General features: G+C 39.9%; 1 long non-coding RNA gene across 3 annotated transcripts; it reads right to left on the reverse strand.

Annotated features, from left to right (window-relative positions):
* Positions 1-19,964: 19,964 nt before the first annotated feature.
* On the reverse strand, positions 19,965-242,262 carry LOC136884230 (uncharacterized). Of its 3 annotated transcripts, XR_010861317.2 has the most exons (9): positions 242,192-242,262; positions 170,896-170,990; positions 170,610-170,693; positions 166,507-166,649; positions 92,009-92,249; positions 68,158-68,391; positions 59,262-59,552; positions 36,761-36,955; positions 19,965-20,672 (listed from the first exon to the last, which is right to left on the reverse strand). It is a non-coding gene; the product is annotated as an uncharacterized lncRNA (long non-coding RNA). The 3 variants fall into 3 exon arrangements; XR_010861316.2 differs by lacking the exon at positions 242,192-242,262 and having other exon boundaries at positions 170,896-171,182; XR_010861318.2 differs by lacking the exons at positions 59,262-59,552; positions 242,192-242,262 and having other exon boundaries at positions 170,896-171,182.
* Between the last annotated feature and the right edge of the window lie 1,864 nt (positions 242,263-244,126).

The following is a 244,126-nucleotide window of genomic DNA, read 5'->3' on the forward strand; positions in this document are numbered from 1 at the left end:
TGAAAAAGAATAATTTTAACATAGAGACTGAGTGATTTTAAATCTGGTTATTCTGACTAAGTCTGATTAGTTAAGAGTGATTAGATTAGCTAGGTGTATACCGTAAAATATGTTTATTTTTTCTAAAATTTGATTTTCTGATTAAACAGCTGATTTCTGTGAGAATATCTTGTTTTTTTATTTGTAACTTTCAATCCCGAGATTGACTAAGTGTAATCCCGAAATCCCGGGATTAGAAATAACGGCCGGGATCGAATTCCCTAACCATAGCCCACCGTCCATCTCACAACACTATCGAGGTCACCCTGCAGCCGTTCACAATCTTGTGACTAATTTATTACTATGTACAGAATAACATCATCTGCCTTATCTCTGATTCCACTTCTTTACACATATAAGAAAACAAAGGTCCAATAATACTGCCTTGAGGAATTCCCCCTCTTAATTATTACAGGAGCTTCGCCTACTCTAATTCTCCGAGTTATGTTTTCTAGAAATATAGCCACCCATTCAGTCACTCTTTTTTCTAGTCCAATTGCACTCATTTTTGCCAGTAGTCTTCCATGATCAACCCTAACAAATGCCTTAGACAGGTCAATCGCAACACAGTCCATTGGGCCTTCTGAATCCAGGATATCTGCTATATCTTGCTGAAATCCTACAACCTGAGCGTCAGTCGAAAAACATTTCCTAAACCCAAAATGCCTTCTGTCAAACCAGTTATTAATTTTGCAAACATGTCTAATATAATCAGAAAGAATGCTTTCCCAAAGCATTCTTACATACAATGCATGTCAAACTGACTGGCCTGTAATTTTCAGCTTTATGTCAATCACCCTTTTCTTTATACACAGGGGCTACTATAGCAACTCTCCATTCATTTGGTATAGCTCCTTCAACCAAACAATCAAATAAGTATTTCAGATATGGTACTATATCCCAACCCATTGCCTTTAGTATATCCCCAGAAATCTTATCAATTCCAGCTGCTTTTCTAGTTTTCAACTTTTGTATCTTACTGTAAATGTCATTGTTATCATAGGTAAATTTTAATACTTCTTTGGCCTTTGTCTCCTCCTCTATCTCGACATTTTCCTTGTAACCAACAATCTTTACATACTGCTGACTAAATACTTCTGCCTTTTGAAGATCCTCACAAACACACTCCCCTTGTTCATTAATGATTCCTGGAATGTCCTTCTTGGAACCTGTTTCTTCCTTAAAGTACCTATACATACTCTTCCACTTTTCACTAAAATTTGTACGACCACCAATTATGCTTGCCATCATGTTATCCTTAGCTGACTTCTTTGCTAGATTCAATTTCCTAGTAAGTTCCTTCAATTTCTCCTTACTTCCATAACAATTTCTAACTATTTATTTCCAGTCTGCACCACCTCCTTAGTCTCTTTACTTCTCTGTTATAATATAGTGGATCCTTACCACTGCTTACCACCTTTAAGGGAACAAACCTATTTTCACATTCCTCAAGAATTGCTTTAAACCTATCCCAGAGTCTGTTTACATTTTTATTTACCATTTTCCAGCGATCATAGTTACTTTTTAAAAACTCCCTCATGCCTGTTTTATCAGTGATATGGGTCTGCCTAATAGTCCTAATTTTAATACCTTTCTTTCACCTTCATTTTTGACTACGAATTCAAATATAGGCCTTCATGTGTTATTTCGATCAGTTAATTCAAAATACGGTTAATATGCAATTCTAAGTTCTTATCAGACTCATAAACGATGTAATTAAAAATCAGTATTGTAATCTGGTTGCTGCAGAGCAGTTAACAAATAAAGTCATTGTAGACAATTAACGACAATGAGCGTAAAACATATCTCCTGTCGCATACGTGCCCGAATAGTACGTTGACCTTACTTTAGTATATAGCTGCTTCTTTGTTACTTTTTTTATCGCATCGTCAAAGAGCTCCATTATTGTCGTGAGGTACACGTACAGTACAGTTGCAGAGTTATTTTTGTTCAAGTTTCATAGAGCCTAAGTTTGTTTATAATGGGGGAAAAGAAGACTTATTCTGCAAAGATGATAGCGGAGAAATTGCGGAACATCAAGGAAGTCTACAAGTAAAAAAAAAAAATCTGAACTGAAATAGCTAAAACATACGGAATACCGCTATCAACACTTTCAATGTTCTGAAATAATCGAGATTGAAGGTAAGAAGATTGAACAACGGAGGCGAATTCAAGGAGCAAGGCACACAAAATTAGAAAATGAGTTAATAGAGTGGTTTCATAACGCCCGTTTAAATAATATTCCAGTGGATGGGCCACTGATAAAAGAAAAGGCCAACGAACTGGCATTGAACTTCCAGTGTTCGAATGGCTGGCTGCAATGATTCAAAGAACGGCATAACATCACTTGACAGTGAGTCGCAAAAGTAGAAGTGTTGACACAGAAAGTATGAATGAATGGCAGGAACGAGTGGCACCGATTTTAGCAAAATATGCACCCAAGGACATGTTCAGTATGGATGAGACAGCTCTGTTTTTTAATGCCCAACCAAAGAGAACTCTTGCTGTGGAAGGACAGGCTTGTCACGACAGAAAAGCTTTTAAGGACAGAGTGACAGTAATGCTGTTGTGTAACGCAGATGGCAGTCAGAAATTACGCCCTTTTGTTATAAGCAAGTTCGCAAAGCCCCGCTGTTTTAAGGGTGTGAAGAAATTTGCGTGTGATTATAGATGTTCTAAAAATACTTAGATAACAGGAAATTTGTTCCGTGAATGGCTGCTGTGTTTGGAAAAGAAAGCTGGCGTGTAAAGACTGCAATATTCTTCTTATTCTGGATTGATGCGCTGCCCACAACCATGATGGACTGGAACTTCAAAATATCCAGATCTCCTGTACTTGCCAGCAAACACTACCTGCCAAATGCAACCACTGGATCAAGGGATTATTTAATGCGTGAAACGTGCATATCGGAAGCGGCTCGTTCATGAGAGAGGTATCAAGAAATGTGCCCTACTCCGATATCAGGAAGTGGAATGTCATGGATGCTATATGGACTATAGCTGTGGCTTGGGACACTGTTACACCATTTGTTATAAAGAACTGCTTACAGAAGTGCGAGTTCTTTGCAAACGATACAGAAGAAACCATCGTGGCCAATGCGGATAACTGGGACTGGACTGATTTACAACAGCCTTTGGAGTTGGAAGAAACTTTCAAAGACTTTGTGAATCATGTACCAGTAACAAACATTCTCCGACATGTGTGAGCTAACGGAAGTGGAATCGCAAGCAGACGAAACATCGGAAATGGTTAAAGATGCAATGACAGCCGTATTGATTCTGGACAGTGTTATCGCTACCAGCAATGCCCCAGAAAATGTTGTGAATGCAATGGATGCAATAAAAGATCTTATTTCGACAAGTTACAGAAATGGCCTTAAGCAGAGTACCATTGACTCTTATTTCAGAAAAGAATGACATTTTCAGTGTTTGCCCAATAAGGTAAAATGTTTACATGTGTTTTTGTTGGAACTTAATTTCTAAGTTGGCTACTGTATTAGAATACTTTTATACCAGGCCACACTGTCACAGAGGTGACAACCTTTGAAACAGATCATCAGTAATCACCCTCCGCTCCCGAGAAAAATTTAAAGTCCAAAGGACGCTCGTTCCTTCACGATAATGACACCCCTTTTGCTCTTCCCTCGTGCAATATGATATAATTTTGAATAGATTGCTAAACATCATTTGCACACAACCTGTTAGTTCTGTGATAAAACATTTGTTGTAGTTTGTTTCTCACGCAGAAGCTGATTTTCAGTGTAGTTTTTCTTGAAGCATCCTTCCCACTGTGATGGCATCTTCGTCTTCTGAATCATAAGCGATTCCAGTGCAAATATGTAGGCATAACTTCTTATTACTTCTCTGCCATGATTGAACTCTTATGACAATATCTGGTAAATATATATCAATTAAATTACTTAACACTATTACTTTCTTTACAAAACTTCTGCAGTTTAACGATAACAACTTGTTGTCTTCCTATACTCTCATTCATAACCACTCCCAAGTCTAGCCTGTTTCTCTGAAAGTAAGGAACATAACCAGGAATAGTAGTGAATAGTAGAAATCCAACCTCATAATATATGTTGTGAACTAACCAACCCACCCCTAGAAATATATTTTCTTTTGTGTAAGTACGGTAGCATCCTGCTTCACAAATTTACAGAGCTCGTACACTTTAAGCATGCCTTGGACCTATGGGAGTAACGCAGTCTCACTTCCATTTGACAGGTGACCGACTCCTTGCAAACAACTTTGCTAACGAAATGGAATTCGATGGGAAGCTATCAATATAAATGGAGCTTATGGTGGGAAGAAAGTTGAACTGGCTGAGTCACTAAAGAGGATGCATTTGGATGTGTTAGATGATAATGATGTTCAGATAAGGGGAGAATAGAGATAGATTATGAAGTGTCCTTTACAGATGTTAAGAAAAGAGCAGTGTGGTGTAGGACTGTTAATCAGAAACACACTGTCATTTCTGTCAGGCATGTAAATAAGCCAATGATGTAGGTAAATATGGTAATTGGAGGAATTAGGACGAGAAGTGTCTCAGTGTATTCAACATGCGAGTGTGCAGATGAGGAGGAAATTGACTAGCTTTATGAAGCACTGAGCAACATCAGAATCAGGATCAACAGCAAGCTTAGGACAGTGTTAATGGGCGATTTCAATGTGACATCTGGAATATTGTATTATTATTCTTTAGAAGGTACATTACGTCGCACTGATACAGGTAGGTCTTATAGCAACAATAGGATAGGAAAAGGCTCAGTGCAGTTGGAAATAGAACTGAAGGATATGAGAAGGTGATCGGTGTATGTGTGGAAGGTAACAGGAATGGAAAGAGTTAGCTGGACTTCTGTGCTACTTTAGGATTAACAGTTACAAATACATTCTTCACGTACAAGGCTATTCACTGCTACACAGAGATGGGAAAGGGCACCACATCCATAATAGACTGTATCATTACATACTTTGAATTCAGGAAATCTGTTAGGAATGTGCAGGTATTCAGGGGATCTTTTGATGATACAGACCACTATGGCATTTGTAGTGAACTAAATATCCCTAGACCTAGGAGAGAGAAAGTCAAATTCGTCTGCAGACAAATTAGGGTAGAAAATCTCTCCAAGATGAGGAACGTCGACAGAAGTACATGGATATGATTATTGAAAAGTTCTGAACAATAAACAGTAACCAGTTTCAGGATATAAAAGAATGGGTGGCATATAGGAATGCTGTAGTAAAAACAGTAAGAGATTGCCGAAGAACAACTCTGTGTATAGAAGGGAAAAAAAACTGATGAGTTGGCCGTGCAGTTAGGGACGCGCAACTGTGAGCTTTCATCCGGGAGATAGTGGGTCGAACTCCACTGTCGGCAGCCCTGAAGATTGTTTTCCGAGGTTTCCCATTTTCACACCAAGCAAATGCATGGGTTGTACCTTAATTACGGCCATGGTCGCTTCCTTCCCACTCCTAGCCCTTTCCTATCCCACTGTCGCCATAAGACGCATCTGTGTCACTGCGACATAAAAAAATAGGAAAAAGCCAATATCTTGGTGGACTGATGAAGTGAGAGCAGCTTGTAAACTTAAAAAGGAGGTGTATCAGATATGGCTCGTAAAAAAAGAAGAAAAAAAGGAGGACTGAAGCAGGTAGGGAACTGTACATAGATGAAAGAAACTGAGCAAAACAAATAACTGTTGAATCCAACAAGTCGTGGGAAGATTTCGATAATAACCTGGAACGGCTATGTCAAGCAGCAGGGAAACCTGTCTGGACAGTGTAAAGATACTCAGAAAATGAGGGTAAAAATGAATTGAATAGTGTCTCAGGTAAATCAGGTGAACTCATAACAGATCTCACGGAATGGAAGGAATATTTTGAGTATCTCCTCAATGTAAAAAAGAAAACCTCCTGGTGACGTCGCAAACAGAGCTCATGGGAAGGAGGGCAATGATTTTGGTGAAAGTACACTTGTGGAAATAGAAAGGAAGGTAAACTCCATTGTCAAATCAGCAGGAATTCGACCCGTAATGGTAAAATTTGCGAACACAGGGATAATAATAATGTTAATGTTTTCACACCCTCAATAACTACTTCATAGCATTTCTGGAGCTGCTTAGGTGGCGGAATTGTGTCCTGCAAGGGGTTATTTTTGTGCCAGTACATCTACAGACACAAGGCTGATATATTAGAGCACCTTCAAGTACCACTAGACTGTGCTAGGATCGAACCTGCCAAGTTCGGGTCAGAAGGCCAGCACCTCAACCGTCTGAGGCACTCAGTCCAGCAAAAGGCAGGGATGAAATGGCTTCTAAGAGTAATAAGATTAGCATGGAATGTTAATAACGTACCAGCTGATCGTACAAAAGCCGTAACTGCACTATCCATAAGCAAGGGACCGGGAAGGATTGCAACTACTATCAAGGTATTTCATTAATCAGTATACCAGGCAAGACGTTCACTGGCATTTTGGAAGGGAGGGTACGATCAGTGGTTGAAACTTAGTTGGATTATATCCAGGGTGGTTTCAGACCATAAAGGGGTTGTCAGGATCAGATTTTCAGTATGTGCCATTTAACTGGAAGATGAAACGAGAGGAATATACAGTTATGTTCTGTAGATCTGGAAATTACATGACGAGAGTACTGAGGGAAAAGATGTTTGCCATACAAGGGGACTATGATTTCTTTTAATATGCTCTGAACCCCAAAGGAATTTATGTTGACACTTGGGCCCCAGTGAGAATTGATGGTAGAATGAGTTATTTGGTTCAAGGTACTTACAGGGATTAGACAAGGCTGTAATCTTTCACCTTTGTTGTTCATAGTTTGTATGGATCATCTCCTGAAAGGTATAAAGTGGCAGTGGGGGTGGAGTGATTCGGTTAGGTGAAAATGTAACAAGCAGTTTAGCCTACTCTAACGACTTTGTCTCAATGGCAGATTGTGTTGAAAGCCTACTGTCTAATATCTTGGAGCTTGAAAATGAGTATGATATAAAAATTAGCCTGTTACTAAAGTGATGTCCATAGGTAAAAAAACCTAGGAGAATTGAAAGTCAGGCTGGGAATACACAGCTGGAACAGGTACGTAGGCGGTTTGAAAAATTCTCGGAATGTACCAGAATTAAGTATCTTACCTCGGTGGAACTGCTTTTATTTTTCAACATAGTCTCCCTGTAGACTAATGCATTTGGTCCAGCGATGTCCCAATGCCTTGATCCCATCTCGAAAATGAGATTCCTCCAGGCCTGCAAAATACTTCTCCAATTCGGCTGTCAGTTCTTCCCTTGTAGAAAATCTCAGTCCACCGAGGAAAATTTTCAGCTTGGGGAATAGATGAAAGTCTGATGGTGCCAAATCAAGCGAATAAGGTGGAATGTGGCAACAGTTCATGAAGTTTTGCCATGGCAATAACACTTGTGTGTGGCGGAGCGTTGTCCTGATGAAAGATGACCTTTCTCCTTGCCAAACCAGGTCTTGTTTTGCGTATCTTTTCATGTAGTTGGTCTAGGAGGTTTGCATAGTATTGCCCCGTAATTGTTTGGCTAGTAGGAAGATAATTATCAGCAGAATACCTTTTGCATCCAAGAAAACTGAGGCCATGACCTCTCCGGCCGAACGCACTGCCTTTGCTTTCTTTGCTGGTGGTGAATCAGCATGTTTCCACTGCTTTGTCTCTGGGGTATAGTAGTGGACCCAAGTTTCATCTGTAGTCACAAACCAGGGCAAAAAATCTTGTTGGTTGCACTGAAAACGGGCCAGACTTTGTTCGGACATTTCCAATCTGGTGCGTTTATTGTCCAATGTCAAGACATTTTTTCATATCCAATTTTTCGGTTAAAATATAATATACCCGTTCAGAAGACATCCCTACAGCTTCAGCAATCTCCCGCACTTTCAGTCGACGATCCTCCATGACCATTTATGCACTTTTGCAATAAATTCTGGGGCATAACACTTTTTGGCCGTCCACGACGCGGATCATCATCCAAGCTCTCCCGACCAAATTTAAACACTCTGATCCTCTTGGCAATAGTTGAAAATGAAGGAGCAGAGTCCTCCAGTGTGTTCTGAAAGTCGGCATGAATTTCCTTTACTTTCATACCTTTCTTTACAAAGTATTTAATCACTGCTCGAATCTCAGTTTTTTCCATTGTCACAAATGACTGCGGGAACAACAACAGTCGTCAGTACCACACTCCTGCAGCTAGAGCGCTGACGCACCACGTGTTCACTCACAAAGGATGTGTGATTATTGTGCGGGAACCTCGTTGCTCTAGCACCGACATCTAGCGGTGATTCCGAGAACTTTTCAAACCATCCTCGTAGACAGTTTCAAGTGTTTAGGACGGTAGTATAGTAAGTGAGATGAAACGAAGGTGCTGTGAGCAGTGAGCTGGCAGTTGTGATCAACAGTATTCTATAAGAAACAAGTCAGCTCCTGGATAAAACTATCTTTCCAGACCAGCTTTAATTTATGGGAGTGAAAGCTGGGTGGATTAAGGATATTTATACATATGTTAGAAGTAAGACGCAAAAAAGTAGCAAGAATGATTGTGGAATGAACCTGCAGAGAAAAATGGCACGAGACTACTCTGAATGAGGAGATAGACTATGTTGGGAATGAACTCTATTGATGAAGCTGTGCGCATAAAATGACTTCCGTGATGGGGTCATGTGAGGTGAATGGGGAGTGATAGTTTATCCAAGATATTAATGGACTCTCATTGAGGTTAAGAGAAGTAGAGGAAGACCTGGACAATGATGGTTACTCAGTTTGTAATGATCTGAAGATAACAGGTGCAGATTGAATGCTAAAAGGCACAACATATGTATGCACGAAATGTGGAAAATGTCACATGACTTCTGATGTTTTCCTAACACCCACTGTAGCCGAGATTTATTAAATATGGCAGATATAATTTCAAACTGCCTCACAATAAGGATACCTGAACAAAATCTAAACCTAAACAAACAAACCAATGGTAATAAATTAAGTTTAACCCCGTAAGGTGTAACAAACCTATACATTCCAGCAAACCTCCAATCAGGACGATGTACTAGAAGTGTATTCTGAAATGATATAGGTTAGATAGATAATGCGATTGTACCGGGCGGTACACCTCCACGCCGCTAATTTAAAATTTGCGCCGTTTGAAACTCCTCTGCTGGAGGAAGTCTGAACTTTATCGACGGTATTAATTTGCAAGTTTCTCAGAAGATGTCACTACTTGGAAATTTTGGAGTTTTTGAACTGTGTCACTTTTGATGTATTTTTGTTTTACCGGTAGTAAGAAGTGTGAACTTTCTCTTCTAGAGGACACTACTGAAAAACTACAATGGTGCACCCTAGTGCGATGTGAAAGAACTGTTTTTTGGAGAAATTTTTATTTCAAAAGTTTGTTTCTTGTTAAATTTCTTTCTGTTATTGTTTAAGTTGGCTGTATACCCCTCTCTGCCCCCTTGTTTTGTATTTAGCCAATCCCGAATTTCTTTAATTAATTTCTGACCAATATGATGTATCTTCCCCCAACTTGAATATGCTGCTTATCCCGAACCAATAAAGTGATTGTGGGCGGGTGTTTTCTTCCCTGAAACGCCTCGAACTTTCCGCGAGAGTATATAAACTGCTGATTTTAGGGTCTCGGTGCCACTTCTGTTCCATCTTTTAGTGTGTAAAGTACATAGCAGGGGGCGGGAAGCGCCTCTTTCTTCGGCAGCGGTCAACAACAAGGTAATGGCCGATTAATAACTTCTTTCTTTGCTAGCTCAGCAGTTTAACTCTCGGGGCGGGTCCGAAGTTTTTCCATAATGTAACCTTCCTTAAAATGTAAAGACACTTAGTATCTATTCTATCTTTTAAACTGCATATCGGGATAGAGAGTGCTTAACCCTCTCGAGCTCCCACTCATATTGATTTGAGGTGAACTTATTTCTCACAACCGATTCTTCCTTAATGTAATGTAAATTGTTCTTTCTAAAGTCACCTCTGTAGTATGGGATTAGCCCTTGCATCAGTGGCCTAGAGCCAAATTAGGTTTTGAAACAAATACATTAGGAGTGCAGATCGCCTCCTCTCAAATTGTTATTTTAGAGGTCATGTAATTAACCTTTTTCACTTAATAGACCTCAGTAGGTTGGGTATGTTACCCCTGTGTTTACGTCCTTAGAGGACAGCTTGAAGGTGGAGTTTGGTGTGGCCTTTGAGAGGCTTAAAGTTTGAGAGCGAGTAGCTCTTTCTTGAAAATTGAGTGTTGTATGCCTCGAGGAGGCTTTTCTGTGTAATTTGGAGCAAGTGCTCCTGAGCATGAATGGGGTTTTCTGCCCCTCTGTTAAACTTATTTTGGAGTAAGGTTGGGCTGACTGCCCAAGAAGTGTGAATTCGGGGCTCGAAGCCCAAATACTGTAAATATTGTAACTATACTTTTGTTGCCTTGCTACTCTGTACCTGCCATGCTTGTTATTTCTTAATTTTGAAAAGAAAATTTAACCTTGTTAAGTTTTACGTTAACTTTAAGTTCGTAGCTTGAGACCTGTTCACACCCGCACCTTCTTTCACCTCTACCTACCGCAAAAACACGGTAACAAGTGGTAGCAGAGCGTGGTTGAATGGGTCTCAATTTAGCCCCTTTTGACGGCTAAACATTGCTTTGATTCAAATTCTAACAATTTTCTCAGTTGCTGGAATTTTTGATCTTTCCTGTTTCAAAATTGTTCTGTCATCATGCCCGGCCCTCGCGATGTTCTCCATCTTAACTATTTGCGCAAGGAGGAGTTGATCTATGAGTTAACTATCAGAAATGTGCAATCTGGAGGCACGGTTGCGATAGACACCAACAAGCTTAGAGAGTCCCTTGATTTGCCCATTTCCATCCCCACCTTGGGAGAGAAAGAAATTGACGACTCTCTTTCCACGATCACCGAGAATACTACTGGGATAGCATCTGTAGTTAGTTTTTTTGACGAAAATGATCCTTCTCCTAATCAAATTAAGCGTGTGCAAGCCAGGCTATATCATTTTTCAAATAGAGTTAACGATCTGTTGTCTCTGAAGTTGAATGACGTTCAGAGGAAGGAAGCTAGTATGTTGCTTGAAAATATTTCTGAATTATCCAGTAAGGTTACCCAATTGTTAACTGGGGAAGTTCCTCCCAAAATCGATCAACCCACCCCGATGAATGCAGGTAGCGAGGAAGAGCCTCCTAAGGGAGAAGTCAATAGGATAACCGTTGCTGCTCAAACTATCTCTGCCCCATTGGACAACGAGTCAGAACACCATAACTCATTGAATAATGTACGTTCTGAATTAACTTCTTTGCCACTTAAACCTTTACCGACTATGTCACCTGGGTTCAGCAGCTTGCCTCATCCATTGGCAATGTTGCTTAGAGGTATCTCTAAGTTTTCCGTTAATACCACCAGTGACGTAATTTCATTTTTAAGATTTTTAGTTGAATTTCAGGATCATGCCCTTGTGTTTTCTCTTTCTCCATGTCAAATTTTGCAAATCATCTATCCCTATGCAATTGGTATTCTCTCAGACAAAATAGTAAGAGCCATTGCCGAGCAATCATCTATTGAGGATTTCCACGCCCACTTGCTAGCTAACTTCATCCCGGCTAGGGCCAGGTCCTCCCTTATTCAGAAGTACTATTATCGTGTACAGCGTTTGGATGAAAACTTGGCAGACTTCATCCAAGATATTAAATTCTATACTAGGGTGTTTGCTCTTCATTTTCCTGAAGATCAGATTGTACAGGCTATTGTAGAAGGAATTTCACCATTCTATAGGTCATATTTGTGTTTCGGGGCGTGCCCGCAAACATTCTCTGAACTTGAAGCATTGGCCGTCTCAGCGGAAGGAGTTAGATACACCGATTCTTTGCGTGTCGCGAAAGAACCCCCCCTCCTTCGTTTAGTAATCCTCGGCCTCCACGTCGCCGACCAGTCACACCTCGTAAATGTTATGCTTGCGGGTCGCCTGACCATCTTCGCAATAAGTGTCCACTGATCAAGTCTAGTAGGGCAAATAATGGAGCTGGTTCATCACAAGGCTGCTTTAAATGTGGGGCATTCTCACATATCGCCAAGAATTGCCCAAACTCAAATAGCACCCCCTCCTGCTCAACTTCTGGTGCAAATTCCACCAATGCCAATAATAAAATGTGACTAGGGGCTTCGGCTGAGTCGACTTATCCCCCTTCCCGAGGCTCAGCCCCTGGTAAACTGGTCGAAAATTCAGAGAACGTTCAATCTGCAAATCCATCTTTCGAATGCCCCAAAGAGTGTCTTAGGATTGCGGCGGATACCCCCGCACCTGTTCCTTTTCTTAAGATTGAGTTGAATAACGAGCCTATAACCGCTCTATTAGATTCAGGCAGTGTTTGTTCAATTATTTCGGACCAATGGCATTCAAAATTGAAGCCTGTTTGTAAACTACCTGACTATGGCTCATCTACTGTTCCATATGTTTCGGCTAATTCATCTCCATTAGAAATTCTAGGTTCTGTACAGGTCAAAATTCGTATTTTTAAATTTACATGGAAAACCAAACTGTTTGTGGCTAAGCACGTGTCTTGCCCCATCATACTGGGAGCGGACTTCATTTCTCACACTGGTCTTGTGCTCGATCTTCAGAGTAAGTCGTGCACATTTAAATTTGCTTCCGATTGTAAAATCCCATTGTTAAAATGTAATTCTGTATCATGTTCATCTATTTCGCCTACCTAGGATGAGATGTTGTTAGACCTTAGACATCTACCTGAGGAGCAGGCTGATAGTATTCGTAAATTATGTCAGTCATTTCCAGAGGTGTTCTCTGATACTCTTGGTGTTACTGACCTTATTGAATACAAAATTGAGGTCACGGATTCGATTCCTGTCCGTTTTCCACCTTATAGGCTATCTCCACCTAAAATGAAGGCTCTGAAAGAAATCATCGATCAGATGTTGAAGGATGGTATTATTAGGCCCTCTAAGTCGGCGTATTCGTCACCTATTTTTCTAGTCCCGAAACCCCAAGGGGGCTTCAGGCCTGTCATTGATTATAGGGCTCCCAACCTTCATTCTTGTTTTTCATGGTTCCGTAAGGCCAAGTTCTTCACCATCTTGGATTTGAATCAAGCCTACAATCAAATTCCCCTTGCGGAAGAGTCTAAACATCTTACTGCGTTTGCCACGGACTGGAATTTATACGAATACAACCGCGTGCCTTTCGGGCTCCCCACGGGAGCAGCTGTACTCACTAGGCTGCTAGATAGAGTCTTCTCCGACATCAAATTTGAGTACTTGTATCACTACTTGGATGATGTCGTCGTATTTTCGGAGACCTTTGAAGAACATCTAGATCATCTGCGAGAAGTCCTCAATCGCCTTCGTAAGCCTGGGTTAACTGTTAAGTTGTCCAAGGTTGCCTCTGCTAAGCCCTCTATGTCATTCCTAGGGCATATTGTGTCACCTGATGGTGTTGCAGTCGATCATTCGAGAACACAGGCCATCCGCGATTTTAAACCCCTAAGAATATCAAAGGTATCGCCAGGTTCATTGGTATGGTGAATTTCTTCAGGAAGTTTATTCCTAACTTCGCTAATAGAGCGGCGCCCTTGAACCTTCTTCGTAGGAAAGGCATCAAATTCGAGTGGGGACCTTCTCAACAAGCCGCTTTTGAAGATCTTAAATTAGCTCTCTGTAATACCCCTGTACTTGCTATGCCTGATTTCTCAAAGAAATTCATCGTCCAAACCGACGCGTCGTCGTCAGCAGTAGCTGCAGTCCTTCTTCAAGAGACTGAACTAGGGAGGCGACCCATCGCCTATGCATCTAGGACTTTGTCGGCTCAAGAAGCCAAGTATTCCATCTATGAGCTCGAAGGTTTGGCAGTCTTATTTGCCTTAGAAAAGTTCCGTCTCTATCTGGAACATGTCAAATTCGACTTGGAGACAGATAATCAAGCCTTAAGCTGGGTCTTAGGTAGGCCGCGTCGTACTGGTCGTATAGCCCGTTGGGCCATCCGTATTTCTGCCTTCCAATTCGATGCCTGGCATATCAGAGGTACCGAAAATGTTCTTGCTGATGGACTCAGCCGTATGTTTTCGAACGACGTCGAGACCCACGAACCGGTCGACAGTTCATCACCTCCCGAGTCCATACTATCTGGTGTTAATGCCATCTTAACAGATGCTCCCATGCTCTTTAGGGATATCGAGAAATACCAACGTGAAGATCCGACGCTGGCTCCGATAATGGAAACCCTTTCTTCTGGGGAACATGTTATCCCTTATGTTCTGAGGAATGGTGTTCTATGTTGCCCTTCGAGGCATGATAAGATGATGAAGGTTGTCGTTCCAGCTGTTCTTGTGCCTATGATCTTCAAGTACTATCATGAGACCCCATTAGGGGGGCATCTTGGAATCTTTAAAACTCGTGAAAAGATTCGTGAAAGGTTCATCTGGAAGGGTATGGACGGTGAAATCCGTGAATTTGTAAAAGCTTGTAAATCTTGTTTGCTCAGTAAACCCACCATGTCCACCAAGGTAGGCCTTTTGTCTTCGCATCAAGCGTCGCGCCCCATGGAACGCCTGTATATTGATTATGTAGGACCCTTCCCCCAGTCAAAGGGAAATGCCAACAAGTTCATCTTTGTATGCGTAGATGGTTTTACTAGATTTTCCTGGTTATTTCCGACTAAGCTGGCTACCGCTCAGTCCACCATTACTTGCTTAAATTCTATTTTTGCTTCTTTTGGTCCGTGCCAATTCATTGTGTCTGATAATGCTAAGGCGTTTACATCAAATCTTTTTCGTAAATTCTGTTTTGACTTGTCCATCTCTCATGTGACGACTTCGGCTTATTACCCTCAACCATCTCTGGCTGAACGGGTTAATCGTAATCTCAGGTCCGCGCTTATTGCCTATCATCATGAAGATCATTCTAGGTGGGACACGTCCCTGCATTGGTTAGCTTTTGCTTTGAATTCGGCGGTTCATGAATCTCACAAGTTTACTCCAGCCTCTTTGATGTTCAAGTTTGTTCCCAACACGCCGCTCTCTAACCTCTGGTCTCTGAGCGACATTCTACCTGAGACAATAGATCCGGACAACATTAAAGATCTTTGGAAGAAGGCCAAAGCCAATCTTAAAGTGTCTCATGAAAAGGTTAGGGAAAGGTATGATCGTGGACGGAGACCCACCCATTTGAAGGTAGGTGACCAGGTAATGGTCAAGAATTTTGTTCCCGCGGGCAAGCTTGCCCCCAGATTTCATGGGCCGTGTGTCATTCTCGATTTCCTTACGCCGGTTACGTTGTTATTAAGCAATCCAGCCACCGAGAGGATATTTAGGGTTCACCTGTCGCAGGTGAAACCTGTATAATTTCTATGCTAACTTGCCTCATATTATCTTGAAAGGAATATGAAGGTTATATTTTTTTTTTGAGTTTTCATTTTTGAGGCATTCTGCCCCTTCCATAATATCTTGTTTCATATGTAAGCATTTTTGTCAAACCTTCCCCGAACCGTTAAACTGCCATTCTGTCCTTACCACGGCCATTACCACGCTCCCGTCTCCTGCTCCACTACACACAGTGGCTCGCATCTGAAATGAATTGCTGCACGCCGCTGGCCCCTTAACCTCTCCACAATGAATGTACCCTGAAATCATTCTGGTCCAACAAAAATTCTGCCACCTAACTTTAATGTTTCAGTGCCCCCGCAGCCGCGCGGCACTGCGCCGCGTCTGGGATAGAGGAAGGGCCCCCTCGACCCCAGCGAGGACGACATGTGCACGGCGAGCCGGAGCTCTCCTCCCGGCCTAGGCTGATGTGCGGCGCACGACCTGCTACTGGCCCACAGCCTGTATATGTTCATCGCGGGCGCGGCGTGCTTCAACACCTCTGCTCCCCTCATAGTGCGGGCGAGCGGTATCTCAGGGTACTTGAGGGGCCCGGGCGGCCTCCTCTGAACGCAAGCAGTGGCGGCTGGTCTGGCCGTTAAAATCATCAACGTTTGAAGTACATATCCAGCTATATGGACATTCCAGTTCAACTTTACTACCTTTTCTTGAGTATTCCACTGCAATATTTGGTGGACTTAGAAAATTTTCCTCAACTTTAAAAACTAAAGTTTTCCTTCTGAATTCAACTTCTACAAACATAAAGACTTTATTTCACCAGTTATTACAAAAATTTTGAAACTGAATCAAACCAAATTAAGAAAATTTTATAAATACTTCTGCAATTAATCTCTATATCAACATCAAAACTTGGACCTGGTTTTCAAACAGATTTCATGTGTCACCCCTGGAGGAACTTATGGGGGGGAGGTCTGTACCGGGCGGTACACCTCCACGCCGCTAATTTAAAATTTGCGCCGTTTGAAACTCCTCTGCTGGAGGAAGTCTGAACTTTATCGACGGTATTAATTTGCAAGTTTCTCAGAAGATGTCACTACTTGGAAATTTTGGAGTTTTTGAACTGTGTCACTTTTGATGTATTTTTGTTTTACCGGTAGTAAGAAGTGTGAACTTTCTCTTCTAGAGGACACTACTGAAAAACTACAATGGTGCACCCTAGTGCGATGTGAAAGAACTGTTTTTTGGAGAAATTTTTATTTCAAAAGTTTGTTTCTTGTTAAATTTCTTTCTGTTATTGTTTAAGTTGGCTGTACACCCCTCTCTTCCCCCTTGTTTTGTATTTAGCCAATCCCGAATTTCTTTAATTAATTTCTGACCAATATGATGTATCTTCCCCCAACTTGAATATGCTGCTTATCCCGAACCAATAAAGTGATTGTGGGCGGGTGTTTTCTTCCCTGAAACGCCTCGAACTTTCCGCGAGAGTATATAAACTGCTGATTTTAGGGTCTCGGTGCCACTTCTGTTCCATCTTTTAGTGTGTAAAGTACATAGCAGGGGGCGGGAAGCGCCTCTTTCTTCGGCAGCGGTCAACAACAAGGTAATGGCCGATTAATAACTTCTTTCTTTGCGAGCTCAGCAGTTTAACTCTCGGGGCGGGTCCGAAGTTTTTCCATAATGTAACCTTCCTTAAAATGTAAAGACACTTAGTATCTATTCTATCTTTTAAACTGCATATCGGGATAGAGAGTGCTTAACCCTCTCGAGCTCCCACTCATATTGATTTGAGGTGAACTTATTTCTCACAACTGATTCTTCCTTAATGTAATGTAAATTGTTCTTTCTAAAGTCACCTCTGTAGTATGGGATTAGCCCTTGCATCAGTGGCCTAGAGCCAAATTAGGTTTTGAAACAAATACATTAGGAGTGCAGATCGCCTCCTCTCAAATTGTTATTTTAGAGGTCATGTAATTAACCTTTTTCACTTAATAGACCTCAGTAGGTTGGGTATTTTACCCCTGTGTTTACGTCCTTAGAGGACAGCTTGAAGGTGGAGTTTGGTGTGGCCTTTGAGAGGCTTAAAGTTTGAGAGCGAGTAGCTCTTTCTTGAAAATTGAGTGTTGTATGCCTCGGGGAGGCTTTTCTGTGTAATTTGGAGCAAGTGCTCCTGAGCATGAATGGGGTTTTCTGCCCCTTTGTTAAACTTATTTTGGAGTAAGGTTGGGCTGATTGCCCAAGAAGTGTGAATTCGGGGCTCGAAGCCCAAATACTGTAAATATTGTAACTATACTTTTGTTGCCTTGCTACTCTGTACCTGCCATGCTTGTTATTTCTTAATTTTGAAAAGAAAATATAACCTTGTTAAGTTTTACGTTTACTTTAAGTTCGTAGCTTGAGACCTGTTCACACCCGCACCTTCTTTCACCTCTACCTACCGCAAAAACACGGTAACAGCGATTATGGTGCTTCTCTGGTACTAGCAACGAAGGCAAAACAAAGCTTCAGAGTTGAACCCGAGGTTATACAGTCAACTTCCATTTCAATTAAAGCCTGCGACTACGGCCACATGCTGTGTGGAGAGTTCAGGCTTTAACTTCTCCCTGTACATGATATTTATTGCTTGAACTTCACTTAAGAAGCCAATCCATGAAGGTAGCACTCTATACGAAGCTTGGTAATGAGGTGTATCTTGGCCATTTCACACAGTACGAGACACTTGTGGTTTTTGGAGATGCGAAGATGCTGGGCTCATTTCCTGATGATGATGATGCTCGTTTGCTTGTTATTTAAAGAGGCCTAACATCTAGGTCACTGCCCCTCTAATGGTACGAAAACAGATGAAATGGTATGGCAATTTCAAAGTCCAAAATTCATCCACTGACCAGAATTCAAAACGTGATGAAGAATGAATGGATGAATATGAATTTAAAATAATCAGCAGACCCAACTCACAATACTGAAAGTTAAAAATAATTCCAATATAGATCCACTTAATAGTATTCAAGAAGATGACGAAAATTAATTATGAACTTAATCAGTGGATCCGACCTACCTTCCCAGTAACTACCTTAAGCTAGTATTACTGACCGCGTGACTGCCTACAACGCACAAACTTGAATCGATTATGCTTGTTGTCTAAAGCGGTCCAAAATCCAGGACTATGACCCCTCATAATGGTACTTATCGCTAGCAAAGTAGAACCATGGTATTTCACATGTTGCGGTACTAATCAAAAGTAGTGTAGACTCACGGTGTTCCACACATTATGGTACTCTTCACAAGCAATGTACATCGCACAGGTAACTCAGAATTCTGTGTTTCTCACATAATGGCACCACTCATAGGCAACGCAAACCCATGGTGTTCCTCGTATAGTGGGTACTAATCGCAGGCAACGCAGACCCACGGTGTCGCTCATATAGTGGTACCAATCACAGGCAACGCCCAGACCTGTGGTTGTGATGATTGTTTTAAGATGTACAACTAAGCAACCATCCTCTATATAAGAATAATCACAGAAAAAATGGAAGGTATCCGAAACTTCGAAAAATGAAGGTATCAGACAAAGGAAGACAAAGGCCACTAAGAGCATGAACATGAAAGACTCCCTAGGCCTCGAGTGCTCTAAAACCATCAGGTCGGAAAGGAATAAGATTTGACCAAGGGAGGTTGGATGGGATAGATGAAAGTGAGGAGCCTGGGACAAGCAAGTGGAAGCAATGCCAGGACTCAGCTAAGGGCACCATGGTCACCAGCCCACGCCCCAAACTTCAGAGCCTCTGGGGCCCCCTTTACGCCTCTTACGATAGCAAGGGTGATATTCTACAACCCCCACCCACAGGAGGACCAGACCAGTGGTGTTTCTCACATAATGGTACTAATCACAGGCAACCTAAGCCCGTGGTATTCCGCATGTAGTGGTACTTCTCACAGGTATTGCAAAACCACAGTGAACCACTCTCTGCTTCTACTAATCACAAACCTATTGTGTACCTAACATAGTGGTACTACTCGCATGTAAAAGCTACCCATGGTGTTCCCCGCGTGATGGTACTGATCATAAGCAGTTTCATGGTTCTAATTTGATCATCTCTTGGTTGCCCCTTTAGTCACCTCTTACAACACACAGGGAATACCGTGGGTGTATTCTTTGTCTGTGTCCCCCACCCACAAGGGGGTGCTGCAATTTTTTCCCACTGGAGTTCTTTTAAGTGCTGATAAATCTAACGGCGCAAATATATGAGCACCTTCAAATAGCAGCAGACACAGCTGGAAACAAAACACCAACATGGATTCAGAAAGCCTGCGCTCTTCTATCCTTGCTATACAGACTGATAAAATAATCTACAATGTGAGGTTCTGGCTTCACAACTTACAAAATAATGACAAGTATGTCTCGTGAGTGCAAGTTAGGTGAAGCAAAAGGCCACATTTGACTCCAATGTAGACTGAAGAACATATAACTTGATAAACAACTCTGAACATATTGTGATGCATACACTTGTTGATTATAATTGATGAAGTTTCAGTTCATTAGGCAAAAGTGTACTATTTATTGCATTTGATATGATTATTACACAAGTATTTCCATTACACAGGTGCCCAAAATCATTCCATTTAGTTTTAATTTGTGGAATATATGTCACGATCACAGAAGCCATGATGAAATAATAGCGTCTTACTGGATGCTTTATTATGAGTGGACGAAGAATTTTACTTCCAAGAGAACCTTTAAGGAGATATGTCAAAGCACTTGAAGGCGACCCCTTGAATATAAATGTCCCATGGCCATTCTGCCAGATCATCAGGCACTCTAGAGAAAATTGGCTTTGAGAGATTCCAGCAGTCCCTTCCATCTGTAATTTTTTAATATTAACTGGTACTTATTCTTCACCGTACCGGCTCTGTGCTGTTCTTTCAACTGTGTTTGCCTCTTACCCATAAGTCCCAGGTCAGAGATTTGTACCCGGACTAAGGGCTGGTTCGAGGTCCACGCAGCCTATGTGATACAATTTAGGAGCTATCTGACAGTGAGATGGTGACCCAGTCTAGAAAGCCAAGAATAACTGCCGAGAGGATTCGTTGTGCTGACCACATCACACCTCCTAGTACTGTAGACCTTAGAGCTGAGCAGCAATCGCTTGGTAAAGCATGACCCTTTGGAGCTGTAGGGGTTTGGTTTTTCCAAGTTTTCATACCGAACAGGACATATGTTGCAGGATCACAGGAGAATGGATTGGTGGATTTTCATGAAGGGAGAGTAGGAATGCTGCCTGAAACATAAAACAATGTATCTCTTTAATGTTATTTTTAAAGGAAAATTCCTCATGACAACATCTATTTAAAATATCACTTTTGTCCAGTATCATTTACTGGTCAAGTGGAAGTGCAAATAAATAACCCTAATGAAGTCATCCTGGCTACAATTACATCTGTCTGCAGCAATAGGGCAAAGAGGATGATAGTGTGAAGGGCCAGGAAGCAAGTAAGTTGCGACACCTGCATGTTTACCCTCGTCTCCGAATCTCAGGAGCAACTTGAGGGGGTGACAAAGACACATGCTGAGCAATCGTCCTGTCGTTTGTTAATCATTAGTTTATACTAACTGTTGTACAAAGTGCCAAGTGAGCGCATGGCTCAGTGGGTAGCACCAGATACTAGAAATTGGTTTCAGTTTCCGTTCTTTTTCCTTCCTATGTATATTTTAAGTTCATGGACACAAAATGAAAAACTCTGAGCATGTTTGGCATTTTTCCATATCAACACAAAAATTAAATTCTAATACGATAATAATTACAATACTAATTAATGCCGCAAAGTCCGCTTCCATAGTGTAACAGTTATCACTATTAGCTGCCGTCCTCAGGGGCCCGGGGTTCAATTCCAAAGATTTAAGAATGGCTGGTGGTTAGAATGGTACACGCAGCTCACCTCCATTGGGTGTGTGCTTTAAAAGGGCTGCACCAACTTGGGACAATGACATAAGTTTACTTTCTTTAATGCAGTGAAATTATCACAGCTGCAAAACTGCATAAAGACAGGGAATTTTTTTACAAACGTTAATAACGTTAGTTTGCCAATAGATAATGCAGCGCGTGTGACCTCTACATGCGTCATTTCAACCTCTGATAGGGTGGGGCCTGCGTGCGACAGCACCGGGCCAGAGCCTCGTGGGAGATGGCCAGTGCTCATTGGTCAGACCCAGCTCCAAAGTGCCGCTACATTGCTGAGGCTTCGAGGGGTGCAGAAACGACTTGGCCACAGGCTAAGAACTTCCCATATCTGGAGATTTCTGTATGGTTCAAGCGACAGACGTATCTCGATCATTGCCCCAGGTGTATGTAAGGCAGGAGCAACCTCTCGAGTTCAGTTCAGTGTGGCTCAACCAATGAACGAAGGAGAGCGGAGAGTCGTACAGTCAAGGAAATTCAGTAAGTCAGTTCTGTTCAGTATTTACTTTTTAAAGCATCATGTTCAAATGCGTTTTAATTTGTTTTCGAAGTAAATGTCTTTCAACAAGATAAATATTTCGCTGAGTAGAACTCAAATACAGTATTTGTACATTAAATTATCTTAGACTGTTTCAGTCCGATCAAAGTATGTAAATTTTTCTGATAGCAATACATTTTCTGCTGTTTCCACAAAATGGCATTAATGAAAATACATGGAAGACACTATTTTAGAAAAAGATACCAGATATTTTAATAAACATTTATGAAAACATTCACATTCTATTAGAAATAATCCAAGTAGTAACTTAAAAATAATTCCTCAACACACCAATATTCTTTTCAATGAACTAATTAACATATTTACAAACAAAAATTAATTACCAGTGATTATATTACTTCGTAGAATGCAATCCCTCCTACTTCACCCCTTCCCCTTAATCCAGGAACACATTTACTTAGCAGTCCTACAGTTCCATTAACCTTCAACAAGGCCTCCTTTCCAAGGGATATCAAATTAACAGTTCTTTGGAATTATCAAATCAATCATATAATTATTACCATTATTCAAAGAATGTTACCAAACAGTTTTCTCAGAACTTGTGTATATGAAACAATTTATCGGCTCATAACAGTTTGGCCTCGTTCAGGTAGAAATGATTACATAAAACACAAATGACTGAAATGTCCTACTACTCACTGCCAAAAAAAAACACTATGTATTTCACACAAAATTTAATGTTAGCCCATTTGGAGCCTGATCAAAATATTATGACTAGGGTTTGGATATTTAGGAAAAGTCATTGTTTTCCTTGTCTCCGCTTTCTTGCCTGATTGAATTTTGGTGCAAATCAGGCGATTATCGTCACAATTAAGCGATTTTTATTTGTCATATAAATGCTCATTTTGGCCTTTTCTGTCATAAGGTCATATTTTGAGGTATTTTCGCATAAATATCATATTTCGGCAGTTTGACGACAGCTGCTGCTGTGCAAAGTCATCTTCAACTTACCGAATGCAAATTAGTATTCACAAAACTGCTTCTCGGTATCACGTGCAGTTAATACAAGTGGAATACTCTGTCTCATCTATGAAGATTGTGCAGGAGTCAAACTTTGGAATTATACAGAGTGCAATTGCTCGTTTAGAAGTTGCCAGCTTACAAACTCATGCAGGTATTAAAATTGTGAGAAGTGTTGACTTTCAGTACAACAATCACATGGAATAGTTGGAGACAGTTTAAAACTGAAACTTCAAAACGTACTTAATCGAAATGAGGTTATCGCAATGTGTGCAAGATAAATGATGTTCTTAGGAGATAGCAGTGATTTTACATTATTTAAATATGAACTATAATGTCTTGTAAAAAGGAAACCTCCTTTCTACGTCACAAGAATGTGTTAAGCGATAATCGGAGGTAATATTACAGATTCCCTATGGGAACCAACATCTGTATTAATCGGAGGTCCTTTGCGCCTAATGCTGTGAAGATGAATCTTGTCATACACTTCAATTCCACCCGCAGGGAAGAATGAAAACGTATGAAAGTTTTCAGTATGTGCAGAGCTACCCTTCTACAAGGTATTAAAAGACATCTACTTAATTTGTTTCGTGGTGCTCAATTTAAACTTTAAGGCATTTAAGCAACATTAATGAAATCTGGGCTTGAAAGTTTCAAAATATTTTTTTCAGATTGATTTCAAGTTTTCTCATATTTCAAACCAACAGTCCAGGGTGCAAACATGTTTTGACTTTTAAAATGTTGTGCAATTTGATAATCTTACGAACTTAGTTCTTTATAGGTATGTATTCAAAAATGTTTGGAAAGTGAATCGAGGACTATAGCCTGTGAATAACTGCTAAATATACACAATCGAAACTGGTTAAGACGTCTCCCACAAGTGTGTTTCCTTGGTTATTATACCATTATTACAAACTCGCAGGACGTGTCCTATTAAATACATGCTAAAGAAACCTGGATACCACATTTACAACACTCTTTAGTACGATAAATATTCCGTCATTAGACTGAGTAAATGACGGAATATTTATTGTATTGAATTAGGAGGACGCTCTTTAGTACGTTTGTAACTCCCACCATAAGCAATTTAAATTACCGTTCCCGGCCGCGTTGCGCGCATGACAAGCCAGCAACAACAAAGTAACGTGAAATGGAAGATGAAATGAATATAATGTAATAAAATCGTATTACTTACTCCTTATTATTATTGGCCCCGACGTGCAGAGAAGGACTCGCTTCTACTGAGGTAAGTGTGCACCTACTTCAAAACAAGTACTGGTAGTTACTATGCTGAGCGGGTAGTGTGGAGGGGAAGTAGGAGAGTGTGTCCCAAGGTGAACAACCTGAGTGTCGCTGAGCGTGTGACGTTTCTGAGTCTGTGATAGAAGGTAGGTAAAATAAAATTTTGTTCGTTATTAAGAGAATGTTTTGAATTTCGAGGTCCTGTATAACTGTCAGCTGTTCTATTCTCAACCAAAAATAGTAATTGTATTATGTCTTCAAGGTTCGTAGTTTGTAGAAAGACTGATGACTCCAGAAATGCACCCTTACCAAAATGATATTTTAGTGTGTGCTTCTGCACTTTACCCATAAGCATATTAAGATCAAGCAGCACATGAATGTTGTTCACTATCACAGTCTCCCGGTTCCTAGCATGCGCCTCGTCTTCCACACACTCACTTGTAAGCATTGCTCAGTACGTTTGAAACGTCCGTGCAAAAATAAAAACTACTTACATGTTTGGGGTAAACCTTTTATTTTTCGACATAGTCTCCTTATAGGCTTATACACTTTATCCAATGATGTTCTAGTTTGTTGATCCCTTCCAAATAATAGGATTTGTCCAAGTCTGTGTTGCAATCACCTCCTCCTTTGAATAAAATCTTTGTCCCGCCAGCCATTTCTTCAAATTGGGAAACAAATAGTAGTCCGAGGGAGCCAAGTCTGGAGAATAGGGGGGATGTAAACTAGTTGGAACCCTATTTCCATTAATTTTGCGACCACAACTGCTGAGGTGTGTGCTGGTGCGTTCTCGTGATGGAAAAGGACTTTCTTGTCGGCCAATCGCGGGCGTTTTTCTTGCATCTCGGTTTTCAAACGGTCCAACAACGATGAATAATATGCACCTGTAATAGTTTTATCCTTTTCCAGATAGTAGACGAGTATTATCCCTTGCGAATCCTAAAAGAAAGTCGCCATAACCTTTCCGGCCGAAGAAACGGTCTTCGCATTTTTTTGGTGCAGATTCCCCCTTGGTAACCCATTCTTTAGATTGTTGTTTGGTCTCAGGAGTATAGTAATGAATCCATGTTTCATCCACAGCAACTAAACAACACTTAAAGTCCTACGGAATCTTCTGGAACAGCTGCAAACCATCCCTGCAACACTTCACATGATTCTGTTTTTGGTCAAGCGTGAGCTATCGCGGCACCAATCTTACGGATAGCTTTCTCATGTCCAAATGTTTATGCAAAATATTATGTACCCGTTCAGTTGTGATGCCCACAGCACTAGCAATCTATCACCATATCATGGATTTGATCAATGATTTCTGGATTCATAACCTCCACAGGCCGTCCAGAAGGTTCAGCGTCACTTGCGCCCATATGGCCAGTCCGAAAATTTTGATACCTTGTAAGTCGCATCACATAACACCCTCAGAATGTTACTATCAGGAGATATAACTACACATTCCACGTCTTCAAGGGGCAAATATTCTTTTTGGACACAATTTACGCCACTTTGCACACCATCAGAATCATTAGCAAAACTGCTTACACTACTTTCTTCCTCTCCTAACAGCACTTTCAACTTCAGAACCTGAAGGACCATGTGAGAGCCATGATATTTTTAATGGTATAGACCCATCGGTACTTCACCTAACAATATTCACCTCCTGTGTCAACTATGGGTTTTTTTTTTTTACTACCCTATAGTCCCATTTCTTGGCATGCCGTTGGGAATGAGGTAAGATAAATTTATATTTATACTAGCTGATGTACCTGTGCTTCACTATGGAATTCTACATTGTACACAGAATTCTAGGTTAGGTAGTGCACACATTGTGAGCAAGATTGTATTAAATTGCATAGCTCTGAACGTTACCCTAGAAACGCGACAAGGAAGTCACCAAACGTCCTTTCTCATATGAAGACTGGGTTAGGGAATTTTCACTGTAATGGCAGGCCCCCTTGCCTACCATCAGTCACAATCAGGTTGGGGAGTTTTCTTTACAATGGTGGACACTCGCTCTCCACCTGCCCTTTTTACATCCTCAGAAAGACGTTATAGTTTTCCCAACTGAAATGAACATACATCATTACAATGACGACGGTACAAATGGCGCAATTAAAAGCAATGCTTTCATTTAATATACTTTATCAAATGAAAAACCACGTATTTTCTCACTTTTAACGAACAGTACTACGCTGCCGATCTAACAGTCCAAAGATCCAGAGCTGAAAAGACCAAGCCGCAGACAGCCGTGATCCGTGAACACACTTCATCTTATTTCAGCCAGGTGGAGGTTTTGAATAGTGGAGACCCCCAGGCCAAAAACTATGCCCTTTTACTAATATGTTTCCTAAGAGTACCCGATGAGTAGAAAAATTTCAGTTCATTACATAGGCGGCGGAAAAATCCATCTGACTTGGAGGCAAATTTTTCCTCCAATCCAGAGGAGAAACCCCTCTTCACTGCTAATTTGGAATTAAATGAATGCAGAATTTAAGAAAAACTTCTTCCTCTTCACTTTTTTTTTTTTTTTTTTGCTATGGGCTTTACGTCGCACCGACACAGGTAGGTCTTATGGCGACGATGGGATAGGAAAGGCCAAGGAGTTGGAAGGAAGCGGCCGTGGCCTTAATTAAGGTACAGCCAGCATTTGCCTGGTGTGAAAATGGGAAACCACGGAAAACCATTTTCAGGGCTGCCAATAGTGGGATTCGAACCTACTATCTCCCGGATGCAAGCTCACGGCCGCGCGCCTCTACACGCATGGCCAACTCGCCCGGTTCACTTTTATTAAGAAACAGCTCTTTTCAGGATTGAATTTTGAGTTATTTAGTGAATTGTGGTGCTAGAATTTGGAATATGCCTAAAATGTAATTCTAGACCAGGCCATGCTACTACTACTACTAGTAAGTGAGCCTCTGCCTTAAGCCTGTACACTACTCATTCAGAGTGTCAGAGTAGGGATCGAATAGCTGGAAGACTGATGAACCAGTCTGGGTTACGTACCAGCAGTATCAGAAAATGTATGAACCAGAGGAATGGCATGCAAAAGAAAAAGGTTTTCTAACTCCCCAGCTATTTCCCGCCAATATTCAGTCAGGCTGTTATACTCAGTACGGACCAGTAATCCCATCTATCTCAGTTGAGTGGCAGCATAAGAGACAAAGAACATCACTACAAACAATGGTCAAGGTAATGTTATTGTTGATCAATGTCATGCGCTTCGAATATAGTAGGCCTTCACATTTAGTTTTCTTCTAACTCTGAAATACCACTCTTATCATAGTCAGTGCGGTAAAACTGAATAAAACGTGAATGATCAGAAATTGTATTCTCTAGAAGTTTTCTTATGTAGTACTTTTCGATAGGACCAATAACATAGGTATTTAAAAAGTAAATTTTAAGTACCTCCCCCTGAACTACAATATCATCCAGGGTGAATAAAATTGTTTATAACAGACTGTAGTTTCTTATTCCCCGACTCTATATACAGACTTCAATTAAATTCTGTTAACCCATTTTCTCATGACTCGGCGTTGATATGGACTTGGCAATAAAAATTCAACATCATGAATATCTGTGTTATCAAAGCAGTTACGGTAAAATTGTATGACATAAATGATCAGATATTTAATTCTATATAACTTTCGTTATATAGTATTTATCGATAGGATGACTAATAATATAAATATTTGAGAAATCAATTTTAGGCCTTCCCCTAAACAACCATTTCACTCAGCATGAGTAAAATGATTTATAGCCTAGATTGTAGTGGCTCATCCCCGACTTCACATAGAGATTTTCATTAAACTCTCTTCAGCCGTTTTATCGTGATGCGTACACATACATACATCATTATAGACTGTTATGCCTTTTAGCGTTCAGTCTGGAAGCCTCTGAATTTACTAAACGTCGCCACAATCCTCGATTTGAAACCAGTGTTGTGGCCTCATTTGGTTCTATACCTCTTATCTTTAAATCGTTAGAAACTGAATCTAACCATCGTCGTCTTGGTCTACCTCTACTTCTTTTACCCTCCATAGCAGAGTCCATTATTCTCCTAGGTACCCTATCCTCCTCCATTCCCCTCATATGACCCCACCACCAAAGCCGGTTTATGCGTACAGCTTCATCCATCGATTTTGTTCCTAAATTAGCCTTTATCTCCTCATTCCGAGTACCCTCCTGTCATTGTTCCCACCTGTTTGTACCAGCAATCATTCTTGCTACTTTCATGTCTGTTACTTCTGACTTAGGGGTATCTTATTCATGAGTCCACCCAGCTTTCACTCCCGTAAAGCAAAGTTGGTCTGAAAACAGCCCGATGTAAAGAGAGTTTCGTCTGGGAGCCGACTTCCTTCTTACAAAATACTGTTGATCGCAACTGCGAGCTCACTGCATTAGCTTTATGACACCTTGATTCAATCTCTCTCACTACATTACCATCCTGGGAGAACACACAACCTAAATACTTGATATTATCGAGCTGTTCTAGCTTTGTATCACCAATCTGACATTCAATTCAGTTGAATTTCTAATTTTCATACCATACTCATTACACCTATTTTCAAGTTCCAAGATATTAGACTGCAGGCTTTCGGCACAATCTGCCATTAAGACCAAGTCGTCAGCATAGGGCAGACTGCTTACTACATTTTCACATAACTGAATCCCTCCCTGCCATTTTATACCTTTCAGCAAATGATCCACGTAAACTACGAACAGCAAAGGTGAAAGATTACAGCCTTGTCTAACCCCTGTAAGTACCCTGAACCAAGAACTCATTCTACCATCAATTCTAACTGAAGCCCAATTGTCAACATAAATGCCTTTGATTGATTTTAATAATCTACCTTTAATTCCATAGTCCCCCAATATAGCGAACATCTTTTCCCTCGGTACCCTGTCATATGCTTTCTCTATATTTATGAAACAAACACAACTGCCTATTCCTCTCGTAGCATTTTTAAATTACCTGCCGCATACTGAAAATCTGATCCTGACAGCCTCTCTGTGGTCTGGAAACACACTGGATTTCATCGAACTTCCACCCAACGACTGATCGCACCCCACCTTCCAAGATGCCAGTGAATACTTTGCCTGGTACACTAATCAATGAGATACCTCGATAGTTGTTGCAATCCTTGCTGATCGCTTGCTTATAGATAGGTGCAATTACTGCTTTTGTCCAATCTGAAGGTACCTTACCAACACTCCATGCTAATCTTACTACTCTACGAAGCCACTTTATCCCTGCCTTCCCACTATACTTCACCATTTCAGGTCTAATTTATATCTATTCCTACTGCTTTATGACAATGGACTTTATTTACCATCCTTTCCACTTCCTCAAGCGTAATTTCACTAACATCATTTTCCTCCTCCCCACGAGTTTGGCTGTTCACAACACCAGCAGGATGATTTCCTTTTACATTGAGAAGATGTTCAAAATATTCCCTCCACCTCTTCAGTAATTCCCTGGGATCTATAATGAGCTCACCTGAATTACTCAAAACACTGTTCATTTCCTTTTTCCCCTCCCTTCCTAAGATTCTTTATTACAGTAAAGAAAGGTTTCCCTGCTGCTTGACCTAGCCTTTCCATGTTATTACCAAAATCTTCCCACAACTTCTTTTTTGATTTAACAACTATTTAATTCTCTCTGTTTCTATCATTTACATTTGGAGCCATTTCCGATAGGCCTTCTTTTTACGTTTACAAGCTGCTCTCACTTCATTCCACCAAGATGTTTGCCTTTTCCCATCTTTACACACAGTTGTTCCTAGGCATTCCCTGGCTGTTTCTACTACAGCATCCCTGTAGGCTACCCATTCCCTTCTATATCCTGAACCTGCTTACTGTCTACTTCTCACTAATCACACCCATATACTTGTGTCTCATTTCCTCGTCCTGGAGATTTTCTAGCCTTATTCGTTTGCAGACAGATTTCACTTTCTCTAGGCCTAGAGATACTTAGGAATGTACGAGTTTTCTGGGGATTTTTCGATGATACAGACCACTATCTGATCTGTAGTGATCTAACAGATTTCCTGAATTCAAAGACGGTTAAGATATAGTCTATTATGGATCTGGTACCCCTAGCCTCCCATGTTTAGCAGTGAATAGCCTTATGCTTGAAGAATGTATTCGTAACTGCTAAACCGATACTAGCACAGACGTCCAGCAAACGCTTCCCATTTCCATTAGCTTCCATATCTTCCCCACATTTACCAATCACTCTTTCGTATCCATCAGTTCTAGTGCCAACTCTCTCATTGAAATCGCCCATTAGCACTATTCTATCCTTGCTGTTGACCCTGACCATGGTGTCACTCAATGCTTCATAAAACTTGATAACTTCATGCTCGTCTGCACCCTCACATGGTGAATACATGGAGGCAATTCTAGTCCTGATTCCTCCAACTGACAAATCCACCCACATCATTCGCTCATTTACGTGCCTAACAGAAACTATGTTGCGTGCAAAGGTATTCCTGAAAAAGAGCCATACCCCAGACACTGCCCTTCCCTTTCTAACATCCGTCAAGTACAGTTTATAATCTCCTATCTCTTCCTTGTTATCTCCCCTAGCACATCCACATGCATCCCCTTTGCTGACTCAGCCAGTTCTACTTTCTTTCTTCCATAAGACCCATTAATATTGATAGCTCCCCATGAAATTCCATTTCGTTCGCCAAGTTGTTTCCAAAGAGTCCGTCGCCAGTCAAATGGGAGTGGGGCTCTGTTACTCCCATAGGTCCGAGGCTAGCTTAAAATGTTCTGAGCTCAGTCAATTCATGAAGCAGGATGCTACCCTATTTGCACATAGTCCAAGTGAGGATCTCTCCTCTAACCGGTTATGGACCACCGGTGAATTGTATAGTCCTAGCCGCTTGAGCACAACGAGGGCCACGACTCAGAATATGTCCAAGATGCCCACTCCCATTCCATAGGAACTGGTATCCTGACTTTCAGGACCACTTAATAGGCCACTCCGCCGTTGCCCATGGTTCACGAACTAGAACGTGACTACAGTAACCCACACCATGAACCATGATGCGTATACATACATACATACATACATACATACATAAATAAATAATGGAAAAGTAAAAAGTGTATTTCCTTGCTACTATGGACATGACTGATACAGAAATACCATTCTTCTCAAAATTCTGAGCAATGTACAGACAAAAATCTTATTTTTTATATAGAGAGAGATTTTCTGCCTTTTCTGGCAGGACCTAGTGTTTACAGTGCACTATGTCTTCTGGAATAGGCTAGAGCAATTTTGTTACGTTCATAAATCTGTCTCAGTCTTATCCTTTGCTTTGACAATATGAAAGTGACTGAGGTATGAGCGATGCTAGCAATGCCATTCCTTTTGCAGCCAGTCCCTGCTATGAATGGTGTGAAAATGTTACTCATGGGGTCAGTTGGTGTATGCATTTCAGTGGGCTTGGCAGACTGATATGTAATAGCAACTCTGGCTCGGTGAGGAAAGCAACGGGTAACTACCTCACTCGTTTCCCTAGTATGCCTCTTCAGTGATACCTAGGCCATCCATGACAGCTGATGGCAGAGCTGTTGAGGATCATACCAGCGGCATCGCTGACGGACTGAACATACAGAGAGATTTTACAGCCACTAACAGCACTACATCCGCTAATGTCAGTTGAGGAGCTAATGAGGATGAAAAGAATGTTTGTGAATGAAATTGGAAACGAAGGGGGAAGGAAATTGGCTGTGGCCTATGAACTGGAACTATATGAACTATAAGAGTTTAAATACGAAATACGGCAGTTAAGATCAAGACGCCTAGGAGTCAATAGTTTCTATTTTTTCTCAACAGAGAGCATAAGGCAAATTATGCCTCACTTCAATGACACGAAGTGACAAACTTATGAAACATGGATTGTCGGGAAGATGAAGGCTTCTGGAATTCAATGGTATCCACCTCCTGTTGATGGAGGTGGTAGAATAACACCCACGATAATTCCTACCTGTCAAAGGTGACTAAAAGGAGCCCCAGGGTTTCTGAACTTGCGAGTGTGGGTTGGTAACCAAAGGGTCCTTAGCTGAGTCTTGGCATTGCTTCCATTTACTCGTTACAGGTTCCTCAATTTCATCTATCCTATCCAACCTCCCTTGGTCAGCTCTTGTGCTTCTCTGACCCCAACAGTATTAGATCATTCAAGGCCTAGGGACTCTTTCATTTTCACGCCCTTCGTGGTCCTTGTCTTTGTTTGGCCGATACCTTCATTTTTTGTAGTGTCAGATCCCTTCCATTTTTTCTCTCTGATTAGTGTTATATAGAGGATGGTTGCACAGTTGCACTTCCTCTTAAAACAATAATCACCACCACCATCACTCAATGGTATCTAGAATTTCCATCAATGCTTCACAGATGCCATTTTTGCGACACAAGCAGACAGCAGCACAAACCAGAGTGGCCATTAATTTTCCGTTAAGACACGCGTGTACAACAGATACAGTGAATATTTTTCATAACCTGCCCCCCAGGAACCTAAGACAGTGGAAGTTTCCATGCTCTGCTATTCTCTCCTTGCCTCTGGACGAGACCACTTGCAAATTTTCAGTCTATAGTGAACACATTGTTGGAGCTAGAATGTCTACCACTGGACCACTGGGCGAGTTGGCCGTGCGGTCAGGGGCACGCGGCTGTGAGCTTACATCCGGGAGATAGTGGGTTTGAATCCTGAACCTGTTACACATCTGTATTGGTGCGACGTAAAGCATCTAGCAAAAATAAAGTCTACCGTATATTGCAGATAGATGCAACCATTCGAGTAAGTTTTTCAAACTTCTCATTAGATTTCTATGTAGCTTAAATACAATCCATATTCATCAAAAGTTGTGTGTAATGTTTGGTTTATCATGATTCTTATAAAACAGCTTTAAAAATATGTATCATATGTATGAGATACGCACGACCATTGGTATGACTAACTAGAAGGAAATTACACACTGTTGTCACTGCAGTGTTGGGTATTTGGAACAATGGTCATTTGTTGGTTCTTATTAGTAATTTCTTTATATAATGTGATTGCAACACACATAACTCATAATGAAACTGTCTGCTAACCTGCTAAACCTAATGCAACAGAGGATTTTCTTTCAGAGTTTACTCCGTTAGCCTTCGAGGATCCCCCGCCTTTCCAGAAGGCAGTGGTTTCCTTCTGTACTATCCCCAGATGCACAGGTTGCCTCCTCCGCCAGTTCAGCCACACTGAAAATTTTCATTTTAAGCCTTTACTGCTGTTAAGGTCTTCACATGTATCCCTGTGCATGGGGCCCATGTTATACCCCACGGGACTGGGTCCCCACCAGAATTTTGCCGCTACCGTAGCTTCGACTACAGTACTGTTGCCCACCCCTATGGCGTGGATCCACCTGACAAGATTTATCGATGTAGATACAGATCATCTCCAACATATCATGGACTGGGTTAAGGCAGCTCCATTGTTTAAAAAAAGTAGAAAGAAGTGCACCAATCCTAGGGACATCACCCTTTTGTGATACTACCTTAAGATAATTGAGAAGATTATAGAACAGAGGCTGAAAGAAATAATGGAAGACCAATTTAAAAAGGAAAAACATGGAATTAGAAGAAATAGAGGAACTACAGACCTAATTTTTTCACTCGGGCAGTCAAGGGAAATTTTTTGGGAAAAAGGGAAGGTCCTGATAATAGTGTTTTAGGATTTGGAAAAAGCATATGACAGAGTGGAGAGGGGAAAAAATATGGGAATGTTTAGAAAAACATAATATCCCAGAAAAACTAATTAAAAAAGTTCAGATGTTGTATGATGGTTGTACAAGTAGGAGATGGAAGAACTCAGTGGTTTAAAACAAGAAGAGGTGTACAAGAAGGGAGTTCTCTTTCCCCATTGCTCTTTATTTCAATCGTGGATACTATCATAAAGGAACTCAAAGGAATAGATAATGATGTTGCCATTTGGGGAAAAGCTGAAAGAGATGTTCAGAGGTGACTGGATCTTTGGAACACCAAGTGTAAAGAATGTAAGTTAACTGTGAGCTAGAGCAAAACAGTGGTTATGAAAGTTAGCAGGATAAATATATCTTGTATCCTCACCCTCGAGGGAAAGAACATTGAATGTATAAATACCTTTAAATATCTGGGGAGTACTTTATCAAATAACGGAAGTGTCAAGAATGAAGTCTTGAACAGGGTGCAAGAAGATCAAACTTCTTCAATCAAGTGCGCAATGTGGTATGGCACAAGGGAGTTCCTGAGAGGTCTAAACAGACCCTGTTTAAGACTTATCTCCTGCCCATCATGACATAGTCTGGAGTGTTAAAAGAGAAGCAAGTCAACTGCAAGCTTGTGAAATGAAGTTCCTTAGATCAGCCGTACAGAAAACAAGGACAGAAATAGGAATGATCAGATACGAAGAGACCTGTAGGTCAACCTGACCATGGAAGAAAGGCTGTGTTTAGCAAGGCTGAAGTGGCTAGGATACGTTAGGCAGGCGCAGGCGACTCAAACTCCAAGGAAGTATTCTGAAAAGATTGTTCCAGGATGAAGACCAATTGAAGCCATAGGAAAAGGTGGTTAGATCAGAAACATGGGATGCCCTAGAGAGAAAAGAAGCATACCATGACTGTAATAAACAGAGGCACATCCTTCTTAGACATCCTACCCTGCTCCCTGGAATGAATGAATGATGAATGAATGTAATTGTATTGGTAACTATTATGATTTTTAGAGATTTGTCAGTTTTTGCTCTGTTATCTGCTCCTTGTTATAATAACAGTTTTCCCCTTGAAAACATTAATATGTAGCACTTTTAAAACAATAAATGCCTTGTTGTAGTGTGACATCTTAGACCTCCCATTTTTATGGCCAACAGCGAGATAAATCTAGGTGAGCAACTCTTTTTCAAGGAACCACTTGAGACCTTTCAAATATGGATATTGTAGTGTGTGGTGAGAGGGAGAACTGCAATAGTGGAAATATAATTTTAAAGTTTTTATTTAAAGTGTCTGAAAGATTACATTTTTGGTTGGAACTCTGGACTCTACTGGAATTTATTTTATTTAACTGCAAGAAATATTAAATTGGATGTGTGTGTAATAATTTTTCTTTTAGGCAATAGGGAAGATATATGGAACTGTAAATGACCATTGCAAGATGCAAGGAGTATTTTGATTCAAAAATTATGTAACTAGTAAAATTGTATTTAAGAAAACCTCAAGATTGGATTGCTAACATTGCAAGAGTGATTAAGTGATCTGTATATCATGATGTAATATGGTGAAAATTATTTTTTATGTAACGATGTTTTCGTTGTGAAACATCCTATACTGCATGTGCGGTCATGGGTGTCGCAATAGGAAATCTCGAAAAGTTGCTAACTATCTTAATATGACCTATTGGAGAAAATTTAGGGAATCTAGTGGAAATTGTTTCCCATTGGTCGGTTGTGAATCGGGCCATTTCCGGACTTTCTGCCGGCTTCGGAAATAGCATGCGTGTGCTTGGTGTCATTTACATCCGACCACCCTATCGAGCGCAAGCTTGAGGGCTTCCCTCGGAAACTCCTGCCTTTCCGCGGTAAGTGTCATTTCAATGTTAATCTCAATGTTTTCTGGTTTTGTTTAATGTAATTTTTTACTTTGGTATTTCCTTGCTTAATGTCTTTTTTTTTTTTTAGTTTTAAATTTAACGTGTCCGAGTTAGCCCTTTTTTTTAATTCAACAATTTGTGCATTTGTGTTTTTGGATTCGTTATTTTATCAGTTTGTCAAAAGCGTTAAGTATCAACTGCTTTGTGATTTAACTTTTGTAATGTTTCGTTTGTTATTTTTAATATAGCTGAGCTAGAGGGTGTTTCTTGTAAGTCTTTTCTTAACGTTATACATTCCCATAGACCTCGCAGGGCTTCCTTGCACCTTCCACTCTCCTGTCTTAGTTGTCATTTTTAGGCCTGTAAGGGTTCCCTTGTATTTGATTTAATATTGCGTATCAAAAGATACTCGTCACGTTTCCATGTTCTGATGTGAATACACCGCCACTGCGTCATGTTAATATTTCCTTATTCATATTGTTAAGTGCCTATATTATTATTACAACTATTTCTTTATTCTCATTCATTTATGTCAATATTTTTATTATTATTATTATTATTATTATTATGTGTAGGCGTAATTGTCCCGATTACGGTTACAGATATATCACAGAATGTTCAAGATCCCATGGGTAGATAATAATGTAACCAGTAAGAAGGTAAACAATCATGCCAGTCAACTTCACATGATTTAACCTTCACAAAATGCAGAAAAGCAGCCTATTTTGGTCACTATTAAAAAATAAATAGTATGGCCTGATAACAGATCATAAAAGGCCAGGCGGACGTGGGCGAAGATTAAGTTGGGCAGCAGTGGTTCGACATCAACTATATGACAACTGACATGGAAAGAACAAAATAAGAAAAATTATTCCATGTTAGTTGTCAGACTTCTGTGAGGAAAACATAAATTTCATGTGTTGTTACTCATAACCCTTAATTCTGTGAGGAAACAACACCAGAAGAAAAGAAGATGACAAAGAAGTTAAAAGCAAAGAAAGATCAACTTCTTTCATAAGTATTTGAAGATGTTGCTCTCATCCTTACCTTATCAATGACACTCATATCTGTGGAAAATCAGCTGATGGTTCATCCGATCGGTGTTCATTCGATGAAACGCACTGGACATCGCAGGATATGTCTTGCTCTTGCCCCACCGTACTGTCCTACGCCATTTTAGGACAACGAGAAGAGGATGGAAATCTCTGGCAGAATGGTGTAGATAGTGAAGTACTCTACCATCTGTAAAATACAGAAGAAGAACTAATGAACATACTTTTATCTCTTAATCATTTGTTTTAGACGGTCTGTTGAACTGGATAATTGTCACGACTGTACAATATTTCCCATTGTGATGTTTTAAGAACTATATTTGTAGTTGTCAGCTGAGGATGACCCTTGAAGGGTCGAAACCGGTAGTGTGAATGATAGTATGTAAATAAATGCATTGATAAGGTGGAGGCTTCAGTATCAATTTCATGTTGTAGCTACAATCAATACGGAAATGAAACTCTTAGATTATGATCATGATCCTTATGTTATCATTTTATTTATAATTTGTTCACGGGGCAAGCAATGCAGTTCCTTCAACATCATGTTTTGCTCATACTTTGTGAGCACCCTCAGCCAAAATAACCTAATTCAAGGTAGGTCAGTACATGTCCTAATTTCAATATCTAATCCTAAATATAAATATTGCTATGTATTGAAAAGATGGTTCTTATTAATGTATCAACTTATTCTGAATTCCAATACGGCTCTTCAATGAGATTCATAACTTGAAAAATATGAAGGTGACCGAGGTATGAGCGATGCTAATAATACCGTTCCTTATGCAGCCAGTCCCTGTTATGAATGATGTGAAAATATCACTCATAGGGTCGGTTGGTGCATACATTTCAGTGGGCTTGGCAGACTGATATGCAATAGCAACTTCTAAGTGAGGAAAGCAACGGGGAACTACCTCACTCCTCATTTCTCTAGTATGCCTCTTCAGTGACACCTGGGCTATCTATGACAGCTGTTGACGGAACTGTGGAGGATCAAACCAGCCTTCGGGCTGAATACCCAAAATACATACATACTGCACCCGCTCACCTCCCGAGTCCCAGACTAGCCTTAATCTCAGGGGTGATCAGTTATAAAAAGATGTTAAAAATTTTAATCAATAACAAATATATATAGGCGCACCAAATGAACACAGGGATGAACGGGGCATGCAAATTAAGGTAAAGGGGGACGGCTCATTCATAAATACAAATTATAAACTCCACAATAGGACTGGGAAGTGACAACTTAAATTCCATGGGCATACTGGACTAACTACAATAAAAAGATATGAAAACTGTTTCCTGTTGAAATTGCAATAAGGAGCAATTTATTTACATAAATCGCATACAACAATTGATTACAATTATTACACTTAGAAATTTCCATCCTCAAAAAGAATACATAGGTACATTTGAATTCACGTCACTACTCTGGTAGTGTGAAATATTTCGTGAATTCGCCCCATGGGTTACTGGGGATCGAATCCACATCCGTATGAATGGACATTTCACCGCTGGAGATCTTCTTCCGGAGACGAGGGCATAAGAGTAACTATTTACTGTCATCTCCACGTTCCGTTGGACATGAGTCACTTCCGGTACGTACATTCTAGTCGGCCGGATCGCCACCGTGGAAATGTTATCGTATCTAAAACGGGAATTTATTTTATGGACAAACTCTAGCCTATATTTTCAGATTCACAAACATGCCAGGTGTAGCTCGTTAACTCAAAGCTTATCTCAATATTTACTTTTGTCAATACGACAAGACGTACGGAAAGGTTCATTACTATGCTCATACAAAGAAGACGTGCCATCCGTGGGTTATTCCGCACCTACCGCCAACAATCTCCCACGTGGAAAACCAACATCTGGTTCCGACCAATTCGACACATGACGACTGTCCCTATCATATCTTCCTATGATTATTAAATAATTATCATTATAATTCTTTATCCGATCATTATATTCTGTGATTACCATCAATTATTATCATTAATTTCAATTATCATCCTATATTTGATTATATGCTATCCTTTGCCGACGTTTCAAACGAAGGGTCGTTTTTCCTCGTAATTAATCCGCACAAATTAATGATCAGTTTCATAATAAATTATTATTATTATCATATTCGTAACACTGAATCATCGTCCATTAAATATCTTAATTTCCTTTCATCATAATTATTATTCTCAAATACTATTGCTAGTTCTCCGTCTGCTTCTTCAAGTTATTTATTATTATTATTATTATCATTATTATTATTATGGTAACTTAATTTCACGTGTTACACTACTGTTGGCGATATTTATGGTTAATGCATAAACTCTTACAATTTCGGTCTACTTTGGCACTAAGCAATTGATTTAAGACAAGATTCACTTGGATTATTATTATTATTATTATTATTATTATTATTATTGTACCGGGAGGTACACCTCCACTCCGCTAATTTAAAATGTGCGCCAGTTGAAACTCCTCTGCTGGAGGAAGTCTGAACTTTATCTACGCTATTAATTCTTTACCTTCTCAGAAGATGTCACCACGTGGAAAATTTTGAGTTTTTGAACTGTGTCATTTTTGATGTGTTTTTGTTTCGCTTGAAGTAAGACGTGTGAACTTTCTCTTCTAGAGGACACTACTGAAGATCAACAATAGTGCACCCTAGTGCGGAGTCAAAGAACTATTTTGTTGGAGAAATTTTTATTTCAAATGTTTGTTTCTTGCTAAATTTCTTTCTGTTATTGTTTAAGTTGGCTGTATACCCCTCTTTTCCCCCTTGTTTTAGATTTATCCAATCCCGAATTTCTTTTAGTAATTTCCGACCAATCCGATGCATCTTCCCCCATCTTGGATATGTTTCTGTACCCTAGCCAATAAAGTAATTGTGGGCGGGTGTTTTCATTCCCCTAACGCCTAGAAACTTCCGCGAGAGGATTTAAACTGCTGATTTTAGGGTCTCCGGGCCACTTCTGTTCCATCTTTCAGTGTATAAAGTACATAGCAGGAGGCGGGAAGCGCCTCTTTCCTCGGCAGCGGTCATCAATAAGGTAATGGCCGATTAATAAATTCTTTCTTTGCTAGCTCAGCAGTTTAACTCTCGGGGCGGGTGCGAAGCGTTCCACCATGTAACCTTTTCCTAAAATGTAACAATCTTTCTTCTATTCTCTTTTAAGCTACCTTCTGGGATAGAGAGTGCTAACCCTCTCGAGCTCCCACTCTTATTGTTTTGAGGTGAACTTATTTTCTCAACCTATTCTTCGTTAATGTAAAACAAATTGCTCTTTTCTAAAGTCACCTCGGTAGTATGGGATTAGCCCTTGCATTAGTGGCCTAGAGCCAGATTAGGTTTTTTTTAAAAACAAGTGTATTAGGAGTGCAGATTGCCTCCTCTCAAATTGTTATTTTAGAGGTCATGTAATTGCCCCTTTTCATTTAATAGACCTCAGTAGGTTGGGTATTGTACCCCTGTGTCTATGTCCAGTGAGGACAACTTGAAGGTGGAGTTTGGTGTGGCCTGGGAGAGGCTTAAATTTTGAGAGCGAGTGGCTCTTTTGAAAATTAAGTGTTGTATGCCTCGTGGAGGCTTTTCTGTGTAATTTGGAGCAAGGGCTCCTAGGTATGAATGGGGTTTTCTGCCCCTCTGTTAAAACTCGTGTTTGGGGTAAAACTGAGCTGATTGCCCAAGCTGTGTAAAATCAGGGCGCGAAGCCCAATTCTTGTAAATATTGTAACTACCCTTTTTGACTTGCTACTTTGTACCTGCCATGCTTGTTATTTCTTGTTTTTGAAAAGAAAATATAACCTTGTTAAATTTTAAATTAATTTTGCTTTCGTAGCTGGAGACCTATTCACACCCGCACCTTCTTTCACCTCTACCTACCACGGAAAAACTCCGTAACATATTATTATTATTATTTTTAAAATGGAAAGTTTATATTTTTATTTCCACTCTCTAGAATTTAGTCACTTATGAAGTATGTTGAGTCCCAATATGAACCACCAAGATCCGATTTACATCGATCGGGACACCACGGTATTCGAAACCGCAACCTTCATTTCCGTACTGCCGTTTATTTTATGGGGACACCATGTCCTCCCAAGACACATCTCAAATCCCATGGCACATCGCAGCTGGGTAACTACATCCAATGCCTGCGATTGCTAACTTATTCCTTCCTTTTCATTTGAAGTCCCTTTTATTCCACTGGAACTCTTCAAACATGTTATTTAATAATTAATCCTTGGTGCGTGGATTCTGCCAATCATAACACCGGAATCGACCTTACATTGTCTTAGGCATCGAGATTTATCTATTTCATCATAAAAAACAGTACAGCTCAATTCTAACCTCATGCCGGATTTTCGTCCCGCACAGCTTCCGATCTTAAAAATGGGCTCAAACCACTCTGGGCTTTCAACATAACGTGACCATCCTATACACGCTAAACAAATTTTTATGGTTATGATGAAGTCCAAAAATGTGAAATCAACAATATACGTAAAAATCAAATTTACTGCCCGAATTAAAGTCTTTTACGCCACATGTTATCTACATTGATTATTATTTTCACCCGCAAACTTTCACAGCATTATTATTATATTTTAACTTGCGAACTTTCACAGCATTATTATTATTATTTCCTTCACTTTAACTTGCACACTCACAAAGCATATTATTATTATTATTATTATTATTATTATTATTATTATTATATTTCATGACCTTCCGTACGCAACACACATTTTACAAACCCTGGCACTTTCATAATCTGTATAATACATCCAAGTTCATCCAAATAATTTTAATACAAGAGTATAGATTTTTATCTAACAAATCCACCAAAAACACGACAGATTTAATAGAATAACTATAGAATTTTAACATCCAACCAAATCATTCTCTCCACTTTTAACATCGTCATTCAAACCTCAAAATTATTCCCCATCATTGAAAATAACTTAAATAAATAGTCACCTAAGAAACTAGAAGTTCAGGACTTCATTTCTATTTTAAAATTGGTTGTTAATTTTTTCACCTTTGACAACACTATACATCAACAAGATGGCTCAGCAATGGGCTCACTGGCCTCAGGCATCTTGGCAGAGAACTATCTACACCTCTTAGAATACAGAAAAATTGATCATTTGGCCTGAAAGAGGATATTGGTAAAATATGTTGATACGCTCGTTATTATGAACGAAGAAATTAACACCGCAGCTTCTACACGTCTACTTCTCAACAACATTGACTCTCATTAAATTTACTCTCAAATCCAAAACTAACAAAAGCTATACATTTTTTAGATTTAACTATCAACAGACATCCTCCGCTATATAATACAAAAAATTTTCTTTAGAAAACCAAGACAAACAGCAACTATCCGACAAGATTCTACGTACCCACAAGCACATAAACGTGCATCATACAATAGCTTAATTTTTCGTGCCATTAATATACCAATGTCTAAGAATGATTTTAAAAAATTAATTGAATACTACCCGTGCTATTGCTAAATCTAACGGCTATAACAATTTCTTCATAGATCGAATAATTAATAGCCAGCCCCGTGGTGTAGGGGTAGCGTGCCTGCCTCTTACCTGGAGACCCCGGGTTCAATTCCCGGCCAGGTCAAGGATTGTAACCTGGACCTGAGGGCTGGTTCGAGGTGGAATAACGCGAAACAAATAATGACAACAGTAGCAATGAAAGTGATACCAAAAGGCGTTGGTAATAAAAAGAAATGGTTTCATGAGGCGTGTCAAGATGCAGTTAATGAAGTGGCAATATGGCATAGTAAGTGGTTGCAGTCTAGTAAGAATGTAGATGTTGAGGAACTATACAGAGAAAAACAGAAAGAACAGGTTGGGGGTTGCACATAGGGTTAACGGCTCTATTGCATATAAAAAAAAAGAAAGGTCGTTACAAATATCTCACATTTGCCTCGCATGAATAAGAATGGATATCATAATATGACGACCCTGCAATGGAAATCGGCTTTATAAATAGGAACTTGGAATGTAAGAACCCTGTATAAACCTCGATCTTTCAAAATCCTAAGTCAACAGCTGGAGAAGTACAGAGTGGGAATTGCTGCAATTCAAGAGACTAGATTATTAGGTAATGGTATACAGGACATAGAGAAGTATGAGAGTGGTAACGAAACTGGACCCCACGAATTTGGTACTGCATTTTGTGTCCAAAATTCACTAGTATCGTCAGTACTCTCCTTTGAACATGTGAATGAAAGACTATGCTATTTGAGGGTACATTCTAAATGGTTTAACATATCACTGGTGAACTGCCATGCCCCCACAAACGACAAGGATGATCATGTTTAAGGACTCCTTTTATGAGGAGTTGTTAGAACTGTGGAATAAATTACCCAAACATGTCAAAATGATTTCAGGTAATTTCAATGCAAAAGTGGGAAAGGAAGAAATTTTTGTGCCAACAATAGGAAGAGAAAGTCATCATTGCTTTAGTCATGCAAATGCCATTAGACTATTCAATTTTGCTACATCCACAAACAGGAATGTGCGGAGTACCACTTTCCCACATAAATACAGTACATAAGGAAACATGGAATTCGTGTGACAGTAAGTCTGCCAATCAGATCATGTACTAACTGATAACAGGCATAGAAGCTCTATAACTGATATCAGAGCTTACAGAGGAGCTGAGATAGGATCTGATCTGAATATGATAACTGCTTGTGTTGAAATTAAACTGAAAACCTCTTGTAAGTAACAGAGGAAAGATGCAAAGTTGACACAAACTGAAGCAGGAAGATGAAAGATTGTACTTCAATGTGGAAATTGCAAACAGATTCGATATTCTGGGAGAAGATCCTACAGAAGGCTTTGATGAAACAAATGACAAAGTTTATGAATGAATGTGGAATAACGTGAAACAAATCACAAAAGGTGTTGGTAATAAAAAGAAAGGGTTCGATAAGGCATGTCAAGATGCAGTTAATGAAGTGGCAATATGGCATAATAAGTGGTTGAAGTCTAATAAGAAAGTAGATGAACTATACAGAGAAAAACAGAAAAAATGTAGTAAATTAATTTGTAGAAAGAAAATGGTCTACCTGAGACAACAAATAGAAAAGTAATAATAATAATAACTTAAATGTTTCCACCTTTTCAATACAATATATTCACAAATTTACAAAATTATACGGTACTAGTTTCGACCCATCTTTGCTTCAATACGGCTGATGATGACCCCTAGATGGGTCGAAACTAGTACCGTATAATTTTGTAAATTTGTGAATATATTGTATTGAAAAGGTGGAAACATTTAAGTTATTATTATTATTACTTATATATTGTTCAATACGGACCAAAAACATGAAATTCATAACCATCAACAAATAGAAATCCATACAAGATGACTACAGAAACAAGAACATCTGCAAGATGTATGAAACTGTCAACACAATTAAAAGAGGATTTCAACCAAGATCGAGTATTATGAGTGGTAAGTCTGGAAATTTAACTGCTGATCAGGACAAAGTATTAAATTATTGTAAGCAATACTTCGATTCCCTGCTTGAATTGTGATGATCCAGAAACTTGTATTGGTGAACCATCTAGTTCCCCGTCAGAAGAACAAATACCAGAGCCATCATATCAAGACGTATTACAAAATGAAGCTTCAGGTAATGACAACATTCCTGCTGAGCTTATTGAATATGGTGGAGAAAGATTACATAAATACATATATAAATTCATTCTAAGGACATAGCATGATTAGAGTTCGTGGTTTATAGCATTTAAAAATCAGTGATTTAGCGTTTTGATTTTCAAATTTAGCGTTTTGTAGCATCTAAACTTCTCAAATTTAGCATGTTGTAGCAAATTGGTTAAAAATAGGCATAATTTGCTAAATTGCACACACAACAGTTGGGAGTAAAATCATACTGTTTAATCACACATTGCTCGTCATGCAGTTTTGAATTCCCTATGGAAAATAAAACAAACATCAACATAAGACTGCAAGAAGTATTAACGAACACACAGGAATATGTTTATTTTCAAATTTACAAACACAATTTCAAAGTGAAAAATACTATTCTGAACGTATTTATTTATCACAGTACAACACACCTAAAAGGAAGAGGAATTTCAATGATGATTTAAGTACAACATGCCAATTATTTAAAAGGTGTCCTCCTTCATTTGAGACCGCCTATCAGTTATAATTATGTTGTACTTTCATAAAAAAAATACTCTACATCGACACTGTCCGTAGAGGCCCAAATGCACAGAAGTGCTGCCAAGGCAAAGGAAAGCCTGCAAAACATTTTTTTCTGCTTCAAGTTTTTGATTGCAGAGTCGGCACATCAATATAGGCCATCTGTATCCTTACATAAAAATGTACCGATTTGTGACTTTCGGCATGCTGTTTGATCGTCACTTCGCTTCTACCCATGGCTAAAAGACAATAAAATAAATCGCTACCGTACTTTTAAACAGAACCACTACTCAACACCAATGTCAAGAATAACCGACTAAGATCAAGGGTCAACACACAAAGAGAATGAACGTGGTGCTTGAAAGTGTATTTGCTGTTTAATTGATTGTTCCTTGCAGTGCTCTTTAGCCAGTGAAAGAAATTCCACACATTGAATGATTTAACCCTTTGGCCTGCCATTACTTGTGAAAGGAAATATTCCCTTACATACTATTTATTTTTCGTCACTTTAACATAAATTTGATTAATCACATAGGCTACGTAAGAATACACAAAGCAAAGTGAGCTTTTAGCTCGTCTATAGTAACAGGAAACCAATGTTTTTGTTCGTAAGTATTACTGGTTTCAAGGGAAGCAGATAAATTAGCAAGAAATGTAGAGGCATAGGTATTGGTTTCCTTAGTAACGTGATCCCAGAACTGTGGGGTTAGAAATTCATTCCCTAAGTCCATTTCTTTCGGATTATTACCCAACCCCCTCCTCACTATAGAGTGAATTTCAAAAACTGGTTTACACGTTACAGAAGAGGCTTATTGTCAACAAGATCATAATTCCAAGTATCATTTTACTAGACTTCTCAACGGGCGAGTTGGCCGTGCGGTTACGAGCGCGCAGCTGTGAGCTCGCATCCAGGAGATAATGGGTTCGAACCCCACTGCCGGCAGCCCTGAAGATGATTTTCCGTGGTTTCCCATTTTCACACCAGGCAAGTGCTGGGACTATATCGTAATTAAGGCCACGGCCGTTTCCTTACCATTCCTAGGCCTCTCCTGTCCCATCGTCGCCGTAAGACCTATCTGTGTCGGTGTGACGTAAAACTAGACTTCTCACTCGCTCTTGTTGCATTCCGGTTTTGTCACGTAGTTTCAATTGGCACTATCATCTTGGAACTGAAATCGGAATCACTTTTATCACTGTAATTTGAAGAATTATTTTCACTCTCCAGAGAATCTTTTCCACTTTCAACATCACTATTTTCAAGCCAGTTACGAATAAACTCATCCATGCCGCGCTTGGATGCCGCCATGATTGTTTACAACGAGCTGCAAAATGAGGTGCTTTTTATTTTCCGTATCTCAGCTCAGAGTTACTATTTACACAGAGAAAATAGCTTCAGGTGTCATCTGACATCAATCGGTTAGGCTGCAAAACAAAGAGAATAAATCTCTCCGACCAGCTAACTGCGATAATGAACTTACAGAAGTCCCGTGCACCAAGACGGAAGTGTCCGTCAAAGCATGTTATCGCTTTACTATCGCAATGGGCGCCGTAATAATTATTTCTCCTGAAATAAATAACATTTATATCTTATTTTTAAGAAAAATGCATAGTTTTTAAAAATATATGTTTATTTCGTATAAAACTGAGAGTTTCGCATCTATTTCGCATAAATTGTATAATTTCGCATTTTGAACCAATTTCGCATTTTATCGCGAATTCGAAATCGCTAAAAACCACCCGTACGGGTCATATAAGATGAAGGCACATACACTGACAAAGTTTCGGCATATTTCGCATTTATCGCAAATGCTAAAAATCACAAACTCTAAGCATGATGTTATTCCAAAAGAATAGCAGGAATCACATATTGTTCCAATTATAAAGGAGGGGATAAGGAAGAACTTCAAAATTATTGTGGTATATCTTTTGTAAACATGGCCTATAGAATTCTGTCTTGTTCTTTCACAGCGTTCAAAACCATTTGCTCAAAGATCCACTACAGACAATATATTTGCAATTAAGACTCTTAATGACAAGGTGTGGGAACACAAGGGGTCTGTTCATTATCTCTCTATAGATTTCTTCAAGGCATATGACTCAATCCATAGATAAGGGCTGTGGAACATCACGATGGAATTTGACTTTCCCATAAAATTAACATGTGCAAACTGTGTATGGATGGTGTAGGATTACTGAAGAGGGCTCTGCCATGTAAGTATACATATTTCTTGATGTGTCAACTCTACTATATAACTAATGCTTCATTGTTTTCTATACTCATTTTGTAAGTATAATATTCTTCTTTGGAATCTCACAATCAGATATAAAATAAAGTTACTAACGTTGTGAAGTACGGTATTTGATAATAAATACCGAGTAGGTTTTAGACTTAATAGATGGTAATGTTAGGTGTGTGTTGCTCAAGGACAGAAAATCAAGTTCCTTCCAGAATAAATCTGGTCTGAGACAAGGGGATGCACTATCTCCTCTTCCATTGAAGCGTTATTTTATTAAATACGCTTGTTATGTCATATACTTTGAACAATCTACTGTCTACGCGACATATTTATATGGTGTCTCTCATCGGAACTAGTAATTTTGTTCAATTATTCAATTCCTCTACGGACATCATGTTCACGGCCTAGTTACTGTACGGAGCTGTGATTACACCACGATCGTATGAAACAGTAATTCAACACCATTTGGAGTATGGGATGACTAAAACCTTGCACCTGGTAGATTTGGGTTAATTAATGCATGACCGCTCTGAACTGTTTGAATATTGGTCATCTATTCAATCTAAACGTAGCAATTGTGACTTTTCGTCACGTAGTTTTCTGTTTGGATAGTGCTTCTACGAGGTATCATTACATGGTTGGACAGATACATGGACTTCTATGCCACCTATGAGTGTGCCTAGCAACTTCTCTGTGTTTCGGCGGTCTCCACCAGAGCGTGTAGCAGGGTTGAGACTGTGTTGCGCCAAGTGGCGGAGTGTGGAGTGTATCTTTTGGCTGTTGGAGTTGCTCGTGACTGGAAGCTAATCGCCATGGTTAACGGCTACGCTGCTACTCAAATTATTATTATTATTATTATGACTGAACTGATTGGAATCTGTTAATAAAGGAGGGTATACCTCGCCTAGCGAGGAAGACTAATATTGTGTACAGTATTTTAAGAATATTTGTGTTTATTATGTAAGTTTTTTTTCTTATTTTTATTTGTGGGTGCAGTAGCAATTAGGTATAACACGAGTAGGTTACCTGAGCATAATTGATCACCACGAAGGTACGCCTTTAGGTTTTATTACTGTGTATATAACTTTCTGGGTGTGATTTACTGTATTCTATAAGTGTTTTTATTGTAAGTGAAATTAGGCCACTGTTGGGTGATGGCATTCATACTTGAAGTGTGTGAAGTGTAAAGGCGTAGTGCATTATTTGCTCTAGGTAACCGTCAAAATTCGTCCTTGCTTTTTTCAAATTTTGTGTTTCACTTTGGTTTATTCCTATTTCTGGTGGATCTGGTGTGTTTCCCTGAGTTTTTGGTACGTGTACCGTTTCTATTTGTATATCTCATATTCATATTGCAGTGTTCATTGTGGTGCACATTTTCATCTTTTCTCTCATGTTGCGATTCTCTTATTATTGTTTTGTGCTTTGTTTCGTGTGTTACGGCCTCCTGTTATTCGTGTTACGACCTAATTACTACGTTTGCACTGAACACCACCCCTTTCTTAAAACTATATTATTATTATTTGAATATTTCGTAGATTTATTTTTTGTTTAATATGTATAGTTAGGGAATAGGATTGTATATTTCTTGCATTTCTGCGGGTGGTTTTATTTGATTATTGTTTTATGAAGTGGGGATACCCACATTTATTTGAAAGATGTAATTCCTTAACAATGTAAGGTTTGGGGTTTTAATAGAGGGTTTTGGGCATCCCTAGTGTGGAGCGATCGTAGCTTTGGCCTTACCTACTCTTCTGATTATTATTGCTTATCTTATCGCCGTGTGACAGTTACGCAACTGACATTGTGCATTATTGTCTCGTGGGGTTTTGTGTATGCTGGTGTGTGCTGCTGTGAATATAATGACATTGTTTGTAGTATTGAGGCGAGATCGTGTGCTTTCGTTCTCGTGGTTGCGTGTCCTGCCTCATTACATTATTCGTTACAGGTCGTGTTTTTGATTTAATTCTTTATTTGTGTTGATATTATTGTAATTTCTTTGTGGCATGTGTTTTCATATTGGTCGGTTATTGTGTGGAGTTCCATTTATTTGATGCTTTGTTTGATCTATGTTACGTGGGTTTTACTGGAAATGATCCTTCCACTAGGGTATATCGGAAGCCCTCTATTAAATAATTTGATGTTAATTTTATTAAAATTTTAAGTTTGTTTACGAACACTTCGTAGTAACTTGTTAAGTTTAAACTGTCTGGTGCACCAGGATTTTCCTTTTAAAATGAAGAAACGATTTTATTTTAAAGAATATGAATTTTATTTATATCTAGATTATTTATTTTACCCAATTTTCATGGGTGCCATTTTGATTTTCATTCCTTATTATTCGTTTTATTTATTGGGGTCTAAAGAGTTCTCGTTTAATAATATGTAAAAATGAATTTTCTTTCAAGTATATATTTATTTTAAAATTTTAAAGTTGGTGTTATTTGAGTGTTGTTCATTGCAATTCCTAGTGATCCCCTCTACCTTACTTTATGGGTTAGGTCCTGCACTCTTCAATGTTTCCTTGCTTGCTCATTTTTCTTTTGAGGTGTTATTTATTGTTTTGCTCCTTTGTTTAAATTTTGTCTTGGTGCGCACTTCCCTATGACGTTCTCTTCGGAACGTTATAGACCCATCATTATTAGGGGGTGTTGCACCATTCAATATTGCACAGGAGAAGGTTATCAGGAAAATAGCTCTTGTACCTGCTGGCATCGAGCCTCCGTGGCTCAAACGGCAGCGTGTCGGCCTCTCACCGCTGGATACCGTGGTTCAAATCCCGGTCACTCCATGTGAGATTTGTGCTGGACAAACCGGAGGATGGACAGGATTTTCTACGGGTACTCTGGTTTTCCCTGGCATCTTTCATTCCAGCACCACACTCCATTCTTATCTCATAGCATCTATCAGTTATTCATAAATCACTTTGGGAGTGGCGACTCCATTGTACTAATAGCCTATATACGATCCATTCATTACATCCCTGACCCAGTCAATGACTAGAAAAAAAGTTGGAGGTTATTTTTCACCTGCTGGCATCATATTTGGGGAAAAACAAAATCCTTGCATATGTGGATGATATTGTTCTTATTGGCTGCAATGAATTAGAAATTAGGCAGTTATTTGTGGAAGTAGAAGAAATGGCAGCAAAAATTGGCTTACGGGTAAACAATAAAAAGAAATTACATCGTTGTGCAGAGACCGAATCATGAGGAGGTTGGCAGATTGTCTTGGAAAATTGGGAAATATATATTTAAAGGAGAAGAGGAGTTTAAATTCCTTGGTGTATTAATCGATGAGCAAAACCGAAGGCAACTGGAACACCAAGCTTGAATTAAGAATGAAACTGAGGCATTTTAAACTATGAACCTTATACAGTAAAACCTCAAGTATTTGGGACTCAAAAATTGGACTTTGAATCAAGGGTAACTGCGTGCAGTAATCACATAATTCAAAGTTTAAACCTTTAAAATGCCATGCAAAAAAAACAAAAAAATTTCAAAATGCATCCAAGAAAGTGCATTTAGAGTATTCAAATGATGCACTTGGATAACTCACTGACAAACATAACCTCCCGCAATGAAAGAAAGAAAGAAAAGAAAAAAAGCACGATTCAAAGACAAGGAGAAGTCTATGCTGACTCCCATGTGCAAGTGCGTTATTCATTGGATTACTGTACTGTATCCCTGTACTTGCATAGAAAGTACCCGATGCCCTTAAAACATCGTGGCTAATCAAACTTTCCTTTGACAGGGGGGAGAAAGTCTCTCACTTCCTTCTGCATGAGAACACAATACAGTCACATTATCCTTGTAAGATTTCCCGCCATGGCACTTCTCTCGTACTTCAGAAATGTAAACACTTGCCGTGTCACTAAGTATTCTATGACCCATAAATGCATGCAATCACCTTGATTCACAGTTTAACCTTTCGAAAGACATGGAAAAAACTATCGAAATGTATCCAACACGGGGTGTTTACAATATTCAAATAATGCACTCCCAAAAATCACTGAAAAACATAACCTCACGCAAGGAAAGAAAAAAAATCACACGATTCAAAGACGAGGATAAACTATGCTGGTTTCCCTGTGCAAATGCATTATATTTTTCATTACTCTACCGTTTGCATTTTTAGATACACTATACTTGCATGGGAAGTGCCCGACACCCTTAAAACATTGCGGCTTATCGAACTTTCCTATGGCGAGGGGAGGAATTCTCTCGCTTCCGTATGCATTGCAACACAGTACAACGACCCGCCCCCTCAACCCTGTACGATTTCCCGGCTGGCACTTTCTCCTTTAAAACCATAAAACCGTTTGGTCTCGGCATAAAAAGAAAGCAATGCAGTTTCATCAGCAATGACAATATTGTTCGGTGCCTACGTATTGATTATGTGAGCCACGCTTTTCGTCAACTGTCGGCATCGCCAGTGTTCGCGGATTCTGTTTCTCCACACATTGCCTGTTGAGTAATATTACGGCGTTCCTTAAAACGTTGTATACAAAAGAATTCCGATTTCACTCGTACTTTGTAATTATGAAGCACACTGTATACACACAAAAGTGTGTGAAAGTGCAGAAAGCTACCCCTGCACAGTCCGGAAGACACGAACTATCATGACGCGGATAAATTTTGAGTTTAAATTACTCTGTAACATACTATTGTTCTAAAATGTAAATGCAGTTTCGAATTGAAAGTCTGAATTTCGGTAATGGGGCCGACATTGTACTTCGAATTACGAACTAAACAATTTAAACAACATACAAAACCCTACCTCATGTTTCCGGGAACGAGAGCTTCTTCGAATTAGGCAAGATTTTGAATTAATCGATTTCGAATTATCGAGGTTCTACTTTATTGCTTTTATTTGCTGCAGTACAGTTTGCTGTAAACATTTATAGCCTAAATATATGATTTAAGAGCAAGTGCTATCTCCAAAATCGTGAAAGATAAATACAGGTCATAAGATCAAAATTCAGATTTAAAATACGAGTAGTAGAGACAATTTAGCGTCAAAAACTTCATTTTTATGGTCTGTATTGAAGCGAGATTCACGAAGTAAAGAAAAAAGATATTAGGATCCATCTATTCAATACTAAATTATGGGAGATTATTAAGTCCAGCAATTTATTTTATTCTCGTGGTACCGGTTTCAGCAAAGTGATTGCGAACATCAGGCTAGGGAATTTCTACAGAGACATTTGAAATTATATCAACATGTGACTTATAGTCAATATATATTAATAACTTAAAATGGATATCCATTTAAAAAGCTTGGAAATGTTATTTACAAGTGTTACATGATAATTATTGAGCATTTACATTTTCAGGTTTACACCTTAAAAATCGTATCATTAAAAAGAAATTGACAGACTAAAATTTGAGTGATTGATTTAAAATATACACTTGTGATCAAAAATAACTTATTGTCAGTTTTTTTTTTTCAATCACTAGTAGTATGTACAAGTGATATTGTATGTGTTCATTAAACAGATTGATTCAATTGTATGTTTGTAGGTTTTGTAGCCATATTTAGTATTAATAGGCTAATATGAAAGCAACCAAGGTTCTAGATAGAAGGTAGTTTCTGAAGGAAATATATGCTGCATAATTGTATACAGCACTCTACTTGAACTTGACAAACTTAAATCCAGAATGAATGATATAAGAATATTTTACGTCCTTTATAAAGTATGACTGATTTTGTCTATCAATCACTAATAATAAGGTGTATACAAATGACAGGGAATTCCTTATATTATAAAATTATTGAGTTCATTAAAACACGTTTGGTTCTATTATATGTCCGTAATAGTCCAGTCAAGACGTACATCGGTGCTTGCAAAAGGTCTGGTCGTTCTGAATTTTTTATATGTTGTTTGGACCTAAACCAATATTAAAAAAACAGATTTGCAATTTTGAAAGTGTTGTGCGAGTGGCAGTGTACCCAAAAAAAAAAAAACATGAAATTTTCGGACTAAGGTTTTGCTCAATATCGCAGTGAAGAAAGGATTTGACCGGTCTCGTCACTCTATATACTTTTAAAGTAGACTAAATTTGCCACAATTTGAGACCAGGGGTAGCTCTATACAGCCACTGATTCCCATTATACAGTTCTTCGAAAATAGGCAATTTTTTTGAAAAAGTGAAATTGTTTCAGAATGATCACTCATTTTGTGAAATATCTTCTAAAATATGCACCCAACATCAAAAATTATATGAAATGAAGTTGTAAAAAATGTAATTGTCATTTGAGACCAGACTTGTACCCATAGACCCAACGGTTCTCTCAAAAATGGCAGATAACCAAAAACAGTCATAAGTGGGTTTTGGGGGGGAAAGGCTTTTATCGTTTTATTTATCAATCAGTTAAATTTTTTACTGTTAAAAAATTGTTTGATGAAAAAAGAAAAAGGTAATATACCTATCGGGAATTACGTCATCGTCAAACATTGTTTTACATACCTTCATAATAAAATGCTTGTACAAACATCATGGTACCTACTATAAGGACAAATTACACTTACACAAAAAAGAAAAATAATATAAATCGAGGTATTGTTTTGGTTGCCAAAATCATGCCTTGTTTTTCTTAAATGGCCCGGGCTTGCGCTCGCACCAAGATGGTGTCTCGATGGCTGTTATGGACGCTGGGTGACGTGCCCAGTCTGTAGTCGGGTCATCATCCGAGCATTTCAGCTCCACATCTGGGACGTTAATGCACAATTTGCCACTGCATGACTGGCAGAGGACTGAGCATTGTAGCCCAACTTTTCTGCATGAGCAGCTCCCAGAGCACTCTTTCTTGCATTTACATGAAAATTTTTGCAGAAGGGCAGAAGGGCGGGATCCATGGTGGTGGGGATGGGGAAGAGCCCCTGGGAAGACAGTTTCCACTCCCAATCAGTACGATTCAATTTGACTCCCCGCCACTTCTGCACTTTGAGGTAACACCTTGTTGCTGCACGGTGGTCTGCGGCATCTTCCGTCCGTGGCAAACGGGCGAGGTTTATGCTCGTTGAAGTGACAAACGTCTTATACCGCAGGAAATCCAAAGTATCCCTTGTGATGTCATCCCCATACACAGCCACAAAGCACTTGATGCCTGCTTCTCTTATGGCTTGTGGGGTGGAGTCTGGCCGAAGGAAGACCTCCATTTGCTCAGCAAGTGTTTCACTCTTGCTCAGGAGTGTTGTGATTTTGGTCTTTCCTTGGCCAAGCGGTGCTGAGGGGGTATCGCACCCGGTAAACGCGTGGGTGAATAGTACCCTCCCTGGTGATCGCTGGGAGTCCTGGTGGTTGTAGGAGGTCATAGTGACAGCAACCAGCTTTGCCCTTCGTGCTCTTCTGAAGGTAGGCATTTTTCTCTTCAGCGCCTAAACCATTGAGAAGAATGAGCAGGTCGACGTCCCCTCCAACTATGACGACCCGATCGGCTACTGCTCTTTTTGAAAGCGCAGTCGTGACGATCTCTCGATCCGCATCTTCTTCGGCAACAGCCACTTCTACTCCCCCCTTCTGAAAGGCGTCACAAAGAAGAGTTATTAGGCGTCTCTTGATGTTATTGAGCAATTTGAATTACTGTGGATTCATCGAACGTCATTTCATAGCTGGAATGAGCTGTGTAGCGCTGGAGTCATTCCGCTGTTTTGGTGTTTTTTTGGTAGCATCTTCGGGGTAGCCGTCAGAAACGATGGAAACGTTCTTCCCAAAGTGGTTACGGACGTAGGTGGTATTACGCGCCAAAAGTGCTCGAACTGTGCTCTTCCGCTGCCACAAAACCTTGTGCAAGAGGTACCCACCATCTAAAACGACGTGAGTGCTGGCAGCTATCGGCGTGTGTCTGGAAAGAGGAATGAAGGCAGAGTACAGAGTGGATTTCGTGTCCTTGAGCATTGAACAGAGATATCGGGAACGGGGCCAACTCATACTTGAAGTCATCCTTTAAATCCTCAGGACCTGTCTGTAAACTACTACTGATAGAAAGCAAACTTGACAGTTTTGGGAAATGGAGGGTGGAGAGCAAACCAGTTTTTGAGCTTTTCCACATCTGTTATCTCAGAAGGTTCTAGATGGTCTCATGTCTACATGCTGCTCCCCAGTAGGATATGAGATGCTGCAAAAACTTTCAAGCTCTTCACATATGTTCACCATAAACACCATTCCTGTTGTCCACCTTGCCAGCACACTGTCTTCCTGGATCGCATCAGCTTCTGTTCAATTGTTAGGTCTGACCACAACCCAGACCAAAACTTGTCAGACCAGCGAATGGCGAATGATCCTTTCGTGAACATTATCGTATTCACTTTTATCCATCCATTCTTGTAGAGCCATCATATCCTGAAGGTAAAGGAGCACGCTCTTAGCGTACAAAAAATGTCCAGCTGTGTGGACAAAAGGGAGCATCTTGTGGACAGTGTACAAATGAAGGCTCCAATAAAAAATAAATAAAATCATAAAAAGACGTGAGAACAGTTTATTTGCATTTCCCCCCCAAAACCCACTCATGATTTTTTGGTTATTTGCCGTTTTTGAGAGAACCGCTGGGCCTACAGTTACCACTCTGGTCTCAAATGAAAGCCAATTAAATTTACTACAGCTTCATTTCGTATAATATTTGACATGGGATGTGTATTTTAGAAGATATTTCACAAAATACGTGACCATTCCCAATAAAACACTTTTTGGAAAAAAATGCCTATTTTCGAAGAACTGTATCTTGGAAACCAAAGTCTGTATAGAGCTCACCCTGGTCTCAAATTGTAGCACATTTAGTATACTTTAAATGTATGTAGAGTAACTATACCAGTCAGACCCTTCCTTCACTGAGATATTGAGCAAAACCCGAAAAAAGTTAGAAAATTTCATGGTTTTTTGGATACACCGCCGCTCGCACAGCACTTTCGAAACTGCAAATCTGATTTTTTAAATATTGGTTCAGGTCCTAAAAACATATACAAAATTCAGAATGACCGGACCTTTTGCAAGCACGACCCCCTTTCCATGTTTAACTTGACTGGACTATAAGTATTGTAGCCATATTTTAGTGTTAATACACTGATAAGAAAGCAACCGAGGTTTTTGATAGACATATAAGCTGCGTAATTGTATAAAGCACTGGGCTTGAACTACATGCTAAGATGTACGGTCGTAACAGAGGAATAGATCTCCTAGAACAGATTTGTTATTACCGGTGTTTATCTGGAATGTTCTTCCTCCGAGACAGAACCTCGGGTGACAAGTTGGTGCTAGTAATGTTGAAGAGACAACACAGAGAACTTTAATTTGCGGGATAAGGGTTAAATATCGGAACCGTACCAATTGCTGTCATGGTACTTTGCTCGTGACAGTACAAGAAGAAACTGCATTTTTTTCTACCTGCAAAACGGTTGAGGCTAGCTGTTGTTACAAAAATACCTAACTCGCAAAGCCTCGCCCCAAGGCCGCATTCCTAGCCAGTCAGTTACACTCAGCCATCCTTCTCTCTCAGTCAATATGCTTATCGCTACATGTCCAGCAGAGATGATCACATTAACAGGGAGCGTTTCCCAGTCCAGGCAGTCAAGTGATCACGGTATTACCCAGGTATCGTCCATCTGTTTTATTGTCGATAAGTACCAGTATTAAATCTTCAAGTTTCGTTCTTGTTTCTCAGCTAAGTTTTCTTGTGTAGGGCGATCTTGAAGTTATGGAGATACATAGGTTATACGGCTGGGTTTAAACTCAAAGTGATAAAATATGCTGAAGAACATGGTAACAGAGCTTCCAGTCCAGAAATTAATGTGACCGAGTTCAATGTACACTACTGGCATAAACACAAAGCTGCGCTAGAAACCACCAACCAAACACGTAAGGCATTCAGAGGGCCAAAAACTGGTTCCTGAGCTGAAAGACGAGTTGCTTCATTACGCTACAGAGTTTCGAAATGATGGCTTTAGTATCTTGCACAAGATGCTACATTTCAAAGCACACAGACTAGCGATTAAAGGAGGAATCAGCTGTTGGAATCTGAAAGTGAGCCGGGATTTTATCCATAGATTCATGACACAAAAGGGATTGTGTCTGCGAACATGAACATCTCTCTGCCAAAGAATGCCAAGCGATTCAGCGACAAAATCATACATTATCATCGCCATGTGATAGTAATGCCGAAGAAAAACAATTACCTCTTATCTCAGATTGGCATTGCAGATCAAACCCCGATAAACTTCGACATGCCATGCAACACCACTGGTTCATGCGCTCATGAACGTATGATTTATTGCCATTTCTCACTATTTTCGGTACTTTTCTACTTGTTTGAATTTAAGTATGATGTTGCGCTTACCTTTAATTATGTAACGTTTAGTTATTTTTCGTTGATTTATAACATGTTCCCCTTGGCGTGCACTCATGTTACAGGTCATAAGAACACTGCTTATTTCTTCCTTTCGCTTCGCTAACCTACATCATTTTTACGTCGCCTGTTGATTGGTCACATTACCTTCACACGACTGCTTGCGTCACCGGTAACTTGTCTCCTTCTGGTACCGAGAATGTGTTCTTCCGCGTCTTTCTATTTTTTCATTGGTTATTTCTGCTTTTTCCCTTGCCTTTATTATATTATTAATTGTATGGAAATTATGAATATTCTTTCTGGACTTATCTTTTTTCATTATTTTTGTATTTTATGATAAGGTTCCTCATGTACTTTTTAGTAATTACTATTGTTAGTCTTGCAGCACTACTTTTTGTTGAATCTGGAATATTCTGCAGTGCTTCTTAAGGACTGCTACTCAACATGCTCCACTCCACTCTGCTCTGCACTCCGCACTGGACTCCGTTCGAAGGCTCGACTTAAGGACTCAGCGTGAGGACTTGGCTCCTCACTTTGCTTCGGGCAGCCCGCTAGAACTGTCAATTCGCAGCAACGTCCATGGGGACTACACACCCAGCCTGCAAGCCTCGCCGCGTGTTTGGAAGCGGCATTTCTCATGACATGTAATCACTTCGCCCTGCTTGGGGCCGTTGACACGGGCTTGCCCTCCTGTATAAACAAAACTATGTCAAGCCGAGTACCTCCTACTTCGCACCAGCTGGCCTGTTCAGCAATTCTATTTTATTAAAATTCATTAATGCGAGCCTGGAGTTAGCATTCTGCTTTATTTTTATGGACACTTTTAATCTACGTTTGTCAGCATGTCTGATCTAGAAGATTACACTTTCTACTGAGCTGGTTTGCCTAAAAGGATTTGTATTTTACACTGCAGTGTTGGACTATTAATCTGACAGCTCAATGTTTTCATTATTGTTAATGTTATCTCCCCGGTGGAGAATTTAATGTTGCAAGTCTGCCTCAAGTTCGTTATTAAATTTCGTGTCCTTTTCAATCTATTGTTAAAGCAACCCATGTTTTTTCTATTTAGCTTCGTCATTTGATGTTTTTGAATATTCATTTACTACTATGTAAAGTTTCAATACTGGTTTGGCTTGCGCCAGCCTTTCACATTTAATGCAATATTCAGATAATTCTGAATTTTCTCAGTTTCGATTTATAATCACTATAATGTGCACGGCCGGTGGTCAGTTCGGCTCAAGGCTAGGTTACGTCACTTGAATTTCGTATTTAATCATGGATCAAATTAATCAAATAATTTATTGTTTTTTTTTCTGAAAGATTATAATAAATGTTGTTGTTGACTGCTGATCCTTTATCTTTCATTCCCGTAAAACTGGGAATTACTCCTTGTTCTTTCCTGGTTTTACCAACCACCATCACCAATAAGGGAGAACCCTAGCGTGCTTGTATGTACAACTGGGTGTGAAAGACAGCGTTGCACTCTCATGCTACCAATAACCACAAATTTTACCTTTTTTTTCTTTTTTTTTTTTCTTTTTTTTTTTTGGGAACACGATCTTTCCCACACAAATCCCCACATATATCATGCAACAAAAAATTTTGCACTTATTTTCTGTCAAAAAAGTGAATTATATATGCAAGCAAATTTGGTAATCAGAAAAATACATTCTCTGACTTATAAAATCTTTCCTTCCCCCTAAATTCAGAGCTAAATTTACCTGCTGAGAGAGTTAGGTAGCAGCTGTTCATGTGACACACTAGGCGTAGAGAATTGCCTCATGACGGGGTGAGGAGTACTCTCGTGGTCGAACTGCCCTGAAGAGACGATATCCTCAGTATCCCTTTGTGGCTCGGTAGATCTGTAGTCGCTGAGGCTTGACCGTGTCTCTCTGCACAGCCCAAAACTCGTCCTCGCACTCATCGATGGTTAGAGGTAGGTCGTGTGAGAGGTGTCGAGAACCGGAGAATATTCTTTGCCACTTCCTGAGTGGAATGAATTCAGGTGGCCCCTACAACACATAGGTATATACGAGCATATACTGTAAACAAGTAAATTTAATATCAAGGAGAGGAGACAGCATGGTTCAGGTAATAGAGTGGTCTTGGGCATGGAAGTACTCTATTTTAGTATAGAGATAGGCAGAGTACAATTGCTGCATTACCAGTTGACTGTTTCGTACCTCAGTGCTGAGTTTTTTCATTCCTATGTAAAAAACTTAGTTGAAGCCTCAATTTGTAACTTATCAGTGGGGAGATTCGCTTAAAATGTTTAAAAACGTTTCTTCTTTGTAAATCTAAAAGCAAATTAAAAATCCTACACTTGTTTGAGTCATCAGTCCACAGACTGGTTTGATGGAGCCCTCCATGCCACCCTATCCCGTGCTAACCATTTCATTTCTACATAACTGCTGCATCCTACATCCATTCTAATCTGCTTGTCATATTCATACCTTGGTCTACCCCTACCGTTCTTACCTTCTACACTTCCCTCAAAAACCAACTGCACAAGTCCTGGGTGTCTTACGATGTGTCCTATCATTCTATCTCTTCTCGTCAAATTTAGCCACAAAAATTTCCTCTCAAAAATCTGATTCAGTATCTCTTCATTCACGATTCGATCAATCCATCTCACCTTCAGCATTCTTCTGTAACACTACTTTTCAAAAGCCTCTATTCTCATTCTTTCTGACAGAGTTATCGCCCATGTTTCACTTCCATACAATGCCACACTCTAAACAAAAGTCTTCAGAAACATTGTTCTAATTCCTATATCAATGTTTGAAGTGAGCAAATTTCTTAAGAAAGCTCTTCCTTGCTTGTGCCAGTCTGCATTTTATGTCGTCCTTACTTCTGCCATCATTAGTTATTTTACTACCCAAGTAACAATATTCATCTACTTCCTTTACGACTTCATTTCTTAAATATTTCCTGCATCACCTGAATTCGTACGACTGCACTCCATTACTTTTGTTTTGGACTTATTTATTTTTATCTTGTACGCCTCATCCAAGACTCCATCCATACCTTTCAGCAACTTTTCCAGATCTTCTGCTGTCCCAGATGAAACAACAGTATCATTTGCAAATCTCAGGGTTTTGATTTGCTCTCCTTGGATGTTGATTCCCTTTGCAAATTCTTCTTTGATTTCCTTTACTGAATGTTCTATATAAACACAGAAAAGGAGGGGGGGAAAACTGCAGCCTTGCCTCACCCCTTTCTGGTTCGCTGCTTTCTCATAGCCCTCCATTCTTATCACTGCAGACTGACTTTTATACAGATTGCAGATAATTCTTCTTTCTCAGCACCTGATCCCAATCACCTTCAGAATCTCAAATAGCTTTGTCCAATCAACATTATAAAATGCTCTTTCTAGATCTACAAATGCCATGTATGTGGCCTTGCCCTTCTTAATTCGATCCTCTTAAGATCAGACGTAAAGTCAGGATTCCTTCATGTCTTCCTACATTTCTTGTAAAGCTAAACTGATCTTCCCCAAACTCAGTTTCAACGTCTCTTTCCATTCTTCTGTAAATAATACGTGTTAGAATTTTGCAGGCATGTGATACTAAACTAATAGTGCGATAGTTTTCGCACTTGCCAGCACCGGCATTCTTGGGAATAGGTATAACAACATTCTGCCGAAAATCGGACGGGCACTTCTCCTGTCGCATACATCTTGCACACTAAATGGAATAACCTCAACATGCTGATTTCTCCTTAAGCAGTCAGTAATTCAGAAGGAATGTAATCAATTCCTGGTGCTTTGCCCCAATTTAGGTCTCTCAAAGCTCTGTCGAATTCTGACCTCAAAATTGGGTCACCCATTTCACAGCATCAACAGTCTCTTCATGTTCGAGAACCATATCATCTATCTTGATACAACTGTCGGATATGTTTCCGCCATATTTCTTCCTTGTCTTCTTTCCCTAGAAGTGGTTTTCCACCCGAGCTCTTAATATTCTTACACCTAGTTTTCCTTTCTACAAAGGCTTGCTTGATTTTTCTGTATGCAGCATCTACCTTTCCTAGGACCATGCTAATTTCAACATCCTTGCACTTCTTCAGCCATTCTTCCTTAGCTGCCCTGCACATCCTATCCACTTCATTTTTTAATCACCTGTATTCTTTTATGCCCCCTTCATTTTTGATACTTGTATTTTCATCCTTCAATCAGGTTATCAATTGATTCTTTGTTGATATTTCCTTTCTTCCTAACATCTCTTCAGCAGCCCTACCGACCTCATTCTTCACGACTGTCCACTCTTCTACTGTGTTTCCTTTAGCCTTTCCATTTAGTGCTTGTGCAACATGTTCCTTGAAACAATCCTTCACACTTTTTTTTCAACTTGTCTAGATCCCATTTCACTGGGTTCCTTCCCTTCTTGAATTTCTTCAACTTTAGATGGCATTCCATGACCAAGAAGTTGCGATCAGAGTCCACGTCTGCTCCTGGGAAAGTTTTGCAATCCAACAAGTGGTTTCTGAATCTCTGCCTAATCATAATGAAGTCTATTTGATACCTTCCAGTGTCTCCAGGTCTCATCCATCTGTACAGCCGTCGTTTGTGGTGTTTGAACCAAGCATTATTTGCGATTGGTGCAGAATTCAACCAGCAGACTTCCTCTTTCGTTCCTTTGCCCTAATCCGAATTCTCCTATCTTCTTTTCCTTGGCCTACCACTGCATTCCAGTTTCCAATCACAATTAGATTCTCATCACCTTTTACATATTGTATTAAATATTCTATCTCTTCATATATTCTTTCAATTTCTTCATCATCCGCTGAACTAATCTATATATATAAAATAACTTATACTGACTGACTGATTCATCATCGCCGAGCCAAAACTACTGGACATAAAGAAATGAAATTTTGGGGATATATTCATATTAAGATGTAGGTGCTCGCTAAGAGAGGATTTTTGGATATTCCATCGCTAAGGAGGTGAAAAAGGGGGTTGAAATTTTAAAATGTGTGTATCTATATCTCAAAACTTTCAAAGTTTACAGATGTAAAAATTGGTATTTAGAATCTTCTTTAAAAATAAGGAAACATGTATTTTTTTGTTTTCAGAAAATCCCAATAGGAGGGGTGAGAAAGGGTGAAAATGGGGGAAAATGGGTTGAATGCCTTTAATCAGATACCGGTACTTATATCTCAGAAACTGAAGACATTACAGATCTGAAAATTGGTACTTTTGATCTCTTTTGAAAATAACACGTATTTTTTTGTTTTTGGAAAATCCAATTAATGGGAGGGTGAAAAGGGGGGTGAATTTTTAAAATGAGTGAATCTATATCTCCAAACTTAAAAAGTTTGCAGATGTAAAAATTAGTATTTAGAATCTTCATTAAAAATAAAGAAACATGTATTTTTTTGTTTTCGGAAAATCTCAATAGGAGGAGTGAAAAGGGGTGAAAAAGGGGTTGAATGCCTTTAATGAGGCTACTTATATCTCAGAAACTGAAGATATTACAGACCTGAAAATTGGTGTTTGGGATCTCCTTTAAAAATAAAGAAACACATATTTTTTTATTATTTGGAAAATCCAAATATTGGGGGGTGAAAAGAGGGGTGAATATTTAAAATGAGTGTGTCTACATCTTAAAACTTTAAAATTTACAGATGTAGAAATTGGTAGTTAGAATCTCCTAAAAATAAATGAACACGTATTTTTTTGTTTCCTGTAAATCCTAATAGGAAGGGTGTAAAAGGGTGAAAAATGGGTTGAATGCCTTTAATGAGGATACACATATCTCAGAAACGAAAGATATTACAGAACTGAAAATTTGTATATGGGATCTCCTTTAAAAATAAAGAAACACGTATTTTTTAGTTTTTGGAAAATCCAATTAATGGTGATTAAACAGGAGTGACAAATTGGGGTGAATTTTTTGAAAGACTATATCTACAGAATATCTTGGAAATGTAAAATGTTACAGACGTAAAAAGTGGGTGTTTGGAGTCTCCTGTAAATGTAAAGAAACATAGGTGATTTGTTTTTGGAAACTCCACTTAAGGGGAACTCAAAAGGGGTGAAATTTTAAAATGAGTATTTTTATAGTATATCTTAAAAACTTAACATGTTACAGAAGTGAAAAATGGTATTTTTTATCTATATTAAACATAAAGAAACGTGCACTTTTAGTTTTCGCAAATACCACTTGGGTGGTGGTGGCGGTGGGGGGGGGGGGGTAAAAGTGACTGAAAATGGTGTTGAATTCTTTTAATTAGGCTACTGATATCTCAAAAATGAAGATGTTACAGATGTGAAATTTGATATTTGCAATCTGCTTTAAAAGTAAAGAAACACGTATTCTCGGAAAATCCAATGAAGGGGGTGAAAGAATTGAAAAATTAATTGACTTAATTGTATGAGAATACATACATCTAATAAAAACTAAAGTTGTTACAGACATGAAAATTCGTCTTTGGATCTCCTTTAAAAAAAAAAGAAAAACACGTTTTGGTGGGGAAACCATCTTGGAGGGCGGGAGTGTAAAGGAGTTGAGTTCCTTTCATGAGGACACACAAATCAAAAACTGAAGAAGTTAGAGTCGTGATAATTGGTATTTAGAAAATTCTTTACTATTAAAGAAACAAGTATTTTTCGCGGGAAAATTCACTTGGGGGGGGGGGGAGTAATGTGAAATGAAGTGAAAAAATTAAATTATTTTTATGGGGATACTTATATCTCAAAACTGAAGGTAATAGACCTGAACATTGGTGTTTGGAATCTCCCTTAAACATAAAGAAACAAGCATTCTTTTAATTTCGTTTGATTGGGGGGGGGGGGGTGGCGGTAAATAAACTTAACGGCGGTGGGGTGTAGAAGGAGGTGAGACCAATTGATTTTACTGTTATTAATGTACTTATAAGGATCCTCCGTTGCTCAGGCAGCAGCGCACCGGCCTCTCACAGCTGGGTTCCGTGGATCAAATCCCGGTCACTCCATGTGACATTCGTGCTGGACAAAACGGAGGCGGGACAGGTTTTTCTCCGGATACTCCGGTTTTCCCTGTCATCAGCCATTCCAGCAAGACATAATAGTAATAATAATAATAATCCGGATCGTCGTTAAATGTGCGGACCGCGCTGGAAACGGCTCCTGGACAAGTAATGACAAAGAATGCAGTCCGGCCGCGGGTTCAGTGCCGCCAAGGCACCCAATATGACACGATGCCAGATCTCCTGAAGGATTTTATCCATATTAAAAACGATTATAGGAAAGGATGGCAAAGATTTACGAACCCAACTGACCGGGAGGAATACCTGAGCCTAGCCCGGGATGTACAAAATCGATTGCTGGAAAGGAACATTGAAAAATGTGAGGAAACGTGCCTTAAAATAGAAAACCAGTCAGATCGGGAATTTTGGTGGATTCTCGCAGAAAACAGTATAATACCGTAGCGAAGCACGGGTATCTTGCTAGAAGACATATAACCCTGCACTATTGTAGTGGGCATTGGTTTGGTGTCTATCTTTACAACAATAATTGTATCACTATGCTGTTCATAGCAGCTTACCTGCTGCCCTATTATTAAACCAACTCCCGCATTACCCCTGTCTGATTCTGTGTTGATAATTCTGTAGTCTCCTGACCAAAAATCCTGCTCCCTGCTAGCGTACTTCACTTATACCAACTACATCTAACTTCAGTCTATCCATCTTCCCTTGTAGATTCTCTAACCTACCACAATTATTCAAACTTCTATCATTCCATGCTCTGACTCGCAAAATGTTAGTAACTATCTACGTGATGATCGCCCCCTCTCGTGTAGTCCCCACCTGGAGATCAAAACGGGGGACTATTTTACCTCCGGAATATTTTACCTGGGAGTAAACCATCAGTAAATCCTTCATACAGAGAGAGCTGCATGTCCTTGCATGATAGTTACGGCTGTAGTTTCCAGTTGCTTTCAGCCATATCAACATAGCTGAGCCGTGTTGAGTATTATTACAAGGCCTTATCAGTCAATCACGTAGACTGCCGCCCTTGTAACTTATGAAAGGCTGCTACCCCCCTTTCAATGAACCATTTGTTAGTCTGGTCTCTCAACAGATAACCATCCGATATGGTTGCACCTGCGGCTCAGCTATCCGCTTCATTGGGACGTGTAAGCCTCCCCACCCCGCTAAGGTCACATGGTTTGCATTGAGGATCCTACACTTATGTTCAATATTATTTGAGAGAAAACAAAATTACACTGTGTCCATACGTACATCACCGTTATACAAAGTAAAGAACCCAAAATAAAATGATTTCCTAAAATCTGTAAGCAACTAATACATGCAACTCGTTACAAGGACGCAAGTTTATATTTTAACAAATTCAACATAAAATGTAAACTTGTGATAATCATGGTCATGACAACTACTAAATGTTTATGATAATTATATTTCTGTATTAGTCTTCCCTAAATTGTAAATATTTCTCAGGTAGTAGAAGTTTCACAGTAGGAGTAGTCTGTTCAACATTTGATACCTTCAGAAGGTTTTCTTTGTGTGAAACACTTCAAAGGATGGCACAATGTATAGCCCTTTGTCACATAATCAGCACCAACACCGGCTTTCACAGACTGCTACGTGGAGCGAGCTCTTATATAGCAATCATCTTACCTGGTTTGCGATATTTTCAGCACTCCTTGTATCGCTTTACAATTCATGAAAATCATCATCTTCACCATCACTTTCTGCTGTGGTTAATAAGTGAAAGATTCTTTGATCCGAAATAACATTGCGGCGAGAGCAACTACCTTGTTGTTCCGCCATGCTTGTTTGCATCACAGATGCACTCCACAGACATTTACAAAAAGCTCTCTAAGTTACTCTCCGAAGCTATAAGCCATGATCAATTAGTTCTACAACATAATGCCCAACAGATGGCAGAACATGCCAGAGATCGAATCAGCAATCGAGAGTGAACCGGGAAACTTTAAAAAATAAATTCTTGTGCACCGTCTATAGACGGGCATAGCATTGGTGGACCAGCCGCGTCAGCCCGTCCAGAGACGGGCGTAGCACTCATCGGGTTAACTGTTTTGCTGGAAGGATTGGGGAAGATAAAATGCTTTGCCTTAGAACTCCATACAGTGGAGACTACTACTTCCCATTCACACAGAATTTTTGTACTTCTTCAACTCTACCTCCCAATATAATCAGATCATCTGCAAACATCACTGCTGTAAAAGCATGCTGTATAATTTCATCTCTCCTCATTCCTGACCCCATATAAGGACACAGGACGAAGAAGTACACGTACATAGATACACACACGTTTCCATGCTGACTTATGCAACAGAGATTGGATAATGGAGGAAATAAATAAAAGTACGATACAGGCCTGCAAGATGAAGAACCTTAGGTGTAGGACTGGAATGGCAACATTTGACGAGGAACCCATAACAGCTGAATAGAAAGATCAAGATTAGTGATATGGTCACAAGTGGAGAATTAAAGAGGAAAGACGGCTGAGGGGGATGTTTGATATGAGAATGAAAGGACGGAGACCTAAGGTAAAGCCAAGAGACAGATGGCTGCAAGGCGTTAAGGACTTAAACAGAAAAAGTTGAAAGAGAACTGAATGTGGTATAATCCCAGTGGGGCACACACTGTATTTCTAACTTATACTAACATATTAAGTGATGTGTTCATTATGCCTGCCAGAGACCAACCTGCCTGCCCCTAGAAGTAACCTGAAGTAACAGTCCAGGCACCATTATCCATTGTTTCTGCGAAGGATCACGGGCATTGGCCGAGATATCGAAGATTAAGACATCATTCCCACCAATGAAGAGATAAAGATTTCGTTACTAACCACTGCAGAAGAAAAAAGGATAAAGAGGCCCACAAAGTTTGAAAGTGTCATGGCATTGGACGATAACCGTACACTATCTCAATTCCTCCCCCCGGGGCTTACGGCAAGGAAAAAAATGGTCATTTAGTAGCTGTAACATATTTTGCTGGCCAATCTGTCATGAGAACAGTGGCCCCTTCCGGGCCACATTCCTTTTGAGAAGCTTTTTGCTATCGCCGCGGCGCATACTGTGCGCATGGTAAGGAAAAAAACAAAAATGCAAAGACAGCCATATAAAACGAACAGTTGGCAGCAGTGAAATTCTACTTCCTTCAGTGCTACTAGTGGAAACCTAAGTATTAAACAAAGGACAGTCACTTCGCATGCGCCACAGTAGTGCCTCATGTTACTAACATTGCGGGACAAACTCTATAGTTATGCCCTGATCGTGGACAAACAGAAAAGGTGGTGGAGAGGCTTATGTTCCTAATAGACCCGGTCAATATTGGAAACTGGTCAAGTTGATAAAATTTAATACGGGTCGTTCATAAAGTTCTGCAATTGATACTGTGCAGCTGAAAAAACAAACTGCAATATATTAATGAACTTAGGTTTTCGTAGCTCATTATGGATAGTATGGTCGTGACTTCCACATTCCTTCAAAGAATCTCTTTGCTCACTGTGAGAGGCATGCCCTGATGAAGGCCAATGTAATTTGGCAGAAAGCTCGGCTTTGTTAAATACATATACTGTAAGTGGTTTTAATCCAGATAGCATATTTAATTCTTTATTTCAAAACTGCAATGTATGTTACTTACCACTTGCCAAGACTCATGAGTCAGACTGCGCTGTTTCATCTGCACACCAAATCACTACACGAGTCACACTAGTCTCCACCGTTCTCTAGCTGTGTGCCCTCTTGCTCCCTGCTTCTCCTCCAGCTGTTCACGGGTCATGTTGTTCTGCCAAGTCTGCAATAGTTCACGATCGATAGCTTCTATCTGAACCAGGGTTCCTTGAGTTTGCACTTGGCCACCTTCCATTGCAACGATCTGTATTGTAAAAATGAAGGTGCAGAAATAATTGATCTGCACCAAAATGGAGTATATCATCAAGTTATAAATAGACAGATAGAACCAAGAAAATGACCTCTTAAGAGGATAAACACTCTGATAGGCTAGAGTGAGACAAGATAGAAATAGGAAGAAAATGTGAAAGGAAAAGGACAGTCTACACATCTTCATACACTGTCAGTCTTTAACTGTATTGAAAGAAAAGGGGGTTCTTTAATCAATAAGATGTTTCTGCAGGGTACAAGAAACGAGAACGTTAAGCAAGAAAATGTACTATTGAGTACAGGCGTGAAAAAGATAAAAGAACAATGATGAAAACACTTCCCTAACAACAGTGCCTTCAAAGGTGGGTAAAACAAGACAAGTGAAAAAATGGATGAAATGGTGTACAGCTTTTAGTGCCAGGGGTGTCCGAGGACAAGTTTGGCTCACCAGATGCAGGTCTTTTCATTTGACGGCCGTAGGCGACCTGCGCGTCGTGATGAGGATGAAAAGATGAAGGCAACACATACACCCAGCCCCAGTGTCGGCGAAATTAACGAATTATGGTTAAATTTCCCGACTTTGCCGGGAATCGAACCCAGCACCCCTGTGACCAAAGGCCAGCACACTAACCATTTAATCATTGAGCCGGACAAGACAAGAAATATAAATTTATTATTGCAGATCACACTCTTTCTAAAACAAATGTTAGCTCACTGGGTTATGAAACATGGTTTTCTGGTCACACTCTTCCACCCTGCAAGAAAATGACTGACCACCATCTTGAATCAAAACTGCCGGAATGCGACAACTCCTTGATCGACTCAAATCAAAACTCGAAGGTGAGAGTTTCAACATACAAGCCACCGCTGAAAGATGTGGACACATATTTCCTGGATTGTAATTTAGTCTTCATTAGTAAGCAATTTCACAACTATCAGTATCCATAACTGAGCTACCAAAAAATCTGCTAGTCAACTTCATACAATAGTTTTCCTAATCTGTAGGTAGGCAACAAATATTCACTACCCTTCACTATATCACTCAACACAGAAATTTCTAACTTTTGAAGGGATGCAAAATAAAAGCACAAACAGGCTTCCTCAGCTATTCAGCAATTTCACAGAAAACCAGCGCACCAAATTGAACATGCTGCAGCTAATAGCTTGCTTTCCAATGGTGCAATTTAGCGTGTAAAGTTCAGGAATTCAAGGACTTCTCATTTTCACACAACTTTTCCTGACCTGCCTCCTGTGGCGAGGGCTCTTATCTGTGTTGAAAATCACGTTCCTTTCACAAGGGATGAAAAAAGAACATTTTCAGAGATAGGAAAAAAGTAATCGTACTAAAGGGTAGGGGCGAAAATTTGTGATGCAATAATCTTTATACAGATTTAACACGACGTGAATGGAGACTTCAAATTTACAATGCGCTAAGTGAGAAAACGTCTTAATGATGAATGCACTAATGAGGTTTCACAGTGTATAACTTACCCTGCACTGGTTTTGTTCCTTTCCTTTATGTATAATGAGCCACAGGATTACTTTCCTATCTTGTTTGTCCTGTGTTCGTAGTCTTTTACCACCTGTATTCATCATTATCATTTTCTCTCTTTCCTTTTTCTATGTTTATCCAACTTTATCAAACATTTCCCATATAAAAACTCATCAGTGAAGATGATCCCTCAGTGAGTGCTAGCAGAAGTGAGATCAATGTGAGCAATTGTCATTTCTTAACCCTTCTGAGCGCGAACGTTTCGAAATCCAGCCTTCACTGGACGTACATTTAAAGGCTAGCATACCTGTGCACCAAACTGTTTTATGATACTGTATCTCTGTTAATTTCAAACCAATTCTGATTATATTGGAAATAGCTTTTTGGTCCACCATATAGTGTATAGTGTGTTTAGTCTTGTAGCGAGGTAATTTGGATATGGATTCAAATTTGTCTACAGATATGAATCAAATAAGGGGCGTGACAATGGTACAATTTTTCGAGAAATAAAACCTAAAATTTAGTTCCTATACCTTCCCCATCAACATGTAGAGGGCTAAGATGACATCTAATTTTCATTGAATGGAATCAATTTCCTTACCCTAGATCAGAATGGATTTTACCCTAGATCGGAAGGGAAATAACATTCCTTGGGACTAGAGCTAAATCTTCAGGTGAAAAGATTTAAGAAATGAGTATTTTAAAAGTAATTATCCATGTTATCCCAGTAAAAAATTTCCTGCAGAACTACCGCATCTAGCACGAAACAACACTGTTATGTATCAATCCGGCAATATCAACATTAGTCATTAGAATTGTTAACTACTATTCTCAAACACTAAAACACTCATTTAATATGCCTAGTACAGCATCGCTAGAAAAATTATCCTTCATTATCGACACCATTTGCGGGAAGAGTACATGAACAAATAGTCAAATTTTACACATCGATAACAAGGTGAAAATAGTTCAAATGAATCGATAGCTTTATTCTCTTGTTTCATATATCTATCTAGATGGCTGTGAAAATACCTCGGACATAGTTCAAAGGAAAATCACAAGATGGAATGACAATGCATGTCAGAGATATCACTCCACAGCAGCAGACAGCTACTGCACAACGTGTGCTACACGTCAATCCACGCTGTGGTGTTAAAAAAAAAATTCTTTAAAAGAGACTCAGTACTTTGAATTTTTTGGTACATTAAAAGAAACTGTCCAGGAAAGGCTAAATTATGGATTATAGAAGAGTTCCTATGTACCCGATGAGCATGAGACAATGAGTCACCAGAATAACCATTTGCTTGCAACGAAGCAGTAAACGTTTGACACCATGTTCAAACACTTGCAGGCCAACGTGATAGTCTAGAGCAGAGAGGGGATCATCCTGAAATGTACGACATAGTTCAATAGAAGCTTTTTTCTATGCTGTACTTTATTTTGTTCAGTGATTAATTTCACTTCTTAAAACAAACTTACATACCTCACAAACTGTATGTATACCAGAATAATCACAGTATTTTTTTATATTCAAAATTTCATGGTGAAAATTTGGGACGCACTGACCACTTAGGTTAGACTCTGTATATTTAATTAGTAAATCTGCCCTCAATAACTGAAATATCAAAATAACAACAGCTGCATTCAGAAACTTTTTTTATTTGTAGAACTTATCTTCATAACTTTACACAGCGATGGGAAAAGTACAGAATAAAAGTAATTGGGCAGAATTACAGTTAAATATTTCTCATGTAACTCAAATACAATTACTAGTAATGGTATTCCTTGACCTAGAGAAGACATATGATAGTGTTAATAGAGAAAAGCTGTGAGAAATGCTGGAAAGAGAAGGATTTGGAAGACAATCAAGGAAACTAGCGAAAGCCATGTATAACAATTGTTTCAGTTCTGTCCAGACTCCTTTGGGGAGAACAGATTGGTTTAGAAACCAAACTGGACTAAAACAGGGAAGTGCACTGTCTCCACTTACGTTTATAACGGTTATGGATGAAGTTCTAAAGGAAACAGACAAGATATGGAGAGGATATGAAAATGTTGTTTGCAGATTAAAGTGATCTGCGCAGTCAAGAACACACGAGTGCAAATCTAACTAGAGGCTTTAAATGACAATATTGAGAAATATTGTATGAAAATGAGTATGGAGAAGAGCAAAACAGTGGCAATGACAGGAGAAAGAGAAGGAAAAGGTATTGTTGGTATTAGGGGATTAAACCTTGAGGTGGTTGAATGCTTCAAATATTTGGAAAGTGAAATAATGCAAGACGAACGGTACAAGTGGGAAATACGTTCTAACAGAATGTAATGAAACCTGGTGTGAGACAGAAGTTCCTATAAAATGTAAAGAGAATGTAGATGATGTACTCTACCCCTATATTAACGTATGGACTTGGAATTGACAGCAAGAGTAAAATTCAGGCCACTGAGATGAAGTTACTGAGGAGTATGGTAGGGAAGACAAGGAGAGACAGAGTAAGAAATGTTGACGTCAGAAAAGTGATAAGGGTAAAAAAAAAATTTTAAAAAAAAAAAAACTGAGTGATAGGATGCAGAAGAATGAAGTGAGATGGTCTGGACATGTTATGAGGATGGAGGAGGGAAGGGTACCACAACAAATGTTGGAGGCTAAGATAGAAGGAAAGAGGGCAAGAGGGAGCCATAGAACAATACGGATGGACTGTCAAGAACAGTATAACAAAAAGAATACTGGACTGGAATACAATTACTGAAGGAGTGGTGGGAGGAGAGGCAATCTGGCAGGAGCTGGACAAAGGGAAATAAAAATGATGATGAAAATTACCAATTGTCTGCCTCTGTGGTGTAGTGGTTAGTGTGATTAGCTGCCATGCCCAGAGGCCTGGGTTCTATTCCCGCCCTGCCACGAAATTTAAGTATTACGAGGACTGGAATGCTGTCCACTGAGCCTCGGAAGGTCAAACGAGTAGAGGGGGTTCGATTCCCACTTCAGCCATCTTCAAAGGGGTTTTCCACTTTTTCTCCGGGAAAATGCCGGGATGGTACCTAACGTAAGGCCACGGCCACTGCCTTGCCCAATCTCTTGCAATCCTCCCAGCCCCCACAAGGTCCATGTTCAGAGGTGCGGCCGCCTGGGCAAGGTACTTCTCAGTTGTACCCCAGACACTCGAGGACACTGCCTTAGAAGCATAACAGGTGGGATCCCTCGCTGAATCCAAGAGGGTAAATGCATTTAATAATAAAACAACAAGCAATCAGTAGAATTACAGTTAATTCACAGAATGCGAGCCAATCACTGACTTTCTTTTTTCTTCACATGGGGCTGCATTGATCACTTTTTTTTCTAAATCAAAGAGGCCATAAATGGCCATCATCCCTAAGTGAGACTAAACTTTGCTTGGGAACTATCATTTTGAAAGTTTATTTAGCCACATTCTTTTTTTAAAATTATTTTCATATTTAGTCAAATAAGGCAAAGGAAATTCAACCCCTTTGCCATCACTTGTTCATTCCAGTTGCATTCTTGACAAGGTAGTACACAATTAAGTTTCAACCAGTAACCACAACAATCTGCAAACAAATGAACAAGTCCGCGTCGTATACTCTTGGTGCAACACCTTGCGAGTGATATGGATATACATCCCCTTAGGCTGGGCTGAGTAGCTCAGATGGTTGAGGGAATGGTCTTCTGACCCCAACGTAATAGGTTTGATCCTGGCCCAGTCCGGTGGTATTTGAAGGTGCTCAAATACGTCAACCTCATGTGGGTAGATTTACTGGCATGTGAAAGAACTCCTGCAGGACAAAATTCCAGCACCTCGATGTCTCCGAAAACCGAACAATGAAGTTAGTGGGACGTCAAGCAAATAATATTATTACACTCCTTTAGGGAACCTAAATTATTTGTCCTGAATGAGTAAATTTATAATACTAATATAATGGGTCCGTTAATGGACTGTATAAATTTTCAGGCTAACTCATTCCTGTTGCCAGCATTTCACCCCAGTGTGCTAATTTGGGCTACCTACGAAGACGCATGGCTAGTGCATACCGTGGAGACCACTGTCCAATAATGGACCCAATATTATAAACATACTCCTTCAGCACAAATAATTTAGGATCCCTATACTCTGCATGGCTTTACTTCTAAATTGGTGTTTTGACTGATTTTGGCTCTGCCTGGTGGTTATGCGCTGAAACAGACATCCAGCCAATCCCAAGCTGCCATTCATATCGACATATCTCGAAGCCTAACTGCCGATTCTAAATTTACATTCACCACGTGGTTAACGTAACTCGCTCAACATGTATGTTATTCGGTACAGTTTGCGATCTTATGCATTTTTCTTCAGTAATGTGTGTTTTTCATGCGAGTCTATCTTTCTAGTATAGTACAGTATAGTGTAATTAGCATAGCATAATTTAGTACAATAGAGGTTTAACAGTTCAGTGTATAAGAATATAGCTGTAGTTTTATTTATGCCCGTGTGTTGGTTAGTGTACTTTGTGCATATTTAGCATGTCTCAGTGAATTTTGGAAAATACAAGTGGCAAGAAAGTGACTCAGATCAGTGGAGTGTTCCCTTTGTAGGCCATAACCTTCCTGTGCTAGCCATTAGCGGTGAGTGATGTGTTATTTCCTCATTCTCTCTTATTAATATATTCTCTTTTTAATGTCGGATGTTTCTAGAAAGTGTTGTTTTGTGAATTTGTTTTCAATCCAGACTCATTAGCTTTTTTGAGTACGGTATTACATTTTGCGAGGGCAGTTTACCACGGTCGTATTGCATCAGCTGTTCTCGCTGCGGTAGCGCGCTGGCAACAGAGGCAAGGCGCTGCTCATTTTTGTTTTGCGAAATGTCAACTTAGAAGTAAAGCCGTGCGGAGCACAAGGGGTGTGGCACGGGACTGCTAGCGGCTAATCCTCTCTAATATTAGGCCTAGCAAGTCAGTTGGAGAGTAACTGCAATTGCTTTCAACACTTATACGAGCCTCGGATGGAAACAAAGAACTCTGAGTAGACAAGAGCACGCCAGGTATGATGGCTGATGATAGGCCAGGCCTTGCGATTGTGCAACAACGCCAGAGAAAACATACTCGAACAGGAACAATAAATGTACTCAGTTTGACTGGAAAATGTGAAGAGTTAGTTAACATTATGGAGAGAAGGAACATATCAATCCTACGACTGAGTAAAACTAAATGGAAAGGTAAAGGGAAGAAAGAGTTAGATGGCATTGCAGAGATCCAGTACATCAATGAGGATTATAAACGCACAGCTCACCCTGGGAAAGAGAAGTCGACACGGGTTGCAGTCAAGATGAAAAAACAAGTTTCTCAAAGACCTAGAAGAGACCATCAGTGAAGAAAGGGCAATCATCATCAGGGACCTCAACGCACAGCTCAGGAGAGGCAGGAATGGCTATGAGGTGATGGGACCATATGACCATTGGAAAAGGAATTCAGAAGGGGAACATCTCCTAGAGTCCTGTATAAGAAACTGTTTGGTAGAAAAAAACAGTTTGTTCAACAAAAGGGTCAGTCACAAAATTACCTGTTACAGCTGGGATGGAAAGAGTAAGACGGTCATTGACTATGTCATTACAAATAAAGAAAGAAGTAGACTTGTGAGCGACGTCAAGGTGATTTGATTTTTCTTGCTTTTTTTTTTCTTCACATTTTTCAAACAATTTGTTTTACACTGCACAGACACAGATAAGTCTTATGGTGAAGATGGGATAGGAAAGGCCTAAGAGTGGGAAGGAAGCGGCCATGGCCTTATGGTACAACCCCAGCATTTGCGGGGTGTGAAAATAGGAAACCATGGAAAACAGTCTTCAGGGCTGCCGACAGTATGGCTCGAACCCACTATCTCCGGAATGCAAGCTCATAGCTGCGCGCCCCTAACCGCACAGCCAACTCGCCCGATACATCAAGGTGATTCCAAGTGAGAATCTCAATAGCAACTATCAACTATTAGTAGCAGATCTGAAAGACATTAATGCCCCAAAAATAACAACCTGGAAAAACCTAAGATTAAGATGTGGGAACTACAACAGATTGGAAGGAGGACCGACTATCAGGACCGTATAAGAGGACAACTGCCTACAGAAGAAGTGGAGAGTGGTGAGTTGAGTGGACAAGATTTTAAAAAAACACCTTGATAAAAGAAGCAATAGAGGTTTGCAGTAAGACAAATATGAGAGTAAGGGAAAAAGAGACACCCTGGTGGAACGAACTAGTAAGATCCTCAAGAAAGGAAAGGAACATAGCACAAAAAGAACGAGGTACAATGGCACCTCGATTCTCCATTTTTGGAGGGACCATGGAAAAACCGTACAACACAGGAAAATGGAAAATCTGGGAACGAATGAACCATCAACAATTTGGCTAAACAACACAAAAATGAAATTATAAGATTATAAGTATACATAACACCCCTGAACCAAACCAGACAACAGCCCCAAAGGACCTTCCGCCTACCAAGCGACCGCTGCTCAGTCCAAATGCCTGCAGATTGCGACGTGCGGCATGGTCAGTGTGACGAATCCAAACTCCATCTTCTCCGCTGTAGATTCCGTTGAGTTCTTTGCTCGTAACTCTGAGCTGGGAGACTTACCAGATGACACGCACCAAGTCTGTATGCTCTGGGACTCAAATACGCAGGGGCGCCACCCGCTCGGCAGGGCTGCCTCTGATGAGGGTCCCTACCTGCTACCTCCTCAGTTCATTAACACAGAAAATTATCTTCACCTAATTAAAGTAAAGTACTTGTTTCCAGCCCAAGTCAAGGCTTGGAAGTGGAGGCCTTGCCCACACATGCTAGAAAGGCATCCATGGTTCCTCCACATGGGCGAGGTGAAGTGGGGCTGCTGGTAACTGAGGTGAAGGCTCACTACGGGGTGCTGGAACCAACACATCACTTTGTTCTACGTAGCCTGGATGAGCCGTGGGTTGGGAAAAGGGCGATCCAAACCTAGGGGGAAAGTCATGGCTGTGAACTCAGTCATGATGATGCCAAGTGGAGACCACATGAGTAGGCCTACTGAAGGGAAAACAAACCTGGCTAGGTTTGGGCCAGGGGCAGACCGCTGGATGGACGTGGCCTCTGTTACGGAGAGCCTGAGTTGCGGTAGGACAATGTCTGGCTGCATGCCTCACCATGGATGGTGAAAACGCTCAGCACCCTAAAAGGGGAAAAAACCCTATGATCGATTGAAATATGGATGCCTATAAAGAACCAATTTCAAAAATTTCGATATTAGGGGAAGGCAAGGAAGCTCCAGTAGAGCAGATCCGGGAGCAAGCCCAAGATTAAAAAAATGGAGACAGAAGTCCCAACTGGACAGGTTGTCACCAACTCAAAACAAGAAATGGCAACAGAAGCTCCAGTAGAGCAGACTGGTGTCAGAATCAATCAGCACGATAATAAACTCCTAACACAAGAGTGGAGAGTACTGAATGCCACTTCAATCGATAAGACAGGAAGGACAGTCATTTTAGCCCTTGGTGAAAGAGACTTTGAAGAGCTAAAAAAGCTGTAAGGTTAAGCTCGGACTTGGGCAGATCAAGTTTCAAATCATCAGGAGAAAAACGAAACCCAATGTTGATAAAGATGGAGCTGAAGGTCCTTCAGGACAATCTCCATTATAAAAAAGCAGATGTGGCCAATTTCGCCAGGAAGTTCAAGTCCGAGGCTGTTGACGTGGCCCTTATTCAAGAGTCATGGGTAGTCAAGGGCAGAGTAGCAGGACTGGCGGAATCTGGAGGTAAGCTGATGTACGATACATCGGAAATACCCAGAACATGTCTTCTTATGAACAGGAAATTAAAATGTCTTATGTTGCAGGAACACTAATCTCGGCCATGGTTAAGTCCGTGAACAAACTTGGAAATTGGGAGGGACCCAGAGAAATAACCATAGGCTCTGCATATCTCCCATATGACTCAACTAATCTGCCCCCATCAGAAGAAGTTGAGAACCTAATTTGCAACGCAAAGAGGAAAGGCGAACACCTAGTCCTTGGAGCAGACGCAAATTCACACCACACGGCATGGGGCAGGACGAACTGCAATACAAGAGGTGAGTCTTTATTAGAGTTTATTATTGGATGAGTTGACGATACTGAACTTAGGAAACAAGCCTATATTTATAAATAAAAATCTTAGGGAGGTAATGGACATTACACTAAGCACTACGCGTATTGCAAACTTTGTTAAAGACTGGAAAGTGCTGGCAGACCACCAGCACATCCAATTTGCAATAGATGCGAGACTATGTGGGACTGAGATGTACAGAGACCTAAAAAGAACTAACTGGGATAGATACAGAAGTTCTACGGAAGGCTGTACAAAAAATTCCAACTAACGGGGTTAGGATGTTTTATAGAATATCATCTAGAAATAGTATGTGGGACATATATCATAGGAAACTCACCGAGTATAACCTAGATATACGGAAAGAAAAAAGAAAAGCTTGGAGACTGTTCTGTGAGAAAGTGGAATCACACACTGAAACAGCAAGTCTCCAGAAGGTTCTGAAAGCAACCCATATAAATCAAGTGGGGGCACTGGAAAAACCAGATGGGTCATTTACTCAGGCAGAGAGGGACACACTGCAGATACTAATGGCGTGTCATTTTCCTGAGGCTGAGGAGATGACAGAGCTTCGGTCTCTGTTCCAACCGCTTCTTCTAAGAGCAGACTGGAACTGTGCCAACATAATAATAAAACATAACCATATAAAATGGGCAATCGAGAAGTTTCATCCTATAAAGGATCCAGGGCCAGATAAGATGCTTCCAATACTCCTGAAGTAAGTACGGGAGATACTCGTCAATGCCCTGACGGACCTTTTCAGAACTAGTCTAGTCTTAGGGTACGATGTTACCAGCTGACTACAGGCAACCGTTTCGTAGGCTCCCAAAATCTCTCGCGCCGCTTACAGGGACTCATTTTGCAAGTAAATGTACGGCTAAGGAGAATGGACGTACACATTGTTACGAAAAGTGGTGGTGCAGGGACAGCATGTTCTACTGCAGCGAGTGTCCAGGACAGCCAGGCTTGTGCCTTGAAAAATGTTTCGTGGAATTCCACAAGACAGAAATAACTGACCGCAAACAATGTCATGTCTCCCTGTGTTTGTTGTAGCACACTGTATTGTACAGCTTATGGAGTAATGTAAGTATACAATGTTCACACAGCAATAGTAAGATTCTACTGCACAGTATTTTTGTGTGAAATGTTCAAAAACTTATTTTTTTGTTGTAAAGAAGTTCTGCAATCGAACAAAACATTTTCCTCGTTCCACTTCATTACTAGTCATGACGCACATGCTGAGTCAAACGGCACCGAAGGCGAAAAGATCGCCGGTAGTGCCGCTGACGCAGCGTGGCTCGTATGCACATAAATAATATTGAAATAATTAAAATAATAATCTAAAATGCACAAGGGTACAGAAATGAACTCCTTTAAACAAAAAAAGTAATACGGTACCTCGGTAATGGTTGCCGATATCCGAGCGGCCGCGAACGTGATAACAGATAAATTTTTGTAATGATAAATGTTAGTAAAGAGCCGAATAACACTGAATATCCAATAAAAATTCATGAAAATACACCTTTCTTTGCATTATATTACCGTCGAATTGTAATATATATGAAAGAAAAAAAAAGACAAAAACGAAACAAGCGGGACTCGATCCAGTGAACCAGCGACTACGGAGCTTGAACGCTAACCACTTGACCACCGCCGATTCGTGCTCACGATCGCAACGCAACGGTACATATTCGACGCGAAAACTTCTCTGCGATTTTCTCGAGAACGGTTATTTTCTTACTAGGTGCTTTATGTCGCACAAATACAGATAGGTCTTATGGCGACGAAGCGACAGGAAAGGGCTAGGAGTGGAAAGGAAGCAGCCTTGGCCTTAAGGTACAGTCCCAGCATTTGCCTTGTGTGAAAATGGGAAACCACGAAAAATAAAAAAACATCCTCAGGGCTGCCGACAGTGGGGTTCTCCCGAATACTGGCCGCACTTAAGCGACTGCAACTATCGTACTCGGTTTCTCGAGAACGCCTTAGTAGTGCAACTTACTATTTTCACATTGTCTTGTCCTAAATATGTACAATGTTTGAAGATGCTCCGTGATCCGAACGTCGTGGCCTCCCCGTGTAAGATTATTGCACCTGTATTCAGTCTGTGCTGCTTAATTTGCGTCTATATTTCCTCCGCTTGTAGTGTTTTGTGGATAATGCAAAGTATATTAGTTTCATATTAAATCCAATTTTAGACGGTATTCTTAATTGGTTACCCCCCCCCATGGTCGGTTTTCGCCTCGGACTCAGCGGGGGATCCCACCTCTACCGCCTCAAGGGCAGTGTCCTGGTCGGGGGATACATCTGGGGAGGATGACCAGTGCCTCGCCCAGGCGCCCTCGCCTGCTATGTTGAACAGGAGCCTTGCAGGGGGATTTGCCTGGAGGAGAAGAAAATCTGCTTCCAGGATGGCTGAGGTGGGAATCGAACCCACTTCTACTCAGATGACCTCCCGAGACTGAGTGGACCCCGTTCCAGCCCTCGTACCACTCTTTCAAATTTCGTGGCAGAGCCGGGAATCGAACCCGGACCTCCGGAGTTGGGAGCTAATCACACTAACCACTACACCACAGTGGCATGTTTTAGAATATTTAAGGAACTGAATACTTGTTTACAGATATTTGTACCACACATGTCACGAAAACTGTCTGATGCATGGCAGTTCTTTGGAATTACTGATGATAAAAAATCAGCAAAATGCAAATTTTGCTGCCGCATTTACGCGACGGGTGGTGGCATATGAAATGTGTGGGATCATATGAAGAGACACCACAAGGATGAAATGAGTAGGTCGGAGAAAACATCAGTTATGTTGTGAGAAAAGGGCAATGAATTTACGTTGTAATACCAATTACCGAGTTTAAACGTGCCGCTACAGTACATTCACTCTGTACAACCGGCCGATGACGTCACAACTGCTCCGCTCCGTCCGCAACACTAGGACTGGAGTGGAGAAGGAATTGAATGACGGTGTTAAACAAAGGGAGCGGGGTGCGAGTGGCAGACGAATCGAGTGAGTTGTGAATGATATGAAGTGTTTGAACTACCAGTTCATAAAAATTGAGTGGTTAGTTCACACTTCATAGGAGTGAACGACTCATTCACGAGTTACCGGTCACTCTTTGTTCGCGGACGGCCAGTATTCAATAAATTGTTAATAATACAGAGGGAAAATGTTACCTGACGTGCAATAAATTAACAAACAATGATTGCACATGTCGTGTCTTCGGGATACCAATTATTTAAAGTACTTAATGTAGGTTTAAAAATAAAATGACTTACCTAATATTATACAAGTACAACCTTGGGAAGTGGAATTGGAGGTAAGGCTTTTTGCGGATGACGTTATTCTCTATAGAGTGATAAATAAGTTACAAGATTGTGAGCAACTGCAACGTGACCTCTAAAATGTGAGATGGACAGCAGGCAATCAATGGTATGTTGATAAACGGGTTTAAAAGTCAGGTTGTGAGTTTCACAAATAGGAAAAGTCCTCTCAGTTTTAATTACAGCGTTGATGGGGTGAAAATTCCTTTTGGCGATCATTGTAAATACCTAGGTGTTAATATAAGAAAAGACCTTCATTGGGGTAATCACATAAATATGATTGTAAATAAAGGGTACAGATCTCTGCACATTGGTTATGAGGGTGTTTAGGGGATGTAGTAAGGATGTAAAGGAGAGGGCATGTAAGTCTCTGGTAAGACCCCAACTAGAGTATGGTTCCAGTGTATGGGACCCTCACCAGGATTACCTGATTCAAGAACTGGAAAAAATCCAAAGAAAAGCAGCTCGATTTGTTCTGGGTAATTGCAACATTTTTGTAACTCTACTCTTTTGTCGTTTATAAAAGTAGGAAAGATCACAATATTAAGATAAAGTTAGAATTCAAGAGGACTAATTGGGGCAAATATTTGTTTAAAGGAAGGGGAGTTAGGCATTGGAGTAACTTACCAAATGAGATGTTCAAGAAATTTCCAATGTCTTTGCAATTATTTAAGAAAAGGCTTGGGAAACAAGATAGGGAATCTGCCACCTGGACGACTGCACTAAATGCAGATTAGTAGTGATTGATTAGTTACGCAGTTATACACCTACATTACAAGGTGTGCACCACAAAAAACCGGTGAACGGTTAAAGATGTAGGTACGCAAATTTTTTTTCACTTTCAGTAATGATACCAAGGGGCTAATAATCTGACTTACAGTACTGTTTTATGGCGTTAATATTTTCTGAGATCATGGTACTAACTTCGCTTTTTTAAACGCAACCTAACACACTATTTTGTACACAGCCCTAAATCAGCACCGTGATTATTTTGAAAATGACAGATCGATAGCTGCAGTCGCTTAAATGAGGCCAGTATCCAGTATTCGTGAGATGATAGGTTCGAACCCCACTGTCGGCAGCCCTGAAAATGGTTTTCCGTGGTTTCCCATTTTCACATCAGGCAAATGCTGGGGCTGTACCTTAATTAAGGCCACGGCCGCTTACTTCCCACTCCTAGCCCTTCCCTGTCCCATCGTCGCCATAAGACCTATCTGTGTCGGTACGACGTAAAGCAACTAGCAAAAAAAAAATTGAAAATGGGACAAGTACTTCGAAACGTGCGTCATTTGCTAGCTGAGAACTGCCCTGTTCGATTCGCGCTCCATATGAATCATTAGCTGTTGACATACGGTACGGAGTTGCTAGATAGGCATTCTCTCTACTGTGCTCAGAAGTACACTATGATCAAATTCATGATTTGACACCTTTAATATCGCCGTAGGTAACAGGTAAATGAAAAACGGATACAGACCTTGAACTACAGCAGATAACATAGCCCTGTGAACGTGATCCAAGTACACAACTTAAACGATATTTTGTCACATATCAGCTACTTCCGTGCCAGCGTAACTGATATATCGGTGACAAAGTAGCTTTGCTAACGTCCAACGCGAATGTCAAGAAATGTCAAAAGGCAAAGCCTGATTGATCATCTAGAGCAGGGCCATCCAAACAGCGCTCCCCGAGCGCTAGCGCTCTGGCCGCGCTCCAAGCCAGTGCTCCGAGCTCTTTGGGGAAGGTAGTGCTGGGAGAAGCTTGGCTGGCTGAGCGAGCTGTCTGCCCGCCGCGCCGAAGAGAGCAGTCGATCTATCAGTCTTAGTCTAGTCTACAATGACTCTATACATATAGTGTAGTGTCACTGTAGTCTAGTCCAATGCGCTTTGTTAACAGCGTGTAACTAATTAACTAAATCAGTTTCGCAGTTGTCATGGCTGAACATCATACAAAAAAAAAAAAAAGTGGTGAAACATCAGCTTTCAAAACAGAATGTGAAATTTCATTTTTCTGTACAGCTTATAAAGGGCATGCCAAATTTTTACTCTGCCACCGAGATTTAATGTGTTTTAAAAAAGCACAATTTGGAACGGCACTACAGTGCCAACCACAGGGATGATTACGGTGATTTGACAGACGCCAGTCGCCAATCGAAGTTGGAAGAATTGAAAGAAAATTTCAAGCAGCACTGTTCTGTAAATATTATTGTTTTAATTTTTAAATGCTTGTTTACAAACGGGAATGAAGAAATGATTGAATTATCTGAAAAATACTAAAATCGTGACTTGCCGTATTTTTGTCTGACAGATGATTGAGGAGAGTGAGGTTGGTGGACCCATTTTACGAACAAGCTAAATGTTCACTGCGAGTTGCCAAAGCTGGGAAACCCTTCACGGAAGGGAATGTAATCAAGGAGTGCCTAATGGATGCGGCGGCATGTATTTGTCCTATGGAGATAGTTGAGAAATTTGATAAAAATCTCTCTTTCTCCACAAACTTTGGCTCACAGAATAGACGACATGTCCGTTGATATGGAACAGCAATTAATGGAGAAGGCAGCAAATTTTGTATCATTTTCCATCGCCCTCGACGAATCAACCAACATTGCGGACAAAGCTCAGCTCGTTATTTTAATTGGAGGGGTGGATGACGATCTTGGGGTTACCGAGGATTTCCTAGACTTGGTGGCTCTCAAAGACACCATTATCGGTTTCGATATTTTCCAAGCAGTGGAGGGTGTTTTTGAGTCAATGGGATTACAATGGGAGCGGTTGACGAGTGTAACGACGGATGGAGCTCCTGCTTTATGTGGTCTACGCACGGGGTTCCTCAGCTATGTAAAATTCAACATGGCTGAGAGCGGTAGTACCCTAATGGCGGCGATCCAGTGCTTTATACACCAGGAAGCAATCTGTGCAAAAGTCGCCAAGCTTAAAAACATAATGGGAACAGTTGTGCGAATGGTAAATTTTATTCGCTTCCATGAACTCACGCACCGTCAATTCAAAGAGTACAGTACTTGGCGAATTGGCCGTGCGGTTAGGGGCACGCAGCTGTGAGCTCGCAGTCGCGAGACAATGGGTTCGAACCCCACTGTCGGCAGCCCTGAAGATGGTTTTTTGTGGTTTCCCCTTTTCACACCGAGCAAATGCTGGGTTGTACCTTAATTATACCTTAATTAAGGCCACGGCCGCTTCCATCCCATTCCTGGGCCTTTCTTGTCCCATCGTCGCCATAAGACCTATCTCTGTCGGTGCGACGTAAAGCAAGTAACAAAAGAAAACAAATCAGAGTTCTTGGATGACATCGAAGCGGAGTATCCGGATATCCCGTACCATGCAGAAGTAAGATGGCTGAGCCACGCGAAGTACATCGAGCTTTTTGCTTGCGGAATGCAATAGATACCTTTTATGACATGAAAGGGTGGCCCGAAGTTCTTTTGCGTGATCCTAAGTGGGTAGCGGACTTGGCCCCTTTAAGTGACTTTACTGCTCATCTGAATACTTTGAACACTTCGCTTCAGAGCAACAAGCACATTATCGTCGCCATAAGACCTATCTGTGTCGGTGCGACGTAAAGCCCCTAGCAAAAAAAAAAAAAAACAAGCACATTATCTCCGATTTGGTGGGGAAAAAATCAAGCGTTCAAAAGAAAATTGATTTTGTGCGTGCAAGGAACACAGGACATTTTTCATTGCTTGAAACAGTGAAATACGGTGTCGACTTTGATGAGTATTTGCAGGTAATTCGCCAATTACAAAAAGAGTTTGAAAAGATATTTTCAGAATACAGAACTCCAAGCGGTGTTAGATGTATTTGTTCGACCATTTTCTCTTAGTGCAGACAGTGCTCCACAGCTATTTCAATTAGAGTTGCTTAAACTGCAGTGCAATGTTCGTATTAAAGACCGCTTTCTAATGTCACGAAGTTTAGAAGAATTTTGCAGCGGCTTTCCGCAAGAAGAATACCCCTTTTTGTATAAACATGCATGTAAAGTTCTGTCAATGTTCGGCTCAACGTACATTTTTGAGTGTTCCTTTCGGTTCTTAAGTTTACCAAAAGTAAACATCGTGCAACGATAAGCGTTACGTTAAAGTCTCACATCAGTGTTCTGACGTTTATGTAAAAATGATTGTGGTGTCCAGTGGACACAATTGACTTCTATGATACCGTTGACGTATCAGATTGCTTCAGAATTTTCCTGAATAAATAGGAATCTTTTAAACAGACCTTTCATTCCAGTAGATAGATTAGAATTACTGAACCCTACCTTTTCCTCAGCAAGTGACGAAGAACCCGATACGACCCAAGAGACAGATCTCATGAACTTTGCTGTTAGGTAAGAAAGGTAGGTATCCCTCAATATGGACCAAAGGGTTCAGTTATATATATAAACACATGCAACCTACTTTTTAGTTTTCACTATTATGTGTGCTTACTTGGCAGTAAATATAAGTGAATCCCTCCCGGTTGATGTATGTGACAGCCCTCTGACGATCGGGACAAGTAATTCTGACATGTATGTAGTCATAGTGACCTATAATTCCATGGAAATTATGCCATGTATAATGCAATGTATCGGTTGCCAACAATTCTATTCAAGTTTACAGTTACCGGACTGTCCCTTTGTCAGTCACAAGAAACAAGCTTCTTGAAAAGCGAAATCTTATTTTAAGCTCTACCTCCTCGTACATTTCAAATGAATTGCTGGGATTTTGCAGCAGCTGACCCACAGAGAAGCTGTCGGACTAACCTTTCTTCCCGGAATCGTCTCAACATCGGTTTTAGACAGTGTCTAAGTGATAAATAACATTTCTGCAATGCGGCAGCCATACTTAGGCATTGTTTAACCGTAGACATCGTCTAAACATCGTTTCTGTAATCGGCCCATTCTATTTACCACCCTAATATAGTACCTCACCTTGGGATGTATTCTGTAGGTCTAGGCAGACCGTCAAACTCACGCGACGTTCAAAGTGTGACGTGCGCGCCACGGCGTGTCTTTCTCGTCAGCCGTGGTTTATGGCCGTGGAATGGAATTAATGAAACCCCCTTCTAGCGGCGAGGATGGGAATTGTGCCAGCTGCTGAGGTGTGTTGCACTCCTGAGGCAATGATTAATGAAATGAAATGATATTGGAGTGTGTTGCTGGAGTGAAAGATGACAGGGAAAACAGGAGTACCCGGAGAAATACCTGTCCTGCCTCCGCTCTGTCCAGCACCAATCTCACACAGTGTGACCGGGAGTTAAACCAGGGAAGCCAGAGGTGAGAGGCGGCACGCTGCCACCTGAGCCACGGAGGTTCCCAAGAAAAATATATATACAGTGGCTCAAAAAAGTATTGGTCTGCCCACAGCCGTGGTATGAACGGAACTCTATGGTACAAATAATGGTGCATATAATGGAATTATACATATGCAGATATGTAAGACAGTCAAATACATCAGTAGGTTGAATATAGAGTCAAGGATATTCACGCTGTTTGCAAAAGGATCAGTAATACAACGGCGTGCGTCATTACACGCCAAACAAGTATTGGTCTAGTACACAATATCATCGTGATATTGTGCTGTCTGCTGCAACTGGCTCATTGTGTCTGACACGATGGAAGGTAATATTCAGCACTGTTTCTGTGTTCAGCTTGCAATGGGAAGGAAAATGAAAGAAACAGCCTTGGAAGAAAAGAGGATTGTAGTGCGACTATTTCAGGAAGGTAAATCTTTCAAGGTTATAAGTGAAATTATTGGAAGAACTGTTACAACTGTTAAAAATATTGTGTACAGGTACAAACAAAGACAATAGAAAATAGACAAAGAAGTGGCCGTCCCCCAAAGTTATCAGTAGAAGACAAACGGCAACTTGTGCGTAAAGTGGCCCAAAATCCTCAGCTAAGTGCTCCGAAGATAGCAGCTGCGTTACAACAAGATGTAGGAGTGCAAGTGTCATCTGGAACCATCCGAAATGTGCTACACGAAAGAGGATATGCCGGCAGAAGTGCCCTTAGAAAGCCGTACACCAGTAAGGCTAACAGAAAGAAGAGACTTGCGTACGCTAAAGAGCACAGAAATGACAGCTATGAGGATTGGAAGACAGTCGTTTTTACTGACGAGAGTAAATTTACCCTCTTCAGGTCAGACAGACGAGTGACTGTGTGGAGGAAGACGAATTCTGAACTTGAAGAGAAGAACCTGACAGCTACTGTGAAACATAATGAAGTCTATTTGATACCTTCCAGTGTCTCCAGGTCTCGTCCATCTGTACAGCCGTCGTTTGTGGTGTTTGAACCAAGTATTATCACAACTAATTTGTGATTAGTGCAGAATTCAACCAGCCGACTTCCTCTTTCGTTCCTTTGCCTCAATCCGAATTCTCTCCTACTGCATTACCTTCTTTTCCTTGGCCTACCACTGCATTCCAGTCTCCAATCACAATTAGATTTTCGTTACCTTTTACATATTGTATTAAATCTTCTATCTCTTCATATATTCTTTCAATTTCTTCATCATCCGCTCTCCTAATAGGCACATAAACCTGCACTATTGTAGTGGGCATTGGTTTGGTGTCTATCTTTACAACAATAATCCTTTCACTATGCTGGTCATAGTAGCTTACCTGCTGTCCTATTATTAAACCAACTCCTGCATGTCCCCTGTTTGATTCTGTGGTGATAATTCTGTAGTCTCCTGACTAAAAATCCTGCTCTTCCTGCTAGCGTACTTCACTTATACCAACTACATCCAACTTTAATCTAACCATCTTTCCTTGTAAATTCTCTAACCTACCACAATTATTCGAACTTCTATCATTCCATGCTCTGACTCAAAAAATGTTAGTAACTATCTACATGGTGTCGCCCCCTTTCATGTAGTTTCCACCCGGAGATCAAAACAGGGGACTATTTTACCTCCGGAATATTTTACCTGGGAGTAGGCCATCATCAGTAAATCCTTCATACAGAGAGAGCTGCATGTCCTTGAGTGATAGTTATGGCTGTAGTTTCCAGATGCTTTCAGCTGTATCAAAATAGCTAAGCCGTGTTGGGTATTATTACAAGGCCTTATCAATCATATAGACTGCCGCCCTTGTAACTTGTGAAAGGCTGCTAACCCCCTTTCGATGAAACGTTCGTTAGTCTGGTCTCTCAACAGATAACCATCCGATATGGTTGCACCTGTGGCTCAGCTAGCTGCTTCATTGGGACGCACAAGCCTCCCCACCCCGCTAAGGTCACATGGTTCGCATTGAGGATCCTACACTTATGTTCAATATTATTCGAGAGAAAACAAAATTACACTGTGTCCACACGTACATCATCGTTATACAAAGTAAAGCACCCAAAATAAAATGATTTCCTAAAATTTGTAAGCAACTAACACATGCAACTCGTTACAAGTACATAAGTTTACATTTTACGTTGAATTTGTTAAAATGTAAACTTGTGATAATCATGGTCATGACAACTACTAAACGTATAGGGAAGACTAATACAGAAATATAATTACCATAAAATGTATACATTTCTCAGGTAGTAGAAGTTTCACAGTACAAGTAGTCTGTTCGACATTTGATACCTTCAGAAGGTTTCCTTTGCGTAGAACACTTCAAAAGATGACGTACCAAAAATAAAGTGTTAAACAATAGAGTACGCCCCTCGTATTATTATAACCATCAGCCTAACAAGTTTGATGCAATTCCTTTATTTATGCCGTATTCAGATTATAATGATGCCTTGCATAGGCTGAGAACTGACAAGTTTTTAATTATTCTATTACAGACGTAGAAACAGTAACCCGTAAATCATGGTTTAACAGGAGATGCAACAACCAAGGTAAAAGCCTCCCTTGGCCAGATAATGCGCTATTAGGTACTGATGGCATTAGGGAGTGGACTGTAGCAGACTGGGAAGATGACACTTGGTTGGATTGCTCGCCATACACCGTTGAAAAAATATCCAGGACTTACTCCATATTCCAAGTGGTATGTTTCTGATGATAGTGTAATGAGGAATTTTATTGATAATTCAATATTAAAACTCATAAATGCACAGAAACAGAGGTAAAACGATAATAAAGAGTAACCGTGTTATCGAGAACGACAATAATATAATTTCAATAGCAATCAAAATGACCGCATCAGCGGTTCCAGGCATACAATATATTCCGGCGGTTCTAGTATTAATGAACTACCCTTCTTTGTAAGTTTTTTTGTTTTTGCAATATTAAAAACCAAGATGAAGCCAGCTTCGGTTGTCAAATCTGCTTCCTTGGTAAAAATTGACATAACCCTACTCTGACCATGAAGTTCTTCCTTTAGTGATTTCAGTTTGGTTTTCCTTAACTGCGAGCCAACAGGAAAATCTTGTTGAAACCGCCGTGGTTAGTGTAATGATGGCGTTTTAGATTACTGGTCTTGAACTGTGACAAAGTTATTTGACAGAAAAGACACATTGGCTTACCCTTTCTTTCTACAAAAACGAATTCTTCCTCGCATTCGGTATTAAAAGCTCGATTCTCGTCTTCATATTTACGGTTCTTAGACAGCATCGCAGCTGTTCGGACACCAGGCCACAACTGTACTCAAACTGCACGCAACAACTGCACACAGAAAAGTATTGGCACTCACTACTGCCTATACGCGAACGCGACTGGCTTCACCTCATGACACTGACTCACTGACACACTCTGCCGCGCAAAGTACTATCTAACAGAAGGCGCCGGAACTATCTTCACCTCCCATGTCTTACCACTGATGTACAGCGCTAATAACGTTAAGCCGCACATCGCTGCTACTGACTGCCGCCGGCCGCGAGATGTCGTTAGATTCCATTAACTTTATCATTTAATTTTACTGTAAGGTTGGTGTCAAAGAGCCGCACAAGACTGACTCAAGAGCCGTATGCGGCTCGCGAGCCTTGTGTCCAGCACCACTATAAGCCATGATCAATTAATTCTACATAATGCCAAACAGATGGCACAACATGCCAGAGATCGAATCAGCAATCAAAAGTGAACCGGGAAAATTAAAAAAAATTCTCGTGCACCATCTATAGACGGGCGTAGCATTGGTGGACCAGCCGCGTCAGCCCGTCCATAGGTGGGTGTAGCACTCATCGCGTTAATTGTTTTGCTTGAAGGAATGGGGAAGATAAAATGCATTGCCTTAGAATTTCATACCGTGGAGACTACTACTTCCCATTCACACAGAATTTTCATATTTCTTCCTCTCTACCTGCCATTATCATCAGATCATCTGCAAACATTACTGCTGTAAAAGCAAGCCATATAATTTCATCTCTCCTCATCCTTGACCCCATATAAGGACACAGGACGAAGGAGTACACGTACATAGATACACACACACACACACGTTTCCATGCTGACTTATGCAACAGAGACTGGATAATGGAGGAAATAAATAAAAGTAGGATAACGGCCTGCAAGATGCAGAAACTTAGGTGTAGGATTGGAATGGCAAGATTCGACGAGGAACCCATAACAGCTGAATAGAAAGATCAAGATTATTGATATGGTCACGAGTGGAGAATGAAAGAGGAAAGATGGCTGAGAGGGATGTTTGATATGAGAATGAAAAGAAGGAGACCTAAGGTAAAGCCAAGAGACAGATGGCTGCAAAGCTTTAAGGACTTCAACAGAAAAAGTTAGAAGAGAACTGAATGTGGTATAATCCCAGTGGGGCACACACGGTATTTCTAACTTATAATAACATATTAAGTGATGTGTTCATTACGCCTGCCAGAGACCAACCTGCCTGCCCCTAGTAGTATATTTACTTTCATAACCTGATGTAACGGTCCAGGCGCCATTATCCATTGCTTCTGCCAAGGATCACGAGCATTGGCCGAGATATCGAAGATTAAGACATTCCCACCAATGAAGAGATAAAGATTTCGTTACTAACCACTGCAGAAGAAAAAAGGATGAAGAGGCCCGCAAAGTTTGAAAGTGTCATGGCATCGGACCATAACCTTACACTTTCTCCTCCGTTAATCTCGGGGCTTATGGCGAGAAAGAAAAAAAAGGTCATTTAGTAGCTGTAACGTATTTTTGCACACCTTGGCCAATCTGTCATGAGAACAGTGGCCCCTTCCGGCCCACATCACTTTCGAGAGGCTTTTTGCTATCGCCGCGGCACATACTGTGCGCACGGTAAGGAAAAAACAAAAATGAAAAGTCAGCCATATAAAACGAACAGTTGGCAGCAGTGCTATTCTACTTACTTCAGTCCTACTAGTGGAAACCAAGTGTTAAAAAACACTCACTTTGCATGCGCCAGTGTTACTAACATTGCGGGACAAACTCTATAGTTATGCCCTGAATGGGGACAGACAGAAGGTGGTGGAGAGGCTTATGTTCCAAATAGACCTGGTCAATACTGGAAACAAGTCAAGATGAGGATAAAATTTAATACAGGTCGTTCATAAAGTTCTGCAATGGATACTCTGCAGCTGAAAAAACAAAGTGCAATATATTAATGAATGAACGTAGGTTTTCGTGGTTCAATGTGGATAGTATGGTCGTGACTTCCATATTCCTTCAAAGAATCTCTTTGCACACTGTCGGAGGCATGCCCTAATGAAGGCCAATGTAATTTGGTGGAAAGCTCAGCTTTGTTAAATATATACAAGTGGTTTTAATCCAGATAGCATATTTATTATTTATTTTTAAACTGCAATATATTTTACTTACCACCCTCAGCTTGCCAAGACTCATGAGTCACACTGCGCTGTTTCATCTGCACACCAAATCACTACACGAGTCACACTAGTCTCCACCGTTCTCTAGCTGTGTGCCCTCTTGCTCCCTGCTTCTCCTCCAGCTGTTCACGGGTCATGTTGTTCTGCCAAGTCTGCAATAGTTCACAGTCGATAGCTTCTATCTGGACCAGGGTTCCTTGAGTTTGGACTTGGCCACCTTCCATTGCTACGATCTGTATTGTAAAAATTAAGGTGAAGAAATCATTGCTCTGCACCAAAATTGAGTACATTATCGAGTTATACATAGAAAGATAGAACCAAGAAAAGGACCTCTTCACACTATGATAGGCTAGAGTGAGACAAGATAGAAATAGGAAGAAAATGTGGAAGGAAAAGGACAGTCTGCACATCTTCATAAACTGTCAAGTGTTTAAAGAAGCCCCTTTTCTTTCAATATAGTTAAACATCATTAAGATGTTTCCGCAGGGTACAAGGATAGAGAACATGTTAAGCGAGAAAACAGGCGTGAAAAAGATGAGAGAACAAAGATGAAAACACAACAGTGTCTTCAAAGGTGGGTAAAACACAAGACAAGTGAAAAAATGAATGAAATGGTGTACGGCTTTTAGTGCCGGCAGTGTCCGAGGACAAGTTCGGCTCGCCAGATGCAGGTCTTTTTATATGACTCCCGTAGGTGACCTGCGCGTCGTGATGAGGATTAAAAGATAAAAGGCGACACATACACCCAGCCCCAGTGTCGGCGAAATTAACAATTATGGTTACAATTCCGGACCATGCCGGGAAACGAACCCAGGACCCCTGTGACCAAAGGCCAGCACACTAACCACTTAGCCATGGAGCCGGACAAGACAACAAAGAGAAAAGCTCATCGCTAGAGCCGCTGACGCAGCGTGGCTCGTATGCACATAAATAATATTTAAATAATTCAAATAATAACCTAAAATGCACAAGGACATAGAAATGAACTCCATTAAACAAAAAAAAAAGTACTACGGTACCTCGGCAATGGTTGCCGACATCCGAGCGGCTGCGAACGTGATGAGATAAATTTTTTGTAATGATAAATATTAGTAAAGAGCAGAATAACATTGAAAATCCAATAAAAGTTCATGAAAATACACCTTTTTTTGCATTATATTACCGTCGAATTGTAATATATATGAAAGAAAAAAACAAAAGAAAAACGAAACAAGCGGGCGTCGATCCAGTGAACCAGCGACTACGGAGCTTGAACGTTAACTACTTGACAACCGCCGTTTCGTGCTCACGATCGCAACGCAACGGTACATATTCCACGCGAAAACTTCTCTACGATTCTCTCGAGAACGGTTTTTTTCTTCCTAGGTGCACAGATAGGTCTTATGGCGACGAAGCGACAGCAAAGGGCTAGGAGTGGGAAGGAAGCAGCCGTGGTCTTAAGGTACAGCCCCAGCATTTGCCTTGTGTGAAAATTGTAAACCACGGAAAAATCATCCTCAGGGCTGCCGACAGTGGGGTTCTCTCGAATACTGGCCGTACTTAAAGCGACTGCACTATCGTGCTAGTACAACTTACTATTTTCACATTATATTGTCCTAATGGACTACTAAATGTTTACAATGTTTGAAGATGCTCCGTGATCCGAACCTCGTGGCCTCCCCGTGTAAGATTATTGCACGTGTATTCAGTCTGTGCTACTTAATTTGAGTCTAGATTTCCTCCGCTTGTTGTGTTTTGTAGATAATGCAAAGTATATTAGTTTGATATTTAATCCAATTGTATACGGTATTATTCTTTATCTGGTTCCCCCCCCCCCCCGGGTTGGTTATCCCCTCGGACTCAGCCGTGGATCCCACCACTACCGCCTCTAGGGCGGGGGATAAATCGGGGGAGGATGACCAGTACCTCGCCCAGGCGGCCTCATCTGCTATGTTGAACAGGAGCCTTGCAGGGGGATGGGAAGATTGGAACGGATAGACAAGCGGCCGTGGCCTTAAGTTAGGTACCATCCCGGCATTTGCCTGGAGAAGTGGGAAACCAAGGAAATCCACTTCCAGGAAGGCTGAGGTGGGAATCGAACCCACCTCTACTCAGTTGACCCCCCGAGGCTGAGTGGACCCCGTTCCAGCCCTCGTACCACTTTATCAAATTTCCTGGCAGAGCCGGGAATCGAACCCGAGCCTCCGGGGGTGGCAGCTAATCGCACTAACCACTACCCCACAGAGGCATGTTTAAGAATATTTAAGGAACAGTACTTGTTTACAGACATTTCTACCACAAATGTCACGAAAACTGTCTGATGCATGGCAGTTCCTTGAAATTACTGATGAAAAAAATAAGCTAAATGCAAATTTTGCTGCCGTATTTACGCGACGGTTGGCGGCATATGAAATGTGTGGGATCATATCAAGAGGCACCACAAGGATGAAATGAGTAGGTCTGCTTCTACAGCAGAAAACATCAGTTATGTTGTGAGAAAAGGGCAATGAATTTACGTTGTCATACCAATTACGTGCTTAAACGTGCCGCTACAGTAGTCTACATTCACTCTGTACAATCGGTTGATGACGTAACAACTGCCCCGTCCGCAAAGCTAGGACTGAAGGAGGAATTAAATGACGCTGTTAATTAAGCGGGAGGGGGGGAGCGAGTGAGCTAGTGGCAGACGAATCGAATGAGTTGTGTATGATATGAAGTGTTTGAACTACCAGTTCATAGAAATTGAGTAGTTCACACTTCATAGGAGTGAATTCACGAGTTACCGTACCCATCACAATCGCTCTAAGTTCGCGGACGGCCAATATTGAAATACTTCTAGTTGATACGATGACAATGATGGGTAGTATTCGGCACATTAGAAGTGGGAAAAATAATATTCACCTTTATAACTTTAAATTGTAAATAATACATAGGGAAAACGAGAACCTGACGTGCAATAAATTAACAAACTGAATGATTACCAATGTGTCTTCGGGATAGCAATTATTTACAGTACTTAATGTAGGTTAAAAAATAATGACTTTTACCTAATATTATACAAGTACTACCTTCATTGGGGTAATCACATACACAGGATTGTAAATAAAGGGTCCAGATCTCCGCATTGGGTTATGAGGGTAATTAGGAGCTGTAATAAGAACATAAAGGAGAGGGCATGTAAGTCTCTAGTAAGACCCCAACTAGAGTACGGGACCCTCACCAGAATTACTTGATTCGAGAACTGGAAAAAATCCAAAGAAAAGCTGCTAGACTTAGTGGTATGTTCCGAGCTGTCACTGGAGAGATGGGGTGGAATGACAGTTGATAAGTTTGAGTGGTGCCACTGACATCACGAAGGCAGTGGTGGTGCTTTTGAAAGGAAGAAAGATCACAATATGAAGATAAACTTGGAATTCAAGAGGACAAATTGGGGCAAATATTTGTTTAAAGGAAGGGGAGTTAGGCTTTGGAGTAACTTACAAAATAAGATGTACAATAAATTTCCAATATCTTTGCAATTATTTAAGAAAATGCTTGGAAAACAACAGATAGGGAATCTGCCATCTGGACGACAGCACTAAATGCAGATTAGTAGTGATTGATTAGTTACGCACAGTTTTACACCTACATTACAAGGTGCGCACCACAAATAACCCGTGAACAGTTAAAGATATAGGCAATTTTTTTCACTTTCGGTAAATGCTACCAAGGGGCTAATAATCTGACTTGCAGTACTGTTTCATGGCGTTAATATTTTCTGAGATCATGGTACTAACTTTGCTTTTTTAAACGGTACCTAACACACTATTTTGTACACACAGCCCTAAATCAGCACCGTGATTATTTTGAAAATGGGACGAGTATTTCGAAACGTGCGTCATTTGCTAGCTGAGAACTGCCCTGTTCGATTCGCGCTCCGTATGAATCATTAGCTGTTGACATACGGTACGGAGTTGCTAGATAGGCATTCTCTCTACTGTGCTCAGAAGTACACTATGATCAAATGCATGATTTGACACCTTTAATATCGCCGTAGGTAACAGGTAAATGAAAAACGGATATAGACCTTGAACTACAGCACATAACATAGCCCTGTGAACGTGATCCAAGTAAACGATATTTTGTCACATATCAGCTACTTCCGTGCCAGCGTAACTGATATATCGGTGACAAAGTAGCCGGCTGCGGTTTATCGACCATCTTAGTTACAGACCTCGAAACTTACTACCTATAACAAAAGAAGACTGAACGAGCTATTTCATTAAACACTCCCGCATATACTAACCACATTCCAGGAGAAATCTGACCCAGAAACGCTCTTTTCAATAGACATGTATTAAACTGTCTCCAATATATTTTCAAAATCCATCGATATGAACACTAACTTCCAACGCGAATGTTAAGAAATGTCAAAAGGCAAAGCCTGATTGATCATCTAGAGTGAGACCTATCCTGTTAAACTTTTTAAGTATTGTATGGAAACTGCACGTTTTTAGCTTCGAAAATAAAACATAACAGTTTTCAACTACAGATTATGAAGAGCCCGCAGATTTATTTAATACACTTTCGGCACAACGAGCAATAAATCGAACCTGGATGGGGCCATAAATGTAGAAGAACATTTTGCAATTGATGTACCGGTAATTAAAACATGTGTAATAAAGGGCAACTGTATCAAAATGAGGGATGGTTTACAGTTTAAAGATACTTTATCTGTAGTTAATGATGTAGGAGCAGCTGACAGCACAAGTCCCAAGATTGCAAAGACAGTTCGAGGTAGTTTTGCTGACTAATTCGAAAATGTAGGAGCTTTCAAAAATGTGATTGAGATGCATTAACTTCAAAACAGGAAGGGGCTGTCAATACTTGATATGCCCCATTTTTGTTGTACGCTCCTCTGAAGAGACGAAAAATATGCCTTGTGTATCTAAAAAATATTACAATAAAGGAATGATCGAACTTACCACATTCAGCTATCAATAATAATTCTCGCTCATTGTGGAATTTAAAAAGATGTTCAAGGTGGCACGTACCCGTTTGCCTGTGTGAAGTGGCAGACTGTTAAACAGAGTGGCATAGAAGCTCGTGGAAAGCGATGCCCTGACCTTGTATTCACTGTGCGAACGAGCAGAATGTACGAACTATTGGACATGCCAGAATAACCGAATACAATATTCACACCAGTTCTATCCCTCCCGACAGTTCCTATAACACTAGCAGCAAGCTGACTGACGAGCAACTGCCGCAAGTGTTGGCCTTGGACCCAGCCAGGGGTAGCTGGGGAAAACCGACATGATGGCGGAAGGGGAAGTTTGTACTCGCTGGCCACAACTGCTCTGTACAGTGCTACAACAAATGTGTTCTCCACTGGCCTAATAATATTAGTCTGCATTTTTTTTCTCAGCTAATTTCAGATTTTCCGGAAATAAGTTGATTGTAGAAACAACTTTCACTGTTTTCTGCTGACTGTAGATGAGTTATTGAGCATTATAGAGATGTGCTCGAGCTGCTCGAACAGATGACGTCAGAGTTCGAAAAAGTTCCAGATTTGCTCGAACTTTAGGGCGCGCGGCGGCCTAGCGCCTTGTTTGTTATCAGCCAGAAACCTCAAGAAGGCTGTGTTAGATTACTGAGCTAGGCGATACCGCCTCGTCCTGTGTTTGCTGTGCATTTCTGTATATTTTGAGCGTATAATCCCTTCAAACTGTATCTGCAATTTAAAGACAGCCAGAATTTGTATGTGCGACGATTCGTTGCAAATGCCTCCCCAGAATATACAGACTGCCTCCAGAACTTCATTCCAATGTACAGTACAAAGACGACGCGTCACAACAAGTTCTTCTTACAATGTTGCGGCAACAGTATTTGTATATATGCGAGTAATTTGTACCGTTGCAGTAACATACTTTTCAGTAGCGGTGATTGGGAATTAGAAGTGGGACGGGGGCGGGGTGCAAAAAAAAGTTATATAAAAACAAAATGTACCGGTGGTCTGGGGAATATAGTGCGGAGTAGACATCAAAATTGAAAGTAGCTACAAAATGATGTTTTGGTGCACTCCGAGCGGATTTCGACAGAGAAGTAAAGGCTTGACACTTTAGCAACTTAACTGTGATAATAGTTTTGTGACATTTTAATTCAATTCTCTATAATAAAACTTTCACGGAACTAACAATGTTACAAATGTGAGCATCTAAGGTTCTGTGCCATCAGATAGTGATCACGCTGCTGTGCGGGTCTCTACTACTTGCTGTGGCGCTGAGCTGCGTCGAATGGCATATTTTAATGTATTCATTCAGGATCAGCAACAGCATAACGCCGAATTACAAAGATCCGAGCTGTGTACAATATATATTTATCTAAAATTAAAGATATATAGAATTGTACAGCTTTTATTGTGTATATTCGTGTACTTTGTAAATATACAGGGTTATTCACCTAACATGTTACACGGAAATAACTTCTAAACGATTAAAGATATCGGCATTCTGTTTTCATATTCGTAAATGGTACTCAGGGTCTTGTAAAATAACGTGCTACTTAGTCTCATGGGGTAATTAATAACCGACATATTGATACTAACTCTGTATTTTTGAATAGAACGGCACAAATTCATATAGCTGGCCTAAAATTTCAACTGCGTACAAGTTCAAATTTGCAAGTATTTTCAAAATCGGACAATTACTTTTTGAGATATAAATAAGAACAGAATACGCGGTTTTGCATGCCGCATCTGACGGCGTGAAGTCGGGCAAGGACATTGACGCTCAAGCAGTTTCGTGGGAGCGAGTTCAGCCTCAGAATGGATACCAGGCATGTAAGCACCCCGTACACATGTGCTGGGTTGCGAAGTGTGTATGTATGACAGGCGAACTCATGACAGGACAGGTAGGGCTGATGTGTTTAAGAGGGATAAAGTAAGTACTTTGCCTTGAAAGGAACATAACGAAAGCTATCCCACTGTCGGCAGCCCTGAAGATGGTTTTCCATTCTCACGCCAGGAAAATGCTGGGGCTGTACCTTAAGGCCACGGCCGCTTCCCTCCAACTCCTAGGTCTTTCCTATCCCATCGTCGCCATAAGGCCTATCTGTGTCGGCGCGACGTAAAGCAACTAGCAAAATTTAAAAAAAGTAGCGATTGCATGACAACATCCACATTTTCAAACACTAAGTTTACTCCAGAGCAGTAATGCTTATACCGTCGCACTTCTAGTAGCCTAATGCATCTTATTATTCGGGTTCCTATCCAGACGTACGTGATTAAGACACTCGAAGAGGTACAGAGAACAGTTGTTATTTCATTTCCGGGGCTTGGGCATCGTGGTCGTGTAGCCCCATGTGCTTGGGTGTGTGTGTGTGTGTGTGTGTGTGTGTGTACTGTATGTCTGTTAAAATGTGTCTGAAAACCTGTTATTGTGGTGTCTGTAGTACTGTACTGCATTTGTAATTCCGGTGAGGAATTGGGATGGAGGCGGCCGTTGTCGTAAGTAAGCAACCATCCCGACATTTGCCTGGAGTAGTGGTGGGAAACCACGGAAACACTTCCAGGATAGCTGAGATGGGTATCCAACCCACCTCTTCCCCGTTTTGCCTCACGAAGTTGAGTGCACCCCGTTCCAGCCCTCCAACCATTATTAAATTGCTTATCAGAGCCGGGAATTGAACCCGGACCACCGCGGCGACAGCTACGAATGCGAGCCGCTACACATGATTAAGAAACTCGACAGGCTGCGGAGAAGAGTGGCTGTTTGTTGTTATTTCATTTCCGGGGATTTGACAGCGTGGTCATGTAGCCCCGTTTGCTTGTGTGTGTGTAGTACAAAGAGCACCTCGTTTTGTGCTGGGTTATTTCAGGCGAAGGAGCAGTGTTACCAATGCTGGATTATTTGGGTTAGGATAGGTTAGACATTAGGAGACAAACAGCTCGACTTATGTGGGATGTTCAGAGCTGATCGTGGTGAGATGACAGCAACACATTTATTTATTTATTCTACACGCATTAATCTCCGCGGGGCTCAAGCGCGACTGTAGTAGCGTGCATTCGGGAGAGCGCAGGTTCGAGTCCTGCCTCGCCCAACCTGAAAGTGATTTTCATTGTGTCCCATGTTCAACACCAGGCAAATGCCGCATAGGTGCCTTTGGGGTAGGCCACGGCCGACCTCCTTTCCAAATCCTTCCCATTCCCATCCGTGGGAAAAGACGCTAAACTGAGCGCAACCTATTACACATGGATGTCAAAGCAAAACAAAACAAAGCAGAACAACTTTAATCTCCTTTTCCCATTGTGTGTTTGCCAGTCATACAATAACATTGCACACCCAGGGTATGTTACGGTACCTCACATTAGTACATGCCTGGTATCCGTTCTGTGGCTGAACTCACTCCCAGGAAACTACTTGCGCGTCAATATGTGCTTGCCCGACTTCACGCCGTCAGATGCGGCATGCAAAACCACACATGCTGTTCTTATTTATATCTCAAAAAGTAATTGATTTTGAAAATACTTACATATTTGAACTTGTACGCCGTTGAACTTTTAGGCCAGGTGTATGAATTTGTGCCATTCCATTCAAAAATATGGAATTAGTATCAATATCTCGGGTATTATTCGACCCATGAGACTATATAGCACGTTATTTTACGAGATCTTGGATACCATTTAAGAATACGAAAACAGAATGCTGATATCTTTAATCGTTTAGAAGTTATTTCCGTGTAACATGTTAGGTGAATAACCCTGTATATAACACATATTTACATAAACGACATAAAGGAAAATATATTTACATACAAGAGGAGAAACAGGAAAGAACAAGTAGGAAGATTAAGTTATAGAAGAAATATCATGACAGAAGCAAGGAAACGATACGAAGATGTCTAGGTTCTGCCTATTCCCACTATTTTTTTTAAATTGGGTTTGATTCCGACTTCAGCCATCCTCAAAGTGGTTTTCCACTTCTCCCCCACGCAAATGCCGAGAAGATAATTCAAGGCCACGGTCGCTTTCTTCCCTCTTCCCCTTCTATCCGTTCGAATCTTCTCATCCCCTCATAACGTCCCTGTTCAGCATAGGAGGTGAGGCCGCCCACTTGTATACCCCCAAACCCAAAGTCTCCGCTCCAGGACACTGCCCTTGAGGTGGGATCCCTCGCTGAGTCCGAGGGGAATAACCCTGGAGGTTAAACTGATTAAGGAAGAAGAAAGAAAGATTTTTTAATATTTAAATAAATTTAAAAATAATTATGTAACAGACAACAGGGTTTACATACCATTACTTTTTATCATTCCTTGTCTTGTCGCCCCTATTTTTCGCCGCTACTGATATCCTCGGCACTATGGCTTCCTGGCCAGAAGTCAGAGGCACATCAGGGATGGTGGGCGGGGGGAATAATCTATATTATTATTATTATTATTATTATTATTATTATCTACTTTTATTGGTAACTACTCGACAGTTAGTTACAATTTGTTTTTACCTCGCTCCGACACAGATAAGTCTTATGGCGACATTGGGATAGGAGAGGGCTGTAACGCGGGAAGGAAGGGGCCGTGGCTTCAATTAAGGTACAGCCCCAGCATTTGCCTGGTGTGAAGATGGGAAACTACGGAAAACCGACAATGGGGTTCGAACTCACTATCTCCCAAATACTGCATACTGGCCGCACTTAAGTTACTTATTATTTCTTTTCGTTCTTAGTTCGTTTACCCTCCAGGGTCGGTTTTTCCCTCGGACTCAGCGAGGGGTCCCACCTCTACCGCCTCAAGGGAAGAGTACTGGAGAGTGAGACTTTGGGTTGGGGGATACAACTGGAGAGGATGACAAGTACCTCGCCTGCTATGCTGAACAGGGGCCCTGCGGAGGCATGGGAAGATTGGAAGGGATAGACAAGGACGAGGGAAGGAAGCGGCCGTGGCTTCACGTTAGGTACCATCCCGGCATTTGCCTGGAGGAGAAGCACTTCGAGGATGGTTGATTCCCACCTCTACTCAGTTGACCTCCCGAGGCTGAGTGGACCCCGTTCCAACCCTCGTACCACTTTTCAAATTTCGTGGCTGAGCCAGGAATCGAACCCGGGCCTCCGGAGGTGGCAGCTAATCACACTAACCACTACACCAAGAGGCGGACTAATTGCCAATCAATGAATAAATTGATGCTTTCATAACTTAATGCATATGCACGTAAAATCGGTATAAACTGTATACCTCAACAGTAGAGTAACTTCGTAGATCCTGTCCAGGCAAACATTCTGAGACCTTATTCTAATGCGAGCGGCCGTCCACCGTGTTATTCATGAAAAATACAAAGGAGCCTAAGGATATTTCACCTGCGTACCGTATGTTGACGTTTTAGGTGGAGATGTCTCCCCCTCATTTAGAATGGTTTCTGTACCGGGCGGTACACCTCTACACCGTTTATTTAAAAGTTGCGCCAGTTGAAACTCCTCTTCTGGAGGAAGGTTGAACTTTATCTACTCTATTAATTCTCTACTTTCTCAGAAGATGTCACCACGTGGAAAATTTTGAGTTTTTGAACTGTGTCACTTTTGATGTGTTTTTGTTTAGCTTGAAGTAAGAAGTGTGAACTTTCTCTTCTAGAGGACACTACTGAAGATCAACAATAGTGCAACCTAGTGAGGAGTCAAAGAACTATTTTGTTGAAGAAATTTTTATTTCAAATGTTTGTTCTTTGCTAAATTTCTTTCTGTTATTGTTTAAGTTGGCTGTATACCCCTCTCTTTCCCCTTGTTTTGCATGTAGCCAATCCCGAATTTCTTAAATTAATTTCTATCCACTCAGATGTATCTTCCCCCAACTTGAATCGATTGCGGGGTCCTAGCCAATAAAATAATTGTGGGCGGGTGTTTTCATTCCCCTAACGCCTAGAACCTTCCACGAGAGGTTATAAACTGCTGATTTTTGGGTCTCCGGGCCACTTCTGTTCCATCTTTCAGTGTATTAAGTACATCGCAGGAGGCGGGTAGCGCCTCTTTCTTCTGCAGCGGTCAACAATAAGGTAATGGCCGATTAATAAATTCTTTCTTTTCTTGCTCAGCAGTTTAACTCTCGGGGCGGGTGCGAAGCGTTCTACCATGTAACCTTTTCCTAAAATGTAACTACTCTTTTCTTCGATTCTCTTGTAAAGCTACATTCTGGGATAGAGAGTGCTAACCCTCTCGAGCTCCCACTCATATTGTTTTGAGGTGAACTTATTTTTCTCAACCTATTCTTCGATAATGTAAAACAAATTGTTCTTTTCTAAGCCACCTCTGTAGTATGGGATTAGCCCTTGCATCTGTGGCCTAAGAGCCAAAGGAGGTCTTAAAATCAAAGTGTATTAGGAGTGCAAGCTCGCCTCCTCCCAAATTGTTTTAGAGGTCATTTAATTAACCTGCTTTTCATTTAATAGACCTCAGTAGATTGGGTATTTTACCCCTGTGTTTATGTCCGTTGACGGACAACTTGAAGGTGGAGTTTGGTGTGGCCTGGGAGAGGCTTAAATTAAAGAGCGTGTGGCTCTTTTGGAAACGGAGTGTTGTGTGCCTCGAGGAGGCTTTACTGTGTAATTTGGAGCAAGTGCTCCAGGGTTTGATTGGGGTCTTCTGCCCCTTTGTTAAAATTTGTATATCGGAAAGTTGGGCTAGTTGCTCAAGAATTGTCAACTCAGGGCTCGAAGCCCAAACTCTGTAACCCCTGTAATTGTACATTTCAAATTGTGTTTCGGCTATTAAGTACCTGTTCTTTGTTATTACTTAATCTTGAAAAGAAAATATAACCTTGTTAAATTTTACATTAACTTTGATTCCGTAGTTTGAGACCCATTCACGCCCGCACCTTCTTACACCTCTACCTACCACCAAAACGCGGTAACAGTTTCATTCGATGAAGGACTAACATTATGAAGTGCCTTATCGTCGATTTATTTTTACTATCGTTTTTTTTTAATATTTTATCACATTGTGTGAATTTTACTCGTTTGTCTGGAAGCTCTTCAAAGTAGTCCAAGCCCATGACCTTTTTCTACCGGCCATTGTCTGCTCTATCTCAAGTAATAACAAGTTCGTATTGAAACAGGAACGCCCGTACTTCAATTGTTCGGAGAGCATGGATGACGTCAAGGCGTGTACGGCCCATGCTTGGAGAGTATGAGGGAAGAGTAGTGCATTACATTTATGATTAATGGGGAACTTGCTGTTTATTCAAGAGATAAGCAAAGGAATTATATCACCTTTTACAGATGTATTGTGAAATTGTCCTTGAAGGTGCGGAGGAGACATTCTGCGACGTCGGCGTCGTCCTTCGTCGCCGGTGTCGGCGTCGTTCCGCGTCGTTGGTGAGCACTGGGCGTTGACGACGACTCGGACCTGAGGCAGATCGTGCAGCGTGAACCAGTTGTTAAGGAGCGGAGAAGTGAAGAACTCCCGCACAGAATGCCAAGGGGATCTGGTGCGACCTTTTTCTACAGCACCGCGAATTAAGGCGCAACACTTTTGAATAGTTTCCCCAGTAATAGTGTTGGACGCACTTTCGAAGATGAAATCAAAGTCACAGTAGACACTCTCGTACTTGAAATAAACAATGAAAGCGATCTGGAACCTTCCGAGATGCAATGATTAAACACTTCGCACAATCTCAAAGAAAAATAAACTCCTTGGATACAGTCTTTGCACTGTATACATAAGTACAGCACGCACATTCTCGATGAAATAAACTAGAGCTTCGACGAAAATATAAAGAAATAGTTTATGACAGTCCAAGTTCTGTTACGTCGTAATTTTGCAGAGACAAGGTCATCAATATTCAACCTACCCCAATTAACTGCACCGAATCACCGCCCTCCCCTTCAGCCAATCCACCATTCACATTTCACAGTGTCACAGAAAATCAGGTTAAAAAGGCTTTGTACTCGATTAAATCAAAGGCCACGCGTGTAGATGATAATCCTATTACTTTTATACATAACATTATTGGTGCTGTCCTGCCTATACTGACGCACATACCTAACTACTGTTTACTAAACGGAATTTTCCCTACTGTCTGGAAAACAGACAATATTGAATATTATACTGGTATCTAAGAGTTTAGACCCACAATCTCTCTCTGACATTCGTCCCGTGTTCATACTCCCTGCGCTTTCTAAAGCCTTTGAACGTTTAGTATATCAGCAAGTTCTGGAATACATAAATAAAAATGCTCCTTTGGACCCTTTGCAATCTGGATTTAAGAAGGGTCACAGTACCGCGACAGCACTTTTGAAGGTAAGAATAAACGCTATAGACAAACGACTGCTCACTAAACTTATAATTCTTGACTTCAGTAGCACCTTTGACACTATAGGAATTCCGACTATGATAAAGTAAATGGAACTGCTAAATTTCGACCTGGCTGCGCTTGAGTTTCTTAGTTATTATTTGAGTAACCATCAACAGCGTGAAACAGTAAACGACAAGGCCTCTAAATGGAAAATGAAACTTAGTGGTGCCCCGCAGGGCAGTATTCTAGGGCCCTTACTTTTCTGTATTTATATCAATGACATACCATCCGTGACAAGAAATAACATATCGACACTGCAAGACAAGATATTAACAATGACCTCTGATGACTCAGTATATATGCACAACGAAATTCTCTTATACTAAACTCCACAAAATCTCAGGCAATCATAATTGGACCACGAAAATTACTGAGCTGCTCAAACAATGTCGCAATCCCGCCTATCCTACTGAATGGGAACATTATTCCCCACAGTAAACCGGTTAAAAATCTTGGCTTAATTATGAATGAAACACTTGATTGTTCTGGTCACACGAAAGAAATACGTAAAAAAAGACTTTTGGAGTGCTTCACCCTCTTAAACGGCAGAGGGATATATTTCCATTTGAGCTACAGGCAAAACTAATACAGACACTCATTCCCCCTATTCTTGATTACTGTTACGTTGTATTAGTTGATATGACGAGAGAAGAAACACTTAAACTTCAACGAGCACTGAATTCCTTCCTGAGATTTATTTACATCGGGTACGATGTTCATACCACCCCATACTATCAGGCTGTCTCATGCCTGAAGCCTGATAAACGTCGGCAGCTACACACTTTAACGATGGTGTTTAGGAGTGTTAGCTGAAAGTCAGCCACTGTATATTTCTTCTAAATTCACCTTTTTATCATCATTTCACAACTTAAATACACGTTCTAGATCCTATCTTTCTATTCCACTGCACCGCACAAATACAATTAATAGATTATTTGTGGTGATCGGCGTCACATTATGGAATTCCCTATCAGCTCAGGTCAGAGAAACTAGCTCTTTATTAAGATTTAAGGTCACCTGCCGAGACGTCCGACTCGTTGGCTGAATGGTCAGCGTACTGGCCTTCGGTTCAGAGGGTCCCGGGCTCGATTCCCGGCCGGGTCGGGGATTTTAACCTTCATTGGTTAATTCCAATGGCCCGGGGGCTGGGTGTTTGTGCTGTCCCCAACATCCTTGCAACTCACACACCACACATAACACGCAGTTACCTACATATGGCATTTGCCGCCCACCCTCATCGGAGGGTCTGCCTTACAAGGGCTGCACTCGGCTAGAAATAGCCACACGAAATTAAATTAAACCTGCCGAGACTACCTGCTGCGGACAGCTGACTGAATGGTTGAAGTGTGAATGTGTGCGTGCCTGAGGAGTCATTTTTAAGAGTTTTTAATATTGAAATGAAATTGCGTATGGCTTTTAGTGCCAGGAGTGTCCGAGGACTCCACCGAGCAAGTGGCCGTGTGGTTAGGGTCGCGCATCTGTGAGCTTGCATTCGGGAGATAGTGGGTTCGAACCCCACTGTCGGCAGCCCTGAAGATGGTTTTCCGTGGTTTCCTATTTTCACACTAGGCAAATGCTGGGGCTGTACCTTAATTAAGGCCACGCCCGCTACCTTCCCAATCTTCCACCCTTCTTCCGTCGCCGAAAACCTTCGATATGTTAGTGCGACGTTAAACAAAAGCATGTAATCATATATCTATGAAACAATCCATGACCCAAGTTCTCGCAACATATAGAATTTAAGACAAAGATCTAATGTTGATTATGGAGAGCATCATCGCCGACTCCGTCGCCGTCATCCATCATCACATTTATGTGAAGAGATAAATACTGAAAATCATTTATCATGTCTTGTCAAATATAAATGCAAACGCGTTCACAACAGATTGTCAATGTTGTTTGATTTTAGTATCTTGTGTCTTGAGACAACTAGATGAAAATCTAGCAGTACATTTGTAAATACATATTTTTCCCTCTCCCCCACTGTGATCCTATTAATGAATTTACCATGCAAGTTGGTCGTGCGGTTAGGATCGCCTTGCTATGAGCTTGCATTCGGGAGATAGGGGGTTCGAACCCCTCTGTCGGCAACCGTGAAGATAGTTTTCCGTGGTTTCCCATTTTCACACCAGGCTAATGCTGGTGGGGGCTGTACCTTAATTAAGGCCTCGGTCGCTTCCTTCCCATTCCTAGCCCTTTCCTATTCCATCGTTGCCATAAGACCTATCTGTGTCGGTGCGACATAAAAAATATAAAAAATAATCATGAATTAAATTCTTTGCTTAGTCCATATGAACGCCGAATATCGGTAACATAGAAATATTGTTCAGTCTTGTAAACTGGCGAAGGTGGTTGTTTTTATTGCGATTGTCTTAAGCTGAATAACCGCGTTGCCATCAGCACAAGGGAAATTGTGAAGATGACTAACAAAATGAGAAAAATCGCGAATGCTTGAAGAAAAAGAAAAAAGAGCCTCTTTATACTGGATGCCCCAGTATCACAGAGTCTAAAGAAAACATGTTATTTCTGAAAACCGACGAGACCCTGCGTGGCAATGTGCGCTCACGTCCACTTCGCAATTTCGTAAACTTCGCGGTGTTCTGCTCTGCTCTTCCCTGCTCTGCGGCCAACTGCTTCTCAATGTGCGCCCGGCCTAACAGCAGGAAAGTACAACAATGTATTCATCCAGTTATATTTTTAATTTCAAAGTGACGACCCATATTTTTCTTGGGCTTAAAAGTTTCCTTAAAGTCCAAATTAATGTTTAACGTCAATCCCCGAGAAAGTGTTGAGGGAAATTTTCGAGATATTAATTACTCACTAATTACTCACAATACAGGCCAATACATTCAACTGGTGAAAATATTCTTGAGTTGGTTACTTTTAAACACCTGCACTGCCATTGTAACCGTGTTACGAGTATTTTATATTGACCGGAAAAATCTTAACCTAATAGCAGCCTTTAACGTGATTATTGGGCGCGAATTTCAGTGTTCCGACTGTTCGTTCACGTTCCCTGCAGCTTTATGCTGGACCATGGCCATAACTACACACAGGCACACACCACACAGCACGTTCCGTACAGGCACACTCCCAGTTTCCACTGGCGCGGAGCATGTAATGTTGCCTCTCGAAGTTCTCTCTACACTGCGCAGTTGCAGTCCCGCGTCCCGTGCGCCCGCTGCACAGTTCAGCTAGTAGGCGAAGGGCAGTGCATAGCGGCGCTTCTGATGGGACAGCGAGTCAGTGTCTCCGGCTCGCTTGAGAATGTTTCGGAACAATTGACACTCGGTGTTCTGGAACAGCGGAACGTAACTGTGCACCGGCACCTTGTGCCGAATGCCCAACCCTAGTACAGCCGGGTGTTAGTGAGTTGCTCATTCATTTCTCTCAAGAAATGAATGAGCGTGAATGCTCGCAGGGCATTCCCGTTTCAGTATATTATAACATATTATTAATAATTATTAATGAGGAAATAACTCGTGGCATACGAAAAACATGTTAACTATCGGTACTTGAAAGTAATGATTAACAACATTAAGCCTGCAAAACACGACCAAGTTACAAAGCTAAGCATTTCTGAAGAGCGGACAAAATGTAAAATGCAAAGTTAAATGTTAACGAAATAAATACCTTACCATAAAATTGCTTATACCAATCTGTTGTTCGTACTACCAAAAAGACTTAAGCAAATGCTCTTTCCATTCACAGAGAACGTTGTGTTCACCACCCCACACACATAAATATACTGAGTGTAGTAGTGTAATACGACGACTGGTCCGTCAGCGCTCCGCATAGTCTGTGTGTGGGGTCGCCAGACCGTATCGAGCCTACGTAGCGTATTGGCCCGGCTCGAGCCTGCTCGAACTTGAGCATCATTCGCCATTACTACTGAGCATAGCCAGAGTGTTCTAACAAGATACTACTTCTGTTGACAAGACCGTACCCAGTCTCCTCACTTTCCTCTTGCCCACCCAGCCACCCGTAGTGAACTCTGATCCACGTTAGAAAGTTTGTAAGACTCTTTTGTTGAAGTCTTCGTTCTTCTACATTCACTCTGATCAGTGTTAATAGAGGCTGATTGTGGCCTTCGGAGAGGCCTAGTGCAGGAGATGACGCCCTGTAGGAGACCTCCGCATCTGAGGATTGTGCCCTACTTAACGCTGAAGACGGTACGAACACCCTGCCCCCGAACCCAAACCCCAACCCTGCCGGGAATAGAACCCGGAACTCCAATCAAAGGCTAGCATGCTAAACATTTAGCCATGGAGCCGGACAAAACTCGTGTTCTCGTCCCGATGTGGTGTAGCTTTTTCAGACACACCCCCAATGGACGGCAGCTGCTTGTGCCATTTTAACCTCGCAATTCATAAATCTCTGGCAGTACCGGAAATCAAACCCGGGGCATCCGATGACGGCAGCTAACAGGTACGCTACGAAGGCGGACGATGCATACTTGAACTTACTTTCATAATCATCACCATCAGCAAATAAAAACACTATAGTTTCAGTTATGAAACAGATTTGAGCAGTACCGTTGAAAAATCAACGGACTGAGATAACCGTGACGTAGTAGACAGCACACGCAAGCCTGCAGCGCGAGGCAAATCATATTGCAATTTGTTTAAAAATGGAGGAAACCTTTTCTTCACTATAATTGTTATAAAAGATATTAACATATCTGTTATTTTCGAAAAACACAGTGGCTTGATAACATTTGTGTCACATTCCATAGGTTGTTCATATACACATAAAATCATTCAAATATATAGGCCTGCGTATTTCAACACTCATAATAAGACAATACCCTTTATATTTTCAGTTTTCTGTATTTATAAGATGCTAATAAAAAGTCCAAACAAAACATTCGTCTCGAGTGTAGAATCTATTTTTAAAATGAAAGGGACACATCTTACCAAAATTTTCCATTATTTCATAGTAAAATTGTTAACTATGTTCATAGAGAAACATTTAAAGGCCGCACAGTTTCATACATTAAATTCAATTGTTTTATTTTCCAAGTTGTTGATTTCATAATAATTAATGGGTTGAATTATCAAAAACCTGTATAAGTTATGTTGTATATATTTTTCAAGTTCATTTGAGTGGGGAAGGGGAGGTTGAACCTTTTTAATTCCCAATGGATACGGCTTTGTCTGTTTAAAAGCAGATATACCCATTGACTGTCTGTCCGTTCCTTATACAAATCCATACCCTTCCACCAATCTAAACCAAATTTTGTATATTTATTTTTTAGGACCCCTGGTAACCCCATCTACAAGAAATGTTAAAATCCCTCTCCATTCCCTAGATTTAGGCCCTTTGGCTCAACATAGGCAAATATAGGCTAAATATAGAATTCATCACACAAGGACGAGACAAAGCTCATTTTAAGCCTCACGATGCACAGAACAAAACTCGGTAAGGCCCTATGGGTCCCGAAAACCATGTTTTAAGGACCTAAAACCAACCGTTATAGAGATATTGGCACCACACGATCCCACTGTAGGAATCGGATGAAGAAATTGCCAGCCGTAATCATGGCAACGTCAGCTAGGTGGAGTTAGAGACACTGGCATAAAAAAAATAATCGAAAATAGTGTTGAATCCATAGGTTCCAGGATCATTGAGATGAACAGTGACACTCTGCATGTCGTTCAACTCAGAGTTCAACCCCCATCAACATGGGGGGGGGGGGTTAAGAGGGGTGAAAAAGTCCAAAATGGCCAAGATTGGGGGTGAAGTATAAAAGTAAAAGAGAACGACCAATATTAAAGTAGAACCCATAGTTCTTGGGGTTGCTGAGATGAATAGTGATACTCCAGGTGTTTATGTCCGACGACACGGCGTGAGAACATAATTATACAAAATAACCGAGATTACAGATGAACGTGTATGTTCCAGCATAGCTTTCAACTAACATAGTACACATACGGCTTACTATCTGAAAAAATGGCTGTGGGTTCAGGACTCCCACAACTGCGTCTAAGTCATAGTTCAGCCCCAGCCCGAATGGAGGTTGAGAAAGGATGAAAAAGAATGTCCAAAATGGCCAAGATTATGGATTGTTATATTCCTGCATAGCTGTCAACTATACTTGCTGAACACATAACTCAATATACTATCTGGAAAAAAAATTATGTGGGGTAAGACTGCCCTAGCGGAGGGAATGACATTAAAAATAATCGATAACGACATTTTATTGTTGAACCGGTAGTTTTCCGGGGAAGTGCCCGGGAAGCGCCGGGTAATATAGCTAGTACATATTATTTACATCACTGTTTTACGATAACAGTCACCACCCTCAACAAATGAACAATTACTACCATGTCAGCAATAACAATCTAAATTAGTGAATACCACTCTCACCCCCATGCTGATGGGGGTTTAACTCGCAGTGCATATGTTATGTGCAGTATTCACGCAGAACTGAAAGAGAAAAAACCTACAACCTGTTTTCTAGTCTTTGACCGGATCAGGGATGTAATGAATGAACCATATATAGGCTTCTAGTGCAATGGGCTCGCCACTCCCAAAGTCACACAGAACTATTATTCCCCAATGCCTTTTGTTTAATGGGCCTGACATTTAGGTCACCGGCCCCTAATATTCCCTTATTTTTTATCCAAATGAAAGATCAGAAATAAGACTTAATTATGTACCTACATTCCTGTGATACAAACGGAGAAATTTGAATTATATGTGGAGACGGTAGTTTAACAATATCAAGGCTCCTGCCCTGACAGAAGACTCCACCCTCTATGAGGCTTACCTTACCCCACCAGGGTGGGAATTTATTTTACGAACAGACGGAAGTCTACTTTCGCGCGTAGTGGCTAATTGTTTATGGAGCATTTTGAGGAGGAGGCTACTGCTTCAGCACCCATCAAACCTATGATTTGGTGGAGGTATGTTGATAACTCACGAGATACTAGACCTGATTGATGAACGACGAAAATACAAGAATGCTAGAAATGAAGAGGGCAGAAAAGAATACAGGCGATTTAAGAATCGAGTGGATAGAAAGTGCAAGGTAGCTAAGGAAGAATGGCTGAAGGAAAAATGCAAGGATGTCGAAGGCTGTATGGTCCTGGGAAAGGTAGGTGCTGCATACAGGAAAATCAAGGAAACCTTTGGAGAAAGGAAATCTAGGTGTATGAATATTAAGAGCTCAGAGGGAAAGCCACTTCTAGAGAAAGAAGACAAAGCAGAAAGATGGCAGGAACATATCCAACAGTTGTATCAAGGTAAAGATGTAGATAATTTGGTTCTGGAACAAGAAGAGCCTGTAGATGCTGATGAAATGGGAGACCCAATTTTGAGGTCAGAGTTGGACAGAGCTGTGAGTGACCTCAATAGGAACAAGGCACCTGGAATTGATGATATTCCCTGTGAATTGCTGACAACCTTGCCATGCTGGTTTCTCCTAAGGCAATTTCATTTAGTGTGCAAGATGTATGAGACAGGACAAGTCCCATCCGATTTTCGGCAGAATGCTGTTATACCTTTTCCCAAGAAAGCCGGTGCTGACAGGTGTGAAAACTACCGCACCATTAGTTTAGTATCTCATGCCTGCAAAATTTTAGCACGTAATATTTACAGAAGAATGGAAAAACAAGTTGAAGCTGAGTTGGGAGAAGATCAATTTGGCTTCAGAAGAAATGTACGAACACGTGAAGCAATCCTGACTTTACGACTGATCTTAGAGGATCGAATCAAGAAGGACAAGCCCACGTACATGGCATTCGTGGATCTAGAAAAGGCATTCGATAATGTTGACTGGACCAAGCTATTTATGATTCTGAAGATGATACGGATCAGATACCGAGAACGAGGAATTATCTACAATCTGTATACAAATCAGTCTGCAGTGATAAGAATCGAGGGCTTTGAAAAAGAAGCAGCAATCCAGAAAGGAGTGAGGCAAGGCTGCAGTTTGTCCCCCCTCATTTTCAATGTTTACACAGAACAGGCAGTAAAGGAAATTAAAGAGAAATTTGGAAAGGGAATCACAGCCCAAGGAGAGGAAATAACAATATCATCGGCAAATCTCAAGGTCTTTATTTTATCTGAGACTGCAGAAGATCTCTAGAAGTTGCTGAATGGTATGGATGAAGTCTTGGGTAAGGAGTACAAGATGAAAATAAATAAGTCCAAAACAAAAGTAATGGAGTGCGGTCGAACGAGGGCAGGTGATGGAGAAAATATTAGATTAGGAAATGAAGTCTAAAAGGAAGTAGTTGAATATTGTTACTTGGGTAGTAAAACAACAAATGATGGCAGAAGTAATAACATAAAATGCAGACTGGCACAAGCTAGGAAGAGCTTTTTTTAGAAAAGAAATTTGCTCACTTCAAACATTGATGTCGAAATTAGAAAGATGTTTTTGAAGACTTTCGTGTGGAGCGTGGCATTGTATGGAAGTGAAACATGGACGATAACTTTTTCAGAAAGAAGGAGAATAGAAGCTTTTGAAATGTAATGTTACAGAAGAATGCTAAAGGTGAGATGGATAGATCGAATCACGAATGAAGAGATACTGAATCGAATTGGTGAGAAGAGATCAATTTGGCTAAATTTGACGAAAAGAAGAGATAGGATGATAGGACACATCTTAAGACACCCAGGACTTGTTCACTTGGTTTTTGAAGGAAGTGCAGGTGGTTAGAACGGTAGGGGTAGACCAAGGTATGAATATGACAAGCAGATAAGAGCAGATGTAGGATGTAATAGTTACGTAGAAATGAAAATGATAGCACAGGATAGGGTGGCATGGAGAGCTGCATCAAACCAGTCTATGGACTGACGAGTCAAACAACAACAACAAAAACAATTAAAGTAACTAAAGAAAGTAAATTATAACTAGAGTATAAACTGCAAAGCATTACAATAAACAACCATATTCACTCTCATCCATGCATCCCTTTCACACTCAAGAAAGCCTGGAAGTGCTTGTAAGATGACGCTGGCGGAGGATTTTAAACTGTCTTAGATTTAGCTTCCCTGATGTTATTGGGGAGTTCATTCCACCAGCTCATGGGGGTGATCGCGAACAATTACATCCCTCCACATACGGTTAGCATCAGTAAGAGCAGCCGGCCGTAAACAGGGCCAACTTCATATGTGCTAAACAGTTCGCAGCCGCGACCCCACAAGTGTGGGAAAAGTAGTAGAAGTGTAGTCGTTATGCAGTGCCAATATATCGAACATGCCTATTGTACTTAGGCAAAGAAACGGTAGATGGCATCCATATTTGCGGTACTGTATAAAGCTTTACCATTTGATTAATTGTCAATGTTGGCAGCAGTGCATATATTAGTTCATTGTTTTATTCCAAGAGTTGCGTGCCAACTTGGACATTGTATTGCCATCTGTTCAAGGATCATATAAGAGAAATAGATCCGTCACTCCTGTATAATAGTTGGCTGAGAAAACAGGTCATGGAAGCTACACTGGCCACTTTCTCTCTGCCAACATAAGGAAATAAATCCCACGATAGTACCTCGCAGTAAACACGATGATGATAGTTGTTACTTTGTTAAAATTTTAATTGTGATAGAGATAATGAGTGCATTTCGGTAGGAGAGTTGTATCTAAAGCTTCTCTCGTATCTTTTACTTGAAAAGTAAATTGTAATTACCGTATTTGTATGTTGGCAATACTGTTATAACGCTAGCTTGTATCGTTGTTTCACCGTTCGCATTTTAATGTAAATTTACATCTATTAAGTGATAAATGCAACATTGATTACTGAAAATGTTAATGCAGTTCATATAAAACCCCAAAACGCCCATACTTGCCTAAATCACGATCTAACATAACCTAATTCTTTCGTTCGTTCGTTGAACGCTTCCCACGACTTTTATATATGGGAATGGAAAACACGAGAAGGAAAGGATGAAAGAAAAACACAGCATAATGCACACAGTTTATATTTTGAATTCATTTATTCCAAACAGCAGGTAAGAAGCACAATTACACAGACGTTTACTCGGAACAGCTAGGTAGTTCAATGTGAAGTACGTTCATGATCATAATACTATTTCTTCACACTAAGAACGCGCATAATTATAATTCCACACCATACTCTCAAAACACTGGATCAAAAATCTCCTTCAATGGGAAAGAATCTCAACAAATTTTCGTCTAAAAAGTACTATTACATAGCGTACGACCAAGGTCCCTTCGCGCGCAACGATAACGGTGTTGTTTTGAATTTGCTGTACCACGCAACTGAATGTGTAATGCCAACCTCTGCCTTCTAAATTAACCCTCTAAAAGAGAATTTTAGTTTTCATTAGTTGGCGGAGATCGATTGGCCCATCTCAGAACTGCTTCGGACGCTCCCTATGAAGTGTCACCCCCCTGCATCTGTTGTAGGAAACGTACGCTATCTGCGCTATTTCGTTCATTCCCGGAACTCGTGAAGAGCAGTCTGCCCTAAACCGGATGAACGAACGATCCTCGAGGCGGAGAGCAGCCTGATTTTCCAGCAGCGTATACGAGTCCAACACTCGGCCACCTGGATTCCTCGCTGCACACCCTCTTTTTTGCCCAACTTGTAACCAAAGAGAATGCTTGTAAGGAGCGTAAGGAGTCTCGATTTCAGTAATAGCCGTGTGAGCGCTAAAGGTATGGTTTGTTTCTGCCATCTGTCGGTTCAGTATTCAACTTAACTATTGGAATGGCTACAATAGCCAGTAAAAAAAAAAAAAAAATACCATATATATATTATATTATCCAGTCCAACTGTAATACGATTAATATAATGACCCTATTTATGTTATTTTCTCCTCTGCCTTATTACCATATATATTTTACCAAACTCGTACGCTCATGTTCATCGGCAGTACTCATTATATAGGGTACTTGCTGAACGTATTTCTAATCATTATGAAAGGTGTTGTCAATATAATTTGAGGTTAGGTATATATATATATATATAATTCCTAATGATGTTGACAGGAAGGAAATATCCATGTAAGATCCATCTGCGGTGTTAAAAGAATCTGTTGAAGTAAATTTTAAAAAATAGTATATGCTACATATAGCATACTTGAATAACATTTTACATTGATTTAAAGGTGGCGTCCGCGGTATGTTCGATCTCTAACTTAAGTTTCGCCCAGTGGGTACCGTAAGTTTTACCGATAGATATATACACGAATTCACTTTGTAAGCTCTTAATATGTTCTCTCTGGTTATTGCGCAACGCTACGAAGTACGTCCCTCTAAAATTTCAAATCAACGACCCTTGCCGCCAAACGCTAGGGAGTAAAACGCGGTGAAAATCCAATTTCGCTAGGAAATAGCAAATACAGTAGAGATAATACTCGACACTTAAGGATTTCGCCTTGCTAAAATGGGAGACAATTCGACGGTGGCGCTCCTAGTGACTTAACCTGAACAAATCGCACTAAATTCAAATATCAATGGAAATGTATATACGGAAATGGATGAATAAATTACGTCTAGAAAGAAAGTGCTATGGAGATATTAACTTCGAAGTTGCTAAAGCAATTCTGGATAAATGAAGAATTATTTAAAAGGTTATTATTCAAAGACTGAAATTACACATATAAACGGGAAGTGAAATGGACTGGTGTGAAATGGCTTTATCTTTCATTTATGCATTACTTTTTTAGCTTTAGCATTCCTGCCTGAACTCTTGCGGTTGGATTTGTCTTTTTTGTCATTTAATAACATTGTATCACCACATTAAGACACTTGTCAATAAAAATATTGGCACATTCCTTACACATATGATGCAATGAATTAACATTTAATAGCTTGACAATTTTCCTCTTAACATGAAGCCTACTGACAGAAAGAATCTATAAAATCCCGGCTTTAATCTGAGAAGAGGGATAAAGAAAGAAAAGTATGAAAATGTTGTCGATAGTGATGCTTTAAGGAATATTTACGTACAAGTAGAGCAAAAATGTAACATACCCTTGACTGTATTGTCGAGGATTTCTTAAAGTCGCTGGCCTGGAAATGATCTGAACAGCTCTTATAATTCTTATATAAGCGTAACGTCCCTTCTTTCTTGTACACCTTAACCAAATCGCTTCTGTCACATTTCAAAACCCACAGATCACACCTACAACAACACATCGGTATTGAAGGTTAATTGCTGCACTATAGAATAAAATGTGTATTACATTTTATGCCAGTTAAAATATGGGTCGAGCAGGTCAGAAGATTATGAAGTACTATAAAAATCTCTCTCACTGGAAGAATATATATGCAAACACAATATTACTTACATGTTCTTGTCACGAGGGAACCTGAAGAACGACCGCGCATTTTTCTCTACTTCGTAATTACTGCAGCCAAACACAGCACATACCTTTCCCCTCATGTTGAGAGGAGATATCAAGGAATGACACACACTACTATTTATGTCAACTCACTGAAAACGCATAAATAACACCAAAAACTTCTTACAAAAATACACGTGCTCTTATGAGAGAATCCGTACTGTTCAAGTCTATCCGCTAGAGTGAGCTCCAGTAGCTGTCCCTCGATATCTCGCTCAGTGTCGCGTATTATCTCTACTATATTTGAAAATAGTACACGACAGAAATGCAAATCGCCGGCTATTACCGCCATTCTAATAGTTTAGTTTTAGTTGAATGCTGACAGATGGCGCATACAAAACACACCTTTAGCGCTCACACGGCTATTAATGAAATCTAGGCTCCTTACAAGCATTCACTTTGCTTACAAGTTGTGCAGAAAAGAGGGTGTGCAGCGAGGAATCCAGGTGGCCGAGTGTTGGACTGATTTCCTCGGCTCGCTCCACCAATATTCTACTTGGTCTTGCTCCAACCTTCCCGCTCCCAAGAACGACTGAGGAGCGGGAGCGAACTAGCTAGCTCCCTCAAAGCAGTTCAGCCTGTTGCTCGAGGCGCTGTTCAATATATTCTACTTTTTGTGTTATGTCTTTCAGCTCATTAGACACACTTTCCTGAAAATGGGAGAAGTTAGCCGCTGTAGCCCGTCCGCGCGGCAGGTGCATCTTGTGACGTGTTAAAAACGGCCTTGGGAATCCTTCGTAACAACTTCGGTAGAAGCTACACGACGAATAACTTCTTTAGCGGACATACTGAAAGACGCTTTATTAGGCCAATGACAGATTAGTTACACTGCGAATACCACTTGTTAATCTGGCTAATTGACGAGATGTATTGGAGAGACGTTTTAATACCGATAGAAATAATGAAACTCAAAGATTTCGCTTTGTCCGAATACTTGTCTGAATGGTCAGCGTTAAGGCATTCGATTCAGAAGGTCCCGGGTTCGATTCCCGGCCGAATAGTGGATTTTAATGTTGAAGCCTCAGGGACTGCATATTTGTGTTTGTTCTAACACGTTTCTCTTCATGTTCAGTCAACACACTACACTTTCAACCTCCACAGAAACATCCAATAGTGAATACTAACCTCGGAATTGTAGGTGCTTAAATGTTTAACTGCCTAAAATAGACTCAAATATTGTAGGTTCTAAAACATCTTAAGGTAGATTCAATTTTACGTAATTTAATATGCATCAATTAAAATACCATGCTTATTTTGATAAACTGATAATAGCTCGTTAGCGGGGTAACATAAAACAAGTTTCACTCACCTCTGCTGCAAAAGTTAGAAAATGTAATTTTACCATCCGATGTGAAGTCGGGAAATCCCTGTAACCACTTTAATTATAGAAGACTTGGAACCTGACATTTTCTGCACACTTCTTAGTGTATAGTGTACTACTACACTCTTCCGGCCCCGCGGTGTAGGGGGCAACGCGTCCGCCTGTCACCCGGCCGCCCCGGCTGGGTCAGGGGTTTTTAATATCCCTGGCCTGGGGACTGGGTGTTTGTGTCGTCCTCACATTCAACACTGTACACTTCCTCCATTCCAATTACACGCAGGTTCGTATCGCACGGTCCAAGTAGGGGCAAAAGATCTATAGGTCGACGCCCCGAAGAAATAGCATTTTAAAAACTACTACACTCAGTTTCACGGTCGTCCCGCTAAGTGCGCTAGCAATGTATGTCTCGGAACATCTCGCAAAGTGGCACGCATTCTCTGTGGTGTACTTGCTTACGCGTATGCGACGAGATATAATTTTAACATTTAAGATACTTAAGTGGAAAGTGTCCTGCAAACTTCACGTGGTTTACGATAAAATATATACTTCAGAAAATTATTAGCAATTTTTTTTATTGAAAATGGCTGGGGATGTAGTCAAGGCCTGACTGATCCCTTAAAGAGAATACACTGGAGAACAAAGACGGTAAACACTATACAGGCAATAAAATACACTGCATACAAATAAAATTAAGTAGGCTACACGCCTTGACAACAAAAAATATGCATACAAAATAGTAGGCTGGTGATTTTTAGACTGGAACTATCTAGGGACGAGTGTCAACTGAAAATACACTTTAGTTACTCTTCTACCATACGATACATCTCAAAGACCGCATTCGTATCCGTGTACATATACTACACAGAACATACACCTACTGAAAAAAAATACACACACTGTACAAAACAACCACACATTCAACATCGTTCGATGCAGGAAAGTGTGTGTGTGGGGGGGGGTCTCAATAATTACGTCGCACAATACAAGAATCACTAAGGTAATGGTAGGCAGTAAAAAAAAATGCTACTACACCAAATGGAGATAATGGATCACTGAATTTTTACAACTTCTATACAATATCCTGGCATGCGGTACCCAGTGTGGGAATGTGGTAACCCTGCGGCTACTATTAATGTGAACTATATCGAAAAGAATAAGAACCTTGCCTGATGGCAGCAAGTCAATAGTGGCGGCGATCTCCGCTTTTAGGCGCTCCCGGTTTTAATTCTACTATTTAACTAAAATTACTTTTTAGGGCGGGTGGGGGAGTTAAAAGCGAGCACCACAAAAGGATCTCTCTCCTCTGCTACTAAGGGAATCGCCATGTGACTTTTCTTATCCCTATAAGTGTGCCCGTTGAATACGGAAGCACCATCGATTGAGATTCCCAATGCGTTTAGTCACAGTTCAAGAAGGGAGCTGAATTACTTACAGTCGTCGAACTGAAGGGAAACCATGCTCTAATAATACACACAAGCAAACAGTCCACTTTGTCCCTACTTAATTACCAACTAAATAAAAATGTTAATTTTCATATAGATCTCGGAATATTTATGATACCCGATATGGAATATAGTCATCCCTTAGACAATCAGGAACAATTTCTCCAAGTTACCAGAGACTTGACTAGCCCAATAACATTCCACGGACTCGGACTTGGAAAAAGAACTGAAGCAGTAGAACTTAGTGTTAAGGAGGTTCATTTTGTCTACGTGATAATGAACGTCAGACACGGACTGCAGGTTCTGCGATACTGTCATATTGTACAAATGATTTATTACACCGCTTCACTGCAGTGCTTGGCCCAAATAATTTACATCACACGTCTTGACCTGTCTCATCCGGGTGTATGGTAAGCTGCACATGCATTCTGCAGATCTTGAACCCAGGGTCACAAGGAACAAAATCCTCACAAGCATTTCAATCTCAATATAATAACCACTAACACTCCGTTTGTATTTTACACTTGAAAGTGGATCAATGTACTCCAAGAGAGCTAATTCCACATCAAAAACACCTATTAACTGTGTTGTTAAAAACCTATTTGTTTCAAACTCAGCAGAAAAATATAACCCGAAATATCACGTTACTACATTCCAGAGAAAGTCAAACATTTCTCTTGTAATAAAAAGGATCTAAAGAATAAATAATTTAATTTCGCACAATGTGCATAATTAGAGGACATACTCTTAAGCATTTTCACAGAATTTTGTCAGAGATATTTTCCCTGCGCTTACATGTCATTACGTGATACCTGTCACATGGGTTATCACAAAGTTCAGCCGGTTGGTGGTAGATGTCTCTCGCGCAGATACCGTGGTGAAAACCATGAACAGCAAAACGTGTCATGAAGTGTCTCAATGCGTAATTGGCTTTTATCCATTCTCTGTTGACCATAGCATCTGTAGCGTAAAATGCAGGAAATATTTCTTCTCTTTTTCCTTGTAGTTCACGGAGTAGACTCTGGTATGCTTCTGTTGATGGCAGGAATAGGTCGTATCTCAAATCCTCAATGTAGAAGGATTCTCTGGCGAGAACATATGCCAGACGTGAGGGTGTATACTTTGAAATATACAAGGCCTTTTTCAGGAATCTTGCTTTTAATTTTTCGATTTTCTTCACATTCTTCTTCCTTAATTGGTCCTAAATTGAAGTCGAAACTATATGTCACTATTGGAGTGATTTTTAACTTTAAAATTTTTATCGCGGTATTTAATGGTAACTCCCGTACATTCGGTATACTGTTCATAGTTGATAAAGCGGCGATAACTCTCTCCCGAACATGGATACTGTATACATTTCCGTGAGTCTGTAATGTGATTTCCAAATATGTATAATGTGTTACGATCGATAGTGTGTCTCTTATATAAATTGTAACATCGCTAGCTGCCAGTTTGCCTCCTTTCCTGAAAGTCACTGACACAGTTTTATTTTCATTTAATTGAAGTTCGTTCTCGGTTGCCCATACTGTTAAGTCTGTTGAAAGCCTCCTGGAGATTCACTAACTCAGTGGATACAAGCACCATGTCGTTCGCGTATGCGTACAATTTGACCTTTTCTGTTCTAATGCTCTGAGTTATGTCCGCAGTTACTATGTTAAATAGGAGCGGACTATGCGGATCACCTTGCAAAAAACTGTTTGTTCTATCGGATCTGATATATCGACATTGTCATCTATTTGTATGAAATTTTTGTTCAGAATGTTCCTTAAAATCCTCGTGATGTAATTTTTCGCAATGAGTTTTTCCAGTTTAGAGATTGCTATATTTCTATTCACGAGGTCGAAGGCCTTAGTGTAGTCTATAAAGACAGCGTGTAATTTACCTCTGTGGAATCTTAATGCATCTTCTATATCCCCTTGTAAACATTTTACCGCTTGCAGTGTTGATTTTCCCTTCATAAATCCAAATTTCTCTTCCGGTATTGATACTTCAACCAAGCTGTAAAGACGTTGTGTTATGAGGCTTGTCAGTAATTTTAGGGCAGTACATTCGAGAGCTATTCCACGATATGCGTTTGAATCCCTAATATTTCCTTTCCCTTTGTATAAAATTTTAAGAGTAGAAAGTCTCCAGTTATGAGGTATTTTTCCTTGCTTTATGCATTCATTGTATAGGTCTGTCCATATTTTCTTGAGATGGGTTGCTGTAAATTTAAGATTTTCGTAGTAAATTCCGTCTGGACCACAAGCTTTTTTTGTCATTCCTTGTGTTTATTTCATGTTCTACTACTTCTACCGGAAAGAGAGTAAAATTAATCTCTGGATACTCGTCTTCATTTAGCTCTTCTGGTCGAGTTTCTTTGGCTTGCAAGACTTTGCTCAAATGTTCTTTCCATATTTTAATCGGGATGTTGCTCGGAAAATGTAGTTGTTTGGGCAGTACTGCTTTGTACCATTGTTCTGCCTCTTCTATTTGTTTTTGCTCGTTGACTTTAAACATGTATTTTGCTTCTCTGATTATTGCTTTTTAATTCTTTCTTGCATCGTTATATTTTCGTAGGGATGTTTCTGTTGAGGTTATTCTCGCGCATCTCAGTGCCTTCAGCGTGTCTTTCCTTGCTTTATAGCAGTTGTGATTAAACCAGGGTTTCGCTCTTCGATTTTGTTGATTATTATATACGACAGTATCTTTGATACATCTTTCTAAATTCTAAAATATAATAATTTGTTCAATCGTTGTGGTGTTCCAAACCCTCTGGCATAAAATGAGGCTAAGGTTGTTTAATAGTCGTGTTCTCACTTCCATTTTATAAATTAGGCACCGATAAGCAGAAGTCCTGAAATAAAATTTTACTATTTTTGTTATATACCATTCAACGAGAAGCAGGATGGCGGCAAAAAGTTATATAAATATTCTGATCTATAAGAAGTTACGTATTCTGAATCCACAATACTGATTCAAAGCATCCCAAAATTCAATCAAAACAAGAATAATAGTTCATAATAATTCATCTTTAGCTGTAGGGCAACAGCCCATTAATCTGGAATAAAACCATTTAGACATTTCACGAAATACGAGATACATGATGAATCAATCAATCAATCAATCAATCAATAAATCACCTCTGACCTGCATTTAGGGTTGTTGACCAGATGGCAGATTAGTTAACTACTGCTTGATAAATTACTTTAATCACTACTTCCTATTCCTATAAATGAATATTTCCTTCATTTTGTCCTCTTTAATTCCTTCTTACTTTTATGTACTTTTATACTAATAAAAACTGCCCTAAAGCTTATTCGTTTATTAATATCATACCAAGCCATCTCTCACCGGCAGCTCGAAACATACCACTTAGTCGACCGTCTCGCCTCCTTCCAGCCTAATGTTTGTAACACTACTCTTATCGGAAATCACCAAGAACAGGCCATGCTCCTTTCCTTTGGAACTTTCACGATTCTCGCATCAAGGTCCCGTACAATATTGAACCCATGACCTTTGTGCCCTAAGAACATTATGCGTAAATTGACAATTTATTTAGAAGTTCGATTCTTGATAGCATGGATTTGACACGTGACGAGGGGGTGATTACCTTCGGTCCACACGCTCTGGGATACGTGACGTCAGTCGCATGTGTCAACGGCGGAAAAATCTTAAGTCAGCTTTGTGAACTATTTCAAAGCGCGTGTATATGGCGTGCCCAAGCCAAGTCAAAAAAATATAGTGCCTATCAAAGGAGGTCAATTATCCCACAAATCGAACCCGTATAAATTTTAAATGTCCATGAACACTACCGCCAGAAATGTAGCAAGTATGTAGTCACTTTCAAAACTCTTGTAATTACAGTTTAATTATGTTAGAAAATTTATAGAAATGTTCTTGGCGGCAAAGGGAGATGCCCGAAGACGAACACTGGTGTGACTACACAAGGTATGTGACTTTCCATCTTACTACCTATTATATATTGTTTCATGATCTCTAAATGTGTATTTGAATGGGGATATACGACGCAGTGGTCACCCCTATATGTTTTTTTGTAAATGTTAGAATACGACTAAAAAGAGTCATTTGTTTTATTTTCCACTTGGATACATTGTTGAAGCCTTGCAAGTGCCGTATAATGTTGTAGAAAGTTATTGAATAGGGTTTCGAAGTGATATCAAGACCAATGTAGATCGTCATTTCCGTGTGTTTGTCTATATTTTGTGAAGTTAAATTGAGATGTTCATTCGACGTAAAAAAATTTCTGTCTGTAAATTTGACTTTAATAATATAAGAAATCCACGGTTACTAATTTTCAATCCAGTGGAAGCGCGCTGTCGGGTGAGAATCTAGTGTGATGAATTTGGTCACGGAGAAACGTTTTTCTAGGCCCATTTTAAACTGTGTCTGACTGACAATAAAAAGATCTAGTAGAATTTTTCAGTCATTTTTCGTGAAAATCCATTTATTAAATACGATATCATTTTATGTGAAGTTATTCATTATTAAAGCACTGTGCGTATTGGACGTTGTGGATTCTAGTAAGGATTTTATTCCAGGTCCTTTGGGAAACAGAGGTTAGTTTTGTCGTATGAGTCGTGATGAGATTTGTGAATCAGGTTAGACCTGTCAATTGAAGCCGGGACATGGAAGCCCGAGGAATATTTTATAATGTTGGGAATGGAAAGAAATATATAGAAATCCACAGCGGTATCAATTTGCGACGCGTATATTTATTGTGGGCATCTTGAAGCATAATCTGTGTATTTTGTTGGTTAGAATATCGTATTTGTTTATGTCGGCGGAGTTTCAAAGGGAGCATTTTGAGAAGCCAGTCAAGTAGAACAGACCAGGTGTTTCATGTTACTGCCAAGCGAACTTGGGGACGAGAGGCCTCAGCTGAGAGGATTTCACCGTAAGATAACGGGACATGCGTGGAATTTAGATTTTATTTCTCGGCCGGGGAGAACGTTAATGTTGGATTTAGTTGAAATTTTCATCCGGTAATAACCTGAGTGTTGTAGAATACTGTAAATTTGTTTAATTAGGGACGTAATGAACATTTGAAACCACGAATTTCGAGTATAATGAACAAGAGTAACCAAATTCAGGGTCGTCCAAAATATAGAGCGATGGTAGTGATAATTGTTTGTCTGAGGGGTGCGCAAACTTTATAATATGTTATGACGAGATATGACATCGTAATTATATGGCGAGTTGCTTTTGGTTTGTACGTAGATTATTAGGGTATCCAAGTGTTAATAATGGCTAGGATTAGATTAGATTTAAAGTGTGAGATCATGAGACAAGATATATAACTGGACATGAATTATGTAATAATTCTTTCCCAGCCAGATGAACATCACCGGATTGAATTTACATCACAGCTGCGTAGGAATTTGTGAAGAAACCAGAGTCCGCGGAGATAGAAATTGTTGTTCTTTAAGATTTCCTTAAATCATTTAAATTTATTTAATTATTAAAATCAGTGAAACCGCATTTTGAAATAACTTTAATCAAGCGAATAACTTGGAGATGCATTCTGGAAATCTTAGTTTGTTTTCAGGGGAATATTTAAATGGTAAAGTAACGATTAAGGGGATATATCCAAAGGAAATGGATTTTACTGCCACAAAGTTTGTGAGCATTGTTATTGTTCTAATTATTGAACTTTGATTGATTGAGCAGTGAATGTGCTTGGGATAGTAAAGTGGAAACTTAGGTCATCAACCGATGTAACTTAATTGTGTTTAGTCTTCAGCCTAGAAACTTGGATGGTCACGGGGTCATCAACTTCAGTGACTTAGATTAGGGCCATATGCCACTGTAGCATCATTTTCCTTGCGATCATCATCCACAATGACTTTAAAGTAACTTTAAAGTTTAGATGTCGGTCCATGACATAGACGCAGGTCACATCGATTCAATTAAGGGTCCATGTTTTATAACCACTGTGTGGCACATACCGATTGGACGGCCTTAATTACACCCAGAGTCCAGAGTTCGTGTTACGAGGACTGGATCATAACGAATCACTATGATGGTACATGTGGTCTCACATGGAAGCCGAATTTAAGGATTTCCAGACTTTCCTTTCTTAAATAATTAATAATTTAGACAATGGTTTCTAGTAAGAATGCCCATCAGGCAGTTACGTCAAAGGCTCACACCAGTGCTCTGACCCTTTATGTAAAAATGATTGTGGTGTCCAGCGGACACGATTGATTTCAATAATGCCGTTGACATATCAGATTGATTCTAAATTTCCTGAATAAATAGAAATACTTAAAACAGACCTTTCATTGAAGTAGATAGATTAGAATTACTGAACCCTACCTTTACCTCAGCAAGTGACGAAGAACCCGATACGACCCAAGAGACAGATCTCGTGAACTTTGCTGATAGGTAAGAAGGTAGGTATCCATTAATATGGACCAAAAGGGTTCAATATGAACATTCACCAATTGGGGTGCATCCCTCCTACAACCCCTAAATAACCCCATAGCAATCTCAAGAGATGTGTAACTAGTCCATACAATCCCGTTTATGTGGTCACCCCAATTACGATTTTAACACTAGGTACTTAGTGATGAGATCACCATCGTTACAATCATCCAATTAACAAGTTAAAATAGAGGACTTCTCCCCTTTGTGAAACTTACGACCTGACTTCACCCCGATAAGCATAATACCAGTGGCTGATGACTATCTCACGACTCTGTCAGCATCTTTATGCAGTCGCGAACAAGGTTGATCAACATTTATTCATTTATAACTTGGACCATACTAAATCTGTCACGCCAAACAGTTCCGCCAATGAAGTCTTAACCCTCACGACAGTCCTTCTGAGACGAGTTCCCCAGATCCTTCAAGAAGTCAAGAAATTTCTGAAATAGAGAATACAAAACCCGACAATTGTATCACTGGCTTCATGCTCAACATGCTTAATGTTTTAAGGATATAACACAAATATCCTGGGAGGAGCTTTAGCATAATATCAGTAGGTCTACATACCATATATTTGTAACTGACACTACATATAAAACTTCAAGTTTTCCTTGCCAAGAAATAGCAAAGATCCATACTTCATTTAGCTGCGAGAGAACTAAAATCAAACAATTGTGGACATTCTCTACTTCTCAAAATAAAGGCAAGTAAATATTCAAAACCAACCCAGTCAGTACAAAGATTGGGCCCACTAGCAACTTCACTATCATTAACTCGCGCACCTAACGACCAGCAATTCAATATTGATTTTTCAATATTGTCGAATGCACAACAGAAAGGATCTTCCGGTTGTGAACAGAGTCCTACCGCATTCCCAACAGATTTAAAACTTCTGACTCAAGATCTAACGTGTAGGTAATACAATTGGTCACGTTGAGCCTTAAAAATATTCTAAGTTTTTTCAGACCAACAATCGATTTTAACTAACACAGGTCCCAGGCAGTTGAACAGGAAAGACCTAGAGACTACAATTTGGGAGTCGTGGAAGGCAACTATTAGTAAAATCTCAACGAATTTTGCACATCCATGTAAATACTACACGTATGACTAACCCCTTAGGAACTGTTGCTCAGGCAACCTCCGTAGCAATGGTTTCGTGCGAGTCGTATAACTTTCCGTGCCCCTGGTGCACTTTTATACGCAACCAAATTTACAGGTTGGTACTGCGGTTATGCATAAACACACCGCGCCTTCGATGAACACTTTAGGCCACCAATCTGCCATATTCGTAATGCAGTACTGTACAGCACTCCACCCAGGGGCCAGTCCTACAAATCTCTTTAGCGGTAGTGAAGAAGAAATCTCATATCCACAGTAATTCAGCACTTGTTGAATCGCTCCAACATTTATTATTAATGAAAAATGCGCACATCTTTCATAAAATTACAAATATGTATAGAATTTTGTTTATGACAGTTCTCTTAGCACAATCTATATACAGGGTGAACCTGGTATACGACCCACGGAGGGTTGTTATTGTTTTATCACCTGTCCGATCGCTTCACGGGAGACTTCAGATGGGATTTTCTAAATGTGCACGGCTTGACAGAAGAAGGGCCTCCCTGCTGATAGGCTGGCATGGCCCTCGTGCACATTTAGCAACATCGCCCACGAAGCAGCTGACAAGGGCGCGAGACCAACGCTTATTGTTTCCGGCATGTCAGAGCGGTAGTGAGAAGGTTTATGTCTTTTTTACAAGTAAAATACAATAAACCTCACGTACGTTCCATCATGACGACGTACGTACACAGCTAAATCTATCGGCGTGCCTCCTGGCTTCTGTTGCCTTCCAGTTAAATAGGTGTACAAGCCATCAAATCTGAACTGTTCAGTGAAAAATGCTCTCTCTCGAATAAATCTTGTTTTCCATTCTGCGGCCCACCCGGTAGCCGTGGCTACCCGGTTCGAGCACCGTCCGTTGAATGTTGGCCGATAGGGGGTGTAGTGAATGCGTCCCAAAAGCCTGGATTTTATTCCGAGGGTCTCCGCAGTACTCGGAGCGCATATGACGCTGTCTATTCGTTTTGGACACAGTTGTATGCAGTTTTCTCACGAGTAGACGCCAAAGTACAACTGCATCCAAGAGAGTTTGTTTTGACTCCATTTGAACGCCATATAAAAAAGTGTAACTTCCAAGAGTTGTCTGTACTTTGCTGCGAGTTCATCTCTGTGTGTGTACGGACATCACGAATAAACGGCTCAAGATCACTTTATGTAAAGTCGGGAAATGAACCACTACAACCTAGGATTAATTATTTTATTCACAATGAGTGAAACGGCAATTTAGGGGAAGGCCTAAAGTTAATTCTCAAATAATTTTGTTATTACTGGTCCTATCGATAAATACCACATACTTTTTTACCGTACCGGCTGTGATAACGAAGATATTCATGTGAGTCCATAACAACGCCGTACCTCGACAAAGTGGGCTAACAGAATGTAACGAAATTCGGTATGTAAAGTCAGGGAATAAGGAACTACACTCTAGGCTATAAATAATTTTATTCACCTGGATGAAATGGCAGTTTAGGGGAAGGCGCCTAAATTCAACTTGTAAATGCCAATTTTATTTGTCGTACCGAAATGTACTACATAACAAAAGTCATACAGAATAGAATTTCCGATCATTAGTGTTATACATAAGAGAGAAAAATGGAAGGGGTCCGACACTTCGAAAATTCAAGGTACCGACTGAAGAAGACTAAGGACCACGAAGTGCGTGAAAATGAAAGTCTCCCTAGGCCTCCATACGTAATAGTGTCGGGGTCAGACCACGGGAGGTCGGATAGTATACATAAAACTGAGGAGCCTGCCACACGTAAGTGGAAGCAATACCACGACTCGCCTTCGGGCCCCGTGGTCGCCAACAGACGCTCCTAAATTCAGAACCCGTACGACCCCTTTTAGTCGGCCATTTCCTCATTTACGAATTCATTTAGTTGTCGGGAATAATCAAATCAGTTTAATTAGTATACCGTTACGAAATTCAAAATGACTTAAGGCCGTGCAAAATAAGGTATTTGTTTGAAAATCGGATGAAAGAATTTCAAGCTCGTCTCGGCCAAGAGACCGTGGCTGCTAACAGTGCTACCAACTCCGACATGCTCCAGGATCTTCGCTCGGACTTCACTGATTTCCACGCCACTGTAGGAGCTGAATTGTTCTCCATAAAGGAGGAATTAGTCTCGCTGCAGCGAACAGTGAAAGTGCAGGAGCAATACTCCAGGCGAAACCACCTCCTCATCCGTGGGATCAGAGAGTGTCCAGAGGAAGATGTAGCAGCTACGGTACTCAATATGGTGAAGCAGAAGCTAAACATCGACCTTACCATGGGGAGCATTGACTGCTGCCATAGGCTGCGGGCCCGTAGAACTGCTGCTGATGTTCTAACAACAGGGAAGAGGCCGATACGTGAAATTTACTGGTCTGGCGGACTAAACGTGCCCTCAAAAGGACGGATCTCCTGGTCACGGAGTCACTCGGAAAGGGCCGCTCAACAAGGCGCGTGAGCCGGGCCTCGTCACAGGATGATGGAATAGTGATAATGGACAAGGACGGGAAGAAACACTAAACATACCCGCAACCGGACAGTGACAATTCGTGTTTTATTTTTGAGTGTGAATGTGAGTGAGTGCATGAAAAGCTGGTACGACATCGAAGGAGATTCGAAGGTAAGAAACATGTATTCTACTTTGTGTGATGAGTACCTTTATAGCCACTGTTAGCTGTGGATCTGACTGACCCCCTACCCCTAGCCACTCCTATCGGAGACTGGAGACACCCCGCTGCCAGAGCTCATTAGTGAAACTCCCGAGCATTAAACTGTATTCACTTAAATTCCCAATCGCTACCTGCCCATCACGAAGAGCTAACAGCTATTCTAGAAAACAGCGATGTACACGTAGCTTGTGTTAGTGTGAGCTGGTTACGCACTACTATTCCTAGTAGTATGGTTCACATAACGGGCTATAATATTTACAGGCATGACCGAATAGGTAAAAGAGGTGGAGGAGTAGCCTTGTTCTGTAGAGATTATATTAAATGTAAAATTATATGCACATCTGCGCACTGTGCTGACCCGAGACCCGAGTTCACTTTTGCCGAGATCACTGTGACAACAGTTAAAGTCCTAATAGGAGTAGTTTATAAGCCACCACGGGTGGGTCACCTGTCAGACATTGAAGACTTTCTACAGGGACTATCACCTAGTTATGAACATATTTTAATATTTGGGGACTTCAATACTAGTTTACTGGAACAGGCTGGAGATACAAAACAACAGTAAGGTATTTTCCACACATGACAATATTCCGCTAATGCCGGTAAATCATACCTCATCTTCACTTACACTAATTGAGTTAATGATTAACAACAATCCACAGAAAATAGTATCGCATGGTCAGATCCTTACTCCCAGCATATCGACACTTGACAATATATTTGTCTTACTCGCTGAAAGTGCCCAAGTATCAAACGAGATACATCACATTCAGGGACATTAAACATATAAACTAAGATCATCTAAGAACTGATACTTTGAATATCCATAAACTTAGATCATCCTAAGAGCTGATGCCTTTATTAGTCCATGGGATGACGTCGATGTCGGTGAGACAATTGAAACTTAGTTCGCTCATACTTGGCAAACATGCACTTAAGCGCACGGCCAGTCTCCCGACCTCCTCCATGGCTGACCGAGGATATCGAGCAAATGATGTCTCACCGAGACGCGTTACACCGGCTCTACAGACGCACTCTAACCCCGTGCGCTTGAACAGTACCGGACACTTCGGAATAGTGAAAATAATAATCCGAAATAAGATATTTAAATTTCCAGCCGGGTGTTGGTAAAAAGAAAATGTGTCAAATACTTGGAAACAACTTCGTTCCATTAGAATTGGCAAAGTTTTGCCCCTGGCATGTACTCTAGACATCTCTCTGGAGAGACTAAATGATCATTTTTCTCAAATAAAAAGTAAACAGAAAATGCAAACAATATTTACCTTCGCACAATGTGCGTAAGTAGAGGATATACTCTTGAGCATTTTCACAGAATACTCGTGTGTATATATATATAGATTATTCCTTGACTAGCACGCAATTAAAATGGTGTCTTACAAATACGAAATAATACAGTGATACAATTCACAAAAGTAAGTGATATATGCCAAAGTGAAGCGCCGTTAATGATGTTTCTGTTACGAAGTGCAACCTTTGATAATCCCAGTGTAGAATAGACAATATATACTTCAAAAGCGCACTAGGCAAGATTTTTTATAGGATCTGCCATCTTGGAGTCTGCTCCGGGAAGAACACAGAAAGGACCGATATACCAACCAGGCATGCCGATAAAAAGCCACCAGCACACTGCGACACCTAGCGAGGACATTGATAAGCATGAAATCTATTCAATGTGCGACAAAAGAGTTGCTGCTGTGACTTGCGATGGCACCAACTCTCATGTGCGGAGCTACAACAAGGCCACTTTAACGCTCTTAAATTAACCAATAAAAAGAAGTCAAAACTTCTATGGTTATGTATTAGCTGTGAACAAGATTTCACCCTACATAAAGCAGGAAAGAACATGCAGAGAGCACTGGAAGACATGCGTATGTAACTATGGAAATAAATTAAATGGCCGAAGCACTTTCCAAGCTAACTGTAGAATGCCCCACAAAGAAAAGTGAACAACGAGACAAAATCAATATGTAACTTTTATTACAGCCCTCGGGAGGCAACGGCAAACCAAATGACGGAATCAGTAGAGCAACCTATCATCAGCTACCTCAACCACTCGAACACAGAATATGTAGGACAAAACTTCGAACACCTTTGCAATAAAAATGGTAATCAATGTGAAGATAACAGTTATAAAGAGATAAATAACAGAACAAGAACTAAGCGCTACCAATAGGTCATCATAGGAACCTCTATGGACACCACACGATTCAAGCAACAGAAAGAAATGCATGGCTCTACTTGGGGTAAACTATCCAAAAGCACCACAAAGCGTCAAAAACTTCCTGCAACAGAAAGGAATAGATGAAAATATAATTATGTGAGCAATTAAATTCACCGGGTACTTATAAATCGTTCAAAACAGGATTCCCATATAGGCAACTAAAGGCAACAGTTTGACCTTAAGTAATTGTGAGGCCTCTTCCTTTCCAACGTCGACACAGAAACAGGCCAACTCAGGGAACCAACCTAGAAACTTACATGTGAAGATAAAATCAATGCGAACAAAAATAAGAACGTCCACAAAAATGCAAAAATTGATACCGTAAAAAAAAATAATAAAAATTGCACCCCAGATTTTTTCAAGACACTACTTTGAAACATTGAAGGATTAAGAAACGCCCAGGATTTGATACCAGAAAACTTATTCCAACCATATGATACAATAATCGTAACTGAAACATTCCTCACCGTAGAATGGAACAGCAAAATCTTTCCCTCCACACATTCTCACGCAACCCGAGATCGACGTGGCAGACCTAAAGGCGGTGTCAGACTGTACCCATTCGGTGTCATGATTGAAACCGATACCATCCTAATGGTTAAAACAAAGCTATGCATAGTAATCCCTGTCTACTTTCAGTCAGAATATAAAGATGTCACCGATGAGCTGACCGCAGCAATAAATATGATACATCGGAACCAAAGAACCACATTAATGGGAGATTTAAACTGCAGAGTCGACGTTAGGCAAAATAAATCTGAGAACATAGTCGAGTATTTAGAAAGCGAAGGCTTGATAAGAGAGACTAAAACATATATATGTGTAAATGGTTGCAGCAAAAGTCTTCAGCAGTGTAAGGTCAATGCAACAGAAGATACCATCAAATATACTTGCAAGGAAGGACCTACCAGTGGACGAGTTGCAAAAGACCGAAAATTAAAAAAGCAAAAAACAAGAGGGGGAGAAGACCTGACCAAATCAGATTAGCTGAAACATTCTCAATTTAGAAAGAAGTATCAGAGATACCGTCATATATAACAATCAACAAAATCGAAAAGCGAAACCCTGGTTTAATCACAAGTGCTCTAAAGCAAGGAAAGATGTGCGAGAATAACAACAGAAACATACCAATGACGCAAGAAAGAATTATAAAACAACAATCAGAAATGCAAACAATATGTAGAACTATAAATTCTCTTGTCAAACAACTACCATCAAATAGCCATTCTTGGCATTTCGCTAGTCAGAGATTGACGTGAAACGTGAACTACTACCAATCACGTCACCCGCTATAGGACCTTCTGAAATACCCACACTCATAATAAAACATATTGATATATGAGTAATGACAGTAATGAAAATAACACACGCTGCGGAAGCACACTTGCTATCAGCAGCATATAGCCGTTCCTTTGTTACAGGAGTTGTAGAATTCTCTCCCCCATACCATTACAGCCACAAAAGATGAGTTTACAAAGTAAGGATACCTTTTACTTATTTGAGACACGAAAATTTGGTGGTCAATATTTTTCGGACAGGACATGTTCAGCTACTCAAGGCATGCTCTGCACTTGTTACGCACTGTGCAGGCAGATCCCAGTCAGTGCCTTCCTCATGCAAAAAGCAGACGCAACGATTCACGGGTCAAATTGAACGCAGAGGAAAGAACAGTACATTTGACGAAAGGCAATTGGTAATATTCCATCATGAAAAAGGGAAAACATGTCGACAAATCGCAGAAGAAAAGTACTGTGAATTATATTATCTGCTGATACAAACTGAAAGAGACAGTTCGCCCGAGGGTCTTTACTAGGACAGAAGAGGGCAGTAGTAAGAAGAAATCCACGTCTTACTACAACCAATATTGCCGCTGCAGCTGAGAACGAGCTTGGAAAGACGATCAGTGCAAGTACCATCCGGAGGGGGTTATATAGAAGTGATTATCACGGGCGAACTGCAAGAAGGAAGCCCTATATCAATAAAATAAATAGGATCACCGACAACGATTTGGTAAGGAGCATCTTGATAGAAGACTAATTTTCTGTGAATAATAGAAAATTTAACGCTTATGGCTCAGTGGGCGCATCATAGTTTGGAGACAGTCCAATGAAGGTTTTGAAGAAACAAATATGAAGGCATGGAGGGGGACATGGTATGGTGTATGTCGGCTCATGGAGTAGGTGAGCTGGTTTTTATAGACGGAAATATGGACCACCGCCAGTATGTACAGATTTTTAAAAACCTGAAGAAAAGTGCAGAAAATATGGGAGGTGGGAACTGTTTTAAATGTTATTATGACAACGACCCGTAACATACGGCCTATAATGTACAGCTATGGTTGTTGTACAACTGTTCATAAACTGTGAATTCTCCCCCACAAAATCCTGACATTAACCCCATAGAGAATCTATGAGATGTACTGGAAAACAACATTCGGAAACTTCCCATAAATTCCAAAGCTGATGTGAAGAGACGACTGAAAGGAGTGGGAATAATCATCCCATTCCACCACAAGAACACTCTTAGAGAGCATGCCGAGACGCCTGACTGAAGTGCTTCGCAGGAAGGAAACAAACACGAAGTAGTACACGGACTCTTGTCCGAGCATAATTACATTCATCACTTGCAATATTTTTGTGTATCATGAAATGAAGTGCATATTTATTTTTGGTATCTGTATGTGTAACTTCATTTTGGAGTAAGGAAAATTAAATTATATATGTTTATATTTAACATAAGATCTGCCTGTCCGAAACATTACGACGGTCACTGTACTCGCACCAATCAATAAAGTTGTCGTAGGCAATAACATACTCTTAATGCCTAGGACAAACTATTTTCTTTATTAAACTACAATTTAGAGATTAGGTGGAAATAGTTATTAAGTGACAAAGGTTACAGAAGAGGACAAGGAATTCCATGATGAAATTAATTATTTCAGGAAGGGGTATAAGCCAAGATTGAATGGCTGGAAGAATAAAGAAGGTAAGCTATTACAGAATGAAGAGGAAATAAGTGAAAGATGGACCGAATACTTCTGAGAGCTCCTTAACAAGGAAAGAGAAGAGGTGGAAGAAAGTGAAAAGCATATGGAGCAGAGTGGGCCAGAACAATGGATAAATGCCCCCACACTGAAAGATTTAGAAAATGCTATTGCAAAATTAAACAACCATAAAGCAGCAGGATGCCTTTGCTGGCGGGACCTAATGTTTACAGTGCACGATGTCTTCTGGTATGAGTTAGAGCAATCTTGTTACTTTCATTGATCTGTCTGTCTTATCCTTGGCTTTGACAAAATGAAAGTGACTGAGGTATGAGTGATGCTAGTAATACCATCCCTTCTGCAGCCAGTTCCTGCTATGAATGGTGTGAAAATGTTGCTCAGAAGGTCGGTTGGTGCATGCATTTCAGTGGGCCTGGCAGACTATGACAGCTGATGGCGGAGCTGTTGAGGATCCAACCAGCCTTCGGGCTGAGGACTAAACATAAATACACCGAGCTCGATAGCTGCAGTCGCTTAAGTGCGGGCAGTATCCAGTATTCGGGAGATAGTAGGTTCGAACCCCACTGTCGGCAGCCCTGAAAATGGTTTTCCGTGGTTTCCCATTTTCACACCAGGCAAATGCTGGGGCTGTACCTTAATTAAGGCCACGGCCGCTTCCTTCCCACTCCTAGCTCTTTCCTGTCCCATCGTCGCCGTAAGACCTATCTGTGTCGGTGCGACGTAAAACAAAATAGCAAAAAAAAAAAAAAAAACCATACATACAAAGCAGCAGGAGAAGACTGAATAACAAGTGAACTGATTAAAACTTGTAGCAAAGAAATGCTACAAGAGGTACATGAACTGATTAAGATTTGGGAGGAAGAACGGATACCTGATGAGTGGATACAGGAATACTTTTCCAAATATATAAGGGAAATAAATACGAATGCACTAATTGTAGGGGAATTACATTACTGAATATCTATAAAGTATTTTCAAATATCCTATTACAATATCTGACTCCATATGCTGAAGAGAGATTGGATGAAGCACAATGTGGCTTCAGGCGAAATAGGAGCACAGTAGATCAAATATTCGTGGTACGTCAAACGATGGAAAAATGCTATGAGTATAATATAGATCTACATATGTTGTTTGTAGATTTTAGACAAGCATTTGATAGTACAAGAATAAGCTATATGAATATATGGAGACAATAGGAATACCACAGAAACTGATTAGGATGTTCAGAATCACTGTAGGAGAAGTAAGGGCAAAGGTGATGGTGGATGGAAGCATTGGAAATGAGTTTGCTCTTAGTACAGGAGTCAGACAAGGTGATGCACTATCAGCTACTTTGTTTAATCTGGCAATTAACCAAGTCCTTGCAAAAATTATGTATACCGGAAATATTGTATATAAATCTAAACAAATTTGTGCATATGCAGATGAAGTAGTGTTAATGGCCAAGAATGATAGATATTTGAAGGAAATGTTCCTTGAAATGGAGGGAGCAGGAAAACTGATTGAATTGGAGGTGAATGACAGTAAATCCAAGTATGTGCTTGAGACTGTTATAGAGGGCAGAAGAAGTCAAGATAATCTGACAATAAATGAGCATAGTTTTGAGAATGTACGAAGTTTTGAGTATTTGGGAACCATGTTGACAAATAATAATAGAATAAGTCAGATACATCGTAGAATAATAGCTGGAAACAGGGCCTATTACGCAAATCTCACATTACTTAAATCTCGTCTACTGTCTAAACCTACAATATTCAAAATATATAAGACCCTTATTAGACCTGCAGTGGCATATGTCTCAGAAGCCTGGAACCTTTTAGTTGATGCAAATAAGAATATTTGAAAGAAAGATCATTAGACGTAAATATGGCCCAATTCAAGACCAGAATGGTTGAAGAATAAGGACAAATGCTGAAATACATAACTTATTAGACCAGGAGGATATAGTTAGATTTATTAAGGCACAGAGACTGCGATGGCTTGGCCATGTGGAAAGAACGGAGGAAGATCGAATGCCAAGTAGTTAAATCCCGAATAGATAAAAGACGGCGACAAGGAAGGCCCCGTAATAGATGGAGCGATTAAGATGAAGCCGACCTGAGGGCAATGAACATCCGCCCATGGAGACCAGCCGTTCAGGATCTAAGTAGATGGCGGACTATCGTAGAAGAGGCCAAGGATCACACAGGGCTGTAGCGCCGGATAAGTAAGTGTAATGTTTAAAAGGTGGTTTACTCGTGTATCGATTGCAATGATTACTCTTTCCAGACGTTCCGGAACCAGGGGATAGGAGCAATCCACTTTGTTCTCCATGAGGATGTTATTATCAAGGAATATTTATGATATCCGATATGCAATACAGTCCTCCCATTGACAACAGGGACTCGGACTTTGCTTGGAAAAAGAATTCCAAGACATGCAGGTCCTGCGATACTGTGTCTAACGTCAAATATCACGTAGACAAAATGAACCTACTTTACACTGTACGAAGGATGGATTTCACCGCTTCATTGCCGTGATTCACTCAAATGCCTCGCATCACTAAAAGTAAACGTGTCGACTTCCCTTACGGCGTTGTGTAATGAAAAGATCCTGCACTCTGCAGACATTAAAACCCAGGGTCACAAGGAACAAAATCCCCACGAGCCCCTCAGGCACGGATTTTGACGAGGGTTGCACTTCGTCTCAATAGAACAACAACAACCACCAGGCCGTTTACATTTTACACCTGAAAGCGGATCATTGTACTCCAAGATAGCTGATTCCACTGTTAAAAAAAAAAAAAAAAAAAAACAGCTCTCAGCAGATACAATACTGTTAGTAGCCTCATTCTTTCAAACTCAGTAGCGAAATATACTCGGGATTATCCCGTTACTATATCCACGGAAGAATCAAAACATGTTTCTTGTAATAAAAAGGGCCGAAACAATAAGAATTTGTTCAAATTTTGGACAACATTTTAGTGTACCAGACTATCTTGCATAAAATGAGGCTAAGGTTGTTTAATAGTTATGTATATCGCCGACTAATTTTCAAAATCGAAGTGAGAACACATGGCACTAAAACACTTAAATAGATAAAAAGATACAAAAATTTGTTTAACTCTTATCAAGAGTCAGGATAGCGGTCATAGGCTAACTAGTGTTCCGATCCAATATAAGAAGTAACTGATTCTGAATCCACAATATTGATTCAAAGTACCCCAAAATTTAATCAAAACAATAATACCATCCTTTTATCAATAAGTGTAGGGCAACAGCCCATTAATCTGTGCTAATCTTTACGAAACAACCGATCGATCAATCAAACACCAGTGACCTGCATTTAGGGTGGTTGTTCATAACATCTCCCGTGATAAATCATTTTAATCCCTACGTCCTCTTCCTATAAATCAATATTCGCGCCAATTTGGGCTTTTGAATTCCAACTTTCTCAGATTATTGATCTTACATACTCTTAAAAACTGCACTCAAGCTTAATCGTTTATTAATATCATTCCAAGCCATCTCTTCACAGACAGCTAGAAACATACCGGTTAGTCGACCACCTTATCTAATTACTTCTAAGTATTCCCAGCCTAATATTTGCGATATTTTCGTAATACTACTATTGTCGGAAATCATCCATCAAGCTGCTGTCCTTGGGATCTTTCCCAGCTCTGGTATCAAGTGATCTTTGTGAGAGCCCCGTACAATATAAACGTACTCTAAATGGGGTCGCACGCCTTGTACTTTACATCCTTACTACAATCCCTGAATAACCCCATAACAATGCACCACCAATTTACATCATCCCCATAACGAACTTTTCTTATATTAACAGTAGGTACTTACAATGAACAGATCAGTTAGTGTCATCTCAACACAGTAATTAAAACCGAGAGGACTTCTCCCCTTCGCGAAACTTACGACCCGACTTTTCACTCCAATACACATCATACCATTGCCTGACGATCATCTCACAACTTAGTTAAGATCGTTATGCTGTCACCAATAATTTCGATCAATATTTATTCACTTATAAATTGGACCATACGAGTAGATCTGTCGCGGCAAACAAGTCCGCCAATTTATTCTTTTAACCTTCATGACCGCTGATCTCAAGCGAGATCCCCGTATCCTTTGACAAGTCAAAACATTTCCGAAGTAAAGAATACAATCCCCGACAAGTAAATGAATAGCTTCATGCGCAACACCTTTAATCAAATTAAAATTATATAAAGAAGTATCCTGGCAGGAGTTTTAAATTAAATCCAGAAAACAATGGCTCTGTATGTGTTAGCATCATTGCGGAGATCTCTATTTCTTAAAATAATTGCAAGTAAAAATTGAAAATCAAACCCAATCAGTAAAAAAAGTTGTCACACTCAAGTACCCCATCAAGAATTCGCACGGGCCTATGGCTCAATATTTCAGTATTTGAATCTTCGTATATTTTCGAATGCACAGCAAAAAATCATCTTCCGGTTGTGAAAACTGCATCTCCACATTCCCGATATATAAAAGACGTCAGACTCAAGAGCTAACGGACAGTCAAAGCAACTTGTCATGTTAAGCCATACGGAAACCACGAAGGCTTTTTCACACCAATAATTGATATCAACAAACTGAGGTCCCAGGCAGTTGAACAGGATAGACCCAGTAAGTCTGGAATTTGGAAGTACTGGAAGGCGGCCCTTAGTAAAGTCTCAACGAATTTTGCACGTAAGTGCTACACATATGACTAACCCCGTTGGAATCGTTCGACAGGCCACTTCCATAGCAAGAGTGTCGTGCGGGTGTACATAATTTGTCCTGCCCCTGAAGCACTTCTCCAAGCAACCAATCGTACAGGTGGGTATGGCGGGTATGCATAAACACACTGCGCCTGCGATGTAGACATGAGGCCACCAGCCTGACATGCTAGTAATGCAGGACCACGGGGGAAGTCGTACAAATCTGTTTAGCGGTATTGTGGAAGACAAATTACGGCTTAGGCCTCTTGTCCACGGCAGAACGATAATTCCGCCGGCCGGCAGGTAAACCGTGCGGAGTTGTCCACGGAGACGGCAAGCATGCAGTGTCAGTGGTGTACGGCAGCACTGTAGAATGAATGCATAACGCAGTATACTATTTTTACAAAAAAAAGTTACGGGGTGCATCTTGTGTTACAAAACAGGTGCCAACTTTATGCATTTAGCACACTGTTTCAAAAACTACGATAGAATGACGCAAAGCATGTTAAATTTTTACATTTGACATGTTACTAAAAATGTTCATTTGGAATATGAAGACACCAATATATGGAACGATTTCTCCTCCTGAACTAATGCTAGCTGTGACATGAATGGGTACGCATTCACATAATTTACCTGTTTGAAAATGGACACTTTAAATGATTAAACACTGTAAAACAACTGTTAATAAACTTAAACATGATAGGTTAATATTGTGTTTGGTCCGTATTGACTGGTCTGAATGTATAATATAACTATTTATAATAGTTAATTTAAATCCGTCTTGATCAATACACTCATTAAATGAAAGAAACACTATTTATTAAACCATACACAACTGCGGTATATGATTCTGGCTGGTGTGTGAACGGATCTGTCGGGACCAACCTTTCTCATTCTGAGGTCTATCATTTTAAGTTGTAAACAACGATACATATGACAGTCCGGAAGAAGTTTGGCTATAAGGTACAAAGAACACGTTAATGCGGTCAAACATAAAAGATATTCGGCAATGGGAGAACATATGGTTGAAATGAATCAAATTTACAGACATTTCCAATGACACGAAATTATTACATTCGACCAAAAAGGGAAAACTGATTAATGTTTTGGAAAATTTAGAAATTTACCTTACACAAAAATGTAATTCTGAATCAAGTTTAAACGAGAAAAGTACAGAAGATAACCCACTGTTTATATGCTAGCCTAATCATTTAAGGAACAAAAAGAAGAAAAACTTGAAGATCCTAAATTTATATAGTATTCTCATTCAGTTCAACCAAAATTGTATGTATTGATCATTTTTATAATATTTCATAAGTTCTTTACTCTTTGATATGATGTACTGGGACACAATACTCCTTCAAATTGTAAAACAAAAGATTGTGTCATATTGTGTTATTCTTTGATCTAACCACTGATGAAGGGAATGGTTGAGATTTCCTGAAACGCAGGAGCGCAGATAAGACAGCCGGTCTACTATATGACGCCAACGCCAGCAATCAGAGACGTTGAATTTGCTGACCTAAAAGCAGCGTATGATCCAGCTCGGAGGCAAGGAATAGTATTAAACGTCGTGTAGTCGGAATAAGAATATAACAAGAAGGACTCCTAAAAGGAAGGAGATATTGGATGCCCTATAATATAAGAGTCCAAAGAACAGTAAATGTGAAAGTGTTTCATATCGAAAGCCTATAAAACTGATCAACAGTAACATTTAGTTGAATACTGTTCGTTCTGGTGTGCTTTGCCTCCTCTGCCTCCACCCACCTCCGATTGAGTGCAATACTGCTGCGGTGCTGAGGGAGCTAACCGAGCTACCCGACTACAACAGTACTAGTGAATACTGGCCCAATTTGCAAGCAAGCAAGCAAGCAAGATAAATAATTTTGTGTTTCAAAATGTAATTCCTCCGTTTCATGAATGTTCTGATAAGTACTGGTAGGCTACATCAGACACACAGTATTCTAGGTATTCGATACCTTACAAGAATGGGGAGTGTGCACACTCAACGGCAGAGCATTGTTCACCGCTGTCTGTGGACGGATCATTCCAGTCTGTTATTGCTGTATTGTCAGTGCAATATTCTGTGTTCGTTACGCCATTAGGGAGAAATAGATGGGTGGATTTTTGCGAAATTTGGCATTTCAGTTTAGAATAAGGTGCATAAGAATATTGGGTAAGAGTTTTCCAAATCTTCAGCAGGTGGAAATGCTTCAGAAAGAGACGGAAGCTAAAAACTGAATTTACCTCTTATGATTGGTTTTACATTAACATAGGTCATAGCAATATTTATTTACAATTTCTCTTCTACACCTTTCCCCCCGATACAGTGATGAACGGTGTTTATCAGAAGCAGTTTTATGAAAGTTGTCCGATAGCCGGTATCTATCTATAGCGCGTAAAGAGAGTTGCTATGGAAATAGTCCCGGCAACTTTGCACATCTGTCAGTATTATTTGTATATTAACCCAACGCTTGGCATTATTTCATACCGGTATGAAGAGGTCAAATCAAGATCAGATATAATGCAGAATTACGGTATATTGCGAACAGCCACAGTGAGCACAGAAGCCGCTGACAGGGAGAGCGTTTTCCACTTATGAGCATTAAAGTTGGGGCGAAAAAACCGTAATCATGCACATGCTACTTGATAATCCCGAAATGACGGGTTTTGAATAGGTACCAAGATAACTCGAACGCTTGGAGCAATTTCAACCAAACCTACTACTCGTACATAGGCCTATGTGACTTACGATCAGATGTAAGATAATGCGTGGTAGAGGCACAGCTAACATTCCTAGAGAATGGGGTGGCAAGTCAAAACAAAAAAAATCTAAAATCACAAATACAGGATTCACAGTTTTTGTGGTCGCAGAGACGCCCTTTAGTCGAAATTCAGCCCAAATCGACAGGGCGCAGTGAGGTCAGGAAAACAAAATGCAAAATGACCGAGATCATTTGTGCGTATGCGTGCGTGTGCGCGCGTATGGTCCGAAAATAGGTATAGCGACAGAAAGTTTGTAGAGCAGACAGATATTCTCACAGAGGAATAAAATACTTCACCAGAAACACCCGTAAGACCTGATAATGTGAGTGACTGCTACTCTGGTATTTTCACTTCAGGTAACATCTGAAAGGGTACTTGAAGAAACGGGTGTCCAATTAGAACTTCGGTGCACAACCCTCACTTTGTCGCAGGTACGATCATCTGTATACGAGAATACAAAACAGTGTGGTTAATACCATTCACCTGCTGTTTTCACATGGCCGTACATACTGCATCATATGTCATCCCAACACATTCAATGGAAGATGGGTCGGGGCGATCGAGCTAGGCAGCGCACTAGTCGAACCAGCAAAGGAACTACGAGCCCTACGACAAGACGATGGCTGAGTACATCTCATTCTGACGTTCTGGCAACCCAAAAATGCCCATTTGAATTATTAATAGCTCGTCTACAGCAGTGATCAACTACTGAACAAGTTGAATTCGAGGCCGCAACGCAGGAGCGCAGATAAGACAGCCGGCTTACTATATGACGCCAACGCCAGCAATCAGACGTTGAATTTGCTGACCTAAAAGCAGCGTATGATCCAGCTCGGAGGCAAGGAATAGTATTAAAGCTACTACAGAACATCCCGAGTCTCTGCTTAGTATCACATAACTTCTATTCTGAGAGAAACAGCCTACTTCCTTGGCCTACTTGCCCCCTTATATGACAATTGACGTCGCCCAGTCACTCTACAAAGAACGAGACAAGCTGCTCTACTACAAAGCAGTGTTAATAATGTAATACAAAGCTGTTACTAACAAACCATCTCGGCACCAGTAAAGGAGAGCCTACAAGCATTCTTTAAATTATGTAGCTAAAGGAAGCAAAAAAAAAAAAAAAAACAATCTTCCCTCGTGCTAACCTAGGTGAGTACCAAATCAAGAGCTTTCATGGTCACAAACTTCCCGCATTCAGGGGAATATTTCGATCGACAGCCCTCAACGTTTCCTAGCCATTATCGCGTGTCGCTGAATTCCGTCAACTCTTGAAAGGCAAATCCAAGTACAAAGTCGGTATGTTCAGGACTTAAAATACCTTGCCCACGATAATTGTAGGACGATGAGCCTAAGAATTAGTGCTTCTCACATGATATGCCACGTCCTGTAAAATGCAGTCCACTTCGTTCCTACTTAATTACCAACTAAATGAAAATATTAATTTTCATAGATATGCATCTAGGAGGAAACCTCCGTGGCTCAGACTGCAGCGCGTCGGCCTCTCACCGCTGGATACCGTGGTTCAAATCCCGGTCGTTCCATGTGAGATTTGTGCTGGACAAAGCGGAGGCGGGACAGGATTTCCTCCGGGTACTCCGGTTTTCCCTGTCACCATTTATTCCAGCAACACTCTCCATTCTCATTTCATAGCATCTATCAGTCAGCGGCGACCCCATCGTACTAATAGCTTATATCTGCTTCATTCATTCCATCCCTGACCCGGTCAATGCCTGGAAAACAAGTCGTAGGTTTTCATACATCTAGGAATATTTATCCTATTTGCTTTACGACGCACCGACACAGATAGGTCTTATGGCGACGATGGGATAGGAAAGGCCTAGGAAGTAGAAGGAAGTGGCCGTGGCCTTAATTAAGGTACAGCCCCGGCATTTGCCTGGTGTGAAAATGGGAAACCATGGAAAACCATCTTCAGGGCTGCCGACAGTGGGGCTCGAACCCACTATCTCCCGATTACTGGATACAGGCCGCACTTAAGCGACTGCAGCTATCGAGCTCGGTGAATATTTATGATACCCGATATGGAATATAGTCATCCCTTAGACAATCAGGAACAATTTCTCAAAGTTACCACAGACATGACTAGCCCAACAACATTCCATGGGCTCGGACTTGGCTTGGAAAAAGAACTGAAGCAGTAGAACTTAGTATCGCAGAACCCGCAGTCCGTGTCTGACGTTCATTATCACGTAGACAAAATGAACCTCCTTAACACTGTCATATTGTACAAATGATTTATTTCACCGCTTCACTGCAGTGCTTGGCCCAAATAATTTACATCACACGTCTTGACCTGTCTCATCCGGGTGTATGGTAAACTGATCATGCATTCTGCAGATCTTAAACCCAGGGTCACAAGGAACAAAATCCTCACAAGCATTTCAAGTTATACATCGTACGGATTTTGGCGATGGTTGTCAAGTTGGACTTCCTCGCAATATAATAACCACTAACACTCCGTTTGTATTTTACACTCGAAAATGGATCAATGTACTCCAAGAGCTAATTCCACATCAAAAACACCTATGAACTATGTTGCTAAAAACCTATTTGTTTCAAACTCAGCAGCGAAATATAACCCGAAATATCACGTTACTACATTCCACAGAAGGTCAAACATTTCTCTTGTAATAAAAAGGATCTAAAGAATAATTTGTTCAATCATTTGTTCATTTTGGTGTTCCAAACCCTCTGGCATAAAATGAGGCTAAGGTTGTTTAATAGTCGTGTTCTCACTTCCATTTTATAAATTAGGCACCGGTAAGCAGAAATCCTGAAATAAAATTTTACTATTTTTGTTATATACCATTCGATGAGTCAGGATGGCGTCAAAAAGTTATACAAATATTCTGATCTATAAAAAGTTACGTATTCTGAATCCACAATACTGATTCAAAGCATCCCAAAATGTAATCAAAACAAGAATAATAGTTCATAATAATTCATCTTTAGTTGTAGGGAAACAGCCCATTAATCTGGAATGAAACCATTAGACATTTCACGAAATACGAGATTCATGATGAATCAATCAATGAATCACCTCTGACCTGCATTTAGGGTTGTTGACCAGATGGCATTTTACTGCATAAGTTACTTTAATCACTACTTCCTATTCCTATAAATAAATATTTCCTCCAATTTATCCTCTTGAATTCCTTCTTACTTTTATGTACTTTTATTCTCATAAAACCTGCCCTCAAGCTTATTCGTTTATTAATATCATTCCAAGCCATCTCTCACCGGCAGCTAGAAACATACCACTTAGTCGACCGTCTCGCCTCCTTAAAGCCTAATGTTTGTAACACTACTTTGATCGCAAATCACGAGGAACAGGCCATGCTCCTTTCCTTTGTAACTTTCACGGTTCTCGCATCAAGGTCCCGTACAATATGAACATACTCCAATTGGGGTACATCCCTCCTACAACCCCTAAATAACCCCATAGCAACCTCAAGAGATGTGTAACTAGTATATACAATCACCATCAGTTACAGTCATCCAATTACCAATTTAAAACAGAGGACTTCTCCCCTTTGTGAAACTTACGACCTGACTTTTCACCCCAATAAGAATAATACCAGTGCCTGATGACCATGTCACAACTTTCTCCAGATCTTCATGTTGTCGCTAACAAGGTTGATCAACATTTATTCATTTATAACTTGGACCATACTAAATCTGTCACGCCAAACAGTTCCACCAATGAAGTCTTAACCCTAATGACAGTCCTAAGACGAGTTCCCCAGATCCTTTAAGAAGTCTTTTTTTTTTCTGCTAGCGGCTTTACGTCGCACCGACACAGATAGGTCTTATGGCGACGATGGGATAGGAAAGGCCTAGGAGTTGGAAGGAAGCGGCCGTGGCCTTAATTAAGTTACAGCCCCAGCATTTGCCTGGTGTGAAAATGGGAAACCACGGAAAACCATCTTCAGGGCTGCCGATAGAGGGATTCGAACCTACTATCTCCCGGATACAAGCTCACAGCCGCGCCCCTCTACGCGCACGGCCAACTCGCCCGGTTTTAAGAACTCTAGAAATTTCTGAAATAGAGAATACAACACCCGACATTTGGATCACTGGCTTCATGCTCAACACGCTTAATGTTTAAAAGATATAACACAAATATCCTGGGAGGAGCTTTAATTTTAAATCCTGAAAACAAGGGCTCTGTGCACGTTAGCATAATATCAGTAGGCCTACATACCATATATTTGTAACTGACACTACATATAAAACTTCAAACTTCAAGTTTTCCCTGCCAAAAAATAGCAAGGATACATACTTCATTTAGCTGCGAGAGAACTAAAATCAAACAATTGTGGACATTCTCTACTTCTCAAAATAAAGGCAAGTAAATTACTCAAAACCAAACCCAGTCACACAAAGATTGGGCCCACTAGCAACTTCACTATCATTAACTCGCGCACCTAACGACCAGCAATGCAATATTGATTTTTCAATATTTTCGAATGCACAACAGAAAGGATCTTCCGGTTGTGAACAGAGTCCTCCCGCATTCCCAACAGATTTAAAACTTCTGACTCAAGATCTAACGGGTAGGTAATACAATTGGTCACGTTGAGCCATAAAAATATTCTAAGTTTTTTCAGACCAGAATCAATCTTAACAGAGGTCCCAGGCAGTTGAACAGGAAAGATCTAGAGACTCTACAATTTGGGAGTCGTTGAAGGCAACTATTAGTAAAATCTCAACAAATTTTGCACATAAATACTACACGTATGAATAACCCCTTAGGAACTGTTGCACTGGCAACCTCCATAGCAATGGTGTCGTGCGAGTCGTATAACTTTTCGTGCCCCTGGTGCACTTTTATACGCAACCAAATTTACAGGTTGGTACTGCGGTTACGCATGAACACAATGCGCCTGCGATGTAGATTTGAGGCCACCAGCCTGACACATTCGTAATGCACGACTGTACAGCACCCCACACAGGGGCCACTCCTACAAATCTCCAGCAGTAGTGTAAAAGATATACAAAAAGAACAGTTTAGGCATTCATATGGTCTGTATGCTTAACACGCATAAACACAAAAACACTCCCGAAGCACCTTTTCAAGAAATGTCATATGGAGAGTAATTCAGCACTAGTTGAAACGCTCCAACACTTATTTTAATTAAAAATGCGCACGTCGTGCATATTATAAATATGTATATAATTTCGTTTAAGACAGTTCTCTTTGCACAGGACAGCACAATCTACATACAGGATGAACGAGCCATGGAGGGTTGTTATTGTTTTATCACCTGTCCGATCGCTTCACGGGAGACTTCAGATGGGATTTGCTAAATCTGCGCGGCTTGACAGAAGAAGGGCCTCCCTGCTGATAGGCTGGCATGGTCCTCGTGCACATTTAGCAACATCGCCCACGAAGCAGCTGACAAGGGAGCGAGACCAACGCTCATTGTTTCCGGCATGTCAGAGCGGTAGTGAGAAGGTTTATGTCTTTTTTACAAGTAAAATACAATAAACCTCACGTACGTTCCATCATGACGACGTACGTACACAGCTAAATCTATCGGCGTGCCTCCTGGCTTCTGTTGCCTTCCACTTAAATTGGTGTACAAGCCATCAAATCTGAACTGTTCAGTGAAAAATGCTCTCTCTCGAATAAATCTTGTTTTCCATTCGGCGGCCCACCCGGTGGCCGTGGTTACCCGGTTCGAGCACCGTCCGTTGAATGTCGGCCGGTAGGGGGTGTGCTAAAAGCCTGGATTTTATTCCGAGGCTCTCCGCAGTACTCTGAGCGCATATGACGCTATCGATTCGTTTTGGACACAGTTGTATGCAGCTGTCTCACGAGTAGATGCCAAAGTACAACTGCATCCAAGAGAGTTTGTTTTGACTCCATTTGAACGCCATATAAAAAAGTGTAACTTCTAATAGTTGTCTGTATATTGCCGAGAGTTTATTTCTGTGTGTGTACGGACATCACGAATAAACGGCTCAAGATCACTTTCTGTAAAGTCGGGAAATGAACCACGACAATCTAGGATAATTATTTTATTCACACTGAGTGAAATGGCAGTTTAGGGGAAGGCGCCTAAATTCAACTTGTAAATGCCAATTTTATTTGTCCTGCCGAAATGTACTACATAACAAAAGTCATACAGAATAGAATTTCCGATCATTAGTGTTATGCATAAGAGAGAAAAATGGAAGCGGTCCGACACTTCGAAAATTCAAGGTACCGACTGAACAAGACTAAGGACCATGAAGTGCGTGAAAATGAAAGTCTCCCTAGGCCCCCACACGTAATAGTGTCGGGGTCAGACCACGGGAGGTCGGATAGTATACATAAAACTGAGGAGCCTGCCACACGTAAGTGGAAGCAATACCACCACTCGCCTACGGGCCCCGTGGTCGCCAACGGACGCTCCTAATTTCAGAGCCCGTAAAACCCCTTTTATTCGTCCAAATCCTCATTTACGGATTCATGGGATAATCAACACTGTTTAATTAGTATACCGTTACGAAATTCAAAAAGACTTAAGGCCGTGCAAAATAAGGTATTTGTTTGAAAATCGGATGAAAGAATTAAGCTCGTCTCGGCCAAGAGACCGTGGCTGCTAACAGTGCTACCAACTCCGACATGCTCCAGGATCTTCGCTCGGACTGCAGACACCCCGCTGCCAGAGCTCATTAGTGAGAGTATTTCAGACCAACTCTCGAGCATTAAACTCTATTCATCCGTGCGCGTAGAGGCGCGCGGCTGTGAGCTTGCATCCGGGAGATAGTAGGTTCGAATCCCACTATCGGTAGCCCTGAAGATGGTTTTCCGTGGTTTCCCATTTTCACACCAGGCAAATGCTGGGGCTGTACCTTAATTAAGGCCACGGCCGCTTCCTTCCAACTCCTAGGCCTTTCCTATCCCATCGTCGCCATAAGACCTATCTGTGTCGGTTCGACGTAAAGCCCCTAGAAAAAAAAAAAAAAAGACTGTATTCACTTACAATTCCCAATCGCTACCTGCCCATCATGAGGCGCTAACAGATATTCTTGAAAACAGCGATGTACACGTAGCTTGTGCTAATGAGAGCTCGGTACGCGCAACTATTCCTAGTAGTATGGTTCACATAACGGGCTATAATATTTACAGGCATGACCGAATAGGTAAAAGAGGTGGAGGAGTAGCCTTGTTCTGTAGCGATTATATTAAATGTAAAATTATATGCACATCTGCGCACTGTGCTGACCCGAGACCCGAGTTCACTTTTGCCGAGATCACTGTGACAACAGTTAAAGTCCTAATAGGAGTAGTTTATAAGCCACCACGGGTGGGTCACCTGTCAGACAGTGAAGACATTCTACAGGGACTATCACCTGCTTATGAACATATTTTGATACTTGGAGACTTAAATACTAGTTTACTGGAACAGGCTGAAGATACAAAACAACAGTAAGGTATTTTCCACATTTGACAATATTCCACTAATGCCGGTAAATCATACCTCATCTTCATACACTAATGTCCGACTCGTTGGCTGAATGATCAGCGTACTCGCTTTCGGTTCAGAGGGTGCCGGCTGTTTGTGCTGTCCCCACATTCCTGTAACTCAGACCACACATAACACGATCCTCCACCACAATAACACGCTGTTACCTCCACATGGCAGATGCCGCCCACCCCCATCGCACAGTGCGTAATCTCAGGAATCTAGCCGGCCAAAAATCGTATCTCGGAGACTAATGGACCGATTTACATAAAACTTAGTATGTAACTGCTATTATTATTGGAGATAATTAATTGTGCCGTCAATCAAGTACAAAGAACGAATGTTTACGCCAGGAATAGAATTAGTAATCTTTCTAATTTTAATCATTTTTCGTTATAGCTTTAAGAAATTAAATAGATGTTAATAGTGGGACATGCTGTTTAGAATCTTTAAAAACATATACAGGAATACATGTACTTGCCAAACAATTTTTTCCTTAGACGCAGTTACATCATAATCGCTATCGTCACCGTCATTATCTCCTTCGGCAGAACCAGATACAGGAATCTCAGACAGTAAGCTGACCACTTCTCGTGAAAGCGGAATCAACTTCTTCCTCCTCCTTGATTTCCCTAAGCTGGTATAATATACGAGTCCGATGATATTAGTAGCCTATGGAAAAGGTCAGTATTTGTGTCTTTCTGGAAGGTGTCCTATTATCTTTATTCTTGGTCTCCTGGGCGTCCTCGGAGAGTTGTCCAATAGGTATAATACAGGACCTAATGACCTCCTCTCCATTACCCAAGAATTTGTGCAAAGTTACAGGCATGTAATACGATTTGTATTTTTGTAAGTACAATTGTATAGTTTCCTTTGCGTACATGCCAAATGTACTTTATCAATGGCATACCCACACGAAAGAGTTTCTACGATGGCACGTAGATGGTTTATTAAATTTATATTTATTCCAGTAATACCCGCAGAATTGGAAGCCTCTCTGAATAAGACTAAATCACGTTCACATGGCCAGGTCCAGTATTACAAAAATGGCACAGTGTTGAAATGCATTTCCTTATTAGTTTGTATGCAATTTCCTTATTAGTTTGTATACAATCATTTGTATTGCTCTGTACTCACCATCATTTTCTAAGAATACTTTTAAACTTTCATTCATATTCAACATTGACCATGGCTCAAGGCCATCAATATTGTAATTTTCACTTGTACCTAAATCAAGTGATTCTTATGATGGCTTTTTAGGGGAAGTTTTTTAATATATTCAATTGTGTAGTCAATTTTGGATCAATTTTAACCAGGTACCAAATATGGTTTGAGGTAATTATACGGCTGATGATGCCCCATAGGAAAGGGTAAAACATGTACCAATTCTTATTTTAATGAGGATTTAACTCTAACTTTAAAACTGACTCGTACTGAATAGGTGAAAAAGAAATAAATTTCTTACATTTACGGTATTATAATAATTATCTGTCATCCATCTCCACTGGCACCTACCTTCATTTCTTTTCCATCATCTTACTTTCCTTACCATGTACCCAGTTTGTTTGAAAAGTAGTTGATTTTTAAGTATAAAATGTTAACGTTTACACTCTTCTTGAACTTCTTCAACAGCAGTGGCAGTGGGCTCTTAGCTCGTGAACATCCGGTTCTCATGTATATTCACGCATTCATGGATAATTCAAAATTGTTTCCTTTGTTTTGATAGATTTCATCAATCGATCAAAAGCATTCGACTCAAAATAAAATCTTAAAACAAATTGTCAAATCAAGTCTCGTCATGTAGTGAATGGCATGTGGCAATTAAGATTACAGCAAATACTTCAGGAGTTAGATCGGTACCAGAAAGATCTCAGAAGGATCCCCTTTGTAGGCACTGCCGCAAGGAGATTGAAACTCTTGCGCATATTCTGCGATCTAGACCTCGTGGTGAACGTGTCATCATAACATCCGCTCGTTCATTGCGACAACGCTGAAAGACCGCGGTTTCCAGGTATTTGAAGAGGTTCGTGACTTATCAGACAACGGGAGCCACAGAAGGATCGACACCACTGCCTTCAAAAATAAGAAGAGGTTACATTATCCACCCCAATCTCCGCTTTGAAAGTCGTAGGCAGCAGCCCTCAACTGTCAACCTTGAGAAGTGGAATATGAACAGGGAGAAATACCACCTAGAAGAAACTGACATTGGAGTGAGGGGAACAATTCCCGTTTTTGCCGCCAATTTTTGGAAACAGATGTATCTGCCAGTTACGTTAGGGGAAATTCCCAGCATAGCCTTAAGGGGTGATGTCTGGAATGTCCTTCCTGGAATTTGTTTCTGCCTTAAATTGCCTCCACAAACCCTTCTATTTTTCCCTAAAATTATGACTACTGTCAACTATATTTGCCATTGAATTACTATTAGCTGACTTTTTTGTAAAATTCAATTTCCTGGTGAGTTCCTTCAAGGTTTCCTTACTTCCACATCCATTCCTAACTTTTATTTCTTTCTAATATACACCTCCTCCTTGATCTCTCTATAATGTAGAAGTTCTTTCCCGTTCCTGACCACCTTTAAAGGTGCATATGTTTTCACACTCCTGAAAAACACTACTCTAAAACCATCCCATTTACCATTTTCTACTGATTACAATTCTTTTTTAAAACCTCCCTCATTCCTCGTATCAACCATACAGTACTGCCTAATGGTCCTACTCTAGCTGCCTCTATGTATCAGTGGTAGAGTCAGCCTCCAGATCTCGAAGTAGCGTGCTCAAACCTGGCAGAGGTAGTCCGAATTTTCGAAGGGCAGAGAAAATAATATTCAACATTCTATGTCGTATGTCAGGATGTACAAGACCTCTGGTGAGACAAAAGCCATTAACACTGTCATAGATGCCCGAGAGTTGTCCTGTTTAGCTATGCTTCATTGTTTACCATACAAGTATGAAGGACGAGAGTTATCCACCTAATCAATACTTTAAATTATTAGACACTTTGTATAATAAATTACATTACAACACAGTACCAGTTTCGACCTGTTAAATAGGTCATCGTCGACCTGCTTATTCAATAGCGGCTGTACAGGATAAAACATTACTGAGATTAAACAAGAATGCCACAATTCTAATAAAATACTATGCTTAATGTTTAAATATATACAGCCGGTACAGTTTTTGAAGTTAATACAAGGCTTTAACTTCCTGGAGTCCCATGAATCCCACATATTCCAAGAAACATTATAGCATAATACAATGTTTAAACTTTAAGAATTGTTTCCTGTTTTTAAGATTCACTGGTAACACTGTGTCAAGTTCAAATATCTTGTGGCGCAATCCAGCATCATACCAATATAATGGTCCGTTATTGGACATTATAAATTTTCCAGCTAACTCATTCCTGGTTGCCTGCGTTTCGCCCTCGTGTGCTAAGTTAGGCTCGTCAGTTGGGACTTAGCACACCACCCAAGACGCAAGGCAAATATTTTAGGTTCCCTATGGGAATCAACATCTACATCCAGCATCATGTCCAACGGTTTGGAGGGTAGATACAAAAGTGCATTGTTGTTTAGTGTAGTCCTAACAACAGTTCCTTCTATATAAAATGTACCTTTTTTCATATTTGCAATGTCGAACAAAAATAATAAAAATAAACCGGAGAACGCGGGTAGGCTTTCGATTTAATATAGTCTGCCATCTAGTAGACCATCGAAATTGATGAGCAGGAAGCCAAATGACAAATTAAAATGCCTACACACGATAGCTGAGGCAATACGATGATTATAACCTACATTTCTATACCATTTACTTTTTAACAATAACAAAAAAAGCTCTGTGCTCACTTATACCTCCTATCACTTCTTTTTCTCAATAGAACTCATTTGTAAAATTATTTTGGAACGCTTTGATGAAAACTCCACAGAAATGTAGCACAACGCCAAAATACTAAGATATACATTCATTTTAAAATTGGGTATAAAAACAATATTAAAATGTTCTCCCCACATAAACCTATCTTGATGTGTACACTATTATCACATAAGTCTTTGGTAATACATTAGTCATAAAGACACGGTCAAATGTGCCACTGACTACAAACATAAGGTAAATGTGCGTTTAAGATTAAAACTGATTCCTAACATTGAAATGGTGTTTCTATAAATTTTATTTTAACTGTAAAACATGTGTAAGTCCTTTAGTTGATAGACTATTTATCCTCATGCTTTCGACATTCAGCTGTAGGAGTCTGATAGATGGACCAATGTTTCTTGTTAATGAGTTCCGAGAAGAACTGTTTTTATTATTTCATGTCATTGCCAGGAGATCCTGAAGATAGTCTGGATGCCTGTTTTCGCTGTTGCTCAGTTAGCACCAGTCAGGAGGCACATGTAGGGCAATTAGCGGTTAAACCAACAGACGTGACCAACTCTACTTCCTGCTGGTCACTCCAGATGCTGTACGCTAGATCGAAAAACTAGATATTCAATTGTGAAGCACAAATTACACACACACTCTCTCTCTCTCTGCACAAAAGTCATTGCAACTACTTTTTTTCTTGTAGATATGTGAACGGATCACAAACGTGTATGTGTCGTGTGGAAGTTCTGCAGGCACAGTGTGTATCCAAAACAACAGATGGCTCTGCGATAGCTGGTAGTAGCGCAGCGAGGGCTGGTGAGTGTCGTGCTAGATGGAAGTAACCCGTGTTGAGCAGCGCGCTTACATCAAAATAGCCGTACTCCGAGGGAGAAATGCTATGGACTGTCAACAGTGAACTAGTGAAAGCCCTTGGGAATAATGTCCTACCATACCGTACAATAGCACGGTGGGTAGGTAAGTTTCAGCAAGGACGTGCGTCAACCAGTGATGAGCAACGTTTGGGACGACCTGTCAGTGTGCGGACCGACGTGGCACTTGCCGTCATCGAGGAGCTCCTGGATGAAGACAGACGATGGACACTACTGGAGTTAGAGAAACGCACCGTCCACAGGATATTGCATAATGGGCTGCAACTGCGCAAAAACGCATCACGATGGCTACCGCATGCACTGCCGGAAGTTCAAAGGTGGGTGCGCTATGGAATATGCTTCGACCACCTTGCATGCTGGCAACAGGACGCCGATCAATTCTTATCACGAATAATCGCCATCCATGAATTTTGGCCAAGGCATACGTACCAGAACTGAAACGTCAGTCCGGGGAGTGGCGACACGTTGGATCACCAAGGAAGCAGAAGGTCCGTCAGAATCCTTCCCCAGTCAAACTGATAGTGATCGTTGGGTATGACGTCACGGGTGTCGTTTGGCGCTTGTTCCACATGGCAGAAGTGACCGCACAGTACTACAGGGACTTCCTGGTGCAACAGGTACGATGAGGCGTTCGGGAGAAACGTCCGGATCTTGTGGACGGTGCAATAATCCTGCACGACAATGCAAAACCACATAAAGCAGAGTGTGTAGGGCAGCTACTGCAACATTGGGGAGGGGAAGAATTGGAGCACCCACCGTACTCTCCCGACATTTCGCCCTGTGACTTTGATCTCATTCGAGAGATTAAGGAACCACTACGTGGTAGGCGATTTGAAACACGAGAGGACATTGCTAATGATGTGCGCCAACAGGTGGCCAGATTCACACATGGTGTGGCAAATGCTGAAGCAGATGGTATTCAGCGCCTCCCACATCGTTGGCAGCGTGTGGTATCAGTAGCAGGGGACTACTTTGAGGGTCTTTAGGCCCAGGTTTGTCATGTCAACTTTATGTGTACTGTGTTGTCATTTTTTTGTACTGGGAAGGCCATATTGCTCTGTATAATACCGTAATAAATTAGTGTGTTACGATATTTCAGTGCTATTCATTGATCACACATGTAGTTAACACCTTGCTCTTTCGTCTGTATGTCACATTTTACAAACCGGACTGGTATCTTCAAGAAAAAAGAGTTGCCATGACTTTTGCCCCAACCCTCGTATATATATTACTGATATTGCCTGTATAAGCCATATGCCCACAACTTGTTGGTCATGAAATGCCATCTGAAGCTGAAGAAATTGAAGAAAGGAAATAATGCCAAAAGATGGGATCTAGACAAGTTGAAAGAAAAGAGTGTGAGGGATTGTTTCAAGGAACATGTTGCACGAGGACTAAATGAAAAGGCTGAAGGAAACAATAGAAGAAGAGTGGAGAGTCATGAAAAATGAAGTCAGTAGGGCTGCTGAAGAAATGTTCGGAAGAAAGGAGAGATCAACTAAGAATCAGTGGATAACTCAGGAGATACAAGACCTGATTGATGAACGACGAAAATCCAAGTTTGCTAGAAATGAAGAGGGCAGAAAAGAATACAGGCGATTAAAGAATCCAGTGGATAGAAAGTTCAAGGTAGCTAAGGAAGAATGGCTGAAGGAGAAATGCAAGGATGTCGAAGGCTGTATGGTCCTGGGAAAGGTAGATACTGCATACAGGAAAATCAAGGAAACCTTTGGAGAAACGAAATCCACGTGTATGAATATTAAGAGCTCAGATGGAAAGCCACTTCTAGGGAAAGAAGACAAAGAAGAAAGATGGCAGGAGCATATCGAACAGTTGTATCAAGGTAAAGATGTAGATATCGTTCTGGAACAATAAGAGGCTGTTGATGCTGATGAAATGGGAGACCCAATTTTGAGGTCAGAGTTTGACAGAGCTGTGAGTGACCTAAATATAAACAAGGCACCTGGAATTGAAGACATTCCCCCTGAATTACTGACTGCCTTAGGAGAAAGCAGCAAGGTTATTCCATTTAGTGTGCAAGATGTACCAGACAGGACAAGTCCCATCCAACTTTCGGCAGAATCTTGTTATACCTATTCCCAAGAAAGGCGGTGCTGATAGGTGTAAAAACTACCGCACCGTTAGTTCAGTATCACATGCCTGCAAAATTTTAACACGTATTATTTACAGAAGAATGGAAAAACAAGTTGAAGCTGACTTGGGAGAAGATCAATTTGGCTTCAGAAGAAATGTAGGAACACGTGAAGCAATCCTGATTTTACGTCTAATCTACGAAGATTGAATCAAGGACAAGCCCACGTACATTGCATTCAATAATATTGATTGGACCAAGCTATTTACGATTCTGAAGGTGATTGGGATCAGAAACCGAGAACGAAGAATTATCTACAATCTGTATAAAAATCAGTCTGCAGTGATAAGAAATGAGGGCTTTGAAAAAGAAGCAGCAATCCAGAAAGGAGTAAGGCAAGGCTGCAGTTAGTCCCATCCTTTTCAATGTTTACATAGAACAGGCAGTAAAAGAAATAAGAGGAATTTGGAAAGGAAATCGCAGTCCAAGGAGATGAAATAAAAACCTTGAGATTTGCCAATGATATTATTTTAACCCGAGACTGCAGAAGATCTCGAGAAGCTGCTAAATGGTATAGACCAAGTCTTGGGTAAGGAGTACAAGATGAAAATAGATAAGTCCAAACCAAAGTAATGGAGTGCAGTCGAACGAAGGCAGGTGATGCAGAAAATATTAGATTAGGAAATGAAGTCTTAAAGGAAGTAGATGAATATTGTTACTTGGGTAGTAAAATAACTAACAATGGCAGAAGTAAGGAGGACATTCTTTTTTTTGCAAGTTGCTTTACGTCGCACTGACATAGATAGGTCTTATGGCGACAATGGGACAGGGAAGGGCTGGGAGTGGGAAGGAAGTGGCCGTGGCCTTAATTAAGGTACAGCCCCAGCATTTGCCTGGTGTGAAAATGGGAAACCACGGAAAACCATCTTCAGGGCTGCCGACAGTAGGGTTCGAACCTACTATCTCCCGAATACTAGATACTGGTTGCACTTAAGCGACTGCAGCTATCGAGCTTGGTAAAGGACGACATAAGAAAGCTCTTCCTTGCTTGTGCTAGTCTGCATTTTAAGAAATTTGCTCACTTCAAACATTGATACAGGCATCAGAAAGATGTTTTTGAAGACTTTCGTGTGGAGTGTGGCATTGTATGGAAGTGAAACATAGACGATAACTAGCTCAGAAAGGAAGAGAATAGAAACCTTTGAAATGTGGTGTTATAGAAGAATGTTGAAGGTGATATGGAGATAGATCGAATCACGAATAAAGAGATACTGAATCGAATTGGTAAGAGATCTATTTGGATAAATTTAACGAGAAGAGATAGGATGATAGGACACATCTTAAGACACCCAGGACTTGTTTACTTGGTTTTTGAAGGAAGTGTAGGTGGTAAGAATAGTAGGAGTAGACCAAGGTATGAATATGACAAGCAGATGTAGGATGCAGTAGTTACATACAAATGGAAAGGTTAGCACAGGATAGGGTGGCATGGAGGGCTGAATCAAACCAGTCTGTGGACTGATGACTCAAACAACAAGCTATACACTAAATGAGGATAAATCACAAAATAGCAACCAAAAAAAAATGTTTTACACTTAACATACAACTTGTGGAAAAATCATTCCAATGTTACACAGTGAATTTGAAGTCTTAATTCGAAATATGCATACTTCAAAGTAAACGCCATTTCCCGAATTCAAATATAAGCCTTCTTGTGTTATTTCTGTAACGCGAGGTACGCAATCTAACATACAAAACTTGAAACAACTAGTGCAAGAAGTTGGGACGTTGATCAAAAGATGTCACTAGTAAAGGGTTAGAGTAATGTGTTATTTTAAAGTTTCCTAAAATGACAGGATTTATTTTGTGTGTGTGTGTGTGTGTGTGTGTGTGTGTGTGTGTGTGTGTGTGTGTGTGTTTTGCAACAACTATTTCAAGAAGTTTGGACTTTTCTCCATAGATGTCTCGATTAAAGAACTGATGTCATGCACTCTGGTGCAAGGTGAAATAACTAGAAATTTAAAGAAATTGTGTGTTTATAGGTTTTCTGAACTGAATTGACTTTCCTTATTTTTGATACTTCAAAGGCGGGTACAGACATGCGCGCCAAACTTAACGTAACCACGTCGCGTGCCAAGGTTAAACGGGGCAATGCTATGCACCGCAGGTCGTAACGCATAACCTACCAGTGTTCCGCCAGTTGAGACAGTGCATTTTTGAAAGATTTACGCAGCTGCAGCAGCCTATGTTTATTTGCATTATGCAACCAAACTGAAACGGAAATATAGGCGATGGTGGCAAAGCTATAGTCGCGTAGAACACACGGTGGTTCGAACTTGCTGGCTGACATGAAGTTTCAGACAGTTGGTGGGCATTTTAAAAATTTTACTAGAACGTCACCTACAGACTTATCTCACAAGAAAATGGATAATTTCACAGTGATGAGGATTCTCTTGGCAGCGACTTCAGTGGCGGTGAAGAGGATAATTTAAATGAAAGTGAGCAAACTCTGAAACTAAACAGGAGGGTGAAAGTGATGAATTGGGTATTGAAAGCGAAGGAGATGACGATTTGCCGTTAGCAAAGATTAGACATTTACAAAGAAAAGGATAGCACAGTTTGGAAAAAGAATCCTACGCCAGAATATGTAAGAACTAGGGCAAGAAAAATAGTTTCCATGCACATCCCTACTGTGAAAACTGCAGCTATAGAGGCAAATACTCCTCATGATGCTTGGCTATGATTGATGACAGTATTATTGATGCAATTGTTACTTGTACCAATCTTCATAATTTCTGCGAGCCAGAATTATAAGAGAGTTTGCGATGCTAAACTTACAAATAGAGAAGAAATTAAGTAATTATTTGGGTTATTGTACTGTGCTGACATGATGTAAGGTTAATATTTAAATCATTTGATTTCATTTTGCATTCCGTTCTTTTTATGACTCACTATTTTCTCTGTGCTGAAGAAATTTTACAAGCCACATCTTGTGCCATTATTTCTAAACATTTTCTCAAATAAGTGTGTGTTGAAACTTTACAGTTTTCATGACTTACCACTCCTTTTGCATAACAAACAAAATAGACTATATTCTCAAAAATTTAGCAGTTTTTTTTTTCTGTAATTAGTGTAAACTTAGGAAAATTCATCTGAAAAAATGCATATATCAAATTATGCTTCATACTGATGTCTAATGTTCAATTGTGTAATAAAGTAGTGATAGAAGATTAGCCAAAGAGTTGTTTTATGTCAATAAATTACAGAAATCCAAATCACTATATGTCGTTTTAAATGCTGGGGTGTTTAAACCCCGCGCGTGTGTTTGAGTCCTAAAATTTGGCCTGTGTGCTTAAGGGTTAATGAAATGAAACGACGAATGGTTTTTAGTGCAGGAATGTGTCCGAGGACTTCAGCTTGCCAGGTGCAGGTCTTTTGATTTGACTCCCATAGGCGACCTGCGTGTCGTGATGAGGATGAAATGATGAAGACGACACATACACCCAGTAATAATAATAATAACTTAAATGTTTCCACCTTTTCAATACAATATATTCACAAGATTACAAAATTATACGGTACTAGTTTCGACCCATCTAGGGGTCATCATCAGCCGTATTGGAGCAAAGATCATTTGTGGCGAAATCCTAAGACAATATTATTTTAAAGAATAACAAGTGAAATGAGATGTTATGGTAATAGTTAATAATACAAGGAATATACATAATAAGAGGTTTTTAACAAAGAATAAAGTATAAATGGGGTGTTGTAAAAATTATAATCATGGAAATCAGTAAGTTCTTGTATTGAAATGAAATATGGCTTAGGAAGAGGGCTTAAGGTGGGGCTGAAGGGTGCGGGAGAAAGTGTAATTGTCTTGGAAAAGTACCTTTGATTAAATTTAGGATTGAGTTTAGGTTGGCTGCATTATTGTTTCTGAGGAAAGTGATAAATAGATCGAAGAGTATGTTGGGTTTCTCTGAGATTTCATTGAGATTGTGACTGGCATTAAAGTATTGGTCTAGGTGTATGTAGTAATTTTCCATTATGTTCAGTAAAGGGCCCTTGTTTGCTAATACGAGGATGTCCATGTCTTGTTCAATATTGGTGAAATTATGGTTATAATCTTGCATGTGTTGGCCGATGGCTGAAAACTTGTTGTATTTTATTGCGTTAGTGTGCTCGTGGTATCTGATAATGAAGTTTCTCCCGGTTTGCCCGATGTAGGTTTTTTTACAGGTGGTACATTTGATCCTATAAACTCCTGATTTTAAAAAACTGCTGGTCTTGTTGATGTGTGAAGTATTGTATAAAACATTCATGTTCTTATTGTTGGTTTTGAAGGCTATTTTAACGCCTTGTTTCTTAAAGATGTTGGTTAACTTGTAGATATCATTGTTGAACGTGAAGGTGGAAAATGTTAGAGGTTTGGTTATTTCTTTTTTGAGGGTAGTTTTTGGGCGATGTTTGTGTTTATTGATTATCCTTTCTATAAAATGATTGCTGAAGCCGCTGAATTTTGCGATTCCGCGGATTGTGTTGAGTTCGTTTTTTAGATCTTTATTGGACATAGGTATGCTGAAGGCTCGGTGAACTAGGCTGTTGTATGTGGCTCGTTTGTGGGACTGGGGGTGCACTGAATCTTGGCGAATGGTGGAGGCTGTTTGAGTGGGTTTTCTGAAAATTTTATAACTGAAAGAATCTGAGTTTCTAGTGATGGTTAAATCTAGAAAGTTGATTTTTTGATTTGATTCGGATTCTAGTGTGAATTTGATATGAGGATCAATATTGTTGAGTCTTAAGAGGGTGGTGGGTGCGTTAATTGATTTCTCATTCATGATTACAAAGACATCGTCGACATATCTGGCCCAAAAGAGAATGTTTTCGAATTCGTTGTCAATTTTGGTGTATTCGAGGAAGTCCAGGTATATTTCTGCTAAGATACCTGAGGCCGGTGACCCCATTGCCAAACCATTTTGTTGATATATGACATTGTCAAAAGTGAAGAAGTTATTGTCGATAAGTTTTAATATTGTGATAAAGTCTTGTATCTCTAGTTTGCTTAAGTGGCTGTTTTTGTTTAAATTGTTTATAATTATCGGAATTAATTTTGATACTTGTATGCTTGGGTACATGTTTACAATATCGAAAGAGTGGATGGAGTGATCCGGTTGCAAATTGAACTTGTTTAGTTTTTCTACTAGCTCAGATGTGTTTTTAATAGACTTTTTGGATAAGAATTGATAATTTTTTCTTAAGAAACATTGGATGAATTGTGATGTTCTGTATAAGGGGCTCGGTCTATAGTTGATAATTGGCCGGATGGGAATTCCGGTTTTGTGAATTTTGGGAAGAGCTTTAGCAGTGGGGAGTCCTGGGTTCATATGTATGAGTTTGGATTTTTCCTGTTCGGTAAATAAAAATGAAGTGTTTTTAAGAGTTTGTTTAAGTAGTTTTTGAATTTTTTGGGTGGGGTCTTTTTTGATTATGGAAAATGAGCTGTCTGTGAAAAAGTTTTTTGTTTTTTCAATATATACTTTTTTATCCATGATAACTGTTGCATTGCCTTTGTCAGCTTTGGTTATGATGAGTTCGTTGTCTTTAATTTTCTTCTTGAGGGCGTATATGCGCTTTTGTTCAGCAATTTTTTCTTTATTATTGAGGTTATTTGCGGGGTTGGTTAAATTGTGGAGGATATCAGTCAGTTTCCTTTTAACATCGGTTCTAACCTCATTTTGCGTGTCTTCCGGTATTTTGCTGATGGCTAGCTCTGATTCTGTGATCATAGTAGCGGCTATGTTGAGGCTGTTCAAGTTTGGCCAGTTGTGTTTCGGTCCTTTGGATATAGTTAAGTGTTCACTTTCACTTAAGGGCGTGTTAGATAGATTTACAACAGCTGGATGAAACTGCGTACGAACGAACGTGTTACTATTGGAGTTTCTAGTTTGTTGGTTATGTAGTTGGCAGTTTTTTAGCCTGTTGAGTTTATTCTCCAAATTTGACTGTTTTTTGGCTAGTTCGTAGAATAATTTGTTCTCTACTTCTTGATAGAATAGTGTCCATTGTGCGTTTGAAAGTAGTTTAGTCGCTGCGAGGTGAGTGTCGTATAATTTCTGATTCAAAAAATATTTCTTCCTGTACAAGAATTTAATTTCGTCTCTTAACCATATTTTGTTTGTTTTGTTTTGAGTTTTGATGGTTTGAGGTGAAGTCCGATGTTTCTTTTTATTGCTTCTTAGAAAATTAGGTGTCAAGTTAAGTGATATACATTGCTTTAGGAAATCGATGTCTTTGCGTAATTTGGCTATCTTTAATTTTAGGCCTAGATATTGAAAGGCTTTCTGTTTTGCCTGGTAAGCTACATCATTGATGGTTATGAATTTCATGTTTTTGGTCCGTATTGAACAATATATAAGTAATAATAATAATAACTTAAATGTTTCCACCTTTTCAATACAATATATTCACAAGATTACAAAATTATACGGTACTAGTTTCGACCCATCTAGGGGTCATCATCAGCCGTATTGGAGCAAAGATCATTTGTGGCGAAATCCTAAGACAATATTATTTTAAAGAATAACAAGTGAAATGAGATGTTATGGTAATAGTTAATAATACAAGGAATATACATAATAAGAGGTTTTTAACAAAGAATAAAGTATAAATGGGGTGTTGTAAAAATTATAATCATGGAAATCAGTAAGTTCTTGTATTGAAATGAAATATGGCTTAGGAAGAGGGCTTAAGGTGGGGCTGAAGGGTGCGGGAGAAAGTGTAATTGTCTTGGAAAAGTACCTTTGATTAAATTTAGGATTGAGTTTAGGTTGGCTGCATTATTGTTTCTGAGGAAAGTGATAAATAGATCGAAGAGTATGTTGGGTTTCTCTGAGATTTCATTGAGATTGTGACTGGCATTAAAGTATTGGTCTAGGTGTATGTAGTAATTTTCCATTATGTTCAGTAAAGGGCCCTTGTTTGCTAATACGAGGATGTCCATGTCTTGTTCAATATTGGTGAAATTATGGTTATAATCTTGCATGTGTTGGCCGATGGCTGAAAACTTGTTGTATTTTATTGCGTTAGTGTGCTCGTGGTATCTGATAATGAAGTTTCTCCCGGTTTGCCCGATGTAGGTTTTTTTACAGGTGGTACATTTGATCCTATAAACTCCTGATTTTAAAAAAAACTGCTGGTCTTGTTGATGTGTGAAGTATTGTATAAAACATTCATGTTCTTATTGTTGGTTTTGAAGGCTATTTTAACACCTTGTTTCTTAAAGATGTTGGTTAACTTGTAGATATCATTGTTGAACGTGAAGGTGGAAAATGTTAGAGGTTTGGTTATTTCTTTTTTGAGGGTAGTTTTTGGGCGATGTTTGTGTTTATTGATTATCCTTTCTATAAAATGATTGCTGAAGCCGCTGAATTTTGCGATTCCGCGGATTGTGTTGAGTTCGTTTTTTAGATCTTTATTGGATCTTTATGGTTAAAATTCCCGACCCTGCTGGGAATCAAACCCGGGACCCCTGTGACCAAAGGCCAGCACGCTAACCATTTAGCCATGAGCTGGACACTTCTATTAATAAGACTAATAGTTTTTCAAAATCAGGAGTATGTAGGATAAAATGAAACAGCTGTCGTTTTTCTTATGTTGGTCAGAGTGGAAGGAGCTTTAATGTAAGATACTTGGAATATGTCAATACAATAAATTTTCATCAGTAGGACAACACATGGACAATTACAATCCCAAGTTTACTGACATTAAGCAGGATATGGAAATCCTCAAAGTTATGAATAAAGGACCCCTCCTTAACATGGCAGAAAACTGCTTTATACATTTGGACCAATATTTTAATCCAAATTACAATCTTAATGATATTTCCAAAAAACCGAATACTCTCCATCAATTAGAACATGTGAGACATGGTTTCGACAATCGCTTTGGCAAGAACACCATGCTTGGTGTCTGGTGGGAACCGAGCGGTATTGTGTATTATGAACTTTTGAAACCCGGCTAAACCGTTAATGCACAACGCTATCACCAACAAACTATTAATTTAAATCATCCATTGATCGAAAGATGGGCCAGAATGGGCCAAAGACATGGCAAAGTGATTGTTACACGACACTCCACTATCTCACACAACAAAACCAGTGGAAGACACCTTGAAATCGTTAGGATGGGACATCCTTCTGCACCCGACCTGATGCCATCCGACTATCACGCGTTCAAAGAGCACCACTTCAGCAATTGGAACAAGGCTCGACGAATGGCTTGCCTTTCTGGCATGGTAATCAATTTACCTTAAACATGGATGACGTGTGAAGATATTTCTAATAAACAAAAAATGAATTTCCCTTGAAAATTATGTTTTTTCTTTACTACAAAAACCAGCAAAAACTTATACATACACCTGGTAAACATATCCAGTGAAGTAGCATTTAAGTGTGTCCAAAAGTAAACTGGCAACTATGAAGTTTTCCTTACCCGCACCAGTTACATTTTTTGCAGGTCCCAAGGATGAATTTCATCCACTTTATTCAGTTTAATGAACAGCAACATACTAAACCAATCTTTCGTGAGTGGATGCAACCAGAGAGAATAAATTACCCTCAAAATGCCCTTTGTGAAACGAATAAAGTCACAACATTTTGCCTTTATTGGAAGAGCAATTTGACTAGTAAACTATGAAAGAACAATAATGGCACAAGTATGTGGATAGTGTAGTAAAAAGCACTGTCACTATCACAATGACTGAACAAAATCAAAATCTTTGAAATCGAAATGTTAAATTAGAAAATTATAGCAGAAGTTTTATATTATCAACCAAACAATATTGGCACATGAACTTACCAACTTCGCGTGCTGAGGAGGATGACAACGATCACGCCTTCTTGTACATAAACTGTGCTGGTAGTCCCAAGACATTCACGCTAATAACTTGTCTCCCCTTCAAGCACAAGCATTCATGTATCGCAGTAAACAAAATGTTTTTTCTGAAATGAAAAAAAATCAATAAAACCATAAATTCCAACATAACACTTGACAGTTAATTCTGCCACTATTCCTTCTTGGAAATATCCATCTACAACAGTCATAGGATGAGTAATCGATCCCAATGTACGAGTTTTAAATGCTTCGAGGATAGCAGGGCATGTGACCGTGTGACAAACATCTTAAGGAGGAAATCCAAGGAAATGTTCACAGGAGGATCACATCATTTTAACTAGAAAACACTTCAAAATTCAAAGTTGTAAAGGGCCACAAGGTTCATTCAATACGCTAGGAACGACAAGTCAAAATAATTAATAAATGCTTGGTAAAGCTGGAACTGTATAAGTAGATCCAACAGCTTTGTGTGAGAGTACCGTAAAGTGGGGTAACTTCAGCCACTGATGAATAGCAACACTTATTTTCCCCTGCCTCCTATACTGAAAAAGATAAACCACTTGCAAGAACTAAAATGCACGTACAAAAGAATGCTCTATCAACACTCTGTAGTCCAGAGAACATTGGCGGGCTCATTGTTGAGTCAATTTTTTTCGCAGCCCCGACTATTGTCTTGTCTGGTAACAGCAGAAAACAAACTGTTCTCTAGCCCCAGCATTTGATTCTCCATTCCGGTGGTTTATGGAGTCAAAATGTAAGTACGTCTGGTAACTGATCAACCCAATTTGATGCATTTTATTTAAATAGGTTTTTCAGAGAATAGTTTTGTGATAAAAGTTGTTCCCTTCCGGGGTAACTTCGGCCATGCCAAGAACAAAAATCAGATCAAAAATTAGATGTATGGCTTTTCAGGCGTTTGCTCTATTAACCAGCGTTTCGTCTTTCTGTAGGTCTGGCACTTGACTCGTCAGAGTGGGATGTGTCAGACCCTACCCATTGACGCTGGGTGTATGCAGGTGAACTTATCAGAAGCCTATTTAAGAGGCGCAGTCTGATAACTGCATAAGGGAGATAAAACTCCACCATGGAATTAATGCCTGCCTAGCAATTCCAAATGGAAATTCAAAGTTCCCATGGAGGGAATTAGATATTTTTCCACCAATAGAGCAAATCAAAAATCAGATTAAGCGTACCTCTCAACATCGTGGAGTGAAAAAACTGAATCAACTCATTAGTTTCTCAGAAGATGTCACTACAGTAAATTTTGTGATTACAAAGTTGTCAATACTGTGTGGATTTCAACTTTTGTTTTCCACTGATCAAGAAGTGTGGACATTCTCCTTATAGATGTCTCTACTAAAAAACTATGACCATACACTCTGGTGCGAAGTGGAAGAACTTTATTTGAAGAAATTTTGTATTCGTAAGTTTTCTCTTTACTAAATTTGGGTTGGCCATATTAATCTTTTCTTTCCGCCTGTTTTGAACTGAGCCAATCCAGAATTTCTGTAATTAATTTTTGACCAATCATATATTTCTTCTTCAACTTTGAGTGTATTTTCAAGATGGACCAATAAAGAAAGAGGGTGTGGCTTGATTATTCATGAAAGGTCTTGAATCTTCCACGAGGGTATAAAACTGCTGATTGTCTTTTCTCTGGGCCACTCGAAGAACATCTAGCATAGTGCTTGGAAGTGTAGCAGGAGGCGGGAAGCGCCTCTCATCCGGCAGCAGCTCTTCGACAAGGTAATGGCCACTTAACATCTTTATTTCTTGCTAGCTCAGCAGTTTAATCCGCGGGGAAGGTCCGAAACCTTTACATGTTTATTACATAGCAATCTCCCATCGTTTTTGTAAAACTTCAAATATCTTTAACTGTAATTCGGGGATAGAGAGTGCTTTACCCTCCCGAGCTCCTCTTCATATTAGTTTTAGGTGACTACGTTTTAAAACTGGTTTTCTTCCTTTCGGCAATGTCTTAAATTTTTCTTATACGAGTCACCTCCGTAGTTTGGTAATAGCCCCCGTTTCATCGGCCTAGTGCCTCTTAGGTTTTAACCCCTTCAGTGGAGAGTTTTGGCAATCCTCCTGTGCCAGAAAAGTGAGGGTTTTTTTTGGAGGAAATTATTTATTTTTAGGAAGCAAGGAATGAGTAACAATTATTAAGAGAACACATTCATATATCATTCAAGGTTAATAAAATTTTACTTTACACTTTATTTACAGTTTTTACAGTAGGCCTCTGATATGGTTTCATAAAATGTTGGTGTTTTGAGAATACTGTCCTGTGAGCAATACATTTTTATTTCAGGCTTTTGTATTATTCCCATCAACAATACTAACGCAATACATTTCCAAATGATGTAAGAGTTTTCTTCAAAACTGTGCCCTTGCATGCGGAGATTTATTTACACGTTTTTCAATGCACTGTTGGCATAGGGCCAATGAATTTTTTCGTTCACTGTCAAATTTACAACTTCATCCGTTATACATTATAACCAGTTCAAAACACTCAATCACACTCGCCTCTGGTAATAATCCAACCATCACACCAGGATTTCCCGTAAATTTAATTATATCAGGTAGCATACTATCTCCAGGTTTACACTTTTTCCACACAAATGCATATTCAGTATCTACCATCACCTTAGCTTCTGACGTAATATCTTCTGCACTTTCCCTAGAATTACTAAGGTCATCATCTGAAGAATCAATAGAATCATTATCGCTACTATCAGAAATATTAATATCACTTAGAGAGTTATCTTTGATGTAGTTCCTTATTTTGTCTTCAGACAAACTTCTCTACCGTTTCGCGCTCGCCATTTCTGTTTACCTCGTCCAAGGATCATGTCAGCTGGCCAGAGATTGTATATGTAAAGTAGAGAAGATAAGGCATATTTTAGGCCAGAAGCTTCATGAATACAGCTGGAAATCTTTCCGCCATCTGCTGAGAATACTGGAGAACATTTTCCAAAGAGATTACAGTACCCGTGAAATTATTGGGCGATCGCGAAATGAACACTGCAGCTAAACGAGAATTTCTCGGGCGGTGACGTTATGGGCAGGCGTGCGATACCCGAGAAATTCTTGGGCGTGCCACTGAAGAGGTTAAAAGGCTTCATGTAGGAGTGCACAGCATTTTCAGTAGGTTTCGGAATTATTCTAGTGAACTCTTTCAATTATCCCTTAACCGTACCCCTATCTACTCTAATTATGTACGACTCATAAAATGTTTTATGCATACTGTAAGTTAGTAATGGCTTTTTCACTTTAGAAAAAGCCATCGACATGTGACGAAGCCATACCCTACGGCGGCTTTCATCCATCTGTAAATAAATGGTCCCTGTATTTTCAGATTCTGTGTTATAATTCCACTGATAGTCTATACTAACAGCAATGAGCCATTTTCAAGTTTTCACATATCTGTAAACAAGTAGGGTATGAATGTATTACCTCTAACTCGTGTATTGCAGCTTAACATTGCTGAATGAAGAGAACGCTGAGGTTACACACACATTTTTGTCGATAAATATTTACTTCCACTTCCATACACAATACTGTCAATGTAAGGAACTGTCGCACAACATCTATTCCTGACACGGTCAAATGACTGGAAACAGGCTGTTGATTTTCATTTTTTTTTTTCTCTTACACAGAAACTCATTTAATTCAAACTTACGTAATTCAAAGTACAATTAATACTGTCTTGTGGGTATTCAGAGTCATTTGGGGCTACCTCCATTGGGAGGCAGTTATGTAAATTAAAAAACTCAAGGTCCTGAGGACAGCTCCACATGGAATAAATGCTGCCTTCAAGACAATCTATAAGACAGATTCACAGAACACTCAATATCTATCTTTACCAGACTACTAGTATCAAATATTTCTGCTCGAAAGGAAGATAAAGTTCAAAGCTACTTACACAAATACCTTGCAAGGAATGGAAACATTTCATTTGTAAAATATCAGAAATCAGCTGTATTCCAGCCTGAAAGCAGAACCAAAGCAATCCCAATATTTCATACAGAATATAAATGACGACATGGACAGAGTCCAAAACTTACCAACACAGTCACCAGTTCATAGTCAGTGTTTTCTCTGAGGACAGCTTAATATGGCTGCAGAATAAATGCTGTCTGCAGGACAATCTGTAAGGAGAGAGATTCACAGAACTCATAATATCTGTGTTTACCAAACTACAACTACTCTTAAATATTTCTCTCAATTTTCAATGCTACTTTTCTGAACTAAAAGAAACACCAGTGTCTAGATATGAACAGTGCTATGTAACTTTTTTAAATTACAATCCTCCCTTTGGAAGGAAGTGTGACATAGTTGAGAGAGACTCACCTATACCATCACGATGATTTCTTCCTCTTCAACAGATGATGCCTAGCTAAGCCACTCTTCACAACTTCTCCCTTACTGATGCTTCTCCAGCACATCTGAAACAGAGCTTAAAATATTGCTATCAGCCTGATTTTATACTTTATTGCTGCTTGACCAAAAGTCCAAGGGTTTGCAAGGCTTTGTTAATAGGATGGAGAGGATTGTATCCCAAACAGTGCTGGCCAGTGGCAGGAAACTCTGCTAGACGATGAATTTCATAAAATTGGTTACTTAGGGTATATAGCAACATGTCCTTCACCCAAAGCGTTAGCACTTTAATTACTCTGAGAAAAATACTTGAATGTATACTTGCAGTGTGATATATAAGATATGAGTAAAACATCTTTCATTAGAAAGATGACATCCTCAGGGCAACATTATCAGCCGTGTCAAGCAGGACTGCACCAAGAAGTAATGGAAGTGTAGAGTACCAGTGACAGGTCTGGTAATGCATTACAAGATAATCCTGTGTTACAGTTTCATAATTTAATTAATGTGTACTACATGAAATTAAATTATCTGATACTGACATTTGAGAATAATTGAATTATTGATTCATGAAATTCTACAATTTACAAATTATAGATCAACGCTTTCTCGGTCTGCACGAAGGGACATTATCTTTTTGTTTCTTGTAATATCAGTAAACCAAAAGACCCCTTACTAAGAGTTTGTAAATAGGCTTTGTTGTCCCAAAAGCTGTTTCTAGAAAATCTGGCTATGTAACATAGCAGACATAGAATGAAGTGTTGTGCAGAATATGCTGGAACATTCCACATTTCTTCAGAATTATCCAAATTGCTTAAAATAGCCAGATTGCTCTATGGTAACTCTGAACGTTCCAGACGGTTCTCCTTTCCTTCAGAATGTTCCTAAATAATCCTGATTTGTACAGAATTTGTAAAATGGTCACCAATATTTTGGCATGTCACTGTTTCAAGAAGTACCTAGAATATTTAAAGTCAGAAAGCTTTATGTAGTTGAAGAATGTTCCAGAAGGTTTAGGTCCTGTTTAAGGTACAGTATATATAAAGGAGCCAGCCCAGCATTTGTATTGCACAAACCAAAAAAGGCAACACTTCAAAAGTACCGTAACAAATGTCTAAGACTTCTCAAAGTTGTGTGTGCCCATTCAGTTACTGAACTTAGTGATGTTAATATGATTGTATTGTAACTATAGTTTTCCGATTGTTTTCAGCAGAATGAGCGTAGGTAATTGATGAATATAATATACTAGAGATTTTGGACATTGGTATTTATGCAAGTTATTGTGGCAATTTATTACTCCATCAGTGACTATTGGAAGGTTAATAAATGATGTTTCCTTACTATTCCCTTTCATTTGTTTTCAGTGGATACTTCTTTAAGAATATAATCGTATGTAACCAAACATATTTTACTTTCTCACAGATATACACATCCAGTACGTGATGCTTCATTTTCTTTACTTGTAGTCCAGGAGGATGCAAATACTGAGAAGGAGATTTCTCCAACAATTACCATTTGAAGTCCTGGAGGTAGAACAATTCAGAAACTGGTAATTTCAAATGATCTGAATACATTGTGAGGGGTACTGGTTGTTGATTTACTGATGTTCACTGAGGAACATGAACTGTTGATATTAAATATTAATCCTCCGATGGTTTACTAGTACACTCCATTACACTTGCCATAATTATAACCACCAGTGTAATCTCAACTAAATTATTGGTCAATTTATCATTGAGGTGTAATGTTTTACCCATTCATTTTTCCAACTCTGTCGACAAGGATACCTCAATACCTACTGTAGGTACACAAATATGCAGCGTTTCCAATTCCAACAGAATTATTGTTGCTTAACAACCTGTGAATGAGTGTTGCATACTGTCCCTAGATGACCTATGGGCTACAGAAATCCTGGGATGACCTGGGCAAAGCAGACCTTGCAAATATCATCTTAAAGAGGTGCTCTCCCTCTGAACAAGATGTGTGGAGCAAGTTACAGTGTGTGCTACTGTATCAATACCAGTTTGGTGGGCCGAAAAAACATTTTTTGCTCTTCATCATAAATCTCATGGATGATTAACATAGAGCTGTTTTCATTACTCAATATTTCTCACTGAGAGAGTATTTTGCTCCATGTCACTGAGTGGCCACTTGAAGGCAAGTCCCCTTAGGGTCCCTTCACCTGTCTTTAGAGACAGGCACGTTCCACGTTTCTCGGCCATGGTCTGCGGTGACCTGATATCTATAGTTATAATGGACAGCTGTGCGTAGTGGAAACGTGTTGGACTGGTATTCATAAGGTTGTACGTTGGAACAGAGAAAACAAATGCTTGTCTCTCTTTCATGACTTATTTTAGTAATTAACACCAAGTTCACGTATTGCCAACAATTATTCCATTCCTTCTACAAAATTGTATTACCAAATCTCCTTGACAGTGTGCCCAGACAGTTGGTATGGGACACATGAGGAAAAAAACACGTTAACAGAGAGGAAGTGATAAAAGCTATGTACGAAAATTGTGTTAGTATTGTGAAGACAAGTATAGGAAAAAAAAAGGTTTTAAGTTGAAACTGGTCTCCGAAACGGAAGTGTACTATCTCCCATACTATTGATCATTTTCATGGATGAAATTCATATGTAACACAAAATAGCATTCGAGCTCTTCAATCCCTACTCTGAGGCACTGATTGGAGTGAGAAACGTGCATATTTAACGGAATAATGACAGAAGTGTTCATGGCTGTCTGCGACCTGGTCAATCCAGCTCTGGAACTTTGGACCGTTCGATCAGCAATGTAGTACTTTTCGTTAAAAGTGAGAAAATGTGCAGTTTTTCATTTGATCGAGTATTTTATATAATAACATTGCTTTTAATCCCTACATGCCTGACGTTTTTGTAATGACCTATGTTGACTGTGGTTTTCCTAACTGAAAAGTCAGTCTTTCTGAGAATCCTGTAGTGAAACACGAGTACATCAGCTAGTATGAAGATAAAGTTGGAATTCAAGAGGACAAATTGGGGCAATTATTCATTCATAGGAAGAGGAGTTAGGGATTGGAGTAATTTACCAAGGAAGATGTTCAATAAATTTCCAATTTCTTTGAAATCATTTAAGAAAAGGCTAGGAAAACAACAGATAGGGAATCTGCCACCTGGGCAACTGCCCTAAATGCCGATCAGTAGTGACCGATTGATTGAAACTCACTCATTTGACAGTACGGTTCTCGCATACGTCTTCACGGCATCCTACGTCTGCTCAGTCACATCCATTACCTTCGGTTTATAACGACGAGAGCCACAGGCACATTTTACCAGTCGGTGGTGGTGCGCCGAGATATCGATGTGGTCCTTGAACCTGAGGGCTAACACGCTTCAAATGCTAATCATTTCTTCAGAACATACTAATGCACATGTCCTGCGAATATGAACTTCCTATCTCTAGTCCTTCAAGGTGTTCTGGTTCAATCAGAATATCAATCAAATGAACATAGAAATTAGTATTAGAAAATAGTAATTTCTATGTTCATTTGACCACATAATAGTGGAATAAATTGTATTGAATAGGTGGTGTAATAAATTACTTCTTGTGTAAACTTAGTGATATAGCCATTTTCAATACGGAATAATGACGATAATGTTTTGTAACATACCACTTAGTCGAGCAGCTTGTCTCCTTTCTCCGAAGTCTTCCCAGCCCAAACTTTGCAACATTTTCGTAACGCTACTCTTTTGTCAGAAATCACCCAGAACAAATCAAGCTGCTTTTCTTTGGATTTTTTCCAGTTCTTGAATCAAGTAATCCTGGTGAGGGTCCCATACCTTGGAACCATATCCTAGTTGGGGTCTTACCAGAGACTTATATGCCCTCTCCTTTACAACCTTACTAAAACCCCTGAATACCCTCATAACCATGTGCAGTCATCTGTACCCTTCATTTACAATCATATTTATGTGATTACCCCAATGAAGATCTTTCCTTATATTAAGACCTAAGTACTTACAATGATCCCCAAAAGGAACTTTCACCCCATCAATGCAGTAATTAAAACTGAGAAGACTTTTCCTATTTGTGATTTTATGAACTTCAGAGTACTGTATATAAAATAAGAGTTTTGTCTGTATATTGCTTAGAATTTAAAAAGAATTGTATTTCTGTATAGGTCCTGTCCACAGTAACAAGTCTGTCTGTCCGTACGCGGATTGCGAGAAAATGGCTGAAGAGAATTTGAAGAAAATTGGTATGTAAGTTCGGGGAATGAGCCACTACAATCTACATACATAATTATTATAGACCGTTGTGCCTTTCAGCATTTAGTCTGCAAGCCCCTGTGAATTTACTGAACATCGCCACAATCCTCTATTTGCAACTACAGCTGTGGCCGCATTTAGTTCTGTACCTCCTATCTTTAAATCATTAGAAACTGAGTCTAACCATCGTCTTTGTCTCCCTCTACTTCTCTTACCCTCCCTAACGGAGTCTATTATTCTCCTAGGTAATCTATCCTCCTCCATTCAACTCCCATGACCCCACCACCAAAACCGGTTTATGCATATAGCTTCATCCATCACGTTCATTCCTTACAGCCTTTATTTCCTTGTTTCGAGCCCCTCCCTACTTTCATATCTGTTGCTTCTAACACATGAATAACATTTCAGTCCGCCCAGCTTTCACTCCCGTAAAGCAAAGTTGGTCTGAAAACAGACTGATGTAAGGATAGCTTCGTCCAAGAGCTGACTTCCTTCTTACACAATACTGTTGATCGCAAACTGTGAGCTCAGTGCATTAGTTTTACTGCACCTTGATTCAATCTCACTATATTACCATCCTGGGAGAATACACATCCTGAATACTTGAAATTATCTACCTGTTCCAGCTTTGCAACAAAAATCTGACATTTAATTCTCTTGGGTTTCTTATCTACCGACATCAGTTTAGTCTTTGAAATGCCAATTTTCATACCGTACTCATTGCACCTATTTTCAAGTTCCAAGATAATAGACTGCAGGCTTTCAGCACAATCTGCCATTAAGACCAAGGCTAGACTGCATACTACATTTCCACCTAACTGAATCCCTCCCTGCTACTTCATGCCTTTCAGCAGATGATCCATGTAAAGGTGAAGGATTACTGTGGCCGGAGTTGGGACAGCAGTGGGGAAATGACGGAAGCCTCTTCAATTTTATTTTGAAAAATTAATTTGTTTTAAAAATTAATGTTGTAGAAAATATGTCCTTTCAAAAATTGAACCCAGGACTTACTGCTTTGAAAACTGATTTATTGTTCTGGAAGAATTAGGTTTTTGAACTTACGAAGAATTACGTTTGGAAAAATTTTGTGTTTAAATTATCATGTAGCTGTATGTTTTGAAATTATGTATCTACTTATGAGGCATCGTGTACTTACACGTGCCGCTTTTGGTGGCGAAATTAGTGTTGCGTAGGCTTGCGTAAAAGAAAGATCTCTAAGAACTAACTGGTAGGAATCATCATCATTTCCCTTTATCCAGCTGTAGCCGGGTAGGGACAAATATGGTTCCTCTCCACTTTCTTCGGTCCTTCCACCACTCCTCTTCCAACACTGTGTCCCAGTCCAGGTTTCTTTCTATAATGCTGCGTTGGATGGTATCCTTCCATCTCAATCGTGGTCGTCCACGGCCTCTCCTTCCTTGAATTTGCATTTCCATCACCTTTTTTGGCATTCTTTCGTCGCTCATTCGCTTTATGTGCCCAAACCATCTTAGTCGGCTCTTCTCTATTCTATCATTCATTTTTTCCACTCCAATTTCTTCCTGGATTTTCTCATTCCTTATTTTGTCTCTTCTACTCTTCTGTATCATACTCCTCAAGAATTTCATTTCGGCTGCCTGTATTCGACTCTCATCCTTCTTTGTCATTGTCCAAGTTTCTGCTCCGTAAGTTGTTATGGGTACGTAATACATCTTGTACATAGTATCCTTTGCTTCCATTGGCACATCTTTGTCCCATAACATATTTCTTACACTATGATAGAAACAACTTCCAGCTTGAATCCTTTTACTTATCTCAGCATCCAGTCGAGCATTCTCCATTAATTCACTCCCCAGGTATTTAAACGTTTCCACTACTTCCAGGGACTTGTCTGCAAGTCTAATCTGACCTTTCCCTTCTTTCTCCCCTCTAGTCATAACAAGAGTTTTACTCTTTTCTACACTTATTTTCAATCCACATTCTTCAATCTTCCCATTCACCACATTCAACTGTTCTTGAACCTTCCTGTCGTCTTCTCCCCAAATCACAATATCATCTGCAAATAACATCATGTTCATTTCTCTTCCTCCATATTCTGCTTTTGCTGTTCTCATGATGTCATCCATTACTATTGTAAACAGGATTGGTGATAGAACACTTCCCTGTCTCAGCCCACTAGTTATTTTGAACCAACTTGTCCTGCCAACTTGTGTTTGCACGCAACTACAACATTCCTTATACATTGCCATGATCATTTTTATTAATCCCTGTCCAATTCCTTTTTGCACCAGACTGTCCCAAACTTTCGTCTTAGGGACACTGTCATATGCCTTTTCAATATCAATGAATGTCATCACCATATCATTCCCGTACTCCCAATGCTTTTCCATTAGTTGTCTCATAATGAAACTGGGCTCTATTGTTGACCTTCCACTTCTGAAACCAAACTGATTTTCCTGTATCTGCTTCTCAACCCTCAACCTTATTCTACTTTCCAGTATCCTTTCCATTATCTTAGCAACATGGGATATTAGAGTAATTCCCCTGTAGTTCTTCAAAACTTTCTTATCACCTTTCTTGAAAATTGGGATGATTATTCCTTTTTGCCAATCCTCAGGGACCTCCTTATTCTCCCAGACATTCCTGAGAATCCGATATGTCCACTGCAGGCCTACAGCTCCAGCTGCCTTTATCATCTCCACTGAAATTTCATCTATTCCAGCAGTTTTTCCGTTCTTCATCTTTCTTACTGCCATTTCAATTTCATTCATTGTAATTTCTTTATCCATTTCTTCATCAACTAATTGCCTTTCCTGGTCGTCCATTGAATGACTGTCATCCGTTCTTATGTTCAGCAGCTTCTGAAAATACTCTCTCCATCTATTTCTTATTTCTTCTGGCTTTGTTAAAATTATGCCACCTTCATCCTTCACAAATCTGGTGTTTACTTGATCTCTCTTTTTGTTTCTTAAGATACCATACAGTAATTTCTTGCTGCCCTGTGTATCATCTCAATGTCTGTGTGAATAAGGCCCAGCTTTTCCTCTTTTCTTCCTCCACTACTTTCTTGGCCAAATTCTTTTCCTCCACATATTTTCTTCTACTTTCTTCAGTCTTAGATGTTTTCCATGCTTTCCATGCCATTTTCTTTTCCTTCACTTTAATCTTTGCCCTACCATTCCACCAGTGTGTTTCTTTGTCTTTCACATTTCCTGATGTTCTACCACATACCTTTTCTGCACATCCAACCAGTGCTTCCTTAAATCTTTTCCATTCCTCTTCAACATTCCCCACCTCTGTCCTGGGTACCAAGGGTATTATTTCCCTTTGAAATTCTTCTTGTATGCTTTTCTCCTTCAACTTCCATACTTTAATTAACTGGTAGGAATAACAAATTTAATTGGTGAATGTGGAAGTCGGGAGTAAAATTCTATTGCCTGATTGGTCACCTCTGTAGTTGCACCATTTCCGGCTTCTAGCTCCTTCGTGGGAGCGAAGCTTGCATTCGTGTCTTTTGGCTCGGACCTGCCTTGCGAGCGGTCCATCCCATGATAGGATACCGGCCTCAGGGTAAGCACTATTTCTTCTTGTTTTTCAGACAAACTTTATTTAAATTTGATTTTTCCTTAGTGCACAGGAGTATACCCTCAAATTTCACATTCGCCATTTAATCATTGAAATGACTTAGCTCTTCAACTAAGCAATCACATTTCAATTTTGGAGGCAATTACCTTTTCCTTTTGTTAAAAAGAAACATTGGAATTAACATGTACTGTGATTTAGTGTTCCTCGGGTTTGCCTCCGGTAGTTCTGAGTCACTAATAGAGTTTTGTTCTGTACTTCCTGTAATCTGTATTATCTGAAAGTTACTTGGTATGTAGCACATATTTACCAGCGCAGTCTATTTCTAACAGTAATTTGGTATAAGAGATGTTTTGGTTCTTTCTTTGTTGATTTTGTGTCGTCCTCTCTATATTGGTTTTGTTAGTTTATTAAAAATGAAATTGTTCACGGGTGATTACTTTTTACCAATGTTCCTGTTCCCTTTCTTATAGAAAGGTGCAATTACTGCTTTTGTCCAATCTAAAGGTACCTTACGAACACTCCATGCTAATTACTCTACGAGGACATTTCATCCCTGCCTTCACCATTTCAGGTCTCATTTAATCCATTCCTGCTGCTTTATTACTGGAGTTTATTTACCATCCTTTCCACTTCTTCAAGCATAATTTCATCAACATTGCTTTCCTCCTCCCCACGAGGTATGTTGTTCGCGACACCACCAGGAAGACTTCGTTTTATGTTGAGAAAATTTTCAAAATATTCCCTACACCTGTCCAATGATTCCCTGGGACCTATTATGGGTTCACCTAAATTACCCAAAACACTGTTCACTTCCTTTTTCCCTCCCTTCCTAAGATTCTTTATTACTGACCAGAAAGGATTCCCCTCCTGCTTGACCAAGCCTTTCCACGTTATTACCAAAATCCTCCCACGACTTTTTTGGATTCAACAACTACCTTTGTTTCGCTCTGTTTCTTTCATCTGTGTACAATTCTCTGCATCAGCCCTTGTTTGAAGCCATTTCTGATATGCCTTCTCTTTATGTTCACAAGCTGCTCACACTTCATTACACCATCTTTACACACAGTTGTTCCTAGGCATTCCCTTGTTTCTACTACAGCATCCCTTTATTCCACCCATTCTCTTTCCATATCCTGAACCTGCTTACTGTTCACTGTTAAAAACTCACTAATCATATCAATGTACTTCTGTCCAATTTCCTCTTTCTGGAGATTCTCTACCTTTATTCACTTGCAGACAGATTTCATTTTCCCTATCCTAGTCCTGGAGATACTTAGTTCACTACAGATCAGATAAAGGTCTGTACCATCAAAAAAATACACAGAAAACCTGTACATTCATAACAGATTTCCTGAATTTGAAGTCGGTTAAGATACAGTCTATCATGGATTGGTACCCTTACCCTTCCATATGTAGCAGTGTAGTAGCCTTATGCTTGAAGAATCTATTTGTAACTCCTAAACCCATACTAGCACAGAAGTCCAGCAAACACTTTCATATCTTCTCCACATTTACCAATCACCCTTTTGAATCGTTTAGTTGTATTTCCAACTCTTGCATTAAAATCGCCCATTAGCACTATTCTATCCTTGCTGTTGACCAGGACTATGTCACTCAATGCTTCATAAATCTTGTCAACTTCATCCTCATCTGCACCCCAACATGGTGAATACACCAAGGCAATTACCATCCTAATTCCTCCAACTGCCAAATCTACCCACATCATTCGCTCATTTACGTGCCTAACAGAAACTATGTTACATGCAATAGTATTCCTGATGAACAGCCCTGCACCACACTCTGCCCTTCCCTTTTAAACACCCACCAAGTACACTTCATAATCTCCTATCTCTTCCTTGTTATCTCCCCTTACCCGAATATCATTTACTCCTAACACATCCCGATGCATCGCTCTTTGCTGACTCAGCCAGTTCTACTTTCATCCATAAGCCCCATTAAAATTGATAAATGCCCATCAAATTCCATTTCATTCGCCAAGTGTTTTCCAAGGAGTCCCTCACCTGTCAAATGGGAGTGGGACTCCGTTACTCCTATAGGTCCGAGGCTTGTTTAGAATGTTCTGAGCTGTGAAGCAGGATGCTACCCTTACTTACATAGTCCTCTCCTGTAACAGGTTAGGGACGAACAGGGGATTGCACAGTCCTAACCGCCCGAGCACAAGGAGGGTCATGACTCAGAATATGTCTGAGACGCCCACTCCCATTCCGTATTCCAACTCTCAGGACCGCTTACTAGGCCACTCGGACATTGCCCATCGTTCACGAACTAGTATGTGACTACAGTAACCCACACCATGAATCAATGGTCATTTCTCATTTTGTCCTAAAGAGAGATGCTTATAACTAGGGAGCGGATTTTTATGTAATTACATATTCTTTTTGTGTAAGTTTTAACGCAAGTTACGAAGTTCATTATTCCTATTGTGCATCCCCAAGTGTAAAAACTGAATCTTATTTCACATAAAAACACATATTTTCACATTTTTAAAATGTAAATACATATTTTGAGAAAATCTATAATAAGCAGTTGAACGGAAACAATATACTATATCGGACACACAAAGGGCTTCCAGGTCGGAGAGGATGAAAAAGTTCTGGGAGAAGAAGAAGAAGAAATTAACTCAAATGTATTGATTTCAGTGCTCCAATGTGGGCGTAAAATATGTAAATAATAATAAATAATAAGCACATAAATCGGCAATATTTGTTGATCAATAAAATTGAAAATGCTTCTGTGTTATAAAATAATGCTCGTATTTTCACTTGAAGATTACGGTATTGTTTTAACAGTGTATTTAACATAATGTATCTGAATGTTTCGGCTATCTATGGACTTCCCTCCATAAATTCTAAAACTTGCTGGTCATTGGCCACGTCGTTACATTTAGACAGCGATTTGATTTGCTGCACAAGATGTTTCCTTGCACGATGTCATTCCAATTCTTTATGAGTCAGCCCTCTCTGATTTTGTTTATAGAATATCAGCGAAAGGCAATCACGGAGAGATAAGGTGACATAATTCCGTTACGACATGGGAGACTCGCAAGAATATTGCCCCACCATTAGGTAGTGGAATTTCATCATCGTAAGGGTAAGGTTAGCTATTCGGGTCCATATATCATTAGGCATAGATATCAAGGATAATTTAATAAAAAACCACCTATTCAATACTTTCAATACTTGTAAATCCATATATCATTCCCGTGGTCGTGTGATTTTGTATGGATTTATAAGAAATATTTCCTTCAGTGTCCGCTGCTATTCTTTTTATTGAAACAGTGATTCACCTGCAAAATAATGCCAAAAGAGAAGTCGAGTACAAGATCGCGTCTTCAAGAATAAGTAGTGGAATTTAAAAGCATTTTCACTACCGATGGAAAAGTATTATTTTGACAACCGTGTGGTAAAACAGTACGTGCAGATCAATGCCCTCAAGTAACCCAGCATTTGTCTGGAAATAAGCATACCGCGGCTGCTTCGCGTGTGCATTCGCAACAATTACTAATAGCTGAACCAGCTACTTCAAATGCAGGCCCATCTAAATATTCCCAGTATTATTTAGATGTGTGCAGAGCATTTGTTTGCGCCGACATTCCTCTCGGTAAAATAAATAATCCGGGACTGAGAAATTTCCTAACAAAGTACATTAATTTTGAGCCTCCAGACGAATCCACATTAAGGAAAAACTATCTCCAAAAATGTTACGAAGAAACTTTACAGAGAATTCGGGCAGTATGTGATAGCGAAAAACTGTGGGTGAGCATTGACGAAACCACTGATTCAAGTGGCAGAAAAGTAGGAAATGTTGTAGTCAGTGTGTTGAAGAATGACAAAACTGCTTGCCAACATTCTCATTTTCTAGCGTGTAAAGAAATGCTTGCTGCAAACCATGTCACTGTAGCTAGGTTATTCAATGAAGCCATGCACTTATTTTGGCCAAAAGGTATAAAATACGACCATGTATTGGTTTTCCTTATTGACAGTGCAGCTTACATGAAAAAGGCAGCCGAAGGCCTTTCTGTGAGCTTTCCGAAAATGATACACGAAACTTGCGTTGTTCATGCTCTACACAGGTTATGTGAAACTGTGCAGGCACAGTATCCTCAAGTGGATAAATTAGTGTCTAATGGCTACAAAGTCTTCGTAAAAGCACCCTCAAGAATCTATCTCTTTAAAGAGAAAAACCCGGATCTTGCGCTTCCTCTTCTGCCTATTGTTACGCGGTGGGGTACTTGGCTTAGCGCTGTGGTACACTACGCAGACAATTTCGAAAGTTTTGCATCCGGTGTGAAGGAGCTAGATAAAAACGACACGTCGTCAATTGAGATTCTTCAAGAGATACTAAAAGACAGCTCTTTGAAAAATGATTTGGCGTTTATTTCTGCCAATCTAAGCTTCTTGTGTAAAACTATAGACATACTTGAAAAATCCACAAACCTGTTGTCCGAAACAGTGAAGGAAGTGCGCGCTGTTGAAAATAAATTAGATTCACTCCCGGCTTCGCAGGTACAGGGACTGTTAAAGGTCAAATATCAAAATTTGTTCAGGAAAAACAGAGGATTTCAAACAATGCGCCAAATTTCTAATGTATTAGAGTGCTCATGTTGGCTAAATTGATGGCGTTATTGTTGGTGACATTCCTCTCTTTAACTATGCTCGTCTGACTTCCTGTGATGTGGAGCGATTGTTTTCGCAGTATAAGGCGTTCTTTAGAGATAATCGGCATGCATTTGTGATGGACAATTTGGAGATGACCTTTGTTGTTCACTGCAATTCTGAGACTACTTCTAGCAACTAATATTCCAGCGTGTGATGGGTGAATACGAACTGGTACTATTTTTTCAAAGATGATAGGTTGCTTTTGCCATATTTAAACAAAACATTACCTTTAAAAAAATAACCATTCATAATATCTACTCTGGCATATCAAAAATTAATATACCATACAGCACGTTTCCATACACAGACACCATTTTGCCTTAAGGAGCACGTTTGGTAGCACCATATTCTAATACAAAACATTATACTTATTTACTTCTTGAGCGCGAGTGGTTGCGTGATATTTAAAGGAAAATAATTTCAATTTTTATCACATATTTTAAAGTTTTTCAGCACACAAAAAATAAATATTTTTCACATTTTTAGCACATAAAAATCCGCTCCCTACTTATAACTCGTGTAGGCTATAAATTATTTTATTCACGCTGAGTGAAATGTTAGGTTAGAGGTAGGCCTAAAATTTAATTCTCAAATATTTGTTTTATTAGTGGTCCTATTTATGAATACTGCATAAAAATGTTATAGAGAATTAAATTCTTTTTTATTTATTGATTTATTTAATTATTAGATACAGCCTACAGAGGGCCATTTTACACTAATAAGTTTAAATAAGTATGAAAGATAAAGGTATAAACATTAGGTAGCAACAATAAATTAACAGTTAACAATGTACCGGCAATGAAAAGAGTAGTGATGGTGATCATGGTTGCCTAGTGTTCCTCCCTCTGAAGACAATCCTCTATATAACACAATTCAGAAAGAAAATATTGGAAGAGCCCGATACTTCAAAAAGGTATTGGCCTGAGAAAGACAAGGGCCATGAAGGGAGTGAAAATGAAAGACTCCCTAGGCCTCTGAAGTAATAATGTTGGGGTCAGAAAGGAACAAGAGTTGACAAAAGGAGGTCGGATAGGAGAGATGGAAGCGAGACGCCTGGTAGAAGTAAGTGGAAGCAATGCCAGGATACAGCAATGGTCCTGTGGTCCCCAACCCACGCTTTCAACTTCAGAGCCTCCCTGGGGCCCCTTTAAGTAGCCTCTTACAACAGGCAAGGGATACCGTGGGTGTTAATATACGGCCCCCCGCCCATAGGGGGTCAACTAGGAGAAGGGAACTCATGAACTTACATGAATTTACGCTTTTTCTGCCTAGTCCATATCAACGCCGACATGGAAATATTGTTCAATTGTGTTAACTGGTGATGGTTTTTGTCGCGACTGACTTCAGGTGTAAAGCTTGCATGGTCTCCGGTCCATATCGACAAGGAAAATTATGAAGATGATTATAAAAATGACAAGAAGTCAAAGGAATGATCACTTGAAGGATGAGGCAAGAGGGAGTCTGAAAGAAAGGACGACTCCCTTTATATTAGGTGCTGTAATATCACAGATTTGGAAGAAAACTAAATGCGAAGGCCTACAATATCGAAAGTTCGTAAAACTGATCAAGAATAACATTATATTGACCATTGTTTGTTGTGATGCGCTTTCTCTCTTCGCTGCCACTCATCTCCAAGATAGATGAGATTACAGCTGCACACTACCCGAACTCTGGCGGGAAGTAGCTGGTGAATAGGATAACTTCATTCTTTACAGTGCCATTCATCTGGTTCATAAATTTTCCGGTTACCAGTACGTAACACTATATCATGGTATTCCAGCTATTCGATCCCTACTCTGAGGCGCTAATTGGAATTAACAGTGGGCACAGCAAAGGAATAATGGCAAGGGAGTGTTCACAGCTGCCTGCGGCCCGGTTATTCCAGCTCTGGAACTTTGCACTGTTAGACTGGCAGTGTAGTACTTTTCATTAAAAACGAGAATGTGTGGTTTTTCATTTGATCAAGTATTTCATATCATAACATTGCTTTTAATCGCGACATTCCTACCGAGGTCATTGTAATGATCTATGTTGATTTCAGTTCGGAAAACCACAAAGACACTCTTTCTGAAGATGTAAAAAGGCACATGGAGAGCATATGCCTGCCATTGCAATGAAAATTTCCCAACTCGATTGTGACAGATGGTAGGCAGGAGAGTCTGCCATTATCTGAAAATTCCCTAACCGAGTCTTCACATGATAAAAGACGTATGGCGACTTCCGTCGCATTTCTGGGTAACGTTAAGAGCTATGCAATTTAATACAATCTTACCCACAACGTGTACACTACTTAACCTAGAATTTGGTATACAATGTAGAACACTGAAGTGAAGCACGGGTATACCAGCTAGTGTAGCTTAAAAATATGACCAAATGACACACAAAACCTGGACTGTTCCAAAACTGTAGGACACCACGGCAAGAGACAACATTCACACAATGTTGACAATATATGCAACATCAAGAGATATATGCAATGATTTCTGAACAATATGAAAGTCTGAAAGAACTACCTGTTCAACATTATTAGTCCCCTTGCCACTGCTTTGGTTCCAGAGTATTCCTACAATTACACAGTATGTGATTACGCATCCTCTAGGCTAACACAAAACCATCCTGAGCGCTTCATACTTTTACCACAGTTTATTATGGTCTAAATATGGTCAGCCACAAATTTCCAGGAAGTGAAATGGTTATGCATATACACGACAACTAAAGATTCCTTTGATTTAGTTCAAAATATAACTAGTTTATTCCACATTCGATGGCATGTTGCCAACTAATTCCTTTTAATTTTGTAGAAAATGATCAAGCTACTAGCCTTCAGAACTAGAATATTAACCATTTGTTTTGTTAACTAATGTCATTTACAAGGAGAAATGGTCTGGAAAAGTGGAATAATCTTGAGGTATTTTTAACTTCTTACACAATTTCAAAAATTTAGGTCTAAACATTTTTGTTCTCAACATTTCAATTTGCATCACTTGCAAGTTGGCGTAATTACATTAAATTTAATGAACCACTCCATTCCATAAAACTTTCTTTTGAGTTGTTCTGAATTCAGATGGAATATGTATTAGGAGATATCAGAGCCTTCTTTCCAAAAACGTAATGATCAATTGAAGACCTCGCTGCAAAGACTGGTCAAATCAACTGTTTTGAAAAATTATATTTTGTGTGTACTGGTTACAGAAATAGATGCCACACATTTGATAATAGAATCAGACACATTCATATTTAATTAATGTCTGTACCGGAGAGAAGAACTTGACTGAGTCACAAATTTGTAGTTTTTTGTCAACCGTGATGAAGGACAGTACAAATACAACTCCCTATTGCACATGTGAAATAGCCTACTGTACGTGTTGTGTATTGACATGTGAATTGCTACCATAGTCCAATGCTAACCAAGATAACTACATTTAAAAATGAGCAAAACCTTCCAGAACAGTATGGGCCAAAGTGTTAACAGGCCATAATATAAACATCAGTCATGCAGCATTACAGAACAAGAAAATAATTATTTAAGTAAATCAGACTAAAGGTCACAACAACTGCAAGAAACCTAGGTACAATATATATCAAGTAATGTTGTATACTATCAATCATCTTACAAGTTGGAACAAAGTGTTTGACGAAAATGAATTTAAGAAATTAAATTCCCAGCAGGGAATCATTATTTAATTGAGAATATAATATATTCAAGCTCTTTGGGCTTTCTCAGTTGTGGAATTACCAGTCTGGCAGCAGACTCATTAGCTGTACAGTCCCATCCTTCAAGGATGTTGGCGACCAGCATGGAGTTGAGACACCACTACAAGCGTCTTTTGAAGATGTAGCGAGTGTTCCAGGGAAGATATGTATCTCCACTTTCTATAGGCTAAATATCAGCCTTTGACTTTTATATCAAAAGTTAAGTTTCTAGCTCCTAGTGTGAAAGAAACTTGCAGGAAAGGCCCATTGGCCACCAACATCTTGAAAGTGGTGTGCCACACGACACAAAATGCTAACTTGTATTCCTGACTGAAAAGGTCTAAAGTAATTAAATCATTTATTTTACTGACTGTCATGAATGCTTCAGTGTCACTAAAATGGCAAGAGGAAATTGTTAATTATGGAATGACCATAAGCTCACAAGTGCCACTTCAGTTGTGGAACATTCTACATTAACAGAATCTCATGATCACAGTAGCTACAATGTTACCAACTCCTCTACCTTTAGATGAATAGTCTGACAAAGGAGGTACTTTAAATAAAAGAAATAATTTGACAAAATAGTATATCAGTACATCAGTCTTGGAACTAGTTTCAGACACTTAGTGGCCACATTCGACCAAATAAAAATTTAACAGATTATGTGATAACTAAAACATATGTATAACAGACAAAGAGTAATTATAACATTAAAATACATATAACAAAAATTATGGTTATGATCTTCTTGTCATAATATGATGTCTAAGTTGACTTAGGACCTCAAGCAAAGGAATAAATCTGGAAATTATAGCCAGAATTATGAATGAATAAACATAAGCTACATCAAATATGAAGCTTCATGTATGTCGTCAAGTTGACCAAGGTTACCATTATTTATTGACACTGCCTGAAGACCTCTGAGCAAAGATTTTAAGTGTTAATATTTATCAAGTACAAAACTATTAAGACAACATTTTCATGACCATGAAGATGATTGTAGAACTTTGGCAAAGATAAAGCCATGCACAAGGTAAAATCTCCAACTATACGTATGTGGCACATTATTTGGACTTCACTTGCATAGGATAGCAGTAGAGAACTTTAGTGCAGTCACAGTGTGTACTATGTGTGGGAAGATCTACACAGCAAAACCACTATTGTGAAACAAATCGCTGAGAAACAGAATATTTAGTAGGGCAGAGGTAAGCAACCACATAGCACAAAAATATATTAGGTACATGAATACTGTACTGCGAGCCTGTTCCGGGCAAGTAGAGAGAGCTCAACCTAAGAAACAATGTCCGCAAGTGAAGTCTGCCTTAATGCCACCTGGATGTGAAATGTCCTAAAACTCAAGTTTGTTTTTCACTTCCATGAAGAGACCTAACATTACATCGCCGAATGACTCTAGGTACACTTTTCTCAGAATAATAAACACTTCCTAAGTTGTCTATAAGCTACAAGGAAGACTTCCAAATGCACACTGTATTCTGAAAATGAAGTAGCATAGCACTAAACACTTCCAGATTTTTTACAGAAAAATGATTTATTTTCGAGAGCCACTTTTAATAGGGCAGTATCTTTTTGAAAAATCTTAAGTCTTAATTGTAGGTTATTAACTCGCACAAAAGAACTGCGACTCGAATTAATATCATCCACGAAAATTGTACTTAAAGTTGCTGCAGTAATGTGAGTTGCTCCTCTTGGCATCCCTGTTGAAGAACTGAGGGAGACTGGAAGTTTATGATAGTCTGAACACTGTTTCTTACATATGAACCTACAAAATGGGCCTTAGAAACATGCAGGTTTCACATCCAGGCGGCCTAAACAGACAGCTTAATATTCGCAAACCTTTAATAACAACCTATGAATGTAATGTTTACAAAAGTTGCTACATCCACAATTCACATATTTTTGCTGATGTAGCACAACACTCTTCACATAATCTTTAACATATTTTGTGATATCTGAAGCCATCACGGCACACTGTTCATTTATAACTGGTTTCTTTTTCATGTATAATTCAGTTACCATATATGTTTTCTTCTTCGGGCAATTTATGAATTTATTTATTCAAAATTAGTTTTGGCAGACTGAAGAAGCTACATATCACAAAAGCACATTCCAACAGAGGTTTGTAATTCCAGCCTAAGAATCCCAAAAGGAAGAGTTGTTCTGGATATTACAACAATTTTGCTATTGCTCTAGTAAAAACACGACCGAGAATTTGCAGCACTGTGAGATAACCTAGAACATGTCATTCCAAACTTCTGCAAAGATATGAATACATTACTATCTACAGTTATTTTGCGTGTTATGTTTCGCAATATAGCACCGCTAGCCGATCACACACACACCTCCAGCTTTTACAACAATACAATTAAGGAGTGTGTGTTCGAAAGGGGCTAATTCCACTTCAATTTTTTAGTATTTTTTTTAGTATTTCATCCACGTGCATTGCAGTAGATGAATACTACTGAATGTCATGAGCAATCCAGACCACAAAAATGTAATTCCTTAAAAGTGGTATCGTACCCAATCGTGTACGTTCCACGTACCTTTTATTATATGCTTCCTTGCAGTTTTCCACAACTTTCTTAGGGTGAAAATAGCTCCATGGCTAAATGGTTAGCATGCCAGCCTTTGGTCACAAGGGTCTTGGGTTCGATTCCTGGCAGGGTCAGGAATAAATTGGTTAATTCCTCTGGCGCAGGGGCTAGGTGTATAGGTGCCCGTCTCCTATAGGTGTCAAATCAAAAAGACCTGCATCTGGCGAGCTGAACTTGTCCTCGAACACTCCCGTCACTAAAAGCCATACGCCATTTAGTTTCACCGCCAAATGAAAGGACACTCCTCAACTACAAATTACAAGTCACCATATACATTACAGGCCTATGACAAGACAAAGTTAACCATTTATACAGTCGTCACCGAAGATACAAGTGGTAATCTTCCTGGCATTTTAATGGAGTCACTGAAGACAGCCAAAACTCCAGGAATGGACACAGTCAAATTCTGATATTTACTTCGTTGAAAGTCATTACTGTGCATTAAGATCGAACAGGACGACAAATACAGGTTAAAATTAAAATTTGCTTATTAAACACTATAACAGCCTAAACTACTACTACTGTTCTCACCCTCACAGGTATGGGAAGTGGAACAAAAGGACTGAGGAATGTAACATCTTCATGCCAACGAGGCCCATCGTGGCAACTTGGAAAGAAACAGGCCATGGGCAGGTTAACAACAAGAAAAGGAGATACACTAACTGACAAAAGTAACAGTACTTGCAATATTAAGTGGTGCTAGAGAAAAATATACGAGACAAACTGAGTGACCTCATGTGAATGAGAAGCACTGTCCTGGTTCTGAGTAACTGTCAGATAATAGGTTTCTAATAATAATAATAATAATAATAATAATAATAATAATAATAATAATAATAATAATAATAAACATTGGTTTCACATCAACCAACTACCGTACTTATGCGGTTTTCAGAGATACCGCAGAATTTTGTCCTGCACGAGTTTTTTTTTCATGCCGGTAAATCTGCCATACGGGGCTTACATTTTTGAGCACTTTCAAATACCACCAAACTGAACCAGGACCAAACCTGCCAACTTAGGCTCAGAAAGTCAACGGGCTAACCATCGAAGCCACTCAGCCCAGCTAATAGGTTTCTTCTATTATTATTATTATTATTATTATTATTATTATTATTATTATCATCATCATTATCATCATCATATATAAAGTGCAAATAACTTAAAACTATGAACAGATCCTATGATGAAGGCTATTCCAAGCACTATTCCTGATCTGTCCCTCAATACTTGCAGTAGTTGTACATAGTAAAAAGGTGAAGAAAATAACCATCAACATTTTTTTTTTTTTTCCTCATCAAGATAATTATCTGTGCTACACCTATCAGACACTTCACTTCCACTGTATATTGCCCTAATTCCTGGACAGGATAAGGAGTGCTTCTCCAAGAAGTATATACCCCTAATCAATAATACATACCTCTACAAATAAGTGTATCAGAAAGTAAAAATAAGAACCACACTAATTTAAATACCAGTCATTCGCTTATCTGGAATTAAACTTAGTGTCCTCATAACAATAACACATAAACAGACCAAGAAATTAATTTTACATTAATTGACTGATTTAACATTCCTTCCATCAAACGGAGTAGGAAATATCACACATTAAGAAAAATAATGGAATTATGGTTGTTTGTTGTCAAATCCACAAAATAAACTACGGTTTCTCATAATGTTATTTCTACTACGGCATGGCAACTCAAGACCAAGAATATAAACAAAATAATAAAGATTTAAAAAAACACGTGAGTTCCAAACAGCATACAGAAATTATTACAAAAAGTACCACTCGGGCCTTCTACAGAATCAAACATGGCCATGATGTTCAACAGCATGACACACTTGTTCTCTATTCCAAAATGGTCTTTCAGCAGATCTATTACAAAGTAATTTATGTGAAAATTTAAAACCCACTGTAAATTATATTAATGTTTTCTAGAGAGAATTAATTGGCAATAACGATGAAACAATTTTTTTTTTTTTTCCTATTGGCTTTACGTCGCACTGACACGAGATAGGTCTTATGGCGACGATGGGATAGGAAAGGCCTAGGAGTTGGAAGGAAGCGGCTGTGGCCTTAATTAAGGTACAGCCCCAGCATTTGCCTGGTGTGAAAATGGGAAACCACGGAAAACCATATTCAGGGCTGCCGATAGTGGGACTCGAACCTACTATCTCCCGGATGCAAGCTCACAGCCACGCGCCTCTACGCGCACGGCCAACTCGTCCTGTACAAAATAGTTTTTATTCACACTGTAAACTGTTTAATAAATGTGCACTTTCTGGTACTAAAATCTCTTGTACAAAACAGTCAGTATCAAACTGTGTATACTCTGTCCCAAGCTATAGCCTTCTGTATAAAAAAAGTATCTTAATTTTTCAAAAACATTAGTCCAACGTACAATGTCCGACTGTTGTCCCATTGCACCACAAAAGTGACAAGCAGTGTTTATGGCGCTATCATTTAAACTATTTTCATCATTTTCGTAATCGGTGCAAGTTCATTATTTTATTGGCGAAGTGCAGACAAACCTCTGAATTAACTACTAAAGAATCTTCTATGACAATATGCTTCTTGTACTGGGGACATAACGTGTCAAGAAGTGTACAGTCACTCAAAAGAAAAATGAGCACATGGTATTGTAAGTTCCCCGTATGTACACTTTCCTCAAAAACAAATGAACATAGAGATGTCTGTTGTAGAATACATGAGATGAAATATATTTTGATAATTAAAATTAAATCTGACAGAATATTAAATGCTAAGAACATACAATTCCACATATAGTTAGCAACAACTATTATTTTTCCTTTATTAATTTATCTTCACAAATGTTCTTAAAAATACTGTATATTATTCATAAACATTTGTTGTCTGTGACTGAGAATGTCTACAACAATTCGTAGAAATCACTCTACATGGGTATTCAAATAAATTAATGTTCAAGGTGACAAGCCATTATTACAGAAAAACACACATGGATTCTCAATTCTCAATTGATTAAATTCCACAAAAGAAAATAATGTTGCATGTAGTCAATGATTTAATATATTCCACTTAATGTAGACTACTGATGATTTTTGTCTTAATTCAAAATAAATCCACCAGTCAGTACCTTTCACATGAATTTAATTTTTTCTTACAAATTTAACAGGACAAGTACTGAATGGTTGAATAGTTAAGTTCTCTTCAAATATATAACATTTGTCAATGAAAAATGACATTTCATTCACTAGGATTTTTATCTTTTCCATATCATCTAAATTAAAACAAAGGTAGCAAATGCCAGCTTACACAAGAAGCACAATGTAACAAATTATGAAACAGTTTACCTTCAAAATTAGTACACTAGAACTTAATTATTCCAGATAAAATTTAGGAAAATGCATCTTATTTTATGAAAAAAAAATATTCATTATGCAGAACAAATCATAGATTACAGTACAGTACTTTATTTCCACACCTATAATATAAGAGTAAATAATGTGTTTAAATCTCATGATTAGTAAGTTATTCAAATATAGTACTGTGTGCAATATTCCATACACTGTATTATATTTATTAATTACAGTAACCTTTGAAGTGGCTCTGCTATTATTCCTGTAAAGATCACTGATAATGGCACGTTTCCACTAATATGATACAATTCGGACTTTTGTTAGTCCAGATTACGTGCAGTCCTGGTTTGGAGAATCTAGTTTGTACTGTACGCCACAACAGTCCCTATCCATTTTCATTTAACTTTAACAGCCAATATAATTTCCGGAAATAGTAAATATCTTTACAGCAATTACAAAATGCACATACTGCACAAAATACACTTCCTGATTAAACACATTCTAAATAATGTGCCAACAGAGGAAAATGGAATCATATTCCACGATTTGTTATCTACATACATATTGACCTTAACAGGACCAACTGAATACACATTGCCAATATTATGGAATCAGTTCAGATCTCAATACTCAAACCATAGCCAAACTCCCAGAATGAATCATTTCCACGGCGAACGTCAGAGGGCAGCAACATCTCTAACAGTAACTCAAGTAAAGAATAAAATTAAAGTTCAGATTAACACTGTAATGGCCTGAATTACTCCTGACAGGTATAAGGAAGGGAGCAGAAGGACTAAGGAATGTAACATCTTCATGCCAATGAGGCCCACCATGGCAACTTGGTAAAAATAGGCCATGGACAGGTTAACAACAAGAAAAGCATGTAAGCAACTCTATACTTAATGGGTGGCAGAATTTCAACTACATTAAACTGTATGGACTTAAAGTGAATATGAAGCATTATTCAAACAGGAAGTGCTATCAACCATCATGTTTGGGACTCACCATTAGGTGCAAATAGTTATCTTATTTAACTGAGCCACCAATAAATGCTACTCCCAGAACCATTCTTTAGCGGTCCCTGAATATCTGAAGTATTGGTACAAAATAGGAGAGGAAGGAAATAACCATCACACAACAAATTATTTTCAAGCAAAACTTAGATCTCTCATAGATGGGAATTAAACATTTTATGAATTCTGGAGCAAAATATGAGCAGATTATATTTTGTCATGAACATTACACAAGTGCTACAAGACCACACCATCAAGAGTGTAGAAGATGAAATCTAAATTGACAAACATGAATTAAATCAGATCCCTCACAAAGTACAGAATATTGTCCAAAGGAGGAAGATTAGATAACATTTTACTGAACATTAATTATTTGGACTGATGCTTTCACAGCCTGTGCTAATAGACATGGTAATACAGCTTTCAGGCTATTGTAATGTCAAGTAAAAAAGGCAAGAAATTTTTTACATTTTGTACAGACTCTGCTCTGCATATTTTGTAGAAAAATCACTTGTCCATGAGAAAATTTAATAATAATAATAATAATAATAATAATAATAATAATAATAATAATAATAATAATAATAATAATAATAATAATAATAATAATAATAATAATAGTAATTTGCTGGAGTAACATATCACAGACCAGTTCTCCTTTACACCACTTCATTTTAGTTCAAGACACAAGAATAACTCAAAAGAAGGAATGAAATTACTTCAAGGAATTCACTTTTCATTGTTTCAGCAACATGTCAAAACTAAGTCTACACTTAGTTAATGCTCTTATTCTACTCCATTTCCCAAGAGTCTAGGCTTGAACTATTGATGCACGAGACCTTCTCTGGGAAATTCAGTGGTCCAGCTGGAGATACCTCTCCCTGCATTCCATGTGCCTCCGAGACCCAAACCACCCACAGAAGTCTTCTGTCACTGATCTTTTGGTGCTCACATAGGAAGTGAAGACAAAAGTTATCTTGTTAGGATGATAACATGTACTCAGTCTCCAGGTTCATTTTCAAAGAGAATCTGCACAATAAACAAATACAGTAGAAGTCACAAGTAGGTCCTATACTATTTATATACAGCTCGGTAAAACCTGCATTGGGACTATCAAGTAACATTCTTTCACTAAACGAAAAGGCTTTAGTGTGAACCACCAAGCAAGTTCCAAAGAAAATTAGCATTTTTACTATCTTCCTTAGAGGCTACCTCTGTGGATTAGTGTTAGTGCCAGTCTGTAGAAGCCAAGGTTGGGAAGTTCACATCCAGCAGCTGTAGTCATTTCTGAAAGGAGGCAAAAATTCCATTTGACACTCCATGCCATACGATGTTGGTATGAAAATCTCGGGTGGCACATTTGGTGTTTACTTGACAAAAGAATGACAAGACCTTTAGCAAAGACTGCATACGGAATGAGTTTATACAAGAGGGAGCAGAACTCTAACCCAACCAATCTCACACAAGTCATACCAGTGCAATGGAAATCTAGGACTGACCATCATTCTACTACACAAGAAAGAATCAAAGGATGGTTTGAACAACGATAAGGCACCAAGTCTTATGTCCAGTCTGAACAAATGGTTTTCGAAGGTAATAACAAGAAGGCTGACAAAGCTCCTAGACTAGAACCTAACATGTGAACACTCAGGCTTTGGTACAGCAAACCACATCAAAACTCTCAACCAAATTATAGAAAACAATGAAGAACTTTGTTTACTGTTGATTAAGCAAGACATCTGACTCACTACTCCACTCATCACACAACAGGGAATAGAAACAAATTATATCAGTACTCTCTTGACAGTCTATAAAAATAATTACCACCTCTTGGACAAAGTTTCACACGACTACCACTGAAATTTCCCTCATTTTTTATAGAACAAAAGATCTAAATAAATGTTATCATGAGCTATTTTCGTGCAAAACCAACCAAAATAGTTTTATGCTTTAGGGCCCTTTCTGAAGCACCCCCACCTGCTGAAATATTTTTGACAACATATAACTAAGATTGTACTGGGCCTTATTCTAAACTGAAATATCAAGTTCCATTGAAATCCACTCATCTGTTTTCCTGTGATGCTGTAAGACACAAGTCATTACAATGATATCAGTATTCTTGTCAGAATAAAATGATAATAGACCAGCATATCAAGGTTAAAAGCAATGCTCCATCAAATGATAAACTACAGTTTAATAATTTTCATGAACAGTACTACTTTTTACAAAGGAAAGGATTTATTGTGTCCTGTTCAATACATCTTGCAACAGTAATACGCTGGCGTTCTAACAACGCCAAGTCCCAGAGCTGGAATGATCCGGCTACAGACAGCAATGAACTGCTGTTTTCTGTTAAGTGTTCACTACCCCCCATTTCTAACAGTGCCTCCTGGCAGGGATCAAATAGTCTGAATACTATCCTGAACCAGTGTGTCACGGACCAGTAGAACCAGAACAAGTATGAACAAAGGAATGGCATACAAAAAAGTTATCTAAATATCCAACTACTTCCTGCATCCCACCAATACACAGGCAGGCTGTTCTACTCTGGAAGCTAACTCTTTTGAATCATGCAGCAGTATTGCCATCTGTTTGAGATGGAGAGAACGCACATCACAACAAACAATAGTCTATGTAATGTTACTGTTGATCAATTTTTATGGGCTTTTAGTCCTTCACATTTTGTTTCCAGCCGAGTGTGATATCAGGGCATCCATGTAAAGGGAACCCTCCTTCCTCTGTTCACAACTCCCTCTGGTCTCATTTTCATAGCCAGTTCGGTAGAACAGTATGAAGGCTAGTTTCCACGATGACACTATGTTTTGCAACTGACTTATCTCAATATGCAAGCATGAATTGCAGTTATGACACTAAATTAAGACGCTAGCAACTTTTTGTAAAACCAACCGGGTCACAGATTATAAACATTTTCATGTGTTACTTGGTTTGCAAACAGAAGTGGGGATGTGAAGAAATAGTGCAATATCTCAACTTGTTCATAGTCCAGATGAAAATAACTTCTTTAAAATCCCACAAAGTCGAATGCACTACTGATATTGAATCTTTTTTTTTTTTTGCTAGGGGCTTTACGTCGCACCGACACAGATAGGTCTTATGGCGACGATGATATTGAATCTTTTGAAAAGTAGTAATATGCATTGTAACTGACAGTTTATAAACTCAAAAATAAAATACATCCTATTGGGAATACCTACACGAATTAACTCTCGATAAGGAAGATGGAAAACAAGTCTAGTAGACACACCCAATAAATTTATAAGCCTAAAATTCCTTAGTTCAACCTTGCTCCTTCTACAATTATCTTTTTCAGTAAGGTTGCGGGACATCTTAAATGTGATCTTGTATTTATCCATTCCCTATTCCAAATTCGTATGTTCATTTTCTCAGCCTTTAGAGTCGCTAACAACATTTGCAGCCATGACTGTAGTTGATGTAAGAATCTGAGTATAGAATTAAGTAAAGTGCAGAAGATTCCATGGAACTACAACATGCACTTGTCTCTCCATGTAAACCATCATTGAGATCTGTTCCATAAAATTAGAATGAAACCTAGTGTCGCGTAAACTAGAATTAACACTTAAGTATTCTCTATAATGTTCATTACTTTGTACTTACTGAAAGGACCACTACAGTTGGGCCCACGTTTAGCACCACCGGCGTGTAAAAGTTGGCTTAAGCTGTTCGAAAATGGTCTGTTGCTATGGCAACGACAGAGATGTCACATTTAAGGAAGTTATCATGTGGGTTGGCTTGCTCTCGGTCGCTTTTGTGATATTATTCGGAGTAGTGCTGTATTAGTTGCTGGTTTATGTAATAATTTAAGTGTTTGTTTTCTGAATATTATTTTGCTTGTTAGTTCATTTTTGTAAGTTAATCAGTGGCTAGTTGTACAGTTCTGTTCTCTACTTAACATGTGCATTTGGTGCGGTTATTGTCAGATTAGTGAATATGAAATCTCATATTTATCGGCAATGGCGTGTTCTGTCTCAAATGCCAGGATTATTAGGACAAGCTTAGGAACGGGTCAAAGTTGACTGAATTGCGATAGATCAATATAGCTGATTAAATATTCAACCTGTATGAAAGGGTGATATGCCGCAGATAGACAACGCAGCGTACTTCGTAGTTACTGCTTTCGCCGCTCAAACATCAGGCTTCAACTCTCGTGGACCCAACTATAAAGGCCTAAACTTTCTCATGTCTGTGCTAACGCTTAAATTACCATTTTACTCAGCGTGAATACAGTTATTGCGGACGTGCCGACCCTTGGCCCCCAGAATTTGGAAAAAAAAAAAAAAAAAAACGGTTAAAGCAAGGCCAATGTCGATCAAATAAGTGACAGAGTGAACAAGGAAGGATGTCAGTGCTGTGGGCATTATGGTGTTAACAATAGTGAAGGTAATTTGTCAGCATTCGAGCAGTAAATTCACCACTCATCTCGACATGCAATAGTGAGGTTAAGTGAACCAATCTACAACACTCCACAGATCACACACTTAAAAAACAAACGCACCTAAACGTGTTACCACAGACGTTACATACCAACCAATTTGCGCCAACACACAAATTGATTCACACAGGAGAGAAAATCTGCAGTTGCAATGAGTGCGAACAGACATTCACCGATATTTCATGCGCTGGTTCAGTTTGGAAAGGAGAACCACAGCTGCAATATAAGTGAGCAGGCGTTCACACTAGAGAGAAAATCTACAGTGGTAATAAGTGCGGAAAGACGTTGACTGAAATCACATAAGCTGCCACCAACCTCTTGTCCCAAAGGCAAAGAAGCATCCTCAAGCAAAGGAAAATGGCATTACAGCAAAATATCAATACCGCCGACGCCGAACAAACAGGAGAGGGAAGTCACTAGTGCCCGAAGTGCAGCAAAGATATTGACAGGAGTCCCAGGCCGTAAAGTGTGACGGCCCATGTGATCGACGGCTACACAGGGAATGCGCAGGAGTGAGTATGGGGGAGTACAACATACTCAATTCCAAGAAATGTTCACTGCTATGGTTATGCTCCGACTGCAGAAACGAAAACCATAAGATAAACAAGGATGTGCCAAGAGACTAAAATAAAATTAGGGATTTGAAAGAATGCATGGAAAGGAAAGATGAAGAGAACAAGCAGGCCTACAGAGAGACACATACTGAGCTAACCATTATGATTAAAACGCTGCAAGATAAAATCATGAAAAACAGCTCGAAGGATATACCCCAACGAGAAAATCATAGGCGGCAGCGGGAACAGCACTGATACAGAGACAGAAATCCTGGTACGCCATGCCACCGTAGTAGATCTGGGAGATCCCGGACCGCAGCAACAATGACAACCACCACTACATTATAGCGAGCGCTCCCCTGCCATAGACTTGAGGGGCAGGAGATCAAAACCAAGATCATTTTACACCCCGTGCACCAAGAATGATACAGAAGGGTACATCAACGGCGCCCGCCGGAAAACTACGTGCCGCAAACAAGACTGCATGGCTGTATGTAGGACGCTTGAATCCGGATGTAACCGCAAGCGATGTCGTAGACTACTTAAAAGACAAGGGAATCGAAACTGGCATAAAATGTGAGGAACTCGTCACCAAAGGCGAGAATAAAGCCTTTAAAGTTGGGATTCCCTTCGAGAGGAAGGAGGATGCTTACGACCCAAACTTTTGGCCAGCGGATGTGATATACCGGCCTTTTCGTTTTCGACCATGAAATCCTGTGAAATGCAGGCAATCAGGAAGTGAAGTTATTTCTATGGAATATTAAAGGCCTGATAAATGCACTATCCAGCGTCTTGGTAGGTGTGCTAGGTACCAACTGATGAGCCCAGCCTAGCACACGGGGGCGAAACGCTGGCAACCAGGAATGAGTTAGCTGGAAAATTTATAATGTCCAATAACGGACCATTTATATTGGTATCCCCACCAGGAAGTCGAAAAATTTAAGAAACGAGATTTTCAGTTCCGGAGGTGCATATAGCACTGAGGTTCACTCAGCCTACACCAAAAATGAATACCAAGTTAATTTGCGGGGGCAAAGGCGGCCGGGCGTAGAGCTAACCACTCTACCCCATCACGTGCCGAGGTTAACAATGGTGGAAGCCTTTACCTTCCACCCCTCCACGGGCCTTCATGGCCTGTGCACAGGTGACTTTGCTTTTACATTCCATTAAATTATTCAATAAAAGTAATGTGAAGTTAATCCCAGTTCAATACAGAACAGTTCCTAACTTTTAACCCGTTAGTGCATAAAGTTATTTCTGGTGTTTTATTTCAATTTATCTACACATTTCTATTCCAACAATCAGAAAGTTCATACAAGTGATATATCAGGTCAGTACTTACTCAGCACATTATACAATAATAGTGTTAGAGAGTTTGATTTCCTTGTCCAATTTACACTGTAAAGTAGACCTACAATCTCCCCTAAAGACTTGTCACAATACTGTACGGCTTATCACTGTGATATCCGCAGAAGCATTTCTAAACTGATCAAGCTGATCCACTCTTCAGATGCCACTACAGGACCTGAACAGCTTTCATTGTGGTAAAGACACTTTGCATATTTTTTTTACGATGGACCACCTTGATGCACCGATTATCTCCATCTGTTTGTAGTTCCTACCAGCAGTGATAACACTTGTCATTCCAGTGCACCACCAAAACACCTGCAGTCGTTTGATCCTCCTCTTTTCTGTCTGCCTTTCTCTGAAGCGGGCACTTCTCTGGTTTTTTGTTGAAATGTCCCTGTTGCACTTATTCCCTTTCATGCCAGATATCTTACAAATTTCAGGAATGTAAAGTAGTTGCCAAAGAATATTGTATGCCCCATGTTTGATTCAGTTCCACCTGCATCAATGAGAAGACAGGACTACACTTCCTCCAAGTCCAAATTATTTCAGCCTTTCATTTTATATTGCTGTATACACTGAGAAAGGTGGGAAGGTATCCTATAGCCACTGGCAGAGAAAGTCTAGCAGATTTTCACAATTTGATGTAAATGAGATGTAGACTGATCTTGTCCACTTTGGGGTTGCTCCTTTTGTGTTACAATTTGACCTAATGTTTTGAATTTTCTATCAGTGATATCGGAATCTATTTTCATATGAGAGTTTCCTTTTGGATGGTTTTCTGGATTTTTCGTTCCATCTGTAAACTTTCAGTAATATTTTGACTACCAGTGGACCTAGCCTTCCCTTTTTCATATTTTGTTGATGCAATCTGACCTTCACATTTACTCAGAGGTCGGTTTCTACCTACATAATTTAGATTACTCTCAGTCATCTGTCATTACCATCAACCATTTCACACCCATCATCAGGAGGTTTGATATGCTGCTCCTCTCCAAATGTCTTTTCTTCCTCCAAAACTTCCAATATTTCACTCACCATCAAACTAGTAAAGGAATTCAAATGTCTGAGACACTTAGGACTGCCTGTGCATAGCATCCGACTTTCAGGACAGCTGTATTTGCAAGCCTACGTCGCGTCAATAAGACATAACTGACATCTTTGTGTGTGTCGTTAGATTCATAGGAATGTCAACAATATGGTCCATACCAAAGTTTACAATTATTGGAAATATTTGTTAATTCATAAATAAAAATCTTGACTGTTGCACAAAACTCTGCACTATCCTGCTGCCATGCTCGCAATAAGTATGATTCAACAATAAATGGTAAGGATAAAGAATCATATATTCTCGGTTCTTGTTAGATACAGCCTCTCTGAAGTACAAGAAACTATCGCAAGCTGAAGACCATGCATAAATATCACACAATTTAATTTTTTATGATGTCCGATTTTTTGGACGCTATGCACTAATGGGTTAATATGACACTTGTCACAAGTAAGTGATGTGTTATGCCACGGCCTCTTATGGCGGAAACATGCATCAACACAGATTATTTAGCAGCATCAGAACTTTTGTCACATCTGACACTTCACAGTTCCAATGGAAATTAAATTATCAGATATTATTCTGCCATCAACGGCCATCATATTAGAATCTGTCTGAGAACTCAAGAACATTTTTTAAAAAATATTTAAAAACTAGAGCAATGCGAACAAATAGCAAGAGACTATCCAGGCAGGAGTGGAAGGGGTAAGTGCTGATCCTTCAACATTAGTTTCTTCAACTTTTAAATCATTTAACACACTCTTACAAAATAAAATAAATTCCTGATACAGGTATGTCAACAGACGGATTACCACTTACACATCACCAAAGTTTGACTGAGTCCTTGCTTACGTCTGTAGAAGTGTCCTACACTGGTAAAGACTACAAGCAATTTGACGTTAAATATTTAAAGGACTCGTAATCAACAGTGCGCTTCATTTTATGGACGAAACTCAGCAGTTTTTGAGTTTCCATATGGTACAACATACGCCAGTTGTAACAAAATGTTGTATACAACAAATAATTTTAAGACAACAGATTGTAAATGTATTTATACAGAGACCAACTATTTTAAATATTAGAATAAGGTTTTAAAGTTTCAAACTCAACAAATTGTCATATTCTAATAAGTCGTAACATATTAAGAGGTTTGTTAACGGCAAACCGTAAGTGTAAGTTCTAGAACAATGTTGCCAATTTAACCTTTATTTATAGCTGAAGATGTTGAAAATATGCACGAAACATGTCTTATGTTTTACAATTAAGCAATAAAATAATGAGATTGCTTTAATGTAATGAATAGGTGGAAATCAAAGTTTTATTGATCTCCTTTAAACAGAGACGAAGCCGAACAGTATAGCCGCATGGCATCCAGAAAAACCAAGTTTAAATGTGGGCACCAGAACAATTACGACAGTGAATGAAAGGCTGGATGTGACAATATGTCCAACATCGACCGTTGTTGTCGCAAGACTGCCACAAAAAGCTGGAAGAAAGCCAGAAGATGGAAGATGGCCAGAAGAAGTCTGAAGAGCATCAGAAAATGGAAGCCAGTCGGAAGATGGGTGACGCACAGAGAAAGGTCGACAAGGGTCTCTACAAGATAAATGATTGCAAGTTCTGTTACAGGAGGGAGGAGTTCCCTGCCAAATGACTACCGTGGACTTCGAAGCAAACTGGAGCGTGCATGGAAATGCAGAGGAAAGGGAATCACCACCTTTCTCTGGTCCCACTGGCGTACCAGACTGTACGGGATCTGCACCAGCGAGGATGCTGATTGAAAGAGATTCCATCTCTATTTATACCAAGGATTCCCATAGCATATGATGTGCATTGGAATATTTGGGCATAAGGTCATTAAGTTGCAAGTTGTCAGCCCCTGAGGTACCTCTAGTTAGGCTTATACTAATACACTATAACAGCCATCTTGCCCAGCAGCCCTTGCCTCAGTTCCCAAAAGCTCGCCTGATGACACTAACAGGTCAGTTGTCAGCCCCTGAGGTACCTCTAGTTAGGCTTATACGAATACACTACAGCAGCCATCTTGCCCAGCAGCCCTTGCCTCAGTTCCCAAAAGCTCGCCTGATGACACTAACAGGTCAGTTGTCAGCCCTGAGGTACCTCTAGTTAGGCTTATACTAATACACTATAAAAGCCATCTTGCCCAGCAGCCCTTGCCTCAGTTCCCAAAAGCTCGCCTGATGACACTAACAGGTCAGTTGTCAGCCCCTGAGGTACCTCTAGTTAGGCTTATACGAATACACTACAGCAGCCATCTTGCCTAGCAGCCCTGGCCCGAGTTCCCGAAAGCTCGCCTGATGAAACTAATAGCTCATAAGTTACAAGTTGAGTTCCTGAGGTAGCTCTCTAGTTAGGTTTATATATAAAGAGCATGGAAGAAGACTTTGCTAACAGTTCCCGGAAGTTAGACGGATAAAACCTACACGCCATTAGTTACAAGTTGTGAGCCCCTCAGGTTCCCAAATGTAATGGAGTTCTGTATTGTTGTGAGAGTAGCATAATCTCTAGGGGTTTTGTAAAGGCCCCCTCCCACCTAGAAGAATCTAGCGGAGCAGAATTCTACGGTAAACGTAAAGCACGCAATAGATTGTCTGATAGCGCTAGCATTTTCATCAGGAGACAGGAAGTGAAAGGAAAAGTGATCGGGTGCATGAAATTAACTTCTCGCGAGAGGTGAAAGGAGAGTATTCAAGCTTATCTCAATGTTTATTGCGCCATGAAGTTACAGTAAGTCTCAGTGAATTAAAATTTCAACAACTACTTCAGATAGTAGAATTTAACAAAACAAGTCAATTTCACAGGAGAAAATGCTACTTCAGATGCAGTGGGAGCACAGGATTAATTGATAAGTACGGTAGGTTGCGTACCGTGGCAGGATAGCATTGTTAAACGAGGTAGCCTCAACAATAATTAAAATCTGACAAGTGTATTTTCCTCAGCAGAGCAATTTCGTATGCAGTACGCTTTGTTGGAAACACATGTGTCTAATGCCACTCACAAAATTGTTCAAATGTAAACATAATGAACACTTAAAGGTGCTGTACATTCCAGATGATGTCAATATCGTACCAAAAACTGTATGTGGACTCCAGCTTGACATCATTTTGTGATGAAGTCAACAATAATTATGACTAATTGTATAAAGGCTACCACAAAAGTGAATATTCTAACCATTGCCTCGCTTATTTCCTCCAAGGCATTATTTCTTAATATTGTTGCAATAATACGGAACCACAGAATGAGCTCGTTTGACATTTCCAATATGTATTCAAATATCCCCATTAAAGAAACGATCGAAATTATTAACTCAAACCTTTCCAAATATAGCAACTTAAGTAAGCTAGAAGTAGATGAATTTATTACACTACTTAAATTCGTACTAAATAATTATTTCACCTTTAACAATAAAATTTACCACCAATTAAGTTTAGCCATGGGTGACCCCAGCTCGGGAATATTAGCGGATATTTATATGGATAACATAGAACATAGCATTATAAAACCAAACATAGAAAGAATCTGTCTTTGGCTGAGATTTGTTGATGATACATTTGTAATAACAGACAACCGAAAAAATAATAGCGAAAATAATAGTGAATTTTAAACAACATCGATAGATACGTAAAATTTACCAAAGAAGACGAAAAAAACAACTCATTGAATTATCTAGATGTTACTGTAATACGCTTAAAATCCAAATTTGATTATCAGATATACAGAAAACCAACACACACACCAATCACAATAAGAAATGACTCACTCCACCCCAAATCCCACAAACAAGCAGTATGGTCTACAGAGCCTACAAAATACCCTTATCACCCACGAATCTTACAAAAGAAATAAATTTTATAAAAGACCTAGCACTAGCCAATGGATATAAAGAAGACATAGTAAATCGAATCATCAACAAAGTAAAGCTCAAAATAGCCACAAACCTCACACCGGAAAAGACTAAAAAATCCAAATACGCAACCTTCACTTACACCAGTTCAAAGATTCACCAAATAGCAAACCCACTCAAAAAACGAGATATGCAAATAGCCTTTAAAACATATAACACTAACAAAAACTTATTTTTTAACCATAACACAGTAAATGCCTACAATAACAAATTTCAAGGCTCCGGAATATACAGACTAACATGCGCACAGTGTAAATCTTCACATGTTAGCCAAACTGGACGCAGTTTCCTAACAAGATACATGGAACACTTTAATACCTTAAAACACAAATACTCCGCAATGAGTAATCATATGTCAGAAACCGGCCATCATTACACCTCAATAGACAAAGACCTTACAATAATCAAAAGAATCGAAAAGAGGAAGCTAATGACAGAATTCGAAAACATATATTTATTTGGATCAATACTTTAATAAAGGAAAAACTTGAATGACGCAGTCGAAATAAAAAGTCCATTAATAGAACAGTTGCCAACACTATTACGAAATCTCAAATCAGATAAAAGCAAATTCTTTAAAATATTCAATCTAAATACACTCACAACCGAAACCATTTCGGCAACGCAAAAAAGTCCCCCTCCACATAACACGCCAAAGCTTAACGCCCCGCCTGGAGGATCGTCCTCTACCCCCACCTCGACAACAGATAAGAATTCCCTACCACGTAGCACGTCATTAGCAAACGCCCCGCCCAACATCTCTTCCCCCTCAACCCCCTACCCGCCCTTCACAACAGCTCTTTCATACGTACAACACAAGGAGTAGAGCCACAACAGACAATAGTCACAGTAACGCAATAAGGCCCACAAGATTCTGTAGCAGCAGACAAAGGGGTAAGTGATAATGCAACATCAACACTCAGATTACAAGCACACACACACACACACACACACACACACACACACACACACACACACACACACACACAATATTACTTAAGTTCATTTCCATTTGTTCCAGATGCTTCTTCCATTCCATAAATCGAAAGAAACATAATCAGATACTCAAAATTTGGATTCAAGCCCCCTTTTAACCATAACTTACATCAAAACAATCAACTTCCAACGGAGAGTCTGGTTGCTACAAACAAGTATTAAATATGTTAATACTTCCTCTGATCAACTTGCCAAACTGCAGCAGCAAGCCTCATCAAATTTAGAAGCCATTTTCCAACGAACTCAAGACTTCAATTCTAGATTATCATCATGACTAATCACGCATAATGCAAAATTACAGTCTTTTTAAATAACATTATTCAGAGAGCACAATTCTTAAATAAAATTCCCAATACTGAAATGTTACTGTATTCTAGAAACCAACGCACTTCAGAAACTATGGCTCCTATATATTAACATCCAATATTTATATTTATGACTCAAATTTTAATGCCAACTTATAGTTGAATCAATTTTATTTTAACATTGCAAACAATTTTTAGCCAAATTTTCAAATTGTAAAAACTGTGTTTTGGACGTCAATGTGTTTTAGAATTAAGAGTTAATCCATTTTAACATTGCAAATCATATTGTCATAATTTTTAATGTGTATATTATTCTTGTTTTAAATATTGTTATCACTGAAGTTAGATTTACATCCAATGTAATGAAATTTGTAACAACAACCCAAATATGACAAACCTTGAGGCAATTGTATAGGCTGATGATGCTTGTGAATAAAAGCGAAACATGTCCCAGTAAATTAGTGTTGTAACATTACAACTTAGCAACACAAACTGTAATTTGTATTGAAAAGGTGGATCAAAATAACCAACAAATTGTTAGTATATCATAGCATATTTCAATACGGGTCTAATAATGAGATTAGTTACATGTAATCCATTCCGCTAGTCGAAAAATATTCTTGGCAGAGAATCCTCTTGCGTTCGGTTCGTGGCGATCGCCATCCCTATTTCCCATTTAAACACATGTTTAAAACAAATTCTGTTAGGGTCGATTCCATTCGATTCCACTAGGTGGGAGCGGGCCTTAACATATCTTCTAGAAGTTTCCATAATGTACTGAGAGTAGCATAATCTTTAGGGGTTCCGTATTGTAGTGAGAGAAACGTAACATCTAGGAAGTTCCATACTGTTGTGAGGGTAGCGTAATATATAGGGGTTTCGTACTGTATTGAGAGTAACATAACTTCTACGAGGTTCTCTTTATTGTGAGAGTAGCATAATCTATAGGAAATTGTATTGTAGTGAGAATAACAACTTTTATTGGTTTCCATAATGTAACGAGAGTAGCATAATCTGTAGAGGTTTTGTAGTAAGAGTAACAACTAGGAGTTTCAATAATGTCTACTAGTATTCCAGGAATACATTTTCTTTCTCCCTCAATGAGACAAAAAATGTGGACGCACGGTCCCAAATTCTGCAAACCAATGTTCAAAAAAGGCACTATCGTTGAAATTAACATAATATATGCCTCAAAGATAGAAGAAAAGAAGTATAATCCAATATAAATGTCCAATTATTTACTATTAAATCCAAACTTTTCAAAATATGCATTACGCATGAATTTTCTCCCAAAAAGGCCAAAACATGCAACATGCACAGAAAAAGTATGGTTATTTGGAACCGATTAGTCATAAAACGAATATTTGCAAAGTTTCAGAAGTGTAACCAGCTCATTTAGGAACATGCATTTGCATGGAAATCCTGGCTCTAATAATCACAAATTCAAAGACATAAAATAAGATATGGAAATTCTCAAAATTATCAAAGGACCCCTCCTTAACATTACTGAAAGTTGCTTCATACATATAGATCAATATTTTAACCCGAATCGTAATATTGATGACATTTCTGAAGAGCCAAATATCCTATTTGACCTAATTCCCATTCTTAGAAACGTCAAACCAACAAGTCATAATTCAGTTTTTCATAATATTCACATCATCTTTCCTCAGCAGCCATGTCTTTTCATAACAGTTAGTATGAGGCACACAACAATAGGCCACGCACCAGAGGTAAGTCTCGTATAACTTATGCCATTTGACTAACACGCTCTCTCCTTCAATTAGTTAATTTTATCTAATTTTATCCATCATTTATTCAGGTTAACTTCATGGACACCACAATCAATTGGGAATTTATACCAGCCACAAATTAAGAATGTGTCAGTTTTAACCATATCTTCATGTGCGGCCCTGACAATGTCCAACAGCATTTCAGCATGATTTTAACAAGCAGTACGGGAACATTTCATGTGGAAACACCATCTAGCAGTTCTGTGTCAGCTGGTGGTTATTTACAGTGGCGTCCGGTGGCTTGCATACTGCGAGCAACACCCAAGTAGATTTGGTGATTGATCTGACTACAGAATCAACATTTACCAGTTCCCGTTTTGCAATTGAAATTGTAACGATTAGCAGTGATGGAACTAACAATCCTATAAATATTAATACAAGAGAGTCTGGATGATGAGCATACTTCAGATGCTAAGAATTTAGAGTCTAATTTATTTTTCAAATTTTACACATAGTTCATCCCAGATTTTAATGTCAATTGTGCGTTTGTACATTTGTTTAGATGTATTACATTACAGCTGAAGATGGCTAGCCAAGGTCGAAACTAGTCCCTAGTTTAGTAATGTACCGGTAATTTAAAAAATATTGCATATTCTAGTATTGAAAAGGTGGAAAATTTAAGACATTAATAATTATTGTGATCACGTTTCAATAAGGATCAAAACCATGAAGTTTATATCCAATGATTACGTAGCCAACCACGCAAAACAGAAAGCCTATTTATATTTAGGACTTAAAGTCAAAATAGCCAAATTGGGCAAAGACATCGAATTTCTCAAACAGTGTATCGCTCACAATTTGACACCCAACTTCATTAAAAGCATGAATAATAATTTCTTTTCAAATTACTAAAACACAATCTAGAACAAAGAGGATATCACACTTTTGTACAAGAGTCCTTGATTATATGAGACTCGACTCGAAATTATGAGTTTACTTTCGGATGCTCACTGGAACCTATTTCAAGCCCAAGTTGACAATAGATTATTTACTGTATTATCAAAGAAACAAAACAACGAACCCTAGAGAAAAATCTGCATACGTTAATGAAATAAACTCAACAATAACTATGCTAAAAAAAAACAACAAAAACACTAGGCCTAACATGCCCAACCAATTTCACCCTCCGATCATAAATTTGTCCACAATACCATTGAATGAAGACGAAAGTTCCATTTTAGCCAGGGACCCTAAACACAATTGGCCTAATTTTAACACTCCAAACACAGCCATCACTAGAACAGTAGAAGCAGAATTAGCCGTTAACAAACTGCCAACAGATAAGACTAAGAACTGAAGTAAGAAGAAAATTAAAACTCCACTCTTAACCCAAAAAACAATATAAACTCCTGTAATTCACCCCTTACTACTAACAATAGCTACAAGGATTCGATTATCTTACAAAAGCAAATACATACTCTCAAAAAGAAAATCAATGGTAATCTTATAAATTACGTAAGCAGATAAAGGTAACACTACCGTCATAATGGACAAAAACGAATATGTAAGCAAAACAAATCAATTTTTTTAAAGATAGCTCATTCTCTACAGTAAAGAAGGACCCTACCCCAAGAATCCAACATCTTAACCCTTTGAGCGCCACGTGCTATTATGGTTTTCCTACCGCTGAGCGCCATGGCCACTTTCCGTTTTTTGCAAGCTTTTGTTTGATCATTCACAGTTCAGCTGTTACTGTATATAGAAACTTGAAAGTTTCATTACTAGTTCACTAATATGGCTGACAATACAAATAAAAGCCTTACTCAGTTCATTTATGACCATTAGTTAACCCATTTATGCCCAGCAGGTCGTTTGCGAAAGAAAAAATTCTGCCGAACGTATTTTTTGTTGTTTCGCGTTGGTAGAGCATTCAGTGTGTGTAGTAAGATTGCCTGCACTGCCGTGTCTTGGTTGGAGCAGGTTTCCCGCCACAATGCAGATGCTGCGCGGCAGCTAGTTGAGTCATGGTGGAACCTGCATCGCGCTCTCGCCGTTAATGGTAAGTAGAGTGGTTAAAAGTTTTAAAATGTAGTGTTCAGTGTGTTGTTGTTGTTCGGGGATACCTGACACATCTTTAGATACCTTTCCTATTTCAATATGTCAATTCGTTCTTACAATACACCACGAATACCATAGTGTGGGTCGCAAACGACCCGCTGGGCACAAACCACAGAACAATAGTACTTTAGCATATTTTTGCATTTAGATGTTTACAACACAAGGGATTGGCGGAAAATGTTCTAAATTAGTGTTTTTGAAACAATATCAACTATTCGGAGCACTTTTAAGTCATCCATTCATTAACTAATTAGCAAATTACAATTTTTTAAATATTTATTTCGTGTTTTTCAGGCGAAAAAATTTAACTACTGCTGAAATTCTATCAGAGCTTGAGGTATTGACTGCCAGCGATATTCCTGGAACATTAGTGGATGTTTTTATCACTCCACCGGATGATAAGCCTATTCGGGCGACAAAGATGATTGCTGCAATCCAGACAAAATGAGTGGGTCCCAACTAGAGACTGAAGCACAAGACTATTTATCAAGGTGCAAAAGCTAACAAAAACCGCTCTAAAGATGTTGGCTTAGGGGAAAGCGTTGTTTTGAAATTTTGCAATGTTCTATGTAAGTTTTACCACAGTGTATGCTTCTCTTTTTATTGCGATACATTTTTTATTTGGTCAAAGTTGTTGTCGGAGTTAAAAAAAGCGAGGAATGTGATGCACTGGCATGGTTCTGGCTAACCGGATGGAGGGCTGCCCATTGCCAGACAAGAAGACGATGTGTAAGACAGACTAGCAAGCTCGACTGATAGTCTACTTTATATTCTTAATGGTAAATGTTAATGTTAAATTTTGATACTCTTTACATTTTTAGGAGAGATTCCTTCTTATGGCATTTAGTGAAGAGTGACTTCTTATTAGCATTTTCTATGGGCTTTATAATATTTGCCTCTGTAGTAGATGTGTCATTTTTCACTAATAATGAGTCACAAAATACACTAGTTGTTCTTATTTTATCATTAAACATATACCATGATGAACCCAAACATGAAAATAGCCAAAGCCGATGTTGGTGGTATGCCCCTGGGGTCCATGCTCAGTGGGTCGTTTACGACCCATGCTATAATTTTTAAACAACAACAACAAATATTTTAAAACAATTTTCGGGGCATATTCGGACATAAATAAACTGATTCCAGTAGTCAAAACCATAAAATTCGAAAAAGAAATTCTTGGGCATAAATGGGTTAAATATTTGGCAGCCAAAACCCAAAACAATTTATTAAAAATAAAACAAAATTTTAGCAATAAAATTTAGGTAGAACAATTTTTTTATACCTCACGAACATATTTATTGAATAGTACACCCTATAACGAAGCTATATGGAAAATTACATTAATTTCGTACCTAAAATAAATCTGTAGCAAAAGTAATTAGTTTACACATCCAAATGAGCCAAAAATACAAGTCTAATAACACTCTGTTTATACGTCAATACTAATAAAATACAGCAAAAACTTCTTTTATGTAACACTTATATAACATACTACAAATAATAATAATAATAATAATAATAATAATAATAATAATAATAATAATAATAATAATAATAATAATAATAATAATAATAATAATAATAATAATAATAATAATAAAAATAATAAAATTTAGTACAAGTATATTTTCAAAGACTCTCAAACACACTTATGTTTTATCAAAGACAGTGGATATATATAGTCATTTTAGTGTAATTCCAAAGGAATGGAAGGAATCTATAATAATACCAATTTATAAAGGAAAGGGTGATAAAAGGAAACCAGAGAACTACAGACCAATCAGCCTGACCAGTATAGTTTGTAAAATTCTGGAGAGTTTAATATCGAAGTACATCAGAGGGATATGTGATGATAAAAATTGGTTCATGAGGAGCCAGTATGGATTTAGAAAGAAATTTTCTTGTGAGGCACAACTGGTGAGATTTCAGCAGGACATATCAGATCAGTTGGATTCAGGAGGTCAGTTAGATTGCATAGCCATAGATCTTTCCAAAACCTTTGATAGAGTGGAACATGGAATATTATTAAAGAAATTGGAGGGAATAGGATTGGACGTAAGGGTTACACGTTGGATAAAAGCATTTCTAAATTCAAGGGTTCAGAAAGTCAAAGTAGGAAATAATGTATCTCAGGAAGAGAAAGTTTGGAAGGGAATTGCACAGGGTAGTATAATCGGTCCGTTACTTTTCTTAATATACGCAAATGATTTAGGGAACAATATAACATCAAAAATAAGATTGTATGCAGATGACATAATTGTTTATAGAGAAATAAAAAACATTGAGGATTGTTCAGAATTACAAAGGGACCTTGAAAGTATCTAACAATGGGTTGAAGAAAATAATATGAAGGTTAATGGAGGCAAATCAACTGTTACAACTTTTACAAACAGGAGCTTTAAAACTGAATTTGAATATACTTTGGATGAGGTAGTTATCCCAAAAGATGGCAAGTGCAAATACTTAGGTGTGAGATTTGAAAGTAATTTGCACTGGAAGGGTCATATTGATGACATTGTTGGGAAAGCATACAGATCATTACATGTCATAATGAGGCTACTTAAAGGATGCAACAAAGAATTAAAAGAAAAAAGTTACTTGAGTATGGTTCGTCCATTATTGGAATATGCAAACAGTGTTTGGGATCCTCACCAAGAATACCTAATTAAAGAAATAGATAGTGTGCAGAGGAAAGCAGCAAGATTTGTAACAGGGGATTTCAGGAGAAAGAGTAGTGCATCAGAAAGGTTAAAGGAACTTGGGTGGGAAACTAAGTAAGAGAAGGGAGAAAACTAGACTTATAGGATTATATAGAGCCTATACAGAAGAAGCATGGGGAGATATCCGTGAGAGGCTTCAGTTGGAAAATAATTATATCGGCAGGACTGACCGCAAATATAAAATTAAAAGGAATTTTAGCAGAAGCGATTGGGGTAAATTTTCATTCATTGGGAAGGGTGTGAAGGAGTGGAACAGTTTACCAGGGGTAGTGTTTGATCCTTTTCCAAAATCTGTACAGATATTCAAGAAGAGAATAAACAGCAACACAGAAAATAAATGAGGTATTAGAGGGCATTCGACCAGTGCAGGTTATTGTAAATAAAAAAAATGTGTGTGAATAAATTAATTCCATCCCCTGGTCTAAGGAGTTTGGACAGCCAAAGTAGGGGACTGCCTGTAGGGGTGAAGTACAGTGGGGACTTCAAAGGCCCTGGGACCGCTACGGTAGCTGTGAAGGCCCTTCAGGAACTCTGAAAAGTGGTGGCAAAAGGGGCTCTGGTTAAGACGCAGCAGGTCGTTATGCTACTTAGGATCCAGAATGGGTAAAAAAAAAAAAAGTAAATAAATAAATGCAATGTAAATATTAATGTTATACCAGTTGTATAGCATCATTTGAAGTAATTCCACATACTGTATATCAGTTGACTATATTTGTAAGTAGCACAGGAGATATTATAAGTAGAATTTTGTAAACAATATAAATTTATTAAGGATGAGCTGTGTGTTTAATAGAAAACATTGTTAGCGTAAATTGTATAATATTGTATTATAGGAAAAATTTTCTTCTCTTGTTAATTTAATATTTAGTGCTTGACAATAATGTATTTTAGTGTACCATTTGCCACCGAGGTAGACACCTCATTTGCAAATAAAGAGATTTTGATTTGATTTGATTTTCAGAGCAATAAAGATCGAGAGCAATTAGACACAGAGCAGACAAGGTATGCAGCGAGACTGCTAGTGTTGTTGCCGCGCCAATAAAAATGCCTGCCAATTGGACTTCTGTACTGAAACAATGGCCTTTAAAATAAAAGAGGCTGTTTATTGCAAAAATAGTAAGTCTTTCTCTAACTATATTGGAAAATTCTGAAAGGAAATGACTTACTTTTAATTTTTAAAAAATAAATACTGAACATCCTTTTGAAAGGACATTGGCATTTTTCAGATGGAAACCAAACGGGCTTTCAAAAGGACGTTGCCGCTTAGACCCTCAAGAATACTTCCTATCTATTCACAGATCAAGAAAAAACTAAATTTATATGAACCCAGGTTTACCCACCGCCAAAGCCCTCCCCAAGATACACAAAACCGGCGTCCCCATTTGCCCGATCATTAACTATAGACAGAGTCCGTTATATAAAGCATCACAATTCATTCTAAGATTTTTAAGAAGGAGCTATCATTTTTTGTCGAACAATTTCATTAAAAACAGTAAAGAATTGATCGATAAATTAAAAAATTTTAACAATCAATCCAATCATTCCCTCTACTCATTAGATATTGTCAACGTGTAACCTAGCATACAAATCTCCAAGATTTACCCCATCATTCAAAACAATTTAATCAAATACAGCAGCCTAAGTATATTAGAAATACAAGATTTCATATATATGCAACAATTATTTCACTTTCAATAATGTTATTTAGTGGATGATATTTACTAAATTGGACACACCAAACAGCAAAATTAGGCCAAAAACAAGCATCAGTCTAGACAACATGGCCAAGCTTATGATCTCTACCTCAAAGGTTTCAGTCGAAAAGCATTACAGAAGGCACGTAAAGCACCTCTTGAAGGAAAAGAAACGTTCAGCTCAACGATCCTCTAAATTCTCTGCCCCATTTCAACCACAAGAAACTAAGCAGGCCTTAGAAAGTCTAAAACCTGGAAAAGCGGTAGGTGCAGATGGTATATACCCAGAGTTCCTTCTTCATCTGTTACTAGCTGCTGCTAGTATGTTCTTCACAAACATACTAGACACAGGTAACCTACCTTCAGTCTTCAAGAAAACAAAAGCTGTATTAAAAACAACTAAGGACCCAACAAAATTTGAGAGTTACCGACCAACAGTACTCTTCAGTGTTGAAATGTAGCTTCTGGAAAGGCTGATACATAACAGGATCTCTGCGACAATAAGTGAGCATATTCCAGTCGAGCAAGCTGGATTTAGACCTGGACGAGGATGTGAAGAACAGGTTTTAGCACTAGTTACCCATATCGAAAATTGATTTGAGAACAAAATTATAAGCACGGGTGTCTTCTTAAATCTGACAGCTGCATATGACACCGTGTGGCAAGATAAGCTCCTTCTCAAATTTATCAGCATCATCCCTTGCCTGAAACTCTCCACACTACTCAGTAACATGCTGAGTAATAGGTACTTTCAGATTTTTTCAGAAGACTCCAAAAGTCAAGTAGGGCCTACATAAGATAAATGGTAGACTCCCTCAGGGCTCTGTATTAGCCCCTCTTCTATTCAACCTGTACACATGACCTCCCAGTAACCAAATCCAGAAAACTCGTCTACGCAGGTGACATCCCATTGGTCACCCAACACCAACACTTCGATGAGTCTGAATCGATGCTTACGTCAGACTTAAAGACTCTAGACAGTTACTTTCATCAGAACAACCTTAGACCAAACCCTCAGAAAACTGTTGTGTCTACTTCCACTTGCAGAATAGAAGTACTGGGTACAAACCAACCATACCATTCAGAGGAGAGAATCTACAGTATTGTAGTAACCCAAAATACCTGGGAGTCACCCTGGACAGGTCCTTGACCTACAAGAATCAAGACCAGGAATAACATCCTTCAAAAGCTGGCAGATACATCCTGGGGTGCTAATGCCCAAATCCTGAGATCCACTGCTCCTGTACTTCCTTATTCTGTTGCTGAATATTGCTGCTCTACCTGGCTTAACAGTGCTCACACTGGATTAGTAGACTCCCGGCTGAATCAAGCAATGCGTATCATTACAGGATGCATCCGACCAACTAACACACTGGCTTTCCACCTTAAGCCACATACCACCTCCATCCCTAAGAAGATTACAGTCACTGCTTAACTTATGTAGAAAAGAATCCTCAACCTCTCTATTCATTCTGACATAGCAGCTTCTCCAGCTAAATGACTGAAATCCAAACACCCTTCTTGACGTACTGCAATGAATCTACAGGACACCTTTAATGTATTAGACGCCTGGAAAGAACAATGGCAACAGCAATCCTCGTTACCATATCATCATATCATTGAGAACCCCTGCAAGTTCCCAGATGGTTTTTCCCTTCCCAGGCGGCAGTGGAGGACGCTAAACCGAATTAGGACCGGCCAAGGTAGAGGTGGAGCAACTCTCTTCAAATGGGGATGGATGACATCACCGCAATATGACTGCAGAGAAGAGGAGCAGACAGTGGATCACACTGCATTTGAGTGTCCTTTGCGTGCTAGAGAGGCTCTAAAGAGGACTGTGTCTCAAGCGAAGCTCTCTTCTGGCTCTCAACTGTTGACATGGAACTTGAGATGATAGTTGTACATATTGTATATAATATTCTAATCATACGCTAAATAAATAAAATAAAACTTTATTTATCAACAAGAAGGATTGGCTATGGGATCGCCGGCCTTGTGTATCTTATTACAAACCATTATTCTCGTCATTGTTCCGTACTGAAAACAACTACATCACTAAGTTTACACAAGGAGTATTTTATTACACCACCTATTCAATACAATCCACTGTTGCATGGTTAAATGAACATAGAAACTACCAGATTTTAAGGTACATGTTTCGCCCCTCTTTTACTGGGCATTATTCAATCCTAAAACAAACTTTGGTATAAGGACCTTATAAACTATACTGTTGAACTCTTAACAGTATTGACACTGTGGTTCATTATGTTTACGGTACAAAGATACCGTACTTGAAAAAACATATATACACACATTAAAATCACTTTAAAAATATTAAAATGTTCGTCTAAAAGAATTTTGTATCACATTATTTCTTAAAAATAATTCATATCTGACTGAAATGGATCCTCTTCGTAAAAAGCATGAAATATATGCAACGCTTGGGGACCAGAGTACTGAACCCAAGGCATCAATGGATAGGACGTACATAGTATTTGGTGAATGAGCAAGTACCCATTTTAAGGTAATGGCACTATATATCGACGAACGCCCTTTAAATATCGAACAGTTCACACATCTTGTTACAAAATAAGAATATCACAAAGTTTACGTAACGTGTGAGATTTCTAAATTCACCCTTCTAAACTTTAGCTTTATGTCAATAGGTCGAAGTCGTTACCGTGTTGGCGAGCGCGGGAAAGTCTCAGAACTTTGGAGTTGGCGGGGTTTTGATGAGATTGTTGTATTGTTACTAAGGTGTAGTGACCCTGTGATTATCTGTTTTTGCCAGTAATATAATGTCTTCAGAAAGTATTCCTGAAATAATCGGTTGTGTTACAATACAAGAAATTAATAAACATGTATATTTGTCGACTTTTCACCTATCTTAAACGATTTCTTGTGTCTGCCTGATGCCATACGTTGTTCTAATCACTTTATTTAACAATCCTGTCATTATCCAAGGTTTCTCGTCGTCGGCAAATAAAGTGGCAGCGACAAGAGGGAATGTGTGGGGGCAGTTATCCAGCACTCTAAAAAAAAAAAAAAAATTGTATTACATTTTCGCCATTTAAAACTAGAAAGCAGAAAATAATTGTTTTTGCAGTTCTTTATTATTTCCTTAACTAGTGCTCAGAGCTTGACGATTGTCAAAATTAAGACGCCAAACGGGGGAATTGTCCCTAAAGCCAAAGTTAAACCTGTTGAAAAAAATGAAATGGTGTCAGTATTCATTATCTGTCTTGACCAAAGCTGTTCAACAGGTTAAGTCCGGTATGATGTCGCAAAGGCTGGCATCTAAAACATACCAGGTCCCTTTAACAACGTTAAATGACAAACTATCTGGACGTCAGAAGATTCAGGCTGCCCTTGGGCGGAAGCCATTCCTGAGTCCACGAGAAGAGGGCATTAGTGAATACATAATCCACATGGCTAAGAGAGGATTTCCGTTGAAGAAAAAGAATTTACTTGACAATGTTCAGCAAATTGTGCAGTCATCAGGAAGGAGCACACCATTTAAGTATGGAAGACCTCGTAAAACCTGGTTCAAATGTTTTATGGGACGACATCCCTTCCTGTCTCAGAAGAAGGCTGAAACAATTAGCAAGCGCAGGGCTGCTGTCTCTGAAGAGAGAATACGTTGTTGGTTTGCTGGATTGTCGAGCTACCTGGAATCTATGGATCTGAGATCAATTATGGAAGACCCAAGCAGGATCTTCAATGCAGGCGAGACAAATTTTCTGTTCCATAAGGTTTCAGGAAGGTACCTTGGAGTCAGAGGGGAACAGCTTCAAATTACGGCAACCTTTAAAGAGAAAGAAGGCATAACAGAGCTCGGAAATTTCTGTTGTGCCCCAACAATGATCGTCTACAGCAACGTAAGACTTCAGCAACTTATCAACTGGATCTACGAGAAAACTGAAAGTGGCTGGATGAAGGCCCCAACGTTTCTGAACTACCTTCAACACTTTAGGTCATGGCTAGAGGTAGAGAAAATTACACTTCCTATTTTATTTCTTGATGGACACAGGAGACACTTATCCCTTCAAGTCAGAGAATAGTGTCATGACCATGGAATAATCTTGTACTGCCTTTTCTCTAACGCCACCCATCTTCTGCAACCGGCAGATGTCGGGGTATTTGCACCTCTAAAGAGAGCATGGGAAAATGCTCTTCAAGACGAGAAAATACGAACTCTCGGTGCATCAGTAACCAAGGTAAATTTTGCACCCATGTTAAAGTTTGGGATGATGCTGTTAGGCCAGATATTGTGAAAAGCGCCTTTCGTAAGTGTGGTCTCTATCTACTAGATCCCAACGCTGTGGACTACACAAAATGTGTTGCAGATAGTTTGAAATCCCCAGTGGGAAGGCAACAGCAAAAGAGTGATGAAGGCAGCCCATTATCCCTTTCCACTTCCAATCAGAAGTTGAAGTTTGTGCTTGATGACCTGGAGGAATTCGTGCCTCCTCGCATTCTGGATAAATTCAATGACAAACTAAGGCGTGATGGAGAAAAACAGAATGATGGTGAACCAGATTTGTATCCTTATTGGAAAAGTGTTACAACTCGGTACAATGAAACACGTGAAACAATACTGACTAATCAGAATGAAACGATGACAGACAGTTCATCAGAAAGTTGATGGTGATCAGGGCAGATATGATTTCACGTGGAATGATGAACGTTTAGAGGTGTATGTACCTTCTCCCAAGAAAGATCTTCCTGGTGCAGTCATTTTGAAGAGTGGAGTAAAAGTCCACAAGCCAAAAGTATTGAATGAGCATGAAATTGCTTCGGAACTTGCTTGCTCACCCACATCAAGTAGTAGCGAGGATTCTTTCAAAGATTTTCTCAAAAGTTCCTCAAGTAGCAGAAAAACCTCGTCAGTTTAGATTAAGGAAAACATACGCGATATCTTCAAAGGAGTACTGGGAAGAATTGAAGAGAAAGAAAAGAAACAAGGAAGACTAAAGACATGTGGAGATAAACTGTTTTTCGTGTTTCCCAGAATATTTTAATGTGTATTAATATTGCTTCCCCTCCTTTTGTGATTTGTATTTTAGAATCATTCTATTTTGCTCATGTTATGACAATCGTATAATGTCTGAAGTAAAGTGATTTATAATCAATATTTCTGTTCGGTGTTTAAAACCTACCGTTCGATATATAGAAATCATGTTCAATAAATAAGACCTGACTGATCGATATATAACGCAGATCGTTTGATATATATGAAGGAATACAACTGTTGCATTTAAGGGCACATCAGGCCTACAAATTGTAGATTTTAAAAGTCTGAACAAGCTAGATGCAACCAGAGCATGTTCCTTTAAGGTTTAATAACTATTTCAGAGGTCCGTTCTTCACTGGAAAAAAAAAAAAAAAAAGAAAAAAAAAATACTCATCAATAATTCATAGAGATTACCTTAGGTGTTCGATATATAGTACCACAACCCTTTATAACAAATATTTTTCAGTGAAATTACACGATCTATCACACGCCATCAAGTTCTCTTTCTGGTTCATTACAGAACATCCACGTTCTTTTCCACGGTCGTCTACATCTACAAGGGGCATTACGTTTCCATGAGATTGTCATATTCACTCTTGTGAACAGTTTTAGCAGCGATTTTGACCAAACACCCCAATGTCTACTAGCACTCATATGATGACTTAATCCATATCGTCTTCAATTTGAGTAAGCTTGTTTCCCCTTATGTTTAAAAACAGACATCAACATACACATTTTATCATACTAATCCTATCCATTGATGCCTTGGGTTCGATACTCTGGTCACCAAGTGCTTCATATTGTTCAAGCTGTTTATGAAGAGGATCTATTTCAGAGTCGGACATGAATTATTTTTAAGATATGTGATACAAAATTCTTTTAGACGAACTTTTTAATATTTTTAAAGTGATTTTAATGTGTGTATGTTTTTTCAAGTATCTTTGTACTGTAAATACAATGAACCACATTGTCAATACTATTACGAGTTCAACAGTATAGTTTATAAGGTCCTCAGACCAAAGATTGTTTTAGGATTGAATAATGCCCAGTGAAAGAGGGGCAAAACATGTACCTTAAAATCTGGTAGTTTCTATGTTCATTTAACCACGCAACAGTGGATTGTATTGAATAGGTGGTGTAATAAAATACTCCATGTGTAAACTTAGTGATATTGTGTATCTTAGCCGATGTTTGTGGATCTTTGGAACACACAAAAATTGAAAATAACTTTGACAACATCCATTCCTGGGCAAGATATGTACATCACACCATAGTAATTATGGACGAGACCATCGCAGACGCTGCTACCACCCTCATTAATCTAAATAACATTGACGTGCATATAAAATTCCCATTTGAATCCGAAATTGAACGGAAAATTAACTTAACTGTTATCAGGCAAAGCTACTTAAGATATAAGATTTTTAGAAAACCCATCCAAACAGTCACTACAATCTGTCAGGATTCTTCACACCCCCAAATTCACAAACGAGCAGCATACAACAGCATGGTGTACCGAGCATTCAATGTTCCAATGTCTAAAAGAGACCTCAAAATGAGTTGAACACCATTCGTAATACAGTTGAACCTGCTTTATACGTAGCTCTGTTTTACGTAATTCGTATGTGCGTAATTTCCTTTAGGTGCCTGTAAAATGTAATTTAAAAGCGTGTCAAGCTGTCAAGCAACAGGAAACTACCTCACTCATTTCCCTAGTACGCCTCTTCAGTGACACCTAGGCCATCTATGACAGCTAATGGTGGACCTGTTGAGGATCCAACCACCCTTTGGGCTGAATACCCAACATACATACGTAATCCATTTATACGTGATTCGCTGTTATACGTTAGTGAAATAACGAGCACATGCTTTTTAGAAAGAAACTACTGTATTTACGATCCTTGTCAGCGTAGGCGGAAGTAGAGCGGTCGGGTTTCGGTGCTGAAAAAGAACACAGAGTTTCGCTGAGTGACATTGTTGACCCTTACTTGCTGGCGGCTCACCAATGGTCAACCGAGTGAATCCCCTTCGCTCCTCCTCTACCTTGGTCGTTTTTGACCCGCTGCCAAAGATTAAGATACATTACAAGCAAAGTGAGCGATTTCATTGTGGAAACAAAAGAACATACAGTAAATTTGTTTGAATACGAGAATTTCTTTCGCAGGAACAACGGAGTAGTAAAACGTCCACGGTGCCGGTATCTGGTGTTAACTGTTGAACAGTAGTTTTGTCATTCAGTTGATTTTGATTAGCCATGGAAAACAGAAAAATGAAAAGTTATACCCTAGATGAAAAACTAAAATTTATACGAGATGTGGACGCCAATCCACACAAAACAAAAACTGAAATTGCTTCAGACTTAGGGATTGCTTATACCACGCTATGTACAGTCATCAGTAAAAGAAACGCTATTTTGGACAAGTTCTCAAAACTGGGTTCAAAATCAGCAAACTGCAGTCGTCAGCAAGAAGGAAGGTATGGAGATTTGGAGAAAGCACTTTTCACATGGTTCCAGCAAAAGTGGGCTGCAGCTCTAGCAATTAATGGAGCCATGCTGAAGGCAAAGGCATAACTAAAATGATTAGTATCACTGCTGATTTTAAGGCTTCATCAGGAAGGATGCAAGGCTTTAAAGATCGTCACGGAATCACAGGGAGAACAATTTGTGGCGACTCAAAAGCTGTGGACGTCATGGTGCAACACTGGAAAGAAGAGGTTCTGCCGGGTATCGTAAGCGATTATCAGCCTCCAAACATCTACAATTGTGACGAGACCAGCCTATTCTACACTAGTGTCCAAAAGTTAAGCATAAGTTACGAGTAAGCAGGGCAACAGGAAATAGATCGCAAACCGCACAACATATGCTCCCACCAACCTTTAGTCTTCATTCTGTATAGGAAAAGAGTGTTCCCTGCTTTGACTAGCAGCATAACCGCAAGGTAAACTCAGCCAGTGCCTGCGCCCCATATTCCCTAAGTTGTGTTTGCCTTGTTATAGTCTACAGAGGTTAGCCTCATGGTGAACGTGACAACATAATGGCACGACGACGCCATTTGGACCCTGTTTTGCAGGGTAGAATACTCTGCTGCCTGGAAGCAGGCCAGACAGACCGAATGTGCCACAAAGTGTCATTTCTAGGCTTTGGAGACGATTTCCAGACACAGGAGATGTTAGTCGTAGGCCAGTACCAGGTTGACCAAGGGTAACCACCCCACAGCAGGACCGATATCTGCCTTAACCACCCCACAAAATCGGAGTGCACCTGCAAGACGAATGTCAGCGGAGATTGCAGCCGTCTCAGGGGATGCCGTTTCCCGGCAAACTGTGTACTGGAGGCTCAGAACAGCAGGGCTGTTTGCCCGACATCCAGTGGCGTGCGTCCCGCTCACTCCAGCACCGAGACGGACCCGTTTACTGTGGAGCCGTCAACATCGAAACTGGAACATGAATGAATGGAGGCATGTGCTTTCACAGAGGAATTCTGCTTCAGTTTGCAGAACGATTCCCATCGCACATTATTCTGGAGAGAACCGGGTAGCCGATACAACCACAGGAACATCGTGGAACGGGACCAGTATGATGGTGGCGACGTCATGGTGGGGGGGCGGCATCTTGTTGAATGGCCGTACGGACCTGCACATCTTCATGGGTGGTCCGAGGAACACAACGCTCGGAAATACAGGGATGAGATACTGAGACCACATGTTTGACTCTTCAGAGGTGTGGTTGGTCTAGACTTCCTCTTAATGGACGATAATGCCTGACCGCACCGCGCTGCTCTGGTGGATGAATTTCTGGCTGGGGAAGACATTCATGGCATGGACTGGCCAGCGAGGTCTGCGGAACTGAATCCTATAGAACATGCATGGGATAAATTGGGGATGCGAACTGCATCCCGTCAGTCTCCACCAAGGACCCTCCAAGACCTTCGCATTCCCCTTTCAGAGGAATGGGATCAACTGCCACAAGAGCTCTTGGACCATCTGGTACAGAACATGCCACATCGCTGCGAAGCATGTGTGGCCGTTAGGGGTAACCATACACCCTATTAACAGCATATTTTGTTGTGGAAGACCTTGCCAAGTTTTGTTAGTCACAGGTGTACCTTAGCTATCAGAACCTTTCTGACACTTTTTTGGACAAGCTGTGACACACATGGTGTGCGAGTCATCTTCTGTTTGCTTAGCAATTCGTCTGACATTCCTATCAGGCGTTATGGCCTCGTTTAGTGATTATGCTTAACTTTTTGACTCTAGTGTACAATCTCCTTCCTAATAAAATATTAGCTGAAAAAGGTGATTCATGCCATGGAGGGAAGAAAAGTAAAATTTGTGTAACAGTACTTTTCGCCACCAATGCAGATGGATCTGACAAACTTCCTCCACTTGTGATAGGAAAATCGAAGAACCAGATGTTTTAAGGGTGTGAAAACAAAACCTACGGAATATGAATCCAACAGAAATGCTTGGATGATTATGCTTCTAATGGACCAGTGGTTGCAAACACTGGACATTAAAATGAAAAAGAAACAGAAGCTCCTTATGGATCGATGTACAGCACATCCACCTCAAATTCTGGACAATGCCCGAATGGAATTTTTTCCCTCCTAACTGTACCAGTGTTCTACAACCACTTGATTTGGGCTTCATTGCAAATTTCAAAGCTCATTATAGAAAAAATGCTGGTTCAACATATAATAACACTGAATGATATAGGAAATGAACCTCTCCATTAACTTGCTACAAGCCATGGACTTTATTTCGGCTGCCTGGAAGCAGGTGTCATCCTCCACAATCAGCAACTGTTTCGGCAAAGCTGGTGTCTTACTAGGAGAGGCTGCCTCTAATGATGATTATGGGGATGAAGTTTTGTCTGGCAATGAGCTAATGCTACCAGAGAGTGTAGAATTCGATACTTTTGTGCATTTACAAGTAACAACTCTCATTGTTCCGGATTGAACCTATGGATGGTATAATTTTTTCCTTCCGCAGCCCAGAGTTTATAACATTATAAGGAAGCTAAAATAATGCATACTTTGAATACCTTGTAGAGGAGAGATGTGTTTGTTGTGATGTCTAGGTGATGTCTAGGAACCCACCAACCCGCCCCCAGAAGTATATTTACTTTTATAACCTAATGAGAGCAGCAGCCGCCATCGACCATGGCTAGAGTAACTATTCGCATTCTCATTGGTGAAAGGAATGTGACGTCATTGCCATCAATGCTGATAGATACATTGTGTTACCACCCCGGCTGAATAAAAGCACGAAGAAAAAACACCATGTAAAGGAAACAATGTGAAATACACAACAGTAATTTAATACTTGCATTAATGTCGAGGCAGATACAGGGCTGCGGCCCTTCTAAACAGTCCAGACCAGTGGTCTTGTCCCCATCCGCACGTCCACACCAATTGTGTTTCGTCACAAAACTAGGTGCCTAAGGCCGCTTCGCGGCTTCTAACCGACCAGACCAACGGTCTTGTCCACGGCAAGAATCCTAACCGACCAGACCAACGGTCTTGTCCACAGCAAGAATCCTAACCGACCAGACCAGCGGTCTTGTCCACGGCAAGAATCCTAACCGACCAGACCAGCGGTCTTGTCCACGGCAAGAATCCTAACCGTCCAGACCAAAGGTCTTGTCCACGGCAAGAATCCTAAACAATAATCGCCACCAGTAACAGTAAGTACCACTCATTAGTTCCCAAGTACAGAGGTTGGCAGCCCTGATCGCCTCTCTACAACATTCTACCCGAGCGTGCAAACAAACGACAGTCATACAGCGCACAGCTGAATATAGCGAGTGCTGGGCTGCGGAAGGTAAACTTATAATCTATGGAGATGTATGTAGGCAATCCCCATGATGATTGTTATCAGATTCCCATTGATTTAATTATCTACAAAAACTTATGACTGCAAGGGAGTCGAAACCGATCTTCACTTAATAAATTTCAAATATTTTACATCATGTTGAAAGGTGGAACAGCCCTCGAACTCTATTATATTAGTTATACGTCAACACAGAAATGAAAATCATAACCTATGACCTCTACCACTTTGAATAAAGATAAAACTCCTTACGTTCAACGAACAAATTTACAAAGTCACCAACATCTTTAAAAAGCACGATGTAAAAGTAGTATTCAAAAAGCAACAATAGGAATGCACACGTCTTACATAATACTTACTTACTGGTTGGCGCTACAGTCCTTGTAGGTCCTTGGCCTCCTTTATCACCTGCCTCCATTCATCTTGTTCCTCAGCTTTCTTCTCCAACGTTTAACTCTTAACTTTCTAAGGTCATCCTCAACATCATCAATCCATCTTTTCCTGGGTCTTCCTCTCCTCCTCCTTCCATCAAGTTTCCCTATAAACACCTTTTTTACGGTGCAGGTTTCTGCCATTCTCTGAACATGACCGGCCCACCTAATTCTTCCCTGCTTAATTTTAGCAACAATATCTGGCTGGCCAAACAGTCCTTGCAGCTCTACATTTGTCCTCATTCTCCACCCATCCTGCTCTCTTACTGCACCGAATATCTTTCTCAATATCTTCCTTTCCCACCGTAACAGCCATTGTTCTTCTCTGGAGGTCATCACCCAGCATTCTGAGCCATACATAACTATTGGTCTTAGTACTGTTGTGTATATTTTAATATTTGTATTCCTGCTGACATTCCTGGATTTAAACATATTTTGCAAGACGTAAAAGCATCGGTTTCCACTTGTTATCCTCTCCTGTATTTCCACGGAGGTTTTATTGTCCTCTGTTATTATAGAGCCTAGATATTTGAAAGATGTAACTCTTTGATATTCCTTCCCATTTAATCTTACTGGGGTCCTTCCTCTTACTCCCTCTGTATCTCCCATCTTCATATATTTTGTTTTGTTTGTATTCACCTCTAGTCCTAGGTCCCGTGCTTTCTCTTCTAATACTGAGTAGCTCTCTTCAAGAGCTCTCATTTCTTGCAATTATTGCTACATCATCAGCATATGCTATCACTTGTACTAATCTGTTCAAAATGGTTCCCCCTGGGTTGATGGGCAATTGACGGATTACTTTTTCCAATGCTAGGTTAAAAAGCAGTGTGGAAAGTACATCTCCCTGTCTTAGTCCTCTCTCCACTAAAAACTCCTCTGACAGATCTTGCTCCACTCTCACCTTGCATAGCGTTGTTTTCAAAGTCATTTCTGTTAATCTAATCAATTTCCTTGGGATTCCAAATTCTTTCATAATCTTGTAAATTTTACCCCCATCTAGACTGTCATATGCCTGTTTAAAATCAACATACAGCTGATGTAGCTGTTTGTCATATTCATAAAATTTCTCTAGCACTTGTCGTAATATAAATATCTGATCCAGAGTAGAGCGATGTTTTCTAAAACCTGCTTGGTAATCCCCTAATATTCTTTCCATCCATAATTCCAATCTTAAGGCTAGTACCTTACCAAAAACCTTGTACGTTCCATCCAGCAAGGTGATCCCTCGAAAATTTCCACATACTGCCTTATCTCTTTTTTTATGTAATGGGTAAATTATACCCAATGTCCAATCCTTGGGTATTTCCTCCTTTGTCCAAACCTCCTTAATCAATTCATAAACAGCCTTTTCTATTCCCTCTCCCCCATATCTCAACAGCTCTGACTCCATTCCATCTTCACCTGGGGCTCTATTATTCTTTAATGCATTAATTGCAGCGTTGACCTCTTCTAAGTCTGGCTGTTTTACTGATTCCTCTTCCAATTCTCTTTCTTCCCCATCAACATTTATATTTTCCTCCTCTCTATCATCTTCATTATTTCCATTGAGTAACTCGTAAAAATACTCCTGCCATCTTCCAAGCACTTTGCTTTTATCACCCAGAAGGTTTCCATCTTTATCCTTGAAGAAAACAGCTCTTGGTTGAAATCCTCTCTTAAGGTCTTTTGTTCTTTCATAGAACTTTCGTACCTCGTTTCTATCCTTCATTTCATCTAGTTCTTCGATTCTCTTTCTTTCAAATGCTCTTTTCTTATATCTACATATCTTATCTGCTCTTCTTCGTTTCTCTCTATACTCTTCTACTGTTTGTCTTGTTCTCCTTTGAAGCATTCTGTTCCTAGCATCATTCCTCTCTTGGATTAATGTTGAACATTCCTCATCAAAACATTCTGCTCTCTTTACCAATTTCTTCTTTCCCAGGGTACTATCTGCAACTTCACTGATAGTTGTTTTCAGTATCTCCCATTTATCTTCCACTTCTCCTTTCTCCCATAATTCCCTTTTTATTGCCAAAGATTCAGATATTTTCTTTTTGTATTTCTCTTGCAATTCCTCATCTTTTAGACCTTCAATATTGTGCTTTGCCTTTTTTGTTACTTTTTCCGTTCTTGCCAAATCTATTTTTTGTGTACTTGACTAACAAGATAGTGGTCTGTACCTGCATCGGCACCTCTGCAGCTTCTAACATCCATAATATCTGATGCATGTCGCCTGTCTATGATAACACGGTCTATTTGATTTCTTGTCACACCATCTGGTGAAATCCAGGTCTCCTTGTGAATGTTTTTCCTACGATACCAAGTACTTTTAATTATCATCTGCTTTCCACTCACAAAATCAATCAATCTCAATCCGTTATCATTACTTACTTCATGCAGGTTTTCTTTCCCTACTAAGTGTTTGTACACTTCTCTTCCAATTTTTGCATTTAAATCTCCAAGGATAATTTTCACATCATGCCTTTGAACTTTATTAATTTCTTCCTCCAATTTAGTATAAAATGCATCTTTCTTCTCATCTTCTGCCTCCTCAGTAGGGGCGTACACACAAAACACAGTTATGTTGAAGAATTTTGCCCTAATTCTCACAGAGCACATCCTATCATTGATTGGAGTAAAGTTGATCACGCTTTGCTTTACCGACTTATGTATGAGGAATCCTGTGCCATTACTGCCTGCTTTTTCTCCACCGTACATCAAAATATGTTGTCCAGACATCATCCCTTGCCCTTTCCATCTTAGTTCCTGTAGAGCTATTTTCACTCCATACTTATCCATTTCATTTCTTAATTCTTTCAACTTGCCAGGTCTCTTCAATGTCTTAACATTCCACGTTGCTAATACAATATCCTTTTTCCTTCTCTTTAGCCATTTTTCTCGCACGTTCGTCACCAAGTTTTCCAGTCCTGCGTTATTCATTCTTAAGGTATCTGTAACAGTTGGTTTTTTTACGAGGTAGGGGAGTTAACCCTCCGCTCAACCCCCAACCTGGAGGACCAGGGTATCACTCTTAGTCTGGATCATCACCTTAGACCTGTCCAGCTTGGGTGGCCCTACCAGGAGCAGATGCTCCCGCCAGCATAGCTCTAAGGATCATTTGACCAGGCAAGCCTCCAATAAACACCCGGCAAAATATATTTTGTCTTACATAATGCCATATCCAGGGGCGTAGCCAGGGGGGGGGTTACTGGGGGTTAGAACCCCCCCCCATGGAACTTTCACAAAAAGAAAATAAATATAAACTGACAGTTAACAATAAATTAAATAAACATTGCTTAAAATAGATAGATAATAGATAATAGATAATAGAAATTAGATAATGTCTATTAACTGTTGGAGTATGCAAATTCAGTGTCTGCATGACTGCCGCGCCGGCTCTTTGTTCGTAGTGTGTGCGTGTTTCGAAACTCCGCCGGCTCAATCAGCTGTCTCGATGCCTCGACACCACAACGTTTCGTGTACCGTGTGTCGCGTGAACAGAAGCTCAGTCCTTCCGTACATGTCAGCTACATCGATGCTTTGAAACAGAAAAGATTTTTGAAACGGTGACGGTGGTTTGTTTATCTTCTCGCCTCAATAGAAACACTCCGATTGACATTGTCCTGAAGTTGAACTGACACTCGTTAATAGACGCTTCATATTCCGCACCGCAAGTCAAGTTACTAAAAGAACAATGTACTCCGCATTGTAAGGTATTTGTTGTACACAGAAAAAGGACATTATTGTTCTCAAAGCAGGGTCATACTATGCTCCCATTTGTCAAGTGCAAACGTTTCGAAAATTATGTTTTTAAACTTCAAATTGAACTAGATTTTAAAGCTGGATTAGGCCAAATCTGTTACTGTACGACCAACCAGATGAAGTAGACAGAGAAAAGAAGTATATCTACCTGCCTACAGAGCCATATAACAACAATAAATACGAGCTTGACGACGTAGAAGTGAGGGGTCTCATGATCGGTGCAAAAGGGACAATCCCTAAGAAGACGAGTTTCAACATCAGTACCAAGGACATCAAAGCGCTCAGGGATTCTCTTCTGACACTCATTCAGACACCACTTATATTCGCCAGACAAAGATCATGGATTGATCATTTACAAAAAAAATCCTTATACACTGACTGACAGAGCAAATGCAACACCAAGAAGGAGTGGTCAGAACCTTATGCCAATTGCAGGGTAGACTGACGTCACTGAGGTATGCTCATGATGTGAAATGCGCCGCTGTGCTGCGCACGTAGCGAACGATAAACGGGACACGGCGTTGGCGAATGGCCCACTTCGTACCATGATTTCTCAGCCGACAGTCATTGTAGAACGTGTTGTCGTGTGCCACAGGACACGTGTATAAGTAAGAATGCCAGGCCGCCGTCAACGGAGGCATTTCCAGCAGACAGACGACTTTACGAGGGGTATGGTGATCGGGCTGAGAAGGGCAGGTTGGTCGCTTCGTCAAATCGCAGCCGATACCCATAGGGATGTGTCCACGGTGCAGCGCCTGTGGCGAAGATGGTTGGCGCAGGGACATGTGGCACGTGCGAGGGGTCCAGGCGCAGCCCGAGTGACGTCAGCACGCGAGGATCGGCGCATCCGCCGCCAAGCGGTGGCAGCCCCACACGCCACGTCAACCGCCATTCTTCAGCATGTGCAAGACACCCTGGCTGTTCCAATATCGACCAGAACAATTTCCCGTCGATTGGTTGAAGGAGGCCTGCACTCCCGGCGTCCGCTCAGAAGACTACCATTGACTCCACAGCATAGACGTGCACGCCTGGCATGGTGCCGGGCTAGAGCGACTTGGATGAGGGAATGGCGGAACGTCGTGTTCTCCGATGAGTCACGCTTCTGTTCTGTCAGTGATAGTCACCGCAGACGAGTGTGGCGTCGGCGTGGAGAAAGGTCAAATCCGGCAGTAACTGTGGAACGCCCTACCGCTAGACAACGCGGCATCATGGTTTGGGGCGCTATTGCGTATGATTCCACGTCACCTCTAGTGCGTATTCAAGGCACGTTAAATGCCCACCGCTACGTGCAGCATGTGCTGCGGCCGGTGGCACTCCCGTACCTTCAGGGGCTGCCCAATGCTCTGTTTCAGCAGGATAATGCCCGCCCACACACTGCTCGCATCTCCCAACAGGCTCTACGAGGTGTACAGATGCTTCCGTGGCCAGCGTACTCTCCGGATGTCTCACCAATCGAACACGTGTGGGATCTCATTGGACGCCGTTTGCAAACTCTGCCCCAGCCTCGTACGGACGACCAACTGTGGCAAATGGTTGACAGAGAATGGAGAACCATCCCTCAGGACACCATCCGCACTCTTATTGACTCTGTACCTCGACGTGTTTCTGCGTGCATCGCCGCTCGCGGTGGTCCTACATCCTACTGAGTCGATGCCGTGCGCATTGTGTAACCTGCATATCGATTTGAAATAAACATCAATTATTCATCCGTGCCGTCTCTTTTTTCCCCAACTTTCATCCCTTTCGAACCACTCCTCCTTGGTGTTGCATTGTCACTGTCAGTCAGTGTATTTAACGAAGTTGTTATAGTGTATTCTTTGTCTTTACGCAGCCACCAAGTGGATTTTGAAAATGAAATAAAAATAATACCGATATTCGACTCTTCTTAGATGAATTACTCATTTTATAATCATTCTAGTTCACTTGTTAACTATCTTACCATGCTTTCGTAACTACATGGTTACATGTACGTAAAACCGAGCGAGTTGGCCGTACAGTTAGCTGTGATCTTGCATTTGGGAGATAGTGGGTTTGAACCCCACTGTCGGCAGCTCTGAAAATGGTTTTCCGTGGTTTCCCATTTTCACACCAGGCAAATACTGAGGCTGTACCTTAAGGCCATGGTTGCTTCCCTGTCACATCTACGTATCTACCTATCTACGTCGGTGCGACGAAAAGTAAATTGTAAGAAGAACAAGAAAAAGGAAATTGAAGACAACAGAAAGAAGATTATTCCTATTATCGAAACTATCATTTTGTGTGGCCGCCAAGGTTTACCCCTTAGAGGACATAGAGACGATGGACCCATTATATTGAATGATGAAGAGCCTACTGAAAATGATGGAAATTTTAGTACTTTCCTTCATTTTCGTGCAAGAAATGGGGATGAGGATTTAAAAACTCATTTGCTTACAAGCAGCCGCAATGCTATGTACATTAGCCCACAAACTCAAAACGAGATCATTCACGTATGCAATTACTTTATTGTTGAAAACATCGTGCGCAGAGTGAACAGATCACAGTGTTTCACTATAATGGCCGATGAGACAAGTGACTTTTCTGGAATGGAACAAATGTCACGTTGTGTTCGGTATGTCAACCCTGACTCTCAGACACTCAGGGAGGACTTCCTCCAGTTTGTACCGATCACTGACGCCTCTGGAAGAGGTTTGGCTGCCAAAATAATTGATGTGCTTAAGAAGATAGGAGTCAACTTAAATTATTTAAGAGGACAAGGATATGATGGAGCTAACGCTATGAGTAGGCAGTTTAATGGCGTCCAAGCGATAATAAGGGAGACCTACCCGTTGGCTTTGTACGTGCACTGCAGCTCACATGTTCTCAATCTTGCTATAACCCATGCATGCTCAATGCAAGGAATCAGAAACTGTTTGGGTACTGTGGGGAATATTTGTTCATTTCTTAGGTGTCCTAAAAGGTTAAATGCATTTAAAGAATCGATAGATGCCACTGTTCCTGAAAGTGAAAAAACGAGGCTTAAAGCATTGTGTCTAACAAGATGGGTGGAGCACCATGACTCAATTGCAGTATTTCTAGAACTGTTTGATGCCGTCGTTGCAGTTCTTGAAAATATAGTACAATGGAATAATAAAGAAGCCTGCACTAATGCTCTACATATACTAAATCAATTATTTAATGTAAGTGCTCTTCTTAGCAGATTTTTCAAAGTGAAGAGTTGGACATTGCAAAAGCATTTTCATATGCTAATGTTGCGGAGGACAGAATTATCAAGATCAGAGGAAACGCAGAAGAGGAGTTCATAAACATATTTATGCAAGCAAGAAAGAAAGCTTCTCAATTGGACACACAAATGACCATTCCTCGTATAGCAAAGCGCCAAAGGTAATGAAGGTATCGGCCAAAGGAACACAAGGGCCACGAAGGGCGTGAAAATGAAAGACTCCCTAGCCCTCGCAAACCTAATAGCGTCGGGGTCGGAAAAGAACAAGAGTTGACCAAGAGAGGTCGGATAGGGTAGATGAAAGTGAGAAGCCTGGCACAAGTAAGTGGAAGCAATGCCAGGACTCAGCTAAGGGCCCCGTGGTCGCCAACCCACGCTCCAAAGTTCAGAGCCCTTGGGGCGTATCCTTATGACAGTCATACATGCGCGTACCAGACACGCACAAGCAGTTACATTATGTTATATCTTAATTTTGTAACTGTAACCCCCCCCATTGGGCGATCCTGGCTACGCTACTGGCCATATCCATAAACAAGTTCAATAGTTTTTCAAAATCAGGCGTATACAGGATTATTTGTAACAATTTTGATTCTTCTTACATCGGTCAGACTCAGAACACGTCAATGCCCTGAAGTATAATAAATTTTCAGGTGTAGGACATCATATGCATGACTATTCACAAATTCACCGACATAATACACGATATGGAAATTCTCAAAATTATCAACAAAGGACCCCTCCTCAACATTACTGAAAGCTGCTTCATACATACAGATCAATATTTTAACCCGAATCAATCTTAACGACATTTCAAAAAAGCCAAATATCGTATTAGACCTTCTAATTCCCATTTTTAGAAACGTCAAACCAAGAAGTCATAATTCAGTTTTTCATAATATTCACAGCATCTTTCCTCAGCAGCCATGTCTTTTCCCACATCCTTAAGCCCCGCCTTAATTCCCACCCCCCACCTCTCTCTCTCTCTCTCTCTCTCTCTCTCTCTCTCTCTCTCTCTCTCTCTCTCTCTCTCTCTCCTTGCCAAGCCCCTTTTTCCTTCTGAATCTCACAACTGTTAGTACGAGACCACACAACAATAGGCCAGGCACCACAGGTAAGTCTCGTATAACTTATGCCATTTGACTAACACACTCTCTCTCCTTCAATTCATTAATTTTATCTACAATTTATTCAGGTTAACTTCATGGACACCGCAATGAATTGGGAATTTATACCAGCCACAAATTAAGAATGTGTCAGTTTTAACCATATCTTCATGTGCCCTATCACCACTCCTGTTCGTAATAGTAATGGACAAGGTCATAAAATCTATCGGGAAATGTAATTCAATACAGCCATAGGTTCCAACCTTTTGGGAGTATTTCCCTATTCCATTAACGCGTGCCACCAACAGAAAGGATTGCAGGAGAGGTATATTTTATAACTTTAAGAAGGATTTTTAAAATGGGACTGCTGTAATCTGAAGAAATGGCGTTGTTCGATTTTTAGACTAATTTGGACTATGAACTTACTTAAAGTTTGAAGTTCAATGCAGTTGACACATACTGTGTATACAGTGTGTTTTTAATGTGTTAGACCTAGTTTTAAATGTTTATTATTTTTGTGCACACCATTATGTAGACAATCTTTTTTATGGCTATTTTAATTTAGACTACCGGGTATTGTAAAAGCTGAGGATGGTTCTCAGGACCTCAAACATGTAGGCTACTGTGTTTTTTGTAAATATAACTGATCACTACAATTGATTGTAAGGCTGTATTGATTAGGCCATTAGGTGGACCTCCCAAGCGGTTATAATATCAACTTTGTAACATTTTCATAACACTACTCTTTTGTTGGAAATCGCCCATAACAAATCGAGCTGCTTTTATTTGGATTTTTTCAAGTTCTCCAATCAAGTAACCCTGGTGAGGGTCCCATGCACTGAAACCATAATGTATTTGAGCTCTTACCAAGGAGTTATATGCCCTCTCCTTTACATCCTTACTATTATTGTAACAAACTGCCAGACCAGTGCACAGAGTGAAGAAGCTATGTTACGTGATTATTTGAAGTCTGTTACTCAACTGACAGAAAAAGAACGAGAGTCTATGAAATAGGCTAGCTTTTTTCTTGGAGCACAAGTTCATGATACAATCAACTCATTAACAAACTTCCTTTTGTTTATCCCAGTGTCGCTGCAGACACCTAGGCTCATTCTGATTTTGGTTGGTGGTTTAAAGGCCGGATTCCCTTCCCAGAATTCGAACCTAAAGAAACTATGAAAAAGCGGTAAGGGCACGAAATATCCTAAGTATTTGGATATTGAAGTAAAAAGCACAGTCACACAGTCACTATCACACAGACTAAACAAAATAAAAATCTAACATTTAGATTTCAAAATAGAAAATTATAGCAAAAATGTTCGATTATCAGCCGAACAATATCGACTTACCCACTTCGTGTGCCGAGGATGATGGCAATGATAACGCCTTCACGCTGATAACGTTTCTCCCCTTCAAGCACAAGCAAACTTGTATCGCTGTCAACAAAATGTTTTTTTGAAATGAAACAAAAAAAAATGCTAGTGGAAACCTAAGGACAGTCACTTCGCGAGCGCCACATACAGTATTGTATGTAGTGTTGCCTCTTATTACGAACATTGCGGAGTGCCCACTTTAACTCAGATAATCCACACGACACACTAGCGGATCCAGCTTCAGCCCTGGCTTGATTTAAATGACTATAACACTTGTACTGGGACAGTGTATGAGAGTGAAACTGTTCAACGACACGCGGGTGATTTTTTTTTAGTTACTATCTACAAGATCATGATGTCTTGCTTTCAAATTAGTTGCACAGTAACGACAGTGAACCACTATTATCACCGGATACTTACGAATTACAAATTGATTTCAGGGTCATTTCAAGCCACGATCAGAACTTTCGTTTTTAGAATGACACCTCTACTAGCGCGTAGGCCGTTGGCCATCGAACTGATTACGCCACACTATGAAGTTACCGAGGGAGGGGACTCCCTCACAGCGGTTCACGATGCTGCGTAGTGCCCCCCACCTGCTACATTTCAAATGTCACGTGATCGCAGAGATGAGCTTAACCGATATTTCAGAATATCGATGAGGCGTATCTGTGACAAAAAATTTCTATGACTTGTATCAGTCACAGGATGCACAAGTATATGATTATTGTCACGGGTAACAGAGATGTGCTTATGATATTTCATAATATCTGTGATTCAGTCACAGGATGCACAAATATCGTCACGGCCACGCCTTGGTCGCGGGCGGCCAGTACGGAAATACTTCTAGCTGAAATGACTAAGTCAGGTAGTATTTTTCGGAAGATTCGGGACATTACAAGTGGGAAAAATAATATTCACATTTATAATTTGAAGTTTCAATAATGCACAGGGAAAAGGTTGTTAACATGATGCCCAACAAGCGGAATGTCGTGTCTCCGGGATACCAATTATTTACAGTACTTAATGTACACTGACTGACAGTGACAATGCAACACCAAGGAGGAGTGGTTCGAAAGGGATGAAAGTTGGGAAAAAACAGAGACGGCACGGATGAATAATTGATGTTTATTTCAAACCGATATGCAGGTTACACAATGCGCACGGCATCGACTCAGTAGGATGTAGGACCACCGCGAGCGGCGATGCACGCAGAAACACGTCGAGGTACAGAGTCAATAAGGGTGCGGATGGTGTCCTGAGGGATGGTTCTCCATTCTCTGTCAACCATTTGCCACAGTTGGTCGTCCGTACGAGGCTGGGGCAGAGTTTGCAAACGGCGTCCAATGAGATCCCACACGTGTTCGATTGGTGAGACATCCGGAGAGTACGCTGGCCACGGAAGCATCTGTACACCTCGTAGAGCCTGTTGGGAGATGCGAGCAGTGTGTGGGCGGGCATTATCCTGCTGAAACAGAGCATTGGGCAGCCCCTGAAGGTACGGGAGTGCCACCGGCCGCAGCACATGCTGCACGTAGCGGTGGGCATTTAACGTGCCTTGAATACGCACTAGAGGTGACGTGGAATCATACGCAATAGCGCCCCAAACCATGATGCCGCGTTGTCTAGCGGTAGGGCGCTCCACAGTTACTGCCGGATTTGACCTTTCTCCACGCCGACGCCACACTCGTCTGCGGTGACTATCACTGACAGAACAGAAGCGTGACTCATCGGAGAACACGACGTTCCGCCATTCCCACATCCAAGTCGCTCTAGCCCGGCACCATGCCAGGCGTGCACGTCTATGCTGTGGAGTCAATGGTAGTCTTCTGAGCGGACGCCGGGAGTGCAGGCCTCCTTCAACCAATCGACGGGAAATTGTTCTGGTCGATATTGGAACAGCCAGGGTGTCTTGCACATGCCGAAGAATGGCGGTTGACGTGGCGTGCGGGGCTGCCACCGCTTGGCGGCGGATGCGCCGATCCTCGCGTGCTGACGTCACTCGGGCTGCGCCTGGACCCCTCGCACGTGCCACATGTCCCTGCGCCAACCATCTTCGCCACAGGCGCTGCACCGTGGACACATCCCTATGGGTATCGGCTGCGATTTGACGACGCGACCAACCTGCCCTTCTCAGCCCGATCACCATACCCCTCGTAAAGTCGTCTGTCTGCTGGAAATGCCTCCGTTGACGGCGGCCTGGCATTCTTAGCTATACACGTGTCCTGTGGCACACGACAACACGTTCTACAATGACTGTCGGCTAAGAAATCACGGTACGAAGTGGGCCATTCGCCAACGCCGTGTCCCATTTATCGTTCGCTACGTGCGCAGCACAGCAGCGCATTTCACATCATGAGCATACCTCAGTGACGTCAGTCTACCCTGCAATTGGCATAACGTTCTGACCACTCCTTGGTGTTGCATTTGCTCTGTCAGTCAGTGTAGGTTTAAAAATAAAATGACTAAAAAAATTTATGAACTTAATACAAAGATTCCTCTTATATACAGGGCTATTCAGCAAAGTTGTTCACCTCAAATAGGCCTAACTCGTGAACGGTTGAAGATATTGACATTTTGTAATTTGTTTTCACTTTCAGTAATGGTACTGTTACTGCTTGTAAGTTCTGGTCACGAATCAGTATTTAATGCATTTATTTACTCTGCTGTATGTACAACAATAAGACTTTAGAAGCAAAAACACATCATCAAAGGGTCATGACGTTAATATTTTCTGGGATCTCGGTACTAACTTCGCTTTTTTTAAAACGGTACCACACTATTTTGTAAACATAGCCTTATATCTACAAACATTACAAATTCAGCACCGTGATTATTTTGAAAATCGAACAAGCACTTCTCTGTAGTCAGACATGCCTCATTTGCCAGCTGAGAACTAATTTGTTCGATTCGCGCTACGTATGAAACATGAGCTATATGATTTTTCACGAGAGTTTAATCCTGATGTAAACAAATAGGCGGAGCATCTTGGCTTTGCACGTGGACATATACGTAGTTGATTGGAAAATCAACCATCGCACTCACTGGACTGTATGCGAGCTCGAAGAAAATTAGTACGACGCATTAATTTAATTTTATCTTAGTTTATTACATTTAGATAGTCTGAAAGAGTACGTAATCAAATTAAAATATGGTTGTCATATATACCGGTGTATATCTATACTTTTTTTAAATAAAACAGTGATTAAATAACGAGATATGGAGGCACAAGGCGTGGTGTAATGCAGGAAGTCTTCTCATAGTGAGGGAAAGTCCCAAGCTGTACAGCGTGGAGATAAGGTGTTGCATCTTGAAGCAGCTGTCAGTGTCAGTATTCATAGTGAGAGAAATGGAGCAAGAAGTAGGACCATCGCGTGTAGTGAAGCACAAAAGAGGAAAACCGGCCAGAAGTGACCATAGGCAGTGCGTTGTGAATGTTTTTAATAAAATAAGTGAACAGAATCCAGAATCTCCCTTCAGACCCCTCTGTTTAGTTTCACACAACTCAAAAACTGTTCCTCATCTATTTTAGGTCATATGAGCAGCACTGTATGTCCGAACACGAGACGTTGACGGGGCGGAGGTCGATACTACACGATCAGCGAATCACAACTCTTTCTTTGGCTGAGGCGTGGACATACCTTGTTTACATCAGGATTAAACTCTCGTGAAAAATCATATAGCTATTGACAGAGTTGCTAGACAGTTATTTTCTCTACTGTGCTCATAAATACACTGATAAAATCAAAAATGTATGATTTAACACCTTTGATATCGGCGCAGCTAAGTGATAAACGGATATAGCGATGAGCTACAGCGTGATCCAAGTACACAACCTAAACGATATTTTGTGACAGATTCTTCCGTGACAGCGTATCAGATGTATCGGTGACAAAGTAACAGGCTGTGATTTATCGACCATCTCTACAGTGCGTGGCCAGCGCGGCCTTGAGGCTTCGTCAATCGTCGGACGAGCTGTGGCTATACTTCCTACAATGTGAACTGAGAGGAATGTCTAGAAAATTGTTGCTCCGACTACATTATAAACAGGGCCACTTCACACTAGGCGACTGGAATCTACGACCAGCCGCCCGTGCTTGTGAAACATTGTTTTAAACGGAGCCCTTCACACTGGGCTACTCGGTAGCCGAGCTACAGAAAGAAGCCCGACGAGCGACTTTGCCGTAGCTCACTGCCGCTACCGGTCGCCGAGGCAAATTCAGCAACCCCGGCTTCACACTAGCCTACTCTGTAGCCCAGCTACGCGTCCTCTTTGCGTTCTATTCTGAACAGCCTTCAGTGTCATATGCATTTCAAGTTCCTTCTCGTTACGTATTCCGTTTCAAAATATTAAAAACTGGGCTCCGGTAAAGAAGTAGGGGACTGGAAATAATAATAATATTGCATTTAAAAATGAAACTCACTTGTGTTCAGGACTCCATTTTGAATATTATTAGGTCCCGAAATGTGGCATTCTTAGTGATTTTGTGGGTAATATTGCCACTGCCTCGGGAAATGGGTGCTTTTGCACAACAGATACACGCACTAGTGAATACATCGCTCCGTTCCACACAAGGTGCCGGCCTCAGTTACTGGGAAAATGCCAAAAAGAGATTTTGCCAATACAAGAGTAGGCAGGCATTTTTTATTATTAAGTTGTGGACAGAACAATATTTAAGGCACCTTGTCGCGAGCTTTCTTGATTTTAATTAGGGTTGAAGGGAATCGCCAATAATTTTCAAAATGCGGCTGTGTGTAGGAACAACTCTACAGTACCGTCTGCTCAGTAGTCCACAGAGAAAAATGAATCAATCAAATTGACTAACTAAAAAACTTGGTACCATCATCACATAAATAATTGGATAGTTTATAGAAAAGTCCTTTTTTCAAACAATCTTTCAACATAGGATGTGAATGAAACCTACGAAGCTTTCCTTCTTTCTTTTCGACAATAATATGAGCAGGAAGAAACACTCCTCTGCCAGAGAACTCTTGAAAACGTGGCACTAGGCCGGCTAGCTCACGGCGACGCGGAATTCACATGAGCTATTTCCCATTCAATGGCTAGCGGAACTTCGTGCTGTTCCTGTATTTAGGATCTGCACAGCGTGTTTTTTTATTATTTTTTTATTTTATTTTTTTATTATGAGTTAAGTTACTGGTATGCTGTTGCTTCATGGAAGGGGTGACGGCCTGCAGGTGGTGTTACCACATGCCCTTTAACCTGTCCGGCATCCGGGAGGAGCTTCTTAAAATTCCTTTATGCCCACCTTTTACAAATGCAATACATTCAGTGTTTAAAATATGTATTTTCCAGTCGCGAAAGAAGGAATACATTGTAAGTAGCTTGACCGTTTGGCGGTGAAATACTTCTTTTCAGGTAATTTAAACCAGTTTCAGGACTTGAATGATGTCTAATGATAAGTGGGCGACATATTCTGAACTGCCGAATATTCCTGCACTCAATCATCAATGATCTGCATTTACTGTTTACATAGCTTTTTCTCTCGAGCACCTCGTCTCCTCCCAGCACAAAGTCAGTAACACTACTCCTTTGTCGGAAATCACCCGGAACAAAAAGTGCTGCTTTCCTTTGGATGTTTATCAAGTAATCCTGATGAGAAGCCATACTCTAACTGCAGTCTTACGCCCTCTCCTTTACTTCCCTACCACACTCTCACACATTAACGAAGTGCAGTAGTTAAGAAAGGTTACTTATCATTTCATCGACTTTTCATCCCATTTACATTGATACCATTGTCTGCTGTCCATTTCCCCCTGCAGTCGCTCACAAATCATCCGCAAATATCCTTATCTGTGATTCCAGATATTTACTCATATCATATAAGAAAACAAGGCTATACAGTGCATTTGACCTCCTGAATGCAATGTAGAGTAGAATTTGACAATGATCTTTCAATAGTCAACAAAGTAAGAGCTCTGAGTTTTATGAATTAAACAGGCCAGATATTTTGCTACAAATCAGCAGGCCTACGGGTCTGTCTCTTTTATATGAAAGTTTTGAAGTAAATGTAGGCCTGATTTTGTTGTTGGCGACAATAACATGCATTAAATATTACCTATTTGTGTACAGTATGTTCCCGATATTAATGTACAACGTCCAGACATCCATTTTCTTAATGTGTCTTACATTTTTAGACCATGGTAACCCTACATTCGAGGAAGGGTCAAGTTCTATGCGACAACGGTACAACAGAAAGCCGGCAAGCCTTCACGGAGCAACGGAATTTGGAACGTTGTTTTTTCAATATATATATTTGGAAAACACGGAACTGATAATGCCCCAGACGAAAGTCAAACGAGGAAGGACCGACGCTCGTCAGAAGGGAAAAAACGGCGGCATGTAGGAGTGAGACTTATCCTAGTCAATGTTAAGTTTTTGCACGAAATTGACACTTACACTCTGTGCAACTTATCTTACTACAATAGAGCAGAAATTACCCGAATAACTGATTGTGTGCCCTGTAACATTACAACTGTCACTCACCCGAGCAATGGCGATGCCTGGAATCGCGCTAGTTGACACTTTCAAGCACAGACCCGGACTGGATGCCAGCATGACGTTGCTCACACCACACGCTCTCTTTCCCGCATACGCGCAAGCAGGACTGCGATAGCGCGGTTATCAATGCGCAGAAGGAATTTTGACTTGAGAACTAGGAGCGTAACGAATGTAATATACGCCCGGCTGCCAAAGTAACAAATTTCAGCCCCCTCAAATAAAATGCAAAACAACATCAGTGTCCAGCTACATGAACAAATGCATTATTTGTTATTGTAAGATAATTTTTAATTGGTTTCTTTTGACTGCCTCCGTGTTCAACGGCTAAGTTGCTGAATTGGTTTCATTTTCAGTAACTATACCTGTAACCGATACTGATGTCTCCGTTATAATAATGTATTCGATTACAGCCAGAAAAATATACGAACAAACTTAAATCAAAAACTGTTCCAATAAGGTTTGAAAAATACGTCAAAACGTATTATTAACTTCACGCAAAGAGAGTTTGACTGATTGTTATTCACAAAATTCTTATTGTTGTCGAACGTTAAATGTTCTACAGAATTTGCGGACAGTACGATCTCAGAAAGTATCATTCTGGAACTAAACTTTGATATCAATTTTCATTGCTGTAATTATTTTTAAATAATTTGATGCATGTCTTTTCTAAAGAGCGTGTCAGGTATTCCGACAGACTATTTGCAGCTGTGCCGTACATGGGCGCCCGCAGGATCTTTTCCAGCGGGGGGCACATTAACAATTTTCTTGAATATAAGAACCAATATAACGTTAGCAACATTAGATTGTTTACAGAAACTTCCAGTTACAACATATACTAGATGACTGTCAGTAATTTCAGCTTATGAAATAATCTGGTATGATATTAAACAATTGAACATCAACATCTTTAGAATTCCAGGGGGGGGGCAAGTACCCCCCTTGCCGGCGCCCATGGTGCCGTACAAATTCTACAAAATATCCCTGATCATTTCCGTGCGAAGTATTAGGCTATTGTTATTTTTTCGCAAGGAGTCTGCCAGGCCCTGACTTACGCGCCTGTTTAATATTACCACTATAACGACTCTTCCCCACTCCACTGAATATGCCATCTATTCTAATAAAAGCTTATATCCGGCCTGAGTAACACCTACAGTACAGCTCTGGCCTTCTGAGCCCAACTGGTTTAGTCCGGTTGCTTTTTTTTTTTTTTTTTTTTTTTTTTTGCTAGGGGCTTTACGTCGCACCGACACAGATAGGTCTTATGGCGACGATGGGATAGGAAAGGCCTAGGAGTTGGAAGGAAGCGGCCGTGGCCTTAATTAAGGTACAGCCCCAGCATTTGCCTGGTGTGAAAATGGGAAACCACGGAAAACCATTTTCAGGGCTGCCGATAGTGGGATTCGAACCTACTATCTCCCGGATGCAAGCTCACAGCCGCGCGCCTCTACGCGCACGGCCAACTCGCCCGGTCCGGTTGCATTTGGAGGAGCTCAAATACGTCAGCTTCGTGTCGGACTGGTACATAGAACTCATGGGGACAAAATTCTGGCACCGCGGCGTCTTCGAAAACCATACGATTATTATTAAAGCTTATGACTGACGCCTTATGCTAAGACATTAAAAATAAACATTACAAGAGTAGATGTATTTTGCATTTTACCTGTGTTTATTCCCTAGCATTAAGGAAATCGCTTAGAGGTTTAAGTGTGGGGAAGGGAACAAGAGAGCGTTAATTTCCGAGTCTAATTCCACAAAAAAAAAAAAGTTCAATTTGCATTCACTAAGAACAAACAAAAAATGTTGTATTTCAAATCATGTCGCCATTGACATTATTAAAAGAGAACGCTGCAATTATCGGCATCAGCAAAGTGGGGCAATTGTTCCCACCCCACTTGTCTGTCTGTTAGTACTCGTCAGTGA

This window comes from Anabrus simplex, chromosome 12 (assembly GCF_040414725.1).
Source record: "Anabrus simplex isolate iqAnaSimp1 chromosome 12, ASM4041472v1, whole genome shotgun sequence".
In the NCBI taxonomy this organism is placed as follows: domain Eukaryota; kingdom Metazoa; phylum Arthropoda; class Insecta; order Orthoptera; family Tettigoniidae; genus Anabrus; species Anabrus simplex.